General features: G+C 43.1%; 7 protein-coding genes across 22 annotated transcripts; 4 read left to right on the top strand and 3 right to left on the bottom strand.

Moving 5' to 3' along the window:
- The first annotated feature begins 15,933 nt into the window (after positions 1-15,933).
- LOC141946863 (14 kDa phosphohistidine phosphatase-like) lies at positions 15,934-19,305 on the top strand. Its single transcript, XM_074877255.1, has 3 exons — positions 15,934-16,104; positions 16,581-16,705; positions 19,112-19,305. The coding sequence occupies exons 1-3, from the start codon at positions 15,975-15,977 to the stop codon at positions 19,202-19,204; spliced, it is 348 nt and encodes a 115-aa protein (XP_074733356.1). The 5' UTR covers positions 15,934-15,974; the 3' UTR covers positions 19,205-19,305.
- Positions 19,306-23,520: 4,215 nt separating this feature from the next.
- METTL18 (methyltransferase 18, RPL3 N3(tau)-histidine) lies at positions 23,521-24,644 on the bottom strand. Its single transcript, XM_074876905.1, has one exon. The coding sequence runs from the start codon at positions 24,632-24,634 to the stop codon at positions 23,576-23,578; it is 1,059 nt and encodes a 352-aa protein (XP_074733006.1). The 5' UTR covers positions 24,635-24,644; the 3' UTR covers positions 23,521-23,575.
- A 146-nt stretch (positions 24,645-24,790) lies between these two features.
- FIRRM (FIGNL1 interacting regulator of recombination and mitosis) lies at positions 24,791-44,084 on the top strand. Of its 3 annotated transcripts, none has more exons than XM_074876900.1 (24): positions 24,791-24,823; positions 25,948-25,974; positions 26,675-26,763; positions 27,955-28,059; positions 28,636-28,776; positions 29,769-29,931; positions 30,294-30,378; positions 30,936-31,074; positions 31,522-31,602; positions 32,590-32,654; positions 34,340-34,488; positions 35,396-35,504; positions 36,021-36,207; positions 37,251-37,333; positions 37,711-37,762; positions 38,101-38,190; positions 38,862-39,047; positions 39,694-39,816; positions 40,710-40,805; positions 41,229-41,342; positions 41,797-41,901; positions 42,221-42,301; positions 43,071-43,184; positions 43,481-44,084. In XM_074876900.1, exons 3-24 carry the CDS (start codon positions 26,698-26,700, stop codon positions 43,664-43,666), a joined length of 2,520 nt encoding a protein of 839 aa, XP_074733001.1. In that variant the 5' UTR covers positions 24,791-24,823; positions 25,948-25,974; positions 26,675-26,697; the 3' UTR covers positions 43,667-44,084. The 3 variants fall into 3 exon arrangements, with proteins under 3 accessions (XP_074733001.1, XP_074732999.1, XP_074733000.1); XM_074876898.1 differs by lacking the exon at positions 24,791-24,823 and adding an exon at positions 25,093-25,420 and having other exon boundaries at positions 25,935-25,974; XM_074876899.1 differs by lacking the exon at positions 24,791-24,823 and adding an exon at positions 25,093-25,420 and having other exon boundaries at positions 25,935-25,974; positions 38,101-38,194; positions 38,866-39,047.
- A 319-nt stretch (positions 44,085-44,403) lies between these two features.
- Positions 44,404-61,485, bottom strand: SCYL3 (SCY1 like pseudokinase 3). Of its 4 annotated transcripts, none has more exons than XM_074876901.1 (14): positions 61,365-61,485; positions 57,446-57,736; positions 56,738-56,923; positions 55,955-56,068; positions 55,178-55,234; positions 54,328-54,430; positions 53,629-53,740; positions 52,861-52,938; positions 51,041-51,180; positions 50,150-50,337; positions 49,454-49,625; positions 47,496-47,639; positions 46,166-46,902; positions 44,404-44,850 (listed from the first exon to the last, which is right to left on the bottom strand). In XM_074876901.1, the coding sequence occupies exons 2-14, from the start codon at positions 57,608-57,610 to the stop codon at positions 44,788-44,790; spliced, it is 2,259 nt and encodes a 752-aa protein (XP_074733002.1). In that variant the 5' UTR covers positions 57,611-57,736; positions 61,365-61,485; the 3' UTR covers positions 44,404-44,787. The 4 variants fall into 4 exon arrangements, with proteins under 4 accessions (XP_074733002.1, XP_074733003.1, XP_074733005.1 ...); XM_074876902.1 differs by having other exon boundaries at positions 57,446-57,661; positions 61,365-61,481; XM_074876904.1 differs by lacking the exon at positions 61,365-61,485 and having other exon boundaries at positions 56,738-56,841; positions 57,446-57,580.
- Positions 61,486-67,412: 5,927 nt separating this feature from the next.
- KIFAP3 (kinesin associated protein 3) lies at positions 67,413-136,947 on the bottom strand. 2 transcript variants are annotated; one of them, XM_074876895.1, is made up of 20 exons: positions 136,816-136,947; positions 132,042-132,173; positions 130,667-130,821; positions 129,460-129,515; positions 128,828-128,969; positions 127,182-127,281; positions 126,315-126,439; positions 125,762-125,860; positions 124,869-125,047; positions 122,351-122,513; positions 109,067-109,167; positions 104,476-104,584; positions 103,862-103,974; positions 102,747-102,912; positions 102,410-102,538; positions 101,913-102,011; positions 100,363-100,448; positions 91,336-91,525; positions 86,895-86,994; positions 67,413-67,852 (listed from the first exon to the last, which is right to left on the bottom strand). In XM_074876895.1, exons 1-20 carry the CDS (start codon positions 136,845-136,847, stop codon positions 67,744-67,746), a joined length of 2,385 nt encoding a protein of 794 aa, XP_074732996.1. In that variant the 5' UTR covers positions 136,848-136,947; the 3' UTR covers positions 67,413-67,743. The 2 variants fall into 2 exon arrangements, with proteins under 2 accessions (XP_074732996.1, XP_074732997.1); XM_074876896.1 differs by having other exon boundaries at positions 102,410-102,535.
- Positions 136,948-137,114: 167 nt separating this feature from the next.
- Positions 137,115-176,517, top strand: NTMT2 (N-terminal Xaa-Pro-Lys N-methyltransferase 2). Of its 3 annotated transcripts, XM_074876884.1 has the most exons (5): positions 137,115-137,286; positions 140,369-140,446; positions 162,272-162,447; positions 167,985-168,234; positions 170,891-176,517. In XM_074876884.1, exons 3-5 carry the CDS (start codon positions 162,313-162,315, stop codon positions 171,163-171,165), a joined length of 660 nt encoding a protein of 219 aa, XP_074732985.1. In that variant the 5' UTR covers positions 137,115-137,286; positions 140,369-140,446; positions 162,272-162,312; the 3' UTR covers positions 171,166-176,517. The 3 variants fall into 3 exon arrangements, with proteins under 3 accessions (XP_074732985.1, XP_074732984.1, XP_074732986.1); XM_074876883.1 differs by lacking the exons at positions 137,115-137,286; positions 140,369-140,446 and adding an exon at positions 154,494-154,876; XM_074876885.1 differs by lacking the exons at positions 137,115-137,286; positions 140,369-140,446; positions 162,272-162,447 and adding an exon at positions 166,127-166,257.
- A 233-nt stretch (positions 176,518-176,750) lies between these two features.
- Positions 176,751-216,425, top strand: LOC141946689 (uncharacterized). 8 transcript variants are annotated; one of them, XM_074876892.1, is made up of 10 exons: positions 176,751-178,101; positions 178,194-178,321; positions 179,186-179,316; positions 180,874-181,034; positions 182,248-182,361; positions 196,591-196,775; positions 199,043-199,108; positions 199,731-199,779; positions 200,283-200,423; positions 203,074-203,827. In XM_074876892.1, the coding sequence occupies exons 7-10, from the start codon at positions 199,047-199,049 to the stop codon at positions 203,338-203,340; spliced, it is 519 nt and encodes a 172-aa protein (XP_074732993.1). In that variant the 5' UTR covers positions 176,751-178,101; positions 178,194-178,321; positions 179,186-179,316; positions 180,874-181,034; positions 182,248-182,361; positions 196,591-196,775; positions 199,043-199,046; the 3' UTR covers positions 203,341-203,827. The 8 variants fall into 8 exon arrangements, with proteins under 8 accessions (XP_074732993.1, XP_074732992.1, XP_074732995.1 ...); XM_074876891.1 differs by having other exon boundaries at positions 199,731-199,791; XM_074876894.1 differs by lacking the exons at positions 196,591-196,775; positions 203,074-203,827 and adding an exon at positions 216,170-216,425 and having other exon boundaries at positions 199,731-199,791.
- The last annotated feature ends 21,583 nt before the right edge of the window (positions 216,426-238,008 follow it).

Genomic DNA, 238,008 nt, shown 5'->3' with positions numbered 1-238,008 from the left:
CATGAATAAGTAGATTCCAACTTTTCACCTAGCATAATGTTTTGCAGCAAGGAGGTGCAGGTGCTTTTGGGATCTCAATAAGAAAAGCACCAATACTCAAAGCTGGTTAACTAAGCTTGAGTAAAAGATGGAAACTGCAGCAACAGACAAGCCCTTCCTTGTGGATCACAGCCTGCTGTGCAGAGTTCTCATTTGTGGTAAGGTTTGCCAGCCCCAGGGTCACTAGTACTCTTCTAGAGTCTTGCTCACAATACAGATTCATCAGTCACTCATAGCAGTCAAGCCTGGAATGTGGGATTAGCTTTGAAGAGTCCCTTGGACCATACGCTCCAGTATTCTTACCTCAATAGAGTTACAACTCCTGAACAGGTGCATATAATATTTCAGGTGGACAAGACAATACAGTAGTCTCATACTGAATTAATGCACATTTATTGTGTATACATTGATTAATTATACTACTTCACAAAGCAGTCACATGGTGTCTGTGTACAGACACATGCCTGAGTAATCACGGACACTTTGCTACAGCAGGTTGATAAGCCATCATGGACTACTCAGAGAGGACCTGTGTACATGAGAATGCAGTAAGAGTAAGGATCACTGATTCCCTGCACAATAGTCTCTGGCTGCTCCACTCCACTCCTCGACTCTCACACATATCTTCACACATATGCACTGCAGTGATAAGGTGAGTGACTTGCCACGCTACGTACAGAAGTAGCTTTGGATATTCTCACGTAAGCATCCTTCCCGCCTCTGTTCCAGGAGGTCTCACAAGTATTGTTGAGGGCTATAAGTAGGGAACAGGCAATATGAGTAATAGACACATTAGCTCAGTTCTCAAGCCTGAGCAAAGACATGACACTAGAAGCTTGACGCAGAGTCCACATTCCCCAGCACTCCCAACCCTGGTCGATACAAAGTGATATTATTCTCTTACGCCCTGATCAGTCACACCACCCCATCCCTCATTCCATGTCCCCTCAGGCACTTACTATGGAGGCCCCACCAGACAGTCCAGTTGCCAAACTGGTACTCCAGGCATAAGATTCATCATTATGGGTGAGGTTTGACAAGGCTCAACATGCAAGGGACTCAACAACAGTTGTCAGCGATAGGAGGACACAGGGTAGCACCCACTTCATATCTATAAAGCATAGTTATAGTTTGTACAGTGCATGTTGGAGCTCTTATTTTGGAGCTTCAGCCCGTTCTTACAGAATAAAAATCAGTGGGTTCTGGATTCCAGGCTAAGATCTTGGCTGGTATCAATTCCCAATTTTTTCACAAAAAAAAAAAAAAAATTGTCAAGTAGGCATAGCTTAATAGATCTCTGCCCATCAAAGGAATCCATCACAGGAAAGAGGATAGAATAAAGAGTAGATTCCAAACTAGCCTCAGCTTCTATCAAAATATGAGAGTTTACCAGAAATTGCAACAAAGTCCTAGAAAGCGTGTCAAAGTCAGTTAACTCAATAGAGTAAGGATTAAAAACAATATACTGAATATTTGTAGGGAGAGGAACACTTTCTAGCACATGTGAACTAGCAAAGCTAGAAACACAAACAAACCATCAAGAAACTCTGGATAGTTGAAGTTAACTCCTGGCTATGTCACAGACTCATTGTGCAAGCCTAGGCCTGGGCCAGCATTGCCTGGAACAACCAGACTTCCAGAGATTTCCAGGTAGCACCAGATCAGGACTGGTACAGATGAGCCTCAGCTGCTCATCTGTAAATTGGGAGTGATAACATTTCCTGTCTGCCAACCTTTCTCTATCTGTGTCCTTCAGACTAAACCCTCTTAACAGAGGCTGGTGCTTTCAATGCACCTGTACAGTACATCATGCAACAGGGCCTAATTTCACAAGGTTCTGTAAATATTATCCTAATACAAACTAATAACAATGAGTTTTGATAGGGCAGCTTTTTTTTTTCCTAAAACATTGGTTAGCTGTTATAATTGTATAGACAGAAAAATTATAGACAACTCCAGAACAGTTTATATCCTCTCTGGAGCCAGGAGGCAGAAAGTCCTACACCTTTTCCTGGAGATTCACTTTTTCAAGTCATTTTATGAGCTTCCTACTGGTAAGTGCTCATCCTTGTCATGAGAGAAGCTCTGAAAGTTGAGTGGAGGAAACTTATCAGAATCACTTTGCCCGTGGAATCTCCGGAGGAAGGAAGAGAGCTTTTCACAGTTTACAATAGCCTTCCTTCACAAGGGCTGTCTGAGACCTCTTGTCTGCAGCAGATTAAAAAAACCGCACAAAAAAAACAAAACACCAAAGCCTAAAAGCAATATGCGTGTAAAAACTCCAGCCTAAAAAAAGACTGCCTCTTTTTGTTGGCAGTATTCCCTTATACGTCACTGACATGGGCTCTTTTTGGGTTTTCCCAGGAAATTCTGCCATCCACCAATTATACTTTTATCTCCTTTTAATATAATGGAAGATGAATACAAATGCAAAATTTTCAGGAAAAAAAGAAAGCCTGAAAGTCATTTTCAAAAGCACACAACTGAGGGGTTAAAATCTCTTTATTAAAAGTCAAAGACACTTAAAAACTTCAACCCTGTTGTTCAGGAAGACTGGGATTCCTGTGAGCTACAGCTCATACTGGCTCCTGGGTTACATAGGTATTTCAAGAAAAATACCTCCAATAGAGTTACTTAGGTTGAACTGCAGATATTAAAGCTAGAAATGCCATCCAGCCTGCCTCTTAGCTGGTTTCCAGGTTACTAATTTATTCTCTTTGTATTGTTATTTCACATTTGTGCTTTTTTTTCTTCCTTTGCCAATTGATTTGAGAATATAAGAGCCTTGGTTCTTGTGCTGTACTGAGCTGGGTGCAGTTGTCCACTCTCGTGCTATGTGAACACAGACATAGTTCCTTAAAATTCATCCAGTTCCTCCATGCCAGAAAAATGGGAGACTCTAAACCTAAATCAAGTCAAATTTTTAGAAACGCTGAACACTTCTTGTTCCTGTACACTCAACCTTCCTTTCCACAAGTGAAAGCCCTGCTTTTTACAAGTGAATGGGAATTACTCCAGATCACCTCTTTTCCCTTATAAAACAGAGGTGCTTAACAAGGATTATCTAGCAGCAACTAATTTTCTGGTTGGAAGGTTTACTTGGTAGACCACTATGAGACATAAAAGGTAGGAAAAGGCTATATAAACACATTAGGAGTAAGAATAACAAAAACGAGTCAGGTCTGCTATTTAAAGAAGGACAGCAGTTGACAGAAGACATGTCAAATGTCATTTCTTTCTACACAGAGAAAAGTTAACAGATATTCACTGCAATAGTGTTATGCCTTGGGAAAAGACAACAGGTCAGAGTACAGAAAGACTGGAGTGAAGACTACTTAGGTTAGTTACAGACAATCGAGTTACTGTTTAAGGATCCAAACCCTCAGTAATTACGCTTGAGAGCGCAGGGAAAGGCGTCAGAGGGCTGATGAAAAGCAAATACTGCCTCACTGTATCTAGGAAAGGAAGATCAAGGTAATTAGAAGCCAGGCCTCCCACGTGAGAGCCTAGAAGAGATACTAGAACCATACTGAAAAATTTTTAAAGAAAACAATTGAAAAAATCCGCAGAAGGCTACTAAGCTGTCAAGAACAGCTGACACTGATAAGATTGGTTTATTCTTGGCAGATCAATCTAGTTTGTACTTCAAGGTTGAGTGAGTAACAAAGAAACAATAGTGCAATACAGTTTGCAAAATTAAGACTTTAAATACTGTCCCATGAGACATTCTTTTAAGCAAACAAGTGAAATAGTGCTTAGCTAAAATCACCATAAAATGAACATGCAAGAGATGTAACCACTACTCAAAGGGCAGTTTTTCAAAGATCACTGTCAGTCTGAGAGAACTATATAAATGAGCCCTGCAAGGGCTTATCCTGAACTAACTGGAGCTAATTTAAGATGGATGGCAAATTATCAACTAAAATGATTAGAAAATTTGCAGATGACACCAGGCTTCAAGGCATTTCAAGAGTTCCAAAGGACCAATGTAGGACTCAGATCTGGATAAATTAGAGACATGATCCAAAAAAATAATAAATCAATAGAAACAATCACAAGGGTCTTAATGTGAAAAAAAAAAAAAACTTAGAAACTGAGAAACTGCTGCCTAGGAAGCAGAATTGTACAAAAGGAACTAGGAGTTATAGCAGATCACAAATTCAATAGGGGTTAATGATTTGTTGTCGTTTTTAAAAATAGGAAATGCTGTTCTGATACGTATCAACAAAGATGTTTTATTTCAGACAAAATTTGCAATTATTCCATCCAATCTGCCATTGCCAAATCTCATCTGGTATACTGCACTTAATCTTAAGCACCACAATTTTAGAAAGCTACAAGCAGAAAAAATACAGTCAGAATTCTGAGCAACAGTTGATACATTATTTAGAATGAAATCAAGGTTTTATTCTCTTTTGGAAAAAAAAACTAGAACCATCTCATACAATCTTGACACCCTGCACTATTTTCATAACAAAAACAACAAAAAAATTAAGATTTACTGATTTTAATTCTTGTGAACATCCTCATTTTGTTTGCTCCCCTGAAAATATATATGAATGCTTGTCTGACTTTTAAGTGATCTAATCTTCAAAACTATCAGCTCTCCACAGATCACAGTTCAAGTTAACACATGCTCAGACAACAGGACTTATGTGCAAACACCCACGGCATTTAACTGTTTTATTTCCACTCCACTGTAGAAAAGGATGATAGAAGAAAGAAATCTATATAATCTTCTAAAAGCTAAAAGATATTTTAGAGTACTTAGGAGGCACATGATGAACAGTTCTTTATGTCCGGTTGGTGCATAACAAGTAGTGGTTGGATTGATTTGTAGTGACAGAGTTTTAAAGGAAATTTTTCTAAATAAGAAGGTCGTGAAATGCTAGAACAGGAGTTTTGTAGAGTCTAGCTTTCTGTTGGAGATTTTTAAGTCTTAGTTTGAGAAACATTTGTCAATATATTTATCAGTAGGTTATGAAAATGGGATGCAGTGAGAAATTATTTTAGATTATCTAAAATTCTCTGTTGAACTTGCTGAAATCACAAAAATAAGACAAATACGGGATATGATCTCTGGTAACCAGAATCTATACATGTATGTATGTACACATACAGTAAGAGACAGATTAATTTTCCATGTCTCTTTTAAAGAACAGTTCTTTACCTACATTATAAGATTACATCTGTGTTTACATATATCTAAGTCTTCCTTTTTAAACATTTAATGATGCTTTTATGTCAACAGGCAAAACCAGAGAATTAAGTACCTCTGAGTAATCCAGTTCCAACTCTCTTCTAGGAGCTGTATTTGACATTCCTAAATTAAAACACTTCATAAGTATGTCAAAATAGTTTGTACAACAGACATTTATCCCATAACAAAAAGCTGTAAAACTACTTGAAATTTTAAAGTAATGGAAAAAACTCCAGCTTCACCCACAGTAACACTCAGTAGAAGAAAAGTAAGAGCTTTAGCCATCCTTGAGGGGAAAAGGAGTTCTGGTGCCAGTAGTGAAGGTGCTTCCTGTTTGGAGAGGAGCTTGAAACATTAATTCTTTAAAAATTCAGAGACAAAAGGTCTAAGGCACAAGTTTTCCCCGAAGTCTAGATGGGAAGAAAAGATAATTTCCAAAAACATACTCATCCCTCAGCCTCTGTCTCATTAAGTGTGAATAAGATAGACAGTACAACTGCTACAAAGAAGCTGGAATTTCTTAGGCTTCTGAAGACAGTCTCCACTCTGTCTGGAGTGAAACCCCAGGAGCCAGAAAATCTTATCTCCAATTCTCATTTCGGGAACTCTCTGATGTGAGTCATACTGCTCAATTTCCTCCAAACAGGCAAAAATACACATTCAAGAATCTAACCTGAGGCCAGTGATTACTTGCACTGGCAAGGTGTGATTCAGTGCATTGAAACATGAAACAGAACAAAGGAGCAGAGGAACCAACTCACACTTTGAGTTAAGATAAAAGCAGGGCTGGTCTTAACATCACACATACTTGGCTGCCTCCAAGTGGAACTGATCCTGTGCAGAGCTTGATTTTTTCTAATTCTACTGTAGGAAATTATGGCAGAGAAGCTCTTGGAGCCTTGCCACCTTTCATGCACGTGGAAGAAAGAATAACTCTATACCCTATGCATAGACCCAGCACTGTTGATTTTACTGCCCAGGTCTGTTCCACAGTCCCATACTCTCAGCAGGTGAAATGTCCCAGATGTCACACTGATGCTGGCTCTGAGGAAGAGAACAGTTACAGCTTTTGGCAAATGAGAGCAGTGAGAGGAAGTTTCAGGATTAGGAGATTAACTAGGTGGTTGGTTCTGTAAAAGTGGTCATCATGAGAAATGTTTTTTGTTTTGCAAATTCTTTGCATAGCTTCTGCTTAGCTCTGTCCCCAAGAAACACTGTTTTGACTTATCAGGTAACATGCAAACTATCAGTAGCACAGGAGTGCTGACATGACCTTCCATTCTCCATCAACAGTATTATGAGGGAGAGAGTACAAAAAAGGAAGAGAGCAGTAGCTTCACTTCCTTACTAATGCATCTCTCCGTTAGACTATGAACTCCAAGCTTCAAGTCTGTTCAGTAGTTAAATCAGTTTCAGGTAAATAATTTTTATACATCAATGGACACGTGTTTGAGTCCATAGCTAAAGCAATGTTCAACACCAATTTTTTAATCATTAAATATAGCACCTTATAACTTCAATATTTCTCAGGTTTCTCCCTAAATTTTCAGCCCAGATTGCCCACCCCAGGAGCTGTACTGCTCTGGGAAGAAATGTCTGCTAAGTGAGCTTCAGAGAAGGCCAGTACAGATATTTTAGCCCTTCATTTTTTACTGGGAAACAAGCAGTAAACAAACTAAGCAGCAGACCATAAACTAGAGAGTCACATTTCTGAAGGATCTAGAAGTTTAGGATCGTGTACCTAAAAGGTGCTTTGGGTGATACTGATCTTAATGGCTTAAAGCCAAGCCCCAGAGACAGTCATCACTGCCTGATGCCATTTATAAAACCGAGCAGCACGAAGGTCCATCACCAAAGCTGGAATGAGACCTTATCACTTGGTATCTGAAATCTTGAAAGCAGAAGACCAAAGTACAAGGAACAACTGCATAGCACTGAGAAGTAAAACCTGAAGAATGAACTCTGCTAAAACCCAGCGAGGGGCTGCATGGTGCTTAGTTGCTGGCTGGGGTTAAACCATGACACCCAAGAACAGCCAGCAAAGGCCTGTCGTTCATACTACTCATGACTTTTCCCAGTCAGTAGACCATGAAAACACAGTTCTTGAATCAAGTACTCTCTCAGGAGCATTCTAGCCATTCCACAAGTTTGCCACAACCATACCATCCATGAATTATTCCAAGAAAGAAGTTTATTGCTATCAGCTGGATAAGTAATTGCCTTTTAGGACAGGCACATTTAATATAAGATCATTATTGGAGGGTACTTCAATTGATGCATATAGCAGTTGTTTCAAGAACAAAGAAATTCATCACTAACACTGAAAGCGATGGCATTAAATCGCTCAATTCTATTGCTTCCTGGACAAAAACCAGCACCACAGGCTTTTTAAAGTTTCAGTTACTGGTGTCAAGATCATTAGGACTTTCCTTATTTCCTGGGCCTGAAAACAATACTTTAACCTTCCAGAGAAGATTTTGCTTTTCCGCCACTTCTAGATTTCTTGACTCATCAGGAAGGGTGAGTCTGTCACCTACCCTGAAATTGCTGCACTTTCATATTTGAGCCTAAAAAGCAATCCACAAAGTCTTTTTCCTCAGATGCAAAGCACGTACCCCACCCCACCCACCCTGCTGATAACCCCTCACCAGAAGGGTTGTCAAGCACTGGAATTGGCTGCCCAGGGAAGTGGTTGAATCACCATCCCTGGGGGTATTTAGGTTCTTAGGGACATGGTTTAGTCCTGCACTTGGCAGTGTTAGGTTTCCAATTGGACTCTATGATCTTAAAGGTCCTTTCCAACCTAAATGATTGTTTCTATGATTCTATATTTATCCTTCCTGGTGCACATATAGTTGGGTTTTTCCCCCTCTCATTTATCAGGAGGCATTTACTCATCTTTTGTAGTCACACGACTGCAATCAGTAGCAGAGTCTGGTTAATTAGACCACAGAAGTAATAATCAGCTAAGATTACTTTCATAATAGGTACTGGATCAGCAGGAAGTGAAGGGATTGTCATTTATCCTCTATAAAGTAATACTGGGCCTGCAAGCAACATTCTTATGGTAAGCAGTTAAGAGTTCAGTTTATTTGTACTTCTTCTAAGCAACAAAATCCCCATAATGTTAGACTGAGTACATAAACTACAAAGAAGCAGCTACCATACTGTCAAAACAGAATGAAAGATCCAGCTTTATGCCTACCTGAAGATAAGTAAATTAGGAGTGTGGTTGCTCTATACCCTCTAGACTCAAAGGCAGACAAAGGTTTCTCTAAAGGTTAAGTCAAAGGAGATCCATTCTCTCTCTAACAAAAATGAGAGCAAATACATTTCCTTAGATGCTTAAAGCAATGGGAAAGAATTCAGAACAAAATTGACAGTATTGTAATTTTCCATCTCTTATTCAGCTTGTGCCATTAGCTACTGAAAATACAAAATAAAAGTTAAACCACCGGTTCTGTGGGTTTGCTTCTACCCTTTCAGGCAAGATTCAGTTTTCTCCCCCCGAAATAAACAGTGTACACACCCTTTTAAAGGCACTTCCCTCACTTACTAGGGTCTGTAATTTAGTAACATGGAGTAATAAGAATACATTCCTGTGTATACTAAACACTACTCTCTGACCTTGGCACTCACTGAATGCCAGCATATGGGAAAGCAGCTCTTCATTCTTCTGCTCTGCACGCAATGTCCCTTCTCTCAGATAATTATTGCTATAGCTAAACCAGCCCACAGACACAAATATTAATAGATCACCACAAGGAATAAAAATAATCTACCTTTTTCCTTCAATCTATATCCAGAATTCTGCAAGTAAGACTTCATACAATTATGTTCCTCATCCATCCTTTCTTCTTCATTCTGATTTTTTCCTAGGGAACTCCAATCCCAACACCATGACTAAGGAAGGACACAGTTTCCCTGCTCCAGCCCTAAAACCACCTTCAGAATACCCTCATATGTCTGCTCCATGAATGTAAATGCATGAGCTTATCTTGAAGAAAAGCAGCTGCAGCTGAAAGGCCCTTATATTCAGAATGTCACATATCCCACGTAAATGAACTTGGATGAGTTAAACAACTCATTCACACTGTTTGTCTCTACAGACCACAAAGTAACAGCTGGGACTCTGGAATCATCACCTGCACACCATGCTTCCGTTGTGCCCCCAACATATGCTGCAAGGCATGGGCACTAAGGGCAGGGAAGGACAACCAAAGGACAGCAGAGCCCTGAAAACAAACCTAGCTGGCTGCTTTCACTGACCACGGGGACTCTAGGTGGGGAGCATGTGTTCAGTACTTCAAAGACTAACACAAAGCTATCACACAGGCAGGTGATAGTTAAGGTCATTCAGGAGAGCTAGGAGAACGACACCTCCTGGTAGGAAACTCTAAACTGTTCAAAGAGTAGAAATATTCCATGAAGTCCCCTCTAAAGACATACCTTTCCAGGTGCCTATTAGAAATATGTGTTTAAGTCTGTGAAAGAGGAAGCAGCTAGGAAGGCTCAGAAAGGATGTGATGGGCTTTTTATAAGTATTGGGGAAGTAAAGGGGGTGATCAGAAGTTTTCTGTATATGAAGGGATAAAGTTGGCACAAAAAAACAAATGGATACAAACCATCTGTGAGTAAATGTAGACTGGAAATTAGGAGGGAGTTTCTAGCCAGCAGCACAATGAGATTATAAAACTGCTTGCTATGAGTAGCAGAACAAAAAACTTGGTTTTCGTGAAGAACTTGAGTTTCTGAGAGGGATCATACAAGCTTTCATTACTCATGAAAGCAAGGTATAAAGGACCCAGCAGAGGTCCTTTACACTCCTGCATGCTGGAGGCTGGCTTGGATTCTTAACCTTCAGTGCACAAACCAAGCCTCTGGCTTCTGAACTGACTATACATACACAGATCCAAAAGATGTTAATACCAAGAGAGATAATGTTATTATTTGTTCTGGCTTCTTTGCCAAACTGAGGAGCTGCTAATCAACAGCTGTTGAAGAAAAATCTTTGTTCAAAGCCTATTAAAATGAGTGAGCCAAGCAGCAAAGCAGACCTGTGATCTTTGATGTCCATGATAGTCATAATTTACAACAGCGTATTTCATTTGCACGAGCGTATTAGACCACCTTCTGCTCAACTCAAGGGTGTACTCTCATTGTGGGATAAAATTTGCAAGTACAGCTGAAACCTAACCCTCATTTTACTTTCTCCTGCATGAGAGTTACATGCGATGGAAATTACCTACTTCAAAATTCTTTTCTTAATATTTTCCTGTAATACAACAATGGGTCAAACATATCCTTACATCTTGTGCTCTGCTGTCAAAGAGCTCAATAAAAGGGAAAATTTATAAAGCTGAAGTTCAAACTGATTGTTTCCCTTTTCCTGACTCTGGTAACCTGGACTGGCTTAATGGCTTGAGAGAAGTCCACGATAAGCTTCGTGGCAGCACAATGTGTATTTAACACATTTGCATAATACTAATATTCCTTTTCTAGTCACTTACTGTTCAGGTGCTAAATAGCAAAATAAATATGAGGATGTTTTGACATTAAGATACTCCTGGCTCACAGGTTTTTTTGACTATTCTCACATGAAGTCTTACATTTGATCTTGAACTGCAATCCAGTTTCTTCCTTTTAAGATGTCATGCAAGTTAACCAGTGTAGTCTGGGCACTGAGAGCAAGCTAGAAATAGCAGGTCTGAGACCTGCACAGTAAACTGATCCTGGGTTTTGGCAGGATAAGCCAGTCAGATCTGAACTCTGTGTTTCTGAAGTCGGATGACTTCTGCTACCTGAACTGTTCGGTTACAACTGGCTTTGATATCTCCATATACAGCTGCAGTATAGCCTCACCTTCTCTTCCCCATCCTTCATTTCAGTCCAAATTGACAAAACAAATGACAGCTGTCAATAGCCAATAACAGTTTCTCAGAAATTCCACTCAAGGCCAAATTAGCTTTTAAATACAGATCAGAAAATCTCATAAGCCATCATGCACAAGGGCTAACTCATTCAGGCTTTCAACCCAGGCTTTTTCAGGGATCCTTTCTGTTACTGGGTTACTCAGAAAGGCAAGCCAGTGTGTTTTCTTTGTAACTATCAGTTACTGCGTACTAAACTTTTCCACTTAGTGACTTTAGCTGAAGGCTGTGAAACACAGAACATAACTCAGGGGAAAGGCATCATCTCAGATACTCAACCTATCTGAATATTGCAGTGCGAGTCAAAATGTAATTTAGTCTCAGAGCTGGACTCCTGACATTCAGCCCAGAAGAGTTGAAATGCTATATGTAGTGCTTTGCCTGACTTTTAAAAGTAGGTTCATGACTCAAGTCTGATTGCAAAATACTGTTACTGACTACACAGAACTGATCTGGAGAAATGCAGGGAGAAGCTATGAACTTCTATCCACAAGGATTCTCTTTTGTGAAGATCTAATCTTTGCATGCATGAAAACATTTAAGTGGAAAGTCCATTTACACATTCATAAGCACACACACCTAAAGTAAAAAAAACCAAAAAACCAAAAAAACTGGTTTTCACTGCTTTTTCAGTAATCTTAACACTTGAATTTCATATAATAGCCCATGTTGGAAGGGGCCTCAAAAGATCACCTGGTCCTACCTTTCATAGAAAAGGAGCCTAGATGAGATGATCTAGCACCCTCACATCTTGAGTATCTCCAGTGATTTGCTTTTTCAGTGATATCTAAAGGGAAGGCTAATAAGAGACTCAACCTTTCTGCTTTTATGGCAAAGGTTTTAGGAATCCAATTAGCAGATGGGAGCCCTACAACAGCTATCTCAGGTATACTCACAGCAAGAAGAGAAGGGAAAGAGACAGGTCAAACATAAGGGATAACTGGGCAGAAATGCTCTGGAAAAACTAAGACACAACGCCCACCTTGCTCTGCTAGCACCTATGCCTCAGGAACTGCTAGGAACCTATTACTTGACATAACTACAGTACTGTATCTGTTTTATTGCAGATATTCGACACATGCCCTAGCTGGACTGCCAATAGATAGGAAGAAAATGCAACTGCATTTATATTACCCATGTGTGCTTTGCTCATAACACATTTAATATACTTTTTGATTTGATTATTTAAAATTTTTTTTAGCATGTTCTTCTGTTGTTAGGTTCAATACTGGCACATAACTGGATTCCTTAAACTATATTCAGAATCTGTATTTGTTGAAAAACTAGCATTTAACATAGTCATGTAACAATCCATGTACTTAAAGCCACAGTTTCCAATTTTTAAAATAATCTGAATTGTAGTTTGAGCTACTGAGTGGTATAAGTCTAGAGGATATAAGACTGAAGATAAAGTAGCTGCATTTTGTTCTGTCAAATTACTGCTTACATCTAGTAAACACTCCAGAACTAATTTTTAAGTGCACTGCACTCACAAGTGGAAATATCCTCCAAGATTATTTGAAGACCATTTGTCCACCTCAGTAGCCAAAAAGAGATGTATCTCCAGGAAAAAGATTTTTAAAAAATGCTCAGTAACCATATACACTTCTTGAAAAGAGCAATTTTTCTTGTGGGTTATGGGCACGTAATAGGGAAGAAAAATGTTTCTAGAAAGTTGCTTTAAAAAGATACAAATATCACAGCCTTAATGCCACCACAAAGCCCAGTAGAAATGCAGTTAGGTGTGACAACAAGAATGTATTTGTCCCCTATCAGCAGTTTCCATCACCCAAATACTTCATTCAATACATAGAAACCCATTCCCTCAGCAGGAACACTCAAGGTGTCTCTGTTCTCTACCTGTTTTCATCAAGCCTGTAGGAATATAGTAACACTGATACATCTATCATAATCTCAAATTGAATTGACATTTATTAACACTTTCAAGAGTTAATAAACAGAAACAGCATAGTCACAAGACCCTCTTATAAAGGACACAATAGAGAACACAAGGCTATTATCTGCTTTATCCCTCTCAAGACACTCGGGAAGTACTTTTTAAAGAATGACAGATACCAGGACATCTCATACCTTTACGAAAATGAACTAGGGTAGCTACAAAAATTACACCCAGCTATCATACCATGCCACATGAACCACAGTCTTTGCTGCTTCTTTTTAATCTCTCTGATTGCTAGAATATGTAGAGAAGTTTGACCAAGTTCAGATGCACTAGCTCAACCAGTAACTTGGTTGAGGTATCCCAGATTCAGCCTAACAGCCGAACCGCATGTTCCATTACAACAGTTCTATCCACTCCAACATACCTTGCAATATTGGCATAACCCAAGCTAACATAAGGATAGGTGAATTTTACAAGGCCTTGCAGATTAAAACAATCTGATGATAGGAAGGGCATAAACAACAGTGCAACTTTACAGTCATTTGGGTCCAGTCCAAAGCCTGCAAACCATAGTGGAAAACAAGCCCCGTATGTAACACTGAAGAGGAAAAATGATGGTAACGCTTACCCTTATGACCTGGCTACAACTGCTCAAGAAAAATATCCACTATCCTAAATTATCATTGCATTGGTTCGCTGTGACATAATTTGAGATACCTACAATACTTTTCCTCAGAACAATGGTTTTTAGGACACCACTGTGAAAAGACAAGATGTCACTTAGCCAAATAAATAAAAAACCCCTTATTTTTTCAGAACTCACTGTCACAGTTAGATAAGAGTAAGCCCATTAAAAAAAGGAAAGTCCCTCCATGGAGTTTTATTGGAGGCAGGCTGTCTCTGGTCTGAGACCCCTGTTGCCCCATGCCATCCTCTTTGCACCCCTGAGGCCCACGAAGTGACGCACTAACAATTACCGCCAACAACAGGGGATTTCTGTCTTCAGTCTAAAAGCCAACAGGAAGCTCCTGTACCTTAGCATGGCATAAGAAACTACTTTTGGATAAAGGGGGTGCTTGGGAAGACAAAAGCAGTAAGGAGAAGAGGACAAAGTTCTGCTTTGCCTATTACTGAGTCACAAACTTAACTGCTCAAACTCATGCCAGGTCAAGCCAGTTGCCTGCTCTCCTTGTTGAAGACAAACTTCTTTAAAATTTAGCTTCTATTTGACGTACGCCATACGTATTTCCTTTGCCATCCTTGCCCTCGCTCATCAGTGCTACTGTTGTTTGTTGCTTGTTCATTCCATGCATCATAACTGAAACGGGGCAGTAAAGTTTTCCACAGCCATAGCCATACAACAGGCTTCTACGCTTAAGGAAATGAAGTATCCTATTCTGATTAAAAAAAAAAAAAAAAAGCAAGGTTCATTCAAACAAGCAAGCTCCATGAAACCTTCTTTATGCTATAGTTCTAACAAGATAAACAAGAGCATCAGATGTTAGGCTAAATTAGTAGACAAAATAATGAAGGAATAAGCTATATACACAAAAACAATCAAAACAAAAATAGACTTTTTAGACTGCTTGAAAGAAGCTTTAAAAACTAACACTATAATAACCCTACAAGCCTTTACTACTCTACTAAAGTGGCTTGAGCAACTACTTAAACTCCACAGGACCCTCTCACCCAGGCACAGATTTTATCACTTTCTCTGCCTGCCCTGGCAAACCCAGAACAGCTGAAGACGGTAGCCTTGGTTTCTACTTAAAGCCCTTCTCACCTCTAGCAACAATTTAGCTTACCTTCCTGGGGCTACGGTCTTTTTTTCTCACCATGATGGTGCTACTCTGTGCTCAAGAAGGTAATTAACACTAGTACCCAAAATAACAAAATATTAAAATTTTTTATTAAGGCTCAGGACAACTAATAAAGTAGTTTAATAAGCAACTTTAGTTGTGAAGTAATAAATCACAAAAGAAACTTTAATTCATAAGCTACATTTATCTTGTTATGCACCACTAAATGCTGTATTAAACTGATGTGTACTCACCATCTATTTTACTGATGTCTTTAATGCATAACATCTTATGTAGCATGCTGTCCGTATTCAAGCACTGTTTTTATATTGTAAAACTGTTATAAAGAAATTCATGTCAATAATGATTTACTACTGTTACTTTTATTAATATTACTGTATTAATAGAGTAGTTCAGTTTGAAGTGACCTACAATATAGCACTTAAAAGATGTGGCTATGTTGAAACTCCTTTGTGGAGATATTCTGAAACTTTAAAAACTTATCTTTCAAACGTGAGTACTCACTCTTCTTGGAGTAAGCACTTGATACAATACCATGTTCTTACTGCAGCACTGCACATAAACAACTTTTTTTCTTCCACTAGATGTTACAGATTTGCCTTTTCAGTAAGCTGGTGCACCTTAGTCATTCTAGACATCCATGACTTCACGACGAATCCGTGTGGAGCTTGCCGAACTCAAGTGGAACACATATAAGGAGCTGAACAGGAAGCCAATTTGTTTCTCTTATTTAATATATGTAAAGAGTAACCTATAGATTCTGAGGGCACTGAGCTCTGCCTCTCCACGACCCTTCCTTCCCCTCGGTTGCCCTCTGATGGCAGGCGCCCACCGCAAGGCCGCAGCTCGGGGAGCGGGAGGAGAGGAGGCCCGGCAGCGCGGGAAGGGGCGCACGGGCAAGGGCACCCCTAAGGCCTGGACCGGCAACTCGAAGGAGCAACGCCCGCAGGCCGTGAGGAGAGGCGGACCCAGGCCCTGCCCGCCTCACGCCGAACCGCGGCGACAGCGGCTGCCCCGCCCCCGGGCGGCGCCTTCCCGCCAACGGCGTTGGCCCGGTCACCTCAGGGGCGGGCGGTGCTGCCATGGCGGCCGTGCGGGACGTGGAGATCGACCCCGAGGGCACGTTCAAGTACATCCTGGTGCGCCTGCAGCGGCCGGGCGGCGAGGAGCGGAGGGACATCGTCCGCGGCACCAAGGCAGCCGAGTTCCACAGTGGGTGACAGGCCGCGGCGGGGGGGTTGGGGGGCGCGGCGATCGTCAGTGGGGGCCCCCCCCCGGCGGCCTCCCTCAGGTGTGGGACGTGGCCGCCGGTTCCCCAGCGAGTCTGAGGCGCAGGGGAGTCCCTGTGCTGTGGAGGCTGGTGTCAGCGGGCATAGCTCAGAAGGCCCCTTTTCCCCTTCAAGGGTGCCTCGTGTGAATGTGAAAAGCGGGTCAGTATCTCTGTCAGATGTCATTTCCAACCCTGAAAAAAACCTCATTTAGGAAAACAAGATGTGTTCACCAAACAAAAAACCTGAAACAGCGCACCTTAATTAAAGCTTCTCTCTGTCTGTTAAGAGAAACCTCCCTCACTTGGAGGTGAAAGAAGGGAACTGGAGGAAAATGAGTGGAAAATAGCTGAAAATAAGAGTTCTAGAGGATTTGATGCCTCGTGTATTCTAATGGTTCTAACTGTTCTTCTTGTGCAGATCATATATTTGAAAAAGTAAACCCTGAGATGGAAAAGCTAGGATATGAGTGCAAGTGCCTTGGAGGAGGGAAAATCGATCATAATAGCAAAGACAAGAAAATTAGGGTATTTGGTCTCTCTACAGTAAGTGCATTTCTTGTATTCCTTCAAATCCTTTTGTCTCTGATGTTCTGGGATTTTTGTTTTATAGTATGGTGCTTTTGGCAATTTGAATCACAGTGTAAATATTAACTGGAAAACTTGCCTTGCTCGCTTGTGAGATAGATTAGAAAAACATTTGTTTAAAGGGCAGGAGACAAAAGCAAAAATAATAACAATATTGAGTAATACCAAGATTAACTTATAATGAAGACTAAAAATGGAAGTTAGCCTCTTTTGACTCAGTGTTTTAGTCTTACTGCTAGACTAGGAATAACCCATTTGTAGCCACAGGGTCTTGATCCAGCTATTGTGTGATCTTTATTTGCCAATAAAAATGTTGCTTGGTAGAGACCAGTTAAATTGTGAATCTTGTTCTGTGTATGTGTTGGGTGAGAAGAGTAGACCCAGTTTAGGTGTGAATTTTTAGTAGGTGAAGGTGTAGTTTCACATAAATGCACTTTTATGGGAATACAAGTAGCTTACAAGAATACAGAAACTTGAGCATTTTTGTTACCTGTTACTGTTCAGTGTAAGTTCAGTTTCTTTATGAAAGATTCAGTGGTAATGATTTCATGAACTTAGGGACCATGCTATAGTCTGTTTCTGGTGTTGCTCTGTGAAGCATAGTTGCTTCTTTAGTAATACTCTGAGTAAAGATTCTAGGCTTCTAATGTAGACAAGAAGAAAATAGTTCTATTAATTTAATTTTTTATAGGAAGTGATGGTTACCTTAAACCTGCTTACCTTAAATGAGCAGTGAAGGTTGGGCCTTGAATGAGTTAAGTGTTTTTAAATGTTAGCCCTGCTTTTGTTCCAAGATTACTCTTGCCACCTGGAATCATAAGAAAAAAAAGCTCTTCAGGATTTGTCTGGGGTTGGAAGGCAGTGTATTCTACTAAGGCAGTCTATTCTTCTTGTGATTGTAGGTCCTCATCATAATTGCATTTTTTAGATGAGAGTATTATTAATTCAGCTGCCAGTTTAGTGGTAGAGGCAGTGGTCAACTCTTGCTCTTGTAATGCAATGTCTATGGAAAGCACCTTGTTTCTCTGGTTTCAGTACCTTAATGCTTACAGATGAGCACCATGTAAAAGCAGAGTTTTATTACCATGAGGGCTTCTGTCAGACAAGAGACGTGGAGGCTCAGGAGTTTGTATATTAATTACATTGGTTTAATGCTTCTCTTTACTTGGAGATTTGTTGTCAGACTCTGAAGCAGAACTATCTTGGTGTTTTATGTAAACCAGAGAAATAGTCATTGACTTCTTCTGAAGTAGATGCTGTGCTATTACTTGCAAAGCCAGATGGGGTCTTCAAAGTGATTACCAAGGCAAGAGTGATCTGTAGGTCTGTTGCTTTACAACTGACAGCGTAAGCCTGCATATTTCTGACATAACTATATTACCTAGTATTTTTGAAAAGTTTGTGTTTTATAATGCATCAATAATTTTAACCTGTGCAGTTTAAATGCTGGCTTACTTAAGCTGTTCCTTTTGGGGCAGTCAGTGATGAATGAGTACCTGTTTTGTTTGATAATGCAATCTTGAGCTCTTTCTTCAGTCTTCCAAGTTAAGTTGCATATGAAATATTACTGTGAATCACAGGTTTTTGTCAGTACCTGCACTGTTGTGCAGTAAAGGCTTTTTGACAGGGAAGAACTTACTTGTAGTTCTGAAATAAGAAATCAAGATAGTAACTCAAGTCAGAAGACGGTAATGGAAAGGCACTTTCTACTACAGCTGCCTTAAATTTCAGTAGAAGAGTAACACTGTGATCAGTGATTTAAATGAGGGTTAAAAATCACAGGGGTCATCTGACCTTGCCTTAGTTTGGAGTTGCAGTGACTGAAGAGCACGCATATTTAAAATTATGCCATTACCAGCTAAGACAAGATTGCAAATAAATAAAACATGAAGACTATGATTTCTTTAATGGCTAGAATAGTACTTATATGTTCACACATGTGGTGGCTTATTCCCTTTTCCTTCAGCTGAGCCAAATCAGATGTTTGTATGCTCATATATTGAAGTGGGTAATGTGATCTCTGTTGTTTAAAAGAACATTCAATAAGAATGGTGGCTGAGGGGTTGGGAACATTTTAAAACAAACTTTCTGCTGGAGAAATGATGTGAAAAATGCTTCCTCTATTGCCTGAGATTGCTTTACCCCATCACATGTATTTTCTACAACTCTGCTTGGGGGGGAATTAGGACAATAGAAAAATAAAACATGATACTGCAAGGATAACTTTTAGAACCTGGATTTGATTTGTATGTGAACTACTTGAAGTATCAAATCATAACTGGATAATTTGTGTTGGCAAGAACTGAATGGTTCTGTGGACTTACTTTCTGTACATGTCTAATAAGCATTTGTTCTTTCTTGCAGGGCTATGGAAAAGCAGATCATTCGGTGACTGTAGAGATACTGAAAAAAGTGTATACAGATTATGAAATTACATGGTCAGATGACAAGAAATAAATCAGCTACTTATGAACACAACAACCAGTTCAAAACTGGTAACTGTGAGTTGTACTTTGATAAATAAAATTGAACATGTCTTCTATATATATTACCATAAATCTGGAGTAACTGGACTCTGATGTAATTTATAATACGGTTAGTAATCCCCAGATATATCTTATTTTTCAGATCATCCCTTTGTGCAGAATCTGCAGTTCTAAGCCTTTTTCCTCTCCTTTTGACATGCCATCTAATTAAACACTCCCACATCATGTTACCTCCAGTTTGCTTTCATCCAATCCTGTCTCATCAATATATCGTAGGATACATCAGAGTTTTCCCATCAACTTAAAATGCCGCAGGACCAAACCTGTTCCCTGGTCTTGTGACCACAGGGTTTTCAGTTTCCTTTATTTTCTATTGCTCTTTAGGCTTTTCAACTTTCTTATCCACATTTACAAAAATTGGAGGGAAGGGCTGACTGTTACAGTTCTTCACCAATGATCTAAATCTTCAGTTTACTCCATGGTTTTGAAAATGCAGTATTTGTGTTCCACACAAGTAGTGATCAGTATCTTCTGTGTTCCTATAAGATTCTTCACTATAGCAGACTGATGGCAGTGTCAAATTCTGACAATACTTGTTTCATTCTGATTCCCTGTACTCCTTTTATTCCCTATAATGATGCCTTTTCCTTTTTTTATAGCAATAATTATAGTTAACTACCTCCCAGCCAGAGCCAGTACACCTAGGCAGTGTCTGAATTACCTTACAGCACCTGCTTCCTCCTGTTGTGGCAGGATGTTGCCCTTCAGTTGTGAAGTTACTTGCTACAATTTTCACTTGTTTCCTGACAGTCTTCCTTTAATGCTGTTGTGGATTTCAAGGGAGTACCTTTTGTTCTTATGCTTACATTGTTGCAGTCTTCAAGAAGGATTTGTATATAAAGCCTGGTTCTTCCCTTTGCTGTGGTTCCTACTGCACTTACCTACCAGTATCTGGTGGTATAGAGTGGCTTTTTCTTTTCAATGTCTATGTGACTCTAAGTACAAACTGTGAAATTTGAGAGGCTTTAGTCCTGTTTCCGTCACAAAAAAATCCTGCCCTTACTGGCTTATTACATTAATTGCCCATTTTATGTCACCCTTCTGTGTCTTTGGATTGGTTTGGACAGAGAGGAGTTTCCTGTTCTCATCCTTAAATTTTTCAGTCCCTTCCTCTTCAGAAGAGTTCCAGGTATTGCCATCCCAGTAATCACATGGGAGCAGGATCTCTTGAACCTGGTGCTGCAGGTCTCTTGGTTGACTTCCCCCCACATGCAGCCTGGACCTTCCCCCCCCAGCATCCTTACATGCTTTTGCATCTACTGTTTGTGGTTCTCTTTACACTCTTGTGAAATAGTCTTCTGGCTGCACCACTCCAAATGCCATGATAACACTGACTGCAGGTTTGATTTTTCTTAACAAGATTTTGATTTCAGAAGGTGATTAAATGCCTGTGTACCTAATAACCAAGAATAGCATATGAGTCAATAATTTGCAAATTGGGCACTTCCCACTTCGATTTTCCTCATGGGTTTTTTCCCATAAGCTTTAGTAAAACAACTGTAATTGGTGCCAGTATTCAAAACTGATCTTTTTAATAGCCTCATTTCCCAAAACTAGCAAATAGCCTTCAAAGGGAAGTCATCAGCGCCTGTTAAAACAAACAAGGTTTTCAGTTTAGTTTCCTGAGAAGTTTAATGACTGATTTTAATGTTTCTCTCCACAATACTTACGGGAAGGACATAATTTAGACCGGATTTCTTATTGTGATGACTCTTTCAAAAAGCAAAGGGATGGGGTGAGGGGAGAAAAGGGAGTGATGATTTGGAATGAGCTGATAAACTGAGTTACCAGCTGACCTCTACCTTTTGTTTCTTCATGCAAGGAATTGGCCCTGATATAAGGGTTTATTGTGTCATCAAAAAAACACTTTTGAGGGTCCTCCCAATTCTGCTGTTTTCTAGTGCAATGTCATTTGGGGAAATGTTACTAGCTAGGGAAATGAACATGTACAAATATTGTAAGTGAAAGATTCTTATTCCAGATCATGAAGAGAAGCAGGGAACTGGTCACTAAGGTGGTGATGATTTGGCAAGTAGAGAAAGCCTTAATTTAGATCAGGGAAACTAGTATTATTGGATGTTGAAACAGCAACAGAACAACCAGCCTACAACACTAAGTGTTGAATTCTGCTTCCTCTTAGCATGTATCTGCTGAATTTTAAGACTAGAATAGAACTCATCTGGAATTATGGAAATCCCAATGCTAATTTTGCTGATTTCACCTGAGAAAAACATCCTTTATTAATTCTGATCTATAATTCTGAAATGGGAACTTAAATTATACTGTGTGGGGTTTCCTGTTTTGCAGGTGTGCGATCACTGTGTGATGGTAGCTCTAACAGTCTTAAGTCTTAAAAAAAAACTGATTCTGTATTTGCATGAAAACGGCTGTCTGAGCAATCCAAGAATGAGGATGCTGAGCAAAGGAGTAGTATAGTAACCCCAAGACTGAGTTTGATTGTGGAGTATTTTCAAAAGGAAGCATTATGGTAGAAGATTGTAAGTGCCGCCTTCATTTACTCGTCAATAATACATGAGACTCTTTTTAACCATATTCTCATAATGGTCAACTTTCCTCATTACTTTGTTCTCTGAAACTGCACTAAACCTAGCAGGTGTAGAACAAGCTATTCAGTCACTGCGTGCAAGCCACCATTTGTCTTATGACTGAAGCTTGAAAAATGGTAAGCGGTAGTCACTTTGTTTCCAACTTCCCAGTTTTGACAAAAAAAGAACTGTTAACAGTACTTTATTGATCTGCCAAAGCTAAAACTTCATTTTGTTCTTCAATCTGTAGTTAGCAGTTGTCTGTCATCAGTAAATTTGAGTTGATGCAGAAAAATTCCAAAGTGCAATCACAGCCATGGCACAGCTGCTTTTTTCCTCTACAAAAGAACAACTTCAGTGGTTTCCGAAGCATCCCTTTAAAATAGTCTACTTACAATTGTTTTTGAAATGGTAGTTAAGGCTCTTGTGTAAAGTACAGGAAACCCTCTATGACTATCTTAATAGCAACATGGTCAAAATAGGAATCTTGCAGTTGATTTCCAGAGCCTTCAAGGATGGGAACTTAATGTAATAGTGATGCAGGTCATTGCTGTAGAAAGTTCCTTTCCATCCCCTCAGACTATTGTCCTTGCTCCCCTACACTGAGTATTCTTGCATCCAGTTTACTGCAGTGCTCGACTGTCTCCAAGTTTGTATTACCAGGTTTTGTAGTTGGGTTTGGGGTTATGGTAAGGTAATTTCTTCAGCAACATCACTATATTCAGCCTAGGAGACAGGAGTGACTTGTACACCAGCTTTTCAGAATGCTTGCTGCCCTGCCAAACTGCTGAAAAGATTGAAGAGGTGTCAGTGTTCAGTACTGCCCCTAGCAAGTTTTGAAAATGGGTAATAGCGTATGAGCAGTTTAGTTTCTGAAAAAAACCTTGTAAAAAGAAAAAAAACAACCAAAAAACCCCCAGCCCAGTACAGCACTCTAGTCAGCAATCTACAGCTGTAATAATGCAGTTTATCTCCTTTCCCACTTGTCACCTAAAGCTCAGTTCTGTCATCCTCCAGTTGCCTAGACTGCATTTGTACGTTTATTGGTTGGTTGTTGTAAGGAACTTCTCTTGTGTACAGTCTTCTCTCAACTCAGCTTCTAAACCAGAAATCAGTTTTACTAATTTCTAAAAACAGTATGGCTATTTTCAATTACTTGCTGAACTTTTCTTGAGAGTGATAATGTCAAAATCTGAATGTGAAGACTTAGACCACAATGGTAAATACTCTCTGGTACACTTTTTTTCCAAAGGCTTGAATAAAAGTCGTGTGTGTATTACATATGGAAACATTACAGAGGCTCTGAGATTGCTAGCAGAAGCGAAGTGATAAATACAGTGACATCCCCCTCTGGCGGCAAAGCAGCAGAGCTCACGGGCACGCAGGCGATTCTGAAATCGGCTGCTGCAGTTAAACCGGATCCGAGGTGGGAGCCTGACCCCTGGGAACCGCTTCCTCACCTGGTTCAGGCTGTGCTCACTGATGGGGTCAGTGGCTTGTTTCATTTCAAAATACATATAAATGACAATTAATTGGCATAAACATGGTGGTTTAAGCAGAACTCCACTTTAGAATTGGAAGCGTCCTTTGCTTCTAGACACCACTTGTCAAAGATTTCAATAACTAGCATCCTTAATTTTTCAAACCAGAATAATTCAACAGAGGAAAAAGCAGAGAGAGATGAGGATTAAAACTTTTAATCTTTCTGATATTTTTGAAGGACCTGTGGTTGAATTTTAACTGGAATCTTTAAAGGCCATTTCCATTATACATCGCTGCAGTCCTTTATCAATTATTTTAACTATGCTGCTCCTAAACACATTTCTCTCTTCAATGAATTTCTCAAAGAGGTAGATACCACCGCCAACCCCAAAATAATGTGCTTTGCTTGCCAAATACACATGGCCATTTCTATCCAAGAGCTGAGCCAGTGTGTCATGCAAAGCACTGTAGTAGTCAGGATTATAGATGGTCTCAGATGTGAGAATTATATCGTACTTTGAAAAGGCTTTGTTGCTGCTTAACAGGAGCTGGCTGACCTCGGACCACTCTCCAGAAAAAAATCTGCATTTGGTGAGCACATCAGGTAAGCACTCTGCTTTCCTGGGCCTCTTCAAAGGAGGCTTGCTAGTTTTTCTGTCTCCGCTGTCCCCCCTACTGCTTTCATTTCGACAGTTAGCCACCACATTAGGCAAGGTTATTTTGTCAATTACTGTGCTGTTGTAGTCCTGAAAATGGACTTTTTCAGCTTTACCCCTTAAAGCAACTATTCCCAGCAGTCCAGCCCCACAGCCAAGATCCAATACAGTCTTGTTGGTAAACTCTATTTCAGCCTCGGAAAGGTATTCTATGAGATCAAAGGTGCATTCCCAGATTTTCAGTCCTCCCTCATAGACTCCTGGGATGAGATCAGAATGAGAAGAAACACTTTTGGACACGATGCCCTCTTCATCGCCGCCATCCAAACATGTCATTTCCACTGCAGACATATTTATGTAATACAGGTCCGATACTGTTTCCAAGACTTTATTTTCCAATACTTGGTTGAGATCTTCTGGTATATTGTGCTCCTTGGCAGCTTTCAAGCACAACTTTTTCTTTGATGGTGTCTCATCTTGGTGCTTGTCGGTACCCCGCCTTAGGCTGGAGTCTGCTACGGTATCAGCAGCTTGCTTGCTCTTTTCTGCGGATTCCTGCTTCTGTTTTGGAGAGCACAGCTGCAAGTCCATCTTATCATTTGTGTCTGGTTCATTGTTCTCATTTTCATCGATAAAAAAATTAAATCGAAAAGCCATTTTCAGGAATCACAGTAAAAGAAAAAAGTCAGCTTAAGCTGTTACAGCCAGAAATATTCATCTAAGAGCAACAGTGATACAATGATTTTTTTTTTTCTTCTGTTTTCTTTCAGAGGATGTTTTTATGTAGCTATCGCTAAAGGGAAGGATGCTTTGCAGGCAGAGTATCAGATTTTGCCGATGAATCAGGTGAATTACTTCTGGAAAGAGAATAAATAGTTTTACGTATCTTTAAACTGCCAAATATTAGCACAAGCAAGCCGTCTACTTGTAGCACCCTAATTTTCATTTTAAAAAACCCATTTAAATTTACGAAAATACAGCATTACCAGTGACCGCACCTCTGGCGCAATGTAGGTATATGCAGGGAAACCAGGGTGGCCGCTCATTCCGGTAAAACTCGCGTTTCAAGCCACGCAAAAACAACGCGCGCAGAGGCTGTTAAGACCCACCTTCCCTACGCCCTGGCTGATGCACGCAGGCCGGACGAGGAGACGCGGTCGCGGTTTCCCCCCTCCCCGGTTGTGCCCGTTCAGGCCCCGGTTGCAGGACGCGCTCACCCTCCGCTTCTCCCACGTGGCGCGCGGCCCCTTCCGCTTCCGTAAGCGCATGCGCGGAGGCTGCTGGGACAGCGGAGGTAACTTTTTCCCGCCGCTGCCCGGCCCTGAGGGGAGCGGAGCCGGCGCCATGTCCCAGACAGACCCCGAGCTGCTCCTGCAAGAGTTGGGAAGCTGGGACTGGGATCTCTGCCGCCGGGAGCTGCCCGCCGTCCTGCCCCGGCTCCTTATATCCTTCCCAGGATGGGCGGTTCGGCTGTTGGGTGGCTGTGGGGAGCCACCCCGAAATGGCGGGGGGGTGTGGGGGTGTTCCTCATTCAGCCTTGTACAGTTCAAGCAAGTAAATCCGTGGGAGGGAACGCGGTGCGCCCTTTGTGAAGGGCTGACACAGGACAGAAAATCTGGGAGCCGGCTGCTTCACTGGAAATGAGTACAGCCTTTCGCTGAAATAAAAGATCACGGTAGAAAAGAGCGTGTGGTTCATTTAGCACTGTAGAGAACTCCTCCCAGCACCCCAGCCCCCCCCCCCAACTTACTCTCCCAGTATATTGTAGAAATACTTGTGCTGGTCATGTGGGTGCTGAGGTGTATCTGCCCACACTGCTTACGGAGCATCCCTACCTATTTCATACGGTGGATGAAGTGTACATGGGACAGCATGAAAGAAGTCGCTGTGACTTCTACAGACGCTTTAAAGATAACCTTTATGGTAGAATGAGTTTAAGTTTCTTTAACGTTTTTACTCTATGTATCAAGAGTCTGAAGACTGGACTGAGCATATTCGTAAGTAGTGACCAAGAAGTATCTCTTCTTCCTATGGATCATTGTTTTGCAACGCATTATAAATTCTACACTACTTAAAAATACTTATGCAATAACTAGTGACCTTCACAGTCTTCAACAGTCCTGCTGGAGCTTGCATGTTACACGAATTGCATGTTGAATAAAGTAGCTATGCATGTAAAGCTTTTTCTTTCCCACTTCTCATTTTTAGGTACTTGAAAGAAGGGTGCTTTTTGTCTTCTATTTTATTGTATTTTTGGCTGTTATCTTACAGGTGGCAAAGCTTTTGTAATACCTGATAGCGATAAGAAAATGAGGCTGATATGTAACTGTTTAGGAGTCTTGTTAACGTTCATGGTTAAGTTATGTATTAGTGCCAACCAGCGCATTAAATGTGCAATTATTTGCAGTTTGGAACATGGAAAATCCTAGTTCCATGGCCAAACAGTTGTGCTCAGCCTTCAGCTAAGCATAGTCAGATGTGATGCTATTATTGATGGGTTTATGCATGTTGGAGCTGTTAGTGTTAAGTAATTTTTCAGATAATGCATACCTGCTAAATGTTACGCTGCCTCTCTCAGAATCAAATATCTGATCTGTTTCTGCTTGATGTAGTTCTTTGTTTTGTCTAGTAGGTTGTTACATGTTTCTGATAATCACATTTTTTCCTGTAAGGTTTTATAAATGTTTTGCTTTGTAGGTGTTTTGAGGATCCTGACCGAAATGTTTTTGCCCCATATCAGCCTTGCAGATTTGGAACAAACTTTTTTCTCCAAAGTGTTACCTAAGGTATGACAGCATCAATTAAATGTGGAATTTTCAGTCAGTCCAATGCTAAAAACCTTCTTAAAATGCAGCGATTCTTTTTGGAGGTCTCATGATATAATTATTGCTTCGGATACAGAACTTTAAATTAAAATTGTACTGTTTAAAACTTTTAATAATTTTGTGTTGTTGAACTGTTTCTGTGATTGTTACCATCCTTTACAGTGGGGAGATGATCAAACATACAATGTTCTACTTTCCGTATTCAGTAACAGAATTGGTTTTTATTTCTGAGGAGATTGGGCTTTTTATAAAATGACCAAGGTGGAGAATTTTTACGTGAGGTAGCCTCTCAGGACAAATAAACTGAAGAACACAACACTCATACATCATGAATAAACATTGTGATATTTGTGAATAATATAGTGAATAAACTGTTAGATCATACCGGCCTAACATATGTTATCTTTTTGGATTAAATGATTGAGAATTTTGTGCTGTAGTTGTATTAAAATTCTTCAACGCCTACATTTTAACTGAAGTAAACCAGTGCTGAATTAATGATTTAAGTTTTGTGTATTTCAAAAAGCCAGAAAATGTGGCCACTTGATTTCCATTTTCATTATTTTATGTCTTGTAGCAAATTTTGGAGATTACAAGAAAAATGCCCGTAACAGGCATATCCTTAACAAGGATGACTGTACCATACCAGTTTAGATAGTATCCTGGCACGTGCCTGGAAGCACCTTGCTGTCTTTGCAGTCTCAGCAGTAACGCTCATCAAATAGCCAAGGACCTTACTCAGAGTAGAAAGTACTATTGTTTGTAGGTTGTAGGCTTATTTTTTTTATGTATTTAAAATGTTAGGCATCATTCTCAACAAAAGCCAATTTTTCTGAGACAAAATGAAAATCCTTTTAAAATGATGTGATTTTAAGTAAAAAATCTTTGGTAGAATGAGGTATATGTTTCAAGTGAATTAGCTGTGAAGTTTGTTTTACTAACAGATTTTAGAAAAAGTAACAGATGCTATAGCTTGTGTCTATAATTGGGAAAAACCATAAGATGGTATATCATGCTTTATGATTCACGTGGTTCTGTGAGTTCTCTCGGTAGCCCATGACTCCATGCCAAGTACGCAAGCAGATGTAGAATGGTGTTTCTATTTGTGTACATTTATAAATAAAATGTTTAAGCTTTGTTTTGTTCTGACAGACTCTACAGTTATTTGATAACTTGATGTATGAATTGTCCAGTGAGGCCAAGGGATTAACCAGCCAGGATACAGAGTTATGCAGTACTGTAAGGAATCTTCTACAGGCAAGTCCCGTGGAATAAGCTGTCAGAGGAAGGTTTACATTATTCTTTGATTTTACCTAAACAATTAAGAGGTTTTTAGAATATTTTTGCCAGCTACTAACCAGGTGGTTAAAATGAACTTCAGCTGCAAAGGAAGATCAAATTACAATTAACATTTTGTGAACGATCTGATTACATCTAGCATGTGATACTAATCATAATTTAAAAAAAAAAAAAATCTCAAATTCTGCTTAAGTTCCTAACACAAATGGAATGTAATTCTCTGTATTTAAAGAGTGAATCTGGCATGTATTTTTACAGTCACTTAATTCCAAGTTTTAAAATTTTTGTAAACTGAGAACAATAGTCAAAAGAAATATAAAGCTTTCAAAGGGTACATGGTATTGGAGAAAAGCTCTGGAATTGCTTGATATTATTTTATGGAGCTTCATTCATCTTTAACAAACTACTTACTTATGCAAACTGCAGTGAACTTTAAATGCCATAGAAATCTAGGTGCAATTCAGCAAAGAAAAGATGCTTTTAAAATAATTGCAGGAGTGAAAAACGTTGATTGTTGTTTATTCTTGCTTTAAGACTATGGTGCAACTCTTGGAAACTCTGACCGGTTGCGTACGATACGTCAGCACGCTGCAAGAGTGTGTGCCTCTGGAGAGTATCCGTACCCTTCCGTCCTCGGTTCTTTATGTAATAAAGAACACGTTTACACACTGCAAGGTAAGTCTGTGTTAGAAGGAGAAGAATTCTTACACTGGTTGGCTTTTAGGAAACACTCACTTTGTAAGAAGATCCTATTTTGAAATAATACTGTTGTTGAATTTTTTTTTTTCATTTAAATTTAGCTGTCAAAGAGTTACAGAATGTACTTTGTGCACAAGCACAAAGATGATTTTTCAGCTATCTGCCCAGCAAATCTGACCTGGTAGTGAGAGGCACAGACTGTGCTATTTCTGTATTTTGCACCAATGTCAGTTGAACATTTTGCTTATGAACGTAGGCTCTCTGTGATATCTGTGCACTTCTGATAGCTGAGGTATTTTCAGAGCTACAAACGGTTACCAAAATGGTGCTGCTTACCTTATTTCTATGCCAGTTCCAAAGTGGATTGGAAGTTGAGATTAGGATCTTTGTCCGTTATGACGAGTAACGTATACCAGTTTCAGATCTGCTTTTTCAGCTGCAACAATAATTCCCTCTAGAGCAGTGTAAATAAAACAAGGTTATCGTAAGGACACGGTAGCTTTTGGTCAGCCTTCATTTTCACTTTTCAATTCATCTTTCTTATGGGAACACTGCCATCAGTTTTGCATGTCAGGACTCAAACTCGGGTGCTATACCTTTATCTAACAATTCTATTTTGAAAGTATTGTGAAATACTTGAAATGCTCCTTTCTTTGTTGCTGACCTTGTACTGTTGTGTGCAGAAATACGATCTTGGGTTCATACATCGAGGCCTAATCCAAAGCCCACTAAACTCACTAGAGCCAGGCAAACTTCATTAGTTGTTGATGAGGCTGCAGGTGAATAGCATTTTATATTTAGCAGTTGGTAGCACATGTTCCAGATCTGATTGGGCATTGAGTTAAAGAAGGTACATCAATGCCTTGTTCTTTTTTTCACTGAAATGTTCTCAGTGTTTTCAGCATGTGAAAAATCAGGCTGTGATTCCTGAATGTTTTTTTAAACCTCTTCTTCCCTGTTTCCTGCAGGACAGTGAATCAGTGTACTGTGGGCATCTGCACTTAATTTCTGACCTCTTACAAGCTATGTTCAAGGAAACTTACTCTCTCCAGAAGCAGCTGATGGAACTACTCGATACAATTTCCATGGGCTCTGCCTCTACTGAAGATAACATCACAGATATGGTGTCAGGTATATGTGGGTCTAATGTTTTTTTTAGTCTTGGTCAATCTCTTTTTCTATAAAGAGTATGTCTGAATTTTTAAAACAGGGTTCTGAGTATGCTCAGTTCCTGCTGTCCTGACCAGCCTCTCGGAAGGCAGCATTTTGCAGCTTGAAATATTTCCATTTTTGTCGTGAAACTTTCTCTGTGGGACGGGGCATGTTGTGTAGGTTTGTAGGAAAGGGGCAGCACCGAGCCATATTTCTGACTGGGTGTCAATGCAGTGGTATTCCCTAGTGCTTGTGATTGCTGCTGTTTTCCTAGGAGAGTAGCGTAGCTATGAACTCACAGATCTGATTTAACTCAGTTGTTGCTGTTATTTCCTCCTTAGTAATCCACACCGTGCTGGAGATATGCTCTGTCATTTCCAATATGGACCATGCTCTTCATGCCAATACGTGGAAGTTCATAATCAAGTATGTCATAGAACTCTTTGGATTCATTGTGATATAAACAGACTGTAATTTTAAATAACCAGTGTTTCAATAGCTTGATGTTCAGAATTTCAAATAAAATTGAAATTGAAGAATTCAACTTAGCTATTTAGCTACTAAGTAAATTTAGAAATTTAATTTAGAAATTCAGCTTGTAAGTAGTATTAAAGGTACTGTCACTGAAGGCAGTTAGGAATCATGCATGAAAAGTAATAGAAGCTTGACTTCTTGTATTACAATGTAGAAGAAAATTTGAAACACCGTAGTCTAAATAAATAATCTTAAGATTAAGACACCTTGCAATTCTGTGGGCGTTTTTGGCTTGAGTTGTGCTGTCTTGCCCTTTCATCCTGCCTCTGTGTTTCAGTCCTGGCTGTGAAGAGGGTTGTTCTCTCTAAATTTCTGGTTTCAGTGTACACGGATATTGCACCAGTTAGTGTTGTATAAAAGCCAAAATAGAAGAATTAGTTGGATTTGTAGTAACTGATTGCATGACCACTTCTGACAATTAAATATCTGATTTTATTCTGATCTTTTAGGCAAAGCCTGAAGCATCATTCTCTGCTGCAGTGCCATCTGAAACACAGTGACATCCTCAGTGGTCTGTGCAAGGACACTATTCTTTCTTTTCACTCCTGTTTGGAACTGGCTGAGCAGATGAAGATGTCAGAGATACAGGTGAATTAAAAAGCTCCCAAAGCTGCTGTTGAACTTGAGGAGGATAAATTCTTTGTGTTGTATTATTGCTTGGAGTGGCTTGGGTTTGGTTTTTGGTTGGTGGTTTTTTTTTTTTTTACTTCATGTGGTAGGCAGAATACCATGTTCTTTTGAAACCACATGAAAATGAGGGCTGTAACTTTGTTTAGATTGTGGATGTTTTAGTGAGGCACTAAGTTTCCACCATACTCTGTGAGAATTTTTTTATTTCCTAAATTGACAGTATCACAAGGTCGATCAAAAGATAACATTTTTGAGGCATAATGAAGATTTTTGAAGTTTTTCCCTCATAGCTGCAGAGTCTGTAGAGAATCAAGTCTGAAATGGGTTTTGAACATTGTTAGCAATCTTCCTTTTTTATTGTATTACTCTGTATATTCAGTTTTAGAACTGCTTTTTTTTGGACAGGAGGGCACTGACCTCAGGCTGTTCCAGAAGACAGTCAAACTGTGCAGGTTCTTTGCGAATTCCCTTGTACACTACACCAAGGTAGGTTTTAATACTTGAATTCTATGTTAGTATTAAATTTAAGCCTCTGGTCTGCAAATGGAATAATTTTGTACTGCAGAATATCTTAACAATTTACGACTGTGCCATATGGGTGGTATAAATAACATCTGTGCATAACCTGCTTGTAGTTCTTCCACCTGTATATACTCGCAAGCCTAAGCAGGATTACTGCTGTGATTTAACACAAAACCAAACAAGAACGAGCTGTTACAAGCAGTGTCACCATGGCGTTGGCAGGAGATGTCCAGTCTTTATGGGCAGCCTTAAGTCAATGCAATATTAATGTTAGCTGGAAGAATTAAGCAGATGAAACCCGTCACCAAGTTTTCAGAATTGTTGCTCATTTCAACAATTGAAAACGATGAGGCATTAATAAGAAATGCCCGTGTACTGTTGTTAGCTCTGTTGCTAACTTCCTGCGCTTTTCCTGGCCCTTTCATTTTGTTGCTGTGTTTTATTTCTCTCGTTATTAGAAGATATGCTGTAAATCTACCCATCTTAATGTATGTGAAAAAATTTTGCTCCCTCAGAACAGCTGTGACAGTGCATTCTGCATCTGTTCTGTCCCATGGGGTAAAAGCAGGGAGGTGATATTTTTTTGTTGTTGTTGGGATTTTTTTTGGCACAAAAAGAATAGCATTGTGACAGGATAAAACAGCCTTACAGCATGTATGAGACCACTTCAGATTTTTGCAGCTCCCTATAGCTATTACAACTCTACTTACCAATTTTTTTAAACAAACCTATAAATTTAATTGTTACATACAATATATATACATGTAGTGTAATTAATCTTAGAATTACTTGGTTTATTGTTTGCTTTGTACTTGCTTTGTGTTATGGATTGTTAGAACTTAAGCAGTTTATGCAGCGTAGTACTTTACACACCAATATAGAACAGAAAGAAAATGTATTTAATCATGTATTTGATATTAAAAGTACCGTTCAAAATAATGGCTTTTGCAGGAATTTCTTTCTTTCCTCTCTGATTCGTGTTCTCAGTTATATCAGCTCTTTCTTCAGATATACAGGTAAGTGAAGTACAAATAATTGATTATTGATAGTATCTTAATAACATCTCCAGATTGCATTCTTAGTTATAAGTATTTTGAGGGGTAAAAATACAGTTCTCGTTCCAGAGCTTTTGCTTGCTTTTTTCATGTACAGAAATGTAAAATATTTTTTTAATAAATTGGGCATTTTTGTGTGATACTAGTTACCTTAACCCCACTCTCGATCAGTGCTGTGAGTGTCCAATATTGACAAAGCACTAACTTTGTTGCAATTACTTTTGTCAACATTTCTTAACAAGTTATGTGCAGAATATGCAGATTGATTGTCTTGGACACTAGGTCTATTTATGCAAGTCCATTTGAAAATTCTTGTTTCTAAAGTCAAAATTCCTGAAGGTAGGATTTACCCTTTGGTCACCTTGCAATGCAGCAGTTAGGCAGAGGTGAAACACAGCAACCCAGCAGCGTACCTTCCGCTTTGAAACAGTAGAGTGACGTTACTCAAATCGTGCAAAGTCAAGGCAATTCAGAATTACTGTTCCCTGGTGATCCCAATTCCTTTATGTTTCATATACAACAAAACAGCCACGCACTCTTTTTTTACTGTCTTAAATTCTAGTGAAAGAAAAAATCCAAGATGAAATGCAGGTGTCAGCAGCAACATTTGACACATTGTTTCTACTTTAAGACAAAGTATGGAAACATTTGTCCTGAAGGGGGAGAGGATCAGAAACAGAGTATCCTGAAATTTCTCATAGCTTTACTGTTGTGTTTATAATCTTGCAAAATCTCACAAAAGGACACTGGTTCTCCGGGAAGCAACCGCTTTTTTAATGTTACGCTCATAAAGCATAACAGTCTGCAAGCAGCTTATCGTTGTTCTTTCAAAAGTTGCATTCCATTTGCTGCAGTAGTGGGGAAAAGTAGGGGAAAGTGGACTTTATAATATAGATGGCTGATTTCAGTCATTCTTCTGGAATTGAAACCAGGTTCTGTGGCGAGATGCGTGCATGCGTTCACCGCGTGTTTCACTGCGAGATTGGGTGGATGTATTTTTTATGAGTTTCCTCTTCTAACTTTACTTACCTTGTAGATCTTTCTCAAGCAGAAGGTTGTAAACTTTTATTCACTCAGCAAAACTGAGCAGGATCTTTGAGTAGGAAGGTAGCATTTTTACAGTCACTTTATAAGCTGCAAGAGTGGAAGGTTTTCATTTCATGATCTCTTTTGCTTTATTCTCATATTGCTGCTTTCTTTTTGTTTTATTGCCCAGGGTTTTGTTTTTTTTTTCAAAGAAGTTGTGGTACCTTTTTATTAGTGTCATGTGTTAAGTTACTGCCGTCACATTTACGACTGTCAAATTGTGTATACAGGTGTTTTCTTCGCTTTTCATTCCTTGAATTTTTTTGTGATTCAGTGTATTTCTTTATATACATTATGTATTTTACATGCATTTTCCGTGAGTTTGAAAGGTTTTCTTTCAATGTTTAGCAAATTACTAGATTGTGATGCTTAGTTTAAAGGCTGAATGCAGAGCTGCAACTCTCAGGCTATAATAGAGATTCTAAAATGGAGAGCCTTTTCTGTATTTTACTCACAATAACAAGGAAATCATGAATTTGCCTTTTTGTAGTTCTTTTCAAAAGTAATGTTACTGAAAATGCTACGGGGAATATTTAACTTTTTTTTTCATCCCCCCTCAGCAAATTTCCTCCCAGTCTCTATGCTCCAGAGATCTCGGAAGTTCATCGAGATGAAATATCCCGGGTTTTTCTTGTGGCTCTGGATCCTCTCATCAACCAGCTTCTTCCCTTTAGCCCTTTTATGGAGCAAGTGTTAAGTGAAAAGTTAGGTGGGTTTAAATACAGCTACCACTGCTATAGTACTATGTAAGGATCTCTAAGGGATCAGGATTGATATTTTGACTTTCTGGACCACAAGCAATATTCTGTACTGGTTTGCTTGTCTCTAATTCTTTTGTAAGTAATATGATATAGCCTGTGGCACGCTAACTCAGATGAATTTTATAACACATGGTTCATGTTGCTGTTGAGTGCATCTTTTCCAAAGTACTCACAATAACTTCAATATTAATCTACTTAACAGAAATCCTGTCAATTCTACTGCTTTGCATAATTTCAATCCACATCAGTCACAAACTTTCAAAGTAGGCTGAAATTTTCATGCTGTTGGTGGGGGAAGGCAGCTATTTTTTCCTAAATGAAGTATTTTCTGCGAAAAGTACAATGCCTTCATACTGAAAAATGATCGGCTTTTTGTTATAACACGACCCCTCCACGATTTCTGCCCTGACCAACATGTCATAATTCTGAGAGAGCTGTCCGACTTCTCTCCCATGTGCACACTCTAGCCTTGTGATTATCCTGAAACGCTTAGAAGAAAAGTTTGTGTTTTCAGTGTTTAAGTTATCCAGTGTTTTCAAGGAGAGGGGAAGCGTGAGGCATCCAGATTGTGACTCCTTTGCAGCATCTTGCAATGACAGTTCAGAACTGGAATATTTTACATTTTACCTGATACAGTATATTGCATTTATTTTTCACTTCAAGCACAATGTTCATGATGAAATGTTCCTTTTTTCCCAGCTATGTTCATAGGTGATTTTTGATTGTTTTACTGGGGATTTTTATGTTTCACCAGTTGTTCATCGTTTGTCACTTCCTTAAAAGCCAGTTTATACACACAATATATTTCCCAGGGCAACTAGCATCACATTTAAAAAAACACCCCAACTTCTACAGGTCTCCCTCCTGAGCAGCAGCTGTCCCAGTGTCTTGTCCTGATTACCATAATGGACAAGCTGTCCTCTCAGCCTGAAGAAGTGCAAACTCTCTGGAACACAGGAAAAAGGTACTGAAAAGGTTTTCACTGTAGTTCTTCACCACAGCACTCAGTCTGTACGGGTAAACAGAGGGGCTCAGCTGCTGGGCTTTCCCTTGCAACCGAATAGTAAAATTTGTCAGACTGTGGATTTACATCCTTATGCTGATCAAATCAGGATCTGATGTTCAGTGCTTCAGGAGTGAAGGATAACAGAGCCAGAGATGTCTTTTGTTTTTTTGGGAAAGGAATGGCATTTCCAGGATAGGAAGAGAGATATGTATTTCATTTGTTGATACTTCACTAAGTTAAAATCTTGCATTTTTATGCCTAAAGCCTCTAATAATCACCTGAATTTGTAAAAGACAAAGGTAGTCAGGAACATAAATCTCGTGTAAAAGCACTGAAGTTACTGCCATCGTTTCCGGTCAAAGACAAAAGATTCTGTAGTACAGATGTTGCTTGCGGGATTTGGGATTTGCATATCTGTAATCCAACTGTTTTTCTTGTTTTCTCCCTTTTTTTTTTTTTCTTTTACCCTTTCAGCTTGTCTTTGTTCTCAGCTCTTTTCTTCAGTTTCCAGCAATGTTCTGGTGAGCTTTCTCTCCCTGTTTGTTTGCCAGAGGTGATCAGTACAGGACAGCCAGCAGTTCCCATCACCCTCTATCACTATGTCTGTGTCCACCTGTGCTCCTTCATTGCTTCCACACTCCCATCACACTTTCCTCAGCTGGTAAGATTGTTTTTTGCTTATCATCTCTTCAGCTGTTGTGATGCTTAGATACTATTCACAAAAGAATGAGTTCTTTTAATGATCCTAGCTCTAGAGAGATGCTTAGGTATGAAGTGGTTCTGTAGAAAGCAGCCATGATACAATTGCAGGACTGGAGTTCAGTCATACAGCAAATGTCACTTCTGGGAAAGGGGAAAATAAAGCTTCATACAAGTTCTTGAGAACCTCAGTGGCGCTGGAAATTTTTGTTCTCTTTGGCAGGAGGGGAAGTCAAGTTGTTAGGAAAGCTCAGTGCTTTCTTTTATGCAACATTCAATTTGTATTAAATTTACCTGGTTTTGTTAGGCTATACTGTGAAGTAATAAAGTGGCATTTAATATTTAGTGTAGACTATATTGTTGTGATTCCAGCTAAGAGCATACCACAAAATGGTAATAAGCAAACTTTTCTACTTCAGAGGAGTATTCTGGGCTTTGGTTAACGTTATATAATGTTTTAAAAGTTTTTCACTTTTTACCACACATAGAACCTCTAGATAAATGTAAACCTTTATAAAGTTAAGAGCTGTCACAAAAATTATAGCCCTAATTTAGAGGGTTTTTTTTGAATGCTACTTTCCTCTTTCAGATAAAATTTGTGTTCCTAAAAGAGAAAGAGGTTTTGCTTGGTTTTCAGTAAGCTGCCAATAAAGGTGCTGAGAAAGCTGGCAAGAAAACTGGCAATACATTGGTTTAAAAAAAAAAAAAAAATCATAAAAGTTGCCTTTGTGAAGAAGGGATGCACATGGTGAAATGTTTTCAAAAGTGAAGGATCCTCAGCCCACTGAAATGAATGTACATGTACATTCAAAGTATGCAAAACGAAAGGTGTAGCTGCTTGCTTGATGGTCTAGCTGAATATAGAGTATGAGAATGAGTTCTTAAAACATTTTAAATTGGATAAGCTGAAAATCTTGCTAGGTTTTATGCTAATTAGTGGAGTAGAAGTAATAGTAGGTCTGCAATCTGTTTCTATATGAATTTCTATATATTTGTTCTCCTCAGGAGTATGCTCTGCTGGATGCTGTGCTGGGTTCTAGTATGATCACATCTCTGCTAGCAATGGACGCGTGGTGCTTCCTTGCCCGGTAAGGTGTTTTTATTACAGGTCAAGCAGGATTTCCACACATCCAGTTAGTTCTGTGGTCGTACATAATTCCCTGAGAGAGATTTTTTTAAGACAAAATTGTCCTAGAATTGGATTCTTTTCAGATAAAGAGCATAGTTTGAAAATTAGGAGCAGAAAGGGCTTAGCTGTTTTTACATTCATGCAGAAAGGGGAACATACCTTTTCTATTACTTAATAATTATTTTTTGGAATGGTTTTCTTAAGTAAATTGTGTCTGTTCATATCAAGTTTAAATATGTTAGAGGAAACGGCCATCTCTCAGACAACATTTTTGGTATTTAGTCTGTAAAGGAGTAGGAAGTACAGACTCACAGGCTTCTGTCTCTCACATTCCAGGTATGGAACAGCTGAACTGTGTGCTCACCACGTTGTTGTGATCGCCCACTTGGTAAGAATCACAGTGATGTTTGCAATTTGGCACCAGTTTTAATCCTATAGTTCTACTAGCAAACTTTCTAAATGACCAAAGAAAGGAATTTCATTATTTTCCAAATCCAAATGAAGATTGTTTTAATTCTTCAATTTGGTTTAATAATTAGCAAAAGCAGTACTGTGAAAATATAAAGCAATATGCTTGGTATTTCCAACATGTCCTGCATTGTGTTATTTAGAGTGTTACTGCTGTGATCCCACGTAGCAACCCTCAGAACATTCTGTATAGAATTCATTTGCTGAGTGGTGATTTTTTCTGTTAATGAGATGCATTACCCTTTTATCCTAATTCAGATAAAGTCTTGGCCCGGTGATTGCTACCAGGTCTCTGCCTTGGGTGTTCTGCTGAGGCGTATGCTGTTCCTGATGGCTCCAGATCATCAGGCGAGTATAGCACCAGCATCTTCAGTCTTTAAGAGATTTGAATCAGTGGCCTGTGTTACAATACCCTCTTTCAGTTCTTCAGAAATGACAAGATGTTGAGCGCTCACTTGCTGTACTTGGTACTGTACTTGTTATTACTTTGTCATAGTGGATCCCAATTTGTGCAGATGTGCTCTTTAAAACAAGAAAGGCACATACACCTTTCAAAGAGTGCTCTTGTTGGGTGGCAATGAGGTCCTTTTTTTGACTAAGTATGAAAATGGCACATCTCCCAGATTTGCTGAAACTGTCTGTCCTGCCATCGTGACTGGTGTTCATGAGTGTTCTCATGTCACCAGATAGAGAGTAGTATCCTTTCCTGTCAGTGCCTCTCTATATACCCTCGGAGAGGCTAAAGCTCACTCTTGTACTTGCTAGGGCCATTGCTTCACGCAGCTGAAAGAATAAGTCGCTTAATCATTCTGATGTCCTATATGTGCCAAGGGAGCTGGCAGTTCTAGAGGGTTTTCATATAAAAAGTTGGATTTTATTTAAACAAAAAGTTTTACACAATTTTCTTTTCGTGCAATATTTCTGAAGTAAACTGGTAGTGTGTTTTGTTTTCTCAGCTTTCTGACAGATTATCAAATTGTCTTCTGGTCTGTTTAGTTCCTAATAACTTTTGTTCACAGGTAGAATTTGCTCGTAAGTTTCTTCCAGAAGAGGTGGAGAACTTGGCTGTGTGGCAGCACGTATCCCTCAAGGCCCTGAATCCTGACCTTAGGAAACGAGTGGCCTGTCAGCTGTGTGTGGCAGGGCTCGCGCAGTGCAGGCGATGGCTGAATAGCAGGCATGCTTTGGGAGAGCTCCGACCCGTGGTAAAAGAGATTTGGTTCCCTTTGTAAAAATGTGTGAACTCTGGATTTCCAAACTATAAGGATTTCTGTGTGTTGCACAGCTTTTTTCCATGCGTGATTGGCATATGCATGAGCAAGAACTCTAATGTTTTCTTCTAGTATAAAGTATCTTAGGACCCTCTACTCCGAGGGTGACAGTGGGGTTCTTGTGGTTTACTAGTTATTCTAGTTTTTGTTTGCGCTCTGGGTGAGCAGATGTATTTTTCTTTAGAATTTTTTGATTTATACTATGTCATGCAATTACTTTTAAGTTTTAAAGTCCTGGCTGTTTTTATGCGGCATCGAGTCTGAAAGACGCTCACTGGTCTCCTTGGCGAAGGAGTGTGAGAAACCAGAGACTTCCACATGAGGTATCTGCTGCCAGCTTTCGCCTGCCAATGCAGCTAATGACTGCAGCACCGTGTGAAACTCACAGAAGTACCGGATGCTTTCCTTGCTTTGGAAGCTTTATTGGCCGGTGGCCTGGTGGATTAGCTGTACTGTACAGCTGACACAGCACACTGGGCTTCTTGCCATCTTGTATCATTTTAGATGTTTAATATGAGCCTGGGGTTTTAGTTTGGTTTATGTGTAGCTTTTTTTGGTCTTATACATTTTTTCCTGCTAGAATACTGCCCTTTCTGTCCTGCTGGCTGCCTGCAATTTTGCTGGTGATGCTCTGGAGGCAGAACTTCAGGCATCGGTCTTGGGAGTGCTTGGTCAGTTCTGGACTTTTCTCCAGGCTAAGCAGGTACGAGAATTTGCTGCTCCAGTGATGAAAGCACAATGTCTTTGAGAGGCTGGTGCTGTTCCATCATGTGTTTGTTACTAAGTTGTTTTACTTGGACCATTTCTGTAAAGCACAGTGTAACTGCTGCCCATCTGCTGTCAGCTGGTTTATGTATTAGGCAGGCGGTGCTCTGGGAAGCAGAGTTTGAGTTTTCCTGAATGTTACATATATGGCTCCTTGTTACTCCATCTGTTTCTCAGTATCAGATTCAGACTTGCTTAAGAAGTCTGAAATATCTCATTCTGATTCATGCCAATTACAAATTTGGCCTATTTCAAATGTTCATTAGAATGTGAACAAAACTCACAGTGATTTAATTAGTACATGAAAACCCACAGAGCTAGTAACCTTCCTCCCATATTTGAGAACAAGGGGGTAAGGCAGTTCCTTGCGACTGTATACCTGTTCGTGTCTGCAGTTGCAGTAAAGAACAAAGGATTGCCGTGGCTTATACTCTGGATTAAAAAAGAAGAGTTTGAGAGTGGGGATGAAGAAGAGCCAACAATGTGCCCCTTCAGAGGTCTCTTTCAACCTCATGCCAAAGACATTGGGCAACTGATAAGTGGAAAGAAATAGTTCGGATAACCTTTAGCTGCTTATGTTAGTGAATGGAGGAAGGACATGAGGGATAAGAAATGTTCTTAATAAAAATCAAAGGAAAAGGTCGTGTAAAATATGACTACCTAGAAATATTGATATGACTTCTCATATTTTCTTCTGCTGCTTACAGTGTGTTCACTTATGTGAAGTTAGGCAAAGAATTTTGGAACACTACTGTAACTTTATATTCTTTCTTAAGTAGTTATTCCATGAGCTAAAATGCAATGTTACTAATATCTTGTGATCTGTTGAAGGTCTCAGATGAGCCATGTCTCCAGCAGACACTTTGTTTATTACTTCACCTTTTGGAATTTTTCATCCAAGCATTAGATGCTCAACTGATTATTCAGGTAAAAGAACAAACCAAAACCTTCTTAGGAATAATTTACTTCATGAAAACCAAGTTCTTTGTGATTCACTGAAATCTCAAATGAGTTATTTCATGGTCTGGCTTTCTTTTAAGACATGGAGGTTCCTAATGTTATTTCTTCCCTGATTACTTTCCTGGTCTTTAAACCAAGTATATAGCACTTTGGTTGACCCTGCTTTTGAGACTCCTATAACTCTGTGAGATACATGGATATGCCACAGAGCGTGCTCATTGTAAAACGCACATTGCGGTTTTATCCTAGCCAGTTTTATTCAAGGTGTAGCACACCTCCTTTTGTTTTCAGTCCAGTTTTCTAAAAAGTGTCATCAGATTTAAGATGACAGAATTCTGTTTTCACCTGTAGTCTGTTTGATGGAGCTTCGCTGGGGCTTGTTTTCTGCAGGTATTTGCACTGCAGTCTTCCCTTTTCCAGTTGGATCCCCCAGATCATGTTCGTCTAGCAATGGTGGATTTTCTGTCTTCTATGGGAAAGGTGTTTATACCACAAGAAGCACAGGTAAATATAATTGTGGCCTTAATGAAATATTCTTCAGCCTTTTGATGAAAAGATATGCAATTTATTTAAATATAAAGTTAAAGGATCAAGTTCATTAAATACATACAGGAGCGCCAGGACATGATCATCTTGGAGACTTATTAATGGTCTATGGCAGTTTAATTTTCAATCAAGACATGCTGAGTGCATGTAAGATACTTGGTTTATTTACTTGCTTGTTGCTTCTCACCAGTTAGAAAGGGCTGACTTTTCATCCTCCAAGAAGAAAGAAGAGAATAGAGTGTCACGTCCCTTACAGTGTTGGGTTTTGGGGTTTTTTTGCCAGACAGGGCAGTACACTCGCATTTCACAAACTTGTCCCTTGACCTTAGAGCAATTCTTTAGCAATAAATCACGATGGTAAGATATGCACAACTAACTCTTTGGAACTGATAGATATTTGTTCCTCTTTCAGAGGCAAGTTATACCCCAGTTGTCGTGTTTGTTTGCTTCTCTGCTAGCTGACCAGACCTGGCTGATTCATCAGCATGCGCTGGAGGCGTTCACCCATTTTGCAGAGGTAAGCATAGCAGAACTCTGGATGCATGTATTTGGCTCTGTTAACTTCTATTGTACAGAAATTCTTCTGTCTTAAATGTCTGCTGCTCTTCACTGACCGGTCTGGATCTTAGCATTACAGATGCTATTGCACATCAAAAGTAAGGAGGGGTAATGCAGTTGTAAGTGATTTGAGGAGCTGGAAGTGAAGAAAGATTAAGCACTGGTTGCCTAGATTGGTTGCAACAGGGAAGGGACTGTCATAGAAACATTTTTTTACTTTGTCTATTCCTTTGTTAATATGAATGTACTAAATGAGTATTACTTGACATTTTTGACAGGAAACAAGCCATGAAGATGTTGTTCCTCAGTGCCTTAATTCTGAAGAAACTAAGAACAAAGTTGTTAGCTTTCTGGCTAAGGTATGTATGTTGTTGAGCTGTTCACTGCTCTCTTAGTTGTTGTACACATTCATTACAAGCAGTACGCAACCTGTGTCTACACCTACATCATCTGCATGGCAATTCAATAAGTAAGTTTAAAATAAATTGTTCTGTTAACTGGGCTCTGGTTGAACTTTTCTACTTGCTTTAATCTGCAGATAAACAACTGCTATTCCTATGCATGCTGCTCCTCTAGTACTTCCCAGCTTCAGTTTAAATTTTGCTTTTCCCTCCTTGAACAAAAAAAATTATTAAATTGCACAGTTACTGGTGTAAGCAGAGAAGCGACCTACTAAAAAGAGGGATTTCATCGTTTGGTTTGTGTGATTTCCTTCCCCGTTTCTCTTGGATCAGTTTCTGAAAACTAAATGAACATGTATGAAACATCTTAGTTGTTTTTGCATGTTAGGAAAAAACTGTCTTAAGAGCAGATGGCCATTCACGCAGAACATAAGACAGTGGGAAGGAGGGGGTGGTTATCACACTGTAACCTAGGGCAGGACTGTCTGGATGAGCAGTTTTTGACAAGCAGATAATTAGCAAAAGAACTGAGAGCTGCCAGTGCTACATCAAAGCTGTAGATAACTTCACTCTCCTGCTCAGAAGAGCGTGTGAGGAAGGAGATTCATTTTGAACTGCACATTAAGATCTCTCCCTCCCTCCCCTTTGTTCTGGCATACAAATTGAGCCTATGAAGGCTGGTAATGCCACCCTGGTTTAGTTACCTCTCCTGTGGCTTTCTCCCTAGACGAGGCAAGTAGAAGAGACAACAGAAGCACGAACAGAACGCATGAAGCGAGAAAGAATTACCTTCAGTGCACAGTTTATGAAAACGGATGGAGAACTGGAGTCGACGGGAGAGGTATGTGCACTTTATCTGGGCTTGATTGTTGATTTCTGTCAGTTCTGGGAAGTAGCTAAAGAGGTTCAAGAAGGTCTTGCTGCCCTCCATGTTCTAAGAAAAAAGGTTGCGTGCAGTCCTGGCCTTTAATATTATACCTGAATGCTCTGCGCTGCCTGCCAGCCAGCAAGAATTCTCACAAGGCAAGGGAGTCTCTTGCAGCTCTTCCTCCATCTCTAAGGGTCTTGCATTGGATGAAGGCCGATCACCGATGTAGAGCATTATGAATAATGTCTCATGTTTACTTAAATCCACAGCCTCTGGCAAAAAGAGCATGTCCCCCACCCTCCGAGGAGGAGTATAAGTCAGCAGTAGGCACAATGGAGGGGGCAGTGGAGGCTGTGAAGCTGCTGCTCCAGAAAGGGTCACCCCCCACCTGGCTTGCCATGAAACTGGAGGCTCTACACACCGCTCTAGCCCTGCTCAGAGACAGTGTACGGTAAGGTGATCAACAGGTTGTAGAGACAATAAAACAGCTCAGCACCCTGGTCTGAGGGAAGAGATGCCTTTGTACCATGATTGCTGGAGAAGAAAAAACTGTGGGTACTGCTGGGTCTCGGTTAATGTGCCAAAATGAACTGAGGTGTGAGATGTTGGCCTGTCTTTCATAATAACTGGCTGGAAAGACTGATCTATTTTAATGGACACTATTGTGCATCTGAGCTGTCACTTTTGTATATTGCTCATGTATGGCTTGCTCTTCTAAGCTACTGTATGGTGATAAACATTTCATGAGACTGTATTTTGAATACTGTTTGAATCTGTTGTAGAAGTAACAGTTACCTTTGTTCCTGTTACACATACAGGTGACCAGGCAGTAGGTATTCTTGTCTTCATTTTAAAATACACTTATTAATTTAAGGCTCTGTACTGTTCTCTGAACACACGTCTGCTGCTGGTTCCACTCCGTGCTAGGCTCATCTTTTAAAAATAATCTTTATTGGTCACAGTTAAGAGCAGAAAGAACGTGGTGCTTAAGCAGTTTGTGTTCAGTGGTCCTTCACTGCATGGTTCCTAGCACCTCTTGTGCCATCCACTGACAGAACTCTATAAACAGAAAGAAATAAATTTGGTACACTGTACATTCATCTTAGATAAAAAGTTAAAAGGAGCCATTTCTAAGGGCTTTACTTTTCTGGAAAAGGAAAAAAAAAAAGAAAAAGGCACATTAACCAAGGAACAGAGTGTGACTTTCATTTATTGTCATCAGTTTTTCAGAGCAGGGATGAGTTCTGGAACAATCGCTTACACCAGGCTGGGCCTCCAGCAGCACGTCAGCACCAGCACCCCCGTCGCGCTGTTCCTCTTTCCGGCAGCAGTGGCACGCACCACGGCTGGGCGTATTGCTTGAGCGCAGGCCTCACCCCTGCGGTTTTTGGCACAGACTGGAAAGGAGCATCCATTGCAAGAGATCAGGCCCCACGGGATCTTGCTGGCTGCTGCAGCAAGCACCTGCCTTCTGGCAAAAGCAGTGCTGAGGTACTTATCCACTGTATTGGGGAAGCAGTGACTTCTCTTACAGAATCCAACACACCATAAATTGCCTTTGGCTCTTTCAGTCCCATTACCAGTTAGCATCATCTTCCCAGTTCAACTCGTCTTCTTCACCCCAGCCTGCAGCTTCAGCCTAGAATCATGTAAAATTATCAGCATTAAGGCACATGTACTGTACTTCTGTCCTTAGCACAGCCCCAGGAACCAGGCCTGAGCAGCTTGTGATGGCAGAGCAAGACATTCATCCAGAATGCTGAAAGCCCCTCATAAGACCAAAAATGAAGTGCCAATATTTGCAGCTTTCTGTCTTAAGGAACTTTTAACTACTAAAGGAAACATCCTGAAGACAAGAGCATCTTACATTTTTTTCTAAAATTAAATGCTTGTACCAAACCCATTTCCCATTAAGATCAGAATGCTATAAACTAGATGATTTCTTTCCGCATAGGAAACAGCTGTTGTCCTGCTGTATCCTACCACTACACCTTTGATCTCACCTGTCCCCTGACCCAGCTCTTCTGCTGCTCTGCAGCACTGACCGCACAGGGTTGGTATCACAACAGTCTGCTTTTTTCAAATGTTGTAAACAACTTCGGTTTACAGCTGAGGTTCCTCTCCCTGTGCTACCTGCTACCCCTGTGGTAGCTCTCTTGGGGCTCAGTTAGCAAAACAACTTGAAATCAACACTATTCCCTAATGGAGTTGCCTAGGAGCACTACCTCCCCTCCTAGGAAACAGAAGCTGTCTCCAGAGTCTCTGTGAGGGAGCTACAGGGATTTACCTGCTTATTTACAAAGGCACTTTTATAACCCCCCTGGTTCTCTGAAATGGAGAAATGTCTCAGCTATGTTTTCATGAAAACAAAGCACCCAAAAATCTTTAATCCAGAGGTTCTGGGTTCCTGGTCCTTTATTTATAACACTATTAGGTTTTCCTAGAAGAGCCAGGAGCAACACTGAGTCCTGAGTATCCTCTGTGCCCAAAAGCCTTGTTCTGTTTGTGCCTGGGGCCACACCTGCTCAGCAGCCAGGATCCAGCCTTGTTTTACCTGTCTGACAAACCGTGACTCTCCCTAACATAGTGTAGGGTCTTTGCTTCCTGGATACAGCAGCACAAATTAAAAGCTGGAGTTAAAACTCCTCAGTGCCTTTAGTAGTGTACAAGTTAAGTCTGTTCCCTCCCTGTTTCTTACTACAGCAGCAAGAGATATGTGTTAAGGGCCTGCTGCGTTACCTGCTGCCTGACAAGATGCATCATTCAGAGCTCAGCATCTTGAGGCCGCAGGTAAAGACTCAACTGTACAGTTGTGTGCTGTGATACCCCCTCAGGTTATCCACCCCCTGATGAAGGAGCTGGCTGGTGCTACAACCCTGTGTTGTGCTGTGTGCATGCCTTAGGATCCTATCAAACATGCAGTCATTTAAACCTCACTGCCTGTAGCCTCTTACCTCAATGACATCAGCTGCTGCAAATTTGGATGAAAACAGCACATTCTGTGAGGCACCTTCTCTGCTGGACGCAACACCAGAGTGACTGGGAACAACCACTTCTGTCCTTGCTTCAGGTAAAATCAAGATAGCTGAAGGAGGTTTAATGTCTGGGATCATGTCAGCAAACCAGTCCAGCTCAGGGTCTTGCACAGGTTTCCTCTTCACTTTGATCGTGAATTCTTCTCCTAGGCCAGACTCCGATGAAGACTTCAACCTCTCCTGAAAGGTCATTTTTGGCAGCACAGTTTCTCCCAGCTGTTCCTGGTGGTCCCACTTGTCATTGCTCCAGCTGTTGCCAGGGCAGGACTTTGTGGGGGGACTCGGTCTGAGGCTTCTGAATTCTTTGCTCAGTTGATGGGTACCTGGCAGAGGCCTTGGCATTTCAACTGCATCAGCTTGTGTCACAGTGAGGCAATTTCCTGAGGACAGTTCAGGACTAGGGCTGCTGGGCTCAACATCATCCCAAGGCTTCTCATCTACATCATGTTCAGCAAAATACGGTCCCATGCTGCCCTGTGGCTCTTGAGGCTGAATTTGAATGTTCACAGTTTTCTCAGTGTCTGTCTCCTCTGGCTCACTCCAATCTGGCCACTCCTCTGCTGCCTTTTCGGAGGTAGTCAAGGAACTCCTGCTGCTCCCAAGCGTAGTAATGCTTCCCGGAATCCCATTCAGGGGGGACTGAGTGTCTTGCTCTCCTGTGGAAGACAAAGGTGGTGTTACATCCTTATTTCAAGAGAGTGAGCGTAGAGCTGGAGTTGTGCTTCTAACTCTTTGGCAGCACAGGTAGCACCTGGCATGGAAATAAGCTGTAACACTGGCTGCAAAGATGCTTCAGCGCTAAGCTCCTTGCCTGTTAGAAAGCACAGCCACCCTCCTGCTTGCAAAGGAGGGGTGTTCATCTCGGAGCCCTGGGGCAATAAAAGCTGACTGTTGATGAGCAACAGGTGACTGAAAGAAGGCCAGGGAAGTGAACTGAGTCAGCTTCTGAGGCCAGAGAATCTAGAAATCTAGTGTATCTGCCAAGCTGGGGGAGGGCTGAAAAAGCACAGCAGAGAACGTGCTGTAAGGAAACAAATCCAAGGCTGGCTGGCCAGCAGTCTGTGCCTGTCAGATTCCCAAATAACTATTCCCTAGGAAGTCAAGGGTCACGCTCTTGTTCCTTCACTGTTACCTTCCTTGATTCACCCACTCTCTTTCAGATCAGCACATGGGGAAAATTAATGTCTTTTCCAGCATTTCATTTGTAGGACACAATTTCTAGAAGGGAAGAGCCAGTGCAAAGTTTTACCTGTCTTTAAAGCCAGTGGATTGTCTTGTCGCACAGAAGGCTTCTTGACAGGCACATTCCCAGAGATGGGGAACACACTAGAATTGTTCTTCAAGGGCCGAGAGGTTTGATTTCTCCGATTGCTTAAAACATGACTGGGGGAGTCTGCAGGGACAAAAGACAAGAAAGGACAGCAAGTCCCCAAGGTGTGTTGTCAGTCTTAGTTGAAGCTGCCTGCAGCGTTGTTATTTGCGACACTGGCAGGCAGTACTGAACGAAGACTGGCGCAGCAATCCAACAGCTGCACGTCACACAATACTCCTCTGTTCCTGCCAGCTGCAGCTTTTGCCAGGATAAAGTTTGGGCAACTGTAAATGGGCAGTTTCTGCTGATACGTTCTTTCAGGAAATACACAATGAACAAACTGTGATCGGAACAGATGCTTAAAAACTGCTGTCAGCCCCCTGGCTGGATGCAAAACCCCAGCTCCTGTACTGCCTGGCATCACAGATCCCCCAGTACCTGCCTCTTGTACAAAAGCACAGCACTGGTAGTCACAACAATTGAAAGCATAAGCAAACTCACGCCACTACACAAACCCTCTCATGCCTGGGCATGAGCAAAGCCACTTCCAGGACCAGGAGTCTGTACCCCAGAGGCTGTGGGCAGCCCCTCATACCAACCCAAGGTGAGGTGGGGTGGCAGGCGGTCAAGGCCATGCTTTGAAGCTGCACCGGGCTGCTTTGTTCCCCTGGGCCAGCCATGACAGCTTGGCAGGCGCCTAGTTCCTGTTCATTTGGAGAAATTGTGGCAGTGATTCCCTGGCCTCAGCCAGCCGAGGCCCTGTTGCCACCACCCCAGCACAGCGTGGCTTGGGCCAGCGCTGCCATGGCTTCCAGCAGTGCTGCCAGCCAGCCGGGCCCACCGAGGCTCGGCATTACCAGTGCAGAGATGCGCAGCCTGGCGCCCCAGAAAGGGCTGCAGTGAGCATGCAGCACCCCTCGCCCCAGAGGGCTCTCCAGAAAAGGTACATCCTTTCAGGGACTCAGGCAAACAGCTTATTAACCCTCACGTGTTCAACCTCTGGTACTGTTTTTTGCAGGTTGTCACTCACTGTTGAGGACAAAGGTGGGTTTTTTGTTCTTTGTCAATAGTTAAATCAGGTGTAATTTTAAATATATTCTGAAAAACAAACCTGGTTTTAGCATGCAACCCAAAGGGGTTTATTTACTATAGTCTACTAAAATAATGTGAAGAAAAATAATGCCACAAGCCGTCCACAGATTTTAATAAAGGGGGGTAGCTGTCAGTACACACATAATCAGGAAGAAAGTATTTATATTTAAATCGATCTCTTGTGCGTTTCATTTGGTATCTATATGTCTAAAGTAGAACAAATGCCGATTGTTCCCTCCAGTTATAAGCATTCTCAGTTTCAATATCCAGAAAAGCTTTCCCTTAGTACACTTGGTTCCAAGTGATCTAGCACGTGCAGGGGCTACTGTCTTCGTTTGGATTAGCTGAAAAGCCTCCTGAGAGCTGAGAAAATAGGGAAGTTCGTATTTCTTTTCCAATCTATGAATAGAAATTGGGGGAAGAGGATGAGATTTACTATTTTTAAAAACATGAAGGACAGAGGGAATATTAAACAACTATCTGGATAAGTAGCTAAGTCCTTTAGAAGGGCAGTATAGTTTTTGCACCAAACACACACACTTAATCTCCTTTACTTAGAGGCTCTTAAATGAAGATAAGATTTAAACTTTTTTACACATATTTCCTACATTTAAAATACTTCTATATAACTCTTCTTCTGGTATCATTTCTGTATCTGCAAACAGCACCTAATTTAATAGAAAAAAGCTAAACTTCAATTCTAACCTGTCAACAGCAACAGATTAATCATCCAAGAAATTCTGCCTATGCTGCTTGGACAGAATGGGCGAGAATCCCGAGCGCGCTCTGACTGTATCATTTACCTTCTGGGGAGAGATCAGCAGTTTTCATGAAACTTGGTGCAGAGCTTTTGAAAATCTTCGTTCTTTCTCCACCTACAACTACTTCAGGTCCAAGGAGGGAGACGAGAACTGCTAAGCTGTGCAGCGTTATCGCAACGATAGAGTCGCTGGTATCTCGAAGGCCCAGCAATACCTACACCAAGAACAACGTAACATTACCAAGAACAGGGAATTCTGCTTTTTCACTTCTTCCCCCTTTAAATGTTATATTTGCAGCACATTTCATTTCTATGATCTCCCACAGCTCTCGGTAGATACTGGACATTGTTCCATAGCATAAAATCAGCCTTGCACTTTGTACCACAAGCTGAGGAGGGTGGCCGATCCCAGTGCCCGGTGAGCACTGGACCCCAACGCCAAGGCACCCCCGAGCTGGGACCACTCACTCCTCCCCCTTGACAGCTGTGGTGTGAAACAGAAACAGCCTCTTGCTGGGAGATCAAGGCCAACAGGTATTGGTGCAAGTGGTGCCTGTGACAGAGGGTTTAACAAAACCAGCACTCCAGATCAGGACGGGGTGTATTAGGGCTTGCATAGAAAGGTTGCAAACTGTCTGTGGCCAGCACTACGAGACCCTAACTTTAAGCTAAGAACCAACCCAAGCAGCACAAATCCCATATTCTAGGATATAGCACGTATTGTTTCGCTGTCCTTAACCTGTGGCAAGATGATGTTTTTCAATTCCTCCCGAGAGAACAGTTCTGCGTAGGCATGAATGTGAGACAGCAGCACCATTCGAACGTGCTCCTCGTGAACCTCAAATAGCTTGAGCAGCACAGGAATGACGTGCGTCTGGAACAAGGCCGGCGACAGGAGGCAGCTGGTCTGGCTTTCTCCAGTTTGCTCTAGGGAAGAGAGGTGAAGATGGGAAAAGGCTGCTTCAACGAGAGACAGCTCACCCAAAAGCCACACACTGAGAAACCATCCCAGCTGAGATCTACAGTGTCACCCCCCCACCAGGTCTGACTCCCTGTCAGCTGCCCCCACGGCTTGCTTGGGATGTCAGGGAGGCAGCAGTGCCGGTGTCCACTGCACAATGCCAAGGGCTCTGAGCACTGAAGGTCAGTCACAAGGCAGCTGCTGCTTGGCTGAAAGCACCAGTGGCTATTTCAGAAACACTTTTAAGAGAGGGGAGACAAACAGCAGGGAAGAGAGCTGGGGATCCAGCAAGCCATGCTGAACACCTCACAGAGGAAAGGAGGAGAGACTGAGGGCCCTTACAAGAGAATGAGTGCGGTGGCAGAAGAAAAAAGGGCTGGCAGGGTAGGGGCAAAGTGAGAAGAAGGGTAGGCAGTGAGCCACTCAAAAGCCTGGGCTGGGAGGGTGGGGTGACACGTAAAGCCCAGGCGATTGCTAGTTCTCCGAGCATCAGCAGAGCCGGGGAGAGTGCTGCAAACAGGGAAGCACACCTAACTGTCCAGTTCTGTATGCTACAGCATTTGTTCTGGTTAAACACCACTATTCCCTTGATTCAGTGGAACGACTACTCTGAATTCATTCCAAACTTGTCAGTAATAATTGTGAAGAGAGAAAGTATTTAAAGGTCACCTTTCTTTGGACCCAGCAGATGAGGAAGAAAACTCTTGACAGCTACAGGTTCTGCAAACACGAGCTGATTGAGTAGAAGAGGCACCAACCGTGACGCTATCAGCTCCTCTGACAAGCTGGCCACCCTGTCCAGCAGGAATCTGCGTTCCAGGAGAGAGCAGTCAGCATCAAGGCAGCCTTCCGTGTATTTACGACTGTTTCCCTTAATATCACTGTCCCCTCTTTTTGCATCTGCCTCATCTCCTAGCGAGTGTCCTGTTACAGCCTCCCACTCAGCATGCACTCTAACCTAGGAGGGTGCCTGAAAGCCTCAGCTCCTGCCTGCAGCTTTCAGGCAAAGATAAGACAGAACAGCCTCTCTGCCTGAAAAAGGGGCAACACTGCCATATCTTTAAGCAAAGTATTCATTCCCTCCCTCAGTAAACACTGCTGTGACAGGGGGAACCATTCAGAATGCTCCTGCTAAGATCCCCTTTCTCCTCTCATCTCCTCCACTTAGTCTCAAACTAGTGAAATCAAATTAGTGTTACATGCTGGTGACCACAGAAGTATAAAACAGGCAGGACAATAGCTCTGTAAGAGCACCCAAGCTCTTTTATATGGGGGGGGGAGGGGGGTGTGGAAATCAGCTTCTCCCTTTTCCAGGCCCAGATAATGCCATGACTACACAGAAGCTTCCCTTACAGAAAACTTCTTGGGGGCCATGGCAATAGGATTTCCTGCAGATACAGCACTACTGCAGTCGAGACACCCGCTACAGACAGCAGCTTCACCCAGACAGGGCTGGCACCACAAGATTAATTCACCCAACACATCTCACTGAAAACTCATTAGCAGTTTACAAGATCTGCCTAAATGAAAAAAATTTTCAGCCTCAAGAGGTGCCTGGTGCTAGATTTCCCTTTTCTGCAAAGTCACATCTAAAATAAACCTGCTTCTAAGAATGAGGCGAGGGGAAGATTCTTTTTTTCCAGCACATTAAGAGAAGCTCTCTCATATTTTAGAGTATTTTGAAACGGGGCAAGCAGATAGCCTTTGTGTGAAGCAAGAGGAGCCCGCGGCGGCTCCAGTGAGGAGCTGTTTGCCAGAGCTTGAGCAGACGAGCAGTTAGGCCACGCTACAGCACAGGAACGGGCTTTTCAAGTGATTCCTGCTTAGCCATGGTGCAGTGGGAGATGGGACAGTGCTGCTAAAGCAGGGTGAAGAGAACCTGAATAATTTAACTTCTGCTAATAATGTCAGCATTATGCCCCACAAAGTGCATTAACTCCATTAGAACGTGGATAATGAAAAAATTCTTTCCTTTTCATATCCCTGTACTCCTGTTCTTGACTCCAAGCTTCTGTTCTGGGCTCTGCAGAGTTCAACCCAGCTGCTAGCAACCAGACAGGATTCAGAAAAGCACCCTGAAGTGACGCATGGCACTACAATCTGGTCCCTGACTGTTTCTCCAGCGACAGCAATTGGCCTGGAGCAGGTGAAAGCACTGCTGTCTGTAGGGCTGCACACAGCCTCCCTCCGGAGGCTGGCGAGTATCAGAACGATGCAGAGCCCAGCAGGTACCGCTCCTCCCAAACACCAACCCATTCACAAGAAACCAGGAAAGGAGGGGGTGAAGAGTTTCCTCTCTGATGCGACCATTACTTTGGCTGCAGTACCCAAAATAACACAGAGCAAACAATGTTCTGCCAAAGCAATCAAAATCTGCCACCTGAGGAGCCACCTCTCCGGCCACAAGCCTTCCCAGTTCCCCCCCAAGTCCCATTCAGCATAAGTATTGCTGAAATTAGAAGCTTCCAGATTATAGTTCTTTCACTTACTTGAAAAATTCAGTTTTTTCCTCCTCGGACTTTACTGTTAAGGTCTTCAGAAAATTCACAACTTCCAGAAAATCATTCCTAAGCACAAAAATATAGGCTGTCAAGTGTGATCCTTATTGATGCTTAAACCACCCACAACTAAGAGACTGCAAATCCCCGTCCTTCACTTAGCAGGGAGAACCAGACAGAGGGACACAAGTCAAATGCCAGTGGACCACAAACTCCAGCCCGGAGGGATGACCAGTTACCCGAAAGCTGCGCCTGCGCAGTGCTGCACTGTGAAGTCAGGAATTCACAGGGAGACCTGGGCAATGCGGCATCAGCCACCTCTGACCACCTTCGGTGAGATGAGGAGGACAAAGTGCCACCCTGCACTAACACCACCACCCAGAGAGGCACTCGGGTGACAGCAGACACAGCTCGGTGTGGATTATCTTGGAGCCTGCTTTGCTCCAGCAGCATCACTAATGATTTTATTTTCTAGAGTGTTTCCCACCACCTCCCATGAGCTTGGTGAGATCCAACTGACTGCGTGTGACTAAAGGACACACTTCTGTCACCACTGCCAGCTCAGCACCTCATCTGGAAGGCTGATAATGCTTTCTTAATTTAGGGAGTCTCTTTGACAAAGATCCCTGTAAGAGGTAGGGATTAAGTCCGCACTTCCCATCTGATAAGTGACACACCTTCACAAAATTAACACATTTGCAACACAGAAATAAGCAGTATCAAGACATACCAAGAGAGGCAGGATATTCCTTTCCTTACCTGAAGAACTCGTGAGACAATAAGCTGGACAGTGGCGGACGACATTTTGGATCTGGATTCAGCAGTGTACAGTGCAAGGTTTGCTGAAAGCTGGAGAGAATATCTGCTGAAACTGAAATCCAGAGCACCTACAGTTAGATTTCCCTCTCAAGACTAAACAAGCTATGTTCAGGAATCCTCCACCCTCCCAAAAACTTATTTTTAGCTCTAGTTGATAGCAAAATTGCTCACATCTGTCCCTAAAGGAAGGGAAAAGAACATTTCCATTTCTCTTCCTAAGTTGCTGGGCTATTGGGGCACCAGGGAGTGCTGCTGTCCTCCCAAGATGCCTCCCACTCCCTCCCTGTGAGAAGGGGACAGCCCCTGCTCAGCTGCGGCACAGGGCACCCACGCTCCCACGTCCGTAACCCTCGATGAAGCGGCTGGTGGGGCAGGACCAAGCGAGCCTCCGAGCGCTGCGGAGCAGATCTGGGAGAGCTCGTGACCTCCAGCCACATCTGACCACCTCCAAATGCAGAAAAAGGGGAATACAGGAGAAGCCGAAGTCTGCATTTTAGCTTAGCAAACACGAGGAACAACAACGGCCACCGAACCTGTAGCACATCTGCCACCTGCAACAAAAGGCAAACGGCTCGACACACACAAGGAGTAAGCTACAGAGGCCCGTCGACAGCAAAATAAACATGCGCCATTCCTCACCCTGATCATTTAGGACTGTCAGGAGATTTTCAACCATTGTTCCAAATGCGTAGGCATCCCTCGCGTGCCCATAGCTGTTGGGCAGAATTTTGAAATCTGCAGACTGAAAATAAAACCAAAAAGATCAGCAAAGCAGGAGTTTATGAAATACTTGGTAGTTTCCATGAGTCTCTATTGCCGCCCCCACCATATATAGTCTCCAATTCTTTTTATAGCAGCAAAGCTCCATTAAGTACTCTACAAGTAGAATAAAATGCTAAAAAAACCTCCACTGGGGAAGTTATAACCCAAAGGAGCAACTACATCATGACAAAACAATTCCCCGATGAATGCACGCAGCAACTGCAGGTCAACAGCTTTCAGCCTTTCTATGGAAACAGGTGATAATTAGAGAGAGGAAGAGCACTCCTTTAGCAACTCATAGGATGCTTAGCAGATAGAGGGACTAACAAGGGAAACAAAGGCTGTTACAAGAGCTACACAACCGTGTGACCACAGGGATATGGGCAGCCTCAGCAACTACTCCGTAATTCTTGCAAAGCTTTGGTGATTTAGAAGCATTAAAGCAGCAACACCAAGTGTTTGAAAAATATTATGAGAACCTGCTGTCCTGTCACTCCTCATTCAGAATTTCACTTTCCTGTGCCCCACACACCATTCCCAAACCACGGATGGGACGGAAGGGGGTTAAAAAAAAAAAAAAAGAGAGTAAACCTCAGGTATTTTCCAATAGCCACTTCCTCCCATTCAGGCATAAGGAAATAAAACATGTGAATGAAAACTATTCCCCGAATATCGCACTTTTATTTGCTGCCAGCAAGAAGCTCCTCCAGCAAGCGATGTCACTCACCATCTCCTCGCAAGGGATGCACGACTGGTCTCGTACCGACCTGACGTGACAGAGGAACTGGAAGGAGAAGAGGGGAGACGTGAGCTGCCTTGAGCTTTAGCAGTCAGTTTGACTGCCATGCTCTTTGCATTGTTGTGCACCACCACGCACACCAGTTGCGCGTCCGCCTGATCCCTTCTGAAAGGTGATACACGCCAGGGACACTCAATACAGTTCGTGAAGGATTTGCGGATCCTCTGGGAGAAAAGGCGATAGACATTTACAACACGGTGCCAGGCTGCAGCAATGACTCTGCACAGCATGCAGCAGAAATCAAACCACCAATTTTTCTGCTAAGACCAGTAACAAGCAATGACGATGCCAGCAGGAAAAGCTAAGGAGTCACTTAAATTATTTTCCTTGTTGATTCATTTCAGCCTGGATCTTTCTGCTTCACACGAAAGGCTTTTTTTTTTTTTAGTTTGTTTTTAAATCAGTCCAGAGGAGCAAAGATTTTTCACTCTCCCCAGTCTTAACCTACCCTTCAACCCACAGACTCCCTTAGAAAAGTAGCTGCTTTTTGGCTAATGGGGAATTTCTGTTTGTGTAGACATTGTAGTTTATAGTTACAGTCCTTAGAGCAAAGATTCAGGTCAGAGCTGGAAGTGAGCCAACATGCTTAACAGTAAATTCAGATAACTGGAAGGACTTGGGCCTTCACATCCATGGGTGGCCAGCTTCCATAGGCAGCCAGGAGCCCTCTCCCGAGCATCAGAGTGCACTTTGCTTGGCTCTTACCTCCGGGGTGGCTTCTTCAAAGTTACACACTGTTTCCATTCCTCCCAGCTTCCAGTGCCCATCCTCACTTACAAACACGGATGATAAACAGACATTGTTATGCGTTAGGTTTCCCTAAAACATACAAAAAAAAAAAAAAAAGGATAACAGACTCGGGGATAGATGAAGATGTAAAATTTTAATCAGCACTGAGTGCTGAGGAAAAGCTGCCAAAAAGCACACAATTCCACAGGTCCTTCGGGATTTTGTAGGCGACTAGCAGGTGTCAGGCAGAAGGGCTGGGGTTTTAGAGCAGACAAAGCTGTAATTGTCACAGCCCTTGCAATACAACTGTTAAATCCAGAGAAGACCTCCAACTATGAACACAAAGCCCAAAAGCTACAGTCTGAGCTGGGATTTAACTGCAGTCCTGGACAAACATGCAGTGCCAAAACAGGGGAGCAGTGGCACCAATCTGCGACACGTGGCAACAGCTGTAAATAAATGCCAAGGCCTAGCAATCCCGTTTCCCTAACGTAAGCAGCACTGCAAGCAGATGTCAATTCATGAATTGAGAACTGCTCCCCAACTTCCAAAACCCACAGCATTTTCAATTACCCTTCCTCCTACAAAGCAGCCAATGATTTTAGCAGTTTCAGCCTAAAAGAACTGTGGGGTGTGTGTCTGTCTTTGCGAGGAATCAGGAATGAGACAGTCACCCAGGCAAGCCCAGGTACGACGCTCTCCTGTCACATTTGGTCTGGCTCCCACCAAAGCCTGATGACTGCTGCCAGTGGTACCTACCCTGTCATGGAGGAAGATGAGCGCCAGCAACACGTCGTAGATCCCTGCGCAGATTTCTGCAGAAGAGAGCGTCTCCAGGACCACCTCCAAAGGCTTCACACGTTCTGTAACCAGGTGGATCCCATTTGCTTCCACAGTACAAGAGAGGAAGCGCAGAAGGCAAGGGTGGCGCAAGGTTTTCAGGTGCTTCCAGGAACAAAGACATCTGTTAAATCTCATCCAAGGCATCTCTTTTGGCTGCAGAGCTTAGCCTTGTACTTTTAGCCACGTTTTCTGCTTGAATTTAGACAGCCCATCCCTGCTCCTCACCAAGCACTCTGCACACTCACTCACTCACTGCAGAACTTTTTATAACACACCTAGATACAAAGTCTTACACAGAATAAACACGGTATTTCGGGTAGGATCCACCCAAGAAAGACTCTCTGACTTGTATCTGTAGGAAGAGACCAGGGCTCTGCAAAGGAACGCAGGTATTGCTATCTGAACATGGCTTCCCGCCACTGCTCGCACCGTGCGGCGCCCGATGAGCTTCGCAGCTGCCCCTTTTCCCCCCTGCACGGCGGGTGTTGGCAGCTGGGGTCAACTTCGACCTTTTCTCCCACCCTTACTCCCCAAGGGTTTGGCCCTCATTAACTGATTCCCACCCCTCCAAGCAAAGGAGGGACAGCTCTGACAGGTCTGTCCCAGGCACACTCTCTACAGTACCTTGGCAGCTTTATTAACCTTATCTTCGTTCTCTCGCTTGTACACAAAGACCGAAGCAAGTTTGCCATCTTGTAGCACGGCCGGATAAATTGTGTGTCCAGTTGGCAGCGTGAACGGCGGCTCTTCTAGCACGTAGCTCTTTAAAGCGCTGTTCTCCGAGCCCATCACTTGCAGAGTTGGGCCGTTGTAAAGGTTCCTTCTCGATGACAAACAGGCCTTTGGGTGAAGGAAGATTTTTTCAGACAGATTTAGCTCCCACGGGCGCTGTCCAGTTCGCCTTCAGAGCATTTTCTGCAAAGCATGAAACAGCCATGAAGAGCCCCCTCCTACCAGTATCCTCTCCTTCAGTTTAAGGACAAGAATAAAATCCCCATCATTTATTTTGCAAAGGAAACCAAATGCCCACAAAAGGGTTCAGATCAACAGGCGAGCAGCTCTCTAGCTGTGGAGCTAGGACTGCGCTGGTGTCTGTGTCAGCATCACCACCAGACATCACCAGCTCTGACACAGTACAGCGTTCACAACTAGTCCTGGACCTGGCTACCGAACCGAGAATCCACCCAACCCAGGACCCGCTGATACCCCCAGCCATGCAGACACCTACTCCAGAGGTTTAATTCAGCTTAAGCACAGTCAGCAGTTAGGAAGTGCAACTGCCACCGCCTTAGGGCACAAGGAGCCCCTGCCCTGCTTAAAAGCAGCCGTTCCCCAATTCTCCAAGCCACAGAAGATTTCAGTGAAGCTTTAGTCAGGTAACCTCCCCCAGCAGCACGATTTCCCCCCCACCCCAATTACCTTCTCTCCATCTGATAAATACTCATCGGCCTGCCAACCCTTCCTTCCTCCCACAGCCTCTGTCAGGAAGAGGCTGACACAGATTTTTGTGCTGCTTCCTCGCATACAAAACTGGTAAAACAAACACGCTGATTGCAGAGGCTCTTTTAGAAAACACTGACCGAGCATATGCTCTGTAATCAGGCTTGTGATCGCAGGCTACAGGCGAGACCCTGAATACTGGTCTGTGTGCAGAAGTTAGCAAACAGTCTTTAGTGACAAGAGAAGGAGAGTGCAAAACCTCAGTTTTCAGGAAAAGTGGGGGAAAAAATTGCCCACCCCCAAGCATTTTTTTTGCAACTGCTTTTTTGTGGTTGTTTTGAGCCATGACCTGAGGCTTCAGGAGGGCAACAACATGGGAGCCTCTCAGCTCCCTGGCAGAGCTGTTCCAGCAAAGCTGCTGCTCCAGCCCCTCTCCCACATCTCCAGCTCAAGCTGCCCCAGGAGCTCCGAGGACAGCGGCACTGCAGGCTTCTAGAGAGAGAGCTGGAGAGAGCTCGTCTGTTACGGTCTCCTGGCTTCTTTTCAGTGCTTCAGTTAAGAATTAGTTATTTAAATGGTTGCACCCTTTCCTCAAAGTGTCCTGTATTTCAACATGTTATGATCTGATGCTTTTATTAAACAAATATGCCAGTTGCACAACCCCCTAGTCAACAAGAGCACTGGGAAGGAGCAGAATGCTGCCTTTCAATAGATTTCATACAAATCCTTGCTCGCATGATTTAATTGCCCTCGCTAACTGTTCTGTAACAAACAGGTAGCTGCAACTCCAGACGCGCTTCTCGCTGGGAGGAATGAACCCTAGGAACACATCAGATATGGGACCCAGAACACATGACAGCTCTGAACTGTTTGATGTGAACAGACCTTAACCCTCCAGAGCGTACAACCACCGCTAGTCTGAAATTGTGGGGGTTTTAAAATTGAGCTTGTGTGTCCCAATCCACTTAAAATCTAACACTGAATTAACTACAGAACATGGAACTTGCTATCATTTCCTTCCCCTCTAGTGTCACAAACGGATCTGCGCCTTTTCAGTGCCGATTTCTTTAATGTGACCTTTAAGAAATAAAGGGAAAGCTATCGAAGTCTAAACTGCGGCTTCCCAACACCACACAGAGGGGGCAACAGGTGAAAAGGAAATACAATGCAGCAGCTACACACATTTCCAAAAGGACTTTCTTGCGAACTCCTTGGCACAAGAGGATTCACACTGCCCTGTGAGAGGAAGGGCTCCTCTGCAGGCAGTGCCTGGAGCTCTCTCCAGCTCACCCTGTGTGATGGCACCGGCTGCTCCTCCTGGGCACAGCCCAGCGCATTTACCTGCCTTCTCTGCTCTTCTCCCCTTTGCTTTGTTTGCTAGCTCTACCGTAATTATTTTTCAGTCAGATTTTGTGTAGGACAGCTGAAGGTATCTGAACTGACCTAGTGCTGCGCGTTCCTCCACGTACGAGCATACTCACCGGTTACAAATTTGGCTTCAGAGATGTCCTGCAGTTCAAAAATATCATAACATCAGAGTAACTCAGATAACTGCAATCGACTCGAGTGCTACTGTACAACAGCTCCAAACAAGCACCCCCTGCTCCAGGTAACCGCCTCCCAGGAGGAGCCCAGCAACTCTCGGTTTCAAACGCCGAGCACCTCCAAGAGAGCAGCTTCCAACAACCAAGCGGCAAGAGCAGTGTGTGGAACCACGAGCCATGCTCTTCAGGAACATGTCAGCTTCACAAAACTATCGCTTGGTTTCTTTTCTTTTTCACAGCACTCCAAAACATGTTGGCTATTGAAACTGCAGCAGGCAAAAGCACTGCAAAGGTGTGCACCTAGGTGTGGCCAAAAACCACAGAAGAATTCTTCTGATGTTAAACTGTCAGTCACACAACTACACTGTGCAACGACCACATTATGCTTTGTGGGTTGAGAGCATTACCCACATTATAACCCCTTAATACCTTACTTTCAATAAATTGTAAACACGAACATTAGATGTAACACACAGTGCACCCTGAGACGGAGGAGCCTGGCAGGGAAAGCCAGAAGGACTGGTAATTAAGAACAATTTGGGTTTCCTACCATAAACAGTGTTACGAGTTGGAATTTCAGTTGAGCTTCTCTGCCGAGTGATAGCACCCCGCACACAAGGTGTCCACCTGAAGCACATACACTAAGCTCTGTCCCGCCACTGCTAAGAGCGAGGCAGTTCCCGGCTTTCCACTCGCCCTGCCCACCACCTCCCACGCCAGCAGAGCCTCCTGGAAGCCGCTGCCAGAGGTTTCGGGAGCTCCACTCCCAAAGGCAGACACTTCCCAACACGGCAAACGCAAAGGTCCGGCGGCACCCTGCGCAAGCAGCGCCGCGAAGGCCGGCGGGTGGGCGAGCAATAGGCGACGGCCTCTCTGGGAAAGGAAGCGCGACTGTATCCCACCTCCTGAAGGGCGGTTCAACCCCGGACACCCGGCGTAGGGACAGAGCACGCGTGGTAACACGGGGGCTCCCCGAGAAATGACACCGGCTGCCGCGAGCAACGCCGCTGCCTACAGCGCGCTCAACACAACTACAGTCACCAATGCGGTATTTGCTTTTTTCCCCCGAAAAAGCGAGCCTTTGCCTCCACCGCATACCCTGCCTGCGAGCTCCAGACCCCCGCGCGGAGGGAGGGCAGTGTCACCACCTCCCCCGCCGGGCTGGCAGGACCTGTCCTGAGCGCGGCCTGCGGCAGCTCGCCAGCAGGACAAGGTGGCACCGGCTGCAGCCCAAGCGGCCGGCCCGGCCGGCCCCAGGCGCGATGCCACGTCCCGCAGGCAGCGCCAGGCCGGGCACCACCGGGGACCGGCGGGAGGCTGCCCGGGCGCCAGCGGAGCTGGGGTCACCGCCGCCCCGGGGCGGGTGGAGGAGCGGAGCCCTGGTCACCCCCACTCACCGCTGCCCCCGCCCCAAGTCCCCCATGAAGGGCCTCCGCCATTAGCCCCTGCCACCTTCCACTACCTGCCTCCGCCATTAGCCCCTGTCACCCCCCGCCACCTGCCCCACCCCCCCCCGCCGCCTCCCGCCCCGGTCACCCCCCCGAGCGCCCCCTCCCCACCTGCTCCCCGCCGGCCCGGCCCGGGAGGGGGGAGGGGGGGAGGTGCCGCCTCGGCCCCGCCGGCCGCTCCCTCCCTCACAGCGCGGCCGCCGACTCCCGCTTCCGGCAGCGCCGCCCCGCCGAGCCGGGCGGGCGGAGCGCCGCCCCCTGCCTTGCGCGCCCCCTGGCGGTGGGCGGGGCGGGGCGAAGCGGGCGGTCCCCTTGCACGAACGAGCGGCCCGCGAAGCGGCGGCCGCCATTTTGGTTGTGGGCGAGTGTCCCCCTCAGGCCGCCCTTGCCCTTTCGGCGGCCGTTCCGTGCCGGCAGCGAGCCCGCCCCCGGCCCGCGTCCGCCAGCCCCTGGGGGATCGCGGCAGCAGCTGAACACCGGCGGGAACCGCAGCCCACCCGTGTGCAGCCTGTGCTGGGGTCAGCCCCGCGGCTCCCGCCTGCGCTGCGGTCCAGGCCCCACAGCAGCGGCCGGGCTGTCCTCCCGCCAGCCCCGTCCTCCATTGCTGCCGCTCGGTGCCTCAGGCGCGGTGGGTCGGCCGGACCCTCCGCCTGAACCGCCTTTGCTGTGTGATTTATGGGTCTCGGGCGCTTGGGGAATAGGTGTCTCCCTCCTTCCAACGAACAGCGGCCTCCTGTCCCCCGGCTCCACTTAGTGAGCTAATTTCCTTCCACAGTTTCCCGGCTCAGCCCCCACACCGCTGCTAGAGGGAATCCGGCAATAGCTTCCCGACCAGCCTAAATAAAGGGCGGGCGACAGGGTGAAAACTGCGTCCGCGAGGCAGGTGGTCTGTCTAACACATCTCCCACGCCATCGCCCCGAGCCCCGCGCCTTGCTTTGGTGGTGTAACTCGTGCATCATAAGGAGATCTATTTAATGCCATTAAAACTAATTGCTCTCTATGCTGCAGAGTAAAGTGACTCCAGGGAGAAATTTCACGTGAGTATTTTGGACAGCAGAACAACCGTTGAAAGGAATTACTATAGTGCAGTGGGAGGTCTGGGCTTTTCACACACTATTTTCATATCTCCAATGTTATTCCAGTTTCATGCAGCGCCAGGGCATGAGGATGTGGTTTGCTCAATCATTTTGAACCTAACGCTTAGAGTGAGCAGGGCCCAGCAGCACACCCCACACCCGTGGCCTTGTCTAGACAAAGATTTAATGGCAACGGCAGCGTGTTTAACAATGGTGGTCTAAGCTGTGCTAACTCCTTAGCTTTCTTTAGTAACTGAACTCCACCAGTTTAGCTTGCATTAAATTTTGTGCTGTGAAATCTGGCATGAACTTTGTAGAGCGTATTCTTCAGCAATACGCTTCCCCCCCCTTTCGAGCGAAGCCCTCTAGTCCATCCAGAGCATGGGCGGTGCAGATACTCCCAAAGACACAGGTCTGCTGGCCCGTGGCTTGTTTATGCTAGAGTCCCTGCAGCACAACAAAGCCACAGGTAGCCGGACAGAAAAAGGGATCCCCTCAGATCCACACCCAAACTCCGTTCAGGTGAGCTTCACGATCCGTTCAGGCAAGTGAAGAGGAAGGCTTTCTTCTACGAGTGTGCGCTGGGCGGTCTGTAGGCTGGCATGTCAGGGTTAACAAAGGGGCAGAGGGCTAGGAGGAGCCTGCTCCTCTGGCAGAGGGATATATTGGCACCTGGATGATCTGGGTCTTTTTAAATAAAGGAGAAAGATGATGGGAGGAGGAGGGTGCAGGAAAGTCAAATGGGTCATACATAGTGTGTGAGGCAAAGTATGACACACGTTATGTGGTAACATAACGCATACAGGAACAGAAACTAAAATGAAGTTCAGATATGCCACTGCCCTCTTTCAAAAGTAAGAAAGTTCTGAAGTCTCTGGCCCAAATGGGACAGTCATGCCCCAAAGTGCAAAATAAGGGGAACTGTGGACATTCCTCACCAATTTATTCAAGGGCCTGGATAAGCACGGATTTGTACGTCCTCTGTGTGTGTGTGTGCGTGTTTGCAGCAGCGGAAAGGCAGAGGATTGGAAGACCTGAACAACTGCAAGTAAAGACAAAAATTCTTAATAAGCAACAACTGATTTCTACTCACAGCACTTGTCTCCAGCTTCAGGCTGCAGTGTAGTTCTTGTGGCTCTCAGGACAAAAAAAAAAAAAGGAAACTCTGGCTGCTCTGCATCGTTTATGGTGTACTTACTTTGCTGGTCGGCCTCTGTGGGGAGGCACTCCTTCCCTTCATCTGCTTTTCCCCCGCGAGTCCATTGTCTCATACAAACTGAAGAGGTACGGAGGGGTGCACCCTGCTCGGGGCCCTGCTGCCCCAGGTGCTGTGCACACCCACCAGCGAGGCTTCTGGCTTTCAAACTTTGCAGTTTGCCTTTCCTAAGAGCGGCCAACAGCAGCTCCTCCAGAGGGTAACTCAGGACCTAACGAGGTAGGTGTGAACCCCCCTCCTTCTCTTTCAAGGGCAGAAGAAGAAAGAGTAGACAGGGCACTAGCGGGATTACAGAGCTCTTAGCAAGTTTGCAACTGGTTAAGTCGATTGGGCAAGAAAAGATTGGTGTAGTGAAGAGACAGGCAGCTAGTAACTGTGGAAGAGGATGGAGCAAAAAGCACATGAATGGAATAGAGCCTGTAAGGGCTAAGGGGGCAGCTGGGGAGCACTGTCCAGCAGACGCCGGTGTGGTCGCTATCTGCACTGTAGTAATGCTCCCCAGCTCTTCCAGGCCACAGGGCCTTTGGAAAAGGCAGAGGGAGGAAACGGGGCTGGGGTGGTGCCCCCAGCACCAGAACTGCAGCCCGTGTCTTCCAATGATGTCCTCCTGCCACAGAGTCATGTTAGTTACAATGACATTACAGTAGCTTTTTGCTGCTAAGGATATTTCTAAAGTACTCCATTTCTTAAAAAACAGAAATGGGCTTCTCTTTTTAGGGGGCAGGGACCCCAACATACCAATTCCAGAAAAGTCCATGTTCTCATTCAAGTGGGTTTCTAGACAGACGGGTTGCAAACGTCACCTTCTACCTGTGACCTGCGTGCAGCACTGTCTTCCACTGCCCGTGCAGGCAGCCAGCCTGTACCTCTCGCGTTGCCTCAGAGCTCTCTCCTTAACCTCATAAAGAAGAAAAATGAGCAGATCACAACAACTTTAACGGCTGACAGTTGCACCAGTAAGTCTGCTATTTTATTTTTCTTGAGGATGGTCATGGAAGGAATGCAGGTTGTAGCTATTCTCAGCCTTCTCCCATGAAGAGCCCACAGCTGAGCTCACCCGTGGCCTATCACAGGAATTCCATTAAAGAACCTGCCAGAGGGGCTTGAAATCTCTTGTATCTAAACAGAGCTTGTCCTGCTTATTCTAGAAGAAGATACATCTTGTTCCTGTTTCATTTAATCCAGAGTGGATTAAATTAAACAGAATCATGGCAGTCTTATTTCAGAATGAAAGGCACATGTTAAACTGTTACCAGACAGATCCGTGCACACACTGATATTTAAAAGACTTTGAATCCGGCCCATCATAAGCTCTCTAGGCCAAGGGTATTTGTTTACTTTTGCTTTTCCCCACCCTCTGTTGCCCTAGTAAGCTCCTAAATATTAGTGTGGTACAAATCATAATTTCAAACAAGATCTTAGGCTGCTGCATTAAGCAGATTGCTCACCAAAATTATACTGTACATCTGCAGAAAGGCTGAGTAACAGCTAACAGACATATGAACTTCTCAGCCTATATTAACTTTACAGCCTAGTTGTATCTAAAACACCTGCCTAACCAAACTCATTAATTAATTAGCAGCAAACTGGAAAAGAGGATACTCCTGGGATGGTTAGGGATTGCTGCTGTAGAGATAGAAAAGAGGAGCTGTACAAAGTCAGGGAGAGAAACCAGGAAAAGGAGGAAAGGACAGAAGTTGTAGAAGTTGTTAAGAGAAAGCAGATCCACCCTCGCCCCATTTTACGCAGGATACAGTACTCGGGGACTGAATCCATAAATACAGATAATTAAAAAGTTACCCTACAGGTCAGACTCTTCAGTCTCCCTCTGACACCCACAGGAAATGTGATATAGATTGAAAAGTCTATGTACTCATATCTTTTTTCCCCTTTCTGGCTCAGGAACTGTAATTAAAGGAAAAATCAGCCGCTCTCCTGCCTTGGAGAGTATAGTGGCACAGCTGGTTTTCATCTTGGCTAGCAGGCTCTGTCCTCAGGCTACTAAGTGCTGAGTAATTTTTACCAAGCTCTGCTTGCAGATAAATGATGTTCTTCTCTTAGCTGCTGCCAGGCAAAGCTACAAATACTTGATCTTTTATTCTTTTCTCATAAACTCCTAACATTGAATACTAAAAATGCAGCCAGAGATTTTTCCACTGCCATTTATTCTCAGCATGGTCACAACTGAATTACAATTACAGACACCCACCCATTTGCTGAAGCTCAACTGTAGTTCCTCGTTAACCTGAAGCTTCCAATTAAAGGCTCCTTCAGTTTCATTGATAGTTTGCATATACTCCAAGGACCCACTTCATTTTTTTTTCCCCCCAAAACACATTTCATGAGAAGAGCAACTGCTTTAAATAACTTCACAATAATTTTCTGGAAAAGCCTGATGAGCGAGTGCCAGTCTTAAAAGAGAAGCCTGTGTCTGAATATGCAGTTTGGGTAATTTCTCTCACAGCTATAACTATAAAAATATCTGAAAGCTTTTGACTAAATGTGGCACAACTGCTGGGCAGATAAAGTGTGGGCTCAAACCAATGGAAAGAATCTAGAAAGGTACGACACTGGAAACCCATTAGTTTAATTCAGGTTTTCTGCAGTGTTTCTAGTAAGATCTTATATTTTCTAAGAAACTGCATAAGAATTAGTTAAAAATTGTATAGAAAATTATTTTTAAAAATACTAGTTAATCTTGGCAGTGCTGTTCTTCTACCTACCTCCAGTAAGTGAAGCCATAAACATGAAGCCAGCACAGGGAGGAGGCTGAAAAATGGTACGAATCACCATGGCTAATTTTAGAATCATTTCAAGTCCTGTAGCATGAAACATAGTGAGGAACAGGGCACATAAAAGTACCTGCACGCTTTTAAAAGATAAAGCAAGGTTTCGAAACAACCTTGATCTCAAAGATAGTTTTCATGTGTAAGACTAATAGTCTGTAAGCTTCCTAAAGAAGCCCCTGCCTTTGAAGATCACCTTCCTAGCACACACACCAGTCTTACGGGATTACTGGCTACTGTTTTAGTAGTATCAGCCCCTGATGCGAGTCTAGTTTCTGCTTAAGCCAGGGAGAAAAGAGGAGAGGAACAATTCTGCAAATCCACAGCCATTTAAAAAGAAAAGATGAGGTGGAAGGAGCTTTTCTTTTAGAAAGTGAGAATTTGAACTGCTACCTTGATGGCTATGGCAGAGAGGGCACTTCATACGCTTTCTTCTGTCTGTTATGGGTGGGGATACACAACAAGAATAGCTTTAGCCTAAACTCTGTTTGCATGTAGCATGTTGTAAAACACGGCTTAATACAATCACCACATTGCAAGTCCAATGTGAAGGTGTCTTGGCTTGTCTCTGCTGCTCAGTCAATGATCTGTGCTTAGACCCAACTTAAACCCTGTGAACAAGGAGGTCGAGATGCATTTGTATTTTAGGATAAGGAAGCTGAGGGAATGTATCTGGATTCTGAACCAAGTTACAGTGGTTTTTTTCTTTCACAAGTCCTCAGGATGTGGCATTCTTCTCAGCCCACAGAATTCTATTTAAACACTATGGTAAAGGTATTCTGTTGTAGTATAGTTTCTAATTTTAAATATTTTCAAGCATTTAAACTAGATTGTAAACGTTTGAAGCTCCAGGGGAGTGAATCTGTGCCATCTTTCCATTATTAAAGTCTTCAGACTCAGGACTGGACTTTGGTAACTACGTGTCAGGGCAGTGCCAGGATATGCTGGGGCTTAACAGTGTTCCTGTGACTTAAGCGTTAGAGGGAAACAGTCCATGTTAAATACACTTCACACAAAGCATTCTTCTTAAATGCCTTGTAAAACAAATGAAACATTGGTTAGAAACACATTCACCACTGCTGACCACACAGGTTTTTATATTTAATAGAAATTAAATTAGTAGCTTAATATACATAATGTGACACTTTCCAGTCCAGTAGCTTTCCGATTCTTGCTTTCAAGTCACAGAGCAAATACTGTACAAAAATGATAACAAAGAGCAACCAAAGAGTAAACGCTGTCACTAGAACACTGGGCCCAGAAAGGCTAGGTTTATCAGGAGCTACACACGCCAAAGGATACATAACGATGGACCCATCGTGGTACAATCATGCATTACCGAGGGGTAGATCTACTGCTGGCCACGCACACGCTGGCTGCTGCAGGGCAGGTGGCAGCCTCCTGGGCTGTTTTACCGTGCCCCGTAGCTGTAGTAGTAAGGTTCATCCGGGCGGTATCCATAGGCAGTCGCTGGGCGGCCAGGAACCCCTGGTGATTGACCAAATCCATCAACTCCAATGCTGCAAAAAAAGAGGAGAGAAACTGTAGGTTTCTGTATGGTAGGGAAGGCGCATTAGTGCTGGGGTCTCCAGTTCTTCCTGCCACAGAGATAATTTTGTGAGGCAACTTGGCAAGACATCTTCCCCTTCCAGCCAGCACTGCTCTGTCTCCTCTTCCCTTGGTGGGAAAAGAAATGCTGCAGAGAAATCAAGACAATTCCTATCAAGGAAAAGCTTTCAGGTCAAATAGAAATCCCAGAAGAGTCAGAAGTCTTCTCTTCTATCCTTTTATGGATATACTGGCAAAGCACTTCTCTGCCTCAATTTCTCTCTCTGTACATTAAAGTTAATGTGTCTTTCAGGAAAGGCCTCAAGCCTTTCTGCATTTCTGAAGCCCCTGGGAAAATACCAGCTAGAAATGAGAAAGTGAGAATATCTGGAACAGTAACATAGTTCAGCAAAGGACAGTGTTTCTGGTGGGATACAAGATTGACAGCCAAATGGCAGAAAGAATTCACCATATACTGAAAAGCTATATACTAATGAGACAGAATAATTCATTTCTCATATAGAACAGCATCTTTTACACCTAAAAAGTCACACAGCAATGAATTAGATACTAAAGCACAAGAAGTGCGTAGGGAAAAGTGGCACATATTTCATGCTCAACAGTAACTCTCATGCAGGAGGTAGAGGAAAAATGAACATTGCCTAAGATACTGGATTACCGCCTATTCATAGTTATGTCACTTCTCAACTTCCACTTCAGTAGAAGGACAAATGGAAAAGGATTCTGATTTATTGTCTGACTAAAGATGCATTGAAAGGAGTTGCACTTCCCCTCTGAAGACTGTCAAAACACAAAGAACCAAAGTGCTTTTGGAGTGGGGAAAAGCTGAACCTCATTACTGGCAATTATACATATGGAACATGGGTTATACAACAGTCAGGGCTGGGAAAGGAGGACCCATCCAGAAGATGTACAATGGGTGCGCCCCAGGCCCTGGCTCAGCAAAAAGCTGGCACTGCTGAATCGGTTGGACTGAAAGGGCTCAGCTGAAGTGGTGGGGGACCACGTCCATCACTCCGTCCTCGCAAAGACACGTTCCTCAGATCGTGCCTCCGTGAGGTCCTAGAAAAGGATCCTTGGTGCCTGGTTTCTCAGGGAACTAGTTCACTCATGGGATATTCTGATAATCAGGTGAAGGTGGAAAGTCTGAGGCTGAGATTTGTCCTCTGAGTGGGAGGGGACACAGACAACAAGCCAAACTGCAGAGAAAATTATTCTGTTTCACCTGAATGTATCTTGAAAGTATTTTGCTATTTCCACATCTGGCTGTCTGTATTTGAATTGGCAATGCCCCGTCTTGTAACCCGTACACAGAGCCATCAGTCTGACCTTAAAGGCCAGTCAGTCCCTTCAGCATGGCAAAGGGAAGCAGGGTAGCTGTGGTGTACCCTGTAGCGGTGCGAAGCTATGTGAGCGCATGCCTCCAGCTCCACACCTTCCTCTGGCCACCCAGTCCTTCCTGATTCCACTCCAAAGTACCATTACGCTTCTCCAAGCCCATTATGAAAGGAGCTGGTGACCTCTGAGACACCTTCTCCAGGTCACTCCTTTGTACCTAGCAAACAACAGCTTTCTCATTAGCAGGCTTGAAGCTTTAAAAGGCTCCTGAAAGTCAGGATTAAGAGGAATCCTGTTACTTTCTCTGTATCTAACTCCCATCTCCAGAAACACCAAGCCCTGCACTCACCTTAGTCAGAGGATGGTCCCTGCTTCTACTGCTGTTACCAATTTGCAGTTTGCAAGGGGATTAGGCAGACAGACCTCACGTGGGCTGCCATTAGGTACAGCTTTCTGAACACAGGCCAGAAAGCTCCTCTGAACAAGCCAACAAGGACCTAGCATGAAGCTGACCAATTTGTTTGGCAGTTCAGAAAATAAACAAGTTGAATAACTACTTTAAAACAATGCTGATTCTTTAAGAGAGTTCTTTCAGTATTGTTAGTACTAGGAGTTAATAACAAAGGCGGTGTAGAGGGATTTGGAAGCGCAGAGTCCAGTTTTGTTGTGCTGCTACAAGTTCCCAGTGATGCCACACACGTGTAACACTGCAGAGAAGCAGGACCCTTTAAGGCTACCTTCAAACTCAGGAATGACACTGTTTTATTCCAAAGATCCTGAAAGCATCTACAGTTGATTTACAATGAGAAGGTATTTTAATAGAAAACACTTTTCTGGGTTTATCTTGCAATGTTTTTTTTCCTGTGACTATAACCACATTAGTTGGGGATAAGTTGTTTTTATTACTACTACAGTAGAACAGGGGCTCTTTGCGTTTCTGCTAACTACTGAAAACTTCATTTTGGAAAGATGTTGTCGGTGAGCGAGCAGGCTGTGGGCACTGCAGGCCGCAAGCCAAGCTAATAGGGGCCATCCTCGGGTTTACTGTGGCAAAGGAGGACACAACAAATACAGCAGCCTGAGAGACCTGTCTTGAAGAAGAATTTTCTTCCTAAATGTAAATGTGGCTTCTCTGGATGCTGCAGAGTTTCAAGAAGTTTTGGTCAGTCCATTACATACTAAAAGAACACTGGGTTGTTGGGGGGTGAGGTGTAATAACGACACTGAGCCAGGAGGTGGCAATGGGTTTCTATCACTGCAGGCAGAGCTGTTCCAGCTACTTCGAGTTTAGTAATCCTTATTCAAGGAGCTTTCAAATGTATTTAAATTGATAACGAGAGCAGGGAAAATATGGTTTCAATCACATTCTCAGCAAACCATTTTTTTAATATTTTTTTTATAAATGTGTAAGTAATTAGGTAAAGATCCCTAGAGTTTAAACTTTGAGGAGTATCAGTTATTTCCAAATGGTTCAGACATATGTTAGTGTCCTGAAGAAAACTGGAAGAGATGGATCAGCTGATAACTGCTTTGGACAGTTAAAAAAAAAAAGAAAGGAACAGAAAATCACATTAAAACACCTTGATCAAATCACCACTCTCTCCCATCTAAATATTTCTTGTAAGGAAATGAAGGCTTGTCCATGCTTCAGAAAAAGTTGGCTTCATTTTTACATGTTGGTGCTCTTGAAACATACCAGCTTTGCCTACTTGATTGTTTGCACTGGCAGCCCATAGCAAAAAGCTTCTCCTCTTAGTTGAAGGAAAGGCTGTTGAACCCAGGAGGTAACTGAGGGGTAGGGCAACAAAACAGCAAACACGCATCCGTAGACTGAAGTCTGGCTTACTCATGAAGCTGGCAGGCCAAGGGCAGTGACTCCGCAAGCATAACCTACGGAGGTGGAGACAGGGGCTTAAAAACCAAGTCTTGATGAATCCTTGCCACTTCTGCCAAGAACAGCAGAGGGTAGAGCCAGGAAAGATGGTAGCTTTTCAGCTGTAAACACTTGGTGGGTAACGACTGGCCTGAGATCATGATTTGTGCCGTATGTTCTTAGATTTATACCAGCCATCAACTTCAGAACTTGCTCCTAGGAAAAACGTGCCGTTGGCCTTAATTATACAGCATCTGCAGGGAAAGTCAATGCTCAGCACAGCAAGCAGCCTGTCTTCCCAAAAAGTAGGGACGCACAGTTATGCCGTTGAGGCAACAATTCCCATCCCCAAATTGGTATTTTTTCCTCCCATTAGTCAGCCCTGTTCAACTAGGCACCTAGCAGAAGCACATGCAATGCCTGTAGTTGTATAATGGATGCAGATCACACAACACCACAACAAACTCCTCAAGTAAATGACTTCTGCTGTTGCCCTAATCTGCAAGTCATTTAAGGCAGTTTTGTCGCACAAAATTGCGCGCGTGCGCACAGCGAGATTGGTGCTTGCTAACCACGCCGTCAACGCACAACTGTTTTCTTGTGCAAAGTTTACCACCATGCCTGGAGCTGATGGAGTTAAACAGTGAACAGCACAGTTAATTACTATGTACTGCTAACCTCAGTTGCTGGTTCATTTTGAGACCCTTTAAAATATGAACTGTGTATTTTACCCCTATGCACTCTCTTAATGATTTGTTTTTTTTAGACTGAAATCACTTCCAGCCATCAGTTATACTCGAGGTCTCTACACATGCACTTCTCCAAGCACAAATATTTCTTTTTCCTATTGGTCTGCCAGCCCCTGTCAGAGCAAATTTCACTTTAAACTAAATGCTATGATACTTAAAACCTCTTGGATTACTCAGGCTGCTAGTGTGATCTATGACCTTCCCCAAATGACAGCTGAACTTTCCAATTTGCTTGTACTGCTGGGGAACACATGCCGAAGAGGAAAATGTTCCTGATGTGCATGAGTGAGGAGAGATTTCTTAACAGCTCTGCTTATTGATACTTACTCTGATTCATAACATCCAAATTAATATGCCCATCTCGGATCCTAGGTGCCCTGACATAATTTAAAATGTGAAGAGCAACCGTGTCCCCCCTCACAGCAGGAAATGCCAGCCAACATCCTACTATGGCCACAAAATACTTTCCTTAACTCCCCCCTGCACCCAGAGCCTCAGAGACTAGACAGGCTTTGTGGCATGTCTGGAAGACGTGGCAGGCTCAGAGAGGGAGCACTCTGCCAGCAACCCTCTGCTGGGTTCCCGTTCAGGTACCTTCACTGCTCCCGAGTGCATGTGACGGGAGGAGCGATTCTTGAGCTTAGTCTGAACTGGGCTCATTAGCACCTGGGTGCAGACTGACCACGAGGCAAGGCTGCTTTCCATAAGTTTTCCTGATGCGATAGACACCTGAGCCTGTCCACACTAGCGTTCACACTGTTACTAGTGCTGGTGCTGACAAGCTGCTCTAAAACGGGTACTCATTCCTTCAGCATAAGCAGGGCCTCAGAAAGGCAAATCTTGGGTCAGTGGGGAAATTCTTGGTCAAAACTAACCCCTTGAAGTCCAACTGGAAATCGCCCAGTAGGATGCATGACTCTCGGAGCGATCCCAGCAAGAAACACTGCTTGGGAAACAGGCCAGCACACTCACAGAAGAGGCAAGCAGCAGCATGGCAAGAATCCTACCAGACTGTACTGTGAAACACTGTGACTGCCTGTGCAGGCGAAGGTGGCCCAGGAAAAGTCTTCACCTTAGAAGGTGAAATATCAGTTTAGGAGCTTAAACTTTAGGACCAAAAGTTCATCCTTTTCTGCCTATCGGTTTCATGGTTGGTAACCCAAAATTAAAGCATCCTGAAGTCACTGCTCACTGAAAATGAAATCCAAGCTAAACACATAACGGTGCTTCCACCAGAGCCAGGATTTCAGCTCCATTTTTTTCATCCTAAACCTGTTCTAACACCCTATCAATCCTCCCTTCTTACCCTGCTTCAACAAGGCTTATACCAGCCTCATGTCTGAGAGGCTCCCAGCTACTCACTGGGGATACAAGTTTTATAATTTCATTAGAAACTATTTTATTAAAAAATACCTATAAATTTATAATTCACTAGGGCGCCCTGACCTTGGTAAGACCAAGCAAACACTACTTATAGCTCTCAACATATCAGCAACCCTACCAAATCCTAATGAAGGAATCGCACCCAAAGTTCTCCGTGTGCTCAAGTGAGCTGCTGAGAGGGTGTATTTGCAGCCATAAACATGCGGCCCCTGCTGACACACGTGGCACCTTCTTGCTGCCGCTGATCACACCTGCAGCTTTGCACAACTCTTCCTGAGTATAAGACAATGGGGTTTGAACCAGAAGGTTTCCGAGCATCCTTCAGAAGCCTGACATCAGTACAGTTCATATCTCCCTTTATACACCTTATATTGTTTCTAAAAAACACTGTCTTCACTCTCAAAACATCCCCCACCTCACCCCAGGCAGACATTCAGAATTTTGTGCAGCACATCCTTGAAGCCCTCACGTTTCCAGTCTGTGACCTACTCATGTGTGACAGCACCGTTGATAACATACGGTACAGTTACCATCCTATATTGCCTTTATAAACTCTCATGCCATAAACCCTGTAATCTATAATGCTGTATCACGTTCCTGTGTATAACAGACAAAACAAGTTATGTTCGGATGAATACTGAAGGCTGTACTTTTCCCTCAGGAGGTAACTAAGCCATCGGAGTGGCGCAGCAGTCTCTAATCTCGAGACAAGCACAGCATTATAACCTGTACAACTGAGATGCAGTTTATTGTTTATAATACTTGCCAACAAGAGACACAGGAGTTTGCCAGCAGCAAAGTCTGTATTTTTTCTCTCCTCTCAGTAGGTTTTTTTTGTTTGTTTTCAAGCGTTGATGAAAGGTGCTAGACTGTAGGTCTGAGACCACAATTGCAGTGCAGGGCAGCATAATCACGTAGGGGATGCAGCAGAGGCTGCAGTCCTGCTAGCCATTAGGAGATCAGTTAGCAAATGCTGCAGCTCCCTCCCTCGCTCTCTGCACAGAGACCAGGGTACGGAAAGGCAGGAGGAGCTGGGGCACCCAGGCCTTGTCCCCATTGTACAGTGAGGATTCAGGCTCGGTGTGCATCCAAGCACAGGAGATGGGAAATGGTTTTGAATTCCAGAGAATGATCACGGACCTTCAGCTTCTAAAATTATCTTCAGGTAAGAAATATTTCGCTAATCCTTTGCAGGTACCAGCTAAGCACCACACTTTAACCAAGGCTCAAAGCCTGTGAAACTCTTTGGACTTTCTGCTGATACTCACTGTTCCACTGATACTTTACCTAACGCTGGCTGGGATACCCTTTTCATAACACCAGTCACAAAAGAGTGGAGAGCACCAGCAAGTGGCATAAGGCTGGTTGCTTTTTCCCTTGCTCAGAGTCTAGTGATTGAGAAGATGATCCTATTTACTTCTACGTGCCAGCTACCTCTGGTTTTGCTTCACTGACCATAAATTTTCTGCCCTTCAGAGTCAAAGTACAAACCATGGGTTATGGAGAAACAGCATAAAACTGAGACGTCTTAGAAAAAACAATGTTCCTTTATATAATGTCCTGTAACTGTAGATTCTCCCACTACTGGTAATGACGTTAAACTATAAACCACAAGTCTCTTAAATTCTGCCTCTCATGGCCCCAACTTTTTCTCCCCTATCTGTGAAGCTTTTTTCCCATGCTTTCTATCCCTCAAGCTCAAGTGGGAAGGGAGTTTTGTGGCAGGGACTGTGCCTGCACACTGCGTCAAATACCAAGTCCATCTCGACATTAGCACTGAGTATTAATGTTCCTTAAATAGTAATACTGTATCTGCTCAAAAGACAGAAAATGTCAGAATGAACCTGTGCAATAATACTTTAGCTCCCTTGTGCATCATGATACAGCTTTTATGGATATGACCATGTCTCTCCTTCCATGTGATCCAGCTTTCTTCAGTGCACTTAATGACTTAAAGTTTCCAGTTGCCTCTGGACTTAGTGCCCAGTTGTATCTCAGCACAATACTGCTGTTCCTGCCATTTAATTATAAACAAATGCAAATCTGACAATTGAGGAGAAATGAGCCCTGCGTCCTCTGTGTCAGGCTCCAGCTATGCACCAAGCAATAAGCATGCCAAAATTCACTGTTGGGGAGGCAGCATTTTTAAAAAAATGAAATTTCCCAACTGAACAGTAAGAAAGCACTGAACTAAGCACAAATGACCTTGCTTCGCCAAATTCAGCAAGAGCCTTGCTTGAAAGCTGTAGAGCTTGCCACACCAGCTCTGTGAAGGCAGCCTGGGACTTGGGCTCAGTTTCTTGCTCTGTCAGTTACCTGCTGTGTGATCTCAGACAACTTGCTCCTTTTCTCCATGACCTCAGTTTCCCATTGGAGTATTGAAAGAAAAAACACCCCAGACATTAAAGACAGCAAGTGACAAACTACAGCAATGAGAAGACTCGAATTAGACTGACATAGATAGAAAAGACTTCTGCTTATTCTGTAACACCTCTTAAAGAGGAAAACAAGAATATTTCTGATCTGCTAGAAAAGCAACCAATCCAGAATACAGCCAGGGATAAAAATAGCAACTCAAGAACTCAAGAAACTCAAGTTGTTTCATATAGCCATCTTGTTTCTTTGAAGGGCATCAGGACAATTTCACTCGCATTCCCTCACCCAGGCTCACAGCTCTGCCACATGGATGGGGAGTTTCTCAGCTATTCTGTACGGGATTCGTTAAAAGGTCAAGCGCACTGTCAGAGCTGGAACAGAAACCAAGAGTTCTGCCTTCCCATTATAAGCCTAACAGAAACATCTCCTGTGCTTTTGGCTCAACAACTGGCCAAACCCACTGATTAGATACATCCATTTTTAAAAAATTAATTAAGAACTAAAAACAAATAAAAAAGCCCTGAGGAGCAGACAATAAAAAGCAAGACATCCTTTCCTCCCCCTCTCCTTGCACAGTCCAAAGTTATTTCTGTCAACTCCATAACTTGAAGAGTACATTGCCTTAATCTTAAATTAGTGATACGTCTGGCTTGGGAAGGTTTCAAGCATCTCTTCTACTGAGCTCCAGCAATGTCAGTGTTATGTTGGGTACAGAAGCTTCAGGCAACAGCCTGAGCAGAATAAGATCCTGAAGTGGCAACTTGATAGAGGTGACTGGTGTCACTGACTAGATCAGCTCAGGATCTGGTCCACGCCTTCCACTAGCCTTCCCATTTCCAGACGGAAAGTGTTTCTTGTTTCCTGTGCTAGGTTACAGAGCAGGGTCACTGTCAAAATGTACTCTTGAGCTAAGCAGTTGAAGCAGAAATGCAAGTCTTCAGTGCCCTGCATTGAAGGGCTCTTAGCTGGAGAATTATTCCTTTAAATATTTATACAAGATCAAGTCCATGCACTGCCACTCAGCTATACGCTTCAATACAAATGGGAAAAAATGTTCCCTCCTGTGCACAAATACCCAGAAAAGCCATGCCAACAGGTTACTGGCTGATAGTCGTGCTGTCTGCAGGGCTCAGAACCAAGAACCAGGCAACTCCATGTGGATGATAATACAGATGCTGGAGGGAAGGAGGGAGGGAGAGTCAAAAAATCTGTTCTGCTTTGACTTACAGCTGCAGCCAATAAAAGCTCTCAAAGTCTTTTCTGAAAGTTAACATTACTAGGGGATTTGCAGTGTTCACTTGAGCACACACAGCAAATGCAGTTGGAGCATTATTACTGATGAATAAACTTTAAATATTTTTTACCACCATAGATGATTATCCAGATTTCAATCACTTTTATGTATCAACACAGGGCCCTAGTGAAATCACGTCAAAATCTACCCCAAATCAGTGACAATTTTAGTGTAAACCAAGAAGGAAGCAAATCTCTGTCTCTAACTGCTTGCTTTCTTAGTGCTAACACTGGATATATTAGGGAACAAGCCAGATACAAATACAGACATGGAACATTTTCTTGGATATCTATACCTTGGAGTAGCATTATTATGCAAAAATTTCAACGTTAATTAAATGAACAAAAATAAAATGTTTCCAGGCCAAAGGTTGGGCAGGGAGTTTCGAAAAAAATAAAACTTAAAAAGCTCAAAACCCAGAGGGCAAATAAACTCTCTAAACTTATTATTTTTTTAAATCCCACAGTTAAAAAAAATATTCTAGTTTTCCAGAGGGAAGAGAAAAGGGTGGCTCAGTCATCATACTTTAATGGCTGAAGTTGATAAACAGATTCAGAGAATCAAATTTTAGAATCAAAACAATTTTAACTATTTGGCAAAGAAATTAATTTGGTATGTTACATTAATTTTTATACTAGAGACTTGTTCGCAGCACATGTTCAGTTCAGATAATAACCATAAGAAATATCCCACTGATACATGGGACTTTTTAAAACTACTCGTTGTAGGTTTAATTTTGAATCCTGTGAGCGTGCTTATACATAGCATACAAAACACCCTTCACTTTATTACAGTTTTAAATCTTTCTTCGAGGTCTGGCCTTGAAACCACTTGTCTTGATAAAATAGGTCACTTGAAAAAGGAAAGCTCAATAAAATGAATTACAAAACCAACAAGATTAAACTGATTGTGCTGTTTTTGTACAGTGCAGCTGAATTCTGCAAATATGCTGCTGGCTGTGGTTTGGCATTTAACAGCATGCGATCAGTGAGAAGGAGGAAATTTTATTCTCATTAACTGTTGCAGATTTACTGCAGTGAAAAAGGGCTATGTAACCTGAGAAGTGACAGAATGGAAAGATCAAAGCAGCAGTCTGGAAACTAAATAAACCTTCTGGCTACTTCCTGCAAGGAAAATTCACTCTGGCAATGTAAAACAGAGTCCAGTTAAAAACTACTCTCAGTTTTATGAGCTGTCACAGCAGCTTGAGTGGTTTGGACCAGTCAAGTTTAGAACATTATATTTCCTTGTTTTTGTCTCAGATACTTCTGTAAGCAGTTTTATAGTTTCTTTTTCTTTTTTTTTTTTTAAAGAGAAAAATAAAATTCTTTTCTTTTGGTTGAAATCGAGAAGGTCACAGCTAAACTCATTAAAAACAAGCAGGTCTTCATTTGCACATTCCATTCCCGTTTACTACATTTTAATATTTTACTTTGAGATTTATAAGCAATGTACATTTGCTTTAATAACTCTTCCGCATTCTGTTCACTTATTGTTTAATATAAGTGCAAATCAGTTTACAGAGCCCAGATGGCTTGTAACCAGGGAGCCAGTCTATTCCTAGTAGCACATCTGGAGGGACTAAGAGCAACAGACAGAATGTGGGAATTAATTAATGTTACATTTCAGAAGAGACAGACCCAGGTTTGGGGGATTTTTTGGTAAGACATTCCAAAGGACTTGAGCTAACTGCTACAGCATTTTGGTATTCTTTTAAAATTCTTAATAGCCACCTAAACCATGGCGGTTAAATGAGGCCAACTGCAGGTGGAATACAGTAAAATAAAAAGCACCTTAAAAAAAAAAATGTAAAAGAAGTGACTGCAAGTCAAAGAGGCCCAAGCATCCTATATTCCAAAAGGGCTGAAGTGCATTAAAACCTCAGTGCTCTCTTCCCAAACAGCATCTGCGACCTGCTGAAAAAACCTGCACCTTTAAAATATTCCCAAGCAAGCTATTTCATCTCTTAGAATACTAGTGTAATTGTTCAGAGCAATTAAACAGCTCTTACAGTAAATGAAACAAGTGTAACATGACCCTTCATGATTACGGACCACACACCTTGGAGAGGTGGTGTGGTCTGGTCACTGGGGCACTGTGTGAGCAGCCAGGAGAGCACTGCTCTACTCCAGGCTCTGGCACCTGACTTTGGACAAGTAACTTCTCTTCTTGCCTTCAGTTCCCTGCCCATCTTGACTATCGCCTCTTTGGGGCAAGGACTGTGTGTTGCACTGCGGACATCATCTGCGTGTTGGGGGATACAAGAGCAGCTGCTTGGAAGTTGTCCCGATACAGTCTAAGAACAGAAGAATAATAAATAAGCACCCAAGCACATAAAAAAAAGTTGCTGTATGTAGAATACTGGATATGAAGAATATTGTCTTCATCTGGATATTCCCAAATTACAGGCAGTGCTGGGCCCTAATCCTTTAGTGGTGCAGTATGCACAGATCTCCAAACCCTGGAAAATCTCATTCATAAATATGGGTCAGAGAAAAATCTTCTTCCCCTTGAATAATCAGACTCCTGCTCTTTAAAAATGCTACAATAACTGTCCACATCACAACAGCATAATTTGGTAAAATACATATTAGTGACACCTAAACTGGATTATAATATGATCAAGTTGCAGTACTTGATTTCTATAAACATGACTTTGAGAAGACAGTATGAAAAAAAACTCATGAAGTGACAGCTAGCAGGAAATATGACCACTGCCTAAAAAAACAGGGAAAAGACAGAGATAACTCTAGTTTAGTACTGGTGCAGAAACAAATTATTATAAACTACACACAAAAAAATTCAGGCTCGCATTCAAAAGCTCTTAACAATGAAGCACTCACGCTCTGGAAGCACCACTCCCACATTTAAGTACTGAAGAAAAACAACTATACAGTGAATTTTGATTAGGCCATGATCCAGGATCTGAAGAAATCAAGTGAAGTCTTTCAATAAACTTGTCCCAGACAATGATCAAAACCCTCCAAAAGGCTCCTGCTTCCTTATTACTATCTTTTAAATACAAGATCTTCATTCTAAGCATAGGTACCACCTGAATAGGCACTGATGAACAAAAAGAAACTTACCCGACTGTTTCACAGGAATAGTCAGTAAATGTATTGTCCAAATGAGAAGTGCGCTTTATCTCTGTTACGCTCAGCCATATCAGAAATTTAGTAAAGTCCTCCTGACCACATTCAGTTCAACTTCTTTAAAACTAAACATGTAGGCAGTTAGGACAACACAATATAATAAAAGATATGACTCTGCTACCACTAACAATATTTTTGTGGGATTTAAAAAAAAAAATCCACCAAAAATCTCCTTATTTGTCTCCAGAAACTTCATTGGTTCTGGACTTCTCTTTAAGGCTTTTTCAAATTCGTTTCAGTGGGATTTACAATTTGCTAATACTGATGTGTGATAAACTAATAAAACCTGCCTACAAGGTTATAGGCCCAATTTACTAATAAAACCTAATTCAATTCTCTTGGGAAATGCAAATTAAATGGTGTCCAAATGGTAGAAGCTGAGTACAACTCTGCTGGACATACTGCAAAGGCAAAAAAGGGTTGTTGGTGTTTTTAAAATGAAGTTTAAGTATGGAAAAGAAAGTAATGTACGGAACTATCACTATGGTAAAATGTTTGAAAGTAGAATTACGTTGTAATAATAATTTACATTATTAGCTTTTCTTTCCATTAATTAAAAGATTTTATACTCACTGTATGTCCACCTCCAAGACAGGAAAACATGACTGCCTCTATTCAAACGATGAGGAAGGAGAGATGTGGATACTTCCAATTCTACTGTAGCACAGACCCCACACAAGAACATGTTTTCTATCTAAGCTAATCTTTCCAGGAACCGTGAAACAAAGTTTCTTCTGCCACTGATGGCTCTACAGCCTTGCCTGAGGCATCTCACTTTTACTGTGCACTAAGGTATTAGCTTTTCACCACTACAGATAGCCTGCAGGATGGCACTTAGCTGCTGAAAGGCTGGGAAGGGAATATTCAAACTTCTAAATAAACTGTGCACATTACTGAAAATACAACACGGGTGAGAAATACTCCACAGTAGGGTGACCAACTCTTTCAGTCCTTTCCTTAGGAAGAAGATTCTTTGTATCAGCAATGTATCCTGTAGGGTTTAGAGACTACAGCAGGGAAGAGATGAAATCCTAACCTCAATGCTAGAGAACTACAACATGTGACTGTTTTTAGCTAATCTAATTGAAGATGAGGATCTATTACAAGATTGCTATAAATGTCGATGGAGGATATGAGTTACAGGTACAACCATTTAAAAACATTTTGATAAATGTTCACAAAGTGCACATTTGCCAGCACCTGATGCAGTTCCTGTACCTGACCTGCACAGGAGCTATTCAGCTGTGACTCACGACTGGGAGTTCCCACCACATTGCAGGAGCCAACAGGAATGGAAGGCTACAGACTAAGGTCTCTCCCCCATGAAAATTCACGTCTGATTTTCATCAGGGTACCCAAACAAAAAAAGCCTGTGGATATGACTATTCTCGGCATTCAATGGGGACTTCTAGCACATGCAGATATCACATGTGGGTAGCTTAGCTAGAGATAAGCTAAGTCACAGTAACAGTCCTCCCTGTGCTCCCACCAGGACCTACAGCCATGTATTCAGTTACTGAAGCCCAGATCACTGCAGTTTCTGTCAACTCAAGCCACAACAGCTTGCTTATGTATGCCTATACTCGCCAACAACAGACACAGCTTAACTGAAGTCAATGCAGAGCAGCCTGCATGGTCCTGGCTCCATATACTTAGCTCACAAAATATCACAATGATCTGCCATGGCAAAAAAGAAATGCAGCTACAGTTTTAGGCTGTAAACCCAGACAAGAGGAAAGATGTTCCATCAAGGACACACAGTCACCCCATAAAACTGGTTTTGTTTGACATGCCAAACCTCAGTGCTTCCTGGGAAGAGGCTTCAGTCAGATCTCTGTTGAGAGGAGATGTGAGTGCACACACAGAAACGCCTTGTCTTAGTGAAAACGAAGACTGTGCAATGGCAGCTCTGCTACGTTTTATAACGAGGTTAAAGGATGCTGTACTGGAGAAAACTTCCTCAGGAAGAAAAAAAAAGTTTTGGCTAGCTCCAGCATTCCTAACTATTAATCTTTCTAAAGCTACAGACAGAGAGGATTTGGGAACTCTGATGAAGATATTAACAAAAATAGGCTTTTGCACTTAAAAGTTTATACCATTATCTAGTTATAGCTGGGAAAGGTTAAAAAGTGCTCTCTTCCCCAAAGGGTAAGGAAAATACTGTGGATGTTTCTATTATAACATATGTAGCCATCACTATTATGTTTGTGTCTTAAGAAAGTAATTAGTCTCTGGAAGGTGATTAAAATTTGATAAATGACCACAGATTCTTGAAGAAGTCTTTCAGCTGGTCTTTATCCCTTGCAGCTCAGACACTAAGCTGTCATCACATCTGCCAAAAGGTGAGGGATTTTTTTTTTTTGTTTGCTACAATCATAAAACTTTCACTCTATATTAAGAGATATCAGAACCAGGAACCTTGAATACAGATTTTAATAACAGATGAAAATTTCAAATCTATGCCTAACGTCCATCTGCTTCTGAAAGACAGTAAGATGATTCAAAGCTGGTAATCTAATCACAAAAGTCTTTTCCTAGCCAATGAAAAAAACCTGGATACAAGCTGTCAAAACAACCTCCTCAGCCATGTATTTTCTGCTGAATGGAAAACATACCTTACGATCTGTTTGCATTCTGCTCCAAACCTTTGAGAAATACAAGAGATACTGTTTATATATTTTATCACCGCTTCTGTGTACATCATATTCTGAAATAATTCTACTTATAGACATCACACACAATAGTACAACTCCACTAAGAATATAGTTCAGAAATAAGAGCTGTAAACTAAAGCTGCAAAACACACAAGCTAGATAACCAGAAACAAAACATTTCTAGTTCTAACAATGCCTTGGGTCCCCCCTAAAGTGAGGGTGGCAGTATTAGAAAAATGGCAACTTTCCAGATCTTCATTTATGTGCTACTTTTCCTTTATGCTGACAAGTACCAGAAGCAACAATTATCCCTGCTTGCTTCAGGGTATGTCCAGAATAGCAAGCATACAAGCAAATCTACAAACTGAATTTAGGACTAGATACTTTTACAATTCCCTTCAAAGTTGTTCTGCACTTCATGATGCAGGAATTGATCATGCAAGGCAGCATGCTCAACTCTGGACAGTAGTCAGTACTCCAGGTTTCAAAGGAAAGCCCAAGAAACCCTGTGAAGGGAAGGCAACGTCTTTGAAAAATGCAGCCCCTAAGATACTCCACCTAATTCACCAGATCTATACATGTTCTTACTGCTAATACTATTACTTCATGTTTCCCTCTTAAAAAATTATGGGGGAAAAAGCCCCCTATGTGCTAACCCAGTGAGTGCAGACTCCTATAAATACCTTAACTTTTTAAAACTCCTGTTTCACTCTTGACTTCAAAAAAGGACTTCCCTGCCCACCTAAGACTGAGCAGCAGGTCTAGGTATGTAGGTCCAGTGTCTTCTGGGACAGGGACTCCACAGGAGAAGGTTGCGATATCCCTGCTGGGTTACAGGGAAGCCAACCACTTCATTGATTGCACATCTGGATACAGCTGCTGCTCCAATTCCCCTGAATTTTCCTGAAAATAACATGGTGGAACTGTAATGGCAGAGGCTGCCCTTGGACCTCTGCTAGAACGAGCATCCTACAACCGAGCAAGCACATGGTTTTCCATATCTGCTCAATACAGTGTAACTGGTGTAACAATCTGATATATGGCAACTGGTGTGGACTGAGCTCCCTTGCACGGGCATTATTAAATATGGCTTACACAGAAAATCTTCAAGGCAACTTGAGTTTGGTTGAGGTCCTTGAAAATCTCTTCTCATAGACCCATTTCTATGGCTTCAAAAAGTGAGGTTGGTGATCAAAACACATTTAAGGCCCAGTAATGCACTGGGGACACCAACACTGGTTCAACACTAGCTCAGCTCCTCAGTGACATGCAGGCACTCAAAAAAGTTAGTATTTCTGGCTGACTTGTTAGGCTCTCCTGGAGGCAAGGAGAAGTCCTGATTCAGTCTGAGCACAATGCAAGGATAGGAACTAACCTCAGAAATTAAAGAGGCAACATTTCCTAAGGCTTCCTCATAGGAAAGCAGAAAGGAAAAGAAAGGATTAGACTGTTCAAAGTTGAGTAGCAAGAAGTCAGCTCATGGTTGTCACCTACCTCAAATTTCACAGGGTGGTCTTAAATGTTGGAAAGACTCCTTCAGAACTCACCCCATTGCTTAGAAAACAACTGTTTCTGTTACAGAATTAAAAAGCCTTATATAAAAGGCCGAGACCAGGAGACACAGGCACAACAAGTAGAAAAGTGTAACAAATGAGAAGACCCAAAATATGCATCTACTCATTATTAGGCCATCTCTCTTCGAACTCACAAAAAATGTTACTATTAACTGACTTGCTAGTTGTCTATGCAAATCATAACTCAGCTTTCTTTAAAAAAAGTTTCTGAAAACATATTCCAATATTAATAATAGAAAAATGAACCATTTTTATAACAAAAATCTTGATTTATTAAAAGCTGGAACTGGTTAAAAATAAATCCTTGACATAAGGTTCTTGTTAGCTTTAAACTGTAAGCATAAAAATACCCTAGAATTATGTTTTGGTATGGATGAAATGTACACTATATAACACATAAAAAGAGCCTTGACTTGCTGCTATTATTTTTAATTAGGCTCTCTAGCACGTATGGTTTTACCTTCCAACACCAATTCAAATTTGGGAAAAGGGAGGGTCTGACTCTCCAACTCATGGGACTGGCAATTCCATGGCTCATGCCTTGGAGCACTAATGCATTTTACATTAGCTCTAAGCATCAGGAAATCCTGGCTTCTGGCGCCAAGAAGTTCAAAACGGTAATGACACACATCTGAAAACTAGGATTCGCCGTTCGACTGCCAGTATCTATTCTATCAAACAATTCAGTCCTGCTCTGTTACAAATAGGATAGAACATTTGCAGCAGTCCACACTGTTTCCAATTAGACTGTGTGTCTGGACTGCAGATAAATCCACAGAGCAATCATATCGAAAAAAGTCTTCCTAGAATACAGAATTCTAACGAGAAATTTACAGATGCCATCATCAATGGCAATTACCAAGTTTGTCATTCGCCAAACTGCAGTTTTTCTGTTTTCTTTCTTGAGGTGAGTCTCTAAAATGCCCTGAAACGTTACAAGAAAATTCTACAAATACTTAATTTAATTAGGTATACACCAGATGTATTTTGCTACTCATTTTAGTTGGAATACAATCAGATTAAAAAGCAGCTTATTAATGTAGCTCCCTGATAAGGGATTGAAATTTAAGGTTGAGTCATCTACTTTAACTTTTACTCAAGGACACTCAAGTTGTTGTTGTTTTGGTTTTTTTTTTTCCCAGCTGAAAGTTTTCTGTTAAAACAATAGCACTTTGACTGGGGCTATATCTAAGTTTACTGGAAACAAAGGAGTCTGCAAAGCTTCACCCTACACACCTTTCCCCGCACCTCCAGGGGGGCACCACATACCCATACAGTGTTCTGGTTAATACAGAAACCTGTCATCTCCTGGGTTGCGTCTCTATTTTAGAGTTAAAATGGTAAGTCGCATAGTGAGACTCCAGGAGTAGCATATAGCTCAGTTCCCTCAGTTTCTCTATCACCTGCATGCTCTGAAACAAAGGGCTACACGCTAGTCTGAATTTGACCCTCACTGAGTATAAACACTTCCTTTTTTTAAGAGGATCCATCTCTTAAGTCCTACTTTTTTTTCCTGATTTGACCATTTTAGTTATTTTAATTTGTTCTTAAAAATGTTACCACTATCCCACCTTTGCTGAATGTTCAGCTTTCTGGTGCATCAGAGGTAGAAGAAACAAACAAGTGTAACCATCCACTGCCCTTTAACAATTACAAGAAGCCAAAGTAAGGGAGAAAAAAAATAATCTTTTTTGCTTCAACTGTATATACTGGGAATTACTCACATTTTACAAGCGATGACTAAAGTTCTAAGTGGTGAAAAATAACCTTCTTCCACTGGAAAGAAACAAGCTCAACCACAGGGCTGGACATGTCCAGATAGCATCCTGTTAAAGTGAACTCTGTATCTTGACTGTAATGCATTTGAAATATTTCCTGTTAATGACTGCACATAATTCATGCTCTATAACAGGCATTTCTTAACTGATACAGGATCTATGAAGGTTACATTATTTGAAACGAGTCTTTTCTGTGTTGAACTCATGGGAGAAGTCTACTCAGAAATTCAAACTGGAACAGCTTACTAACATTCAGAGAAGGAGAGGTCATTGACCAGAGGGAGAATTCAGAGAAACATCTCCCAAAAGTCAAGCTGGCATCTTTTGCTCATGTAGTAAATTATCAAAGTAAGTTCCATCAGTAATCTGAGAATACCTTGGGAAGACTTAAATTCAGAGAAAAAACACAAAAACAAAAAAACAAACCCACAGAAAGAGTTTCGGCAGGTGAGAAACTTGTTTTTAACAGTTTAAGAATATTGGAAACAGAAGTTTTCTGGGTAATCAGCATCTCATGCCTCTCCTTAGATATTTCCCAACAACGTCTGAATAGTATTTGAGTAATTGTCATAACATAGTTGTGTGTTCCAGTTTTACTTTTCTATTCTACAGGCTTTGGGATCGCTATGATGTGTTACAACACATGTTAATATGTTAAAAGAAATGTGTCATTCAGAAGGACAGACTAGAACCGCTTTTTCAGTGTAAGCCATTCCCACTGCTATGAGGGCAGAAATTGTTGAACACCACAAATGAAGCCATATAAAGACATTTGAATAGCCATTGTTGGATTACATGCATTCTTTACAAACGGCAATTTACCTGCTAGAGAAGGGATGCTGCCCAACAAGGTCTCCATTCTGAAGATGGTAGTCACCGAAGAAATCCGGGCTCACTGCTCCATCAGGGGCTATCAGGCCATCTATAAAAACAAGAAAGTTTCAGTGACTGTATGAAGCAGCATGACTTCCAGGCAAGTGGGCAACACAACCTGTGCTGGTTTGTCTTAGGAATTCATTAGCAACTTGCAATATTTCTGGGAGGAATGTCAAGCCACAGTAATACTGAAAAACAGCAACTTCAATTACAAAAAAACTTTACTGGGACTCCAAGTAGCTCAGCATACTGCCCTGAAAAAAGCTGTACTAAGAAACACTCTCCTACCCCTTCTTACTCAGGCCTGTAAAGATTATATCAAGACCTATCTTGTCTGCCCCATCACAAAAGTGAGCCAGGAGAAGAAGTAATGAGAAGGGTCAAACATTAATCTGGGCCAGCAGCATGAAAGTAGAAAAGCAGCAAAGGTTTTAATTGTTCAGACTCTACCCTTCACCACTGTGTCTCTTAAAACTGATTAAGAAAAAAACAGGAAAGCAACTTCAAATTTATTTCATCTCCCCCGTATTTTAATGTCTTCTAGCTATTTCCTAGAAGGGTGGTCTTTCCAAATGATATCCTCTCAACAACATCACAGATTACGTTTTCTTCTACTTCCTTTATATTCAAACACTGGCATATGAAGATGCAGACATTTGTAAAGCCAGTAGTACCCTTAAAGGCTTCACAGTCTCTACTTGCTTTGTAAGGAAGAGAAGAAAATCAGGGAGTAACATTTTCCCTCTGTTACATCAGTGTAAATCCAGAGCGTCTTTGAAGTAAAGTCAGTGAACTGATCCCAGCTGAATGAGAGGCCAGCTTAACTCTTTCTTGTTCTCATTCACAAAACACATTTCTTGTTAATATTAAGGGCACAGTTCTTGCTTGTTAATTAGTCTTAGGCTCTAATCAGATAAAATGAGCTATTTCATTAAAACAGACCCTACATCAGTTCATCTCCATTACTGTATGCAAACGATCCCAGACTTGTAGTGCAGAAAGCATCCAATAAAAACAAGATAGAAACAGGTACATTCAGACTGATACTTCAGTAGTTCAGCAGAGGGGAGAGAGAGATTCCTAATGACTAGGAAGTTACAAATGCCATTCCACTTTAAAGAAAGAGAGATAAGATCCAGGGAGTCACAGGCCACTTAGCTTAACCTCTGTGGTTTCAAAACTACTAAAACTGCCTGTGCAGGAAGCAGTGGAAAGTTACTTACAGACACAAGGGCTTAGAGATGACGACTCAGGCATTCAAACAAATCTCCCTGTGCTTTATGAATTTACCTGATGTTTTTTGAAGATAATATAGTGACAAATGATAAAAGGAATAGAATTGACACATCTAGATTTCTAACAGACATTTGATGAGGTGCTACAGAGATTCATTTAGAAGATAATACCTCATGGGAAAGTGACTGAATACAACGCAACAGATTGTAAATGAAAAATGCTAGCCACGATCAGACTACATTTTAGCAGCATAAGATAGCTGTACCTGGCTATATTCTAATTGTATACATGTGTATACAGTATGTGAAAGAGTATTACTTGACAAGCAAGTAACCTGGCACAGATCAATATTACTGTCTTTCAGCACGCTCAGCAAGACACAAGTGCCCTGTGATACCATATGGATGTAAAATGACCGAAGAAGAGCAAGGAAAGTTGAAATGGCTATTATTAACACTTGTGCCTATCTCACCAATTATTCTGTATTTTTCACAGAAACGAGGGGGAGCATGAGCACTTTTATACCCGCAGTACTTCAGATGAAAACCAGTTTAAGTGACTCTGTATTTTAAACATCCGGTTCGGTTAAAACTTATTTGAAAGCAGAAAGAGTTAAAATCAACATCTATCTTTATATTAATAAAGCAAGCACTATATTTTAACTCTGAGGCTAGAGCTACCACTACTTAAAGTGTCTTCAATCAAGAGTGCTAACATTCAAACCATAACACACGGACTTATGGCTCACATTAATTTATAGGAAAATGAAAGCACATGGATAGCATCAGCTGCATGTAATATGATTATACAGTTAAAGGACATCTGTTGTTATGTACATTTCAAGATAAATTAGGGTTATGTATTTTCAGAGCAAGAGAGACACCGAGTTCAGTAGAATCTCTGAAGTTACCTTCATAAGTTTTTCATGTAGGTTTAAATTACTATGCAAAAGAGATGTTGGTATATCATTGCAATAAGGAACTCATCTTGCCATCAGTGAATTCAAGAACTATTATGGCTGAGGGGGGAACTGTAGTGAGGATCAGCCATCAGCGCAGGATATTTCTAAAATTATCAAATTGAAATACAAGCATTTAATTTCTGACTGCACAAAGATTTGTACTTTTGTTATTTTTTGACTAAGTAATGCTCTGTCCTTCAGAAACCCAAATGCCTTCTCCAATTGGTACAATAATCCGTAGCCTTTTCAAAGGAATATTATGTCCCCTCTGGCCACGTCTCAAAAGTATAAATCTAGCAGACTTCAGAAGCACACCATTACTGGCACTTGTCAGAAGGAACCCGAGAAGTGAATCTGTAGTTTGAATATCATCACCTACTCTTATACCTTTAAAAACAAAAGCACTTTTCAAACATCTGCAGAACATATCATTGGAAATCTGCCTCTCCTTCCCGGTCAAATATCAATTCCAACACAAAAATCTTTGTTCAAATAACATTGAGCCTGTAACATAAATGATTAAAAGCCAGGAAATTCAGTGTTACTGGTGCCACTCCATCTCTAGCTCACACTATTGGGAAAAGAAATAGCCCTATGAAATAAGCAAAGGGTTATTATTAAGACCTGTAAAGGGGAGACTACAACAGGCATGCTGGCACATCTTTAACTTAGGAAGCCTGAAGGAGACTTGATGTAATAAAAGACACTGGTACTGTACAACACATGGCTCACACTGCTAAACTTGTAGGTCTACTAGACCAAGATAAAGCTACAGAATTCAAAAGGGAAAAAACATACCACTAAAAAGGCAAGCTGCTATGACTGTCATGTAATCAAAAGTAGAAGAGAAAGAATCATTAAGTTCTGATATCCTTTGAGAATAATTTTGTAAATGCTACTTGGAGATCTTGCACAATTATTTTCTCACAGCAACTACAAGTAAAGCTTATGGGTTTTAGTGGTTTTGTTTTTCTTATTACTATTCCTGCAAATTCATACAGAGTCATAGAGTTTTGTGACTCATGCTTCATAGCAAAGGACTGGACACTTATGTGGAAAATAAAAAACCACAGACTCAAACCCAGCAATTAAAAAAATAAAAAAAATCCATGCGCACACAGTCATCCAGGAGTTTGAAAAGGATATAAAACCACAAGTTTGAGAGCATAAGCCAACTCCTAGTTATGAGAAGTTATGAAGACATTTATCCGGTGGGCAAATTATTTCATGATTGTCTCCTGCAGAGTTTTTTGACCCTTCCTCTGAAACAGCTGGCAATACTGGGTTAGATACATCAGTGTCTTAATCCAGTATGGCAACTTCTATTTTCTTAGGAACTACAAAATCTTTACGGAAGCAGACACAGAGCAGATTCCACTTGAGATCCCCCAGAACTGTGCCACTTTGCACTACTAATAGGATTAAGCAAAATGATGAGAAATATCTTTTTTCTTTAGAAAAAAACGTATTAAAGGTTAGTCTTGAATAAGAACACGACTCTTCTCAAGAATAATTCTGGGGTTTTTTTAACCAACTTCTTCAAATTGTCAAGTAATAAAACTTTTTCATATGAGGAACTAAAGAAAAGTATTTACAGAAGAGATTCACACACTCCCCTAGATATACAGCAGCAAAACCCGTGCAAATTAGATGAAAGTCACGGAATGATTGCCTCTGCTAAGGAACCTACATGTCTGATGTGGCTCAACTGAAGTCATTCATCAAGATCTGCAATAAAAATTCCATTACAGAACACACACAGGAAGCAGAACAAAATTCAGCATCAAATCCCATAGCTGTGAATTTAACAGGGATGAGAAGAGGTTTGTGTTTGCAAAGCAAACAAGCTATGGACACAAGAAATTGGCATGAAGAACAAGGCTGGGCCACCTTTATTGAAATCAGTCATCACGGTCAATTAGCTCCCCGAGAGAGGTCTATTAGTATTTCTCAAGACCTGTAACACTTTGTAAGATCATGGATATGCAGTACTCAATCCATCACGAACATCCTAATAAGTCCAAGCCCAAAGCCTGGCTAGCATGCATCGGTGCTGCTCCCAGTGATACAAAAGGGTAACTGCCCTGCTGGTTTGAGTCAGCAGATTCTCTCTACAGCTCCAGGTCAAGCTGCCATTCCAAACACAGAGGTAGCAATCCCAGTCCTGAATACTAATATATGCTGCCTTACCTGCATTGTAGTAGAGGTCAGGTCTTTCCAGAATATCCCCTTCATGGATGTAGGGCTCAATACGATCATCGCCATACAGGTACTGCTCACTGTCATCCATCTGCCGACTCTCCACCATCTCCAGCCACTGAGAGTTGTGCCATCGAAATTTCTCACTCTGGATTTTTTTAGCCCATTCCTCATCATATTCCTGTTAAAAATCACCACACAATATTTTAGGATGAGGTACAGACAAAGCTGTGTGGTTTAACAGGAAAGGGCAGCGGAATTTAATGTCAGTGAAAGATGTAAGTTTCAGAGCTCAGTGACTTAAATCCTCTGTTCAGTTTGCAGAGTACTTTGAGCAAACAAGGGAATGATTTTGCAAGCACTAGGCATTATTCTGGTTTTGTACATGCAGCAGGAGAATCTTCTCTTCATGATTTGTAACTTTACACCATCTAGAAAAAATTTCTGCTTTGAGCAGCGAAGTTCCATCATCACAGTCTCCTCGTTTGGTTATCGAGAAGAGCCAATTACTGTCAATTTTCAGGGGGATTTCAGCAATTAATTACTAACACTGGCCAAATGCCCTATACATCCTCATTAGATGAGCATTCACTAGGACAACCAGTTACTAGGAAATACAATGAAAAAGGTTGTGATAAGACCAATAAATCTGTATTTTGTTTCATGAGCTCCAATAAGACAGGATTTAATTTTCAACTTCTTGTCAAATTTTATAATGGCTTTCCAAGTTTAATACCAAATACCCAGAAAAGTGGTACACAACATTTGTAATAAAGAGGATAGGGGAATCCAAGATACAAAACTAAAATCTGAGAGAAACTTCTCCAGAAAGCTGAGGAAAACAGGATATAAGTTCCAGTCATTATGAAAACAAAATATAGGCATGAAATTCCAATCTGGATTACAGCCTAATTGCACTCAAGTGATGCGATATTCAATATAAAGGAGCATCTGAAGAAGTGACATAGCCTATGGTCACTGCAATAAGCTGTGCAGAAGTCTCTTCTAAACAGACCAGACTATGTAGGCTGTTGATTACTACTGAGAGAACACAGCCCCATGGATAATACTCAAGTTTCTCAATATGACCTGAAAGATGGGGCACAGCTGACTATAGGAAACTCATCAACATATGAAACCTGCAGATGTTATCAATTTGGGAAGATTCACAAAGAACACACCATGGTTAAGACTTTTTTAATCAAAGGACTGTGAACAAGAATAACATTCATAACCAAAGTTTTTCTACTTGTGGGAAGAAACATCCTTGTGAAACAGGTTCCACTTCACTGTCTTATAACCTCACTACAAAGGACAGAAAAATTGAAAATCATTTCTTAACTCTCACATTGGTTAACACATGATCTAGACAGACTTTGTCCCTGGAGATCTAGCTGGAGTAGTTTAAGGTTTTTAAAATCTGTTTTACTTAGCCCTGAATGGGATGAAGAGTGTTCACACAATTAGCAACAATGCCTTGGCTGAGGAAGTGGTGATTTCTTAAACTGCTCCAGCTAGACATGCAAAAGTAGATCTGTTTATAACCAGACGTCAAAAAATAGCAGTGGAGACAGAGTAAGTTGGCTTAGTAGCTCAGGTTAAACTTCTGAAACACCTGTAGACTGTAAGTTGAGCTTTTAAACTGACTTAATATTCAACCTACCTTGTCTTCACTGCTATTAACCCAACATAGGTAACCCACTCTCTGCCCTGTGCCTTTTCCACCCTTCTGACTGATCAATAACACAAAAACCAGCTGGCCCCATCTTTCTGGCAGAGGCTTCTCTGACATTGCTAACAAGTATCTAGAGTATCCAAGATTTCATGGGGAATCATGTTGCATTGTGCAACCACAAACCCTTATTCTATAGCAGTGGGTTTTTAAACTTTGTTTTACTTGGAGAAATGGCAAGTTTGTTTCTCTTGGCTTAAAGAACAACATAAAATCCTTTTGATGGGACATCCATGCAAGTACCTGCAGATCTGGGGCTCTCATCAGACTGTGACATTATTTTAAGTTTCTCCAATTCCACCTCTGATCAACACTAATTACTAGACTTTTCCAATTCCCCTCTGCATCATCCTGGCACACAGAGGTCCCGTTCAAAACCTGGTCTCCTGCAAAACTTCCATACACAGAGCAGGTATCACTTGTGGGATCTATAGATATTCTCAGTGTCTAGTGACCTCAAGCAAAATTCCAGGTTCCTGTCAGCCATCCAGTAATGCAGCAACCTTAGGGAGGGAGAAAAAAAACCACCCGAGACACCAAAAAACAACAAACACACCCCTATGCCTCATACTGTTTGGAAAAAGAACATCTCACGCTATTTCTGCCTCTTGATCTTTTCCCCCACTTCCACTCTTGATTAAAAGAAAGGCTAGAAATAACAGTACAAAACAAGAGTTTCCCTGAAAAAAGCAAGTTTGTCACTGAGGTTTATAAAATGACCCATAAAAAAAATGAAAGGGCATGACTTTCAGTGATGACATCTGACCAGCATTTTGGAACAACTCCTTTGCTGAATCTGCCAGAGCTAAACTGTGAATTATCTATTATGTCAGACTCCAGCAGCTGTGAATTACTTACAAGCTTTACAGAAACACCTTGTAACTGCCAGAAATCATACTGCAGTCGTAAGAAAACTATTCCCAGAAATCATGATTGCAAAGAAGTGGGGGAAAATAAACAAATTTAACAAACAGCAAATTCAACTAATCTGTAGGAAAGCTGAATCTCTTTTACATTACCCTGTTTACCTTTAAAAGTTCTCAAAAGCAGGAAGGCCAGCAGCTAAATTACCTAATTCACATTTACCATAAATGCACTTTGAAAACATTTTAATCTTCCCAAAGTTACAACCCCAAATGAATCCCACTTGCCCAACATCGGTGTTCCATTCCACACCACTGTCTGAACATGCTGAATGTCTGTCAAATAGACATGAAGTTCTTATATTCTTCCAAAAAAAAAAAAAAAAAAAAAATCAGTTAACATTTCTCAGATCCTAAGTGATTTTTTTCTTTAGACAAGGACAACAGGGCAGAATATTCCTATGTATTTGACATTTTCCATCCTATATTAAGAAGCTTAAAACTCCCAGGTATTTTACCTCAGTCATTCATCTATATTTTGGAAAACAGGATTAGCAACTGAACAGCAAGTTAGCAGCTGTAAGATTGAGCACAGCTGCACATTACTTAAAAATCACAAATTATCCATTCAAACAGTTTGGCTACTTTGTTACATTTGTACCTTGCATTTCACTATGAATGAGCAACAAGAACAAAGTGACTGCACCAGAATCAGATCAATGATCAGTTTTGTCCTGAGTTTCATTCTGGCAGCAATCCTAGAAAAGGATGATTTGCAATAATCTAGAACAATTTACATAACCTCAGCACAAAAAAGTTCTTTTAAGTACTGTTAGATCAGGACTACGTCTGTAGATTTTCCACAGAAATGTGCAGAAACACCACTGGGTAAATGATTAATGGAATAACATCAGAATGGAAGAAAAGCTGTAAATGCAGGACTACAGCCAAAAAGCACAAAGAAATGAAATTAAAGAAGTTTAGAGCAAAACAATTCCCTAAAACACAGCAAGTCTTCCAGTAATTATATTTTGAGCTATTAAAAGCCTTCTTTTAATTATTTTATGTGTTTTTTGTGGTTGTGGTTGGGTTTTGTTTTTGGTTTTTAAACACATGAAGCACACCTCCTTTACTAAGGAATTCCCGCAAAAATGAAACCAGAAAACTAAACATCATGGAGATACAAACATAGCTTTGTGCCCTCCAATCCTTCCAAATGTTAGGCTACTAGAAAAGCAGCGGGTGGGGGAATGAGAAGAAGGTGGACAGAATGTCCAACCCCCAGCCCCCTACCCCCCCAAATACTGCATGTTCAGAAACATAAAAGGAGGAATCCTGAAGGTTGATTTTATTCTCTTTGGAGCTCCCTGACATCACTGTTTTTAACATTCGGTTTCCATAAATCCAAAAGTGTCATAGAAGATGTATGGTTCGACTCTGCGAGGAATGTGCCATCCTTTTTGAAGTTCCACTTCCAACTTTGTTTACTACTGAACCATTGAAATATTATGAAGCGTTAACTGGCCTATTATCAGAGCGTGTCTGTTCCCTATCAGGGGTCCCCTTTGTCACTGGCTTCCGTCACACCTTGTATCTGATTAACACACTATAGGATAACATAGAGCTACACAGATCTGCTTTGTGTTCTCTCACAGCTGATGAAAAACAGATTTTCCTTTTCACTTTAATGTGGTTGCCCTTTAATTGGGTCTGTAATAGGGTTCATTTGATGTGATTCCTCATACTAAAACTGCTATACAGTAAGTAGAATGCTCATTATGTTCAAGGCTGGACTTGGTGATATGTTACATTCTTCATTATTTAACCATCCCTAAAACACACAGTTTACATAAAAGGTTAAATTAATCACTTACTAAGAAAGAAAAGATTTATCTTGCCTAGCTATCCAAAAGTTAGGCATGTCATCTGAACTATGTGCCTCTATAAACCAAGGAGAGAAACAGATGTTATGGATCACCTTCCGCAGGTGTCTACGACACCCACCTTACAGTAAGTACCACCGGAGGGCAATTCATTCACAGGCCAAAAAAATCCTTCTACCATACACCTGTGCAACCCAGAGTCACTCCTTCACAATCAGGTTCATCACTACGTGTACTGTGATGGGAAGCTAATAGAAACCTGTGGTATGAAACTAATGGCGAAGCAGAAAAGAGAGTGAACATCATGCCCCCTAAATTTAGGTGCCTACATAAAATGCACACCATCCACAGGGTTCCTATATTCTCAATAGCTGAAGAGAGAAACTTTGGAGGATATAAGATATCTCATTGGCAAGCTATTATGAAAGTAACAGAGATCAGACTTTTGGCTCACCTTCCTAGTCTTAAAACTCCAAAGAGCAAACACCAATGCTAGAAGGAAATGTTTGGTTCATGTGAAGACAAAAACAATCAGGACACGCCTGTCCTATCTGATGCTGCTTGCAGTGTGGTTATTCTTTTAGACCAGGTAGAGCCTTTCCTGTTGGGTGCATGCTCTTTGCCACAAAAAGCTACCAGCACCAAAGCAGACTGACTGCGAATTTAACAATGCAGAAGTTATCAGTGAAAACATTACGTCAACAGTTCAGCCTGCAGCCCCACACCCTAGCTGCCCTTCTGCCCACCTCGCTGTATTCACGACTATTAGAGGACAACAGGGGAACAAGAGACATGGTAGAAAGGCGGACAAGTGAAGGGAGAACCCTTTTTTCCCTGGAGTGACTACAGCACTCTTCATGGAAAGAGGACACCAAGCTGGAGTCAAAGGTTATCTATTTTCAGAGTACACTGCCTACTCAAATAAAGCCCACACCAAATCCCTGTGGTCTGCTCTTCCTTGATTCTAAGAGAGCTGGCCAACATCTTGTACAGCTGGCCCCAAATCCCAGAGCACTGAGGGTTCACAGCACATTCCTTCTTATGTGAAATTCCAGCATTCCTAACATGGAGGATTTCTGTCAGGGCACTCAGCTAACATGGAAAGATGCAAGCTGTTCATTAACACAACTTTCCATACGAGGAAAACGTTATTTGGCATTTTACAAATAACTGGGGCAAAGAACAAGAGCTGGAAAAACACCTTAGGCATAAAGCCCTTCCTAAATCACAGGGACAGTGCTATCTAGAAGATGTTTTACTTCTGCAGGAAGCATAATGATACACTCTTGACCATAAGAGAAACAAGATGGTACAGAAGGCCTGGATTCAAAGCTGTAAAAACATTGAACAGGAAAACGGTGGAAACAGGGAAGGCTCAGACTACACAGACCAAGGATCTGGCTATGGTTAATTAAATATCCTTAGAAGAAATGAGGAAAATCATTTAACTGCAATAAGACTGAGCTAGAAGCAGAAAGCGAGTGAGAAACCTGAGAGATTAATAATCCCTTTAGCTCTTGATAATATTGTCCGAGGTGAACAGAGTAAAACCATCTTGAGTAAGCTGACATTTCTTTCCACAAGCTTTGAGTTGCAGGTGTCCAGGCTTCTGAGGCAGAGGAAAAGGGAACTTCATTTGCTTGAGACTCCTACACCAGCTGTTGATTCCAAGCTTTCAGCTGAGCCACAAGACCTGTCTCTTTTAGGTGTATAAGTACGCTAAACTAGTTGCTTGGTGTCAAGACTCAGCACATGACACACGGCTGAAGCATTCCTAAATTATCAATGCAGACTTTCTTTTTGACAAAAGGGATATCTTGCATCTACCAGTGCAAAGCTGAAACTCCCCAGTACATACTATGCTAAAGCAGCACATCTGTTTCAGTTCATCAATGGCAGAGTCCAGCCAAGCTATATTAAACAAATCATCACTAGTGTAACATTTCCATAATTTCTGTGACAATTACTTTACTACAGAAAGCGTATCTCCCCTAAGGCTTATAAGGCATCCGATTTTCTTCAGTGTTATTTCAATCACACTATATAGAGCTTATTGATGAGTGAAAGAAGCATTTGTCTCCCCAAGAAGAAATTACTTTCAAATCTCTATTCTCCAACATTTAGTTTCTGATTTCCATCATCAGAGGAAGTAATCCTGTCAGCATGTACAGAACAAGAAGACTGAAAACTTAAGTTTTTCTTGTTGTGGATTTAGCACAGATAAGAAGTTTCACCAATCTTAAAGACTATGTCTGTTCAGACACCTCAGAAAGCACTAGTTGTGTAAAACTGCCACACAACCAAACACCTCAGTGTTTACAGACTGCTTTACCATATCCTCTGAGCTGAATGCAAAAACACCTATCAAGATCTGAGCTTCTGATAACTTACCGTTTCGTATTTTCTGCCATCACCATCTACAATGTGTTGCCTTTTTTGCCTGTGATTTTTAGTACTGGGAGACAAAGTGAAACCAGCTTACAACATTGCCAAGAAAGCAATCAGTTAGTGGTTCTGTCTGTCTTCCAGAGAAGAAGGCATATTGTGCTTCCTGCTCCCCACGGAGGCATGGTGTTAGTTATGGTTTATGCAACTTATAACTCAACAGCTAGATGATAAAGCTACAAGTGACCTGTGTGGAAGGAAAACTCTAACTTACCAGTGAACACCATTCTAAGTGTGGCACTGCTCCACAACCAAAGAAAAAAAAAATTACTACCACACAAACTATTCTCAGTATGGGCTCGTTATCTTCTCCCCTACCCCCAGTAACAGCAGTACCACATCATTTCCTCCATTTATTCTTCCTCAAGGCCCAACAAGTCCTGTCCAGTGCTTCTTGCAAGCTCAGAAGCCTTTCCTATCCCTTATCACAGCACTCATTTACTCACAGCTAGCATAGAGATTACCTCTTAGGAAGGAAAAAAAAAAGCCAAGTATATTTTACTCATGTTAACATTGAATATGAAGCTATGTCTTAATGCATTATTCTTCTAGATTCTATAAATGTTGCTTAGTAATACCGCTAACATAATTTTTCAGTAACTGGATATTACTAGGGACCACACTGTAAAGCTCCCCTATATGAACAAATCAATGTCTGAGACACTTGAAAATTGCACTGGCCCCAAGATAAAACAAGCATTGGAAGCACTAGACATGTCCACCTTCACCCAGAAGATAAAAATCTTTCTACTGTTTCACTGGAGAAGTCCCTGGAAATAATTTATCTTGGTAAGCTGAACATATAATAGCCATCATAAATAAGTACTAAGTGCAAATTCATCTTCGTTGAAATCTTGCCCTTAATGAATGTCAACGGCAACTCTGCCATTAACTAGTGGAGCACAATTTTCATTCCATACCTCCATGAAGCAAAACCAGAGTCAGATAAAAAGAATCCCAACACAGAAAATGTTATGTCATTTTACTTTTTTTAGATGAACATTGAATTAGAATGTGTTACTAATGAGTATAACAGAAAAAGACAAAATAGACTATAGTACTGTGCAGCGTAAGTTAGGTCTTATGCTATCTTAAACCTTTTGGTGAACAAGCTGCATTATGCATAATTCAACTAAAGAAGAAACTAAGTAGACGACAAGAAAAACATTAAGGTAGTCAAAGACACTACTCAACTCATAGTTAAGTTCTCTTTGGTTACAAGCTTTAATTTCATGACAGCTACTCTACATCCAAAAGGATGTACAGTCTGTACAATCCTAAGAAACTCAAAATGTTGAAATTTCTTTTTGGCAATAGAAGTCAATTCAATTAAACAGGCCAGGAGGAATTTTAACAATGAAATGCAACTTAAGTGGAATCAGTTTCACAATGTTTACTTCAAATGAAGAATACCCTAGAAAATACTAATGCTTCTAGAGTCCAGGTTCCCTAGAAGCAGACTATGCTTGCTATAAGAGCTGATAAAGCAACAGCACTTCATAATTCAATATTCTATCTCTTTTCAAAGTTAACAGTTTAATGCAAAACAAGTGTCCTAAAGTTTATGGTGACCAATGGACAGTTGGACAAACTAAGTCATGTAGCTCAAGGAAACCTATCCAAGAGCTGAAGACAATATTAAGAAGTTCAATATTATACTGACTGTTCCCCCAGCAGAAAATAACCAGCTTCAGGATCACTGCCCACATTTTCTTTCTGAAACAAATACTGGCAGCAGGCAATGTAGAAAAACTGAATAAAAGCTGCTTGGTAACAAAAGCCATTTGGAGAACTAAGAAATAATGAAATGTAATGTGATTAATTTAAGTATAAAAGCACTCTTTAGAAGTGTCTGTAGTGTAAAGCTAGCTGGCATGAATTTTCAAAGTATATACGCAGTTTTTGGAAGTTTGGTACACAGCCTAGATTAACGATTGTCATTATCCCATGAAAATTGATCTTTTACCTACGTGATTAGAAAGTTGAGCATGAAAAATATTCTCTATTTGCAAGTTATTGCTAGTTAGTTATTTTAGAATTATCTCGTGTAAAGAGGTTTTTGAAGGACAGATGATTTTAAAAAAATCAGACCTACCGCTATAATATCCAGAGTGTTGTCACAAACTTTGCGAATCTCGGCATTTTTGTCATGCATCAGGTCTATAAGATATGCTGGAGCCTCTGGAAAGAGACTGTTAAGGATAAAAGCTATTTTTTTCACAGCTCTGGCTTCTTCCAACTGCAAATTTCATTAAGAACCTTAGTCAGGAATTTTCCATCACATGTGAAGTTCAGCAACCTTCCCCAACCACTTGTTAGTTTTGGGTTCTTTTAAAAATCACATTTTAAGATACCCAAATTTTCTTCAAAATTGCTGAAGAAAAATTACATGTCCCTTATAAAGAAAATACATTCTGAACTGTCACAGGAAATCCACGCACCTAATGTGTTAGTCCAAAAGACACAGATTCTGTGGAATGATGTCATCTTTTGAGACACTTTTGTAATCTTCAGGGAGTTTTCTTGTTTTAGAAAAAGGTTTTCCATTTAAAAATACTGAAGATAATCTACTGTGTAAATGATAGTATTAATACTAGTCTTGTTCAATTTGAGTGAGAAGAGTGTTGTTCAAATGTTGGTGCTTTACCATTACAGATATGAAGAGATGCAATTTTTTTTTTTTTTTTAAAGCTAGCCACCTAGGAGTTCAAACAGGAGACTAAGAACAACATTCCAAATGGCTTCTCAGATATTCCACAGAATTTAAAGGAAAAACGACATTAAGAAGTAGTCTTTGTATTGTTAGCAAAGCAATTGCTATCTGCTATCCCTACAAGGGCTTCATTCAACCCATTTTTTATGTTTCAATAAAATTTAACATTCAGTTAAGGCCCACAAAGACAGCTAGTGCCTCTTTACACAGTTTTCAGGTTGTCTGAATGAGCTCAACATAAGCAGTGACTGAAAGAATAAGTAGTAAAGACTGACTAAGAGTGATAAGTACCATACAAAAAAATTGAACAGATCCATGACACGACAGATTCAGCCATCAACAGACAGGCAAAAAAAGGAGAAAGAGGAAAACCAGGAACAGAAATCAAAGTCTCCACTGTGGGAAGAAGATGGGAGACTTACACCAAACATAAAATTCAAAGAACAATTAGGTGGACAAAAATACAGAGCAGGCATTATTTATGTTGCCTAGACTCTTATAAGAAAGAATGCTATTAAAGTACTTTAATGTACATAACTTCAGACTATGCAACATATATATAAAATAATGCAGTACAAGAAGTTTGTCTATGCTCTATGTAAGTTTTTCTATGGACTATGATTTTGACTGTGATTTGAAAAACAAATTCATACAGTAATTCAGACTGGATAGGAACTAATGAGTCATCTGGTCCACTGATCCCCCTCCAACTCCCCTCCCTGTTTCAAAGCAAACTAACTTTTAATCTTTACTATTAATCTTGCCGTCCCTCTACATGCCTAGGCTGCCTGGATTTTTTCTTCAGCTGAAATAAACCATTTACAAAGAAGCCTCTGAGATTGAGAGATTTATGCAAGAGAAACATAGGCCAAACATCAGTGATGGCAAATTAAGTGCTGTAATTCTACATGTTTAATCTTTAAAAAAGATACGGGTTTCCTTGATAATGACATCTCTGGTGGCTTGGTGGAAGACCATCTGATAAAATACATAGATGATCTGGCAGACAAACTCATCATCTTCCTGCTGAGCTGCAAGGAAAAAAAAGAAACCACAATTTCAGATCTCACAACTAGGAGCTCTAGATCCTTAGAGGAAGCCCAGCTCTTACATGTCAGCTAGACAGTTCAGTGGTATCTGTGAGATTTCATCTCCTGATAACACAAAATTAGTGTTGTTTTCCCTGCTGCAGTCAAGTAGAAAGGCCACAGATTGCAGCAAGAGTTGTGGAGGTGTGGGAAAAATCAAATCCATTAGACCACTAGTCAGTGTGTCTCTACCAATAACAGAGTAATTGCTCCTCCTTTCATATACAAAACACCTACCCCCGTCTTGCAAGAGAAAATGAATGGTGGATTTGGTTACAGCACAGCTATGTCAACTAAGCTTCTCTGAGAAACAAGGCCTCAAGTCAAACATCACAATATACCATTTAGAAGCTCAATGAGCGCAGGGATGATTCCAGATTTAGCCAGCAGAGCAGCACAAGAGTCATCCATAGAAACTGTTCCAATCATTATCACCACTTCTAAAACAAGGTCATCTTCTGCAGAACCTGCTAAGTCAGAATGCAGAAAGTATTACCTCTTAGAATTTCTTAATATTATAGCAGCTGTATATTTATCTGTAGATATGATTCTGTTCTTCAGTGTTGTTTCCCCAAACAATCCAAATTATAAAGGTAAACACTCTACTCGGAAAGAGTATTCTTCTAAGTATTCTTCAAGAGACTCCACTTTGAAACACTAACTAAACTTTGAGCAAACCTGGTTTTAGTTTATCCTTGAGGTACGGAACAAGTTTGTATTCTTTCAGCACAAGTTCCCAGTCCAGATCTGGTAAGGTCAAATTTGCAAGTGTTCCCAGGCATTCAATCACAAATTCCTCCTCTTCATCATTTGATATTTGAGCTGCTAAGTCGCCAACATAATCCTAAAGAAAATACAGAAACAAACATTACAGGTGAATAATCTGGGGTTCTGAAAAACTCACAAATTGATCAAATCAAAACTAGTTCTCAAAATAATGCTAAGGGGACTCTTCTCCTAAAATGAGGGCTAATAAGGCAGTTTCAATTTCAGTTGAAGAATAATCCAAGAAAGCATTTCAGCATTCTTCCTCTCCACCCTTACACTTCAAACGGATGTAGATCATTGGTTCATATGTTCCAAAAGTAGCTACTACACACACAGTTTGAGAAAGCTGGTAGAAAATAAGGGAGAGAAGATAGCAAACACCATACTGCATTAGTGACTGTAACACGAGTTCTCTTCCTACAGATTTTCTGAAATAACTACAAGATTTTCTGAGGACGTGAACAGGGGACTTATGAATTCTACTTACTATTTCCATACTGCATTGAGACAAATTGATATTCAATCCTCAATTTAACAGTACACTTAACATTTCCACAATTAGGATGTTGCATTTCCCCCCCTTCTTTTGAAAGGGCAGCTTTACACAGTTAACTGAATATTAAGTATTCAAAATTTTAAAATATCCACTTACACAAAACACTTGGCACAGTGAAAAAAACCCACTTTATTTTGCCCTCTAGCTCTAAAAGCAGAGATTTAGGATAACTGTTAATTGTTACAATGTGCACCCCAGCAGTTGGGTGGGTTTTGTTTGCTTGTTTTTGTGTTTGTTTTGGAACAGGGACTTATTGGATACAGCTTAAGATCCGTTTTCCCTGTAACGAGGGATCCAAAGCCTGATCTACCAACTGAGATAGCCTTATAAAACAAAACATAAATCAACCCATGACAGCCAAGAAAACTTAAACTGGACACCCTGTAAAGACAAAACACAGCAGCTCTCCAAAGCCAGTCTTTTCCAGTAGGAAGAATCGGAGATCAATTAGGTAATAGATAGTACTTACAATAAACAGGCTTTTCGTTGGCCCATCGTGTTGTGAAATATTCCTGATCATCTTCATTAACAACGGGTCCTTAAATTTCAAAGCTCGCTTCATTAGCATTTTCAAACCATTTCCTGAAAAGAAACACACACTTAGGAAATCCTCTGAATTAAAAAAAAAAGCCACACAAGGAAAGTACTGGCCAATCAAAAAACAACATGCACAAATGAAAATACCACCAGCTTTAACTTTTAAAAGTTTAAAAGGAAAAAGTAAAGAATCTAGACAGCAACTATTTCTTCTTACAAGTCGACAAAAAAAAAAAAAAGACCAGCTCTGTATAAATTCTATAGCTTCTTTAAAACAACTACTATGACCATACGTACCAGCGGGACACTGAAAAAAATCAGATAACTAATTAAATGCTTCAGGTCACTCCTGCCACCAATTTTGGGGAGGAGATGGCCATTTGCTTGAAATCATTACTGAAACAGGTGCATTTTATTTTTTTAAACACACATATACAGATTTATAAATAATTCAAATATGCATAATTTATATATGTAAGTATATATCAAAAATATATATAAAGTCTTGTCACCTCCAAGAAAACAGTAAAATCTCAGTATGCTTACCTTCACAGATAAGTTGTACATTTCTTTTGTTAGCAGCAAGGTTAATACAGAAGGAGATAAGTTCCAGGTCAACTCGCTCATCAGGACATTCAAAAAGCATCTTCATTAACTGCCAAGAAACAAAAGCACACTTAAGTCATTAATCTTTTCAAAGCATTAGAAGAGCAATGTTATGATGTCAGTGACAGTCTTTTTTTTAAAAAAAAAAATACTCAGCATTTCTACAGGAACAGTAAAGTTAAAGGTCAAAGGCACAAGATGTATAGTTCCATTATTTGGGGATAACAATGCTTATAAAGTGGCAAAAACGGCACATTCATCACCTTAAATTAACTTGGGTTAGTTATATTTTATTGCTACCACTGAATTTCTTATTTTTACTGGGGTTTTTTTAAAGTTATGAATGGATAAATTTGTTTTGAAAGTTTAGGTAGACTTAATATAGGAAAAAAATCCCACAACTCAAGTTACACAGAAAGTCAGATTAATACCTGGTTGTTTAACAAAATTATGACTTGAAACAGATACTTAATTGCAGAATAATTCTACTGCTATTTTGCTTTGAGATTATTCTGTTGATAGGTAAATTAGCTGTATCTGCAGCAATGTGCTTTATCTTTATCTTTGCAGCTTCCACTGGTAGAGCTGAACACTGCCATGTATCAGAGACTTCTCAGTAGTAGTCCTATTCTTTTGGTACCGGGACAGGAAAACCTGGGTTAACATAAGTAGACAATCGCCTATAATCTTGTTCCAACTGTTTAGTAAGTGTCAGTGAATTCCCAGATGATTCCTTAGGCAAATAACCTATGAATTGCCATCATTTGATATACCTGGCACCTGTATTGTCGATTACATCACAGGCTATCTAGTCTTATTTTGTTCAACGTGAACATTTTTTGAAATGGCATATTGAATATACAAACATGGCTCAAATACATCCGTTTCTTTTTCTCTGTTTCCAGCCATGGCAGACAAGTTGCATGGCTTCCTCATTGAGGGGTTGCAGGACATCACCCTATTTACTCCTAAAACCTGCTCAGTTCACAAGACACATCAAGATGATAACGCAAGGCAACGTGATGACAAGACTAAGATTACTGGAAGTAGAAACAACTGAACCTAAAGATAAGCGGGACATAAGGTACAAAAAATGTAGCGCAGTTTGTGTCAAAAAGTGGTGGGGGGAGAAGAAAGCAATAACTAATCATTAAGTATTTGTGTGCTTGCCCCCTGGTGGAAAGACAGTTTGTAAGGCATTAAAAACTAGAGAAAGTGGGGGAACAACTCATTTAGAGAGGAAAAAAGGAACAATAGGATTGCAGGAATTTCACTCCAAAGTATTTTACAACAGTAATTCTGTATGTTTATCTATTATCAGATAGCAGGCTGTCATTCCGAATTAACCCAAATAAAATTAAAAAAAAATTATGTTACAACATGAATTAGTTATTGATCTCTCTTTCTGGGACTTTCATGTACTGATTTAAAAATCTATCATTGATTTCTTCCTCCCTTTCTTAAAAAGGTAGAGTCAGATTTCCCTAGGTTGTTTTAAGAAGTTATAAAATCCCTAGTTTATTAAATCCGTAAGCCTGACAGTCACATAAGAGTGAATTAACCAGAGAAGAAAGTTGCCACTTAACAAGTAGAACATGAGCATTCAAAAATCACCCCCTGCAACTCTTCTGTTACAAAACCTTTAAAAACAGATTTTTAAAACCCTTCAAATAATTTGAAAGGAAACATTCTCATTACTTACACAATACAAAATCTGTGGAAATTAGACGTTTAACAAGATGGGATTACACTGTTAATTACTGAACTACTTCTCTATAAAAAGAAAAAATATATCCAGTTTCAATTAAAGCCGTTCAAATTTTAAAATAATAGTTTCGTACGAGCTCCATGTTTCCCATTATGTCTTCATTTAATTTGATTGCTTCTTGTGCCACTTCAAAAGGAGGAGTAATTGCTGCCAAATAGGAAATATTAAAATTAAATTTGTTCTGCTTTTACTATGTCCATTGTCATCTTTTACTGATTTAACAGGAAGGCAGTAAAAAGACTGCAGCATGTGCAATGAAGAGGCAGTAGTGTTCAATCAGACAAGTCCCATATTGAGTATCAGATACCACAGACCAGGACTGAAATCACTGTGTCTAGACTCTCTGGCACCTGCCTTCACTTATTTACCAGTGACCAGAGGCCAACCCCCACAGCTCTCTGTTCACATACACCTCTGTCCAACCCCCTCCCCAAGCCCAGCTCAAACATCTTTGAATGATTATGCCAGAACTGCATGCCTCAGGAATCTCTCCTGACCGGCTACTCCCTAACTCTGCTGTTTGAAGTGATGCTCTGGTTTCTGAACTTCAGCAGATAATGGCGGACAGGAGCAAAGGGTGCTGTCAAGAGAGGACGTTTACCAGCATTAAGCTGAAAAGAAGCTTATAGATCAAAGAGGGGCCAAACAGGACAACCGTGGTGGAAAACATGTGGGTAGCTGCGGAGAACCTTGCACACTGCTCTGCGGTAAAATATTAAATATCACCATGACATCACTGCCTAACCATGCCCTTTGATTGGCCAGGTTATTACCAATAAAGGCTTTTATAAGCATCTGGATGGCATTTGCACCTATTTAAACAAAACACGCATTGCTGAGGTCTAAACAAGAATGAACTGTTAATACTCACTTTTAACTGTTACTAGAATAGCACCCACTAACTCCTGCAATCCACAAGGATGTTTACCTGGGACAGCACGCGCAAGCCCTTGTCAAGCACTTCGCCTGTTCAAAATGACAACAGGGGACTGATTTTCCAACCACTTTCTACAACAGCTAAACAGTCATTATTGAGTATTTGCCAGTTTAGATGTACACCTTTCCTCAGAAGGAAAGAAATTCACAGAAGGGCACATACTGCTATGGAAAAGACAAACTGGTTTTCCAGGGTAGAATCAGATGGCAGGGAGTCCTTTTAAAAGGGTTGCTTTCTTCTCCTGATGCCTTATCCACTTCCTCATGTTTTCTGCTACCTCCGTCTTCCTTAACTGTCCTAGTTTTGAACATTCGTTAATAAAATTTAAGCTCTGGTTGTCCAGCTTGTCCTTTTTGAAAGTCAGCAGATGTGATCTGTGAATGATTACATTGACCATCAAAAGCCATAGTTACCCTTCGGATTTTGTAGTTTTAGCCAAAGTCCAATGAAGGCAGCGAACTTGTTTCCTGCTCCACTAGTCTTTAGATACTGCTCTGTAAGCACTAGTTCGAGCAGTTATTGCCTATCAGAACAACAATGTTCACCAAAGGGCAGAGTATGATATCACAGAAGTTTCCACAGCTCTTTACATTTGGCACTCGGGATCTAAGACTCACGCCAAGATTCCCTGAAAGCACGTCATAAATGAGCCCTGAAACACAGGCATGAATTCTGGTTTGGCTGGTAACTGTTCAGAACAAAGCAGGTCCCTTATCATGCAAATGCCTTAACATGTAGTTGCTTCTTGTGGCAGAAAAGGCAGTCAGCAGGATGTTTACAAGACCATTTTGTAACATACACTAGTTATTCACACCACTTCTCCCCTCTCTATTCTACAAAATCCTCCTGTATTTGGAAAAACATCACCATTTTTGTCATGAGATAGTGACCAGAAACATTCTGAAAACTTTCCATGGCAACTTCCCATTCTGGATGTATTTGATGTTAAAACATGTTTGGCAAGAAAGAAAATATCATGGTGCAATTCTGAAAAAGCTACTGGAGAGCTCTTACGCTTATGCAACACAAGCTCTCTCAACTCCAGCCTCATCAGGACTGAGGAAGAAAAAACAAACAAGCAAACAAACAAGCAAAAAATCAGTAAGAGAGGATTTGGTACTTGTTAAAAAACAAACAACAAAACACACAAAAAAAATACACACAAAACCCCAAACCCCATGATACTGCGTCTCTGCTTGGATCAAAGACTGGAGACAAAAAAAACTTGGATCAAAAACTGGAGACAAAATGTCATGCAACAAACTGTAGCCTGAAAGATCGGTGAAGAACCTTCCATAGTCTTCAAGTCTCCCCTGTTGTACACGCCTGCAGTTGGAAAAGGAATTGTCATGTCACAACACAACACTGCTTGGCTGGTTTCCAGTTCATATCCTGTAATACTGGAAACGTTGAAATTTTGATACCCAATGGGATCAGAAAAGAATGCCTTCTAAAATTGTAAAGGAAATACTTTCCACAAGGTTCCCTAAGGACCTGCTGTGCACAAACTTAATCGCTTTCAAGCATTCCCAATCTTCTGTAGAAATTCATCAGGTCACCTGTACTTTTACCAATTCACTGATGCAGTTCAAGTGTTAGCAGCACTGACAGAGAATATGTAGCCTATTCTTTTTCTGGGGACCATTAAAAGACAGCAAAAACAGTCAGGCTGCCCGATGAGTAGGTGGTTCACTACCGACTCAGCAGCATCGTGGTTGTTCCCACTGTCACCTGTGGGTGTCAGTGCGAGCTCTGCTATGAGTGAGGAAAAGACCTGCACAGGGAAAGGTGCGACCTACCACCTCATCACATAGAAAAGCACATACCTGTGGGATACAGTCTGTGTATGCAAACATTGATTTAAAGCGATCATCCATGCTTATGTGATACAGAATACACATTGCTACTTGTTTGTAGTTTTCGTTTGCTAGAAGGAGAAAAAAAATCTGCATTAATGGAAGTCTAGTATTTTAGGTGTTGTAAACACTTAAAAGGGGAAAACAAAAAGCACAAAAATCCTAGCTAATAGAGGGAAAATTTAAATCAGAAGTGCAACATTATTGAAAGGCTCTTGCCTAGCCTATCCAAACGAACCACATATTTGTGCAGAGAGGCAACAAAGGCAATGCTAATAACTACCCCTCTCTCCAGCACCTCAAAACACTTCCTTAAACCACACTTTGCAAGGAATGTATTTTGTGAAAGGACACTTAGTAATGATAGGCCATCCAGAGAGAGCCTTCATCAGTTTCCAGCTAGGAAATTAAATATCAAATGTAATGCCAATTTAGCTGTGGATATTCCTGTTGAAACAACAAGCTTGTCTCAAAGTGAAATGATAAAGAATGTACCAATGCCAGAGAGAAAAATAAGAACTACCACTAAAAAGTGTTGTAGAAGGAATCTAGAGCCTTTCAAGTAAGTCACATACTGATTGTTTTATTATCCTAAATGACAATATTATCCTGTGGGTGCCTTTTGTGCTTCATACATTTCAAAGATGACATTAGTATATTTTCACATTAATACTTACCAAAGAGAAAAAGATTCCCAAGAAAAATTGGAGCGGTTAATGTGAGTAGGCTGTGAAGTATTTAACGGAAAGGTTCTATAAAACCAACTTAGACAAACATACAAATGTTTAAGAACAACACAGACGAATTTGATCTTGACTCACTGCTGAAATCCAGACTGAGCATTCTCTTGAGCTCTCCTCTAGCCCTACATTAGCAGGATACTGGCTATATATGGGATAAAACATTCATCTGAACGTTTATGTTAGACCAGGATGTAATAAGGTCACCAACTCAGAATTTAATCACAGTTCTTATACAACTGAACAGAAATATCCTACCTCCCACTTCTATTTAAGCTAAGTTAGAACATATCTGTTTAACACCTTGGCAAAGCATCAAGACCTCAAGCAGCAACCAACACAGTTAAATTTTTCTTCTGCATACATCATTAGGAACTGGAATTTCCTTTAAGTAGCAAGGATATGATGCCTTTATCCTGAGAATGCACATTTGTGCCTTTTTTCAAAATTGAATTACCAAAAAAGACCCATGAAACCCTTCTGGCAGTTGCCCTACAACAGTGAAGTATTCTTTCCCATGCCGAACCTAAAAACATAGCTGACCTTTCAGATCTTTCTGGATTCTTACCTGTTTGAAAAACCATAACTTGTATCACAACCTTCCACATGCTTAACAGCTGGCGAAGGATGACTCCAAAATCTGAAAGCTACTCTGGCTATTATTAACATAAAAGCACGAACGGTACTATAGTTGCTGAAGCATACATACTCCGTTTTAAGCAAACAAAACGAAGTGTTTACTATCTTTTGTGCTTCTCTTATCACTGGTCATCTTACCTACCTATTCACTTGTAGTGACATTGTAAATCCAACAATTACATGAAAAAAGCTTCCCATACATACAGCTAAAGGCTTCTCCTAAGCAAATATAAAAATTTCAAGAGTAAATTATGCCTTCAAATTTCATGAGACTGGAAAAAAAAGAGCTGTTTACACTGCTCTTAACACTTCTTTCCATGCTTCTATTTAAGACTCAAACATCAAGGCTCGAATTTAAGACTCAAATTACAATTACACGTTGCTGGATAATGCAGGAAACACTATGTGAAGCAAAAGGTAAGCCAGTATAAAAGGGAGGAAAGGTTGACTCGTCAGAACAGCCACAAGAAAAACAAACTAGAGTGAAGTTGGACCAGACCTTCAGCAGGTATGAACTGGTAGGCAGTAAACAAGTATGATGCTACTTTATATCTGTTTAACCTCTGTCCTTCATGGGTATTTTTCCTCCTTATTTTTGTAAGCTTCATTTGTGCTAAGATAAAGCATCAGCTAAGACGGTCTTATATTTGGTAGCAACAGCAGTTTCCTGGTATTTAGCAATACTGGCAGCTTATTTTCAAATAAAATAGCCTACTTTAGCAGCAACGCCCTCTGTTTTTTGAGAAGAAACTCTGTGTAATTTTCTCTCCCCTTTTTTCAGAGGCCCAGCTTGCCATAATAATCTTTCTAATGCCTGAACACTACCTCCGGTATCAGTGCTGAATGACAGCACTGCCTTGCTTTCTAAACTACCAAAAATAAAAAGACCTAGATACTCAACCTAAAGTGTGAAGAATATCCAGAATTCAAATCAATTTATTTTATCTGAATGAAATCTTAAGGACTTGGTTTTTTAATGACTGGCACTTAAATCATTCTCTCAAAGTATGTTCCATAAGACAGATTTCATGACATACCAAAGGCAGAGACAGCTATAATTTCAAAAAGAACTGAATTTAAATTCCTTCTTGCTGTGCAGTTAACTGACCCATTTCCCCCCAGTTCCCCTGTCCTACTATCAACACAGGGAACAGAGAAGGGTTCAGAGGATTTAAGCCAGAGGCACTTATTGAAGAGGCTCAGCAAGGAAGTATTTTTTAATTGTAAGTAAATGGAAAAAAAAACCCTGAATTCTACTGACTTGAAGATGAAAAACTACAGAACTAAAGCTAAAAGAAAACAGTGTGCAACTAAACCAGCTTTTAAGTATTTAAATGGTGTATGCATTTTAAGTTTAATTTCATTTTAATTTCCCAGAAAGGAACAAGTTTCAGGCTGGTGTCTGGAAATTTCACTGTCCCACTTTCCCTATGGAAGCACTTTGGTGGAGTAAAAGCAGAAGCTCCTGCCTTTTTTTGGTTCTCATGCAAAACAGTGGCAACTCATGATCCAAAGAATCAAATGCTTCAGGAAAATCAAGAGGTGGTAGTTTTTAAGCACAGCCAGCATGATTTAACGCAATTGTTAATCTCGTGCTCAATTAGGAAGCACACAGTCTATTGGAAAGTTGACTGGAAACCATGCATAACTAGTTTGTTGAAGATTAGGAAGAGAAGAGATTCAACAGTTACAGCATTTTAAATACTAAGCATCATCTTGCAGGCTGAAGATTGTATAAATGGGTAAGAAGCGACAGGCTGTTTGAAAAATCCACCAAGCCAACTGCCATCCTTTTACAGAGGGACTTCACTCCCAAAAACATAAACTGGCAGCTACTGACTATTACTTGAATATGCCAGTACCAAGCTTATTTTGTTTTTATTATTTTATACTCATCTGAATGCTAATGAATAAAGCCTTAAGTCAATCATTGTTTAGAGACTTGGCTGCAAAAATTTCAAACCCTGTCCAGTACCTGGCTAGAGAGCAACTTTCCAAAGCATGGTGGTGATACCTTTTCTGCTATTTTTGACCACTACTGAAGGCCACACATGAAACAGCAGCAGACACTGCAAGGAAGACTTCCTTATGACTTGGTACAATAGGCACCAATTATTCCCCTAACTAGAAAAAGCAAGAGAAAGAAAAGAAAAAAACAGATCTCTGCCAAACGTGTTCATAAAAATCACCAAAGTTTTGGTGGGGTGCCAAAAAGTTGTGGCCTACAAATGCTGGTAGTTTTGCGCATCAAGCTTTTTATGACTGAAGGTGGAATAGCCAAATGGCCTGAAGCAGTAAGGGCAGCCCTGGAAAATAATGGCCTAGTCATTACGGATTCTTCTGGTATTTATGGCAATAAAACATGAATCATAATGAACTCATTGGATATTAAATGTGGGGGTCATGAGTACTTTGATAGGATTTCCACAAGAATTTACCATTAATTAACCAAATAATTATTTGAAAGTGTTACTGAATTATCCTTAGTTCTTATACAGCCATTCCAGAGAAATTGGTCATTCCCAGCTGAGTGCAGTTAATGCCTTAACAAACCGGTCATTAACTGCAGTTACTGATTTTGTGGGAATTATTGTGTTATAAAATACACTCAACAGTTTATAGAAACAATACTTAGATTTTTTTTGCAGCTGTAGTTCAGCTGGAGCAGCTGGGATGGAAAAATATCAGGTCCCTCGGGCTGTTTTCACAACTAGTTTTCTGCAAATTAGAGAGGGAAATAAATACATGATGGGTTCTGAGTTCAAAATGGCTTCAGATTCTTAGCCTTTGAACATTAATAAGAAGCCATGTGCCCGTTCTGGGGACCAACGCCTGAATTCCATGTCTAGTTCTTACTAAGGTTAAAGATCTAAATGGTACTAGTTAGCAGAAGCTAAAGAAAAAACCCACGATTTCTTGATCACGAGATCAGGTCCTATGTTTTGGTTGAGGTTGTGAGCTTAAAATGAAAAAAATCCTCCATTAGCTCCACAGCGACAAAAGAGAAATCCTAAAGCTGTAAAACTGAAATGCTACTCTGAGTTGCAACAGCAGCATTCAGTTTTCAAATGCTAAAGTAAAAATAAGAATATAAATTATGGACTAAATTATTCAAATATAACACTATCAGCAATTCAAGCAGCCATCATTTCTAATGGAATCATCAAAGTGTCCACATTAGATATGAAATATACCCTATCCAACTCATGTGCAAAATGTTAAGTACACTAAATCAAAACCAGAACAAACGAAGGTAAATACCTATTAAAATGGCAGAGTGAATCTTCATTTCAGTTTCAAACTCTGATACTCTCAAGTCAAATCTGCTGCAGAATTAGGCAAATAAGAAATCTAGATGGATAAGAATGTCACAAACCGAGTATCAGATCTATACACTGTCTCATACTGCTGTCAGAAAACATTGAAATCAAGAGATTATTCACATGCATCATAATTAGCAGTGATCTTAGGAAAAAAGTGATAGAAAGGTATCTCTGGTTACCACTGTCCCATATTATTCCTTGCAACCAGCTCTGAAACAGTTGGACTAAGTTACTCCATGTGTGGTTTTAGACACATATTGATTTGATTTACATACATAAATATAAATCGTATTGGATATATCAGTTTATTTTATCAAGAGAACCTGAAAGAATTTTCAAATCTGCTCATACTCAAGGAGACTAGTCATTGTAAATAATATATTATGATTTAATTACATACTAATAACCGCTCTTGTGCCACCTTTATGTTATTTGAAACTGGCTTCATACCATAAGCCTAACTTAAACCCCTGATTTTGCCATGGTTGGAGGCTTTTTTGGTTTTTTAGTTTGTTTTTTTTTTTTCTTTCCTTCCCCCCCAAAAAATTAAGTACATGCCACATCTGAAACATGGATACAATTTTTTTTCTAGGAAACAAAGAAGGAATTATAATGATGAATCCTAAGTCAAAGGACTACTAAATGACTAATTTAGGTTATTTAATGTTACAGTTACAGACAAAAATTAAGCTGCACATCTGGAGCCCCCAGACTCAATTTCTTTGCCTGGAACTCTATGCAAGACAGACTGAAAAATATACAGTAAACACTTAACTGCAGTACCGCTACTCATAAAAAGACAACAAAGCATTGCCACTGGGTAGACAACATACTGCTAAATTTAGATATGTCCTTTTTTGAGGCTTGATCTTCCTACAGGAAAAAACAAACATTTTTGTCATTCAGGATGTCCTACAACCAATCATACTTGAACTCATGTGAGTTCACACAGAAATTGGAAACTGATTGGTTGTAATATCCCATGTACTGCACAAGTCAGAAATAAATGAATTAGAAGTTCAGATTAGAGAGAAAACAGGAGGCAATAGGATTATCCCTGAAGGAAGAAGATAAAGCTACTTCTCTTTTCTCCACAAGAGAAATATGTTTTGGGTCAGGCTATGAGCAAGGAAGAAAGCAAGAGATAGAAAAAGAATTAACTACTGTTATTACAAGAAACTGGAAATTAGAAGAGGTGGTTCTTAGTTTGATGCAAACTAAGAAAACTCCCACTTCCAAAGTAGGTGGAAAAAATTCCATGCAAAGCTGTTCCTTTAGAAGTCTCCACCAAGCTACATAGATTAAATGCTTACTTATGCTGTGTACAATTAAATGGAAATTTATAGGACATGCATAATTTTTGCCATTTCTGCACTATGTTTCATTGAGCTACATCAACCGCTCCAGTTACAATTACTAGAAAATATTCAGACTTCTCTGCTCTAAAAACACCCTTCCAGTCTTCTTGTTTGGAATTCAGCGGGAATGGAAATTGGAAATAGGTAGAGGCTTTCTATGCTCCTGGGTCTGTGGGTGCACAGCTCCACAGCAGAACAGCCTCAGTCCTGAATGGATGGTGCAGCTATATTTCAAAATGCTCCTGCTCGAAGGAGGAAAAAGAAAAAAAACAATGCATCATACTGCCTTTCACTTTGAGAAAGGGATGATTCACCGCATTGAAATGGAAACCGGTTTTACCCATGTTTCGAAGTTGCTCAAGTACAAAGCTGAGGTTCAAATCTGCTAAACCCAAAAAGTGGAGTTAAGCTCTGGTTGAGCTTTTGAGTCTTCCAGATAACAAGAATTAAGCTCCTTATTACTCAAGAGATACTGTTCCTGTGGGAGTACCAGCATACTCTACTGGCAAAGTCTTGGAAGAAAGGTAAATAATTCAGTTATATTCTTCTCATTGTGAAAACATCATATTTTTGTTATTTAAAAGGTCATTGCTGATTATCTACAAGTTTCTCACAGATCTGATAGCTTTTCCAAAAAGGAGACATTTGAGGCCCCAGCCTCACACAGAAAGTTCTCCTTTATTCAATGAGACTACTCAAATATTTAAAATTATAACCCATCCTGCAAAGCATCTGCACATCAGAGGTCAAAGGAACAGAAATTGATTGTATGGAGATATACCAGCACTATACTCACTATAGTGCAATAATTTTTAGGTTAGCGTATCTCTTCCCCCATCAGCTCAAAGGGTTTGAAGATAATACTATCAACTGACAAAGGATTTCTCACCTTAGCAACTGCGACATGGGGAATCTGCAGTTGGTCTCCTGTACTGGAGAAGATCAGAAACTCATGAGTTAAGATGTTTCCGCATTTCCAAATAGGAAAGCAAATTGCAAGCTGCACCCTTATGCCTGAATTTGTAAAAGCCTCAGGATCTATGGGATTACTACCTCTGCAAAATTGTTCCATGTGATCCTTTGAGACCATGCCTCTGCCTGCAGGCTTCACAAGGACTTTGGAGAAGGTGCTCCTCTCTCTTCAACCTTGGCCCTCATAAAGGTTGAACGAAGATGTTACCACAGATTAGGAAGACTAGCAGTAGTGCCCCACCCCTTCTATATGGAGATTTTCCAAGAAACTAGAGCTGGTTGTTTCTGTTCTGTCATGCTTTAGGCATCCAAGTTATGCCCTGTGAAGCTTTCAGATGTCAACAGTTCACATAGAAGACTAGATTTACTTTTTACTGTTAAGTATTAATTTGCTCTTGCAATATGCAAAGAAGCAATTAAAAGAATTCAATTAATTACACGGTCACATACTGTAAGCTCCACAGCAGAAATACTGGCTCAGGGGATCCTTCCCATTCATCAGTTTAGTGATTTTCCAACAACTCTGGTCCCTCATCTTTAGATTTCTGCCATCTCTCCACTCCTGTCCTTGCTGCTGCCATAAGCATTTCTATTTTCAGTCAACACTCATGAACTTAGTTTCTTGTGTTACACCAAAGTTATCCCCTCCATTAAAAAAGCTAGTAACACAGCTAAATACACACGTGCACTTGGGAGCAGCACACCACAGCAATGAGCTTTCACTCACCTGAACAGTCAAAAGCTGAGTGTTCAAGTTAGCAAGGATCCACCTGTAATAGCTACAAAATGGAAAAACTGTTTCCAGCTCTGGACAGTGATAAAGGAGTCAGAAAAATCTTAAACAGACTTCAAAAACTTAGAAGCTTATATAAAAATATAACGTTATGAATTTCAGTTATTCTTTTCTGGTAATTCACTACAATTTACCAGTAGCAGGAAGCCAGGACATAGTGATGGTGTTTACCTTAAAGTTAGTTGGGATTTTATTTCTGCTTCAAACACAATATTAGCAATACTGACGTCTCTCTACTTGGAGTTCTGTATTTCTCAACATCTGAAGTCAATTTTTTTTAATAATACTAAAGTTTGCTGTCTAATCCATAGTTAAGGTATCTAAATAAGTGCTGGGTTCTAAGACACACTGTGCACCCAACACTCCTTAAGTCAGACAGACATGGTAGGTTTATTTGCACTTCTAATAAGGATTTAGAAGTTGAATGTTAAGAGATGTTTTTGTTTTGTGTTTCTTTTGGTAGGTTCTTTTTGTTTGTTTATTGTTGTGGGTTGAATTTTTTTAAGCCTTGGCCATACTCACCACAAATGATAAAAAAAACTACCATTAAAATAAATCCCTTAATAATTACTGCTTTCCAACAGACTGGTCCCTGTAGTTGAACTGTTACTTAATGTGCTTCAGCCAGCCTCTACTATAAAGGAATGGAGACACCCCAGGCAATATTCACACAACAAGTATTGGAACCAGCTGCTGCAGAGCCACCTTAGGAAAAAAAGGTTTCTCAATTTAATTGGGAAAACAGGAGGAAGCATAAATTTTACTGCCATTAATAACTTCAAGCAATCCCGATATGACTTTACCTCACCCTGATGGCTGGACATGTGCTTTTTGTTAGGGTCTTTGCCACATCTGACCCCTATTGTTTGCTCACTTGATCAGGTAAGAAAATGTATGTTTCTTTATAGGATAAACGAGGCCTATTAAAGCCAGAAAAAACACTGCAGTAGCCTATAAGAAGCTCCATTTTTCAACAGATGTGTGAAGCTCCATAATAAGTTCATTACAAAAAGGCCAAGTGAACTCATAAAGAGAACACATCTACTTTAAGCCTTCTTAAAAGAAACTTTCATAAAAGGAATAGAACATTAAAAACCCACAGCACTCCGTTAATTAGCCAGCAAAGTACTTCTTGGGTTTTTAAACAGCAGTCAACATATAATCCAGCTTGGCTGCATACCATATCAAGACTTGATTGTTAAGAAACCTAACATACAACTGTTTCGCAATTCTTTGATTGCTCATTAAACTTAACTTGTAAAGAATGGAAAAATATCAGAGGAATTTCAGCAGTTTCCAGAAAAGATTTTAGACAATAAAATTCCCAAAAATCCTATCAATGAACTTAGTGAAGACAGACTCTTCAGTGGGGACTAAATCAGACTGTCAAAGTTACCCTGTGCTCTGGCCATCTCCATCATAAAGAAGTCCTAATAGAAAAGTTTGACCTGCTGTGGAGTTTTCAAACTATTGCACAGAGCTTAGACTTCTGTGTAAGATCTGGTGGCTACTACTACTCTGTGTGCTGATACTAAGTCCTGGAACATCAATAAACTAAGAACATCAGGCCAGGATGCTCACATGAATAAGGCATATAGGCTTGATGTATACTGTGATGGCAAAACTCTACTATTGCTACTGGGACTGATCACACTGTATTTCAAAGTGTTGTATAGCAAACGCTTATCTGCTTGGCTGAATCTACAAAGCCATTTTTCTTTCAGTCACTGTAATCTGTACTGGAAAACATAACCCAAGATGTTCATTACCACCTAAAATCTCTGAGATTGAACACCTTGGCACTGTGTAACACTTTCAGAGCCATATGCACAACACTCTGGCACTCCACATCCCATTTGGGCCCAATTTGCAACTGGTACTGTTCTGTGACTCGCCCGCTTTTCAGCTCACCAATAGCTGTGTTCAATCAGCCCTTGATTTTTAAAAGCAGCTAGTCATTTCAAGCAACCAAGAGGAGACACTTTAGTCTGACTTTCAAGCATAATGGGTTTTCACTCTTTAAGCATGGCTTGCACTGGGAAATGACAAGAAAATGGGATTTCAAGACAGTATGCATTCAGTACACCTAAGATCTGTCCAGAGATGAATGCAAACACCATAGAAAGAATGTTTGCTCCCCACATGCAGCCAGACCTATTCCTTTTACCCTTTGATCAGCAACACAGTGCCCACTGTAACAGCTTTTGCACCATACCCTATCATTTATATCCTTTTGAGAGAAATAACTAATTCATGGGTTAGCTAGAAGCCCCAGTACTGCCTGCCACACCTGCATACTGCCAGGAGCTCCTGAACAGTCGTCCACCAAGAAGAGTTTGCAGCCTGCCATAACACACACAGCAGCACTCAGCTGGTTCTGCTGTACAAACTGCCTGCTGTTCTCATGGAGAATGGAGAACTATTTGTCTCACTTCACAAAGGCTAAGAAACCACTCAGATGCAGCACAAAATAGCACCCTTATTAGAAGAATGTGAATCACAAGCTGTGCCTATATTTGAGAGAGCTGTACTAATGATTTTGTATTTGGTTTGGCCGGTTAACTGAAAAATAAAGTGGATTTGGTCCAAACAAGAAGTGAGGCTTTTTTATTCTTCCTTGTAGACAATGTTTTCTTCTGTTTGCTGCCAGGGCATTTACTTTAGAAACCAATCACACATCCAGAGGAAGAATTATGAAAAAGGGTAGCACTTCCCTTCTGTCCAACAATGGAAGAGCATTCCCAGGGATAAAGGAAGGATGTGAATCTGTTTTCTTAAAGCTCAGCTCTACATTTCCCCCTTTAAGTGAGAATACTTTCCACAAGCAAATATACTAACCACCAAACTCTACTGTATTTGGAACAAGTCACTCCTCTACTCCACTTCACTTGAATTATGCCATGCAAAGCAAAATGGGAGCACTCTAAGAGGGAAGCAAACCTCCACAGAGTAGTCTGTAGCATGCTGCTTTGGTCTCTCCTTCTGAGGTGATAATGAATCTGTGTTTTCCACATTTCAGGCAAACATCTAGTTTAAACCACTTGGTGAATTCACATGATTTTTCACCTTAATCCACTGAAGCCATACTTCACATACACTGGCACATAAAGCATTCACACAGAGAATGTATAAAAAAAAGATTACTCTGTAAATATAATTTCTAAGTATTAAAGCAAAGCCACCAATACAGAAAACGTTCTCTGCAAGGCCCTGGTGACTCAACAATTACAAGGTTTTCTTCAAGAACTGAAGTCATACAAATCAACAAAATCTCTTCTCAAACCTCTTCAAGCAGCTTGTGTATGGAAAAACCTGAATACACCAGGCTATATCTCATAGGCCTCCACAGCTCTGCCCCAGCTTCTGCTCTCAAGTCTGAAGCCAAATTTCCCTCAACTGCACCCAGTTCTTTGAGATTCAGAGCATAACAAAGATCAGCTGTAGTTCATTAACTTGGGTGCCTGGAGGGAGCAAGAGGAGTCTTGTCATATACAATACTTCAGACTTGTGAAGGGAAGCCACGAAAACTAGCAAGTGGTGTTGATTGGCAAAGCTACACGGGGAAGCAGGCATTGGCACTATTAAAAAGAAAAGGCTAATTAAAATGGAAACCAAGACTAAGCAGAATTTCTCATGTCCATGCTTTCAACAGCAGCCTCAACACTCTGAAGTGAGAGGGAAAGAAAGAAGATGGTCCTTCTCCAATATATCCACGTCATACTTAGTCCATTCCTGATAGCTCAGCTGAAGGCAGTCCATCCCCTCCACTTCCAGCCTACACCTACGTTTAGAGCATTCCTGCTCCCAAGCCACCAACTGTCCTTGGGAAAGCGGCACGTCTTCAAGAACTGCAGACTGCAGCCACCTCAGTGCTCAGTCCGAAACCGCTGCTTGACAAATCCCGTCCTTTAATTCTTTGCAATCTCAACTCTCCCCTTAAACACCTACTACATTTAATTTATACTCATCTCAAACCCAGTGCTAAAGACTCAAAGGCACAGCATGCACAAATGTTAAGTTTCAGTAGGCTGAGTCAACAAACTTGACCTCTTGGCATTAGGAGCTGTACGGTAACTTGTCAACAGCTGTTGAGGTGTGTTAGCACTTTAAGGTGACCTGCAAATATAAGTCGAAGGGTACTGACTTGAATAATGTGTGTTTAATACCCAAGTAACCTGTATAAAAGGGGCATCTGGCACATGATTATTTTATTATTAAGGTTGCAGGCTTCCCTGAGACAGGACACACAAAGTGATGTATTTGAGAATTACCTGAATCACTATACCAAGAAGAATCCCACAAATCAGGGCTGGCCTTAGAAACAAGTAAGGGACAATATTTCTACCTACATTTTCTAACCAGCACACTGCAAAATAAGTATCAATCAATTCTATGGGGAGAAGCTAGGGCAAACTGCACTTGCAACTATGTTAAAAAAAAAAAAAGTTGAACACTTCCAAGGAAAGAAGAACCACCACAAACAGTGAAGCTTCTGAAAGTACTAGCAGAACTTGCTGCATATTACCCTACCAGCCACTTCAGGAACAGACTGCAATTTTAGCAGCCAGTTCTTCTGAGCTAAACAGCCTTCTGCACAGGCCTGCTTACACGTCCAAGAGAATGGCATTTGAAAAGAAGTTCTCCTCTTCACATTAGAATCAGATACTAGAAAGCAGCTATTTTACTGATGAGTTTAGTCTGACTCTAATATTAAACAAGGAATTTCTGGGAGCAGAGACTTCAGTGATTTGTGTCATGCCACTGCTTGGGGTGACAAGCACCCAGAAACCTTAACTTTAGGCCACAGCCCTAGTTGCTGTACAAACAGAAGAAAGAGACAAGTTCCTGCTCCAAAAAGCTTGAAATCCAAGCTGAGCCAGACTACCTAGCTAGATCCTCTCTCAAAAGAGATAAAATATATTTCCTGACCAGCTTCCACTTCTCAGTTTACTGCCAAATAACAGTCTTAAGGAAAAAAAGTATAAAGAAGAGGGATTCCAAATGCCACTTTTTTTCTTCCTTTTAGCTCAGCCCAGAGGAGGTTATCAAGTGCGAACATGGTTGTGGAGCAGAAAGCATAACAAGATCTGAGGCACTTCAGGATATATCATATAGCTGTTATATTAATCACTGACAGGATTAAGGCTTCCAAAGCAGTGTAAGTTTTCATGGTATTAACTTGTATACTAAACAGCAACAAGGCCACACTGAGGTTGAATGTAAAATTGAGAAGGCAAACAATCCTAAGAGACTATACAAAGCTAGGGGAGAAAGCTCATAGATTCACCATTGCATTCCACTTGTTCCAATCACATCTGGATACAGCAGCTGCACTGGATTTAGTACATCCCAAACCCAACGTATCTCACGACGCAAACAGCTTTACTGTCCCTGCTGAAATGTCTACGTTAGAACAAAAGAAAACATACCTAGAAGTGCAGTGAGTTTGGGAAGCAGACCAACTTGTACCATTTTATTTCTCAGGCCTGTGTCAAAGGAGAGATTTAATAACAGTCGAAGAGTGATGTTCAGCAGGTCTTCGTGTTCACAGGGTACCATTTTCACAAGTTTTTCAACAATATCCATTTCAACCTGTATATCAGTAAAAAAACAATCCATAATCCATCCAAACTCTGCTTCGTCTTCAATGTAAAAGCCCTCTCAGTGTGTTATATATTCACACGCACACATATGCAAACACATACCCAATTTGTACCCATAATAGCAACTGTCAGTGGATTTTCATCTGAAGCAGCTTTGCTTATGTCTTTGTGGTTGAAGTCTTCTAGATTGGGTTACCGGGTAATGTTGATTAAAAAAGTTTTTGAACCAAACAGTTCAGATGTCTTGGAAATATTCCTCACAGTTGAAATACTGCAAGAATGTGGTCAAGACATCACTTGCAAGACTAGATTGGGGGCGGGGGGGTGGGGACTCTTTTAAACTTAAACACAAGCAACCCTGGAGCAACTGACATTAGAGTCAAAGAGATACCCAACCAAGACAGACAGAAAATTGGCATCCAAAAAGAATTTGAGACCTTTCATTATGAATTTCAAATGAACCCCCAGACAAAACTTTGCATGTGCTCTCTGAAGAGGCATGCCGTCCTGTACATTAATTTAATAAAAGCATGAAAGTCATCTTGAAACATGTATCACTTTCAAATTAAAAAGTGGAATCTAGGAACTGAGAAGTGGTATCAGTTCCTGAGATCATGTTCACTTTACCAGCCAGAAAAGACATCTGAGCATTGACTGGCAAGACTTCAGAAAGTTTTTATCATCTTTTAAACAACATTTCTCTGCTTTTATTCGACATAATCTTTTAAATGCATTCATTTTTCGTTTCCCAGAACCTTCTTTGGCCAGAAGGACGCACATAAAATTACTTGCATTCTTCAAACTTCAGTGTGTATGTAACTAACCTTCCAGTTATAAATACACACAGAATGAATACTAAGAAAAAAAACATACAGCTCTCCGCACATGGCAGAGTGCAATAATCAAACAACTGACTGAATACCTTTGATCAAAAACAATCAGATAGCAAGAACTCCTACTTCACTGCTTTGAATTTAATATGGCACTTGAATACCAAAGGAAAGAATGTGCTATAAATATACATGGATTATTCAGTTTTACTTAGAATCAGGTGCTGCACAACTAATTTTGGTTCATTCTGCCTTTGACATTTTTGTGTTATTCCCTAATATTTTTATTAGAACACCTTCTTCATTGGTAGCTTTCCTTAATAGTATTGTGGAGAAAAAAGTATCATCTTTATTATGAGTAAGAAATGCTCAGACAGCTGACCTGAAGCATACAAACCTTTTCAAAGGTCTTTTCAATACTGTTAAAACACTCTGCAATAAAATAAATTCAACAGTTTTGTTTCACTTATCTTTCCACTAAATCAAATGGAATGCAGAAAGTGTGCCAGCAAATCAGTGGGCTGGAGAGCTAATCCTTATTTTCCTAATAAAGTCGTTCAGGGCACTAAACAAGTATAAACTAAATCAATGACCAATCACCCGATAAACAGTCTACATTCCCCCCAAAATGCATGCTTGGTGTCTGACTTTTGTTAAGAAATAGGACACCCATATATAAATAAGGGTGATACCTCATCTGCAGTGTTCAGTGCATGTGCACGTGAATGACAGATCCAGTAACAAAGATGCAATTAATTTTCTATTGCATTTACATGGATCTTTTCACCCCACAATCTAAGCATAACATTAATCTCAGATTACCTCTTGGATAAGGTGAATTTATCATTTTCATTTCACAAACTGGCATAAAGGCACAGCAGTGAAGGCATGTATCGACGGAAAGCCATTGAGAAATCAGTAAAGGAGATACTCGGCTAGAGCTTAAAGTCACAGAAGAAAATATGCTACAATTTCAGTAGTTTGAGACTTCACCTAAAAAAAGCTTATGAAGAATAACAGTACCCACAGTTCTTAGGAGCTACTGGCAACATGAAGGAACAGTTGTGAGGTACCTTTGAAGACCAAGCTGACCTAGGAAATAAGTAAACTAGTCTACCAAACTGAAAAAGGATAACTACCTCTCTTTCCAAGACAATACATGGTAAAGACAATAATATGTTGTCAAAAGTGTCTAGGTTGGGGCAAGGGTCATAGGCATCTCCAGAAGTGGGGGTATGACAAGACTTTGTAGTGCTGACTTCAAAATCTGGAATTTCATGTATATCTTGAAGTAGCTTCACTGTTTGGGATGACAGTTCTTCAAACTTTTTGCAGCATGTTATGGCTGGGTGTTGTATTACTTTTCTTTTACTCATTTTACTATTAACAAAAGAGGATAGTCAGTGCTACAGGTATTTCAGGTGGGGACAGAGATGTCTCCCTCTTCCCTCCAACCACACAGTTTTCAGAGTCCATACCTTTCCAGTATTGCAGTAGAGTGCTATGAGCCTTACCATATCATTTTTGTTCTCCATAAAAATGCTGAGTTTCTTCAAGAAAGATACAACCAGGATAAGCAGCTCAAAATTATCACGGTCCAGTGCTTTCACTAACATATGGACAATGTTCTTGTTTCTCATCTTCAGCTCAGTGCGAGTATCCTCAGCAAGATTTAGGAGCAGGTAAAGTGCAACTAATAAAGTCCAATACAAACCATACCAACACATCAAAGACAACAGAATCAAACAAGTCTCTATATACACATATTAAGCACTTAAGACATTCAGAAGCATTCTGCTCCCTTCCCAATGAATTTTGAAGGAAACTGACCATGAATGCTTTTTATTCCTGTTTAGAAAGCATTAAGAAGATTAATTCTAAATAGTGGCTTTGAAAAAAAAATATTACGATCACTAGAAGCTTTTTACATTTTTTTTTCTTTCAATTCCAGTGGGAACCATTCTAAGGCCCTTCCCAGAAAAGCTGTGCCACTCAGATCATTTCAATCTAACATTAAGTGTATTTTAGTAGAAAAACAGACAGAGTGAAAGCTATTCAACTTGAGTCCAATACAGGCTAAGTTAGGCTAAGTTAAAAAAAACCCAAATCAAACATACAAAACCAAAATACCCAACTTCCCCCAAACCAACGTCATGAGCAAGGAAAAGTTAAGTGGATTGCTTTTACTACTTTTCCTCTAAGACTGATAGATCACTTCAAAAATTGTCAGCATACTGTCGAACAATCTGATAAGAGTATTCATCTTCTCCCTGTTCTTTGGCAATGTTCTTCCATACTCATCCACACATTCGGTATGTTTAACACATCCTAGTTATAACAAGCATCCAGTAGAACTCTCTATCCACATTCACCAACAAAAAAATAGTTTGCTATTTGGATTTGGTACCTCTGAGTAGCTGTTCCTGCTTGACAACCAGCCCTTGGTATTTCTTGTAAGTTTTCTCATAGTCCTTTTTCAGGGTTTGATTTTCAGGATCTTCATCAAGTAAATGGCAGAAGTTAAGGTCTTCAGATAAAAGTTATACAGTCTAGATGACTACTGTGCTCAAAGGTGTTACTCAGTCACCAGTACAAAGCAAGAGATCTGTGGAACAGCCAGTGTAAAAACACTACCTCAGCCACAGCCTGCTACACCTATTTTTTTCCTCCTCCTAGTCCTGGATGTATTACACCCTGATAGTCAGCAAAAATGTTCCTAAGACATACTGCTAAAAATAAAACATTTTTTTTCCTGTGTTGTTTTAGTAACCAGCTTAATCTCTTCAGCAGCCCAAACTTCTTACTCTTGGTCTCTTTCATATTTGCAATTATATTTTGCACTGTCTAGTAAATTCTACTGCTTTCACAGAAGTTGCTGTATGGTCATCTCTTATAACTCAGCAACAGCTATCAAGTCAAGTCAGAAGCCATCAAGCTGACCCAGCATATCAAAAGGATATCAGCTTTCTTCTTTTTAGCAAGTTCTTCCTGCCAAAGCTCATGTCTCTTCAGTTCATGGTCTATGATATTCATGCACAGAGCTCCAATTTTGTAGTGTGTGATTATTCCATGAAATTGAGAAAAACTGCATTGAAGAAAAAAATATCTGTGAGGAAAAAAATAAATGCAAACCACTCCAAACCTGTTGGGACCTCTACAGTAGCAATGTCCCAACACTGCACCACTTGTACTATTAAAAAAAGGTATTTACTCTCTGCCCCATTCTAACACTTCTCTATTGGAGAACTATTTCAAAACAAAAACAGTTCCTGAAAACATTAATATTTTTTCCAGACTTGTAGAAGGAAAGTTTGTTGTTCCAGGTCAAAATAAAAATGTATTCCAATTTTCATGTGTAATGGAAACTGTTTTCCAATCAGCCCCACTTTTCATATTATAAGTGTTTCAGAGGACTCTCTACTCACCAGAAATATAGTAGAGGTCAAAAATCAAGTTGCAATGCAAATTCCATTTGAATTATTTCTAGGCAGCATATGCTGAAACACTGGCATATCTAAATAAGACCAAGCACTCACTTCAGTTTTGAATACCATTTCTTTCCTATAGGAATGCTGAAGTAAATAAAAGGTGGCAGCTCAGCCTAAGCTATGGGTCAGAATCCCTACTAGTTTCTTTCCAGCTCCACTGCACACTGTCTCACCGTGCAGGTTCTTCTTGTGCCTCAGTTTTGTCATTTATACCAAGTGTGTTTGTCTCAGCAAATTTTTTTCCTGTTTCAGTGAGGGTTTTGTAGTGTAGAAAACAAATGAAAAGCCACTAAGCAGAGAAGTTCCTTATGTTCCTATACACAAGGACTCTGCACTCACCTTGAAAAGCAGAAGAAAATATAAATTATATTGGTAGCAAGTTCCACACTTTGTTTCCAGTCTTCCCTCAGCACTCTAGCCAATGCACCCAGGGCAGTTTCTGAAATGAAACAACACTTAGATGAGCGTCAGCATTTCACTTCCCTCCTTTTGTCATGTGGCACTCAGAATTTGAATACACTTTATTCTACATCTATCAGTTTTCTAAGGGAAGATTTTCAGAGGTATCTCACTTTAACATGTAACACTGCTCACAAGTTCTGTTTGGAGACAGTACTAAAATAGAGAATACACTGGGTGGTCATCCAGTCACAAACCCTAAGAAGGGGTAACATGCAAGGAAACTGCAACCAAACACTAAGGTCATCTTAAAACTACCACTACACTTCAGATCTTGTGGTCTCTGCCAGCTCTATGTTCCGTATTACACTGTGGCCCCTACGTAGAACATCACCACGTTCACTTCCAAATCCCCTTTAAATTCTACCTTGACAACTATCATTTTTCATCCACTTCTATTTACTTTTTCCCCCATAGCAACTTTGTGTTATTTAATAATTTGGTTTACATTTCTTCTTGTCATACTTCAGATTACTTCTCTCTGATTCAATTATCTTTTCCTTTCACTTTTCCCTATCCAGTCCCTCTTCGCATACACCATGTTAGATGATCAGAATGAGAAAAGTAGCAACTGGTAGTTTCAAGCACTAGAATATTCTAAACACCTCATGAGGACAAGCCATTATTTGATGGCTTACCACTCCCCTCCCATTCCAATTCTTGCTGACATTGCAGGATGGCTAGAGTACACACTGTAGCCACTTGAGGAATGTAGGGGTATAAGGGCTCAGTAAAAGAGACAAAGCGGGCAAGGTAAAAAAATTACTAAATTAACAAGACATGAACCTACCATCACTTTGGAGGTCTGGTTTGGCTTGCCCTTATCTTTGTTTGTCTGACACCTTTACAGAGTATAAGGTCCTTTTTTCCCCCCAGAAGAGAGATGGCAATGGGAAACAAGAACGTATACACATGTACACACATATATTTACAAACACACACTATTCCACACTGAAGTAGCTCTCAGAATGTGCATGGCACAGCACATACGTATGCACACACAGAAGGACAGCAATATGAATGTCCTGCCATGAATTCTGATAAGATTTTAAAATGGATCCATAAGCAAAAAGAGTATGGTGTGCTAGTGAAATACTTGGGTGATGCATCCACATTCAATTTATTAATTCTCTTGGAAACTGGACACCTCTACTTATGTCAGCCTGCAAATCCCATTTTCAAAGCAAGTTTCCTGATCTTCAGGATACAATTCTACCTTCTCTTGTCTCCAGCAGCAATGGCAACTGAAATTAACTTAGCATCAAAATAACTAGGATCAAAAAAACCAGTTGAAGCCTACTGAGGCCAGGAAGATTTCTGTGTTAGGCCCACCTAAGAACAGTCTAAGCAGCATCCATTTGTAGAGAGATCCAACTGGGCTTTGACAGCCAGCTTATTATGTACTGAGAAACAAAGCCTAGCAAACTAGAAAAAATCCCAAATTAAACTACTTTTCCCTTGAGAAGAAAGCACCACAAATAAAGAGCACAACATTAAGAGAATTTACCATTGGGTTTTAAAATTACCATTGATAAGCAGTTCTTCCAAATTATCAGGATTCCTTGCCAGCTGCAGAATGAGGGCAGAGCCACGCACCTTGTCAGGAATGTCCTCATACAGTAACTCAATGTACTCATCCATGTCATTGATATTGGCAACTTCATCAATCTGAAAAGCAGTCATAAGCAAGGGTTTCATAGAAAGAGATGTCAGTTCAACACAATCAATCACAATGTTACTCAATTGCAAGACAAAAGAGCACACAGCTTTGACATCTTAGGAAAAAATAAAATACAAAGAAAAAAAATCAACACATCCAGAATCACTGCCAACGAACACCAGGAAATCTGAGAAGATTTAATTACAAAAAACAAAGGATGCTCAGACAAGACTCCCTGTGTCCTGTCCGATGTTCCAGACCTCACTTGCTGTCCTGCTGCGTGCTATAGTTGGAGGGGGTAGTACGCAAGTCAAATATTTTACCCTTTATGGAGATGATTTTTATTCCATTGTGCAATATTTCCAAACCAAATTCTTTGTTTAAAAAACAAGCAGCAAAAAAACCCGAGAATTCAGCATTTCCTCCCCCCTCCTCCCTTACATAACTGCTTACTTAAGAAGTAAATGGGTTTTACATTTCTCTAACACCAATATTTACCTCCATTCCTTCAAATGGGGGTGGATCTTTTGGCTTACTGGATTTCTCTTTCTTTTCTACAAAGGAAAAGACACAGTTGCAGTGAAGTTATACATATTCACAGACAAAAAACATACCAAATATTCTCATAGTAAACACTCTGGTTAAATCAAGGTCAAAGTCCTTTTGTGTCCAGCTGACCTGACAGACTAATGCAGCTAAGGTATGTCACGTTTCTAAAGCTGAACAGCCCACAGGGAGCAAAACAAACCCTCAGTTGCCTTTTGACTTCTCAGTCTAAGTGATCAGTTACAGCCCAGTCAGCTGGGGACACAGAGGGTAATAAACCTTAGTGCAAGACAAGAGTGACAAAACTCACTTCCACAGTGACACCTTAGCAGGTTTGATTCTGCTTGTATGCTGTGGCAAAGCTCCCCTGTGATACACCAAGACACATACAAACAGAATAAAAGAGGGTAAACCACCCAAAGCAGTTACAATCAAAGCGTATAGATAACATTAATCTTTGTTTTAAACTTGTTCCATTAAGATAAGAATTCAGCTTGAGAACAAAGCTTACCATTTCACGATCACAAGAAACCTTGCTAACCACAAGGTAATGTGGGATCGTACATTAAATATGAAATTGTCTCATGAGCAGAAACTTTAACATGAACTTAAGACATAAATAGCTCCATCAGGATGTCAGGAACTTAAGACAAGAGAATTACCCCAAGCTGTCTGCTACACTGTACCAAAGCTTGTCAGACAAACTCCTCACTCAAGCTTTATAGACAGCACAAATTCAGCCTAGGAACACTATCTACCCTTGCAACAGGTGATGGCAGAGATCTTTCTAGGAAGGTTCTCATACAGTCTTTTGATGTCACTGAAAATGCAGATGCAATATGAAGAAGCTGCACCAAATAGTGGGATCTGTACCTCTCAAGTCCTGCTAATGCCCAAAGCAGCCAAGAAGTATCAATACTAAGTTTAACTAACCAGAAAAATAAACTTTGGTTGTTAAAAAGATAATTCCCTCCAATCTTACTCCAAAATTGTAATTTTTTGCCAAGAATGACTTAACTATACATCTTCCCCACTCTCACTATCTCTGAAGAACTCATACATCAAGCAAGTTAAGACCTCAGCTAGAAAAACCTCACACATCAGTTGTTCAATGCTGAAGCACCCCAGTCCCAAGCTACTTTGTTCCTCTATTATTTACCTTTTCCTGCTGAGGCATCTCTGCGATTCTGTAGATAGTACAACAGCTGTTCTACTTCTGCAAGTTTGGAGGGGTGAATGAGCTTGCATTCTTCAACCACCTTTCGAGCCAGGGAAGCAATGTCTGTGTTTGCATTAAGACTCTTTAGCCGAATGCTGCAAACACAGGTAAGTCTCTTTTCAGTTTTCAAATTTTCATATATTCGGTCCTTTGATTTATGTTTACACAGCCATGAATTTCTTGAAGCAGAAATGATCCCAATACCCCCAACGCCTGTGCCATGGCTTACAAAGGTAATGCCAAAGCAGTGGCTCTTTTCAACTACAAATGGCAAGTAACTGCCAAACAGATTTGACAGAGGGTAACTGTCCATCAGCTGACAAGCAGCAACACCTAAATGCAGCTGTATGAACAGATCCCTTATAACCATCTTAGACACAGCAGCCAGTAATTTATTTGCAATACACCCCAAAAAAGTACACAGGACTGCAAAGGAGTACCGCAGACACAAAAAATCCAAAATGAGAAGCAGCTACGGGTGTTGACTACACAGGAAGGTTCTTCCGCAGTGCCTGCAGATAGCTCTGGCAGACCTACAGTCAGGTCCACAAGCAACAAGCAGTAAGAAATCTCTGTGGGAATTAACAATAGGATGGATCAAAAAGGAATTCCACCACATTGCAGATGAAAGTTATGTTGATTTATCTATAAAAGGATGAACACTTCTGATATCTTCAAAAATTTGAGACAATTTAAAGATTCTCTTTTTTTTCCTCAATTATTCTCCTTACATGCACTCACACAGATAGCCACTTCAGCTCAAATTTTCAAAAAGAATTCAGCATAGAGATAAAACAAACGTAGGAAAGGTCTTGTAGTTTGGAAACTATGATAGTTCTCTGGACTTTTCCAATGGTGAATGTGTTAATGCTCTTAAAAAAAATACCAGGCAAAACTAAAATGCAGATACCATAGTGAAATCACTAGCAGGGGTGAAAGATCAAAACAACAGGAGAGCCAACAGCTAGACCATAAGGCTGTCAGAAGGGTCAATAGTATTACTTGCTCCAAAATTTACCATAATTTGATCAGGAACCAATCACTGCAGTTTACCTCAAGTTCCCCTCAAGTAAAATGGGAATAATCACTTTTCTTTACAAAACACCTTGAAGTACGTGGATGAAAAGCAGTTTACAACATGTGTTTTAGATGTTAACTTTCCTAGGCACATGTTATTCCCTGGCTTCTAAACCCTCTGCTAATCTAACACTAAGTTTTATAAAGATTAGAACACATTATTTCTTACAGGCTGTTGATGCTTTGAGTTACTGAATTTATGATTATGAGAAACAGAAAAAGCTTGCTATGACCTTACATTTTCTGACATTCCTTGCGCTCCCCCAGCATGGGGTCTCCCATCTCTCCCAGAATTGTTGCTTCCACTTCATAGTGGACAATGAGGGCTTTCTCAGATGGATGCACATCTATGTTGCCTCCTTTTACCTTCCTGCCATGAAGAAAAAAAAAAAAATTACTGATTAAATGAAAAGCTCAGAACACACACCAGAACAGAGATCAGTAACGATGACCTGTCTCTTGTTGTAATCAGACCCTAAACCCAAATACTGCCCTCCTTCCACAGCGCTGTACCAAAGCTTAGTGCAAGTGGCATATTCTTGACTATTACCTCTAGTACATACAGAAACACCCAAGACGTTGGTCAAGCCTTAGTCACATAAATTAAGTAAAGAATAAACAGGATAACTCTGATTTCGAAGTCTCCTAGCTCTCTTAAGGAACTACAATCAGGAAAAAGATACATTTCACACAGAAGGTGAATTTCCCAGTTTATTTCCTGTTAACAATGTCAGTATTGAGAAACTTTCTGCTAAAGGCATCGATCTAGTGCAGTCATTTACAAATGGAAATTTTTCTTCAAAGACCCCCTTGGCTAAATATTAACAGTTTAAAATCTCCAAGAACTAATTACAAATAATTTTAATTTCAAATTAACTATTCTCTCCTCAAGCACAAAACTCTTCGCTACTGTTCTTCACCTCACTGTGTCTGTTGTCAGGCTCAGGAGATTACCAGATCAACAGTTGCCATCAACAGGTATAAATCAAGCATGTCTACCTGCTTTAGTACAGCTACAGATATTTTGGACAAGCTTTCTGCAGGAAAACACTCTGTGGTTACATCACTGCCAAAAGGGCCTGTCCTGCTCTCTCCTCCTTTGTGCCAGCAATTCTGGCAGAGATGCAAGGGGCAGGAGGATAGGCCATGGATGAGAGGCCATGAAGATACACCTCATTTCTGCTTTCAAGTGATGGCAGAACCACATTCAGAGAATACAGTTACACATTTCTGTCCTTGGTGGTAAAGCTGACATTTACCCCTTTTCCCCTTGGTACTGCCAATAGAGGATATACAGTCGTGTCATAAACCAGGCTGCTAAAATGCTGCAGATTAGACACAACTCCCTAATGTGGGTTTGGTTTCTGGTGTGTGGGTGGGTTGTTTGTTTGTTTGGTTTGAGGTTGGGGATTTTTTCAGACAGATCATGTCAATAAACAGATTTACGGGTGGCTTCCCCAGTAGTTGTATCAGCATAAACGAGCCAGCAGCTAGCTATGGTTGGGTCAATTAGATCAGGGAAAACTACTTCAGCCTCACAGTACTGGAAACATTAGCAAATCAGATGCAGCCTTTGGTGTAACCACTCTTCAGAAAATGTTTGAAATGTGTGCTCCCATCTACCCAGCTACTATGGTGACTGCTTTCCCTTCAGCACTATACAACTGCAACAAATACCTTTTTCTTGAGCTGCCCCAAAACCCCGACAAACCACAGAAAGGTCTGCTGTAGGAAATGAAGAGTCTAGTTCAACTACTAGCCCTGCAAGGACAAAGCTACAGGGCAAACAAATATAGCTCACTGCTACAGAGCAGTATCTTTGTTGATGAGATTGTAGCTGAACTCCATTTATCACTTAAGATTTTCTGAAGCAACTTGTGTTTTTTTTCTTTAACAGTACTTTGAAGCAGAGGCTTCCTTACAGTCTGTTCTCTGTTCTTACAAGGTCCAGCCTTGCAGGACAGAAAGCTTACAGCAAATCTATTTCAACAGAAACTGGCTCTCACTCCTCACCCCCCAAATATATTTCCCCCATATTTAGACCTACCAGGAGATCCCAACTGCAAACGCTCTGCCTGACAGTCAAACCTCTGTTAAGTGACAGCTTGCTAATGTTTAGAGATATAAAGAAAAAGATGGGAAGAGAACAAGTGGGCCTGAAGGAGTTTAGTATAGTTTTACAAGAACTAAGCTGAAGTAACAGTTCATCGTTGCCAAAAGGATTAGATCTTCCAGTTTTTTCTGCTCCTGCAGTCACCTTGGTTCAGCATGGGGCTTGTCAAATCCTTTCACAGCCACTTCCAGCTATCCAACAGAAAACATTTCATATTTTGGGCAGAGAGAGTTTTTCAACATGCTACTGAATTAAAGTGCACTACAGAAAGGGAGTAACGCTTCCTATCTATGAGCAGGGATAAAAAGGAAGGAGTGAGACCTCCTCCTTTTGGCAGCAGTAAGCCACTGATGAGCTTAGGGACCAGCAGAACCTCAACCTAAGACTGCTTAAATAGTTTTAGCATTTCCCATATTTAATTTTTTTCCTTAAGAGGGACAGATGGGTAAGCTGAAGAACTTACAGTTGCAGAGATTTTCTGCCCTCTCACATTGATAACCACCCTCACACCACTTGAGCTATTTCCTAGCTAACAGTCACAAATCAATTCAAATTTAAGTTTCCTCTCTGAAAAATCTTACCTTGTGAACTGCTCGAAGAGCTACACTAAAATGCACTACCCAGCCACTAAAGTTGTTTTCCATTTAGAAAACACTGCATTCAGACTGCCAGCATCACAAAAAGAGAAAATCTTTATTTAGAGAAACAATCCCCGCTCCTCCTTCAAATCAACAAACATCAACTGATTTTATATCCATCTCGAGTTTGTAAGTCACTTCATAAAACATTTAAAAATACAGATATTCTTATAACTGGTAGAAACAGCAATGCACTGGGGAGCTCTTTCACTTCACTGCCTGCTTTGTCAACAAGAATCCTGCTCTATGAAAGGTTTAAAAGAGGAAGGCCTTTTCTACAGACAAAAGCTGTGCTAGCTGAGCTCACATAACCAAAGCTGGCGTGTGAATACCTTTTATTAACTAATTCCTTCAGGGGGAAAAAGCAAAACCAAACTATCCTAATTACAAGTGGCACAAATTGTGCATGTGAATAAGGCTGAAAATCCAGTAATAAATACTAGCAAGTCAGACTTGGTGGGAGGGGGACTGTTCATGGACGATGACAAAGGGAAATAGGGATCAGAGTACCAGACTTGAGCATAAGCCTAGCCATGTTAAATAGCACAGTGGATGTTTTTTGGTTTGTGCTGCCTAGAAAAGGAGAAAACTATGCTTGTTGCAGGGATGACTACAAAATAAGATTCCTCCAAAGTCACAGAAGATGGCACAAACAGAACATTCAGGGCTAAAAATAAGCATTGCTTTAAAGTTACAGCCATTTTTTTAATTACAGGTGGCCATTTGATTTTTACCTGTTACCACATTTATATGACAGAACTAATGTTCAAAGATTATCATGAGGTTTTTTCCCCCCCCCCATTGTTTCTACTTCTGGGTCTTAATATGTGGCATACGAGGAGGAAAAAAAATAAGGCAAAACCCAGACAGCCTAAACAGCAAGTTCTGCAAATGCTAATAACTAGAAAGGAAGTAAAAAAAAAAAAAAAAAATCCAAAAAACCAACCAAGAACTCCACAGGATTCAAGATGTAATGGATAAAATCAGCCACATAGTAGAAAAAAATGACACTGTTCACACATCATATCTTAACAGAGGCCTAGATGGCCTGACATCTTTTGGGATTGCTATCACTTTTGCTAGTGATTTGCTAGTTTGCTAGTAAAACAACTGATGGAGATCCAATAGCTGCCCACTCAAACCCTATTCTTTAGGCTGACAGGTCTCACTGCCAAATAGACAGATAAAGGCACCATTCTTTCATCACATCTTTAACATCAAACCCAGATCACCCACTTTATTACAGCATGGTTACCTCTCAAGTCCATCCCAACTCCCAAACCATTCCATTCATCCCACCTCATTACCTGTTCCCCTCCCAATCTGCCTCCAAATCAGTTAATCTCTCACAGCTGCACCCTGAACCTGCTCCTTGGTCCCCAGTCTGCCTGTTCCCCAAAGCAACCACCTGCCCCATCCCAACTCCTAATACTCACGTGACCCTCCCCACTCATCTACTAATAGCATCTATTCTCCTCTCAACTTGCTGCCACCTCAGTGCCTCATCCCAGACATACACCAATAAAATGCCACCAGTCACCCCCAAGTCAGTGCATCCCTCCAAACTACCACCTTCCCCCAATGAGTTACCACCAGCACGCTACTCATCCCATCTCTCAGACTACCCTAATCCCACTTTATAACCTTCACTCATTTCTAACCCAGCCTCCCAGTCCCCACCCAAATCTAGGCAGCCACCCCGCAGCCTGCCCCAAACAAATCTATCTGCCATTCCCAAACCACTCACGCCAAAGCCTCCCACCCATCTTCTCCCTCACACCACAATCTCCAGCCTTCTCCAAACCAGCCAGCCCTCAATCCCAATTCTCCATCCACCTCATGACCTCCCATTGCAAAACACTCGCCATTCTCATCTCCCCACCCGTGACCTCCCACCCACCCCCAAGCCAGCCCCCACTACAACCTGCAACACCCCAGCCCCACACCCCATCACCACCCCACAACCCCACAACCTCCCACTCAGCCCCCACTGCAGGCTAAAACGCCTCAGCCCCACAGCCTCAGCTCCCTTGTACTCCCCCAACACATAACCTCCCTTTCTCCCCGCCCTCCCGAACAGCCTGCAACACCTGCCTCCCTCCCCACAGCCTCGCACACCCCACAGCGCCCCACCCCTCAGCACAACCTGCCGCGCCTCAGTCCCACGGCCCCCTTCCACCACCCTCCCCCACCACCACAACCTGCCGCGCCTCTGCCCCACAACAGTCGTCTCCCACACCCTGGCCAGCCTTCCCGGTTACCTCTTGAGGTACCGGGCGTCCTCGCCCTGCATGGTGGCGGGGGGGAGGGAGGGGAGGGGAGGGGGAAGGCCTGGGCCGGGCGCGGCCCCGCAGCGCTGCTGTTACCAGGGGGAGCGCCAGCCCCGCCCCGCGCGCCCTGAGCGCGCACGCGCTGCCGCCACGGCCCCCGGCGGTGAGCGCGCATGCGCACTGCGCCCGCCCGCCACCGGTCAGTCTGTGCAGGGTGGTGGCTGCGCGCGGCGGGGCGGGGCGGGCGCAGCGTCCCCTGCAGGCGTGGGGGAGGCGCTGTCCTGCCGGGCCCGGCCCGAGGCGTGAGGCGGCCTCCCCGCCCCGTGCCCGCCGCACTCGGAGGCCGGGGCACGAACCCTGCTGGCACCCATGGGGATGCCGTGCCGTGCCGTGCCGTGCCGTGGCCCCCTCTGCCCTCTCTGAGTGCAATGACCAGGCAAAGGCCTCTGTCCACCGTGCTAGGTAAGCTCCCTGGGCCTAGAGCCCTTGCAGACCAGGGGGTGTAGTTGACCGCCCTGAGGGCCGGGGCTGCCCCACAGGCCTCGGCACCCCCGCGGGGCCCTTACCTGCTGCCTCAGGGGTTGCCCGTGCTTTCACGGGACGGTTAGTGGGACATGGCAGCCAGCAAAGTTAATGGTGCTGAGGAAAGCAGGGGTATAGGTAAGGCGTGGCCAGAGGTCCTTGAGCCCCGAGTGAGTCAAGAAACAGACCTGCCCTTACAGAGAGATCCATCTGTTTCATAGTTCAGGAAGCTGCAAGGATCAGGAATAAAGGGACTTTATGTTCCTGGTTGTAGTATTTAGGGGAGGATTGAAGAGGAGCTGTTGTTGTGTCCTGCCCCATTATGGCCATCTGAGCTGTTTTCCTCAGTGCATCGGTTTTCCTCAGTACCATGTCTGAGCTGAGTCCAGCCTAAAGGCAGCCTTGTCAGCAAGGTGTTTTGAAATACAATCTTCCTCTTGGGTCAGCAGCATTGTTCCTCACCTGCTGATGTGCAGGAGACATGTGGCTCCAGCCTCAGCCAGGTGGCTGGAAATCCAAAACCGTGATACTGGGAGACCTCATCGCCCTCTACAACTACCTGAAAGGAAGCTGCAGAGAGCTGGGGATGAGTCTCTTTGACAAAGTAACAAGCGATAGGACGAGAGGTAATGGCCTCAAGTTGCACCAGGGAAGGTTTAGACTGGGTATTAGGAAGCATTTCTTTACAGAACGGGTTGTTAGACGTTGGAATGGACTGCCCAGGGCAGTGGTGGAGTCCCCATCCCTGGAGGTGTTTAAGAGTAGGGTTGACATAACGTTTAAGGATATGGTGTAGTTGGGAACTGTCAATGTTAGGTTAATGGTTGGATTAGGTGATCTTCAAGGTCTTTTCCAACCTAGACAATCCTGTGATTCTGTGATATGTTCTTTTGTACAGCCAGCTCCTGAGTTCTCTGTCACTTTTCCTTGTTTCCCAGCCACTCTACAAAACAACCAAATGACGTCATATCTGAGAGGTATCCGAAACCATCTTAATGGGCTGTAGTTTAACTGAAGTTTGTATCAGAGCAGCATCCAGTCCCAAATGGAGATTCCTCTGAGCTATTAGTTCTAATACCTGTGATAGAAGTAAACCAGGCCCATCCCCAGCTGCCTAAGGGTCCTGCTGTTCATCTGGTTAGAAAGTAAATGGCTAACACATAGAACTGGAGGCAGCAGTGTCCTGTTGGCTTTCTGAACTCACTCTGTACTTCTCAAAATAGGATTTTCATTTCTGCTTGTTTTTGTAAAATTCAATAAAACTGTTGTGTGGGATTTGCAGAGATTCTTTATTTAGTTATTTGAGAAGCGTGGATTGTTGTTTGGGTTTCAGAATAAAAGGACAATACCACTCTTTAGCAACTAACAGCACTTACATATAAGATGCAGGGCAGATCCATGCATGCATTGTTTTCTGGAGTATTCTGCTGGACTACAGCCCCATTACCTACAGCTGAAATAGGGTAATGCAGAAATAAATAATAGGTACCTAAGCTTGTGGTTTTATTGTGGCAAAATATTAAGAATAAATACTTAATGTCTGTTGATCCTGTTGAATGCTAAAACTTTTTGTATTTTCATGATCAGTAACAGAGCAGCAAAAAATATTTTGCAGTATCCATACTGTGCCCTGCCTTTTTTTTGACAGAAAATGGAAAAAGAAAGTAGCCTGTGAAATACAAAGTGCTACCTTAGAGAAATCAATTTACAAAACATTGCTAGAACATAGCACTTTTGATACTATCTTACTCTATTTTTATCACAGTAATATTTTCTACTAATGACTGTCATAAAGTAAAATGTATATATGACTACCTGAACAGAGCAACAGTTCTTCAGTGATTTCAGCAGCTCTTCAGATAAGCATGAGCCAAACATTAAACTCTGAAGTCATATAAATAAATACTCTGATATTTCCTGAGTACTAAATACCTGACAATCTCCATCTATTTCACTCAATTTCTTTTTTTAATCTGGTCAAATATGCCTACAAATGGAGAATAGTTATAGACACCTATGGAAAAGTAGGTCAAAGATTACCAGATGAGAATGATACAAAAGAATGTGAGACCTGAAAAATAAGAGAAAAGGAACATTTACTGCAGTTAAGCGTGCCACGATGTTTGGGCTAAAATTAGCTGTTTGTCAGAGCCTGAAAGGACAGCAGAGCCTGTCTCAGCCTGACAGAGTCCAAATGAAAATACCTCAGCTTTGTAGTGATTGAGCCACAAGCAGCGCCAAGATCAGATAATTTTGTCTGTCAGTGATAACCAGTTGATGCTGGGTTTAGCAAACCACATGGTGAAAACATGAAAAGCCTTGCATTGCATGGTAGATTCTTTTAAAATTAAATTGTAAAATAAATGCTGCCTGTTAAAAGGCTGTTCGACAGCCTTTCCCTGAGCAGTTGATGTCGCTTTGAATAATTTCTTATTCCCTTTTGTTATAGTGTGATGAGGTTTATGGCATTACCACGGGACCCTGTGGTAATTCTCCTCACCTGCATGTCAGAAGCATACACAAGGAGAAAGAAAGAGTGGTATTTGAGGTGGAAGGGTGATTGAGTTGCAAAGAGAAGCTGGAACGTGCAGTGTTTCTGGGTTTCTCCTTTTTTGTTTTGTTTGGGTGGTTTAGGTTTTGTTTTTTTTCTTAGAGCAGTTGTAAGAAGTACTGTTTTAGAGTCAAGAAAAGATTTTTTCAGTGAGGGAGTATAAAGAAGGGTGGAAAAGAGCATGGGAGTTTCAGAGAAAAGCAGAATAGGAAGAGAACTGTGGAGGAAGTTGCATGAAAAGTTAGGTGAGAGGAGCGAAGCAGGTGGGTAAACAGAACGAGAAAAGACAGCTGCGGAGTGTTAAGTATAGAAGAAATGGATAACAATATTTTCGTAGAATAAGTGTAAATGAAGAAATGAACAACATTTTTGTTCTTTGTTTACATTGAAAAAGTGAAAACCCTTTTTAATGTCCTTGAGGAAGCACACTTTTATGCAAAAAATTGAGATTCTTTTTCTTTTTTTATCAAGATGTGGCTAGATGTTCTTAACCAGATAGACAGAATACATGCTGTGACATTGGAGCATGACCCACCAAACTCTCTCAAGGTAACTTAGTTTTATTTCTTCCTATTTGTTCTCTTAGTATAAAACAAACTCATTATGACTGAAAAGTACTGATGCTAAGTCTGATTTTGAAGTCAAAAAAGATATTGCCGTTGTCTTCAATGAGCTTTATATGGGTCTTTGGTATATAACCACGAGCGTACATGTTGAAAATGCCTTGGGGTCTGATTTCTTCAAAGTTTCATTGAATCCTACACAGACTTTTTTACTCCATTGTGAAAAATAATTAACCAACATTGCTTTTCTATAGCAAATAGAATTGTTAAAATGTAATGGGTTGATTTCTGTCTTGTGGAATTAAGAAACCAAAGCAACCCTGAGATTTGTAATCCATCAAAGATTGTGTGTTGTTCTCAGGAAAACAGAGTATGGCTGGATTTCCAGGGAAAAATAGCGAATACGAGATATTTTCCTAGCCCCTGTAAAAATGAACTATGTATAAAACTCCTTAAAGCTTTTTATTAGCTAAATAAAGTACAGCAATCTGAAAGGATGACTTTCAGAGAAACATTTTAAGTGATTAGACTATGCTGCTCAGTGGGGAATGAGATGATGTTGTTCTGATGTGCTGTCACATAGTAAGTGATTGAGGTATGGAGGTAATAAACCCTGGGCTTAAAAGTTTATGTTGGTAGGAAGAAGTGAAACAAGGCAAAGCAAAATCTGATATGCAAAGGGAAAGTCTGGCTTAACTCTGGTGGGTGAAATTAATCATGGGGCACAGATCAAGGTGATTCTTGAAAGCCTTTTTGATCAGCAGTGACAGGGACATCTGCGCAAGAGAAGGGCATTTTCAATATGACACATGATCATGCTGGTAAACACTGGGTGCTCTTGTTATCCTTGAACATGAGACTTCACAAAAATGAAAACAGGACTCTCTGTGGAGAGCTTGATTGGTATTTTATAATATATCTAATTCAACACTGGCCTAAGTAAATACATCAATTTGCAGCCCATTTAAAACAGTGAAGAAAATTAGCTGTAGGTTTTCGTTGTTTCAGATGTAGAAAGAAAAATGTAAAGATGTGAAAAGAAGCAGACCTCTTCATTGGGAAGCACAGCTTTCTTTTAACTAGACATTACAGAGCAAAGGGTATATTGTTTTCTCCCTTGGCTTACTCAAATCAGAATTGCTCACTTCCATGAAAGTGATCTTGTTTGATGCCCTTGTACACTCGTTCACTTGGCTGAGTGAGAATATCCAGCTGGTGGTAAACTGACCTCTGCCGTCTTGTGCCTCGGTGCTCCTCAGCAGCTGGAGTGTTAGAAACTCTGCGCAAGGCTGCAAAGCAGGAGTATGGTACTCAGCCTCAGCTGCAGCTGCTGATGTGGCAAAGCAACCACCTACATAGACTTTCAGTGCCTGAGTTGAGACTGGAGGATTGCTACTTATGTCCTAAGCAAGGCTGATCTAAGAAGTGTTGGAAGATATAAAATGTACCGTAATGGTGCTACATTACCTTTTTTTTTTTCTTAAGGGAACAGCCCTTTAAGAGGGACTTTTGCTGTGAGGAACACAACACAGTATGTTGTGTATTTTCATGGAATCATAGAATCATTTAGGTTGGAAAAGACCTTTAAGATCATCAGGTCCAACAGTAAACGTAACACTGCCAAGTTCACCATTAAACCATGTCCCTAAGTGCCACATCTACATGTCAGTGTGTTCTGTGTGTGTATGTTCGGTATGTATGATGCACTAGAATTTGTGTATTTCATTTCTGCTTTTTTTCTGACAAACAACCTGAAATGTAGTATCCCTAGCCAAAGAGCCAAAGATGTGCTTTCAGTTTGGGTTAATTTTAACTGGACTAAGGAAAACATAGAAAGATTAAATATAAAAGTGTCCATACAAGAGTGAGCAGATGGCCTTTCTCTGCTAATCATCTTGTGGGCCTCAGTGACAATGATGGAGATTCGACTGAAGTCAATGAGAGTTTTACCATTGACCCTGATGGGGACAGAATTTCACCTCTTAATGTTTATTAGATGCAGCAGGCAGAAAGCAGACTCATAGCTATAAAGGCTATGACATTTTATGGTTCTGACTCTGCAACCACTCAAGCACATGCTTAATTTTGCCACAGTAATAAAGTTAAGCGCCAGCTTAAGTGTTTTCAAGAAGGGGTCTCCTTTACACTTGAACAAGTCTATATTTGATCATAAATCAGGAATTCCCCCTCTTCCTCATCCCTCCCTTCCAAAAGAAAAGGATTCTGCATGTGATCATCAAATTCCTTCTACTTTGCTCAAAAACAATTGCCATTTTTTTCTGTTTTTGTCAAAAAAAGCAAAGGGAGACTAAGGAATAAGTACCTTAGCTGAAGCAGTGTTGCTCAAGTGATACTTAAAGCAAGTTCCTAATTTCAAACAGATTCAAAAGGGAAATTTCCATGTCTACCAATTTATCGTAAATATTTTAGACAATGGCTGTTTTCTTAGAAAAAGATTTTGCACAACACTTTACAGCCAAAATCTTTTTCATTAAGTTTTTGAACTGTCGTGGACAACACTAGCCTTTTTCTTCATATCAGGGCAAATCCTGCTTCTTTTGCAGATAGCAGCATTTGGGTATTTGTTTCCACTTAATTTTAACCAAAGCACATGAAAGGCATAGCAGAGTGGAAGCACACGAGAGGTATTTAAGCTAGATGAATTCAGACCTGAAATAAAGCATAAAATTTTAGTGGGATAGCACTTAACCAGTGGAATAATTTACCTTAAGATTTATGACTGGATGCTTCCCCATTATTACCAGTCTTTATGCCAGGAGTAGATGCCTTTGTGAAACAAACGCTCCAGCTTACACGGACTCCTAGGTTCATAGCAAATTGTGCTGAAGCAACCTCTTTCACTCTATCCTCCTGCCCCAAGCCAAATAATTTGTATCCGTATTATTCCTCTCACTAATGTCGTCTTCAGTGACATGCATTATAGTCTTCCTGGGGAATCTATTCCAAGACTGAATTACTGTTACTGCAAGAAAATCATTCTTTTTTGTATCAAAGCTACTCAGTCAGCCCATGTTTTTCTTGAAGAGCTGTGCCCAAACCTGGGTACAGTACTTCAGCTGAAGCCTTTCCAGTGTTGAATAAGTAAGAAGGATGACTTCATGTTTATGGGGATGAAGTAATCGTTCTGCTTGGTAGTGATAAGGCTGATCTTGATGCAGGGATCAGTGGATGGGGGTCTTTGGCTTGTATTATACTGAATGGCCAACAAGGTGGTCATGGAAGTTCCTCCTGGTTTTAAATTTAAGAAAGAGAATGTGGGTGATGAGTGTACAGTAAATTCTTTCGCGGGTTCCGTTCTTATGCTAATTTATTTACATTGTCGTTGATAATAATAGAGGAAGTAGTCCACTGGGTAGGGGGGGTGATGAGTCAGTTTTAGACTCATCAGGAACCCAAGCAGATGCTGTACTTCTGTTTGATTTAGTGCACTTGCCCCTTCACCCTACTTGGTCTTCCCAGAACTGTCTATGGCAATGTGCCTGGGGTGCAAGCTGGGAGAATGTATACAACAGAGACAGTTGTAAGGAAAAATGTAACTTACGTGACAGTCAGCTGGGAGCTGATGACAGGCAGGATGCAGAGAGTGAAGGCTCATCATGTGGGCTGTGGCTGCATTTCCCTCACAGTTAAGAGAGCCTTAAGGCTGCACTTGCTTACTGCCTAGACCCCACCTCATAGTCCACCTAGGCCATCGGTTTTGGTCGGATTGGTATCAGGCAAGATATCTTTTGCTGAGGAGCCTTCCAAAACGCCTCTGACAAGAGCAGATGTGACTTGCAGGCAGCCTGAGCTCTGGAGCAATGTGTGTCCAGGTGCTGTCCTAGCCAGGTCAGCACAGAAACAGCCAGAGGGATTGCTGGCCGTGAGACAGAGTGAAGGAACAGCAGGAGAGTGTATGGGACGCCTGGAAGAGACTGTGTCGGAAGAGGAGGGTGATGGTGTTCAAAACAAGGTGCATGGGGGGCAAAAGGAGACCTGAGAGGTGGAAGGGAACATGGGATGAAGAATATTTTATCACCCTCCCAGCTGTACTTTCCAGGAGTCTGGAAAGCACTGCGGGAAGGAAGGATCGGGGGCTGGTCTGGCCGGCCTGTGGGTGAGAAAACACAAGAGCCCAGGAGTTCAGCTCTGGTAATTACTATTTCTCATGAGCTTCTGGGTTACAATAATGGAAGTTTTACAGTGCTGTTGAGCTGTGTGTTGAAAAAACAATCCTTCAGCTTTCAACTAATTTAGTTGCCATCTGTAAGCTGTTTAGGTAATTCCCCTCATTTCACTTTCCCCATTTAATTTTGCTATGTATACCTTTTCTTCATTACACCTTCTACATATGCATTTATATGGGCACAGAGTAGCACATAGGTGTGTAACTCAGGATTTTCTGTAGAACTGGAAAACACAGTTGTCACTGATGTGCTTTGTGGGCAGAACGGGATAATGCTAGATACTGCAGCCCATCCACAGACTGTAGGCATTTTGCTGTGGGGGCCTGTAATCTGTTCCTCACACCACTGTATTTCGACAGACACAGAAAGTGCGAAATACATAAATAAAAAGTGCTTTATCCTACAAAACTCCAACGTTGGCATTTGTATAGATGTCTGAGTTTCATTTTGTTCCTTCTGTACAAAATTCAGTTCGCTGTTGGATTTCAGATTTCAGAGTTAACATATTAAAGTTGTCCTTAGTTCACCCAGCTCTGGCTAACTATTGCAACTCATATGATTCATAAGATTTCCCTGGAACCCAGGGGCATATCAGTTGTCGTGGCAGGGCACAGCGAGGTGAGTTAATTAATAGCATTCCAACATATCCTGGGCTTTATTGGCTAGTAGTGAAGAATCCCAGAAGAAGGAAAGCACTATAATTGTGCCAGATCCATCCTGTGTTTCCTATAGTTTAGTTCTTGAATTTTTTTCATATATATTATATTGTCTCGATGCCAGTGCTCATGGTCTCTGAAATTAAAAGCATTCCTCATAAAAGGGATTATGAGATTAAAAATATTGCTCATAAAGAACACGTTGATCCTCACTGGGAGGATGATAGATGTAAAAACATCAAATTACCAATGTCACCAAATAAAACTAATTTAGGAGATAATAGTGCATTTTTTAAAGAAATAGTGGGGATGTGTTAGATTTACAAACTGTAAGAACTTTCCTTCCCAGTATTCTCATTCTTCATTTATCATTGTATAATAAGAAAACCCCTTAAACTTAAAGTTAGTCTCATACAAATGTCACTTGCTAGCTTTCTTGCTAATCCAGAGGAAATATTATCCTAGTGGTCCCTGAGGTCCAATGTCTAGGTGTTGGATACATGATAAACTTACTTGAAGCTTTCTTAGTGAGATATAGTCCTCTGGAGACAGCTGTGGATTTAATTTTTCAAGCTTTAGTACAACCTAACCCCTTAAAAATAAGATTTAAGTTTCCCTTGTCAGGTCACTTAAGAGTTTCTTCTTTTGTTTTACTCTTTTTTTTTCCTCCTCTGCTACTTGCCCAGACTTCTAATCCCCAGCCTCTGGAGGAAACATTTAACCATCTCAAAGTTTTCATGTCTTGATTATATTTTGGTTCCAAAGGACAACACACATACATTTGGCTTTTGAATGGTTCTAGTCCGAGAGCTCAGATACAAAGTGTTCATGCAAAGCAAATAGTTTCCAGTCTTGATCATTTCGGTTTCTACTTTCGGTTCTGAACAAAGGTGTTTTTTGCAAATTTTGAGCCACTCCTCTGTGTAAGAGCAGTATTTCACAAGAAGAGGTGTGTTTATAGTCTCTGCAGTCCATGTTCCCATGTGTTTATGCTGTCCAGGAGTTGGGCTTAATCTAGTTTTCTTGCCCCTTGATACTTATCACTTAGTTTTCCAGAAACTGAGTTTAATGTTCCAAGGCATGCACAGGATTTAACTGCATAGTTCCTGGTATTGTGAAACTCCACACAACTCAGAGACAATTTGAGGATGAAGGCTATCCAAGCCAACAATGTCACAGATATGGTATAGCTGAAATGCAGGGGTAGTATACTTGTGTTACTTTTACTGATCCAGTAAAAACGCTGCTTACAGCTCCTGACCTCCTCCGATTTCCCTGCTGTGCAACACACCCCACACCCCCCCCAGTTTCTTTCAGACCATTCCTTCTCAGGAGATAAAGGTGAAAGAGGCCTTTCAAGGTCACTTGTCAGATTTGTTCCCTACAGTCAACTTTTCTTTTTTCCTTCCACCTCATTTTCCTTTGACTGTCTCAGGAAATTAATTTTATCTTGCCTTACCTATTTGTGCATTCATCAGGTCTCTTCTTCCTCCCTCTAATAACGTCATGACATGTTGGCCAAGTGCAATCACCATTGAAAGATGTGCACAGAGTTTGAAAGTTAGTTAAGTTTCTAGAGGTTTGTGTGCTCTGGCTGCCAGGTAGATGAGAGAGACCCATGATAGGGACTGCACTGGGGGAGAGTTAAGCAGAGTTCAGCTCTTTGGCAGCAGCGAGGGGTCAGGCACTCTGTGCGTACTAGCCAGCCAGACAGCACAGATGAACGGGCTGGCCAGGCGGTCCCAGAGCAGCTCCAGACTGGCTGCAGCACAGGCAGTTTCTCTTCCAGGGTGGATCTTTCACAATAGATGGCAAATGAGAGGAGGTATGTGGTTTATTTCAGGTAGAAGCAGTAAGACACAAATCTAAAAGAAACTTAAGTGTCATGTTGCTCTATGGCTCACAGAGCAACACCTTTTCCAGTCTAGTTTTAACTGTCCTACAAAAATGATGTTCTCCACCACTGCTGTGAAATGTGCTGCTGTAGCAGATCAGGGGAATGCCAATCTGATGGTTGCCATCCTAGCCAACAGCAGGGAGGGGTCCACAGAGCTCCAGGTCTGAAAGCCTGGGTCTTAACATCTCAGCCTCTCTAATAAGAGAGGCATATTGCAGAAGGTTAAATGATCTCTCTAACCCATGGTCTGCCCACATCACTTCTTTCTACAGATCTGTTGTTATCCATTGCACTCTCTACTTGTGCAGGTTGGATGGAGTTTCTGTTTTGTCATAAGTTCACACTACAGAGAAGGGCTGTCCCCTCCTGGCATCACCACTCCCATGTCACGTCACCAGCATGTGCCCTGGTACGCCCAGGATGAGGGCCTTCATGCCTGAGCCTTCCAAGAGTTCGGAGAATATCTGGTCTGGCTCTGTGCAGGAGCAGCAGAACCACCCAAAGCACATTTCCTAGCTAAGGGGTTTAGACTGTTTCCCCAGGCATCACTGCCGTTTGCTCTCAGAGACAAGATAACTGGGCAGGATGTTTTTTGGTCTGAGCAGATGGATCAGTCATATGCCTTAGGTAGGAAGGATCCAGCTGAGAGGAAGTGGAAAGGCATGGTTTTCTGGCAGTGTTGTGTGCAGGAGCTTTGATGGAATTGAAAATAAAGCCTTGAGAGACTTTTTACCAAAGCATATTTGGCAGTTGCGTGCCAGAGCTGAAAGACATTAAGACTAACTTATCTCCCACTTGCCCAGTTCTCCCACAGGCTTTTCTGTATTGCTTTTTGTGCTGTTTCCTGAGTGTGCAACATCCTCTTTATCCTGGCTCACCAAACCACTATCCCCTCTGGTCACTCCTTCAAACTCTCAGTGGCTGAGACAGGCAGTCTCCAGACCCCCTTCCTCCCTGGTTAAAGAGCTGTGCCTGCATTCTTAAACGCAGAGCTATGGGGGAATATGAACTATGCACACACGCACGCACAAGGCTACAGCTAACTTGATCCTGCATTTTCCAAAACCCACAAACCCTGCCACTCAGCCAGAAGGAGATTTTTGTTAGCTTTCACCTAGAAAAGGAGCTTTATCATACGCTTGAGCCAACAGAGGGCAATATACGCAAAATTCATTATTGAGAAGAAATGCTTTTAAAAGACAACTCTAAGCAGCCCAGCCCTTACTGTATCTGGAGTCACATATCACAGTGAAAGGCGGCATTCCATGCTGGACCTAAAACCTTCTCAGGCTCCATCAATTAAACCACCACATATGGGGTGGAAGAGACTCAGCAAGGAACTCTCACTAGGGTTCAATGAAAACCAGATGTTGTGGGCACAGCTGTCATGCTTCTTATCAAGAACAACAGAGCAGCCCCTGCTGCAGTTTCATCAGGAACCCTGCCCTTCCTTCCCTTCAGCCCCAGCACTACTGAGAGTCCCTAACCAGAACCAAATAAAATCCTCACGGCCAAAGCATGCAGGAGTCCTCCCCAAATATCGCTATTTACGTTAGCATACTGTTTATGGGTCTCCAAATCAGGGTCCCGCTGTGACTGTCAAAGTGCTTGAGACATGATGAGACAGGCTCCCACTCCTACCTAAGAGTGGCTTCACTCACTCCCTTAAAAATGTAATTTAGTGTTGGCTCCAGAGCTAGAAGGATTAGAGGGAAAGAACTGTGTATTCCCTCCATAGGGATAAAGCTCTGGCCAATTTCATTTACATGAATTATAATGTATTTACCCATAGGGCTCACATGCTGTGTTTTGTTGCTTTAGATGGAATTCCAGATTGCTAAATTCCAATTGTATAAATGATAACAGATTGCTGCTGTGACTGCACCCATGAAAGCCCACGGGAATTGTGCAGGATATGCCCTGAAGGGCGTGAGTCATCCTGACCTACAGGCAGTGAACTCTGCTTTGGAAATGTGGTTCAAAGCAAGGGTTTCTCAGGAGAGATCAGAAGGCCTATCCCAGGGTTGGGTCTTTGCCCAAGGACCTGTTTTGCTCTGCATTTCCTTGGGTCCTTTTGCCACAAAGTGATTTTGCAAGACTAGTCTGCTGGTGACAACATTATTATTGTTTGCACTTGTAAATGATACGCTGAAACCAAATTTACCTAAATTTAATTACAAATAAACAAATAAAGAAGTGGAAGAAGGGAAATAGCCCTGCAAACAAAACAAAACATTTTGTTTGGCCTGACACATAAATTTTTTTTTGGGTGAAAGAAGAGAAATATTTCAGTTTCTCGTCAACCCAAAACAATATTTTTTCTCAATTCCACACTCAACTCAAAACCAAATTATTTTCACAGTCATACTTCTGAAGACTGCTGAGTCTAATTGGACCCATGAGCAGAGTTTAGGTGGGTGAGGATTGTGACTAAGAGTTCTGGACTTCAACAAGTCAGACAATTAGTGCAGCCATTGTCGTACTACTGTTTCCCAGCTTGACACCCAGACACTGGTGTACACTGTTGCTCTGAATAAGCCACGGAAGCTGCAGTTGGAACAACACAGGCAGTTGCTTTTCTGGCTGCAGCAAAGGCAGTTGCAAAGGTTACCACCTGCCATCCAACCTGCAGCTGTTCTTCACTGCCCTCACAACTGCACGTGTGCTCACTGCCTGTGCCTCTTCTATCAACATGATCGTGTGGTTTTCAGGAACTTTTAAAAACTTGTTGTCAAAGATAAAACAAAAATTACTTGCTTTAACCACATCTATTCCTGACAGCATACGCCAGGCGTGAGCATGAGGGAGAAAAATTAATATAGAGGCCTTTTTAAGATAAAGAGACATCTTACAGCAATCCTGATGGCTTGTCCGTGTAGAAATCAGGTTGCATACCAGGTGTTTTGCAGAACACAGTAATTTAAAGGCAAAATTGACCCTTTGTGACCTGCATGATATGTGGAGCTAATGCACATGTTTTTCTTTTTCTCTTCTGTGCAGCTGACATGTTTCAGAAGTAGAGTGTACAGCTCAGATCTGCAGAGACAGGTAGATGCCTACTAATACAGAAGTAAGACCAACTTCTTTTTAAATACCCTGATGCTCCCACAAAGAGCCTTGGATCTTGCAGTGACTCACGATTAGCCATCTGATACCTTAATTTTAAACCTCCTACCCTCAGACAGAGCTCAGCTGCAGGTATTTTAACAAGAAGTCACCCTAGCTGGTCCTTCATTTTAATCTGTGATAAACCTGATGTCCTAGAACTGCCTGATCTCAAGGGGAAGAACAAGACGACACATGGAGGAACTATTTGTTTACCCACATAAATACAAACACATTCTTACTTCAGACCAGAAGCTGTTTGAGGCAATGACTGACATACATTATTGCTATGTCTGCTGTTATTTTAGTGTAGGGCTTCAGTTTATCCAGAGGTCCAGATTCTCCAGTGTCCCTACTGCCAACAGAAAAGCTGGCTAGCTGGCTTCAACTTCAGGAAGAGTCAAATGGCCATTTGGGAAGGGAAACTAAAATTGAGAAGCGGGTTTACTCACCTTTCAGCTGTGATCCTGCAAGTAGTATGGGTGCCACTGTGCCCATGCTCAAGCCCCACAGTTCCTGTTAATGGACATGTAGGGTATATAATAGTGTTTGAATTGTTTGCAGCTTCTGGATAGACTGATACTACTCCTGTTCAGAATATGGGGTTAGGAGACAGGGTGAAGCAGTTGTGAGTTATTCTTAGCAGAAGAGATTAAGATGCTGCTGTTGACAAATAGGCAAAGAATATAGCATCTGCTTTTAGAAAAAACCTGCTTTTCCTGTGGCCTTTATCAGGCACTTTTGGGCACAGATCTATGCTTCTGCCTTGCCTTCGACAGCAATAGGAAGTGCTTTGAAAGTGCTTTAAAAGGCTTGATGCTGTTGTGATTCATCTGCTTAGCTGCACAAGTATCTGAGGACTGAGTGTGTGTTCACAGTAACTCTTAGATTATAGAGCTGTTTGGAACAGGGACTTAGTCTTCACCATGTTCAAACAGAATAAATAGAATCAGTGTTTATGCAGCCTTCTGTAGATCTTCACTCTTTTTGTGGGGCAAGACTACTGTGAGTCAGACCCACCACTGATTTATCAAAAAGACATAACCAACATTCAACCTGAAAAACTAATCCTGTGAACTGTTGTTTCTGACACATTTGCGGTGGATGGTTGAGAATGGTACCTTGGAAAGGGAGGTGCAGATGTACCCTTGCCTGTCCCTCATGAGTTTTACGGTGTCTCAGAAGAGCAAAACTCACTTTGTTGAGTGAACCAGGATGAGACCTTTTTCTCTACCCCATCTACTGTTTTGATGCAAGCTTTGAAGTAGTTCTGGGATTTGTTTGTGATAGATAGGTTTAAATGTTATTTGCTGATGGGGTAATAAAAGTCATAGACAGAGACATACACAACATGATTGCCCATATCTTTTGACATAGGGAAAGTGGGCTAGGAGTATGAGAGGATCACTAGCAGGGCATTAAAATGATAGGAGGTGACTCTGAAATATGCCCTGTTTCCCATATCTATGTATTCACTGTCATAATCGGCCAGATTCTCAGAGGATGTAAATTGAGAAGAGCTTCACTGCAATCACAGTCGCTGGGGCACTTTGTAGGCACCAGGGAACCCAAATGTACTGCTCCAAAGAGAGAGTTAAGCCCTTCTTGTGCACAGAAGCCTGGAGAAACTGTGCCCTTTTCTGGCTTTGCACTTCACATCCTCATAGCAAATACAAAAGCCGAGCTCCCTGTGGACCTCATGAGTGTCAAAGCTATGGGTAACCCTGGGGCTACAGTCCCAACACCCTCCATGGTGCTGTCCCACTGTTTGACTCCACTAGGACGTGTCAGGGCTCAGGTTTTATGCTTGGAGTCACTGCTGTCTCTAAGCAGAGGGGTCACTTTGCTACACAATGGGCATTGCCAAAACTACAGCCATGACAAATGTGAAACTTGGTGTCAAACATGGAACAGGTGGGCTCTGAGTTCCTAGGGGAATCTTTTGTTGGTGACAAAGTGAGCTTGTGCAACATCTTTCCAAAGCCTTAACATGCTGTCTTGACTCATCCATTCCTGGCGCACTAACTGGCGAGTGGCTGAAAATAAATAAGCAAAGAGAAAGGGTCAGATTTGTGAGAAAACCAAGACATACACCAGGATTGTGTCTGGGCCCAGATATTTCAAAATTAATTGGAGAGAGCCTGGTGTTTCTCTGATAGATACATAACCAGAAAGACATTTGAGACAGAGTTACTTCAAGGGATGGCTGAAATTTCTAAGGCTGCATGAAGAACATTGCACTCTGTTCAAGGAAGGGCTCAGACTTTGGTGCAGTGACACTAGAGCTGATCTAACCACTGCCGTGATCCCACTCTCCCCACCCCATCCTCAGCTGCACATTTCTGCCTCCCTTCTTGCACTTCTCTGGCAATTGTAAGATTTGCACTGAGCTGGTTCACAGCGCTGACCAGACAGAAAAAGCCAACTGATGTAGCAAGCCGAAATGGCTCATCAGAGACCCCAACAACAGGAATGTGTGAGCAGAGAAGGGTGGGAGCATAGAAGCATATCTTCCAGTACTTAGATTACCGTTGGCTGTTGTGGAGCCCCCTCCAGCACACCTCTCTGACAGGACACAGGGAAGAGGGCTGCACTACTGGTAAGGCCACTGTGTATTGTGGCCGTATGGCTACCTCCTCCACACCACCATCCCAGGTGGCTGTTCCAGCCCCCATATTGTAGCAGATGACAAATTCCCTTATGTCAGCTGTGGGCTGGACTGGGGAGCTGATCCCACTTGAAAGGAAAACAAGTACATTTTTCTGAATAAGATTTATTCACTGATCTGTTCACCAACACGTTTGCACGATCATGTAGACTGGAACAGCTGGGGGAGCAGTGTGCCAATGCAGTTAGGTGAGAATGAGTAATACAGGATGGTAGTTGGGGAAACAAGAAAGGCAGTAATACCCAAGCATGGTTTTACCCCTAAATGCTTTTAGTAGGTAATATCAAAGCAGAGATACAGAGATTGACTGCTCCAAGGAAGCAAGTCATGTTGGAAAATATGCTTTAATTGATGCACTGCTAAATGCTGCTTAGCATCATCTGTAGCCGAATTACTAGCAATTTTCCTTGGTGGAGGCTAGGTCTTCTTTGTTCTGCTCTCAGAAACTTGATCAGATGTTTGTTGGGAGTTGCAGTACCGCTCAGGACATATGGCAGCCCCTTTGTACTGAAAACATCCAACTTTCTGATCATGTGTTGCTGTGTTACAGTGTGCTTACACTGCAGACAGCTGGAATAAACAGCTTGAAAAGGGGAAAACCTCATGGGCACAGTGTGTGGATGTCCATGCAGTCAGTACAAAGCCCCGATCCCCTTGCTGGGTACCTTTGCAACTCAGGAGGCTTGAAGCTGTACCACAGTGAGTGCCTGAACTACCAGGGGCAAACAAGGTTTTAAAGCAGTACCTGTCTCCTTGTCCCTTGAGGGTCTGATCCTCCTCTGGGATGGGACATACTTATGATGTACAACCCCCTTCAGCAGCTTAGCATTCTCCATCCTAGAAACACTTCAGCTTCTCACCCTACTCCCCCTTTTCTAGAATTTTGCCCACTCTAGTGGCCTGAACCTCCTTCTCTTTTCCACCCAATGTATTTGTCTAAGTCTGTTAATGGGCAGTTTGTCTCCTCTTGTTCTTCAGTGTATTTTGTTAGCTAAAGCAAAAAGCTTTTACCCTTTCCTGGCTTTACCATTCCTGTGTTCCCAAACAGCAGTTTCTTCCAGCTAGGCTCTGCGGATGAGATAGTCTGTACCTTTTAAACAGATTAAATGAACCTGGGCCAACTAGTGCATAGAGAGTGGCTTGCCCTGCCCTACACAGCGGCAAAGCATGAAGTTGGATCTGTTGCTATCTCTTTGCTTGCTATAATCACAGGTTGTTAGGACACACAGTTTGTGTGGAGGCATGTCCATGTTCTGTCTTCTGGCCTTCCTCTTGCATGCCCTGGACTGAAAAACAAATAACAAGGGAGAGACAGAGAAGCAAAATCACCCTTTGAGATATAAAAGAGGGAGATGGGAGATCCTGGATAATATCTGAGTTCCTTTGAAGTGAAGGCTGAATAGATTAGAAAAAGTGTAATTGAATTAAAACCACTCTTTTTTGGAGTAGATATACATTTACCCTGGCTAAGCAATTTCCTGGTTGAGTTTTTTATCACTTTCCAGCACCTGCTCATTTCAGAGGGCGACGCTCCAGAGATTACTCTGAGCCAGTGCCAACAGCCAGCATTTCTCACTTCCCTCTCACCCGCCTCCGCCCCCTGCACTGCTCTAGACACACACCCCGATATAGAATGACAGCACATTGCCACAATTTCAATGACACTGCCTCTGCCTCCTTGGAAGGACAGGTCCTCCAGAGAGCACCAGCCACCGCAACTGTCCACCCTTGCAAAAAAACATCTTCATCATGGCGTATAAAGCAGCACATTTGGCCTTTAAGTCGCGCTGGCACAAGACAGACGAAGAACTCTGTCGGCACAGTATGTCCTTCATCTTGCATAAGGCGATCCGCAATGACTTCTTTCAGAGTTACCTTTATCTGCTGGAAAAGCTTCCCCTGGGTGAGTAGCTGGTGGGCAGGAGTGTCTGTGTGTGTCTGTGACTGTGCTCTGGAAAGACGTATCATGTTAGGTGGTAGAGTGCGGACACATTAATGACAGTAAGTAGTAGTTCTGAGAAGTCCGGCTAGAGAAACTACAGTGCTAGCTAAACTTATATTTGGTACTCTCTCTCTCAGCTCCCTCTAATTCAGTCCCCTGTTGTTTTACCTAAATACACCACAGATTGTTAGAGGGTGGCAAGGGAAAGACCACAAGAGTGAAAGAAAGTTTGGTTTCTGGCTAATGATTCCTCTTTTTGTCACCATTTAAGTAAAACATGCATTGACCTGTTTGGAACTTGGAAGAATAAATGCAAAACTAGCAGAGCTGACAGGCCTTACTTTCTGTTGCCTGATACCTGTTTTGTTGTCATTCAGTGTCTCCTTAGCCTTGTCATTTGTATTGTTTTGGACAAGTGCTTGAAAGGTAACGTTTTTGAAATTTTTTCTTGGGAGTCTTTGTAATCCCAATCTCTGCAGCAGGCTGTCTAACCTACTGTTAGTTATCTGGGAGGAAGATGCTTCCACAATGTTTGTTTATAGCCAAATTTCAGTGACAGCCTGTGGATGCCAAGACATTTTTTTAGATGCAGAAAATGAATGTTCATTTCTTATAAAAATTTGACCCTGAATAAGAAAATTTCCCCAGGACAATATAGCTAAAAAGTCATTTTGACTTGAGCCAGTATTACTTTAGCATGTCACTTTTTAAGCAGAATTATTCAGCCTCCACTCAATGTTAGAACTGTAGGAATTTAAGGTGGGAAGGATGTCTCTGTGTAACCTGTTAAACTACTCTTCATAGTGAATTCTTGAGGTCTCCTTCCTAATTGAATGATCCATTTAGGCAAGTGGATTATTTTACCCGATTGTGTGAAACTGTACAGACCCCAGTGAGAACTCTGCTCAGGTTGGTAGAATTCATGAGTGCTGTAAAAAGAAAAAGCACTTCCATGTTATCTTAGTATTTTGGTGTGGCTTTTCAAATGCAGCAATATCTGCAGCTATTTAAAATGAAACATGGAAGATAAATATTCCTATCCCTAGTGGTAGGTAGCTGTGAATGATGGAAAGAAAGGAAAGATGGAAAGGAAGGAAAGTCAATTATAGGTCGATGGAATCTCAAGAAGTCTACAAAAATGTTATTCTTTCATTTGTTTTGAAAATAAACACAACATATTAGAAACTGAGCAGGATTTCCTACAGTGTTAACTGTTAGTGTAACTACTAATAGATCATTTTAAGGCTAGAAGGTACCATTATGAACATCTAGTTTAGACGAACATCTAGAATTTCATGTAAAAGTTCCTGCATCATGCTTGTAACTTACGAGTGGGTCACAGTATATATTTATGAAGACAAAAATACCTTGGTTTAAGGGCTGCAAATGACTGAGAATCCATCAGTCCATCATTAAGCTGCTTCCAGGCCTAATTGCTTCACTCTTGTAAAACTATATTTTATTTCTTGTCTGAATTTTATGTGAATTCCCATTCCCAGCCAACAAGCTTTGTAAAATGTTCCTATCAGACTAAAGATCCCTTCTGCCAGGATTTTCGTGACCTGAATCGTTAAAACTTCACTAAAGAACTTGCAAGCTTATTGCCAGCCTATCCGAATTAGTTTGAAGAAGTACTGTGAGTCCAGCCTTCCATGTGAACATGTCTGTTACTCCATGGTTATTGCCATGAAGTAAAAGTGTGCATAAGAACACATATCCTGTGGGGTACCTTGTGAGCTGTGATACACATCCAAGAAACTTCACAGCGTGCTAAGATGTCATGGTCTGGATGGGTGGACAATCAGATAGGTAAAAAGTGGTCGGGTGATTGGGCTCAGAAAATTGTGGTCACATTTTGAGGACAGTGGAGTACCGCAAGGGTCTGTCCTGGGACCTATGCTGTTTAACACCTTTATCAGTAACCTGGAGGAGGTGAAGAACTGCTTGCTCATCACATTTGCAGATTGCGGCCAACTGGCAGGGCTTGTCTGCAAGTTCTGGGTTGGGACTGCCATCCAGAGGCACCTAAATAGCCTGGAGGAAAGAGATAGTGGGAAGCCAGTGAAATTCAAATTCACTGACGTTCAAAGGCAAATGCCAAGTCCTGTACCTGGAAAGGAGGAACCTTTGGCAACAACACCATGAGCTGGTCAGTGGCTGGCTGGGGAGTGGCCCTGCTGATAGGGTTTTGGTACACAGCAACTGAACGTGAACCAGCAGTGTGTCCTGGCAGCAAAGAAGGCCGACAGTATCCTGGGCTGTAGTAACAAAAGCATAGCTAGTTGATCGAGGGAAGTGGTTATCCCCTTTTATGCAGCAGTCCTGTGTGGAGTCTTGAACCCCCAATGCAGGAAATGACATGGAGCAAGTTGGATGACCTCCAGGGTGGTGAGGGAACGGGAGCACATGCCCTATGAAGAGAGACAAAGGGAATGGGGCATGTTCAGGCAGAAGAGACAGCTTCAGGGAGACCAAATACCAGCCTGCCAGTACCTACAAGAAGATCATGAAGAAGATGGAGCTGAGCTCTGCACAGTGGTGTGAGGTAGGAGGACAAGAGATGGTGGCCAAAAGTGGAAACATAAGAAATTCAGGCTGACTATCAGGAAAAACTCTTTCTCCATGAGGACAGTTTGGCATTGGAACAGGTTGCCTAGAGAGGTTGTACAATTCTCCATTACTGGAGACTTTCAAAATCTAGCTGAATAAAGTCCTGGTGAACCTCATCTGACCTCATGTCTGTCTCTGCTTTGAGCAGAAGTTTGGACTAGATACCTCCTTAGGTCCCTTCCAACTTGGATTATCCTGTGATCCAGTGCTCTCTGTGATAGAGAGGACAGAACGTGGCAGGTCTGAACATCTCTGCAGAATGACATTTTCCAGTTAGTTCAGAGTGGAACTGAGCAGAAATGAAATGAACTTCTCAAGCTTCAAGACTAGATCCAGATATCTCTGTGTAAACAGTATTAAACGACTAAAGCAACACTAAGACCGTGACCTAGCAGGGTAGTTAAGCATGTGCTTAACCCTAAACATGAATAATAACACTGAAATCAAGCCTCACACTGAAACTTGCAGTGCAGCCCAGGGTCAGCAAGGTAGAAAGCTTGCTTCAAGCTATGCTAACTCCACGCTCCCCCCACTCCGTTGCTAGGCTCAGTGGTGGAGCACTTTGAGGCATGTTTACTTGTGAGCTGAGCATATCTGGTATCACAGCCTGTTAAGAGAAACATGTCACTTTTACAGACCAGGGTTACATTTATAAATAAAAGACATGAGTAACTTTAGGCCCTGATCCAACAATGTACTTAAATGTGTGTGAATGCCCTTAAGCCCAGTGGACTTTAATGGAGCTACTCAAATGCTGGAAATTATGCATGTGTTTACATGGGCTGGGGGACTCAGTGCCAGTGGGGTGAGATCTGCAGTGGAAAACTTAGATGATCGGTCCGTAGAGACAAATATTCCCGTGTGTGAGGCACGTGTCTGTAAGCAAAATCTCCTTTGGGGGTGGGCTGCTGTTCATCCTCTATAAAACAGAATGTGAATGGTTCTTGGACCACAGTAGAGAGGTGAATTCTGCCCTGCACCCAGATAACTGTTTTTCAACTAATGCACGAAGCAGATGTTGCATTTAAAAGGGAATACTCAGCCAAACTGGAATTAGTTCAATATCTTGCAGAAAGCAGTCAGAGCCACAAAATAATGTTCACAAATAAAAACTTCCAAAAAATTACTTGCAACATTTACTTCTGCCAGGGAAATTTAGCTGAGTAAACCCTGCAACCAAAAACTGTAAGACAGTCTACTGCAGGTTGGGATTGCACCCAGTCTTACATATTAAGTGGTCCATTTCTCTAGAGATTTAGATCAGATGTACTGGGAAACAAAATTTTGTACTGATCCATAAGTTTATATATATATACAGATAATGTTTTGGACTTTGCAAGGCCAAAGGGCTTAGGTAGATACTCTCTGTCTAGTCCAGAGGTTGGCATTCAGCTGTAGATCACCACTGCATCCAGACTGTGCTTGCAGCGAGTGAAAATTAATGTCTCATAACTGTGGAGTGACCTTTAGGGAGCCAGTTCCTGTTGCCAGCCTGCTTTTGCAATAGGTTTGTTTTAACCGTCTCTACCTGGGGGACTTGCCAGCAGATTCAGCTGAGAGACCAAGTGTGCCATAAAAAATTTTTCTTCTTAATTTACTTTCTGACTTTCTAACCTTACAAGTTACAAGTTACCTGCCTTAACACTGAAAATCTTGTCTGTGAAAGACAGTTGCCCCTGCCCTGCAATGTCTGAGAGACTTGCAGCCTCCGTTGTCCTATCCTGCCTATGCCTTACTTTTCAAAGTTCATTGAAATGAGGCTGTGTATCTGTAACAGACCTCACAAGTATTTCATTTCCCGATGCACGAGATAGTCCCACATAGGTCATGGAAAGGGAGATTCCTCTGGCTAGACAGGTCCTGTGATGAGGGACGCTGGAGCGGAGCTCCAACACTGTCACCAAAGACAATGTGTCTCCTTGCACTTCTCTTTTGGGGTAGATTCCTGCAAGCTGGCAAACCTCCCTCTCCCTCTGGTCCTGCTGCTGGAGCCTGCATGCCAGGCACAGCTGCGAGGCAGATCAGAGGTAAGGTTGATTGGCTGTGTCTGGAAAATTGGGTTGTGCACTGGGAGAGTTGGCAGTGTTGCAAATTCATGAGAGGGAGGAGTAACACTGAGGGATCAAGAGGTGGAAATCATCCCTGTAGATCTCACACTGCATGAGTGAGACTGTGGGCCCACAGAAGACATTGGGTACAGTGCCACCCTTTACTTTAGCCTGTGTCCTTGCATGCCTTCAGGTGGGAGACTTGCATAAAAAGATCTTTGCGAAGTCTGATGCATAGAGTAGACCCTATGGATGCTAAGCCCAGAGCTGGTTTCGGATGCCAGCACGTAAGGCAGGACACTGGGGCCCCAGCTGGCCCGGGAGGAGCTGCAGTCAGCTGGTGTATGCATGCAAGTCCCAGCAGGCAGTCTGCAAGCCTGATACTGGTTCTGAGTGAGAAATTTGAGAGCACACACTACAGATCTGATATCCTGAACAGCATATCGTCCCCATGTGTTGCCTCAGGACAGGCTCATGTTTTGAATAGAAGGACTCTGAATATTCATTGTTCCTGCTGCCAGCTGCCTGCAACACCCTGTACTAGTGTGCAGACAGTCTGTAAATGCCTTTCCTTTCAATCTAGCAAAACAGGATAAATCACTGTCCCTTGATACGTCCATTAAACAAGCCCTAGAAATCATCCCTGACTTTTATATGGAAGATCTTGCAAAGCCAACATGCAGGGATTCATTTCTGTTCACCAGTCAGGCTGGCATCTGAAACGCAGAAAAAAGGGACACAGAGAAAACAAGATGGTGCCACTCCTGGGGAAAGATGGAGATCGTTTACTGGAAGAATCACAGCCACTGATGGAGTCTTTTTCCCAGGCTCTGGGAGCCACCCTGGCCAAGTTGTGTTGGGGATTGGCTGCTGCCCCCTTCATATTAATTTCTTCAGCTAAATGGTTTCTTCTGAGTATGTGAATATAATCAGTGGAGTGTGTAAAACTCCCAGGTTTGACCCTTGCTGGGCTCAGTGCTTCTTGTGGTATAAATTTCTCAGGCATAACATAAATGTGTAATGGATTAAAGCTTTAATAGTATCCGTTCGGCAGTTGACTTAAGCAGGTGATGACAAGAGGGGCTGGTAATGCTGCTTTTGTTGGATGAAGGATATGCCAGGCATGCTGCTTATGTGTAACCCAATAGCACTATTCTGTTCCGAGTGGTCCTTGGTGGTAATTATTGCCCATCCTACTTCCTTTGTCCCCCCCTCATTTGCCTCCAAAATGTCATTCTCCTGCTGAGGATGGGCAGGCACACACTTATCATTCCCTGCTGAGTTTGCTTGCCCTCAATAAATACATTCCAGGCTTATATTCAGGGCCTCTGGCCTAGCTCTCATCCTCTGCGTGGAGGGCATAATTCCTGTTCCCCAGCCGGTGTAAGCAAGGCATGGCCTGTTCAGACCCTTCCCAGCAGCGACCCGCAGTGCTCCTGTGGAAGCTTAAAGATGCAGCGACAAAGCTCTGCTCCCTGGTCTGTCTGTGTACGCAGCTGGCAGGGAGCTCTCCCTTTCTGTTGTTATTAACCCAAAAGGTGTTTGCTGCTGGATCATTTCCAGTTCCTTAAGCACGCTGGGAATCTGCAGCAGAGCTGGTCTTACACTGCAAGGTGGTGCTTGCAAAGTCTTCTTCCCAGTGTGACTCCATCCCTCCTTATTGCTTAGCTTTCACAGACAGACTTGTAGTTGTGTTTTTCTTGGAAGGGCTGTCATACACACAGGAAAATGCCTGGACACTTCTGTGCCCACATGAGACAGTCAGACGTGCTGGTTTCCAAGCAAACTGTTTATGGCCTGCCTCAATCCAACTTTTGAGCTGCAAAACAACTGCTTTTCATATGCCGATGCACATCGAGTGTACAAAAACCCAGGATGCAGAGGATAGACCTCAGTTTTTTTAAGAATAGGGAAAAAGAGCCAGTAAAGGTCGCAGATTTTAATAAAACAGCTTCAAACATGTGATTGCTGTATATTACCAGCAAAATAGCCAAGCAATGAAAAGAAACATCCAAGCCTCTGGCACAGAGCAACTTTCCAGTATATCACCCACTGATTATCTCGCTCCTTGATCTGTGACAGATGAAAATTTAGGAATGTCTCTTCTAAATTGTCTCCCCCCTGTATACTCATTTAGGCCTGAGACTACCATCTGCTCTTTGGTTCAGCTTACTTGCAGTGCCACAGACGGTACAGTATCACTAAAAATAAAGCAGAGCAAGTGCCTCATTCATCTGCTCTCTTCTTGGTGCACTCTCTGTGCAGCTGTCAATGGCTAGAAAGCATATATGGAAATCTGCAGAACAGTTAGGTTTGTGATAGCGGAAATGATGACCCTGCATAGCAATAAACGCTGCCCACAGCTTTTCTGGGAGCAGATAAAACCCCTTGCTCTGTTAGGCATGCATGTTCACTTCAAAGTTGAAATGATTTTTCACTAGCATGAAAACAGTGTGATGACAAAAGCCATGTCTGAGCCTGGGAGGCACTGAATTTGCCCAAGGGGGACTGTATCCCTTCAAGGTCTTGCAGGATTAAATCCAACACCCTTCCTTCCACCTTTGCTTTAGAAACAGAGGTTTGGTGTTTTGAAGGCTCAACTTAAGTGTATAGATATTCGCCATCGTGCCTCCAGAGCAATAAACTAACCCAGAAATGCCTGTCATTAACAATAAAATAGTGGTTTGTCTGCTTGCAGTGAAACTTTATGCTTTGACAAGTCAAGTTATCAATGGGGAGATGCAGTTCTACGCCAGGGCCAAACACTTCTACCAGGAGGTGCCAGCCACAGAAGAGGGCATGATGGGAGACTACATTGAGCTCTCCAATACAGACATTGAATCCTCCAGGGAGTTTCTCAGGAATTTTGTTGGGGTAAGTCATTTAATCCTATCTTTTGCAAGAAACAGTGGTGATGTGTCATAAATGACACGCAGTGTGCCCAGTCACATATATTTTCAGTGGCACCATATGTCATATTTGATGTGCATCACAGGTCATAACTGGCTGTCATTGACTCTAGTAACGTATTCTGCCAGGTCATGCATTGTCATGAATACACATTTTGCCTGGCCTTATGTTGTTATTTACCTGTTTTGTGTCCTTTTCTTATGCTCCAAAGCTGCAAGGAGTTCTTATAGCTGTCTTTGGGTGGGAGGTTAATTTTCAGTGCAGGACTGTGACCTTTCATGATAAAATCCTTGCTGGCTTCGGTTGGAGATTTGTCTGTGCAAATTCCTGCAGTCCATTTGGGAAAGTAGCTGAGACTAAATGCCAAGTTTCTGTTTTGCCTATTTATAGATATTTCTGAGAATGCTGCAACAAAACCCAGCCCTCTCCCTCCCCCCTCAAACATTAGGAGTATATAGAATAAGCTACCCATTAGGAAAAATACTTTTTTCGTGAACATTCCAGTGTCACTGGGGACCTTTGCAGACAGATTTCTAAAGTTCTGTAAACATCTTCAAAGGTCTGCTTTGACCTGAGATGCAAAGAGATGCCAAGTGGGATTTTAGAAGCTCCTACAATAGAGGTATCACTTTGGCACTTACATTTCTGAAAATCCTGTTGATGCCTAAATGTGGCTTTGGGATTCCGCAAATCTTTACAAGTGTGGCCTGATGATTTTCTAACCGTCCTTCCCTCTTCCCAGGGAAAAAGCCCACTAAATTAGCTCAACAACAATATTAGAAGCTAAAGAATCCACAAAGCTACAGGAAAACAAATTTAAGTTCTCCTGCTCACAAAATGACTAGTTCTATATAATGCTACCATAGATCTTTCATTTTCTGCTCAAATGTACAAATTTGGGATAGCCAGATGACCTTTTTTTAGTCTTAACGATCTACTGTGGAAAAAAAGCTCAACAGGTTAATTAGATGTTGTGTATGAAAAAGGGCACAGTTTAAATAGATCGGGATGGAAAACGAGTGTGGCTTAACAGATAGAAATCCTGTATAGCAGGGAAGGACAACTGATGGCAAGGTTTGCTGTACTTGATAGAAGGAGGCTTTTGGGGCAGTGAGCCAGCAGAACACAAGTGAACACCTACATTTTTTTTATTAACAGTCATTTGTATTAATGTTAATGCAAAAAGGCTTCACGTTTTAAAGCCTCGCTGTATCAGGCTTTTTACAAACACAAATAGAAAATACAAAGGAAGTTCAGCAAGGCAGCTGAACCTGATGGTAAAAATTTTTTCAGAAAAAATGAAATGCAGCTTATAAGCCTAGAGCAGCTCAAGGCATATTCCTTAAATTTTACTTAAGTCTTGTTTTAAGGGCATTTGTGGAATTCAAGTGGTGCATAAGTGTGTACTCAGGGAAAGATTTCACGCCTCCGAAACACTATATAGATTCAGCTCCTGAACGGCAGGTTTATATCACACTGTTACGCTTTCTCATCTCCAAGACCCGAAAAGGAAAGAAGTACAGTCTGTAGGAGAGTTTCACATGCCAAAGAGGAATCATACCCAATGCATCAGGTGTGATGACAGATACAAAATACTCCAGAGCAGAGTTCCTACTCCTTTTATTAGCCAGGGATAGAAGGGATACTCTGAATGGCCAAGATCAAACAAGAAAAAAAAAAAAAAAAAAACGAAACAACAAGGAATCTGCACATTTTGCTAATTCTGATTTGGTTTGTTAAAGCCTGTCCTCTGTTGAGATAGAGTCAATTGGTTATGTTACTTATGGTTTATTTTCCTTTCTTACTACTGCAATTTGAATCCTACTCAACCAGATGCAGATATTTAGTGGCTTTCTGTAGCAGTGACTTTATTGTAAAGCTAATTTGAGTTATGTCTTCCCAAGTTTATATGTCTATAAATATTTTTTTTTCCAATAAGGTGATCAGGATAGATAGAAAAAAGCAGCTTGTTTCACCCTAATATAAACGATGCTTTCTTTTTTAAAGAGAAGTTTAACAAAATCAGAAAGTTTTCAGTTTCAGATCAACTGAACATATTTCACTTAATTTTTTTTATTGTTTTACCCTCTGAAAAACTTTTCCCTTTGTTTTCAAGAGTTCAAGTCAGTTTCAAAATGAAAAATGCTGTTTAGAAATGAAAAGTTGACAAGTTATTTTTTTTTCCTTGAAAGTCGTGAAAAAGAAGTATCTTGACATTTTCAACATTCTTTCCCATGTTTTTTGGCTATAACTATTCTCTAGATTTGAGATATCAATTTCACAGAGAGTTTTATTCTTCCAAAACTTTATTTTCTGGCAAAACTAGTGCTCCTTAAAAAAAGAGTTGCCCAGTTCCACTCAAATTACCCCTCTTGAGTTAGTTTGGCTGGTGTGGAAATGCCACACAGTGACATTTCCCTTACATGACTGATGTTGCATACCTTCATGTATGGCATTTCTTAGCATGATTCTTAGGCACCACTGTAAACTGAGCTACAGATTTCTTTACCATTGGAGAATTTATCTTGCCTGGGCACATGGAAGGAATTACAGAAGGGACTAAGGACTTCACTTATATTTTAGTCTGTCTCCTTCCCAGGCGAGTCAAACTGAGTTAAAAGTGCCACTGTGCTCAAGTTAAGAGGTTTTATGTGTGTGTGGGCAGAACTCAAACCAAGAGCAACATTACTTGAGCCAGCAGTGCTGTACAGACAAGCTATAGGTTGTCTTAGGTACAGTCATACTTGAAGGGTTATCAGCAGAGCTATAGCACTGCATATTTATGGCAATGTATTAATGCCAGTTAAAGCCTTGATGTCCATGTAGACACTGTGTTTTCAAGTGCCTAATCCAGAGGTAATGTATAAAAAAGGAAATAAAACAAAGAAACCCTTAATTCAGGAACAGTTGTGAGCTATAGGTGTGTGATATAATACAGACGGAGGTTACATTAACTTTATAGCTCCCTTTCTGCCCTAAACCCTTCTTCCCTTTCTTGCCCTCAGTTCACCTGCCTGATTGGTTACTTGCTGAATGAAAAGCTTCTCAAAAGTGATTTTTCTCCTGTTTGATCAGGGGGATGGAAGAGATGTTGTTGGAAACCTGATTGTTATTTTTTTTTAATTTAGAAAGAAAACCACTGTGGTTTTCATCTGTTTCTTGAACTCTTGATTTCTTTTTTATCCTACATACCTACTCTGCCTTCCTGCCCTTCCAAGACCTGAAGTAGCATCAGGAACATATTCCACAGCTCTTTAATCCCTAAGGAAATTTGTGAATGGCCTATTTAGCTTTACAGAAGAATTTTTGGGTGTGTCTGTGTCCTAAATGATAGTGATTCTGAGTAATGGGAAGCAGGTAATCAGAGGAACAGTCAATCTTAAATTTTGAAGCCTGTTCTGGCTTAGAATTTTCACTTACACTATTTTTTTAAATAAGGAGCCTGATTTTCAACTCAATTAGGCTTTTGGGAAAATGATTGCCTTCCAAAGAAAATGTTAATACCCTGTCAAAGCTCTGAGCACTTCCAAACTGAAAATATATTAGCTGAACATGGAATTATGTCAACATTTTCATTACAAACGGAGCTGTGGTGCTTCACAGGGCTTCTCAACTGACTGCCTGATGCTCTTACTCCCTTTCAGCGAAGTGTGGGATCAAGCTTCATCTCCCATGATTGTTCCCTTTCCTTCTTCTCAATGGCAAATGGAGATGTGTCATCAGAGGTCCTTGCCGTGACGCATCATGGGAGATGAATTCCCTGTTTCAAGTGAGGTACTGTGACTATAGGTTCTCTGAGACACAAATGTCAAACAAGTTATATGACTTTTTGTCAAATTCTGTTAGTTGTTTTGGTAAATCATCCCGGTTTTCTCACCAGTTTTCTCAAAGATTTTTACTTAATCGCATCACTGTAGGCCTGTATGTATCTGCCTGCAAACAATATGGAAAACCACCTTGTAAAGGTCCAAGACACGGTTCCTTCTCCTTTCATGAACTCCTTGTTACAGCTTAGTCTGGTCCTCAGTAAAAGCCACATGCTCCTAAGAGCAGCCTGTGAAAGAAGAATGGCTCACATTTTCTGGCTAACTACAAACAGGTAGGCTCCAGAGTCCAATAGGGTTGAAGGCTTGTGGACTCTTGCACACATCAGGAGATTAATCTTCCTAGGTATACAAATTGGGACCAGCAGCCCTGGAGACTGGTGAGAGCCTTTGAGGTCCTTGTGCTCTTTCTACAGTTACTCTATGTAACCAGATGCTCAGCCGGGCTATTCATAGTCATGCCATTGACAGTACTGTCCTTTGACCTTAATAATCTACTGAATTACCCACTGAAGCAAGGCCGAAAAAGCAGTGAGTTACGTGATTTATGCTTGGTCATCACAGAGGGGGTCTCCCATAAGCAGGAAGAGCAAGACTCTTCCTGGGCTTATTTCCTTTAAGAGCAGTGAAGCTCCAGCAGGGACTTTGGCCCATAACTTTCAGTTCAACACTCAATTGCAGGGGACAGGGAAAAGGTGTTTACATTTGCTTTTAATATATTTGTTTAACAGATCACTTTGGCCAGGGGAGCTCCAATCTCACAGTCAGTCCATGTACAGACTTAAAATTTCTGTTTTACAGAACAGCAGCAGGCTCTTAAGAGCCTTTTTATAGCTAGAATGAAAGCTTTAGGGGTGAAATACAGCTTTCATTATAAAGCTCCTTTTACAGTGACTCATTATTTTCTCATAGACATAGCCTTTGTGCCACATTTTTTCACGTCTGATCTCTGTCCAGAGATGATATTTATGAAGAAAAAAAGGACACTTAAGAAAAATCTACTCAATCATCTTTCTTGTCTCTGTGCCTAGAAAAGAAATTCTGTATATGCTCCAGTCCAAACTTTTTGAGTTGTCGTAAGTTACCTACAACTCCAAGATCTTTGTTCAAACACAACTTGTTTTGAAAACTGAACTCTGATCCCAAGGATGCTCTGTGTCTACAGAGATGTCCATAGGCACCTTGGGAGTTCTGTGCTGCAGAAGTTACTTCTTGCATGCAGTATTTGGTATATGCTTACTTTTTTGTTAGGCCTTTACAGGTCTCAGAATGAGGCTTATCTAGCCACGTCGTTGGCTGTGGGGTAGGAATATTTGACGAAGTTGCAAGGGCTTTACAAAGACTAGTGGATCTTCTGAGAAAGCTAGGAGCTTGTTAAAGATTATGTCTCTTCTTATGCCAAGCAAAAACTTGTTGTACAGCAATAAATGCAGGGGGGCAATGCAGAAGTCCCATCAACAGCAGCCTGGGAACATGGCAGCCCAGCTTGGCTCACACATAGTACCCAAAGCTGTATTGATGCTGTCCCAGGTTCTTGCCAGTCTTGCAACAGCCCTGAACAAATAAGGAGACAAGACACTAGGCTTGGTGGGCTAAAGGCCATAGCAGGTAACAGAGTTGCTCTGATCTTTCAGGTGGTATTTTTCAGATTTCAAATTATTTTCTTGTATCCCACAGGGGGTGGGGAAAGCTGGCACCAACCGCGCCCTGGACTGCGGCTCTGGGATAGGTCGTATCAGCAAGCATGTCCTGTTACCAGTTTTCAAGAGCGTGGAACTGGTGGATATGATGGAGAATTTCCTGGCTGAGGTCCCGAACTACCTGCAGGGCAAGGAGGACAGAGTAGAGATGTATTATTGCAAAAGCCTCCAGGAATTCACTCCAGACCCACAAAGATATGATGTCATCTGGATTCAGTGGGTTTCAGGTTAGTTCAGCATGATTCATCCAGCCCGGCATCTCAGAGGACTGTACAGCCTGTGCTAAAGTTTATTTAAAAGAATGATGCAGCTGTAAAAGGAGGTTCTCAAATCTTTGGGACTGCTTCCTAAAATCTCACGAGAGACTTCTGAGAGTTCTCCCCAGCCACATGCACAGTGGGTACAAATCAAGTTGTTGGTTTTTTTCAGGTCATGTACTGCAGGAAGGTATATGTTCTTGGAAAGTAGCCTGCGTGCTAAGGTGCATCTGAGGAGTAGGCCTTGTATGTGGGTTGTCTTGAGCAGGAATCCTCCTTCTTAGTTGCCAGTGCTGCAGACAGATACACGGGGTTGGCCTCGCCTGTGAGCAGGGATTTCTGAATCTGATGATTATCCAGACTTGGGGATATTTCAGCAAACAATATGTAAAAAGCCATAGTAAAATTATCAATACCTATAAACCAGATCATGTCTTCTGCATGCACTGATGCTTGTCAAACAGGTTCACTTAGCTATGTCCCACAGTACCCCCTCATATAAGAAATATCTGCTGCTTCTCCTGCAGCCACCCTGGTGAATGCCCTGCAGCATTAAGAGCAGCAGGCTGGCAATCAGATAATGTGGGCTATGTACTTCACCAAAAAAAACAGTTCTTGATTTTTTCTAGAAAACCTGTGGCAGTGCCTAACTGTCCTTCCAGAAAGAAAGTTTTCTCCTAATCTGTGAACCTAAGTGTCCATGGTGCAGTTTCAGCTGGCAGAAGTAATTATTCTAAAGCACAAGAGGAGGCCTGAACAACTCGTTCTCTCCAAAACCCTGGAGACAGATAGTTTCTTGCTAGGCAAAAAGAAAGATAAAGGTAGAGAGATTAGCACAGGAGATGGTTTTATTCAGGAACACTTACTTGTCCTCTACACATAGTCTTATGAAGTAATGAAACTGAGCTTTGTAGAACAGGTCTTTATAGCTGTACAAGCAAATTGCTTCAGACCAGTATCATTTTCCTTTGTGTTTCTGCTTTTCTTGAATAACCAGTCATTGCAGTAAATGTAGCTCCTGCCTCATCTTTTGAGCAAATCTGAGTCAACATGAGACTGAATGAGCTAAGACTTGTCTGAGGCTGTGCTGATCAGCTATGTGGCTGCCAACAAAGGGAGCATATGCCTTTTCTTTAGCATAGACACAGATCTGAATCTCCTTCCTCCATCAATTTCAATGAAGTATGTGGTGATCTTAAGTATTAATCAAACTTCTACCTCTATCTTGAATTTGACTGAAATATGCGAACAAGCTCAATGCTTTTTGGTGGAGTGAGGGCAGGACTGTCTGGTAGAGAGCAACACTGTGAAGATCTCATTTTCTTAGGAAACTAGGCTAAAAGCAAAGTTAAGAGAACATTAATTTCCAAATTAGGTGTTGAAAAGCTTCAATGAATCTTGCCAATGCAATCCTGATTTGTCTTATGTATGCATAAGTATACAAGCCCAGGCTGTTATTTTATGAAAAACTAAAAGCACAAGTTTACATTTCATGTAGAAATTACCATTTTCCTTCAACTTGAAAGGTATTCAGTTTTAAGCTTTGGGGCTTTTTTCTTTTTCTTCTTTTTGGGGGGCGGGGTCGTTAAAGAAACCTGACATGCTATGTCAAAATGTCGTTTTGAAATGACAAGTTCCATTTATAAAAGTTTAAATCTTCCATCAAGAAAACTAAATATTTTGACTGGAAATTACAAATGATTATTTTTTTCAAGATTTCATTCAGTTTCTGACCACCTGTCCTTATTAATTCATTTTAAATGTTTCATATGTGAGAGTTCTCGTTTTGCTCTTCTCTGAGTCCTGCACTGTGATCTCAACATAACAGAAGTATTGATCTCTGAGAAGGAAGGCTAAAAAATGCAATCCCAATAAGATTTCTCAGTAAGAAAAAAAGTACTATTTTAAATGTATATGTAGAAATCACAACAGTATAGGGTAATATAAAGAGTTTATTTGGCAGTTTGGAAGTTCTTGCATTCCTCACTGGATCTTTGATCCAGAGCTCCTTTGATGGGTACATAATGTCACACAGCGTTATAGAGATTTGTAGCATTAAAAGACAGAAGGGACTGTTAGATTATCTAGTTTGACCTGTTCTATATCACAAGCTGTTATATTCACTCCTTTACCCTCGTACTGAGCCAATAGTTTGTGTTCAATTAAAACATCCTGAGAAATTCAACCACGCTTGATTTGAGGACTTCAAGAGGTGGTAAACACCACTTGTATTGGTAGCTTCCAATGGGTAATTACTTACACTGTTGAACAGTTGTCACTTATTTCCAATATGAATTTGTTTGGCTTCAGCTTCCTGCCACTGATTCTTATTATGACTTTAACCACCAGATTAAAGAACCCTTCAGCACCCAGTATTTTCTTCACTATTCCCACTGATGTCTGTCCGCATCTGTTGCTACTACTAATATGGATCCTAAATAATGATTTGAGTTTGTAAATGTTGATCTCGTTGATTTGCCCAAGATTTCATAAATCTGGCAGGACTAGAACTTCTCCTGCAATAAATAGGGTATGGACGCTCAGATCAAGGCACCGTTCTGACGAGTACAGGGGGAGTCTGTTTGAATGGTTAATAGTGATCTATTTTCCATCTTTTCATCTGTAGGATATCTGACAGATAAAGATCTCCTGGAGTTTCTCATCCGGTGCCAGAATGGCTTGAAGGATAATGGTGTTATCATTCTCAAGGACAATGTAGCCAGGGAGGGCTGTATCCTGGATTGTCTGGATAGTAGTGTGATCCGAGACCTGGACATCCTCCACAGCCTCATTGAAATGAGTGGACTCACCATCCTACGGGAGGAGAGGCAGGAGGGGTTCCCTGAGCAGTGTGTCCCTGTCTGGATGCTGGCCATGCAGAAAGGCCCTGGCCATTCCTGACTGCACAGTGAGATTGCAGAGACTGGACAATGGATGAACCGCAGGACTGGGAAGGAGAAAAGCATCTACTAGAATCCTCCTAACCATGCACTGCTACTGCTACGCTAGGGCAGCAACTACTAAAGGATCGGGAGAGAATTACAATTGAGCCTGCTTCTCCAGGGAATAGTCTGCTTCTACATCCTGCCTGCTTCATCACTCTCTCCACTTTTAAAAGCCTTTCTAACAGCTCCTTGTCAGATCCCTCTTTCGTGAAGAAGTCAATACTGGACAAAACTCAACTAATAGAAAATAATTGGGTCTGAAGTTTCTGTAGTGGCTAATACATTTTGGAGTGTTCTGTATGAGGTGTTAAGAAATAAGCCTGGTTTTTACTACGGCACTTAAAAATCATCTTGGAATTTAAGAAGGATCTGTCAGATCACTGAGGCAGGAAATTCAAATAACTTCTGGAAAACCTAACCCAAATTTTGACTGTCATCACTATCTGTACTTTAAAATATTTAAAGCAAAAATGTAAGGAAAGTTTTATCCATTTGTTGGCATCAGCTATGCAGTTTATTTATTCTTTTGCATTTCTGTCAGTGTAGACAATAAGACAACCTGGTTAATTTTCCATTTTTAGGAACTTTATCCTCCTGATGTTTCTGCCATAGAACAATAGTGGTGCGTAAGGGTTTTTGCACTCCAGGGGGAAACTTAAATGACAAATATATGCATGTTTGCATTGAAATTTTGTGAAAAGATTGCCCCACAAATTACATTCTGGAAAATATTTTTTCAAAATGTTCACAGTGGGAACCACTTGAAAGCTTCTTTTTATTATTCATACCACTGTAAATTTCTTTCTTTCCCACATTCAGAACAAGTCTGGCACCATATGCAGAGCTAATGGGATTTCATGGGGTGTTAATAGTAAGACTGTAAGAAGAACTAATACAGTATTGTATTAATTAACAACTGTACTAAACTGCAGAGGGTGTTAGTGTAACCCAAAAGCATATATGATTTATATTCAAACAGCAGCTGTATAAGCCTGGATTTGAAAATACTAACACACATACTATCTCCTTAAGGCTCACAGAAACTACACATTAAGCTTCTTGTCCTATCCATATAGGTGCAGAAAGTGCTGTGGGAGGACAGAAGTTCATTGTGCAAAAAAATTCTGAATTTGAAATTCTGATTCATTCTGAATGAGGTCAAGAAGGGAGAATTTTGAAATTCTTTATGAAGGAAAACCACACAACCACAGACTTTTCCAAGCTGATTAAAACTTTTGTTCAAACAAGATCAAATATTTCTTTTGAATTGGACTTTTAAAATAATTTGCACTTAAAATATAATTAAATGCAGTAAAAAGCATATTAAATATGGCTTGTTCAAAGTTTTAGAAATTAGTGATAACATTACAATGGACTGTTCTGACTCTGTCAGAATTTTTATCATGTTTTATTCCCCTGAAATGCAATTCTGGCAAAACTTATCAGACTTTTTAAAGAGTTGCATTATGACAAATCTCCATGTTCTGATGGAAAGGGAGTGCTATAAAACATCCTTCACATGACTGTAGGCATAATTGCCTGTGTCAAATATTGTCATCTGCATTAGATTAACTCACATAGAAGCCTGAAGATAACGAGATCAGGGAACCTCTCAGCTGGATTTTAGTACACTTTGCCATCCTTTGATAGCAAATCTCCAGTTTTGGTTTTAATTGCATAACTCATCTTCTCTAGCAATATGGTTGCATATGTTGAGAATTTCCAATTTATGGCAGAGGGCTTCCTGCCATCAAATCTTATCCAGCAATTGTTCTCTTAATGTGCCATCGCTAATTGTAGCATTAAGGAAAACAACCCTGGTGATTTGGCGAATATTCTGGCGTGTCGTATAACCTAGAAACCTATGGTTCCCATGACACAGATGCTTCTGGAATGTTTTGGCTGATTCTTCCATTCTAATCAGCTGGTAATGGATGTAAATTTAGTATGTAACACTGTTAAAAACCCAAGGTGAACTCTTACATTCTGGAATTGTCCCCAGAACTAAGTGCTTCAAATTCCCTTTCAGCCACTACAACACTTTCATTCTGCCGAGGCAGTAAAAGCTGATGTGGTCTTTGTGTACATATGAGTGTGTGCAGATACCTGAAGGAAACCCAGTCATTTGTTTTACAGGAAAGAGGCATCAGTCCTATAGTTTGTAACCCTAGTTAGCAATAACAGGAGAATATTGAAAAGGCCTTTATGTGGATTACAAATTAATTTGTCCTTCACCATTTTTTTTCCAGCCAGAGACATCTGCCATGGTGCAGAATACTTGGGGACTGCTGGAAATCCTAGTACAATGGTGTCTGCCAGGCATATCTGAATGGTGTTGGTCACTACGATGGTGAGAGAACGGCATTCTGGAAATAGGGAAGTAAACAATTTAATACAAATCTAAACAAACAGCTGCCACATCTCACAGGGCAGAATATATCAGCTGTTCACTTACACAACAGAGTGGGTGCAGTTCAGTAATGAGAGACGTGGTTCCAAGATGGATATAGAATGTAATGTGGTTTAAGATGAAAGGTCGAATATAAATGACTGGTATTGTTATCAATGCAATACATTTTTCAAGGTAAAAATGTTCTTCCTGTATTTTGTACATCTTTCCTATTCGAATTTCCAGAATAGATGTACATAAACATATAATGAAAATTGGTTCCCTTAACTATGTGAGAAAAGAGACAAGTAAAATCTTAATTTGGTAGAAAAACCCATATTTCATGGTTCCCACATTCCTGGAAATTAATGTTTCATGGCTATGTTGCTTCCACAGTAAAATATTAAAGCTTTTCTGGTGACATAATGAACCTCAAGAGTAAAAGAAACACAAGCCCTCCAGGGCCTTAAATGCATGAGATTGCTGCAGACTGAATAATATTTTGGTTTCCTCCTTTTCCAAGATATATTTTAATTCAAGAACTCCCAGTCAACCAGTGTAGGCCACCCTTAAATGTTCATGAACATGAGTAAGGTCTGGACTTTACTATATTATATAATAATAATAATAATGAATCACAAATTTGAAACAGAAGATCTTGCTTAGAAATCATCTATGTGTCACTTGCTCTTTGGTGTTCAAAGACTGGATAATCAACTCAGTTGCTCTGCCTCAACTTTCAGGTTATTTAAACCATGCATTTAGAGAAGCCTTTAGCTCATCAGATTGCAGTGGGAGTTTGAGTCCCCTTTGTTTGGTGCTCATTTAAGACTTGTTCCCAATCTCAGTATTACCAGAAATTTAATCCAAGGTCAAGACACTGACTGAGGCAAAGTTCACAGAACATTCAGGGTCCTTCGAGCTCAAACCCTCATTTGCCACTGACAGGTAGTTAGTGAAATACCCAATTAGTCCTTCAATCAGATGTTTCTCACATCACTACTCAAGTAAACGCTTAGCCAAAGTGCAGTAAAGACTGCTTCTGCCATGTCACCACAAAAGCTCCTGGTAATGCTTGGTTTCCCCATATCAGGTCCTGTGCTTCTATTCTGTGTGATGGAAAGCCAAATTATTATCTTTATTATATGAATGTGAGGTTCCTTGCAAAGAGATCGTCAAGCCCTGACAGTAGCCCCCAAATGCTTCTGCAACCCGAAGAAAATGTAAGGAAGCAATTCTTACAGTGGTCTGAACAGTGATCCCAACTGTGCAGCTCCAGCAACCACCAAAGCTCAAGCTGTTTGTGTTCCGAAGGCAACTCAGACATTACAAATGTCCTTTCATTCCTAATTGGAAGAGAGAGCCGTCATCCTGAAACATATCACTGAGTGGATATTCTAAAATACTTTGTTTCAGAAATGCTGAAATGATCATATCAGATATTTTTAGTTTGACCTTCTTGTTTGGATGTTTATATAATCTAGTCTAAACTGACATGTTATGTGAGATGATAATGTAATACATTATATAGTATTGTAATAGTTTAAATGAAACATGAGTTGCCTACAGAATATGCTAATAAAATCAGTACATTCCCTGCCCCCAAATTTAGTGAAACAAGTCAGCAATTTCCAGAGGAGACAGTAATTTCAAGAGGAGCAGTTCTGACAAGAAGTATTTGCCCGAGCTCTTTTCCTCCAGACATAGCCCATCCATTCAGGCAGCTTGCAGTGTGCCTGGCCTAGGGAGCAGCCACCTTAGGGTCTTTGACAGGCAGGAAGAAGAAACTGGCACCTCCAGAGCAATTCAGACCACCTCAGAGCTGAACTGGCTTGAAATAAGAGTCTCTTCTCTCCCTGGTGGTTGTACAGTGGGAATGAAAGCACATCCTTGTTACAACCGATTCAGTATCTTCATTGTTAATGTCAAACAGAAGTGCAGTGTGATCTGAGGAGCTGTGACTGTCAAAACCAGAAAAAGGCATGGACTTGGATAACCAAACACCCATTAAAAATCAAAGTCATGGTACTGGGGCACTACATTAATGGGAGCAATATATCACTGCATAATGCCAGCTGACAAAGCTTTGCCAGTTATTCCACTGAGTGCCCTGAGTACCTTTATGCCATTCACTTGTTTTTTCCTTTCTCTTAATCGAGGCTCCCCAGAGCGTTTACAATGGCATATCAGACAGTAGGCCTGTCCAGAGGAACTTGGCTGTTACGTGTGATTAAAACCAGTTGTGTTGCATCCCATCCCTCTTCTCTTCCTTTGATGCTTCTTCCAACTTGCCAAGAAAATCCCTCCTCCACTTGCCAAAAATGATTTGTTCTCTGTGGACATCACCACATCTCATTGAAGTAAAACAGATTACCTTTGATTTTAAGAGGAGGTAATTCTGTTTATCTGAGAGCAATAACAACACGCTGTATTTCAAACATACAGGTTAATACCCATCTCTTTCAATTGATGTCAAGTAGGGACTCCCAGACCTTTGTACCAAACAAAGCTCACGTTCTCATCATCGCCACAAATAACGGTATTTGTATGACACTATACATCCCTAGACCTTGAAGCATGCATGTTCAGGACAAGGAAACTGAGGCACAGAAGGGTGAAAGCATTACAGCTTTACCTAAGTGGTAGCTGTGAGTGATTAACACCTCCACAAATCAGGCCACTACAGGAACTACAGAGTGTTTTGCAGGCAGGCATAAACTTATTGTGGTCATATTTGGAGCAGATAGATTGAAACAGCATGGTTGTGGCTAGCCTGCTTATTAGGCCAACCTGATATATCCTGCAAAGACAGGGCTCAGGCTGAACAGGAACATAAAGAGCTTCTATTCCTTTCAAGGCATTGGAAGAACAACCTTGTGTATGTCTTCAGCAAAAATAAAGACAGAAAATTGATGGAAAGTCTCTGTTCCCTGTATCTCTCTTCCAAAAATGTTGAATTTGCAGGCATTTCAACCTGTTGTGGTATTTTCAGGATCCTGAGACTAAGGTTTTTAGAGGCATGTGAAGATGCAGAAGTCCTGTAAGTGCATTGTGACTTAGACACCTCTTGGTGTCTTTGGATGCCTGTAAGTCTCTGAAGATTTGGCTTGTAGGAACCTCAGCTTCACACAAGACTACATTTTCAGAATTATCTAGGACACCAGATTTGAAAGCATATAAGTGCCTGTCAGTGGAGGTAGGCATCTAGAGGCATCTCTAAAGTGTTTGGCCTATTCAATCAAAGTTTAGCACCAGCATGTCTTTGAAAACCGCGCAGGGACATGTAGGCATCTTAGGGACAAAATCTCACTTGATTTGAGACACCTAAATATAGATGTCTCATCTAAGATAATTGTCTAGGCTCTCTTTGCAGTCAGTGGAGAAGAAGTGGCCCATACAGGAGACATTCATGACAGGCCCATGCATTCTTCCCATTCTAGATAGGTGTATAAAAGATCCAAGCAATAGCAGTCCTTCTGAAAGCTCCATTCAATTGTGTCACTTTACAGTGACTTGAACTGATTTGTAGGTACATTATGCCTGATTGTTCCCCTCTCCCTAACCTCTGACAATGCCCTGTGAATGTAGAATCCTGATTCACAGACTGTCTCTTCCAGATCTGTAGCAGAGATTCCCAAACAGTGACACATGCAGCCTGACACTGCTGGGAGCAACTTCAGTTCCTGCTGCCTCTGCTGCTGGGGCAATACTCCAGTGTGGAAATCCACTCACACTCCTCCAGTAACAGAATAACAAATATACAGCATCATCAACTCCAGAAAATAAAAAATCACAGATCTAGCTTCAAAATCTTTGGAAGATTTCTCTCTGTGTGTACACATACAGTTAACAGTTTTACAGATGTATATGCATGCATGTGGAATATACGCAGTTTGTATTGACCAAGGTGTCCTGTGGTCTTTGGAATATGTGTGGCTTGCCAGCTTTTCACAAGGCATCTGCTGCAGTGGAACAGAAGCCACTATGTAATCTGGATCCCCAGCCACACAAAGAAATGGTCCAGCACTATTCGCCAAGGCAACTGTTGCTAGATCAGCATTGGATGTCATCTGCTCAACCTGGCTTCATCCCAGGACTCCATGGCAGGATCCCTTAGGTGACACCTGGCACGTCTCACTTGTAAAACCCACACGGATCTGTCCTAGCCTCTCTGAATTAATGTTGCTTGTATCTTAAGCCTCTCAGTCATGAGAGGATCAGCTAAGAGGACCTAATGACCTTGTGACTCCCTTCTCTATGGCCACATACAATCACAGAACACACCAGGCATGAGATGCTTCTCACCTAATTTGGACATCTAAGAGACACTTGTCTGAGGTTAAGATAATTGTCAAATCTTCCCATGATTGTCACTGGGGAGGGATCAGCTCCTCCCAGAAAACTTCTTCCCTCCTGTGATGGTTATCCCATATACTCAACTGTAGAAGAAGCCTACAGGACTGTCGTAGGTTCAGACAAGTCATTCTTAAGTGTTTAAGCAAGGTGAGATGAATTCCAGCTCAAGTGTATGGGAATTCATGGACCCCACTGTGAGACCAATATTCAGTGCATTCAAGTATGTTTTTTCTCCACAGATGTGGAACTTGGATCTGCAGCCCCAGCTGTAAAAATCTTGCAACTCTGAAAGCCTCTACTGAGGACCAAAGTGAAGGTTGTCGGAAATTACTCCATCTTGGACCCTTTCGCATTTTCCTTTCAGAAGGTAAGGGCACGGATACTCCTGAAAACTCAGTGGAGTACAAAATTGCACTGATGTTTGGCTTGTACCTCACCCAGATAGACATGATAAGTTTCCTGAGAGGTGCTTTTTGCACTCTGGATTGATCAGTTTACCAGTGAGCCAGACCTGACCCTCTGTTGGGTCTTATTAAATAACACACTAGTTTTATTTATGGATCAGTACGTGAGTGCATTGCTAAATAAAGTGGCTTCTCCTAAAATCAGGGTATCATTGGCAAACTCTTAAAAATCCGACCCATAAAATAAACAGACTCCAGGAGTTACCTGTGACTCCTGCCACTGCAGTAACTTCAAGGTAACAAGAAGTCAATAAATCTCCATCAGCAAAATCCCCACTGGGATCCAGCAACTGAGACTCTGAAGCAGCAGTCATCAAGAGAAACTAGGTAATTCAGTAAAACATTAAAGTTCCCAGAGGAACCATATTTGGGCTGCCTTGAATTGGTGAGAGAGGCAGGCCTGACCACTTACCAAAGGCAAAACATAGGCCATTGAAGAGGCTCCTGTTTGGATAGCGTCTGTAGAGCCACTCTGCTGTCTACTTGCTCCCTGCCTGTGATTAGGCTGTGTGTCATCCCTAGCTGTCTAGATGCCAAGGCAGAGGGACCCTGACCACGTGAGTATGTTCTCATTTCACTGCTCAGGTAGGATTAAGTCCCTGTCGTTCTGTTCTCATTGGTCTTGTAGATCCCCAAGCTTATGTCTGATAGCACCTTCAGTTTGCAGCATGCAGTAATTCTGATTTCAGTGGGCAGACCAAACCCTGCCTTTGCCCTAATGTCGCTGAGATCAGTAACTAATTATCTCTTTTTCTGGGCTCTTTCAGCACAGGCAGCTTTCTCCTGTCTCCCCCAACAGACTGCATTCTCTACAGCAAGGAGAGAAATAACACCTCACAAAACACGGCTGAGCACATCATTGCATTGATCCAAACCAGCCATGCAACAACCAGGACAGGTACACGAACTGAACAGAAAGGATTTAGGAACCAGTGAACTACGTTGCAGCGCTGCCTTCTCAGGTAGACAGATGTACTTACAGTCAGGTTTTTATGGCCTCCAGCATCTCAGCATCAGAGCGTGTTGTAAAAATAAGATCCTCTCCACCCCACTGTCAGGTGGGGAAGGACTAGTTAGCTTCATTGCATGTATGGGAACCCCAGAAAGCAGGATACATTCATCTCATCTTACTTCAGCTGTTTAGTCCAACTGGTTATTACAACAGTCTAATAATCAGGGAAGCAAGGCCAGTACCTCTGCAAGACTCTTCAGTCCATCTGGTGCTATTGGACAAATCTGACATTAGGCATATCATGCCTTTCTGGGCTGATTAATGATTTGGTCTTCATCTGGGACCATATACCTAATGTTAAATGAGTTCAATCTCATCTTGAGGGAAGAGGGGCCTTAGAGAGTTGTATGCGTTAAAGGAGGGAACAAACCTAGCTCTCCTTAGTCACAGCCATGTGCTCATACCACTGAACCATTTTCTCTCTTATTTCTGTAAACTGAGGGGATTTGGGTTTCCAGCACGGTAAACAAGGATTTAACTACTTCCTCCGTCCTCCCAAATAACTTTCCTTGAAATTAACATGGTAAACACAGCCCTCACTCTCAAAAAAGCCTTTCTGCTTGGTGTTGGTTTTGTAACTGATCCTCTGCTGGAAAACAAGCAACTCAGATTTCTGCTAAAAACAGCCCAAGGGAACCTCTTAACAATAAGATTACAAACAGTCTTATACCCTGCTCCACGGGGTCCTGTGACAGAAGAGTAGACACCCAGCCATGGGTGGGTTTGTAATCCTGTGTGATAAAGAAGCGTTAGGGCAGCTGGCAGCACACGGAGAGCAGCAGAGAGTGCCTCGCTCCCCTCCAGCTTTGTGCCCTGCTTGTCAGACAAAGAGTGGACAGAACAGCATCTGGCACCTGGGATCAGGAGCCAGAAAGAAGCTGTGGCCTCATGCTGGGCATGTGTGAGTTGCAAAGGTGGTGGTGCGAAAGGAGAGGGATGTTTGACATAGAAAGCAGGAGACTTGACAGGCTGGAGTATTTTCATTGTGAGAATGGCTTTCAAAGAATGACATTTTAGGGAATAATAATCTTGTGTTTGTAGTTAACACCCTTTAAGGCTTAACTGCACTGTGACAGTTAGAAAGTTGTTCTTTCAAAATGAAAATTCTCACATAACTAGAGAATGTAGAAGTGTGTCTAACCTGCCTTTGCAGATTTTCCTTCCTTCCTGTCCCATAACAATGAGTGCACACAAATAGCCTGATGTATCCATAGAAGCACAGTGGCAGAAGTCAAAGATCAAAACAAAGATGACATGTAAGGAGGCAGAGTCAGAGACAGGAGAAAACCAGGGACTGTGCTACTTCTCTTGACTGGGGAATAGCGAGAAACTTGCTGCCTATCACATAGTCTAGGAATATGTGTTGGAACCGTGCCTTCTAAATGTCTTTCCTTAAGGTTAGGCTTAAAAGCACAAAGCAGCTTACAGCACTTTCATTCGTAGGTCTCAAAGGGTGCAGTGCAGGGAGGAGCATCTGGTAATCCCTACTGTAGAAGGGAAAACAATGGCCCGGAGCATCGTATCACTGAGTAGCCAAGTTGGGAATCCCACCTGAATCAATCCTGTCTCTGGACAAAGCTGTGACTTCCCTATGAGTACAACAGGTAAGTTTTTCACAGGCTGGGGCTAGGTTTTCTTTGGCATACTGTGTACCTTTCCTTCACAAGGGAGCTGAGAATGACAGCTAGCAACCAGCTCCCAGCCAAGGCCTCACTGCTGCTAGAGGCAGAGCAGGGCCTGCAAGGAGAGTGTCTTGGTACGGTAGGACGGGAGTTCCAGCCAGGACAGCTGAGGTGAAAATCCTGCACAAATCCATATGAGACACCCTTGAAGCTCAAGACATCCATCAGCTAATCCTCCCTTTGGCAATCCCCCCACTTACCCCTTCCATCAAAGGAGCTTGGATTACAACGGCTGCTGTCTTAATGAGTGAGACTCTGAAGGAGGCTGGTTTCTCCAGGACAAAAAGTAAAGTACTTTGCACTGTCTGGATCACCTTGCCTCTTAAGAGAACCAGGCATTTAACAAACTGTTACTGAGCCTCAGGAGGCAGGCAAGTGCTAACCCAGGGAGCTGTGCACCAGGCGAGCTGGGGCCTAGAGAAGCTAAGTGCCTTGTCTCATGCCGAAAAGTAATCATGACCTGAACTGGGCACAGAATGTGCATGTCCCACCTTGCAGGCTTTTGAGCAGATTGTAAGGCCAAGGCCCTGGCCATTCACTGTCACTACAGACCTAGTGGTGTTCTTTGGTGGAGGAAAGGTGTTAACTCACGTTTCCTGGCTGCACTCCAATTTGGCTGACTGCATTCTTGCTTTCTTAAATTCCTGCCCCAACCAACCAAACAGTTTTGACTGTTTGCTGATTCCCCCAATCACTTGTTGCTGTTGGTTGTGAAATGGCCCCTCTTTCATCCTGGACCTCACTGCATTGCGCTGCTTAAATAATCTGGGGATGTAAGGCTATCTACCATGACATTCCCTGTTCTGGAGAAGCACCTTTGCAAGATGGGTTCCCTCCCATTCCTTTCCAAGCCTTGGAAGTGTGGCTGTCACAAGAAGGATGGTGGAGTAGGGTGGTCTCATGTGCTGTTGCAGAGCTGATGTGCTTAGAGAAGGCTTTACAGTTTCTCAGTTCCTCTCATCGTTGTTTTCCCTGTAACTATCGTAACAAACTGCCCATGCCCCTCTAATCAAAGAAATGTGAAGTTAGCAAGAGGCCCCAAATACATTTCCTGGCAACAAGACAAAAGTAAGTCTACTGAGAAGTTTATGCAAAGAGAATATTTCTAGTATATACAGTTCTGTCTTGTTCTCAGATGCTCATACCAAAGCAATTACTGTATGGGAGATGCCGACTGGCTGGAAGAACCTGTCCATTCTGGGTCTGTAATGGAGTCTGTGAGGAGATCAGCTTCCTCGTGTGGAAGAAGGTAAGTGTGTGTGAGGAAGGGAGGCTGGGGCATGTTTATTTGGGAGGGTAACCTTTCTGGGCTGGGAGCCTACTTTTTAATTTATTTGGTGGTCCGGGAAAATTTGTCACATCACATTCTTCAGCTTCTATTTCCACTGAGGTGATTACATCACCCCGGAGTCTTAGCTAGCTAACAGGGATGCAGCTGTATAAAGTGCAGGCTGGCCATTTCATGATGGCAGCAATGTGGTTTGTCCCTAAGACAAACAAAGTTGCACAGAAGAGGTAGAAGTCTGGGTCCAGCCAGGGAAATGCAGGTCCAAGGCCAACTCTGAACTTTGAGCCAGCTCACGGATGGTTTTTTCCATGTCTGCTTTTACCCCACCCTTCAGCTCCTCACAGATCAGATCCAGAGACACATGTGGCCTCTATGTTCCTGTAAGCACGGTGTCTGCTGTTTCAGGGTTCCTGGGAGAAATGCCCAGGACGAGTACCAGGGTTTTCCAAGTAATAACTCCAGTGGTCTGAGAAGCATTTTGATGGTCTGAAATTGCAGGGCATCTTGGCTTCTTGACAGCACTGCATCTTGCAAAACAAGGATGAGGGATCAAGGCCTGCAGGAGTTGGCACAAAGACTGAAACACAGGGTTGTGGCAAAGTGCTAAAAGCTGAGGAAGGTGGAAGGGGAAAGCTCTAGAGTGTGAGGTTTCCATGGTAGAGAATCAGTGGCTCTCCCACTCACATACTCTCTTTTTGGTGCCATCCCACATGCTAGCATGAATACAGGGGAAAACTCAGTGTCTGCTGGGTCACAACCCCTTGCTGTGGTGTGCCTGGGTTCAGACTCTCAGTATTCAAAGGGATGTTGGGGTATTTACTCATGGAGTCTCACAGCACCCCTGACAGGTGTCCTAGTACTTTACCACCATTTCACTCACAGCAGTGGTAAAGCAGTGCAGGGAATCACCTTGCACAGCCAGAGAGTGCGGCAGTGTCAAAGCCATAAAGAGAAAACTTGGGGCTGCCTGGTGCTCAGCTCACTGTTCTCCTCCAAACCCTGCTGCTTCCTCCGCAGAATGCTGAATCTGCTTCTGAACCCCATGTCTCCTGTTCCTAGTCTATCTTTACATCAAAATCTTAACAGCAGTTTAAAACTGGCATAATAGGTTTTGATAAAATGCATCTCTCAGCTCTTGCAGGCAGGGATTCTATTTGCAAAAGCTGAACTCTTCCTCCTGCAACGCAATGCAGTCATACTCTCAGAGAGTTAATAAAACCATGCGTGCCCTTTAAAAGAAGAAATCAGGAGGATTTTTTAGACATTTTTAGGCAAAGGTTCTTTTTTTTCTTCTTTTTTTTTCATGCAGCCTCCTTGGTAACCAGTTAAAACAAATTCCTCCAGACTGTAAACTAGAGATAATGGAGTTCGCCTTTAATCTCGGTCCGCTACAGATCAAGTTACCTCTTAGAAATTACTTATCCTGGCCAAGCAAATGAATTGGAATTGATGTTCTTAATTGTTTTCTAAATTGCTGTTCTCCACTCCCTTCCTCCCCTTCTCTCCACACAGCTGTTTTGCATCAGAGTCTAGTCTAATGGGTACTGTCACTCACACAAGGGGGTGAAGTCATGTGGTCATAAAAGAGAAAGATTGGGGGAAGAGAGGGAAATACCACCCAGTGCATTATCTGGCTGTGACACACACAAATTGAATAGAAATAATTCCTCCTAGGGGGCTAGTCCCAACAATGGACACAGTTCTGTCTTGGGCTAGAAAAATGTGGAGACTCACTCCATTCTCTGATACTTGCTTCTCTCTCACAGAGAAGGAAGATGATTAAAGCACTAGTTTGGGACACAGGAAACCTGAGTTGAAACTGCTGACTCTGCGGCAACCTCCTTTGTCTAGTTTTGTGCAAGTTGCTTTGTTTATGCCTTAGTGGCTGGATTTGTAATACATAAATAATACAATTCCCTTCCTTTCTCCTCAGGCCAACAACGGTCTTTCATTGGCCATATCTTACAAAAAAGCTTAACCTGCTCTCTGTCTCCAAAAAGTGCTTCAGTACTCCCTGTGTTTATATATATTAGTCTCCAGTTCATTCAAAACTCGCGCTCCAAAGCCTTTGGGCTCTGGGAGCATCAGGCCAGGACTTAACACCAGAATCCCATCTGTCCACATCCTCTGAAGTGGGGACAGATCTCAAGTCTTAATCAGGAACCATCTGCTGAGGATATTTTGCTTATATAAAAATCATTCCTGCATGTGAAATGTGTGCAAGCAAACTATTTCACAACTTCCGTGTCCTGCCACTATGTTCCCTTCCAACCTATAAATGACCAATAATCCCAGTTTTGCTGTCAACAGTTTTCAAAAATTCAGCTGTTCCCTTTCAGATCTTGTACTTCCATGGATTGGCAACTGGTTTCTGCTCATCTGTCCATTCAGAGTAGAACCTAAAAGAGCAGAGGTTATCCTCTTCTTAACCTCTCCCAGAAGGTCTTTCTTGACAAACAACAGTCTATCACTTACTCTCGTTAGACTGTCAAGTTACTTTTCTGAGGGAGACCAGGGAAACGGAGAATTTGCTGCCCACATAAAATGCTGAAGTGCCTGCTGGAAAAGCAGCAGACTCTTGGATACCTGTTTGTAATATCTGAGAACACTGTGTAGAATAAGTCCAAGAAAAAATGGTGGGAAAGAAGGAGTTCATACAAAACGAGTTAAAAAATCATGCTAAGTGCTGGAAGTAGTGAGGAAAGCTGACTATCATAAATGTGGAGACTTTTTCCCTCCTTTTCAGTAAGGAGAACATGGATTGATTAGGCTCACTGCAGCACTACACACAACTCTCAGGTACCAGATCATTGTTGACACTAGCAGAATCATGTGCATTTACTCTGTAAATGCTAGCCTGTGGGAGCTGCACATTTAGCATTCTTCATAACTGGAAATAGACTCTAACACTGGCTGGCCTGTCCTTACAGACACAGCCACTCTGTTTAAGCAACCTTGTTTCTTAGGAAGTGTAATGCAAATAGTTATGGTGATTCATATTAACATCACAGTGCAAATACCCTTACCGCCCTGGAGAAAGGAGAAGGAAAAGAAAATCTACCTGTGACAAACCTTAGTTGTATGACTGGGAGGTGACTTGATGTAGTTATAGAGAAAATGGTGTGAGAATCCAGAGGGGATGGATTTTGCTTTTCTTTTTTCTTCTGCAATTAATCAACTCTGAAACAGGTAGGGCCAAGACCTGGTTACTGTCCTGGAAGGAAGAAAATCAAATGTACAGGTGTTGGGTGTTGTGAGTGAGGTTTTCAAAAGCGTGAATGGGAGTTGGGAGCACAACTTCCAAGTCGTGTGAATCAAGTACACCTAATTGTCAAAATCTGGGATTCATTCAGCTGTCTAATAGTCTAAGTGCCCAGTTCAAAGCTAGCTTTCGGAGATCTCTCAGAACTTAGAGTAGCCAGACAGGCAGTTCACAAGGCTGATACATCCTGCCCATCGCAGGCCCTATGCTAGGAGTCTAGTTGTCTCTATCAGCAGTCACAGGAGTGTTCCTTTACCTGGTTCTGTCAAAGTGGTCCAAAAGAGCAGACTTGATATTTAAAGTGACTAAGTATGACTACGGCTCACAGGAGAATGACCTCTAGGAAGGGATGGCTACAAAAAAGAGTAGGTAGGCAGTAGCATCCTCCTGTCTTCACATGCAGGCACTATTTTTCAGTCTGGGAGGGAAAGCAGACAAAAGGGGATTAAAGCAATGCTCAGGAAGGAACAGCTTCCTTTTATCACAGGAGGATTTTTCTAGCTGTTAGAGCTATAAGCTGAGCTCTTGCACTTTTTGCTTCTTACCACGTTACCAGTAAGGAAGAATCTGCAACCAGCATTTTGCTGAAGAGGTGCCGGGAAGAAGGGAACCCAATGTGCTTTTTCTGTAGCAGTGTGTGCTAATAGCAGGAAGGAGAAAAAACTCATTTATGTCAATGAAGCAAACAGATGTGACCCTTAGATAGTGCTACCCTTGCTGACATTAGGTACTTGCTGACTCCTTGAATAGCCCCATTCAGATCAATGTAGCTGCTCTTGGAGCGAGGTTCTGCTCAGTGTTAATGAAGATGTCGGAATCTGTCCCACAGGGAATAAATGCGTTGAGCAAGAAGGGGCTCTTTTATAACCTCTTTCCTAGAACATGTTTGGAGGCCTACATTTGCAGCTGGTTCCTATCTCAAAGCCAGGCCAAACCAAGCCCCCCTCACCAGAAGATGCAAGCGTGCCCAGACTTTGGGAAGTTCAGCTCCAGATCCAAACATTAGGCTTGATCCAAAGTCGATAGACTCCCACTGACCTAAACAGACATTTGGCTCAAGCCTCCGTGACTTGGGCCCGTCCTGACACAAAGCAATACACCGTACACCAATACTACTGGCGTGTCCAGGCCCATGTCTGTAAGAATATGATCCTTTTTCTTTTTTTTCCTCTTGCTTTTAATTTTTTTTAGAGAGGGGATTGGTCTCAGGGAGGCATAAACTCCCTTCTTTTCCATCCCTGATTGAGTATCAAACTCCTCCGCTGAGATTTCTCCATGGAGACATTGGGTTTTCCTGGCAGGCAGGGTTGCAAACTACTCAGCGGAATGTCTGCAGCTCTGCAGCTCCAGAGGAGCCAGGAGGCTGGGCATCCCAGCCAAGGGAAATACTGCTGTCGTCCCAAAAACACTTTCATGGAGACTGAGGTGCACACTGGATTAGAGGCAGCTAAGCTGGCTTCTTGGGGTTTTTTGTTGGTTTCCTTTTTCCCCTAGAAAATCTAAAGCATGGGGAAGAGAAATCCACAGATGAGAAATCTGGGGATCCTTGTGGATGTTGCAAAATGTGGTTTGTTAATGGATCTTTTTACTTCTGGTACTTCTGGCTTGTTCAACACATACGCACACATACACACATACAGAGAATAACTTGGCAAGCTCGTGTTTTCGTGGCACAGCACCAGGAAATGGGAGTTCCCCTCCCAACAGAGAAGATCAGGGCAATGAGGCAAAGGTGGGGAATCAGACCCAGCCTGAGTCTCAGTGGAGCGCTGGCCCGAACAACTCTTACACAAATAATCTCCAGGAGCTCTGAACCCGTGCTTCATTATGGACACAGACAGTGCTGTAGAAAAAACAGACTGAAATTGCTTCTCTTTCATGGCATCTGTAGTGTAAAAACGGTTTTCGTCCAAGACATTTGTGGTCGGAAAATCCTGACACCTCATAAATTATCTTAGAGGCGCAACAAAGCTTCAAAAAGATGAAACTCAATGCTGAGGTCAGCAGGAATTTTTTTGCATCTTCTGCAGTGGAGGAGCGTTTTCAGTCTCAGGAAAACCACCACAAAAAGAGGCAGCAAGAAGCGAGAATATTTCTTGGCATGAGAGCCTCAGTGCTCAGGGGAGTAAGGCGTCTTCTATTATTTATTTTTGGCCACCTCTGTGTTCACACATCATCAGAACATGATCCAAGCGACCAGGGGCAGCCTGATGGCGAGGTGGCTGCTGCAGTTAGGTGACACTTCCAGGTCCACCCACTCAGGCTAATTACCCTTGCATAGTGCTGGGGGCTACATGGGTTGAGCACCTTCCAGGACTGGTCTGACAACACTTTATAGGTGAGGTGGGTGCAAGATAGGGGTGAAGTACTGCAAAACCACAGTAGGCTTCAGTGTGAGTTTGCGGAGAGCATGGAACAGCGTTGCGAGGAATGGTTTATGGTCTCTATCAGCTCATACCCACAAGCAGCCGGCATTTTTTAAAGCTGTTTTCCTATTCCTCTTGACTACAAATGCAAACCCACTGCTGGAGCTCTGGCTGCCCTGCTGCATGAGGCTAAGCAGGCTACTTAATCCCTCACACCTTCCCATATCTATAGCTGCCTGACAGTTTCTCTTGTTCTCTTCTTGGATATGTCTACTTTGCTATATAGAGGAGAGTTTCCTTCTTCCAGACAAGGTGGAGAAGGAGGACGCTGAGGGTGATGTCACACACAGCCCTTTTTAGCACAAGAACCTCTGCAAGGTTCTTAGTTACCACGTGTGGGTATTGGGGTGGCAACCAACTATCCTCTGCAGCACATTAAACCCCGTGTTGCTCAAAACAGAGGGAAATTGAGGTGGTGCTTGAAAGGAGAACAGACACCTGGTGTCCAGGATGATCTGTGGTTCCCCTGTTGTGGTGTGTGGCAGGAAGGACCTAGCGAAAGCCAGTTATTTCAGGAAAGAAGGGGTTTTTTTGTGGGGTGAAAAGTGGAAGAGATGTTTCTAAGAAGGCAGAGACTCCTGTCTCTGTCAGGAAGAAATCATCTGTCCCATAGAAGGCCCTGTTGCTGCTCCTGCCGGCCTGATGCCTTACATAACTGCTGCCATCCTGATCCATGCCTGGCCTTGCCCTGTGGTGCTCGTGGCAGGAGGTCTGGTGTGCTGCGTGGTGCTGGAGTTGTGCCTGCAGCCTGGTGAGGGCTGCTTGGGAACGGCAATGCCCAGGATGCGACAGCCAGCCCTCCTGCAGGGTCCCAGCGCAAGGGGGGATGCTGCCAATGTAAAGCCAGTTTTGGAGGCGGGGACACTATCCCCTGGGACAGACAGTGGGTTTTAGGGTCATTATTTATCCCCTTTACTGAGTGATCATCAAAATGGCTCCATTATAATCTGTAGCATTGCCTGTTGCTTTTATGAGTCTTATTCTGAAGAGTGAAGTTACAGAGTAAGATGTGAACTGCTTTCCATTTCTGTGGGTGGACAAAACTTTCAGATTTAAAACTTCTCTCCATATGTTCAGCCCTCTGAGTCCCTAGCAGGATCTGACCTCCCTGCCCACTTAGTAAATCAATGGTTTCTAAGGCATGTAGAACTGATTTTATGGCAGCAAGATGCATTTCACTAGATTTATGTTATTAAACTGGAGGGGGGGAAGCCTCCTTTTATTTGGGGCACTCCTTGAGTTTTACAGGCTTGTTTGAGTAAGTAATTATTTTGGTAATGCTGGGGCCTCCTTTATTGAATCGTAAATGCATCCTGAACAGCTCTCGGAATAACAAGCAGACCTTTCCCTGAAAGTCTATGGATTGCCCTGATTAGTGAATCTGAACATTAATAGTTTACTCTCCGATTAGCTTTGCTGCTGAGGGCTGCCTTGGTTCACTTCTTGGGGGCTACTCACAAGATTAAGCGTGTATGTAAATGTTTGCAGGATCGGTGCCACAAAGGAAAAAAAACAACCCAAAAGCCGTTTCTTTGGAAACATCCTCTCTGACCATGTTAGGAAAAAGGATCAGATAATTGGGATCTTTATGATGCTTATTATAAAAAATGTTCTGGAACTAGTTCAAGCACCAATCAGAAACCACATTGTTCCACTAAATCACTTTCAGATGCCATTTCAGATACAGAATACAATTACTCCTAGTTTAAAAATATAAATGTTCCCTTCATAAAACACACACACACACACAACTATTTTAATTTCTTTTATTTCTATCTGTCTTGGCTGGAGTTCAGGCCTTCCACAGATGATCTATCAACAGATTTTGTACCATTTCTTTCTGCCAGGCGTTGTGCAGAGCTGGCTGTATGGGCAGAAGAGCTCTGTGACATGGACATTAGGACTTTACATACAAAAGAGCTCTTGCACAAGCCGGGGGGCTGGAGGCCCAGGCTTGGATGTGTATGTGCTTAAGAAATCAACTCAAAGCAAAACCTGGAACAAAGATTCTGCCCAAATGCTGCATTAAAAACCCACCCGAGATGCCTGGAGGGGTTCCTGGCCTGTCATTTTTTGTTATTGGATAGCTATGGGTTTTGTGAAGCAAACTCCCTTCCCTATGTGGTGGCTGCCGCCCACGTGCTCTCCTTGTTGTTAGGAGAGCATGGAGGCCATCTGTGATGAGCTCAAACTGCGAGTCTGGCCGTGTTCATAATCGGGGGACCCACCCGCCGTCCGTGCTGTTTATGTGCGAGCACATGCTGAGGTGCAGGCAAACGGGGAGGTGTGAAAAAGCTGGAGGGGGAAAAAGCTGTTACACTGTGGGCTGGATGGGCCGTGCACCCTATGCTCGCCTGGAGTCGGCACAGCGTGAGCCCACTGCCCCGACACAGCCCCTGGTTAAGACATTTAATGTTGGCAGACACAGGCAATCTCCGTCCTTCTGATTCAACACACAGACAGGCACCTCCAGAGGGTTTCTCAGACTCTCTATAAGGTGTGACTCATTTCCTAGGAGGGAGCATCTCTGCAGAGAGGTATGGAGAGAGCCAGAATAACACGATAGCTAACCCCAGGGCTTTGCTAGGCAGTAAACTGGGTGAAAAGGGTCCCAGTCTGCCCAGCAGCAGCCCTGGGGCAGGCTCCTGAGCCTTGTGCTTTCATGGTGTAGCTGCCAGGCTGCACAGAGGACTTTTCTGCTTCACCAGAGCACTGTGCTGCCTCCGGGTTGGGACTGTCTGGGACATTTCTAATGGAAAGCTTTCCTCGTCGTCAGGAAATTGTCCTTCGTCATTGCTGAAATCCTTCTCAAGAATGGTTCTGTTTTGGTGAGCCCTGCCCCAGCCACGAGTCTGCGGGAGCGCAGCCTGCTCTCCTGCCAGCCGGCTGCGTTGTTTTCCAGGGCTTGGGGCCCCTGTGCTGCGTTCAATCCTGCTGTGGGATGGGAAGCCCACAGACACCCGGAGTGTTGCCCCAGAATCCAGACAAACCCCCCAGAGATGCCAACCCCCAACAACCTGGCAAGAAGCCCTGGGAACCTGGGATCAAAACAGGAATAACAAGGCTTAGCTTTCTACCCCAAGGCTAGGGATACTTGAGGATGCTGCCATCTTTCAGACACTCCACGGGCTGTCCTTTTTTTTTTCTTTTTCTGGGGCAAACAGAGGGATTTCTCAGCATCAGGGCAACGTGAGAATCCTGAGGGCTGCATTTTGGAAAAATTTATATGGAAACATTTTCATACTTTCCAAAACAAAAGATGCTAAAGGGTTTGTTACTAAGGGAAAATTCCTCCACTAGTTTTGCAAAGGCTGAGATTTCTGAGTTTCCTTAGCGCTGCTCATGGGTTCTTTAGGAGGGCTTTATCCCTGCCATTGAGAGGAATGGCCTTTGAACTCAGTGGTAGCTTAAATACAATGTGTGAAATCCTGGCCCCAAGGAAAGCAGTGGACTTCTAATGGCTTACACCAGCAAGTGATAGGAGGAACTCAGCCATGGACCATTAGCTGACATTGCTTGGGCCTCATGGTGGAGTAAGGGATCTGCTCTGAGCCAAACTCTTGGCTGGGATGACCAAAGACAACTTTGCTCCTCTGTCTCCGATGGCTGGGAAGTAAAGTTTGAATGGAGAACAAAGCCATTTCTGAAGAATGGATGTTTAGGCTGATGTATGAGTTGAAGCGTTTTATAACAGTCTGAAATAAATCTGAGAGAGGGGATTTTCAGAAGCACAGGCTGTTCTTCCTACCACCAGTGACTGATTTTGCAGTCAGAGCAGAGTCAGGCTGATGCAAGGTGACTGTGGAAATTTGACCCTCAGTGCTCAGGATTTTTAGTGTTTCTGGCCAGAAAACTGGAGCTCTTGCTGAGATGTGATTACTTCTGTGATGTTTCGTTGTTACAATAGAGTCATAGAGCCTCATTCAAAGGAGCCCCTGGTACCTTGCTGCATCCCTAAAGAACATGCGAGAGATTTTCGATCCAACGGGGCAATACCCAACCCAAGTCAAGGACAGCTCACAATCCCATTCAATGAGTATTTTTAAATTATTACATATTAGTGTCATTAATCACTTTGTTCTTCAGCAAGATGGCTGTGGCCTTTGCTGCAACATGCTGATTTCTATTTAAAAGAGATGTTGCTGACAAATGTTTCATAACCTTTGCATTATGATGTGCTTCTTACCTCAGGGATGCAAGTTCGCTCTGCAAACAGGAAACATTTTTCACAGATGATATGGGGAAATGTTACAGATCCTGATGTTGCTAACTAGAGAGGCATTATTAGGTTTGGGGCTATTCATCAGGCACTAGTCATTGATACGTGTGTGATTATTCAAACCTTTCAGGTTTTCTGTTCTTCAAGATTATATTCCTAGCCCTTCTGATAACAGCAAAATTTCTAGCATGAGACAACTGCACCTGAAAGCCTAAAATAACCTAGAAAACCAGTGAAAACGTGTCACATTTCCTGTTCTTTTTTCTCTTTTTCTTTCTCCTCTTCCTTTTCGTGCCTGCCTCCTGATTCAATACTGAGGTTTGGCAGCATAGAATACTGCAGTGGGAAGAGAGCCAAGATTGTTTGTGCAGACGGGTTTAAGCTGCAATATCAAAGGTGCAGCTCCAGCCTAGGATCCAAATGTCACCAGAATTTGGTTTCTGTTCGTTCTAATGGTTGGGCTTGAGCTCTCCTGCACAACAAAGAAAGCTTAATTCACCTACATGGAGGTGTGGAAAACCAAGTGTCAGTAGTTATTAGCGGCAGTGGGACAAGTGCCGTGTTTCTAGGTATGCCTCTTCTGGGGCTCACTCCTCATTCCATGGTAACATTGAAAATGCCAGAGGAAGCAGAAGCAGCAGGAGCAGAGGTAATGGGCTCAGAATGGTGCCAGAATGCCACGGGTGAGTTTCCTTGCAAGCTGCCCATGGAGAGGGCCCGTCAGCATGCACCAGCAGAGCCATATTTCATTTGCACATAAGAACCTGGGCTTGTCCTGGGAGGCTGCGTAAGAAATGAGGCTCCATGGTCGGTGCGAAACCAATAACAAATACTGCGTTCCCTCCTACCAAGAGATCAGAGCACAGCGGGGTGCCTGCAGCAGAGGAAAGCTGGGACAAGCACAGAACAGCAAGGATATTTGTTAGTTCTTCATTGTATCTCTTACCAAGCGTAACTAACCTCACCACCATCAGTAGGGATTGTGACCATGGAATGAACCCAGCTCCGGGACCTACTGGACATTTTTCATTAGAAGATTTTTAAACAAGACATGTTATTTTTTGTGCAAACATTAAAAAGTACCTGGTTTGAGTATTTTTTCTGGAGAAATGTAAAATAAAGAAAACCCAGTTTTGCCCAAAATGAAACATTTTTATAATGCAAGAAAGTTCTGTTTCAACAGTTTTTGAGTGTTCTGAAATTTCATGTTTTTCAATATGAAATGTATTTGGTTATATTTTTTGAATGTTTCAGAAAATCATTGTCAAAGTGGAACACGTGTGCTCATATATCTATCAATATAATTTGACTATGAGAAGCTCATTTTCAAAATATTACCTTATCACCAATATAATTTTTTTTTTTCTCACTCTGGAAGAGCAAAGGAATTCAAAATCATGGAAAAAGCTCATGATATGGAGGACCAGAAAGAAGAGGAAGGCAGGCAACAGTGAGGATAAAGAGAGGAGAAGGCTTTAGGAAGGAAACAGAGGGCATTCAGTAAAGAACCACCAAGGTTTAAAATGGAGAAAAGCAGACGAAGCTGCTTGCAGGATAGATTCCCTGATGTGGAGAATCACAGAATCGTCTAGGTTGGAAAAGACTGTGAAGATCATCCAGTCCAACCATTAACCTCACACTGACAGTTCCCAACTACACCATATCCCTAAGTGCTATGTCAACCCGACTCTTAAACACCTCCAGGGATGGGGACTCCACCACTGCCCTGGGCAGTCCATTCCAACGTCTAACAACCCATTCTGTAAAAAAAATGCTTCCTAATGTCTAGTCTAAACCTTCCCTGGCGCAACTTGAGGCCATTACCTCTTGTCCTGTTGCTTACTACTTGGTTAAAGAGACTCAAAGAAGTCCTGCATACTCTGGATACTCCACAGCCCTTGACCCAAGTTCAAGGTCTGGTTTGCATGAGGTGGTATCAGAGCTCCTGGGTTCAGGATGTTCAGGGAAGGCCCCCAAAGGACGCAGTGCTGTAGGCTCAGGAAACCTAAGCGCACTGTTCCTGTGCACTCTGGGAGCCTGGAGATCATCCAGAATAGGGGCAGAGCCTAGCTTGCAGCCCAATGACTTCTCCATGGCCAAATACCAGAGCAGGGCTGACAACCGAGGAGGATGAAGCTGACACGCTTTACTCCCAGCACCTCTCTGTCACTGGCAGGCAAACCTGTCCCCAAGGGCAAATTCTGCAGAGCCAGCTGCAGCCATCCCCCTCTGCAAAACACGCACACAGTGTGGGGTTTCAGAGGCTTGCAGGGGCCTTGAAAACCACCTCTTGGGTGTGCTCCAATCTTGAGTAAACACTTCAAGGACAACACCGAGGTCCCCTGCCTCTCAGGCAGCACGAGCCAAAGTGATAAAAATTGAAATAAAAACCCCAAAACAAAGACAGAAGAAAGGGGGAGGCCCAAAGGGCTAAGGATGTGGGTACTGCTGGGCTTAATTGTCTTCTTCCTTGCTCTGCAAGGAGGAATGTTGCTGGGACAGCATTGCTGTCTTTTGGATTGTTACTGGTTGGGGGTTTTAAAATATTTTTTTCTTCCCCCAAAGCAAACAGGCAAGTGACATAAAGCAAATGGAATTGCAGTTCTGAAGCCGGGAAAGTCAGAGATGATCCCAGACTGCAAAATCCAGATCTGGGTTTTGAACTCCCTGTGTAGCACAAGGCCGTGGAGGCCTTCAGCTGGGCTAGGTCTGCCACGTGGAAGAGGGGGCGAGCAGCCAACTTCAGAGTCAGGTTCAGGTTTGGATTCTGAAACAAACCTCCCTCACCGAAAGTTCAGGGTTGTTCCCGGAGGCTCAGGAGGGAACAGCCAATTCCAGCCCTTCTCCTCTAACAGGTCTTGGACTTACTGTAACAATTCATCTGGGCCCCTAATGAGGAGAGCCGTCTTCTTTGTGATGACAGTTAAATATGTGCTCAGGCTCATTCCTTAATCAAAGGTTTACATTATATTAGGCTTAAATTATTTCTGTACTGTGGGTGCACCCTGATTTTACAAACCTTGCAGGCTATTCTGGTTTGGAACATGTGGAGAACTTCTAAAGACCGTTGAATTAAAGCAGGTAGATGTCTTCTCACAACCTGCGACCTCGTTTCCATTATCAGCCTTGAATCCACACGATTGACTTGTTCTACAGGGGTGTGAGGGGCTGGAAACATCTGGGAATTACACACAAAACAAAAGCCTTGAGCTCCAATAATGACTGCAAATCTGTGATTGCTCCTTGGTTTGAAAGCTGGAATTCTCCCCAGACTCATGGGCTGACTGGACTGTCCATCGAATGGTTGGAAAGGAAGCAGTTATGATTTGATCAATATTTCAAGCAAATCAGTGAGGTCGATTAAAAGTAAACTCTGAGAGCATGTTCACATTGTGGATTAGCTGCAAAAGAGACTGCTTCGAGCTCTTAAGCTGGGAAAAAGCATTACAAGTCAGTCACGCCTCCTCATCCTCATGGTCTCCACAGGCACACAGTTGAAGGGCAGTTCAAGGAGATGGAGCTGGTACGCACAAAGTAACCCCAGAGTCCGTGATTGACTCGGGTCAGTGAAAGAGGAGTAAAGGGAGTGCAGTTACTGGGTAGGAAATAGGGTCCGTGAAGCATGCAGGGATTTCAGACACTGGGATTTTTTGCAACATTTATTGGAACAGACAGGCTAAGAGCGCTGAGGGATAAAGGATCCCAAATCAAACAGCCTAATTGGTCTCAAATGGAGTGACTAAGGAACTCTCTCCATTCCAAAATGGGTCGAATTGCATTTTAGAAGGAGATCTCTGAAATTTGAGTGGGAGGCCTGGATAGAAAAACGAATGGATGAACTCATAATTGACATGGATTCCATTATGGCTAATACCTGTGTCAGAGCTGCCACCGAATATGGCCTGCATATCCAGTCTGGGGGAATTCCCTTTAGAGATGTGACCCAGGTGAAGCAGACTATTTGCCATGAGCCTGTGAGGAACTGAGCCTTTAATTGCAAACATATGGCTGGGTAACTTTCCAGCAAGTGAAAACTGGGGGATAGGTAGAGACCTGCTCTGAAACAGATGATCCAGAAGGGCTTTCACTATCTCCAATCCTCATAGTGGGTTTCTGTGCTCTCATACCACTTTATGCTGAACAGAAAATGGTAAAGAAAGGAAACATGATATCAAAATACAATGTTGGCACAAATAGCCCAGTGACTTCAGGAAGAATGAGGGTGAAATTAAGTTTCCTGCAATTTCACTTTGACGTAGTTCCTTGTTTGTGTCTTCTAAAAGGCAGCTGTCTGATCTTCAGGTTGCTCCTGTCCTAGAGAAGACATGAGGGGGCTTGTGTTGTGAACAGTTCTGCCTGGAGTCAATTCCAATCTGAGAAGATGGCATGAAGGACAAGATCATCACCCACTTGTGATGGGGACAAGTGTAGCTGCTTAAATTGCCCGTCCTGGTGTTCAGCAAGTAGGGTAAGTGCACTGCAGCAAGGAGGACCTGGGCACCAGCTCCTGTATCTGATTGCTTCCAGGGACAATAGGGAACACCTCTGCCCCCACATCCAGGATCAGGATCAACAAGGTGTATGAGCACAGGCGGACCTACAAGGTAGCTGAGGCAAAGACCAAGGGCAAGGGCCCAAGTTTAAAGGTGGCTCCCACGTGAGGTGGGGAAGGGCACTGTAGAGACTGCTCACAGTTATTTCACGTTGCTTTTCACAGCAGTTGGATCCCAGCTTGCAGTTGCACTGTATCAGAGCTGGCCTGCAGTGCAGGCAGCCAAACCCCGAGGAAAGGGGAGAGGCTGCAGAGCTTGTCAGTGTACTCGGGGCCTTGGGAATGCAGACTGTGGGGTTCATCTTGTCTGTTGTTACCTCTTCTGACTGTCCTGAAGTTTTTCCATGCTTTAGAATAACTTTAATACTAGGAAGTCCATGTTTGTTTGTGCTTTCCTCTGGGACCTGAAAACACGTCCTTATGCATAATGAGGGACGTAGAACTGTTATCCTGGGTGACTGGGAAAGAGCAAAGGGGGCTGTGGGCTGGCATTGATCACAAGAACAGAAGGGATGAGCTCAAGGGAGTTTTCTTTTCTGAAAGTGTTTTTGTTTGTCAGATGGCCTTGACAGGACAAGAACTTAACAAGACAACAGTTACCTTGTGGTAGCTAGACAGGACTGTAGCTGAGTCGGTCAAGTTTTGTTAGGTTGCACAGCATCTTCTGGGTGTGGCTTGAGAGAGGCAGCTCCTTAGTATTGCAGATGGCCAGTCCACAGGGAACTTGGGCCTTTTTAGTGCTGGAGTTGTTTGACTCCTGAGTGTTGGAGGCTCAAGTCCTGGAGTGAATCAAGCCACGCCTGTACTTGCTGTGGAGAAGGGATTTCTCCTTCCTTGAGCAGGTATCCAAGTAAGGCGAGCAGAAAATTGAATGTCAGATGGGAGGTTGGCTTTTGGAAGAGAACCAAAGATAAGTTTGAACAAATATGACAACCTGTGAGTGTGGGTTTTGTGTCCATAACTACACTCTTCCATGTGACCTAAATATTAAGGTTTGAAGAGGCAAAGATTGTTAGTAACGTACAGCCTAATTGCTGCTTTGTGATGATATTTAGCAGTTCACACAGGCCAAAGCACCAGTTTGGGTCAGGATAATTTTTTTAAGAGCAGTGTCTGGGACATCTGTGGCAAAGGCACTGGTTACGCTGAGTAGTCCTGAGAATGAAACCAAGAAAAGTTGGGTCTGCAAAAACTGAGGCATTTAACAGTAAATATTCCCTAAACCAGTGACCACATGTCTGAAAAGGAAGATTTATGCAAAACGGGAAGGGAAGTTTCATAACAGCACTCTGTAATAAAATAACAACAGTGACATATGCACAGATATACACACACACTCATTCCAGATAAGATCAAATATCCAACATCCAAAGATGAAACACTTTTCTATTTATTTTTCTCCTTCTGACTATGAAATATGCTTTTTCTTGGACTGACAGTTCCAGGCAGAAATGCTGTAGAGAATTCTTTCAGTCACTGCTGGGGGTGAGCTCTCTCCTTTGCCTGTACCAATGTATGTACCCCAGGTCTTTCTTGCCTGTTACTCTTCTTGCATATCCCAGTTCTCCTGCCCCTCAAGTCCTGCTCTCTTTGCTCTCTGCATCCCTTTCCAGGACACTGGAATGCATCTCTACTTCACTGTTCTGTTGTCAGTGATTTTAGCAGATAACAGACTGGAACGGAACCATCAGAGCAACAGTGGGATCTGTTGGAAGGGAGGAAATGCAGAAAGGAGAGAGAAAAGGAGGTAAAAAGATAGAAGTGAAAGGGAGGGGAAGTGAGAGGGGAAGGTGGAGAAGGAAGAGAAGGAAAGGGTAGAAAAAGGGTCCCAAAGAATGATAAATTACTTTTCTAAGCCATGTTATATATGGCCTAATTTATAGTAAATTGAAATATTGTTAATCTATAAAGGCTGTATTGTTCTCTTTTTCTGTTGGCCAACTAGTGCTGACGTAAGCAGGAACTCTGCTCTGGGCTGAAGAAGGCGAGAGCCTAGCAAGCAAGCCTGGCGCCCAGACTGGAGCTGGAAGTGGGTTTTGGCCTCTGCTACAGAAAGACTTTGAGGACTCAGACTTAGAGGAACCCAGGGAATGTGAGGCTGTTGGGCAAGCTTCTGATAGGACCTTTTAGTCAGTGTTTCTCCTACAAAAGCTAATAAAAATACATCTTTAAATCTCTTCCAGGAAGATGTCAGAGCTCTCCTGCAGAGTTAACATGCCCAACACAGAGACCAACATAGTCATTATAGGGTAAGGCACAGGGGTTTAAGTCCTACTAGGAGTTCGTATATCCTGCAAGCTTACTAAAGGAGGTGCTGCTTATTCTATGATGGGTACAAATGTAAGTGTGTGTGTGTGTATATAACTGTGTATAAGCTTATGCAGCTATCTGTTTTCTCCCAATAATTCAGTAGTTCTGCCTTTGGCTTTGCAGACTCCAGGATCCTGGCCAGCTGGAGCAAGAGAGGCTGCCAAGTCCGTCAGGTTGATGGAGCCAGCAGGCTGCTCCACCTGACTGTCTGGAAGCATTCTTTTGCTCTCTTGGGAGGTTCCCAGCGCGTCTCCATTTCCTCTGAAAGAAGGTTCACCCATGACTGCCAGCATCTCCGTCGGGTCTTCTTTCCATGGGTGCTGCCACTGCAAAACCCAGAGACCCATGGCTCTTCTTAGCACTGTTTTAGCCATCTCCCAGCTGCACAAGCCCTGAAAATTTCCAAAATGTAGCTAATGAAGCAAATGAAAAGACATAGGCTCTTGGCTAGTGCTATAGCTGCTTTATAGAGGTAGAGGGGATGGGCTTCTCAAAAAATCCTCATATATCTCACAACCTGGTGAAGACAACAACAAACCATATTTTTCTGTTCTTTTAAAGGAAAAGAACTTCTTTGTCAACAGCTGAGAAGATCCTGAAGAATCCCGAGGTGCGTGAGGAGGTAACAAGAAGACAGCTGAAATTTATGTTATTTTAAGTTTCTATGCTAATCTCAAGAATGATCGTGCTGAGAAAGTAAATCCTTTGCAAATGCTCATGAATCTCTGGTATTCAGGTGCCCTGCAGGAGAGATGCAGAGACACAGAAAAGATTTTCAGCACTTGATCTCAGCATGTGGTTCTCATCTGGTGCTGTGTTCTGTCTGTTCCTTGCCTAGGACAGTGTTCAGAACAAGTGGGGTTTTCAAAAGTGATTCGCATAGGGGAGAGCAAGAATATTCCTGTTTTCCCCCCTGCCCAGGCTAAACAGACTGCTCCAACTGCACCTCCTCTTCTGGGTCCTCCTCCCAAGTACAGGTGAAGGATGTTTTTTCACAAGACTTGGAAGCTGAGGCTTGTACATCGCTTGCATTGACAGTTCTGTTATCCATCTGGAGTCATGCCCTGCTGTTGCTCTGTCTGAGAGATAGCGTTGTCTCTTACTGTGTTTCAGGCTCATTTTACACCCGAAAGTGCTATCCTACGTGCGTACGTAGCAGTGAGGTGGAGCCCCGAAACAGGAGAGAGGGACAGCAGAGAAAAAGAAGAGGTGGAAAAAAGCACCAGCAACAACCCGAGGAAGTTCAGTGAATGCGTAAGCAGTACCATCAATGTGTGCTTGTGAAATGCATAGTAGGAGAGAGTAGCCTTACTGGTTCTGGCTGACTCAAACAATAGGTCTCTTTTACCTGTCACTAACATGTGAGGTGTTCACCCTGGCCAGGAAATCTGTCACTTTTTGTCCAGTTCACTGTAGCTTGTCGCACACAGAAAAGACATGCAACTCCATGCTCTTTCTCTCTTCCTTAATGCAGAGGTTCCCAAACCATGACAAAGACCCCTGTCATCCTTCTTTATGTCTTTTGGAGCACTTAGACCTTTGTTGTTCAACTTTGAATAGAGAGCTTTTAAGAATACTTGGTTCTCCAGGACAACTACAGACTTTTATAACCTCACCAGTCATCCATGGATCAAGGGTGGGAAGTGCTGTTTTGGCCAAAAAGGTGACAATTTTTTATTATTTTCTCTTTGATTTTTTAAATCCAACAAGAATTCTGGTGAAGAAGAACTGCATCTAAGAAGGAGCTAAGGATTAATGAAGAAGAAAATGGGAGATCTTTTTTTGCTGACGTGGAAAGGGAGAAAAAATAAAACAGCTGCTTGTGGAAACATGGAAGGTCTCCAGTGTAATGAATAATAAGAATAATTTCAAATATATTTTCTGAGATCTGAACAGTATTTATATGCAAATACTATCTCAGAAGGTAGTGGAAAAAAATCAGTTTTCCTAACATTGGCTGGGAAACAGAATTTGCAGTTCTGGAAGACTTGCAATTTCCATAGGAACCAGATGAGATGAAGTAGAAAGACTTAACAGAGGTGATTAAAAAGTATTTTGTACTGAAAACAAACTTTCTAGCTGAATGACATAAATTACATTTAAGGGAGCAAATGACTTTCTAGTGAGTTTAAAAAAACATGCCAGTATCTGCCCTTTGGTAACTGTTGGAAAGCCCTAGAGGGCAGAGAGCTCAGCTGCAGAGCATAGCCTTAGAGGACGCATGGGCACATCTTTGGGGTCGAGTGGATGTAAATCTAGTTTATGCTACCAGAATTTTGGGGTCTTGTTAGTATTCAAATACATGCAAAATAAACCCCATGCTTCATAAATCAAGAAAGGACCTTCAATATTTTCCCTTGTTCTGAACAGAGGTTGGAGGTGAGTGATGTGGGCAGAACACTTCATCCCTGCTGTCTGGTGTTTGGGAACTTTAATGAGAAAAAGAATTATGGATGGTATCCTGCATTAAAGATTTGCCTAATTTTGTGTTTTGTTTTGGTTATTTTAGCAGTAATAATTTTGTGGTTTCTGTACTCACCTTCCTGAAGAAGGGTGCCATCACAAACAAGCAAGCTACTTCCTCTGCAGTGCTATTTCTGTTTTGTTTTATTAGTGAGCTAAAAAAAAAAGCTTTGATCTACCATCCAGCTTGATATGTAATGAGATATTTTAATCAAATTCTGCTCTTGATTGAACTCATGCAAGATTAATACAGATATATGTTCTTAGGGGTTTCTGGACAGTCAGATGGGATCTTGCAGTTAGATCTTGCTGGTGTGAGTTCAGTGGACACCACTGCAGGGACAGAGATCTTTCCATAGAAAATTCATTGCAGGATTGGGGCATAAGAGCAAATGCATTTGGCCCCAAACACAACTAATTAATGCATGGCTAGAGCTTGTTTATATGTGTTCGTCCTTCTCCCATTGAAGTTGATGGCAAAACTCCCATGGAGTTCAGCAAAGTGGGATGGAATCTATACAGAAATTATTTTTCCCAGAACAACTTTGCAATAACCAGAGGATTTGCAAACTCCTCACTCTGACACATTGAAATAATTTGGGACTTTCATTCCATTTTGCTTTAATTGGACTTACGCTACATCTGAGTCTTCCTAAGTGGGTTGCTGTGCCTAAAATATGTGCAGGCATGTTTGCACTCTCTGAGGGAACATGGAGGTTAAACTAGAAGGCGAGGTTATGTTAGCAAGGATATTTTCTTTTTATACTGCTTCCAAAGGCAACCCTGTTTTGGGCTCACCACTCTGCCTTGACCGCTCTGTGCCTCGCCATACCAAATCATGCTGGGATTTGATGATAAAGCACATCCTCTTTCCAGGAGCCAAGCCAAGCCCTACATCCTAACTCACTGGTGTTCTGGTACCTTAGGCACTTTGTGGTCAGGAGGCAGACTGCAAATGCGGGTATTAGCCGTGGTGACGCTGGAATGTCCAAACCCTCTGTAGGAAGAGAAGAAATTTCTTACAGAGCTGCTGTTGCCCATTTGATTCCCAGTTCCTTTGTTTTTATGTTTCTCAGACTGTGCCAGCTGAGATAGCTCTTAGCTGGATACCAGCACTTGCAGGGCCTGATTTGGTTCATGTCTTCTATAAAAGTTTTCCATCTCTGACCAAGGTATTTCAGATCAGGGTAAAAATGTGAGTAAATCAGAGCTGGCATCTATCCCAGACATATCAATTCCCTTAATTCCCTTTTTCCTGTGGCTTTGGGACAATCAAAATAGGGAATGTTTCCATTGCTATACCTTTATGAAAGTACAATATGTGAACACCATATCCTGAGTGCATCTAGTATGTTTCCTTACCTTGGTCGTTACCAACTGCACAGCTTTCTCTGGCAATTATGTGAAACGGAGCACTGCAGTAGAGTAAATCTTTTGGTAGGGCTTGGTTCCAGGGAAGATCAAAACCCCCAACGTGACAGTTAATGAAACAAGGAGAAAGAAGATGGAAGCTATCATTCCCAGCCAGCCAACACTAACAGAGTCCGAAGGCAACTGGAGGTGCCAAGGTATCTGCTTGCAAAATTTGGAGAGAGCTGTGGGGGTCGCAGGGAGGGCTGCACCGAGGCCAGTTTTCCTGGCAAGAAAAGTGACTTATGATGACAGAGGAGCAGTGGAGACAACTCATCCTCTCCAAGAGGACACGTAGTGTCTTTTTTAAGATACAGAACAAGCTGGCATTATTCTGCATCCCTTGGGCAACGGTACTTTTGCCGTGGAGCTGACCTGGGTGGAGTACATGGAGCATGGCCTGGATCCAGGGGTATAAACTGAACGCACAGTAACTGCAAGGACAGAACGGCATGAACTGAGCGGTGCAGAGCACCTGGTCCCCGGGGGAGACAGCCAGTGCCCGTCGGTGGGCAGCGTAAAGGAGTTAAAGACAAAATGTGGCAGTCTGCTGTAGCATGAGCCCTAAAGCAGAGCAGAGAGCAAACACCTCCTGTAACAAGCCTATTTATCTCTAAAGCAGTGTTTCTCAGACTGTGATCCACGGGCCTTTGGTGGTCTATAAAACATTCAGTGGTGGCTCATGAAACAATAGTAAACCCTCTCTCCTCCCCTCCAACAGCCACAGAAGCAAGCATGCAAACAAAATGGAAGAAAATAAAAGCTACTATAGATTAACTTTCAAATTTTAGTCTTTTGTTTATTTAATTTGATATATGAAAAATATACAAGTTGGTCTTTAGATTATTTTTTTTTCTGAAAAAAGGTTAATCCTTGGACTTGAGAAGTTTTAGAAATGTGGCTCTGAGGGTGCTATTTTTGGAGCCAATTACAACAGCATTGAAATGTTGAAAGATTCCTTTTGTTTGTTGAAAGATTAGGCTGAAGCCCTTCAGTCTATAAAAGAATAATAAACCCTAGTGGAATAAAATACTTCATTGCAATGAGGATACAAAAGCCACCTCAGAGTGGTATGTGGCCTGGACAGAGGCACAGGGCCGGCAGGGCTGGCACTGATAATTACTAGAGCTGTCAGTGCCCAGAAAAAAAAGACTGTGAGCTCTTGCTTTATTCAAGTTACACAATCTCATCCTCCACCTCCTGCCATCACCTAGAGCTGATTTGGTAGCATTTGCAAAATGATATGCCTTTACACAGTGTGCCCAGTCCCTGTTAGTATCCTTCAGTCTTGTACAATCTACTCTGAAATGAGTTGTTAGAATGGAAGGATTAGCAAATTCATGTCTCATGAAATCTTGGAGTGAAAACCAGCTCTAACTGACCTTTTCTTCCTTGCCAGTATTGTCATCTGGGATGTTTCTGTTTCAGGGACCAGGCAGCATACGTCTTGCAACTGTGTAGAGTTTGCTTTTCAGATAATCCCACTTTGACGAGTATAGTTTCTTGGTTGTTTGTAAATCACCTTGAGATTCATAAGTAATGAGGATTATGTAGCTGTGCCTGCCTCTGATTTTGTGTAAATTAGCTGCAAGTGCAGCTGAGGACCTTTCTAAAGGAATGGTAGGTTTGATGAGAGGTAGGCAGTCCAAGGTGCAGAGATTACATGAGAAAATAAAGCTTCAGGTAAAGACCAGGCATGCCTTTCTCTTGTCTGCCTGAAACAACACAAATTCAGCAGTAGGAATGGCAAAAAGCAGCTTGGTGCAAGGGGTAGGTGTATGTGACACAAACGGCAGGTGACAACGGTGTCATGGGTTAGGGGGTGAGTGCTGCATGTCCCTGCAGTCACAAGGAGCAAGAACTTCACAGCCGGTGAATCAGCAGAGGTGCTGCCCTCAGGCATCTGCCCGAGGCCTGGTGGGCAGCAGTGGGTCATGTCCAACAACCCCAATCACACTGTTGCTTTTGGAGGTTTTGCCCAGCCCTTTCCCTCCCAAACTGAGTACTGATCCTGCCACCCCAGCCCGTTCTCCTGGGATGCTGCATTACCTGCCGCACTGGCATACGAATGGAGCACTAACAGAGCCTGATAAAAATCACGTGGTGCCTTTCACCATTGTCTTAGCCAAGTTTCAGTGTGATTAATCGCACTATTCCTGCCTAAAGTTCCCCTTATTCACCATGATTTTAATTCCTTTCGTTTCATTTCTGGCTGGTGTATTATGTTGAGCAGCACTGTTCTCATCTATTAAATGCCTCTGCTTCACCCAAAAAGTGCCCCTTGTCCATAGCAAATGAGGTGGTTCCCCTGTGTCTCTTACTTCTTCCCAGGACCATGATGAGGATTAATAAGCATTTGCAAAGCACTTTGTGATCCTCTGAGTAAACAGTTTATACAAGGGTGAAATGTTGCCCTTAATAGACCTTGTGCTGGCGATGGGGTCAGACTGCAGCTGTATGCACCTTTTGGGCTGTAAGCGGGTACAATGTGTCATGAGCACAGAAGGGGGAAGCTGTCTTCATTCCCCAACCATGACCCGAACCAGAATTACCTCACATATCCTTGGCATCGAAGCTTGGCTGGGTGTGCTGATGGGGATCAATCTCGGGACGGGTGATGGACACCTGGGGTCCATGGCACGTTCAGGTCTTATGAACTCAGTCTCATTGGGGTTTGAAAGGTGAAAGGAAATCTGCCTGTCCTTGGTGCTGTGAGTTTGATGGCAGAACAGAGGAGCCTTTGAGGAATGGGGGAGGAAAAAGAAGAATGCTAAAGAAAGTGATTTCGACCCCTGGTATCAATTCCAGCAGAAATGAAAAACAAGCCTAATCAGAAAGATCCCTCAAACTGAAAAACCTAATGCAGTGCAGGCATGACCAGCTCCTGCTCACATGGTTTCTCTGCCTTTTATTGGGTTTATTTCCATTAGGCTTGCAGTGAGTCAGTGCCATCAACCTGGAAAGCAGTGTAGACCCATGGGCAGGACTAAGGTCAGGGGACTTCTGGCTGCCAGCACCAAGAGCTTCCCTGAGTGGAGAGTTGCTCCTTGGGCTTATGCATCTGCTCCTGGACCGTTCTGGGGATGCTGTCAGGAGGGCAGCCCAGAAGGGCACCCATCCCCATGTCTGTGTGACTCGGGTAACTCTTGGCAGACCCATGGGAAGCTCCGACTCCTGCCCTGATGAGCTTCAGGTCAGAATAAGAACGATGCGACATAGCTAATCTGCACCTACTAATTTGGTTAGGGTTTGAAACTCAGCCTCCCCTTTGCACAGAAGCAGAGCTATAAAAGCAAGTGGGTCTGTGAAACTGATGAAGCCAGCTTTCCTACATCTACCTCCTTGTGTCTAATAAAAGTGAGGTCTTTCATCTTCCCTTCACTTGGATCTCTCCCCAGCTTGCATCTCTCTCCCCCATAAGGTTATTTTATTGTCATTCATTTACTGCTGCTGAGATATCTGCCCCTTTGACCAAATGGGTTTCAAAACTTACCAACCTGTTCAAAACTGATTAGGAAACATAGGCAGAGGGTTAGCACATCAGTGGTGTTTCCTTAGGAAACTGGCCTGAAAACCCCTCCAGCCCCCTTCCACCTGCCCCGTTTCAGCTTTTTTTCGGCTCAGCATTGAAGCCCCTTGGTGAGCAGCAGCTCCCAGGAGTGGCAGAGACCAGCTCCACTGTGTACAGCTGTCACGAGCTACCAGGCAGCCCAGCACGGGTCTGCTGGCTCCAGCCAGCTCAGCGTTTGCCCCAGCTGTCCAGCGTTTGCAAGGCTGTTCTGGGCAGCTGTTCCCACCAGATGCAGCCATCCTGCATCCCCTTCTTGCCACTGAGTCGATGATGAACTTGGGCTAAGCAGGTGATGTTTGGATGGCTGAAGTTTTGTGGATGCGTCCTACTTGGATCAGGTTGTACAGGTGGTGCTCCAGGGGCAGCACCAGGAGTCACTTGTCTAATTCTGACCTTTCACATTTAGAGGACTTGGGATTTCAAAGTGGTCTGATGAATCAGAGCAGACGGTAACTTCAGGCCACCTCTCCTCCCAGTGCCAGCTCAGCACAACAGCACATGAAAACACACACAAACAACACAGAGGTGCAAGGACGGGGCTGTCTGATCGACCTCTTGACAGCAGCAAAGCACAGTCCTCCCTGGGTGATGGAGTCAATCATCTCGGTAAAGAAGAGCAGTGGCGAGAGAGATGCGGGATGTGTCAGATGCTTTGCCAGGGACTTGGAAATCAGGGTGGAAGGCAGGGGTTTCCAGGACTCGAAATAATTGCAGGGAGGGGGCTTTCATGGAAGGAGGAGAGGTCAGTTACACTGGATAATGCCTTGGCTTCAACTTTTCTAGGAAGCTGCGGCCCAGAAGACGCCTTTTCCCTGCCAAGCGAGGGCCAGTACAATGACACCCTTCCCCCAGGCCTCCACCCTCTGTAATGCAATAATTGAAAAGGAAGATTATTTTTTTCTGTGCCACACATTAACACTGCAGCTGCCAGAGCAGCATTCCCATGCTGGATCCATGCTGCCACAGCAGACGAGCTGTACCGTGGGACAACATGCCTGCACCCTTGGCTCTGCTCCCTGCACAAGGGATGCAGGGTCAAGTGAACGGGGCAGCACTGTGTTGGTCCCCAAAAACCGCTGCTGTGCTGGAGGCAGCAGCAAAGGGTGGGAGCTGCTTTCCCACAGCTCACATCCCTGTCCCCTTAGCTCATAGCTGTTGAGCTCTGAGCTTGCACAGAAAGGCCTCTGCCTTTTCCACCACGCTCTTTCCTCTCCTGTTGCCTTCCATGTCCTTTTTATCACTGCAGTGGGTCTAGGCTGCATGGATCAGACTGGGAATCTGCTCAGAATTAAAACCACCCCATGGAGGCTGCAGCTCAGCCCCCGGCAGAGACAGGCTTGCAGGACAGTCAGTGAAGTTTGAGTTTCTATCTTATAGGACTTCCAAAGGTGCGAGTCAAGCCCAGCTCCCAATAACCAGCCAGGGGCTCCTGACAGAACATGGAAGATCCACCTGCAAGGACTGAAGCCCTGGTGGGGGGCTCTCTGGAGAAGGCCACTCTGCTCCTGCCTCGGGGGGCTGTGGAGAATCAGGGGAGAAGGTGTCCCTCAGGCACCACGGAAGCATCACTTGGTGACACCACATGTCTTGAATTTCTCCACTCTGTCCTGGCAGTCTTTTTAGGGAGCCAAGGAGAGGCGTATGGCTGGGAGGCTGCTACTCTCCTTCCCTCAAAGAGCAGCTGTGCTTGCTGGTTCCCATCTTTCTTTTTAAGCAAGCTCCTCTCCAGGGCACTCTCTGGGCACATGAAAATAACCTAAGGCCTGTAGCTATGGCAAAGCACTACACGACTACTGTGCAAGCCCTGCACAAAGAAATTAGATTCATCCCTGACCACTGCCCCTGCGGAGAGCTCCTCAAAACATTGCTGGGCTTGCACCACTGCCTCCCGGGCGAAGTGGCTGCAATTGTTCACCCTGCACCCGGAGGTCCCCGGGTAGCAGCCACGCAGCCCAAGGGCTGCCCATGTCGTCGCGTGCCATCCATCACGCCGAAGGGATGGGCAGTAATGTCATCGTGGGCATCCCTGGTGTGTCACAGCCACTGGGACTCCTTCCATGTGGTTTCTCGGGTCCCACTGCAGGATGGGCAAGGGTGGGAGCCAGCTCCGCAGCTGCTTGTGGCAAGCGATGCTACTTTCATCATCAAAGCCGGACCTCTGGCAGCATGTGTGGGGATTAGCATCAGATCCTCCGCTTGGACCAGAAGCTTCAAGGCCTCCCAGCAACATCGCATCACCTTCACCAGCTGTGTTGGCTTGAGCTGTGCCATCGTTTCTCCAAAACGAAGCAGGGTGGCTGCAGACTTTCTGGGCATGGCCACCAAGACACACGAGGGGACGAGGACCCTGTCCCCCGCCTCCAAGTGGGACAAGCCAGCGGTGCGAAAGGGTTAAGTCGTGTTGTTGATTGTCACATGATGCTGGGAATGCAAAGGGAGCGAGAGGCTGGGGAGCCCAGCGCAGAGGCACATCTTGACTGCACATGTGGCCTCTACCACAAACACTTCAAAGTGCTTCCCTCAGACTGACGGAACAGCCTGACGCCGACTGTAAATGCCCTTGACACGCAGAGTGGAAAATATCAAACACTTCGGCATTCCCCCCGAAACACAGCCTGTTTTCGCTGGGGAAGGCCTTAATGAACCTGCGCGGGAGAGGAGGAGGGAGGACAGGAGGTGTTACGGGTGGTTCTCATTTAGCCCGTGTACGGGTACACGCCAGCTCGGGCAACTGGACTTAATCTGAGGCAAATCCAAGTGCTTGAGGACATTTTAAGAGAGGCTGGGACATCAGCTCCAGGCGGCTCCGTGTCAAGACCCCACTGTGCCTTCCCCCCACCCTGCCGCCTTCCCCAAACTGTGCCAGGAGGAACAAAAGGGTTTCCAGGCTAGAGGTTTCTCCCTTTCCCTGAGGAACTCTCACCTCCTCCCAGCTCTGTACTGCCTCTGCTCCACCACCTCAGCCCTGAAATGTCCACCCTGACCAGGTGCTTTTACAACACTGAAATCCACTCCAATCCCGGCATGGAGCAAGTGCTGGAGGAAATCCCTCTCTCCCTGGGCCATGAGATGGGGCAGATCTTTTTGCCCCATCTGCTCTGAGCAGGACAGGCCTCTCCTAGGATATGGTTCTGCTCTGATGAGGAGAAAAAGCCTTGAGGATTGCAAGGGCAGATCTCAATCACCAGTAGCATCAGGGAGTCACTGGGGGCCCTGTGCCATAACCCTCCCTGGGGGCAGCATCTGCCCTTGGTCACCTGTGACATGCCAGGACATGCAGTCCTGGTTGGGGATGCTCATGGTGGGGTTTCATGTCCTATGTGCTTGTTGGGTGGTGCCTGCCAGGTCACTGCTCTGCGGTGGGGCAGGCAGGCAGCCTCCAGCCAGGGGAACAAAGGTCCGTGCCCATCCCACGAGGCATGACCCCATCTTGTGATGGAGGACACCAGCCTCATGGTTGCATGAGGGACCTGCAGAGTCATAAAACCCAGGGGAAGGGCAGTGGCTAAAGTGTTTGGTTCCCAAAACAACCAATGCCACCCACAGGCTGGGCCTTCTCCTGGCCAAGGACACAGAGGGGCAGAGAGAGTGCCACAAAGGAGGGACGGCCAAGTTGGCCACCCCTGTTGGGCCAGTGTCTCCAGCCTACTCCTGCATGGCCCTGAGGTGCAAATGCAATGTTTGCAGTCTCACTGCAGCAAGATGGGGGACAACCCATCTCATCTGATGGCTCAGGCCACTGTGTCTGGGTAGGTGTCATCAGCCAGCAATGCAAGGGAGCAGGGGAATGTCCCCCAGAGCTTTGAGGCCATTTCCCCTGGATAGGGCCTGAGTAAGGACCCCAATACAGGGAGAAAGCACGACATCCTCCTTGCTGCATGGAAACCTGTGGGCAGAGGGCAAGGCACTGCCTATGCTGGTGAAGAAGACCTGAGGTACTGAAGTGTGGCTCTTGACCAGCAGATCTTGACCCTGAACCAGCATCAGAAAGACACAATCAGTCTCCAATGGCCCTTTTTGAGCATGATCCCAGCAGACCCAAGGGGAGTATGAGCATGAGTGATGGCCAATGGAGCAAACATATGCAGGCAGATACATATCTTCTGCGCAGCCAGATACAGAAGAGGGGACAGAAAGACGACGGGCCTGTGTGCGGTCTCCTTGGCTCCAGTGCAACACACATCACCGAGAGGCTGAACAGGGCTCTGATGACTGTAGGCAGGGATCCATTGGTTATGACACATTTGGCATGAATGAAATTGCCTCATAAAATACTTCTCAGATCAGCAAGAACTTGAGGGATCTCAGGAGGGAATTGAAGGAGAGGAAAGTTTAGACGATTGGCGGCAAGATCCCTCCTCACATCTTGGAAGCAAAAGCAGACAGGGGAAGGAGACCACCAAGGGGAAAAAGGTGTAAAATGGAGGTAAAATGGAGGTGTTTCAGGTCATGGAGCATTGGGTCCGCTTTCTGAGGGAGCATATGAGCTGGACCACCTCCATCTCTCTGGGAGAGCAACCAATATTCTGTATAAAAAACGAGGTAGAGCAGTTAAGAGGGCTTTAATGGAACATCTTTGGGGAACAATATTAAGAGGGTAAACAGAAGATGTAGGCGCCACCATAAACTGCTGACTTCTGGCAGCCCAAATGTTAAAAAGCAAACCTAGAAGACTGGGCAGTAAACAACAGGAGGTAGAAATATTCACTGATGGTAAAAAAGAATGGCTTGGGATTTCTGAAACCTCATGGGAGGGTTTACCCATGAGTAGGCTATTAGTTGTACCCTCTGTTTGGAAAAGATGCTATTGCCTTCTTTAGTGTTGCTGGGTTTTTGGAAGGGCAGGAGGTGGAGTGCCCGCTCTCCGATGGATCACGGCAGGGGACTCCAAGGGTGACTCTGCTCAGCCACTGTGTGCTCAGCCTGGACTCCAAGTCATGCTGGGGAGCGTGAGGGGACTGTGCCCGAGATGGTGGGACCTTGCTCCGGGGGAACGGGTGGTGAGGGAGATTGGGACTGGCGCTGGTGAACCCCCCGGGTGCTGCCGGAGCCAGCGGGGGATGGCAGGCTGTCACAGTCGGGGTCCCCCTGTGCCGGTCCCGGTCCCTGCGCTGACAGATAAAGATAGATTGATCGCTGAGTTGCAGATTGATGACTGCTGTCAGCTGGTGGCCTGCCTCGCCAGCCAGGGAAGGGAAGCAGACTCCATGCCCGATCCTTTTAAAGGCTTTTTGCCTCAGGATATGATTTATTGTTAGAAAACAAAGGATGTTTAAGAAAAAAAGCCAACACAAAATAAAACATCTCAATTGATGAAAGCTGTCTTTGGTCCCCAGTGGATTTTTCCCCTCTTCTTGAGCCTGGGAGCAGAGGAGGGATTCATCCCCCCCCCCCTCAGATAACCCCAAACCAGCTTCCTCTGCCTTTTAGGTATGCAACTGTCCAGTCTCATGATGGGCAGGGACTCCATAACCTATTCCCAGGCTGTCTCCCTGCCAGCGAGCATGACACTATGTGCAAACACAGAAGAGCTCTGACCAGTGCTATTTATATGTGATGAGGGACTAGATTTTTAAAAGCACAGAGGTGCTCAGCTCTAGCCCCTGGTTCTGGAAGAAGAACAACTTCGCTGGGCTGAAAATAATTAGCAGTAAAATTAAGAAGTGGAAGGAATTATTTAAACACAGTTGAATGGATGATAATCAGGGAGTGTTTAAGGCTGTTTTGTGAGATGCTGTAAGATAACTGTTACTCTGGAAGCCTCAATGTTGTTTTGCATAAGCAAGCCCAGCTAAGAGAGAAGGTGGAAGCAGCAGTATTGTAGGTTTAGCATATATATATGTATATATACTTAAATAAATAGCATTGTGGGCATGAATGCATGGCACTGATGTGCATGTGTGTTAATGGTTGATGTTAATGGTAACTAAAAAAAGAGGAATCTGATAGTGGTGAGTAGAAACTGGTGAGAACATGCAGACACCTGGGAAGAGAAGCTAAAGGCAGGGGTGAAAAATCTCTGGCCATTAGGGTTAATGATATAATTTTCTTGATAATCAAGAAAAGCCAAATCCTATAATGAGATCCCAGACAATCATGGGAAAATATTCAGCCTGTGTGTAGAAGAGACAAAGTTATTTGTTCAACATTTATTTTTCTCTTTGGAAAGAAGCAGGATGACACATTCATACTTTATGGAGATAATGAAACACTTTGTATTCTACTAGTGACGAAGCTGAAAGGTAAACAGCAGCGATTAAAGTTAGACGTTCTGCAGGATCAGATAACTTGCATCAAAGGATAAACAAATTGGCCTGAAAGCTCTCTGAACCATTAGTGACAATTTTTAAACAAATCTGGGAACTCTGGGGAAGTTCCAGAGGACTGGGGGAAAAAAAATCTAACACTGTACTAATAAGGCAGTAAATAAGGCCATGAAAATAAGCGGTGTTTGGCAGGACGTGGATCCAGAAAGACTGATCATAAGAAAAACCTTTATGGAACACAGTCCATACAGACTCACAATATGTCACATAATTAATGTAAATCAGCTGTGGTTTGCAGAAAATAGACCCTTTTTACTGTTTGTGATGGGTTAATGACCTTAACTGATAAGGTGTCATCGTCCACTTAGGTTTCTGCATGGTGCTTGAGTTACACCTGCATGGCATCCCAATAAAAAAAGAAAAAAAATCAGCCCTGTACAAAACCAGTGCAGTTGGAATTGGTTTTACGGCTCTATAACCAAGTCAGTTGGAAATTTGGAGACATTGTCTGGTGGGATTGTTCTTTATGGGACCTTGCAGGGTTCTGATTAATAAAAGGGATTGATCATTGCTGGAGAAATGGGCAGTCAGGAGAGGGGTAAAGCTCTACGTGGCCAGACAGGTCACTTGAGCTCTGTCTATGCTAACCAGTCCTTGTGTCATGGTCTCCAGCCCCTGCAGGGTAGGGAGCTATTGCGATGCGCCAGCATTCCCATCTGGGTTTCCTCTGTCTGCAAACTGAGGCTCTGGAGTTGCTGGTACATACCCAATCTGGAGTTGGGACACAGCCAAAGCATGCCTCCAGATCTAAGATTTGAGAAGCATTCTGGGATAACCTCATCTAGACACAGCTTGGGTCCCTTGGCCAGGAGGACTCCCCTCAACAGTGTGTGCCTTAACCCAGCTGCATGCGGGGTCTTCTGCAGCTTGAAGGTTTGACCACCTGGCACCATAGCAAGTCAGTTCAGATCCTCAGAGCAACGTAGCTCCCTGCAACGTTGCTCTCGGGCTCATGAGCAAGAGGATCTGTCAGCCAGAGCAAAGGCGCATGTGATAGCAACCGCTGTGCATCCTTCCCAGAGCTGCCCCACAGTTCAAAACCAGCTGTTCCGAGTCATACCCGTTTATTCTTTCAAGTCGTGATAATGATCATCTCCATTTCAGTGTGTGTGACAGTCTGTCTATTCTCTTCAGCCAAGTTTCCACAACAGCAGTATTTACAATCAGATGTTTGCACCAAGAAGTATAGGCTGAAATGCCAGGACGAACACTCATGAGAGCTGAGAGCCCAGTTATTCCAGCTATGTTGTTTTCAACCTACTACGCTTTCTGGAGTCCTAAATCTTTTTCTTGAGTGTTACAGATCTCCTTTAGAAATTTCTAATCTGTATATAATTGCCGAGCATATATGAGCTTTCATTCCTTATTCATTCTAGGAGTAGCTTGCAGTATCTTGACTAGGTGGTGGGGCATAGGCCATAGCCCCTGGTTTTAAAAAAGGGACTTACTGACCCTGAAGAGCATGGAGAATGTCAGGAAACAGCTCGGGTTTTACACGGTGCCTTTGAGCCTGGGATCTTTCAGCCGTTTGACGTTGTAGAAACACCACGCCATGCATGGCTGGGGCACATCTGCCCACACTGAGGCGCAAAAGCAAGTGGCAGGTTGGGTAGGCAGAAGGTAACTAACCCAGCACAGCATCTCCCTGGGGGTGAGCCCCCTTTCCCCAGGGAATGGCCTGGCCCAGAGCGGTATCATTTGTGGGGGTTAGTGGCCACGACCATCCAGCTCTGTGCTGCGTTTGTAGGGTCAGCAGGACAGGAAACCGAATTCCCTTTCCCTTGGTGAGCTGTGTGCTCCATAACTCAGGAATGTGAACAACCACATGTTTGGCTGAAAAATTATTGTCCTCAGGAAGGGAACAAGTCTAACATGCTAAAGGAAGGGAACAACTCCAAGCGTGACATGCAGAAATGACACCTCAGGGCTTCAAATTTGTTCCCTGTCAATGCAGAGGAAGAAAACTGACCTAGATGCTGTTGAGGTTGACAGGCCTTAAATTTATTCTGCTCTAAAGGCAAGACGTGACCCTGTTCCTGTGTGCTGTAAGGCTGCAGCTGTTTTACCCATCGGCTTTTCCGACTCTGTGGCCACCTCGCAACCTCTCCAGAGAGGCGGAGAGGCATTCCTGTCTGTGCACTGGCTGTCAAACATGGACTTCAGCTAGGTCCATCTGGACTAAAACCCAGCCCTGAGGAGGGGGCTGTTGCCAGAGGATGCCATCCCTTCTTGATACCTGGCTGCTGTCTGTTGAGCAGGAAGCTCTCTCCAGTGCTGAGGTCTTCTTGCCCAGCAACTGCAGAGGTATGCCAAAGCCCCTCTGTTCACCACTAAGCCCCTCAGAAGAGGTTTGGCTGGGCTGGGATTTTTCAGAGCCCTCCCTCCCTCGCTCAGCCTTCTTCAAGGCGGATACATTTCTTCCCACATTTAATTTTCCTGGAGCCCCAAGCTGGGTTTTTTTGTGTTGGTTTGTCTGCTGTTGCTGCTTTCGCTTTTTTCTCCCTCTTTGTTACACATCATCAGGCAATTCTAATTTCTGACCCTGGTTCCTGCAGCCAAAAGTGGGCTCTTGATCCGCTTGGAGCCATGCCAGGGAGTCTGACCCCCATGGCCCCAGGGGGCTCTTGCTGGTGGTCCATATGATGCTTAGGGACCTGCGGGTGCAAGACCTGGCTGATGGTCCCATGGGGCCCCGCGGTTACTGTGGGCATGAAGGCTACCTGGATCGCACTTTCAGCTGCAGCTGCTGGAATAACCACGGAGTTTTTTTTGTTTTACCAGTGGAGCCAAAGCCCTGAAGAAGAAAAGGCCCTGCCAAGTCAGCAGAACACATACATCTTCCTGGTGAAGTGAACAAAAATGGGTTTCAGGTTAATTGACCTGCCCCAAACGAAGCATTTTGGTTTGGCCTTCCTCACTTCCCCATCTTCTCCTCCATTCTCCTGTTGCAACTGTTTGGATTTAGGATATGCTGGATTCAACCCAAAGCCACAGAGGGGTCCAGTCCACTTGAATTAGTACTTCCCAGCAGACAAAATCCATATCTGAAAATGTGCGTGTGCTTTTAGGTTCAATAATTTCCCCTATCATAAATTCCCTTCTTTGACCTTGGTCCAAATACTTGAGTTCTGCAGGACCTTTGTTTATTTGCGTAAGATGCTATTCTCTTTCAGCACTGATTGTTCGTCAAGGCAAGGACTGTATTTAAGCTGTACCCTGTGTTTATGCAGTTGGCTGATGTGTTGTTGTGAAACCGTTGATTGAGGCCCGTTAGAAGATGAAGAGCGTTCAGTGCAGATGGACTTTGTGCTTCATCCATCTGCCAAACTCCAACCAGCCTCTGTTATTTTGGAGGCTCGTGATCTGACCAACTTCAGGCGCTGTCACGGGAATGGAGAAAGGCCCATCTTCTCACTCAAGGGACACGTCTTGCCAAGCCTGGAGGCAGTGCTGCTTCTTAGTAAAATGGTTGTAATAATGTTTTAACATGGGCAAAAGAAAAAATAAAGAAAGAAAAGACCTCCCTAAACCTTGTTCAAAGGGCTGGTGGAAATGGAGTCATGGAATTTTTCGAAAAATACAAAACAAAACACAGCCCAAGGCAGAAACCCAGCATGGAAAATTGGAGCCCAGTTAAAGTCTGGCAAAACTGTAAGTGGCGAAACTTCTCTTCTATTCTATTCCAGTCCTAAAAAGCTGCCTGATGTCTCCTCTCCACTGGGAGGAGAGAGTAGGAACATGGTGGGTATTCACCTTGGTGTGCATCTGGAAGGTGTTTGCATTCATCATGGGGATGATGATACAAGAGCTCTGGAGAACAGAAGAGCATGAGATGCTTGCCAGGGGTCAGAGGACTCGTGGAAGAAGCGGGAAATGAAGAAACGCAAAGTCCCAGCTCTGGTTTAGCCACTGATCCCATGGTACCAAGGGAAATGTCAGAATTCACATTTCTGTCTTCCCTCATGACTATCCTTCGGACATGAACTAAGCAAAGGACCTTCCTATCTTCCTGGGGCTGGTTTGCAGAGCCAGTGGGCAGGCAGGGCAAGAGGGGGCTTCCAGCATGGCCATAGCCCCATGTGCCTCTGTGTCCTCATGCAAACCATACACCCTGTCCCCCAGCACATCAAGAAGTGAGGGCGGGGGTGAAATACTATGTAAGGATGGTGGCAGAGGGGATCTACTTAGTAAAGCCAGGAGGAAATGTATTTTATATCTATAGGAAGATGGAAGGACCAAGTAATTTTCCCTGCTGGGATCTCTGTCCAGGCATTGCTGTGTGCTTATGGGGAGGAGGGGGGGCTTGCAAGTCATGCGGTGCTGGCACTGGCAGGACCGCCTGCTTTCTCCATCTGGGATATCCCCGGCCGGTGACTCAGAGGCCCTCAGGAATGTACGTCTGAGCTGCTTCCCCTTGGCCATCTGGGGAGCATCCTCTCCCCGCGAGTCATCCTCATGAGGCCGAAGCCTGCCCCTTCCTCCGCCCTCGGTGGACGTCAGCAGCTCTGCTTCAAGCACATCCACACATGGCATCCCTCTGCTTGCTGTCCCCACAGCTGTGTCCAGAGCTCCTGGCTTGTCCTTCATGGACTCGGTCATGGCTGGGCTGCTCCATCACCCTAATGAAATGAAACTTCTCCTCTTGCTGTCCCAAACCTGGGCCCGGGGGGCTCAGTCACAGGAAGAGACTAGGGAGGAACAGCAAGCTACACATGGCCACAGGATATCAACACTTAAAGACAAGAAGCAACGTGACTCCTAAAACTGCCCGGAGTGGGGAAGATGGGGCAACAGAGAGGGCATGGCTTCTGTCGATGGATGCACAAATAGGTCAGAGGAACTGGCCTGCAGGACAAGCTATTGCTGCAAGGGGCCAAAATGAACCCAGCTGGGGTTCATACAAAACTTGGTGGATGCCATTTCATATACCATTTGGGTTTGTGTCTCATGTTCAGATAAATCTGTATTGGAGCCAGCATGTTGCCATTTGAGCTAATCCAAATGCTGTGGCATATGAAGATGAAAATGAACTATCAGTCTCCTGGCTGTTCAGGCCCTGGGAATAGCAAGCTTTGGGAAAAAAAAAAAAAAATAAAGACAGGAGACTTACTTGCAGTCTTGCCTTTTTTTAGGTACCAAGGGCCAGCTCCACAGAGCTATGTTAGAAGTCCATCTCCTGTGGGAGCCTTTATGGACTCCCTTGATCCTGAAATGAGCTCCTGCTTCTTTTTCCGTTTGCTTAGGACATTTATTCAGCATTGTCCTGACCAGGGAACATCTAGCCAGGAGGACTTGGGCCCTTTCTTGGTGCTTTCTTGACAAACACATCATTTAGTCTCAGGTACTCCCTGGATGCTGCCCGCTGGTATGAAGACAGTGGAGTCTGACTGCAGACATACCAGAAGCGGTCTGTTGTACCTGGTCTGGACGGAAACGGGACAGACTGCCAGCTAGAGCGCCTGGACAGACACACTGTGGTTAGAGTAGTCTTGATTTTTAGATGGCAACGGGATTAAATGTGTGTAAAGCAGACAGACTGGTGCTAAAGTACTTACTGGGAACATTAATAAACCATGGACCACCCTTCCTCATCATATGATGTGGTTCTGTCTATAGGTAAGATATGTAAAAACAATTTAAAATTAATTTAGCTTTTAAACCTTTTAAAAACATATAAAACCCCCAACCTTTTGATATAGTATTGGGCTGTTTTTCCAAGTGGGAAAATGTTCACATCAGGATTGATTTAATTTTTTTTTCCCCTTTTAAATCATAAACAGTCCCGGTACAAGAAACAGTAGCTGTTATTGATTAAAAGTTCATTTGCCTTGTCTTTGCTGATGATTGATATTTGGGAAGGAGGGATAGAAGAAGGGAAGGGTGTTGTACTTTGGAGAGAAAAAGAAAATGTGTCACATGTTACCTGCATCTTAGAATAATGTTAGTGTTGGAAGGCGTATGGGTTGCAAAGAATAATAATTGTTTTAAGGTTCAATAGATCCTGGTCCTTTTTGCATGTGTGTGTGTGTTGTAATGTGTCGGACGCACCCTCTTTAAATAGCAGTGTGATGCAGGAGGGGAGCAAGGCAATTGCATTTCCAAATGGGATTTTTATGGCCCGTTGAAGGAAAGCAGCTACCCACTGAATAACACCACACAGTTTCCAGTGGCAGATTGTAAAGGCTTCCTTTCGTGAGCACGTGTGCTGCTGAGCAGGCAGCGAGTGCAGGAGGTGCCACAGCACCGCGGGATGCTCAGGAACTGGTGGGTTCACCCTGACACCTCTGAATTATTACTGGGCCCCAAAACCCCAAACTGGCGTGTGAGAAACTGTGACAAGCTTAGGGTGGAGGATACAGCTGGTGACCTGCCCGGTCCTGAGCCGGCGCTGAGGTGGGCTGTGAGGGGGGATTGTGCTGTCGGCTCCTTGCCCCAAGGATGCTGGGCATGGGTGCACCCATTTTGCTGGGTGCTGTTCTGCATGTGATAAGCTGGTAGCCCACAGGTTTTATTAAATTTCTGACCTTCTGGAAATCCTGGTTTCAGACAATTTACATGGAAACCACACCAGGATGCTGGAAGTGGAAGACCCATTTGCTCTAGGGCCTTCAAAGGACTTATTCTCAATGGGGCATGAAAGGCATTTCTCGGTCAAAACATTTTCCAGGAGAAAAGGACGGATTCAGAGAAGGTGAAATTCTGTGAATTCATTTCCATTCCCCAAATTGTTAAATTAGGGAAGAGGGGAAAAAGGGAAACGTTTTGTTTAGACGTTTTCAAAGCAGAATGTTTCTGAGGTTTTTTTTCCTTGGCCCAGACTTTGGTTTCAGGACCTCCTTCAGTTTCAATAAAAAAAATAAAATTCTTAAAAAAATATTTAAAACATCTGTCAAAACAGCAGCTTCTCAGTAGAACTGAAATCTGCTTTTTCCAAGACTTTATAATTTGCTGAAAATATTTGTGGCAAATTTTCTTCCCAGCTCATTCCCAGCGCAAAATGCCTGTGAACTGGCAGGGCACGAGCACGTCGTGATTTGCAGAGCTCTTGGGCGCCTTTTCCCAGCATTTCTTTGAAGGTCTCTCAACGTGTGAAGAAACTGTGGAAAAAAACCCAAACCAACAAATTTCCCAATAAAGGAGTGCTGGGATTGTGACACATGTACTTTCAGACTGATTTAATGAAAAAGTATTGATTATAAATGGAGATGTGGTATAATCATAGAATCATAGAATGGCTGTTGGAAGGGACCTTAAAGCTCATCTAGTCCCAACCCCCCTGCCACGGGCAGGGACACCTTCCACTAGACCAGGTTGCTCAAAGCCCCGTCCAACCTGGCCTTGAACACTGCCAGGGAGGGGGCAGCCACAGCTTCTCTGGGCAGCCTGTGCCAGTGTCTCACCACCCTCACAGGAAAGAATTTCTGCCTCATATCTAATCGAAATCTACACTCTTTCAAGTCTAAAATAGTTACCCCTCATCCTATCCCTACACTCCCTGATCAAGAGTCCCTCCCCAGCTTTCCTGTAGCCCCCTTTAAGTACTGGAAGGCTGCTCTAAGATCTCCCTGGACCCTTCTCTTCTCCAGGCTGAACATCCCCAACTCTCTCAGCCTGTCCTCACAGGGGAGGTGCTCCAGGCCCCTGATCATCCTTGTGGCCTCCTCTGGACCCGCTCGAGCAGGTCCGTGTCCTTCTGATGTTGGGAGCCCCAGAGCTGGACACAGCACTGCAGGTAGGGTCTCAGGAGAGTGGAGTAGAGGGGGAGAATCCCCTCCCTCGACCTGCTGGCCACACTTCTCTTGATGCAGCCCAGCATACAGTTGGCTTTCTGGGCTGCAAGTGCCCATTGCTGGCTCATAGTCAGTTTTCCATCCACAAATACCCCCAAGTTCTTCTCTGCAGGGCTGCTCTCAATCCACTTTTTGTCCAGCTGGTATTGCCTTGACTCATGTGCAGAAGGTGGGATTTGCCTCCATGGAGACATTGCTGTCTCGTGTGTCCCTGCCCATCCTGGGGTTCACATTTAAGGGCGATGGGGTGACTTGCTGCTGTCTCCCACGGCAGCAGGGAGCGGATCCCCACAGGGGGATGATATTTGGGGAGATGGTTGTAAGATGACCCTGTCATGCATTACCCACCTAATGTACCCTTCATTAGCCCTGGTTTACACCTTGGCACAACAAAAGTTGCCTGTACACTCATTACAAACAGCAAGTAGCCCAGGGGGAGGCTTTCACCTAAAAGGGCAGAGTTAAGGGTATCTTAGCCTTAGGCCTTAGGCTAAGATAACTTTTACTTAAGCTGATTCATTACAGGTTCTCTAAAAATTATTATGTCCATAAGGCTGAGGCATCTGGCATTTTATTGCATTTCCCTACATTTTGAATTGATTTGAAAGGAGAAGAGAAGAAGGGGAAGGCACTCCTCTGTCTGACACGTGTGGATGTTTTCTGGCCCGCTACCTGTGTAAGGACAGGCTTCTTCATATCCTCACGATTTTACTGCTGGCTTTCCCATAAACAACATGCCCTGTCTACTATTCCCTTGCCCGCGGAACTCCATCCTGCTCTTCTGAAGCAGTTTACAGTAGTGAGAAGCAGAAACCCATCCTAGCCACAGATCCATAGCTGGGGTCCCTCCAGGGACCAGGTCTGCCCTCACCCCAGTGGTATTGGATGAGGGGAAAGGTCCTCTGCCGTTAAAATTGGTTATTGACAGCAATGAAGCCACATTTGTTTATGGGAGTGGAGGTTTGGCCACATCAGTTCACAAGCCTGAACCTCATCCAGTTTGGATGATGCAAAATCCCAGCCCACAGGGGTCCAGGGTCTGGAATTTTTCAAAGTAGGACAAGTTGGACCAAAAGAGCTTGGGAAGACCCCTCCCCCCCAGCTAATTAATGACTTGTGTTAATTACCATTAACCCTTTTCTTAGCCTGGCATCATCCCCAGTGCCTTTCAACCCACACCACCAGGATTGCGTCCATATTGCAACGTCCCTTTGCATTCAGGACTGCATCCTTTCTGTTCACCCATCCAGCTACCCCCCGAGACAGAGCAAAGAAAGGACAAGAGATCCCACCTGGAAGAGAGGTCTCAGTCCTACAGGCAGGCATGGGACCCGGGCAGGAGTGACAGGGGACAAGTGACACAGGCAAGACACCCCCTCTGCTAGGCATCACCCCATCACTGCCCAGCACCGAAGGACTGGCGCTAACTCTGACCTGCCGGGACATCACCCCCAGCTCCCTCTCTTCTCCCTCCCTGGAGGAGATGGAGTTTCAGGCTTTCCAGCACACGTACCCGTGCCAAATCCCCTCTCCAATGCAGGCGTTCCTAATCATGCATAAATACGGCGGTGGATATAGCCGTCTGTGTTGCTCCAGAGAAAGCCTTTGATCCTGGATTGAGAGCTCATGTTTCAGGTGTTTGGGCAAATCAAAAGTACAAAATAGAAACTCCAAATTGCCTTGTAATTTTTAAGAGGCAGATCAGGAAGACACTGCTCGCTGGATGGGGAACAGATGTCTCTCCACCAACTTCACCGCTGTCCGGAGCCGGGAAGCAGCGCGGCTCCCCTTCCCATGGGTGCCTGGGAGGAGAGATGGTGGGAGTTTGAGGAGCGTGTCTCAGAGCTTTATGGATCGTGTTTGGGGAGGGGACAAGTCTGTCTGTCTGTCTGTCTGTTCAAGCACCAGCTTTGGTTCAGAGCTAGCCCTGCCCTCCCACTCCTTTTCATCTATGCTTTTTTGGGACCCCAGCCCATCAGCAGCACAGCAGGCCCTTGCCCCAGGGGCTTCACCAGAGAATCAAGTCCACCTGGGGAGTAAATCAACTCCCTGTGAAGCAGGTGGAGTTGGCAGCAGGATGGTCGCTGGCCCAGGCACCAGGGAGAGGCTGATGGAGCCACCTGAGGGATGCTATAAAAGGGGAGGGAGCAGGAGCTGCCCTCTCTTAGGTATAGCAGGAGTGGGATTTGGGGGAGGATGAGGTGAGGAAGGCTGCAGCCAATCTCCCCAGGGAGGGGAGCACCCTCTTCAGGGAATGTTATGGGTTATTTCCTGTGTCACCTTGTGGGCTTAGCCCTTCTGGAAGAGGATGTGGTGTTTAGAGATGCTCTTGTTTGAAAACCCCCTCCACCAGCCAGGGAGGACACAGAAGGGGCACCCCACGGCAGGGGTGGTCCAACGGTGCCTTGAGGTATGTGACGTGGGGGTGCACTGAAGGGGACGCCTGAAGGCATTAGAGGTAGAAATCGTATGGGGTGATGTGCCTGGACCCCACTGCTGCTTGGTGAGTGGCCCCTGTGCCAGCAGTGATGGCACAGCCTGGTGACTAGACAGTGCCCCAGAGCTGAGCCTGCTGAGACCCTGGGGTAAGCCTGAGGCTGGCAGCTGGCTGGGTGCTCCAGCAAGCACGGTGCCTAATTCCCTTTGCTTTGGTGCCTTGGCTGGATTGCCAAACCACTTGAAAGGCACCATGGCTGGTGCTCATTGCTGCCTGAGTCAGCGGAGAAGGCAAGCAGGAGCCTTGAGGTTAGGGCAGAGCCTGTGAGTCATGGCTGCTGGAGCCGCCAGGGCAGCAGCTGAATGCCAAGATGCTTTTTGACAAAAAAGAGCAAAAACTGCATTTGGCATTGAGAGAAAACCTGAGCAGGACCAGGCCAAGAGGCTGTTTATGGGATGGGAGGGGACAGTTGTGTTCCCCCCTGAAGGCTGGTGACCAAGGGAGGTCTCAGTGACTGGACAGTTCTGAGCTGAGCTGTTGGTGTGGGAAAGGGCTTCCTCCTCCTCTTCCTCCACATTGAGCTGCTGCCTTGGGCAGGTGGATGCATGGGGACCTGCTCCATCCATAGGGCTGGCCCTTCCCCAGGTAGAGTAAGCCAATGTTTTGGAGAGAAATGGGATGTGGGGGAAGATTTTCCAGCAACAGTGGTTACTTTCTTCCCTTTGTTTGAAGCTCTTGGCTGTGCCATGGGAAGCCCAGGTAATTCCACAAGACACAACATGCACTGAATAAGCCAGCAGAGAGCAATGGTGCCTGAAAGTGGGGACTGGCCTCACTGGTGCCAGGGCTGATGCTATGGAGGGGTGTGAAGGTCTGCATGGAGGTGGTTCAGGGCCAAGCAGTGTGGACAGAGGTCTTCTATGCTGGGCTTGGGGTGTGGATGGGGTGAAGGGAGAAACTGGTGTTTGGCCTGGGAGAGTGGATGGCCATCAGCACTGGGGTCCCTGGACAGGCTTTAGGGATGTGTTGGGAAGCCAGTGGTGGAGGGTTGGTCCCAAAATATCCTTGATTATATAAGAGTTTCAGATGGAGATTCCCAAGCTAGGCTGGAGAGGAGCACCATCAGCCTTGTCCCTAGTGTGGTACCCACTGCTTGCTGTCTTGGGGAACTTGGATCCATCTTGCTGGACTATGGCAGTCCTCTTCATCACCCTGGGGAGACCCTCCAGCCTATTGCCCTACAACTCCCCACCCAAGAGAGGTGGTGTGTTTTCTGCAGCCCCCAGAGCGCAGGATGTATCTGCTCATGCTTTGGCCTTCAGCATCTATGATTTATGCTCTGGGCAGGAGGCCTGTCACTGAGAGCACAGCTTGGCCACAATCCCTCAGCTGGGAGCAGACCGAGTGTCTCAGCCATGCCGAGTCTGACCTCAAGCTGACGGATGCCAGCTCCGGTGCTGTGTGAGACTTCAGTGCCATGTTCCCCTAAATCCTCCTGAGTGTGGGGAGGGGGTGTGGGATGTGATGGGACAGCTGCTGTGAATTAGTCCCCTCTGCTAAATTGCCTCTGAGCCCTTCCCCCTCCCCAAAAGGCAAGCTGCAAACCCCTCTGAGTTTATGATCTGTGAGTTCATGCAGCCTCCATTAATTTTATGAGTAGATTTTCCTATATCTACTCTCATATATCAGCCACGGGAGCAGGAGGTGGTGGCGGTGGGGGAGCATGATGTAAGCCCGCTCTGACACACATCACTGCTGGGAGGGCGGGCATGTGAGCACCCAGCCTTGATGTGAGCATCAGTCCTGCCTCTGCCAGTCTTCTCACCTTCTCCTGCTGATGCAGGGAACCTTTGGGGCTCCCCATGCAGAAGGGGACACTTCTGAAATCCCTGTGGAGGAAGAGCAGCTTGTTGCCTGAGCAGCCCTGGGAAGGAACACTTGATGCTATGGGGTGAGGTTTGTCCTCTCTGGTGTCCAATCCTGCAGGATGAGGGAATATGGAAACCTCCATCCCTGGTCAAAGCAGGATGAGAAATGAGAAAAGACCATAAATCACTCAGGAAAGCAGTAGAACTAGGAACCCAAAAGGCTCCAAGTCCCAGAGCACAGATTGCTGAGCTAAAGCCTCCTCTGCGCAGGGCCAGCTTCTGGTCAGCAAAAGTGGTGTGACTTGTCCACGCTATGTTAGCATGGCTTTAAAATGACTGAGGTATAGTGGGAAGATGGGATGATGTGTTGAGTTGTGTGTCTGCAGGAGGTGTGAGCTGGGGACCTGCCATGGGAGCCAGATGGGTGCCACAGGCTGGTCCACCTTCCTTGGAAAAACTCAGGATCCTTCCCCAGTGGATAATGAGAAGGGGCTGGAAAAATGCCCCTTTTCTGCTTTAATTTGCCCAGCCTAGGCAGTGTAGGTACCTCTGGCATGCACAGAGTGTTAACCATCTCCAGAGCCCTGGGGGAAATGGGCTGCATGGGCAGAATGAAAGAAGGACGTAAACCCCCAGACCTCCCTATAAACTCATGGGGTAATTGGCAGCATTGCACTTGCTATGAAACCCAAGAAGGAGCTAAGTCCTCAAACAGGGGAGAGCTTTGGAAGGAGGGTGCAAGGGAGCCTGTTGGTTGTATTTCAGGCTCAAGTTCTTTCTTCTTTTCCCCTGGGGACCAACTGCTTGTGTTTCCCATCCTGGGGAGGAGTAGCTGGGGATGCAGGTGTGGGGACCCCTGAAGTGGGTCCTATGCCCTGGGAACTGCCAAAAAGCCCTTGTCTGAAGCTTCGATTCCTCAAATCACTCCATGGCTGAGCAGGTTAATCCACCAGTAAATGTGGTTTTAAGTTTGTTGGCAGTACGTTGTGTTCCCTGAGTTGTTGCATGGGGACTGTCTCACCATGGGGCTGCCAGGAGCTTGGGGTGGGCCGGGCCTGGGCTGTGCAATGGGGCAGGTTATGGGGCTGCATCTGCAGAGCTGGGAGAATGTGCTTGGCTTTGCTCCGTGGTGTTTGCCCATGCCAGCTCCAAGGTAGTGGAGAGCTTTCTCCATACTGCTGGAGCAGAGGGTGTGCAGCTGAGCTGAGGCTGGCTCTGTCCTGGGGCTGCCAGAGACTTTTTTTCTTTTAGTGCTTTGTTTCCACTGGTTACCAGGGTCACTTTAAGTGACATTTTTTGATGATCTGGTCATTCTTTTTGAACAAAACCTGACCATTTTTGTTCATCTTGCCAGCACTTTGTATCTGTTTCCCAGTTGGCAACACTTGGGAATTTTTTAGCAACTTTATGTTGAAAGACTTTGAGGATTTTTTTTTTCCCAGGATCAATTTCGCAGTGGAAAAATACCATTTTTCAGCTACCTCTGTGCATTGACTCTGACAGAGCACCCTCTCCCAAACCAACAGTAACCAGACCACAAAAATTGTTCTCAAAGAAGCAATCAAAAAGGAAAGAAAAAGGCACCGACCAGGATCTCTTCTTCTTTCTATATTCTGAGAAAGCATGTGAATTATCCTGCTTCCAATTCTTCCCAGAACATCGTAGTAATGTTACAAATTTAGTCATAAAGCTGCGGTTGAATTATAGTTATCATTGTAAAACAATAATAACTATGCAGATACTTATTATGGTGCATTAAGTTACAATGATAGTAAATCTGTCATAATAACCATGGCAACTCTCTTAGCCGCGCAGTAGGGCTCCTGCGATGTTATTGATAAAATCTGCTGAACTCTGCTGTCTTACCCTCCGCAGAGCCGCTGTACCGTTTTATTGGAAATGGTGATTAAATGATGCAAACCATATCTCCCCCGGCAGTCATTTGTTCTCTTCATTTGCGTGAAGCCCTGAAGAAGAGGCATTAAATGCTCTGTCATTTAACACATGGGACCAGCGATAATTGCAGACCCCGGGTGAGACTCACCTCTCCGGGAGAGCGGTTTGTAGGATGGGCTCAGGCTGAAAAGAACGGGGTGGGGGGTAGGTTTGTCTTGCTGAGTGCTTTTTTTGGGGATGGCTGGTGTTTGGCTGGGCTGCATGGGATTTCTTGTATCTTTGCTGCTTTGGGTGCTGGGATGGGCTCTGGGGCTGGCTGCTGGCCCAGGGGTGGCTCTGTGGGAGGGCTGGTGCCTGCACCTGAAACCAGGGAGGTGCCCCCCGAAACAGCACAAGTCCAAGCTCTTGGTCTGGAAGGTGCTGAGCCTTCCTTCAGGCTGGAGACGGTTAATGGTGCTGGGCTGCCCAGGCCAAAGCTGGGAGTGCTCTGGAGGCAGGATGGTGGTGATGGGCTGACTCAGGCTGTGGTCAGGCTTGAGTGCCCAGCGCAGAGACTCGCATCGTGTGGCTGCTGCTCTGACATGTTTTATGGCCCTGTGTCGTCTTACTCCTGGTCCTGTCCAGCCCCGCCACTGCCAGAATAACCCACAAGAAAGGCTGCTCTCATGAATTTCCCTGACTTGTTTTGGGGTGAGGGAAGATCACACTTCTTTGGATGCCTCCAGGAGCCAAACCACAGCGGCTCCTTCCTAGTTTCCATCGACCTCATGCATGTGCAGTCTTATACAAACTTGTGGGGCGGTGCCAGGGTGGGCACTGGTTTGCCCAGGCAGGGATGTGTGTGGAGGCATCAACAGCTTCCAGCACCTCCTGGTCACATCTGTTCAGGTTGTGACAGCTCAGACTCACCTGCAGTCTCCCCCACTCTGTCCCATGACAGAGTGGGGCCATTTTTATCCCACAACAGCCTAGTGTTTTTAACCTGACTTCCTAAGGACTGTGTGATTGCTGTCTACTTTTTCAGGCTTATTTCAGATGAGCATAGCAGAGGGATGCAGTTTGCAGAAATGTGGGAGCCAGAAAGTTTCAGGGGTGGCAGGAGGCTACCTTCCTGAGCATGGTTCAGCTATATTAGCCAGCAGAGAAGCCACATGACTATGCTGGGCTCTGCTTGAGCTGTGGCATGGCTGGCTGTAGTCTCAGGGATGCACTGGTGTGTGCTGGCTGCTGTGTCCATGGGTGATGGGGGCTGCTGGGGGTGAGGACCTGGGGTGAGGGTGCAGCAGGGAAGAGCTGGGCTGGGGTAGGCTCCGTCCTGTCCTCCCGCAGCGCTGAGCTGGCTCTTGCTCCCTCACCCCCATCCTCCTCCCTGCCAGTGCTGCCAAAAATGGGCATGTTTTTCCTTTTGTCATTTTTCCATTGTAATGTTTCATGCTGGTTTAGGAAAAAAGGCTAATAATTTATCACTGTAATAAGGATTTTCTGGCTGAGGAAAAGCCCATTAAGGTCTTGCTGAGTATAGGAACCCAAGTTTTGTTGTGAGTGTTTATATTTTCTAATTACTCACAGATGACTCCAATTCTGTCAGTGTGCAGCTGGGTATTGGATTCTAAGTGCTGGCTGGTTTCTGCCCCATTTGTTTACTGGCTACTCCATGCAAGTCTGCCATGGTCAGGGAGAAAGTCAAAGATTTTGTTTGGAAAGGAGAGAAGATGCTGGGATGTGCCAGCCTTACCGAGCTGAGTGGTCCTGCAGGATGCTGTCGGTGTTTGCTCTTCTTTAACCACCCTCTTTGCCCCAGGAAGGGACTGTCCAGGATCTGCTGCTGTATGAGTGCAACTGGTGTGGGTCAGTGAAGTTGTAATGAAATGCGGCAGCATCAGCTCTTGTCAGAGAGAGAGACAGTCCTCCTAAGTAACACTTACTCTCTAAAATACAACCTTCTAAAAAAAAAAAAAAAAAAAATTCCTTGAGGAAGTTCTTTTGTTCATTTTTGGGCCCCAAGTTTTCAACCAAACTCACTCTAGGCTTGAAAATAGTGCCAGTGGGGAATTTTCAGTACTCTAGTGATTTTATTTAAATACTAAGTTGGAGGAAATATGTCTCGGTGTAAGACAGCTTTCTCCATTCTTATACTGGGGAGTTTCCCAGACTTATGGGAAATCTGTCTGGATCCCTGTATGTACCAGCAGAGCAAGTGTTCCCAGAACAAAGGTGCTTTTAGGTCATTGGCTGGGGGTGGGAATAGTACCACGAGGTGTGGGGATGTTCTCCCCATCCAAGCCTTGTGCCTGCCTTTGCTCATGTGGGTAAGCGTGGATTCAAGAGGTTGGCGTAAGGCATGTTGAGCAGAAGTAAGGGCTGGCAAAGGATGGTCTGGCAGGACAGAGCTCAAGCCCTTATGGCTCCTGTTCTGCAGCTGGTGACTACCTTCCCTTCTGAGCTGTGGTGCGCTCTGCTTCCAAAGACCCTCTGTAAATTTTGCTTTCCACTGCTGGGATCTCTTCAATTTCATGTAAGGATCTGTGGACAGATTTTATCTTTGTTCATTGCTGATTGGGAACTTATCAGTATAATTACGCAAACATATGTTTTGTAAGTTGTGTATTAACACTATTAAATGGCAATCTGGTATTTACTGTAAGTTATATTAACTGTTACTGATTACTGTTACAACAAATGCTGACATAATTACTGAATGAGGGCCATTTTAAATTGCAAACTCCCTATATGTGCCACTGTGCAATATTTCTCTCTATTACTGAACTGAGCAAAGGGACTTCAAGTATCCAGACTCCTTGATGTATTTGTGTGGCTAAAGGCATGATGGATTTCATATGTTGCAAAATCTGAGCTCTTACTTAAAAATAATAACTGGGCTCTCCAGGTTGCCAGCTCTGCTCAGTGACCTCTTTCCTCCTTACCTTGAGCACCAGGAAACCCCCAGTAGTCAACACACCTTTTACAGTGCCTGAACTCAACCAATATTGTGTGGTTTTGGTTTTTGTCTCAAGGGCTTTCAGCTCTCAAGGCGACTTTCCACTGCACAGCAAGGGCACAGAGAGATGTGCCATGGATATTGCCACAGAGCATGGTGGCCTCATCCTGCCATCACCATGGGACTCTTAAGATTGGGATCATCCTCGAGGTGAAATTGCCAGGGCATGGTGCTTCTCTGTAGTGGTACCTACCCTTGGAGCAGCCCTGATGAGATGCTGCTTTCCATCAGGTCTGGTGGGGAGGTAGGTCAGGGAAGCTGGAAAGGTTTGCTACGTCAGGAAAACAGACATTTGGGAGCTTGTTAAATCAGGGAAGGAGGGAAGAATATTGGTTTTATAAAAAGGAACTCTAAATGACTCAGGATGCAATAAAAGCTCTGTTTCCAGCTGAGTAGATTGGGTTACACTTTGGGCTGTGGAGCTGGCGGGGGGGGAAAATAATCCTGTGCATCTCATTTGGATGTGTGTGCCAGGATGTCTGTGCAGAGATGGGGCATGACCTTCTCCTGGGCTCATGAAGGCTTAAAGGGAGATGAGATCTGGGGGCTGGAGCTTGTCTCAGAATCTCTCCTGCTCCATCCGTGTGTGGGATGGCAGCAGCGCAGCCTCTGATGGCTGCTTATTAAGGAATGTGCCTTTGATGATATAGGGCACCTGGGAGCACTAAATAATGACTTATAATGGGCCATATAAAAATAAAGACTCATTTTGTTCTGGCTGTGGCTCACAAATGGAAGTTATCATCTCTCCAGCTCTCTGAAGGGGCTGGGAAGCTGTTGCTGTCTTAGCAGTATGAAACCTTGGGATGGGAGACAAGGGGGGGTTCAGGTCTTGATGCTGGGGCTGTGAAGCTTTGAATCTCTGTTTTGAAAAAACCTTCTCCCATGCTGGCTCTCTTGGGGGTAAGATAGGTCTTCAGGAAGGGTCTCCAGGAAGAGCCTCCTGAGCCCTGTACTGAAGTTGCCCAGCAAGGACCTGTGGTGGGACAGTCATTGTGGGTAACTTGGTTGTGGCTGCGGCAGCTGTATGGGGTTGCTCTGCTGGGGAGCTCAGGAAAGCCCCTTCTCCCCATGGTTTTCCTGGCTGTGGGATAGAGCAGATGACTGAAGCAAGCACCATCCACCCAAGCATCCTATCCATTAGGACACCTTGCCCAAAAGCAATCTGGAGGGTAAGGGGTGAGCTTGTGTGCAGTTTAACCACCCGACCCTGGAGCCCAAAGGCTTTGCTTGTTTAGTGCAGACCTTCCCTGTAGGGCTGCCTGCTTTAGGTGGCTGTGATAATGGGCTTTGGGTGTCCTTGGCCAGCCGTGGGGGAAAGGGCTATGTGAAGAGCCCTTGCCACTGTAGAAAGGCAACTCCACTTCACATGTGGGTTTGAAAAATCCTCTCAGACCAAATGAATCACAAAGGGGAAAAGGTCCATCACAGCAGTGTCTTTAAGACATCCCCATCCCGGCCCAGGGAAGGAGCATCCAGCTTCTGCTACCCCTAAGGTTTGCCCTACCCAAGATGTATTAAAACCACAGCTTGTTTTGTGCATGCTAGTGCTTATTGTGTGTTTTCAGTTTTCAGTCTGCTTTCCCAAGAAAATGAGTCTTTTGCCTCATTTTTTGCCTGAGCATCCTGCCTGCTTTTCCCTTTTCCACCCTATAATTTGCTTTGAGATTTGACCCACCTGACAGCAAGGCAGAGGTTTAAGGTTTCTAGAACTCTGTGAGAAACAGGAGGCAGTGAGCAGAGCGATGCTGGGGATGTCCCCACCAAGGACGGGCTGGTGTGAGAGCTTGGCGTTCATCAAACACCAAAGCCCAGGAGCTTGTGCCCTGTGGTTTGATTCCTTGGTGCTGTTGGGGCTGGGAATTGCTGTTGGGCTGCTCTGCCTTGAGCAAGATGCAGCCCAGGGCACCCACATAAGCAAGGCAGATGCTGTTTGCTCTCAAGGTGAAAATAAAGTTAGTAAATCAAAAGAACTTTACTGCCTTTAAGAAAAAGCTGCTTCCCTGCTGGCATCTTCCTCTCTGGAGAAGCCTTAAGGTGTAAGGGGCAGACCTGCAGAAGAGGACCTGCTGGCTCGGCTGCAGGATGCTGCAGGGTTAGGGCATCACATGCCAGCCCTGAGGGCTTGCTAATTGAGTATTTTTTACATCTAATAGGAGAGAAGAAAGGCAAATAGTCCATGAGGAGAGTCCCACTGCATATACCATTGGAATAACAGATGGAAATATTGTATTTTTTGAAACATTCTTGCTGCAGAGCTGCCTCTTTGAAGTGTGCTTGAGCAGAATACACCGTGCCAAGAATAGGGAGAGAAATTATTTGTGTCAGCAGAGCTGGGAGCTCGCGCGTCCCAGATGCTGCAGAGCCCCAGGACGCTGGGCCACTCACCCTTGCCAGGAAGGGGCGGAGGGGATGGGGGTCTGGCAGGACATGTCCTCTGCAGGCAAATCCACCAGCTGTGCCCAGGTGAGATGGTGAATATTGGGCTTTTCAGAGATATTACTCCCTGAGCACGGTGCTAATAGCCTGTGCTCACTAGCAGTGCTGTCAGATTACATTTGCACATATACTTTTTCCCCCCTTAGTTATAAATGGCTTTTTGGGGAGGGGAAGGGAAGAGGATTGAAGGTTTGTGGGATCTTTCCCCAAAAAGCATAAGAGCATGGCTTTTCCTTCCACCTGATGCTCTTGTTCTTGGAATGAAAACTTTCATATTCAGTCAAGTTGGGGGAAATGAAAAAGGGAGCAGGGCACCCCCAGGGCCCTGCCTGGGGATGTGGCATTAAATCAGAGGCTTCAAGGAAGAGGTGAAGGAAATGGTGATGGAGGAAGGTTGCAAGCATCCAGCACCACTAAGGGAATGGGCAGACAGTTCTTCAACTGAGGAAGTGCCCCATCACCTGGCTCCCACTGGGGTGGCTCTGCAGGGCTGGGGGACATCCAGAACCAAGTGCTTGGGCTCAGAGCTGGGGAAGTACCATCACTGTTGGGAGCCAAAGGCACGGCTCAGCCTGCCCAGTTAGCATGGAGAGGTGTGGGTTGGAAGAAGCTTCCCCCAAAGCATGCAAAGAAGGAATAAAACAAGGTTAGGCAGAGTGACAGGCTCTCAGCAATGTTTAAGGGGTCCCTTTGGGTGAATAAATACCACTTCGATCTGCAGAAGCTTTTTGCAAGCCCTGGTTGTGGAGGAAGGTGATTCTTGGTGCTGGGCTGGTGGGCTTGCTCCTGAGATGCTGGCAGAGAGCTCCAGCCCTGTCTGGTCCTGAGTTTGAAGCAGGTGTCCTGGGAGGGTCATCCTGTGAACACCATCCTCCTGCTCGCAGCTGTGTGCTTGGTGACTGCTGTCCTGGGCCTGGCTTGGCAGTGGCCATGTCTGGTAGAAGAGCAGCTGTGTCACCTGCACCAAGTCAGGAGGGAAATGGAGTCCCTGGGTGGAAGAGGAATAAGGCAGTGCCTTTTCTTGGGCATGTTGAGAGGGCACACACTCATCTCTAGGGTGGTGGGAAGCAAGGGAGGCTGAAGCACTGGGTGAGCTCTAACAGCCCTGCCTGGTACACAGAAAACCCGTGCTGAAACCAGAGGCATCTTTGCTCCTGCTGGCTTGCACCCAGGCTCACTGAAGCAAGGAGAGCTTTGAGGTACCAAACTTATTCAGCAGATCAGTCCCCTGGGGTTGCGGGGTACATGCAAAAAGTTTCAAGGCAGCGCAGCCCTGACACTTTGCAGCTTCTGCTATTCTGCCCTCCAGCCTCTCTCTCCCTGCCAGGGAGGACAGTTGTGTGTGATGGGTGTGGAGAAACTTCATCACTTCAGCTTGACCCCAGCTCAGCCTGGCCAACCAGGACATTTGTGCTCCCCAGAAATGTTTCTCTCCCTCTGAGCAGACAGATGTGACTGTCCATAGAGCTGACATGCTATGGCTAAGTGGAAATGTGTAGGTTCCGAAGGATGCTGTGCCTCCCAGGGATGAGCAGGAGAGGCTGGCTTTGCACTGCTGGGTTCCCTGAGTTGGTCAGGCTGTACAACATCAGGATGAACATATGTGGGTCATCTCTGTCATGCAGCTTCAACATGTTTTCTCTTCACAGCATGGAGTGGTGCTAGCTGCTGGGGGCTGTCTTGTGACAGCAGGCTGCAATGCCATCCCATACCTGTTTGATCTCATGGTGCAAAGACGTGTGTGTTATGAGCTTGTGATAAAGTTCCTGTGATAAAGCAGTGAAGATGTGACAGCTCCAGACAGGCCCCTGCCCCAGCCCACGCTCTGGGATACAGATGTTGGCCATGCCACTCTGCACACTGCTGGGGATGTTCCCAGCAGAGCTGTGCTGAGAAAAGCATTTAGGACTTGCAGAAGTATTTGGAATTTTGGTTCCTTTCTGATGGGAAGTGAAGTTTGTGATGCTTTAGGGCTCTCCCTGAAGGGAAGTGGGTCATGAGAGCTGCTTGCTGAGTTGCCCCAGCACGGCAACCATGGATCCTGGATCCCCCTTGTCCTTCCAGGGGTAGACAGAGGAGCCTGAGGAGAGTGGACAGGCTTCTATTTCTGGCCTGGGCTATGGTGCCTGTTAGCAAAGGCTCTGCTACTTCAGCAAGGAGATTTGATTTGGACAAGGCTGCAGAGTGTGTGTTTGCTCAGGACTTTCCCTTCCAGCTCTGATTCATATTTCCCCTAAAAGATGGGGAAACTGAGGCACAGGAACTCACCGATGCCCCTGCATTGCCAGTGGGCTTGGAACAAGGTCACCTGTGCCCTGAACTTGGCTCAGTGCAGAGGAGTGGCTGGACACAGCTCTACTCCAAAGGAGTCCCGGTCTTCCCATGTGCTCTGGGCAGCCGGAGCTGTCTTTGCTTCCACTGGCCTGATGGCAGTTCCGCTCCTAATAAGTTAATCTGATGGGTTTTGTCATGAGCAAAACAAGAAATCACGTTTTTAATAATAAAAAAAGGGTCCTGCATCTTGTTAACATCTGGAGTTCAATCATTTCTGTGCTCAAAACTGTGGAATGCTTCAGCACAATATAAATCTTGCCACTTGCTGTACATGGGCTCCAGATGGGGAGGGAGAGTTCATGTTCACTTGTAGCCCATCTGGGTGCCGGCGGCTCCGAGCGGAGCCGCCACGGCGTGCAGCTCCCTCGGTCCCACGCCGGGGGATAGCAATGAACCTCCCAAATGGTCTCTGGCATGGCGTTCAGCACTGGGTGTTTGCGTTTGGTGTGGCAGGGTTGTATCATGGCACTCCCATGTCAATGGTGCCCATCTGGAGAGGGGTGAGGTCTCTCCACTGCCTGGAAGCTTGTGATGCTGAAGGTTTCCCAGCAGCATGGGGTGATGGAGCCACAGCTCAACAATCCCATGGGACCCAAGACCAGGTTGGGCATCTCCACTGGGTGAGGCACAAAATCTGCTCCCAGGAGATAGCGACAGGGCTAGAGCTGTGTCCCCCTGATGGCACCCGCAGCCAGTGGATGGGACAGCCTGCGGTCAGGGTGATGAGACCCTGAGCCCCCATGGGTTTGTGTCGTCTGCAAGCATTACCACCTTATTTTTCATCCAGATCACTGATAAATATATTAAATCCTGGGGCAGAGCAGTGGGCTGCCTGGCTGTTAACCTAACATGAGGCTGAGAATGAAGCATTTATCTTTGCTCCGCTCCTTCACTGGGCTATAATCCGGACCAGTTCCTTTCTTTCTCACACCGACTATTTGATTTCCTTAATACTCTCTTGAGGTGGGCTTGTTTGAAAATCTGAGTGTAGCCATCACATCATGAACATTTTTAATGAAAGCAGGAGAATTTATTCTCTCTGGAAGTTTTCTTTCATTTTCACTAAAACACTTGAAAATTGCATTTTTTCGTTAAAACCAAATTTTTTGCAGCTCAAGGCCAAAACTTGATGTTTTTTCTAGGTTTTTTGACATTTCATACAAGTCAGGCAAATTTCCACAAAAAGAGGTTTTCTGTGTTTTTGCTTTTTTTAAAAAAAAGGTTGCCTTTGACTGAAAAATGACCTGTTAAAAACTGTTTAGATAGAAATTTTTCAAGCAGCTGTATGAGGGCATTGATGTGAGAAAGGCAGTAATAGAGCTGCAGGCAGGAATAGGCAATGTATGCTTGGCTTCTCCATGTTTTTCAGCACATCTTGTCAAATAGCTCTAGGCAGAGTTAAGATGAGGGGAAGGAGAGGAGGGAGGCCGGAGGTGATGCACAATGAGTATGGGTTCATGGCTGTCCTGAAATGGCAGAGCTTTGCGGCCGGAGGAGATCTGGCCTCCCTGGGTTTGGGGATGTCTAGACGTCCAGTTGCCTTAATAAAATTATGCCACACTGCAGCCGAGCTAGAGGTTGGGTTTTCCCTTGCAGGTGGTTTTCTATGATAACATAAAGGTTTACAAGCCCTGACGCACAACACGCGTGCCTATATCTCTTCTTTTCAGGAAAGCCACTAGAAGCGTTTTTTTAAGGCACGTGTGCACTTCAGGACCCTATCCACAAAAGCATGTAAGCTCTTTAATTTCCATTAAAAACCTTGTGTGCCTAAATACTTTCTGAGGGTCTGGGTTTTACCAGCTGGTATCTAGGTCTTATCTGTTCCTTTAGGCATTTAGATATCTTTAAACTGCCTGGCCCTCAGTTCTGAGTGGCTTCAAAGGAGACTAGAGATGTGCCTGCTGGCTTTCCTAAATAGAGATGCTTTCCTGGACAAGGGCTAGATCAATGCTCTTGGTGTGGCTCTGATGGATGGCCTACTGCTCTGACAACCCCCTTCCCCCAGTTTCCATCACTGCCTTATTTATGGGGAAAAACAGAGTCCAGGCATATGAAAATAATTTTTCATTTTTATCGGTTTGGCTGGGAAACTCAATCCGCTCCTACGTGAGGGCCGATGTGAATTCCGTGCTGCTTGTAGTCAGCTCTTGGTCAAGAGGACAGTGGTGCAGCGAGGGTCTCTGGGCTGGATGGGTGTGTGTGCTCCATTCTGCTGGATGGGGCCTCTGCTTTGTTTTTCAGGTGGTCTGGAGAGCATTTTGGGGTCTACATGGGCTGAGATCACCCATGGCTCTTAAGCGACATGTTTTCCTGTGTCAGGCTAAGTCTGCAGAGGAAGCTTTTGAGATCTGCTTTGAGGCATGGAGCTGTTCTCACCTGGGCTGCTTTAATTAGCATTGATACCAGGGTGATGGTAAGGAGGGTCTCTGCCATGAGTGGAGGGAGGATGCCAGCACCTTGGCATGACCCTGGCAGAGACAGGTCTGGAGATGTGTGAGGAGGCAGATGTTGGTTGCCAACACAGCCAGACTGGTACGTTGATCAAAACTTTGCCTTTGAAACTCCTTTTTCCACCCCAGAAGGCTTGGCTTGTGGCAAAATGAATGTTTCCATGTAAAATGTCAGTCCTTTTTTTGAAGAGCTCCAGTTTTAACTGGAAAACCAAAAAGAATCAAACTGGAAATAAAAAGATTTGGGCTGGAAAACATTAGATTCCCAGAAATTTTTAAAAACAAAAAGCAGGCTGAATTGTTTTGGTTTCGGTTCCCAGCTTTTTTTTCTCTGGGAAACAATCTACCCCTCATTTGACAGAGGAAGAAAGAGGCAGGCAGAATAAATCCACGATGATATCTGCCAAGTTGATCTGGGGGGAATATTCCCTTCTGACCCTAAAATTGGGGATCTGGTAATCCCAAACACTATCAGGATGCTCATGTAACCACCAGGGTGGTTTCCCAGCACTCCAGGACTTCCACCAAACCCCCTTAGCACCTTAGATAGGACCACCAGGAGGGAACGGGGAGAAGATGGGTTGGAAATCATCTCCCTTGGATCAAAGCACTCAGATGTCCATCAGGCTTAAGAAGCAGGCACTATCTATGGCTCCCCCAGTATGGGTTTGCTATTGCTGACTAGACTATGGCTCTTCCATGCACTGATGAGTGAGGAGGAAGGGTCCTGGCTTCTTCCTCAGCTCTTTTAATGGAGATGCAGAAGGAGACTCTTGGTTTGCTTTCCCCTTGTCTATGGTTGAATATCTGTTGATGTTATTTGCTAAACAAGAGCGCCAGTGGCAGAGGAATTA

This window comes from Strix uralensis, chromosome 8 (genome assembly GCF_047716275.1).
Source record: "Strix uralensis isolate ZFMK-TIS-50842 chromosome 8, bStrUra1, whole genome shotgun sequence".
NCBI classification, from domain to species: Eukaryota; Metazoa; Chordata; class Aves; order Strigiformes; family Strigidae; genus Strix; species Strix uralensis.
This window is presented reverse-complemented; position numbering and strand designations above follow the sequence as displayed.

Bases quoted from the DNA above. Each gene is read 5' to 3' on its own strand.
- LOC141946863 (XM_074877255.1), top strand. From the start codon at position 15,975: ATGGCGGCCGTGCGGGACGTGGAGATCGACCCCGAGGGCACGTTCAAG. The intron at 16,105-16,580 runs GTGGGTGACAGG...CTTCTTGTGCAG, and splicing joins CAAGGCAGCCGAGTTCCACA to ATCATATATTTGAAAAAGTA. The intron at 16,706-19,111 runs GTAAGTGCATTT...TCTTTCTTGCAG, and splicing joins GGGTATTTGGTCTCTCTACA to GGCTATGGAAAAGCAGATCA.
- METTL18 (XM_074876905.1), bottom strand. From the start codon at position 24,634: ATGGCTTTTCGATTTAATTTTTTTATCGATGAAAATGAGAACAATGAA.
- FIRRM (XM_074876898.1), top strand. From the start codon at position 25,106: ATGCACGCAGGCCGGACGAGGAGACGCGGTCGCGGTTTCCCCCCTCCC. The intron at 36,208-37,250 runs GTAAGATTGTTT...TGTTCTCCTCAG, and splicing joins CATCACACTTTCCTCAGCTG to GAGTATGCTCTGCTGGATGC. The intron at 39,817-40,709 runs GTACGAGAATTT...GATCTGTTGAAG, and splicing joins CTTTTCTCCAGGCTAAGCAG to GTCTCAGATGAGCCATGTCT.
- SCYL3 (XM_074876901.1), bottom strand. From the start codon at position 57,610: ATGGGCTCGGAGAACAGCGCTTTAAAGAGCTACGTGCTAGAAGAGCCG. The intron at 55,235-55,954 runs GTAAGAGCCAAG...TTCTCCTTCCAG, and splicing joins TTGAAGAAGCCACCCCGGAG to TTCCTCTGTCACGTCAGGTC. The intron at 52,939-53,628 runs GTAAGGAAAGGA...TTTTGTGCTTAG, and splicing joins TTGTCTCACGAGTTCTTCAG to GAATGATTTTCTGGAAGTTG.
- KIFAP3 (XM_074876895.1), bottom strand. From the start codon at position 136,847: ATGCAGGGCGAGGACGCCCGGTACCTCAAGAG. The intron at 129,516-130,666 runs GTAAATAATAGA...TTTCCTTTGTAG, and splicing joins AGATGCCTCAGCAGGAAAAG to AAAAGAAAGAGAAATCCAGT. The intron at 86,995-91,335 runs GTAAGGCAGCAT...TTGTTTTTATAG, and splicing joins TGACCTCTACTACAATGCAG to ATGGCCTGATAGCCCCTGAT.
- NTMT2 (XM_074876883.1), top strand. From the start codon at position 154,723: ATGGCGTATAAAGCAGCACATTTGGCCTTTAAGTCGCGCTGGCACAAG. The intron at 154,877-162,271 runs GTGAGTAGCTGG...GTCTGCTTGCAG, and splicing joins GCTGGAAAAGCTTCCCCTGG to TGAAACTTTATGCTTTGACA. The intron at 168,235-170,890 runs GTTAGTTCAGCA...TTTCATCTGTAG, and splicing joins CTGGATTCAGTGGGTTTCAG to GATATCTGACAGATAAAGAT.
- LOC141946689 (XM_074876886.1), top strand. From the start codon at position 182,273: ATGGGAGATGCCGACTGGCTGGAAGAACCTGTCCATTCTGGGTCTGTA. The intron at 182,362-199,042 runs GTAAGTGTGTGT...AATCTCTTCCAG, and splicing joins GCTTCCTCGTGTGGAAGAAG to GAAGATGTCAGAGCTCTCCT. The intron at 199,792-200,282 runs GTAACAAGAAGA...ACTGTGTTTCAG, and splicing joins ATCCCGAGGTGCGTGAGGAG to GCTCATTTTACACCCGAAAG.